This window comes from Bubalus bubalis, chromosome X, assembly GCF_019923935.1.
Source record: "Bubalus bubalis isolate 160015118507 breed Murrah chromosome X, NDDB_SH_1, whole genome shotgun sequence".
Taxonomy (NCBI): domain Eukaryota; kingdom Metazoa; phylum Chordata; class Mammalia; order Artiodactyla; family Bovidae; genus Bubalus; species Bubalus bubalis.
The window spans coordinates 54,497,473-54,785,830 of NC_059181.1; the positions used below are offsets into that span (position 1 = coordinate 54,497,473).

Below are 288,358 nucleotides of genomic sequence, written 5' to 3' on the forward strand. Positions count from 1 at the left end.
ATCCCTTATGATTATACAGTGGAAGTGATAAACAGATTAAAGGGATTAGAGCTGATAGCGTGCCTGAAGAACTTTGGAGGTTAGTGACATTCTGACTTCCCTGGTGGCTCAGATGGTAAAGCGTCTGTCTACAATATGGGAGAGCAGGGTTCAATCCCTGGGTCCGGAAGGTCCACTGGAGAAGGAAATGGCAATCCACTCCAGTACTATTGCCTGGAAAATCCCATGGACAGAGGAGCCTGGTAGGCTACAGTCCATGGGGTCGCAAAGAGTCAGACACGACTGAAGTGATATTCTACAGGAAACAGGAATCAAGACGATCCCCAAGATAAAGAAATACAAAAAGGCAAAATGGTTGTCTGAGGAGGCCTTACAAATAGCTGAGGAAAGGAGAGAAGCAAAAGGCAAAGGAGAAAAGGAAAGATATACCCATTTGAATGCAGAATTCCAAAGAATAGCAAGGAGAGATAAGAAAGCCTTCCTCAGGGATCAATGCAAATAAATAGAGGAAATCAATAGAATGAGAAAGACTAGTGATCTGGTCAAGAAAATTAGAGATATCAAGGGACCATTTCATGCAAAGATGGGTACAATAAAGGACAGAAATGATATGGACCTAACAGAAGTAGAAGATATTAAGAAGAGGTGGCAAGAATACACAGAAGAACTATACAAAAAAGATCTTCACAACCCAGATAATCACGAAGGTGTGGTCACTCACCTAGAGCCAGACATCCTGGAATGAAAAGTCAAGTGGGCCTTAGGAAGCATCACTATGAATAAAGCTAGTGGAGGTGATGAAACTCCAGTTGAGCTATTTTAAATCCTAAAAGATGATGCTTTGAAAGTGCTGCACTCAGTGTGTCAGCAAATTTGGAAAACTCAGCAGTGGCCACAGGACTGGAAAAGGTCAGTTTTCATTCCAATCCCAAAGAAAGGCAATGCCAAAGAATGCTCAAACTACCGCACAATTGCACTCATTTCACATGCTAGTAAAGTAATGCTCAAAATTCTCCAAGCCAGGCTTCAACAGTACGTGAACCATGAAATCCCAGATGTTCAAGCTGGGTTTAGAAAAGGCAGAGGAACCAGAAATCAAATTGCCAACATCTGTTGGATCATTGAAAAAGCAAGAGAGTTCTAGAAAAACATCTATTTCTGCTTTATTGATGATCCCAAAGACTTTGACTGTGTGGATCACAACAAACTGTGGAAAATTCTAAAAAAAGACGGAAATACCAGACCACCTGACCTGCCTCTTGAGAAATCTGTATGCAGGTCAGGAAGCAACAGTTAGAACTGGACATGGAACAACAGGCTTGTTCCAAATTGAGAAAGGAGTATGTCAGGGCTGTATATTGTCACCATGCTTATTTAACTTATATGCAGAGTACATCATGAGAAACGCTGGGCTGGATGAAGCACAAGCTAGAATCAAGATTGTCAGGAGAAATATCAATAACCTCAGATATGTAGATGACACCACACTTATGGCAGAAAGTGGAGAGGAACTAAAGAGCCTCTTGATGAAAGTGAAAGAGGAGTGTGAAAAAGCTGGTTTAAAACTCAACATTCAGAAAACTAAGATCATGGCATCTGGTCCCATCACTTCATGGCAAATAGATGGGGAAACAATGGAAACAATGAGAGACTTTATTTGGGGGGCTCCAAAATCACTGCAGATGGTGAGTGCAGCCATGAAATTAAAAGACACTTGCTCCGTGGAAGAAAAGCTTTGACCAACCTAGACAGCATATTAAAAAGCAGAGACATTATTTTGCCAACAAAGGTCCATCTAGTAGAAGTTATGGTTTTTCCAGTAGTCATGTATGGATGTGAGTTGGACTATAAAGAAAGCTGAGCACCGAAGAATTGATGGCTTTGAACTGTGGTGTTGGAGGAGACTCTTGGGAGTCCCTTGGACTGCAAGGCGATCAAACCAGTCTATCCTAAAAGAGATCAGTCCTGAATATTCATTGGAATGACTGATGTTGAAGCTGAAACTCCAATACTTTGGCCACCTGATGTGAAGAACTGACTCATTGGAAAAGGCCCTGATGCTAGGAAACATTGAAGGTGGAGGAGAAGGGGATGACAGAGGATGAGATGGTTGGATGGCATCACCAACTCGATGGACATGAGTTTGAATAAACTCTGGGAGTTTGTGATAGATGGGGAGGCCTGGCGTGCTGCAGTCCATGGGGTCGCAAAGAGTCAAACATGACTGAGTGACTGAACTGAACTGAGCTGAGGTCACTTCTTAAAACAAGGCACCTAGGCCTTATTCTGTATTTATTGCGGCTCCAACAAGGAGACCTGAGCAACTAGATTTTCTAATGCATACAGTTGGTTGATCTAGTTCAGGCTCTTCATTTTTAAAAAATTTAGAAATTGAAGTCCAGGGAGGGAAGGCACTTGCTCAAGGTTACATTGTCAGTCATGACAGAACTGAAATAACCAATCTTGAAATAGCCAATTCATTGCCTTGACTCACAAATTTGTCCAGAACTACTCTGGTGACCTACAAGTTTAAGCGTACCCAAGAAAAGCTATAAAACAGTGAACACAAAGATAAGGGATAAAGGAAAAACAGGGAGAAGGAAAAAGAAAGCACAGTGGATTTCAAATGATTCAGGAGCTTTGATGGGGATAAGGACCTGGGAAGTTGTGAAATTTCCAAAACTTACTAACTGAACAGAATCTGCACAGAAACTATTTGCGAGTCATACTGCAAATTCTATTGGGAATTATATGATCCTTGAGCTCAGTCGCTGTCATCTTTGTATTGCTATTAGTCACCTTGGGTTGGTCTTCCATTCCCCCACTATGATCTCTTCAATTGTCCTTATCCCCAGGCTGTGCTGTGTGAAACTTTCACCCCACACTGAATCCTACCCAATCTTCTGTCTCTTTTTGGGTCAGACAGGCTCCCATCTATCCTTTGGTGTTACAGCCACTTATGGATGGGCAGAGACAATGTCCCTACGGACTTATTTACATGAGTTAGTTTTCTTTTCAGATTTATTTTTGAGAAGGAGGGAACTGAAAGGCTCCAAAGCTTTTTCTACCAACACATCAATGATATCCCAATCGAGAGGAGGGATTTTTTAGTTGTCACAGCTGTCTGTTTGAAATAGGGTCCTGAAAGAAATTAAACTATTATAAATTCAAGATTAAGGAAACTGGCTAGAAGGCTTGTAGCATCAATTACTCAACCATCTTAACCTTCTATCAATACACAAGTAACCCCTACCAGGTGCATTTGTGATTTCTGCCCTTCTGAGCCTTGATAACAGAGGTCATAAAATTATGCTGAAGTCATTTTCTTCAGCTTTGAGTTTTATTTTCTTGTGTGAAATACATGTATAGTTACAAAATTCAAAAGGTACAAAAGGATATAATTGTACATGAATCGCCTCCCCCTACCCACACGCGCCCCGCTGCTGACCTCCACCCTTTTGCTCTGTCATTCAGTTCTGTGTACACAAAAGATACATAGTTTACACTCTTGTATATCTTGCTTCTTTTACATAATATTTCTGTATAGTTTCATATCAATATGTATGAAACTACCTCATCCTTACTGCCTATAGTAACCATAACCAATTGGTAGGTAGTTCAATTCCTTATCTTATGCTTTTACAAATAATGCTATATTGAGTAATCCTGACCATACATCATTTTGCATACATACATGTTTATCAATATGATAAATTCTTAAGAAAAGAATTATTGGGTCAAAGTCTAATATTTTAAACTAAGTTTTAAATTAATTTTCTGTTTATACCCAATAGGAGTCATAATATTCTGGATTTTCTGAGAGAAATAAGGATGTTTTAAATTCTATTTTTTTTTAAACTTTTTATCTTGTATTGGAGTAGAGCTGATTAACAATGTTGTGATAGTTTCAGGTGGACAGCAAAGAGACTCAGCTGTACATATACATGTAAATTCTAGAAACTCCTCAGCGTGTATTAAGAGCAAGACTTGAAAACCTATACATAATTTTACTATAAGCAACAGTATATAAAGAACTCAGGATGACAGATAGGAAATTTCTGTCACACTCGAAGAAGAAATCTTTTCCAGTGCTGAGAAGAGCCATAGGTCAGTGTCTTCATTCACCTACACACCTTTTCAGAGGCTGAAAATGAAAGTAGGAAATGGAGGTGCTGATGATAATAATGATCATGATAAAAAGAGCTGGTTAGCTTCAGAAGGAAATCTGAGAACAGCAGGATTGCCTTAAAAAATTGATGCTTTAGGGATAGAGAAATTCTAAGAGGGCTGGTCAGCTAGTCAAAGCCTATAAACAGAAAGCCTAGATGCCACCGAGTACCTGGACCTCAAAGCCAGAGGTTCTCAAACCCATAGACTATAGCAATATTCAAGGTCGTCTCTCAGCTGAAAAGACCAGCCAAATCTCAGCTGACACATGCATAGAACACCTAGTGATTAGGTAGAACGGCAAGTGTCTAAGGTGAAGCCAGTTAGTTGCCTGGCCTACGGCAAGTGAATCACCACTGGTCTCCCCTTCCCCATGACTATGGGACAACTCAAACATCCTCCTTTTAATTTGCCACTATCTTAAAAGGAGCTTCTCCAGTAGCCCAGTGGTAAAGAATCCACCTGCAATGCAGGAGATGCAGGTTTGATCCCTGGGTCAGGAAGATCTCCTGGAGGAGGAAATGACAACCCACTCCAGTATTCTTGCCTGGAAAATCTCACGGACAGAGGAGCCTGGTGGGCTACAGTCCACAGCATCACAAAGAGTAAGACACGACTTAGCAACAACAACACAACTTAGTGACAATACATCCCAAGAAAAAAGAGATCTGGGGAAATTCCTTAAAGAGATTGAACTTGTAATTGAATGACACAAGGAAGTTAAGAAATTTTGTGTGGGATTTGAAGTAGAGTACACTCTAAACCAAGGAAATGGCATTGCGTCCAGTACCTTGAGTTTTTGTTTGCATATGCTGAAGTCATTTTATACATAGAGTTTGGCTCCTCCATTACATTCCCTAGAGTATTCATCACATATCTTCTCTATTCAGTCAAGCCCCCCTCTATGCAATCCTGCCTACCACCTTACTGAAAACATCATTCTAAGTGAGCACCATAGAATTCCCTTCTCCCTACATTTCTACCCAGCATTCTGTTTCCTTCTTTGTATTAACTACCTTCTCTGCAAAAACTGTCTATGTCCATCTATTTGCCCTTTCCTTAACCTCCAGCCCTTCAGCTTCTAGCCCCACCACTCTCTTATACTCTTCTACTTTTATCAGTAAACCCATGAAATGAAATAATAATTGTAGAGTATATGGCACAGTTCATGACACAGAATTCATGTTTGATAACATTGTAGGTTTCCTCAAACATATGCATATGTGTGCACCCATGCATACACACACACACACATACACACACACACACACACACACACAGCCAACTCCAATGACTTTCCCTCTCTCATTCTTTACCTCTTTGTAGCATTTGACACTGTTGACCACTCTCCTTCCATTTCTCAAAGTTTCTCTCACTTGATTCCAGGAACACTACCCATTAGTGTAGTGCCATAATATTTTTCTCTTTTCCTCCTATCCCCTCCAAATACAGTCACAGCCCAAGGTTCACAATGGAAATCCCTTATGTCTCTACATTGTCTCTCCCATAGAGCACTGCTACACAAACCATAGTTCATGTATCAGTACTGATACTCAAATTATTAGTTACTAGTCCACAATGAGATAAGAAGCTTGTCCAGAATGTAAATCACTCACATCACTAAGCACATAGATTAGCCCAGCTGGCAGTTTTGGGTAACAAAGCTTTCTCCATGAAGAAAGCAGTGCATTGATTTACATTCTACCCAAAGTGTCTGCTCTCATCACAGTCTGGTGCTTTGAGGAGTATTGCCTTTGAGGTCCTACATTGTTATGGCTTCACTACTAGCCTCTAGTCAACATCCCTAACCCCAGCTTCTCCCCCAAAGTTCCAAACCTGCATCTCTAGCTGACTGTTATACCCTAACAAACAACAACAACCTGGATATTATATTAGCTCTTTAAACTCAACAAATCAAAAACTAAACTCATACCTAAAATCCTTTTTTGAAACACATAAAACTACAATAAAACCAAATACATCTTTTTATATAAATTTTTATCATATGCACAATATATGCATTCATTTTCCTTATAAATTTGTTGATGTTACAGATGAGGCTCATTTTGCATAACCATTAATAGTCAAGGTCCACTCTTCTCCTCCTCAGAAATAATCCTTGTTGACAATTTGGGTTTTGGTATACTTCTAGATCTTTTTCTACACGTGTACATATATACATACAGAATATGTACTTATAGAAAACATAGGCATTTGGGCTTTTTCATCTCAGTGTTATATTGCAATGTATCATTTAAAATGTATCAGTGGAATGTGAATGGAAGTGATACATTCTACTGCTAAACCTTGGTGCTAAAATACAAGTCCTTCTGCTCTCTCTCTCTTTCCCTTCTATTGTGACCATGGGGCCCATATGTGGAAGATAGTGGTTTACAATATGGCAGAAACTGGATCTCTGGATAACTGTGAGAAGCAGATGATCCTTCACTGACTTCATTGGACCATCTGTGTGAACAACATATCATTGGTCATATATGAACAAACAATATATTTTTATGGTTTCAAGTCACAGAGATTTCAGGGTTGTTTATTACAATATCTAGCATTTATTATCCTGATCAATATATACCTTTAGGTTGTCTTAAAGCTTTTGCTACTTCAAATATTGCCAAAATGAACAAGTTTTGCACATGTCCATTTGCTTTCCTGTGATAAATTCCTTTCTACAATTTATCCTCTACTTTGGCTCAAACTTCATGGTCATTGTTAACTATTCACAATTTTGCCCTCCTCACCATACAGTTAGTTACAAAACTTGGGTAAATTTTACTTGGTAATGTCTCTTACATTTCTCCTTTTCCCACCCCCTCTAATATCAACTCAGGTCAACCTCCTATCTGATCTCACTGCCTCAGTCCTCTACCTGCTCTAATCAATCCTCACAACCATAGTTGATCTGAGTTTCATACACTTCCACTTTGATCAAGAAATTATCATGAGCTCCTCATTCCATATACAATAAAATATAAACTCCTTGACCTGACACTTAGTCACAATCCAGTCCATTTCTACCTTTCCAACTTTAACATTAGTTACTTCCCCTAAGAAACTCCACTTCAATCAGAAATACTTTCCCTTAAATATAAATTTGCTGCCTATATTTACAATGCTGCTTCTCTTTAGTTCCCCTTTCTATATATCTGAGTCCTACTATTTTTTATAATCATTATATCCTCTCTCTTCTGTGAAACTATTTCTGACCAGTTTACTTCACTGTAACTTCCAAGTCCACTAATTCCTTCAGCAACTTTATTTCCTCATTTGGCTCATAGACACTCTCTGGTTTTTAACCTTTCAAACAATAAATTTCATATCACCACCCACATCAAGACCTTTCTGTAGAATAATACAGCTTTCCTGCTTCAGGACATCATCTGTTCTGAAATTTTCTACCATACATGTATTTTCTTCCCACTTAGGAATCCTGTGTTACCTCCTTTTTGTCTCTGTTCCACCATGTATTTCTCCTTTTGGTATTTTTTCATAAATATTCTTATATCTTCAAGCACAGCTGCATTTCTCTTCTGGCACTTTTCCATTGACCCTAAAAGACTCCCTCATTTTCTCTTGTCCAAATATGGGCCAAAATGGATAAGACTGGACGCTTACAACTTTTGCTACTTCAAGGAAAGTGGAAGCAGCAAAGATCTTGTGGTCATGTTGGGCAGTTATTGGGGATTTTATAAAAGAGGGCAGAGGCTAGGTAAAAAATATATATAGAGAGAAGTCACCTCAGGAGTTCCAGATAAAATAAATGGATGAGGCAGTCTGGAAGAGGGAAAAACCAAGGCAGAAAGAAATTGGAAGAGCTATACAACTAGGGAGAAAACAGGCTGGATGGAAACTATGGACCAAGTGTTTAGGAGGTGAAAAGGTAACCAAGAATCTATGATACCTACTCCTAGGTAGCCAAAAATCTATGATAGCCTTAATGTTTTCTTCTTTGTTCCATTTCTGATTCAACCAAAGGCTATAATTATGGTTGATGAGTGTAAAAGCAGTGCTGATGCAACCAAATTAATGAATTCAGAACCATGTGCTTTAAAGTGAAATTAAATATGGTAGAAAAAAACCCTGTGCAACATCTTCTAAAGTCCTTAAAATTGCCAAAAGTCCTATTCAGAAACTCTACTGAAGCCTTCATCTTATTTTATCCCATTCCTAATTAAACCAGTTTCTCTTCAAGTACCAGCACTAAAACATGTCTTAATAAACTATATAATTTTATTTAATTATTAGTGCATTATTTCTCTTGCTTGACCACATCCAATATACCTTGATTCATGGACCTAGCACTCCAAGTTCCTATGAAATGTTGTTCTTTACAGCATCAGACTTTATCTCACCACCAGACACATCCACAACTGAGTGTCATTTCTGCTTTGGCCCAGCCACTTCACTCTTTCTGGTCAGTCAGTCAGTTCAGTCGCTCAGTCACGTCTGACTCTTTGTGACCCCATGAATCGCAGCACGCCAGGCCTCCCTGTCCATCACCAACTCCCGGAGTTCACCCAGACTCATCGAGTCGGTGATGCCATCCAGCCATCTCATCCTCTGTCATCCCCTTCTCCTCCTGCCCCCAATCCCTCCCAACATCAGAGTCTTTTCCAATGAGTCAGCTCTTCACATGAGGTGGCCAAAGTATTGGAGTTTCAGCTTTAGCATCAGTCCTTCCAGTGAACACCCAGGACTGATCTCCTTTGGAATGGACTGGTTGGATCCTTCTGCTCTACGCCAGTAGCATGTTGGACACCTTCCATCTGGTGGGCTCATAATACAGTGTCATATCTTTTTGCCTTTTCATACTGTTCATGTTCATGGGGTTCTCATGGCAAGGATACCAGAATAATTTGCCATTCCCTCCTCTGGTGGATAATGTTTTGTCCGTGAATCAAGGTAAATTGGATGTCATCAAGCAGGGGATGGCAAAAGTGAACATCAACATCTTAGGAATCAGTGAACTAAAATGGACGGGAATTGGTAAATTTAATTCAGATGACCATTATATCTACTACTGTGGGCAAGAATTCCTTAGGAAAAATGGAATAAGTACTCCTCATAGACAACAAAAGATTCAGAAATGCAGTACTTGGATACAATCGCAAAAGTAGGAAGTCAAGAGATACCTGGAGTAACAGGCAAGTTTGGCCTTGGAGTACAAAATGAAACAGGTCAAAGGCTAATAGAGTTTTGTCAAGAGAACACATTGGTCACAGTAAACACCATTTTCCAACAGTACAAGAGACAACTCTACACATGGACATCACCAAATTGTCAATACTGAAATCAGATTGATTATATTCTTTGCAGCCTAAGATGAAGAAACCCTTTACAGTCAGCAAAAACAAGACCTGAAGTTGACTGTGGCTCAGATCATCAGCTCCTTATTGCAAAATCCAGGCTTAAATTTAAAAAAGCAGGGAAAATCACTAGGCCATTTAGGTATGACCTAAATCAAATTCCTTATGATTATACAGTGGAGGTGACAAATAGGTTCAAGGGGTTAATTAGATCTGGCAAACAGAGTGCTTGAAGAACTATGGACAGAGGTTCATAAAATTGTATAGGAGGCAGTGACCAAAACCATCCCAAAGAAAAAGAAATGCAAGAAGGCAAAGTGGTTGCTGAGAAGGCTTTACAAATAACTGAGGAAAGAAGAGAAGTGAAAAGCAAGCAAGAAAGGGAAAAATATACCCAAGTGAATGCAGGGTACCAGAGAATAACAAGGACAGATAAGAAGGCCTTCTTAAGTGAACAATACAAAGAGAATGTGAAAGACTACAGGTCTCTTTAAGAAAATTGGAGATATCAAGGGAACTGTTCATACAAGGATGGGCATGATAAAGGACAGAAATGTTAAGGACCTAACAGAGGCAGAGAGATTAAGAAGAGGTGGCAATAATACATAGAAGAACTGTACCGAAAAAATGTCTTAATGACTGGGATAACCACGATGGTATGGTCACTCACGTAGAGCCAGACATCCTGGAGTATGAAATCAAGGGGCCTTATGAAGCATTACTACAAACAAAGCTAGTGGAGGTGATGGAATTCCAGCTGAGCTATTTAAAATCCTAAGAGATGATGCTATTAAAGTCTTGCATTCAATATTTCAGCAAACTTGGAAAACTCAGCAGTGGCCACGGGACTGGAAAATGTCAGTTTTCATCTCAATCCCAAAGAAGGGCAGTGCCAAAGAATGTTCAAACTACCAGACAATTGTGCTCATTTTGCATGACAGCAAGGTTATGCTCAAAATCCTTCAAGCTACGATTCAGCAGTACGTGAACTGAGAACTTCCTGATGTACAAGCTGGATCTAGAAAAGGCAGAGGAACCAGAGATCAAGTTGCCAACCTTTGTTGGATCGTAGAGAAAGAAAGGGAATTCCAGAAAACATCTATTCTGCTTCATTGACTAAGCCAAATCCTTTGACTGTGTGGATGACAACACGTTGTGGAAAACTCTTAAAGACATAGGAATATCAGACCACCTTACCCATTTTGTGAGAAATCTGTATGTGGGTCAGGAAACAACAGTTAGAACCTTACATGGAACAACGGAGTGGTTCAAAATTGGGAACGGAGTACATCAAGGCTGTATATTGTCACCCTGATTATTTAACTTATATGCAGAATACATCACGAGAAATGCCAGGCTGGATGCAACACAAGCTGGAATCATGACTGCAGGGAGAACTATCAATAACCTCTGATATGCAGATGACACCACCCTTATCGCAGAAAGTGAAGAGGAACTAAAGAACCTCTTGATGAAAGTGAAAGAGGAAAGTGAAAAAGCTGGCTTAGAACTCAACATTCAAATCACGAAGATCATGGCATCTGGTCCCATCACTTCATGGGCAAATAATGGAAACAGTGACAGACTTTATTTTCTTGGGCTCCAAAATCACTGCAGATGGTAGCTGCAGCTTGCTCCTTGGAATGAAAGTTATGACCATCCTAGACAGCATATTAAAAACCAGACATTACTTTTCAGAAAAACTTCTGTCAAGTTGAAGTTATGGTTTTTCCAGTAGTCATGTATGCATGTGAGAGTTGGAATATAAAGAAAGCTGAGCACTGAAGAATTTATGCTTTTGAACTGTGGACTTGGAGAAGACTCTTGAGAGTCCCTTGGACTGCAAGGAGATCAAACTAGTCAATCCTAAAGTAAATCAGTCCTGAATATTCATTGGAAGGACTGATGCTGAAGCTCCAATACTTCGGCCACCTGATGCAAAGAACTGACTCACTGGAAAAGACCCTGATGCTGGGAAAGATTGAAGGCAGGAGGAGAAGGGGATGACAGAGGATGAGATGGTTGGATGGCATCACCGACTTGATGGACACGAGCTTGAGAAAGCTCTGGGAGTTGGTGACGGACAGTGAAGCCCAGCATGCTACAGTCTATGGGGTGGCAAATAGTTGGACACGACTGAGTGACTGAGCTGAGCAGAGTACCTCACATAAGGTGCTGGGCTGGATGAATTACAGGCTGCAATCAAGATTACTGGGAGAAATATCAACAACCTCAGATATGCAGATGATACCACTCTAATGGCAGAAATGGAAGAGGAACTAAAGAGCCTCACAATGAGGGTGAAAAAGGAGAGTGAAAAAGTCTGCTTAAAACTGAACATTCAAAAAACTAGGTCATGGCGTCTGGTCCCATGACTTGATGGCAAATGGAAGGGGGAGAAAGTGGAATCAATGACCCATTTTATTTTCTTGATCTCCAAAATCACTTCAGACATTGATTGTGGCCATGAAATGAAAAGACGCCTGCTCCTTGGAAGGAAAACTATGACAAAGCTAAACAGCATATTAAAAAGCAAAGACATCACTTTGCCAACAAAGGTCCATATAGTCAAAGCTATAGTTTTTCCAGTAGTCATGTATGGATCTTCCCAACCCAGAGACTGAACCCAGGTCTCCCACATTGCTGGCAGATTCTTTAAGAAGAATGTTTAAAAACATTCTTTAAAGAGAAGGCTAAGTGCCCAATAAATGATGCTTTCAAATTGTGGTGTAGAGAAGACTCTTGAGAGTCTCTTAGAGACTCTCAAAGAGATCAAACCAGTCAATCCTAAAGGAACTCAACCCTGAATAGTCATTGAAAGGACTGATGTTGAGGCTGAAGCTCCAATACTTTGGCCACCTGATATAAACAGCCCATTCACTGGGAAAACTCTAATGCTGGGAATGACTGAAAGCAAAGGAGAAGAGGATGACAGAGGATGAGATGGTTGGATAGCATCACTGACTCAGTGGACATGAATTTGAGCAAACACCAGGAGATAGTGAAGGACAGGGAATACTAGTTTGCTGCTGTCCATGAGGTCGCAGATTCGGACATGACCTAGCAACTGAACAACAACAACAACAAAAGCACATTATTTCTCATACTAATTTTTATAACAAATATACAGCATTTCAGCTATGTCATGGGACAAATTGTATTTGTGGATGCACCTGTTATCAGATCATATCAGATCAGATCAGTTGCTCAGTCATGTCCGACTCTTTGCGACCCCATGAATCGCAGCACACCAGGCCTCCCTGTCCATCACCAACTCCCGGAGTTCACTCAGACTCAGGTCCATCGAGTCAGTGATGCCATCCAGCCATCTCATCCTCTATCGTCCCCTTCTCCTCCTGCCCCCAATCCCTCCCAGCATCAGAGTCTTTTCCAATGAGTCAACTCTTCGCATGAGGTGGCCAAAGTACTGGAGTTTCAGCTTTAGCATCATTCCTTCCAAAGAAATCCCAGGGCTGATCTTCTTCAGAATGGACTGGTTGGATCTCCTTGAAGTCCAAGGGGCTCTCAAGAGTCTTTTCCAACACCACAGTTCAAAAGCATCAATTCTTCAGTGCTCAGCTTTCTTCACAGTCCAACTTTCACATCCATACATGACCACAGGAAAAACCATAGCCTTGACTAGATGGACCTTTGTTGGCAAAGTAATGTCTCTGCTTTTGAATATGCTATCTAGGTTGGACATAACTTTCCTTCCAAGGAGTAAGCGTCTTTTAATTTCATGGCTGCAGTCACCATCTGCACTGATTTTGGAGCCCAGAAAAATAAAGTCTGACACTGTTTCCAGTTTCCCCATCTATTTCCCATGAAGTGGTGGGACCAGATGCCATGATCTTCGTTTTCTGAATGCTGAGCTTTAAGCCAACTTTTTCACTCTCCACTTTCACTTTCATCAAGAGGCTTTTGAGTTCCTTTCACTTTCTGCCATAAGGGTGGTGTCATCGGCATATCTGAGGTTATTGATATTTCTCCTGGCAATTTTGATTCCAGCTTGTGTTTCTTCCAGTCTAGCGTTTCTCATGATGTACTCTGCATATAAGTTAAATAAGCAGGGTGACAATATACAGCCTTGACGAACTCCTTTTCCTATTTGGAACCAGTCTGTTGGTCCATGTCCAGTTCTAACTGTTGCTTCCTGACCTGCATACAAATTTCTCAAGAGGCAGATCAGGTGTTCTGGTATTCCCATCTCTTGAAGAATTTTCCACAGTTTATTGTGATCCACACAGTCAAAGGCTTTGGTATAGTCAATAAAGCAGAAATAGATGTTTTTCTGGAACTCTCTTGCTTTTTCCATGATCCAGCGGATGTTGGCAATTTGATCTCTGGTTCCTCTGCCTTTTCTAAAACCAGCTTGAACATCAGGAAGTTCATGGTTCACATATTGCTGAAGCCTGGCTTGGAGAATTTTGAGCATTACTTTAGTAGCGTGTGAGATGAGTGCAATTGTGCAGTAGTTTGAGCTTTCTTTGGCATTGCCTTTCTTTGGGATTGGAATGAAAACTGACCTTTTCCAGTCCTGTGGCCACTGCTGAGTTTTCCAAATTTGCTGGCATATTGAGCGCAGCACTTTCACAGCATCATCTTTCAGGATTTGGAATAGCTCAACTGGAATTCCATCACCTCCACTAGCTTTGTTCGTAGTGATGCTTTCTAAGGTCCACTTGACTTCACATTCCAGGGTGTCTGGTTCTAGGTCAGTGATCACACCATCGTGATTATCTGGGTTGTGAAGATCTTTTTTGTACAGTTCTTCTGTGTATTCTTGCCATCTCTTCTTAATATCTTCTGCTTCTGTTAGGTCCATACCATTTCTGTCCTTTATCGAGCTCATCTTTGCATGAAATGTTCCTTTGGTATCTCTGATTTTCTTGAAGAGATCTCTAGTCTTTCCCATTCTGTTGTTTTCCTCTATTTCTTTGCATTGATCGCTGAGGAAGGCTTTCTTATCTCTTCTTGCTATTCTTTGGAACTCTGCATTCAGATGTTTATATCTTTCCTTTTCTCATTTGCTTTTCACTTCTCTTCTTTTCACAAGAAGACGGGCGGGTCATGGTGGAGAGATTTGACAGAATGTGGTCCACTGGAGAAGGGAATGGCAAACCACTTCAGTATTCTTGCCTTGAGAACCCCATGAACAGTATGAAAAGGCAAAATGATAGGATACTGAAAGAGGAACTCCCCAGGTCAGTAGGTGCCCAATATGCTACTGGAGATTAGTGGAGAAATAACTCCAGAAAGAATGATGGGATGGAGCCAAAGCAAAAACAATACCCAGCTGTGGATGTGACTGGTGATAGAAGAAAGGTCCGATGCTGTAAAGAGCAATATTGCATAGGAACCTGGAATGTCAGGTCCATGAATCAAGGCAAATTGGAAGTGGTCAAATAAGAGATGGCAAGAGTGAATGTCAACATTCTAGGAATCAGCGAACTGAAATGGACTGGAATGGGTGAATTTAACTCAGATGACCATTATATCTACTACTGCGGGCAGGAATCCCTCAGAAGAAATGGAGGGGCCATCATGGTCAACAAAAGAGTCCAAAATGCAGTACTTGGATGCAATCTCAAAAACAACAGAATAATCTCTGTTCGTTTCCAAGGCAAACCATTCAATATCAGTAATTCAAGTCTATGCCCCAACCAGTAATGCTGAAAAAGCTGAAGTTGAATGGTTCTATGAAGACCTACAAGACCTTTTAGAACTAACACCCAAAAAAGATGTCCTTTTCATTATAGGGGACTAGAATGCAAAAGTAGGAAGTCAAGAAAAACCTGGAGTAACAGGCAAATTTGGCCTTGTAATACAGAATGAAGCTGGGCAAAGACTGATAGAGTTTTACCAAGGAAATGCACTGGTCATAACAAACACCCTCTTCCAACAACACAAGAGAAGAGTCTATACGTGGAAATCACCAGATGGTCAACACCGAAATCAGATTGATTGTATTCTTTGCAGCCAAAGATGGAGAAGCTCTATACAGTCAGGAGCTGACTGTGGCTCAGACCATGAACTCCTTATTGGCAAATTCAGACTTAAATTGAAGAAAGTAGGGAAAACCACTAGACCATTCAGGTATGACCACTTATGATTATACAGTGGAAGTGAGAAATAGATTTAAGGGCCTAGATCTGATAGATAGAGTGCCTGATGAACACTGATGGAATGAGGTTCGTGACATTGTACAGGAGACAGGGATCAAGACCATTCCCATGGAAAAGAAATGCAAAAAAGCAAAATGGCTGTCTGGGGAGGCCTTACAAATAGCACCTGTTATACTACCCATCTTTAGCAAGTTCCTGATATGAAGTGCACTCTAAGTTCCAAGCAACTGCCTTACAACCAAACTTTAAGAAGCACCACTTAGTTTTCACTTTTCTACATGTCTGTTTCTTGCCTCATCAAATACTCCATTTTGCACCACAGAGTCAGGAACTCTACCATTTTCATCAAATACTCCATTTTGCACCACAAAGTCAGGAACTCTGCCATTTTCATCTCTTATCTGTCCCCAGTGTTCCCTTGACACAAGGCTAGGCACACAATCCACATCTTCTTCAAAGAGAACAGAGTTCAAATAAGAATTCAGTTAAATGGCAAAATACACCTGTATTCTCCAAAACTGTTCTTTCCACTTTCTCTCTTCCTTTACCACCACACTTCTTAAAAAGTAGTCTGTCAGGACAAGTCACTTGACCTCTCTGACTTTGTTTCCACATCTGTATCCTGGGAACACAGTAATTTACTTAATTGATGTAAAATGTCGAGGACAATGTCTGGATATTTAATAAAAGCAGTCCATCATTATTATCTCTCTTCTTGGCTATCACTGAATTATTGTTTCTGATACTGCAAGTCAGACAACCCCACTCCTGGTGTGATAGAGTGAGAAAAGGATTAAGCACCAGTGTCTGAGATGGTTCCTCCATGGATTTCAGAGTTTAGTCTTCATAACTGCCTTGAGAATCCCTGATGGACTCAGAAGTGCTCCTCAGTCTTGATTTGCAGAGAAGTCTTTATGCCTATAAAAGGCACACAGAAAGAGCAATATTCCCAGCATGTATTAATTCAGATGATTCCAGAAAGGATTCATACCCTACAGAATAACATTCCCTTTAGGTTAGGGAGCTTTTTATGTAGGTAGAAGCTTTTCTTAAACCAAAGGAGTCAGTAGGTCTATGGACCTTACTCTCCAGATGGGAATTCCTACACTTTAATTGTGCTTACGGTAAAGCGGCTGTCTACAATGCGAGAGACCCAGGTTCGATCCCTGGGTTGGGAAGATCCCCTGGAGAAGGAAATGGCAATCCACTCCAGTACTATTGTCTGGAAAATCCCATGGACAGAGGAGCCTGGTAGGCTACAGTCCATGGTGTCGCAAAGAGTCGGACACGACTGAGCGACTTCACTTTCACTTTATCAGAAACCAAAGCACCCTCATATATGTATCTTTACTTTTGTGTATATTATGTAAACCACAGTACAGTATAGAAAAATAAATACTAAATGTGAGATTCAGATAAAAAGCATCTGTTGCTAATCATTGCATCTCAGTGTACAACAGACTCTCAGGGTAAGTTTTGTTGTTATTGAAATGTTTATAAATCCATAATGCAAAGTAAACACAAAAGGGTAATCTCTCAGTCTCCACTTCCTTTCCTCCCATTTGTGTCTCAACCCCCTTAGCCTGGGTTGCTTCTGGTGCAGTTCTACTGAATATGCTCTCTAGTACTGAATCATGTAGGCCCTTATCCTATCATCATCTTTCTTGACCTCTATATAGTAGTTGACACTGGGGACCAGGCCTTTCATGTGTCCAACTCTTAGTGACCTCATGGACTGCAGCCTACCAGGCTCCTCCATCCATGGGATTTTCCAGGCAAGAGTACTGGGAGTGGGTTGCCATTGCCTTCTCTGTTGAACATTCTAAACCCCTTTATATTTCTGTTTCTTCACAAATACCTTTTTTTATGCCTGGAATGACTTTTCCCTTTTTCTCCTTCTTTGAAACATATCTCAAATGTCACCTCCTTTATGAACACTTCTCTGGTTCCCCTGGAGCAAAGATAGATTATTCCTCTTCTGAGTTAGCATTTCATCTAGGCATCTAATCCTATTATTCTGTATTTCAGTGATTTGTGCATGCTTTTGTCTTAAAGAGAGATCTGTCTGTGGAGCTGTAGTAGTATGGAAGGCAGTAAATTGTAGGTGGCACAGTGGTAAAGAATCCCCCAACCAATGCAGGAGACTCACGAGACAAAGGTTCGGTCCCTGGGTTGGGAAGATCCCCTAGAGAAGGAAATGGCAACCCAATCCAATATTCTTGCCTGGGAAATCCCATAGACAGAGGACCCTGGTTGGCTATGGTGGGGGTGGGGGGTCCCTCCCATAGGATCACAAAGACTGGACACAACTGAGTGACTGAGGATAACACAGCACATGTGTCTTTACACCTTCAATACTTATTACAGTAACTGGCATAGAGTAGATGCTCAATAGGTGTGTGGTGAAAAGGTGAATATGGTTGACTGCCTAAACAGGCACTAAGCCAAAAAGAAAATTAATACAAACTACTCCCTACCCAGAGTTGCATGCATGCACTGAGACTCATTAATTAGTTGAAACTCAAACGTCTGGGTTCACAGTCAATGGCTACATGAACTCTACTCTAAAGGTGCCTAGGGCAATAATGGAAGATTCTATAGCAGCAACCTAAACTATAATAACCCAGAAAATAAGTTACTTAGTTACTTATGGCACTGTGATTTTTTTTCATTCTTTAGTACCTTTATTCTCAGTGCAGAAGAAAAACATTCACCCTTAAGGCTAGTGGCAGAGGTGGGAGTGGAGTGGGGGAGTCAGGATTAGCTGACTTCTTAAGTCTCATTCACACATTACAGTTTCCATGGAGGAGAGAGAGAGAGCACATGTGTGATGTAGTCAAGATTACAAAATCTTCCCTCATCATTCTTGTTTCCAAAGAAGTCAAATCTCTTTTAAGAACTCTATCCTCTGACTTCCACTCATCCACCTTCACTAGTCAAATAAAAAAAGACCTTTATCAAGGGAGGAAAATCTATGATATTTCAGTATGTAGTCAATCAATCTAGTCATCTCTTTTATCATCATACCAGAAGTATGTCTTGATGAAGCTTAATATAGCACAGAAGAATGAGATTTACAGAGAAAGACTAAAAATCTAACCAGAACTCAGCAGAAACAAAAGGGTTAAAGGCAAAGAGTGAGTCGTCTCTACAAGCACTGCCATAGCTAGTGGTACCTAGGAAAACATGGACATGCATGCAAACCTCACCTGTGTTTGAGACAACAACCTGACTTTGTTTTCAGCGCCTTGTGTTCTCACTCTACTAATTAACACTGCAAGGAGGGGGAGGTTCGATGAGGACCCCACAAAACAGTTTGGTCTTCTGCCATGTACTGAATTGTGTCTCATGAAAATTCATAATGCTGAAGCCTTAACCCCTAATGTGATGGTATTTGGAGGTGGGGCCTCTGGGAGGTAATTAGGCTTAAATGAGGTCTTGAGAGTTTGTTTGGAGAGGTTTGACAGAAAACAGCAAAATTCTGTAAAGCAATTATCCTTAAATAAAAAATAAATTAATTTTTAAAAAAATGAGGTCTTGAGGGTGGAGGAATTAATGCCCTTCAAAGAAGAGACAACAGAAAGCTTGCTCTCTCTTCACTGTATGAGGACATAGTGAGGAGGCAGCCATTTGCAAGCCAGGAAGCGAGCTCTCACCAGAACCCAGCCATCTTGATCTCAGACTCCCAGCCTACAGAACTGTGAGAAATAAATTCCTATTGTTTAATAAAGTCAACCAGTTAATTACATTTTGTTATGGCAACCCAAGCTGACTAAGACATCCTCCTAGGTTTTCCCAAGGGTCACAACCCCAAGTAATTAATGGTGAATTAATTTAGTGTATACTGTCTATTCCCAGTTCTCCCAGCTATTCCACTTCTGAAGAAGCTCAGGAAAAGTTCCAAATTGCATTAAAATCACTTCTCCCAGATCCCCTTGTTTGTCTTCCTGCAAGCTATGTTCATGTGAACAATTTAAGACATTTCCATTCTTAAGTGCTTTATTCCCAAAATTGTACATTAGCTTGCAAAGTCCTCTTCATCTCTATTCTAAGTCTCTATTTCTCCTATGAAGAAGTTGTGGAGTAGAATAAGGCTGCAGTTCTGTGCTGCAGATGGAATAAAGTATAAGAAAGGATTTAAAAAGGAAAGAATGGCAAGGCAAGAATGGGAGGAAGTGGTTTATGGGCAGGGGAGGGAGAATTGATAAAGAGCAGATGTCTCTTACCACAGGTTTGGAGTGTACAGCAAATGATTAGGGATGACGATGGCTAATGTAATGCCCTTTTATCACTTCTAGAGATCTGACACAATTTGTAGGGAAAATTATTCTCCCCAGACCTTGATTGATTTAGAAAGTATCCACTTGAAGGATCCAACAGTAATAAACCATAGTTGGTATTTATCTCCCAGGGCTGTTGGGGAAATTAAATGAAATAATATATAGAAAGGGTTTAACAAGGCTTATAATAATTACTCCATAAATGGGAGCGATTGTTGTAGTTGTTGTTGCTGGTGGTGCTGTTTAAATTAAGATAACTTAATTTAACATGGTTACTGTGTTCCTGGCAATGTTAGATTTCTCTGAGTCAGTTCTGTGGTGACATCAATTGTGGTAGTGAGGGGAGACAAGTGAGTTGATAGCAGTCCTGGAAAATAACCTGACAGTAAATCAAGAAATAGATGAAATGTACCATCCATCCTGCTACATGAGCTTGAGAGTCATCAGTGACATCTCTCTCTCTCTCTCCCCACCCCCTCTCATACATGCACCACACACACACACACACTCAGTCTACCATCAAGCTCTATTTCTCCTCTTAAGTAGCTCTTGACTGGCTACCTAATTGCTCTCCCACCTTCTCTTATCCCTCCCTCATAGTCTATTCTTCACAAAAAGGTCAGTGTAATCTTCTTAGCATGTAAATCGTAACATCCCACTGACCATAAAAATTTGAACATACACATTTACCTCCACTCCTTTGGCCAACTCAAAGACAGTAATTAGGGAAGAGATGATGATAACAATATATTTTTTTTTTTGAGCTAGAAAATAGAAATACAAGAAAAACTGCCTTTGCATACCAGAGGAAATTGAATCCAAAACTGGCAGTGGGGGAAGTTGATAAGCTACACAACTCGAAACAAAGAACCTCCAAAGGCTTAGCCATCAGAGGTATCAGTACTTCTATAAGTGAAGGTGAATGGGAGGTTTAAAAGAAGAATATTACTTGAAACTTTTATTAAGCAGTTAGATCCCAAGATCCCCTAAAAAACTTCACAGTTAGGTGATTGTCTCTGCCCTCCTCCCTACCAGAAGATGTGAGGTTTATTCTCTAGAGAGAGTAAAACATAAGTTCTCTGGACTGGGGAAACATTGAGGATAGCTGAGGCAGAGGTATTACATGGAAAACTTAAAAATTTCACATTTTGATGGTTGAGACCCCTAGTCCCTTATCTCACTTGGTTCTCAGAATGCTGGCCATCAGCCGTCAGGCAGAGTATTGGAATATTCTCCTTTAAGAATATGAGAAATCTAAGAAAAGACTTAAACACGCTGGCATATGTGGTTGTCCAATGAAATGACTCAACCAGATCATCTTGCAGTGAAGCTTCTCATGGTAGATAGACCCTAAGGTGATTGTCAATGAGTCCCACTCCTGATATTCATGCCTTTGTATAATTTTCTTTTCTTAAATGCTGTTGAACCTGTGACTTGCTTCTAACCAATGGAATATGGCAAAGGTGATTCATTCCCATCTTTAAGTTATGATATATAAGGTTCTGCTTAGCAGATTGGAGCCAGAGTCTCTTCTTCTGAACTAAATGAAATCAGAAGTCATGTTGGGTAATTCCACATGGCAAAGAACTGCCAGCAGCCTTAAGGAACTGTGGGTGGCTTCTAGGACCTAAGGGTGACCTTCAGCCAATAGCTAGCAATAAGCCAGAGTCCTCAAGTATATGGTCACAAGGAAATACATTCTGCCAAAAAACTGAATGAGTCTGAAAGCAAATTCTTCCCCAAATTTTTAGATGAGACTGCATCTTGACCCACACCTTGATTCACCCTGTGAGACCTTGAACAAAAGACCCAGCTATGCTCTACCCCTCTGGATGCATAGAAACTGTGAGATAATCAATGTGTCATTTTAAGCCACAAAGTTTGTGGTAATTTGTTATACAGCAATAGAAAATTCATGTACTGAGATAGTCTACAAGTCTCAATAAGCACCCTGATCTTCTAATCACAATTTTTAGGAACTTACTCATAAATATGAGCAGGAAGCTAAGGATGATGAGGTATCTGAGAAAAGTCTCTGATATCAAGGTAGAGATCTAAACCAACAAATAAATAAAAAACTTAAAAGAAATAGGGAGAGAAAAAAATATTATCCTCAAAGAAATTCCAGAAGCTGATGCCTCCACCAACCAAGAACAGGATGATACATAAGGGCGGGGGGAGAGAACACTCAGAAAACAAAAAATTACTCTTAAAAATTCCTGCTTTTGAATTTCTTATTAGAAATTGTCATAAAATAAGGAATCTGTCTGGTCTCTATCCCAGGATCCTGGGATGGAGCTTCTAAACTCTTGGAATTTCTTTTTTTTTTTTTTTAATTTTATTTTATTTTTAAACTTTACAATATTGTATTAGTTTTGCCAAATATCGAAATGAATCCGCCACAGGTATATCCGTGCTCCCCATTCTGAACCCTCCTCCCTCCTCCCTCCCCATACCCTCCCTCTGGGTCGTCCCAGTGCACCAGCCCCAAGCATCCAATATCGTGCTTGGAATTTCTTGAGTGATAAGATTGTCTTTGTTATTCATGGTAGGCCTCTGGGACTGTGCCTAAATTTATGTTAATTAGGTAACTGATGGGATGACTCTAGATAGTTTCAGGATGGGAGCTGGCCATGCTGGAATGACCAACCATGTGACTAGAGAGGCAGGGCTTTGAGCCAGATTATTTAAGTCCAACTTGATATCTGGGGAGGGAATGGAGAGCTGGAGATTGAGTTCATAATTCAACCAAACATACCTACATAATGAAACCACAATAAAAACTCTGGGCAGGAAAGCTCAAGTGAGCTTCCTGATTGGTGAATACATCAATATGCCAAGAAAGCAATGCATCCTGATCCCATGGAATCATGGGAGGAAGGGTATGGAAGCTTCATTTTGGGGACTCCCCGCTCCCCCGCCCAGACTTCATCCTATGAATCTCTTCATTTGACTAGTCCTGATTTGCATCCTTTATAATAAAAATGTAATTGCAAGCATAGCACTTTCCTGAGTTATGTGAGTTGTTCTAGGCAATTACCAAATCTGAGGGGATACTGGAAACCCCTAAGTTTGTAATCAGTTGGTCAGAAATGTGAGTCACATGGAGACCCCTGAATTTTGGCTGGTATATCAAAGGAGGGTGATCTTATTGGGAACTGTGCACCTAACCAGTGAAGTCTGTGCTAACTCTGGGTAGCAGGTGTCAGTAATGCAGAAGGTTTGGAAGATAAAACTGAGGAAATCTTTCAGAAGTAAAACAGACATAGAGATAAAGAGAGATAGAAAATAAAATATAAGCAAATTACAAGATCAGTGCAGGAAGTTCAATATAAGAATAACATGACTTCCAAAAAATAAGTCAGAAAAATTGGAGAGAAAAAATATGAAATAAATAAAGAAAATTTATCATAATTTAAAGGACAGTTTTAAAATTTAAAGGGCCCAAAAAATGCCCACCACAATGGAAGAAAATAGATAAGCACTACTAGGACTGTGAAGAAAGCTGAGCGCCGAAGAATTGATGCTTTTGAACTGTGGTGTTGGAGAAGACTCTTGAGAGTCCCTTGGACTTCAAGGAGATCCAACCAGTCCATTCTGAAGATCAGCCCTGGGATTTCTTTGGAAGGAATGATGTTAAAGCTGAAACTCCATTACTTTGGCCACCTCATGCGAAGAGTTGACTCATTGGAAAAGACTCTGATGCTGGGAGGGATTGGGAGCAGGAGGAGAAGGGGACGACAGAGGATGAGATGGCTGGATGGCATCACTGACTCGAGGCACGTGAGTCTGAGTGAATTCCAGGAGCTGGTGATGGACAGGGAGGCCTGGTGTGCTGCGATTCATGGGGTCGCAAAGAGTCGGACAGGACTGAGCGACTGAACTGAACTGAACTGAACTGAGGGTATTTCAGTGTGATATTGCATATTAAAGGCAAAACAAAAAAACCTAACAACTTCCAGAGAAGAAAAAAATTGAAGGTCACTTATATGATACCCCAGGTAGCTCAATGATAAAGAATCTGTCTGCCAATGCAAGAGCCGCAGTATCCATGGGTTCAATCCCTGGGTCGGGAAGATCCCGTGGAGTAGGAAATGGCAACCCACTCCAGTATTCTTGCCTGGAGAATCCCATGGACAGAGAGCCTGGCAGGCTACAGTCCATGGAGTTGCAAAGAGTTAGACACGACTGAGCATGGATGCACATTGTAAGATATGAGAATGGCGTTAGGTTTCTTAAAAGTTAGGAGCTAGAACACCATGAAGCAATGTCTTCAAAATTATTTAGGGATATCATGGGATGAGAGCAGTGCCACAAATCTACAGTGCAAACAGGCCATACTGGAGAAATTCAAAAGAATGTCTTCCGAAGTTGAAATTGATAGAAGAGTCAATGTTCTCAATGCTTTCAATCTTCACATATTTGGAGAATATTTAGTTAATTGGGGAACAGGTTACAGATGAAGTAATGTTGACTATATAGAAAATTAAGAAATTGAATAAACAAGATAATTATCAGCTCCATTAAAAACAAACAGATGTGCAAGAAAGCAAAGGTAATCACAGCATGCTATATAACTTTACTGTGAATAGAATTTCCCTAGTAATAATAACATAAACACTGAATATGGATGTAATTAAATTATGACATAATTATACCAGGAAATTGGTGAAATGGGAAGTTTGTGTTCGTGTGTACATGACGGCTGATGGTGATGATGAGCTAACCTCCCCTTTTCCATAGAATACTTTAATCTGAAAATTATGCATTAGCTTTATAAGCATGCTATTTGACTAAAGGGGTTGAAAGTAGTTGCCTTTGGGAGGTAGATAATAGGAGTGGGCTTCTCTGATCGCTCAGACAGTAAAAATCTGCCTTCAATGTGGGAGACTTGGGTTGGAAAGATCTCCTGGAGGAGGGCATGGCAACCCACTCCAGTATTCTTGCCTGGAGAATCCCTGTGGACAGAGGAGCCTGGCGGGCTGCAGTCCACGAAGTCCCAAAGAGTAAGCACAGTGCAGCACAGCGCATAATAGGGGCAGGGCACACTGACAGCTGTGACAAATGATTTTCTCTCTTTAAACTGCATATAAAGTAAACATTTTAGAAAATAAAAACTACTTTTAAAAGAAAATTCAAATCATATCATGTCACCAAATTGTTTAAAACTCCTAGTAGTTTACTATTGCAATTAGAATAAAATTCTAACTCTTTCCCATGATGTATAGGGCTCTGAATCATGTCTAACTATCTTACTTCAAGTATGCTCTCTTCCAAGAAGCTTTCTCTGATTCATTTACAGGATCAGTGATGTTTTGTGCTAGAACAGACTTTAAAGCTAGCTGATCAAGTTCTACTATCTTACTTTATCTCATACCACTCCCCGCATCACCAATATCTAGGCTCCAGCCCCTCTGGTCTACTTTCTCTTCTTTAAACACAACAAGCTTGTTTCCAACTCAGCGCCTTTGTGGTCCCTATTCCCTCTGCCAGAAATCACTGTCGCCAGATCTTTGCATGGCTGAATCCTTCTTTTCATTCAGGATTCAGCTGAAAGTTGCCCCTTTAGTGATGCCTTCCACAATCAGACAAACTCCAATTGAGGAACAGTCTGAAAGTCAGCTGACCTGGGCTCTTCAAAAATGTCAGTGTCATGAGAGAAAAATTAAAGCTGGGACTAGTCTACATTAAAGGAGACTAAAGAGACAAGAACAGTTACATGCAATTTATGATTTGACTCTTTATTTCTGTTTTTATAAAGCTATACTGAGCGTTATTGGGACAATTGGAGAAGTTTTAATATATAGTGTTTAAATAATAGATGATAGTGTTATTGTTAAAATTCCTAAATATGGTAATTATATATTACCATGTATATATTAAATATGGTAAGTACATATATAAGTTAAATATGGTATATATTACATATATATTATATATAACACATATATATTAAATATGGTAAGTATGTATGCAAGAATGCTTTTGTTCTTATGAGGTATATGCTAAAATGCTTATGGGTGGAGTTCATGATGTCTGCAATTAATTTTCAAATGATTTAAAGCAGAGAGGGAGAGACAAAGTTTATAGTTTATAGATATCAAGTAATTGTGGCAAAATGTTAACAACTGGTGTTAATGAAGAATATATGTGTTCACTATTTTATTCATGCAACTTTTCTGTAGAATTGAAAACTTGCCAAATCAAAAGTTGGAGGAAAAAAATCTTGAACTTTACTTAGTAGGTTTGTTGATAGTGTATTTGTGAAGTAATTCCAACCTACCTTGCATATGTAATAGGATTAGGCAAATGAGTAAAAATATTGACCAAAGGAGCCCTCTAGTCACTTTCTATCTCATTATCCTGTTTTGTTTTCCTCATTACATTTATCATCTCTACAGCATTCATTTTATTTGTGCATTTGCTTAATGCATAAAGCCCCTACCCAATAAATGTTATTTAAGCAGAGATGGTGTCTGTCTAATTTACTTTTGAATTCTCAGCATTCAAACAAGCGCCTACCTAGCACATTGATAATTGTCTTGTTTGTTCAATTTCTTAATTTTCTATATAGTCAACATTACTTCATCTGTAACCTGTTCCCCAATTAACTAAATATTCTCCAAATATGTGAAGATTGAAAGCATTGAGAACATTGACTCTTCTATCAATTTCAACTTCGGAAGACATTCTTTTGAATTTCTCCAGTATGGCCTGTTTGCACTGTAGATTTGTGGCACTGCTCTCATCCCATGATATCCCTAAATAATTTTGAAGACATTGCTTCATGGTGTTCTAGCTCCTAACTTTTAAGAAACCTAACGCCATTCTCATATCTTACAATGTGCATCCATGCTCAGTCGTGTCTAACTCTTTGCAACTCCATGGACTGTAGCCTGCCAGGCTCCCTGTTTTGGGGGGCTGCTTCATTCAAAACCCTAGGGTAGAAATAATGGAAAAGGAGAACTGCAATTTTGCCCCTACGACCAAGGTAAGGCTCTGAAGCACAGTTGCGAAAGGGTCTTGTTATTTCAGAGACCTGTGAAGTTGAGAGAGGAAAAAGAGAGGAACTCAGCCTCATTCTGGCATGTGGACTGTGGTTAAAGGGAATAACCACTACCTGAAATGGCAGTGACCCCAAAGGTTACAACTACAGGATAGGGACTTAAAAATGTGAATGATGATGGGGAGGTCCTGGAAATGATTTTTTAATGCTTTAATCTCCATCTAAGACACCTGAGTTATGTGACACCTTGTCCTTGCAAGTCACTTCAATTGTGTAAAGACTTTCTGAAATTCCCTCTTCCCACAGAGCTGATGAAAGGTGCATTTCCAGCTAACTTTCAGTAATGGAAGAGAACTACAGGGAAGAGAAAATGAGGCCCCTAAGAACACAGTTGGTAATTCTTTGGAGGAAAGGAAATCTCCCTTACTCCTCAACTCTTTTCATCACAGCAGTTTTGCCTATCAATGTCTTTTTGTGTGTGTGTGTGTGTGTGTGTGTGAGATCTTAGTTCCCTTGCCTGGAGAATTCCATGGACTGAGAAGCCTGGTGGGCTACAGTTCATGGGGTCGTGAAGAGTCGCACACGACTGAACAACTAACACGTTTTTTAGTTTCATGAACAAGGATCGAATCCGGGGCCATGGCAGTGAAAGCGCTGTGTCCTAACCACTGGAGTGTAAGGGATCTCCCCAGCCTCTCTTTTTCTTAATTTCCTTTCCCTACCTGTTTCTCACTCTTCCATCATTCCTCCCCACCAGGTTGGTGCCACAAAGAAGTGCTTGTGGAGAGTGGTGGGATAATAAAGTAATTATGTGCACGGATAATCCTTACTAAGAGAATCTATTTTTTTCATTTTTGGATAAAGACACAAACATGCACACTCAAATACAGAGAATGACTAATGCAGTTGTCTGCTTGCCTCCATTATTGACGTCATACCATGAGGGTTCTAAGACAGAGTCTTTTCTAGTCATTCTAAACACCATTACCTCAGGAATGCTATCAGCTCTTTGCTTTCCCTCACCCGCATCCTACCCTCCCACACACCTGTGATCTGTCACACTACTGCTTTCTCTATGGCATTAGAGCAATCTGTTTTCTCTTATTACTCCTAGCTCAGTCTAGATCCTTGGCAGTTCTTGACTGGATGGCTGTTCCTCATCAGCTTTTCCCCATATTAAAGCCATAGTAAGTCAAAGATACTACGAAGATCCACTTTTCTTATCCTCCTTCAGATTGTCCTCAATCTCTTAAACTGCTTTCAGGTCCACAACCATCCCACTCCTGCCTCCTTAAGACTTTTCTCTCATCTCCTCTAGTCTGTCGGTCATTCATTATCGGTTAGAATTTCAAATTAGGAACTCCATTATGATGTTGAGCCCACTGAAGTCAAATGACCCATTATGGACTGAATCCAAATGTATAGGCAAGTGGTTAAGCAGGTTGGGCCAGCAGCCTTGGCAGTAAATACACAAAACTAGAGGCTGCAACAAAAATAAAGAATCATAATTTCACAAATGACCGGAAATTAACTGGATACCAACTCAAAGGGAGCAAAGTAGATTTTGTACATGCTTCCAAAACTAAATGCACTATCAAGGATAATTTTTCTCACTAGTTAGTTTTATCATTTTGCCATGTCACCCCTACTCAAACAATATTCATTGACTCCCAATTACCTTTACAATAAAATTTTCAAATCCTTCAGTCTGGCATTCAGTGTCTTTTACAACCTGCCTTCTTCCTACCACTTACTCTGCTCTAAATTCATCTTTCGTCAGTCCTTGGTAGGGTCCCCCTACCTCAACCAATGGCATATTACCACCAGGTTTCAATCCCTGCGCCTCTCCCTTCAGCTTCCTTCTTACTGATTCATATTAACTGCATCATTCAAGACCCACTTCAAGTATGCTCTCTTCCAAGAAGCTTTCTCTGATTCATTTACAGGATTAGTGATATTTTGTGCTAGAACAGACTTTAAAGCTAGCTGATCAAGTTCAACTTTATCCCTTCACCCCCTTTTTTCAGATGAGAAAACTTTAGGCCCAAAGATAGTAAATGATTTGTATAAGGTCATGCTGTAAGTTTCGTGATAGCAACTTAATCTGAAGCCAGAGTTCCTGACTCCTTTTGCAGTTTCCTTTCCACACTGCCACACTTTGTTCCACTGCTACACCCCATGTGCACAAAGTGTGAAGTCATAATCATAAACTGACATCTGTGCTTGGATTTCTTTTCACCTGTATTTGTCCTATTTCAATCACCAAGTTCTAAAAATTCTTGAGGGAAAGGATATTGTCTAATATTTCTGCTCCATCTTCTCCTTCCCCATCGCAGCTAAAAGGGCTGTATATACCTCGGACTGGCAGTAAATGCCAGTTAAATCTTAACTGTGGAATGCTTCACTCAAGAAAATAAAAAACAGAACCAATAAAACAAGTACACACTGGGTGAATTATTATATTACATACATATTCAAAAAGGTTCCTCTAAGCAGGGGCCTCCTATAGTGAGGTTGGCTACAGATCATTAACTACCATCGAGAGAAAGAGTGAGAGTTGAGAAACCTAAGGGTAAAAATGTAAGAATCACTGCTCCTCTTACAGGCTTAAGAAATAGAAGGGCATTAAAGCAGGGTTCCTGCTTTGTGATGGAGAGGATTCATGCAGCCCCTGTCTCACAAACCCCAACTCAGCACTACACTCTGGGAGTTGAGTGACACAAGTTCTAAATGTCTGTTCCACCACTAATTATCTCTGTGACCTAAGACATATCATTTAATCTCAATGGACTTGTGTTTTCTCATCTGTAAAAGGTTAGAGGGATGTAGAATGGAAGTCCAGACTTGCTTTGCCTCACGCATTTGCTGTGAGGCTCAAGTGAGATAATATATGTGAATGTACTTTAGAAAGCAAAGGCATTATATGAATACAAGGTATTAACTCTTAAACCCCCAATCTTGGATCAATTAAATCCTATGGGACTAGAGCAAGTGAAAGATAATGGGTTTGTATGTTAATCCCATTGAAATTAACTGTCTGAATCCTCTACCTTCCTCAGTAAATGCTGTTCTTCATCCCATCTCTTTATTTTATTTAGTAGAGTATTCTAAAGGTTGTTATTTTGGCTTTGCACATTGCCAAGGTGGCAGAAGTGGGGGAGATTGGCAGCTAAGACTCAGGAAAGGCACCTATTTCCTCCCCAAATTGCTCTAAAAGGGAAAGTTTAGGAAAATTGAAGCTATGGGTCAAGGAAAAAAGGGGCTTCCACTTAGCTCAGCAGTGTCACACTCTCATTCAATAGCGAAAAGAAAATGGAAAAAAAAAAAGGAGTAATAGGAGCTTTAATTTGGCCACATTTCTTGGGTTTTCTCTACTTTGCCTCTCCAGAATTTCTAACAAGCCTGAAATCAAGGATCTCTGTTCTGACTTGGATTTACTTTATTTTGTGTGGAAGTGGGATAAATGCTAGGGGTGGGGGTGAGGTAGCATATTGCATACCCAAAGGTATGAGCCCACCATACTGATCAATCCTTCATCCTGCCCAATTGGGTAACATATATAACATGCCAAAAAGTCCAGCTGAGGGACCATGTCTGCCCTGGGACACACAGAATCATGTCCACTCAAGCCTCTGTGCAGATGGTCATCATTCTTACTCTTATGTAGCTCTTGGCCCTTCTGTCAGTATTGTTGAATTAGAAAAGAGCCTCTTAGGAGATCATCAATTATCTGGAATATCAAATACTTTTTAGAAGCAATTCAGAGAAGAAAGACATCCTAACCAGTAAGCTGCACATCCATTTAGCAGACATTTCCTGAATCCTTACTATGGCCTCAGCATTGGGTTACATTTTAAAGAAAATACACAAGCATCCAAGTAAAACTTTCTCTCTAAGAGACCAGTAGACTATGGGGGAGAGGAAGATATAGATAAGATACAGCAAAAGTGTCTCCCTAACTCAAGCACCAATCAATCCATTCTAACCATCCTCCCCTTCTCTCCCCCGCCCCACCCCACTGCAAACCGTGGTCCCATGCAAAGCACTGCCTTCAACACTGAGCTGATGAGAGAATAAAAAGCAAAACAAAACACTGCTGACACATAAGGCAATAAGGCAGCTTCTGATGTGCTGAGAACTTTCTATTAAATTAATCATAATACAATCTAGCCAATATATCTCTAGTAACACACCCTAATGGAGCAAAAGTCACCCACCAACAACTATTTTAACATTCACCCTCAAACTAACCTTGCAGCGAGACTTTACATCATACATTTTGGACTCCTTGTGATTAAATATAGAAGAATAGACAAGAGTATCAATTAACATATATAAAGCAATAGCTCCAAGTTTTCCTCTGGTGGTGCCCTGCTTGATGACACCTGGTCTATGCCAAACTGCACCCCATCACTCTCTAACCCAAGAGGTCATTCTACTCAATGACTCCTCTGCCTTCAGCTCTTCTAATATGCCAGGGCCTAGTGAAAATAAGATTTAAATGTGAGATAATGGCCCTTTCTAAGGTTAGAGATTTCAACAAAGCCTAAAAGCCCAAGAAGTGAGCTCCAAGCATAGGCTTACTGGCTGGTCATCTGTATGTTCAGTCCTGAACCCTTAGGGGTAAAAGCAGCTTGGCTGCTTGAGTAGGGGATAGGAAAGAGGAAGAAAACCCCAAGGAGGATGAAGAGGATGAACAGTCTGTGTGGGTTTACTGGAAGGAGTTCTGCCATCAGTGAAGAACTTGGTAGACAAGGTTCACCTCCCCTGGACTTCTCCAGCCCCAGAGGTTAGAGATGGTCCCTGTACTAGCTTAATAGCTGTCAAGCAGTGTAACCCTTCTCCAGAAGAGTGAGTTGAGGCTGGGATGCTGCAGTGAGCATCTGGGAAATGCAGCTCTCATCAGAGATTCTGGTCTTTGGAGGGGGATAGGGGAGACTGTCTTCTGAGGTGTTAATAATAATAATAAAGCAAATATTTTTAATATTTAGTGCTGGGATGTGGTGTGGGAAACAGAAAAATGTTGCAGATTCTAGAAAATTCCGGGTGGGTCACTGTCAGTTGGCAAAAGAAGAGGGATTAGTGGAGGATATGGTCTGGGAGGAAACGGGGAAAGGAGGGGCTGCAAAAGAAGGGCTGCCATCCACAACAGCAGCATTATGTGTGTCAGAGATTAATTCAATTGTCATATTTCAAATTAGATTTATAGGTGCTCCTTCCCCCACTCCCACAGAGCAGTGACTTAACGAGTTGTCATCTCAATTTTTAATTGCAATTTTTCAGTATATTAGCATCTAAAGTCTAGATCTGACTGAGGCGATAGTTTGTATGTACGTGAACAACTACATGACTAACAATCGAGAGAGCTTCTCAAGTCTCCAGATGTGGTGGGAAGGGTGATGCGGCAGGCACCGGCCGCTCTTTTTTGCAAGAGTATGCTCCCGAGGTATCAGGAGGTGAAAAAGGTGTGAGTGTTGCAGTGAATTTCCTCAGCCCAAGATGCACACACACACATTAACAAGTTCAGTAAAAAGTCCTCCTGAAACCTGACAAGTCCAGCTAAAAGCAAAAGGCAGTCTCCTACCGTAAAGGCGAGCCAGACAGACGCCCGGCGGATCGCTGCGGATACCCGGGCAGCCTCAGCTCAGGAGAGCACAACCGAGCCGCCGCTACCCGGGCACTCTTGCCTGGTTCTTGGGCTACATCCGCGGGCTGCGGAAAGCCAGGGCTCTCGCCCAGCTTCATAACACACGTTTCCCGAAGCACTCTCAAACCCTGTACCCTACGGCAAACCTCTTGGATCTGGCAAAGGTCAGAAATGCAAAAACTGAGACAGGGGACAAATTTTACTTCAATGCAAAAGATTGACCACACACACACCTATTTTACTTCAACCCCAAAGACTGAACACATACACAGACACAGAGAGAGATACACACCCCCAACCCCGTGCCACCTAATTTCTTTTCCCTGGTTAGAAAAAAAGGATTACTTGCCCACAGAGGCTTGGAGATGGGGGGCAAGAGGTTGGTCCGAGGCTAGGTTCACCTGCTGCTGAGGTGAAAGAGCAGTCACAGGATGGAAGCCGACCTGAGCAGCAGCTCAGAGCTGGGTGGTAAGGGGGATTGCAAAGACCCTCAAGTTCGCTTTTAGCTTTTTATTTTTTATTTTTTTTTCGCATTTGCGTCACTAAAGGGTTAAACACAGCGGGGCTCCAACACCCCCCTCTCAACGCCTCCCCACTCCCCCTCCCCTTTTTGTCTTCCCCCTCCCCTCCCGCGCGTCGCTAGGAGGTCATCAAGCGCTCTGTCCAGTCCGCGTTCTCAAGCCCCTCCGCTTCCCGCCCATCCGGCCCGTGGCTGCTTACGAAGAGGTGTGCGCTCACCGAGGGGCGTGTTCCAGCACTGGGAGACGCCGAGCATCCCCCGGTTAGACCTCAGAGCAGAGCCAGCCATGGAGCGGGGCGGGGGAAAGTTTGGCACCTTGAAAGGGGTTGTTGAACTGGGGTGGGCGGGGCGCCCGAGGGTACTTTAGCTCTCCGAATTCAAGGGCGCCCGCTGCCCGGACCTGAGGCGGTGTGCGGCCATGGACCGCGGAGCTGCGGCGGCCCAGGGCACTGCCCCGCCTCAGGATGGAGAGCAGCCCGCGGAATCTCCAGAGCCGCCGCCGCCGTGGCCGCCGCCGCAGCCGCCGCTCCTGCCGTCGCCGCCGGCGCGGGCTCCTCGGCTGCTCCGCGCGCCTTCGCCGGAACCGGCACCGCAGTTCTGTCCAGAGCTTGCTCCAGAACCTGGTCCGGAGGCGACCCCAGAACCAGCCTCAGAACTCGACACAGAACCGATCCTAGAACCAGATAGAGAACCAGCCCCAGATCCAGCCCCTGAGCCGATCCCAGTACCAGCCGTAGAACCGGCCCCCGAGCCGGCCCCAGTACCAGCCAGAGAACCAGCCACAGAGTCCTGCCCTGAGCCGGCTCAAGTGTCCCGTCTGGAGCAGAGCCCAGCACCACATTTATTGCAGTGTCCGGTGGTCGCTCCAGAGAAGGGTCTAAGGACCTCGCCAACGCCGCGAACACCAGTGCCAGTGCCACTGTCCAGTATAAAGGTAAGAAAAAGACCCCCTGGGGCGGGAGGGCTCGTAGCCAGGCGAGGCCGTATGGCTATCCTGCTTTTGGGACTCTGGGCACCCTTAGCATCCCATTTGGTTGCCACGGACTAGCAAAGATGCTCGGAAAGATGCGGGGATGTGGGAGCCCAGGGAAGAGGGAAGCGGTTGGGAGGCGGGAAGCAACATGTGGAAGTGAGAGTGGGCTGTTAGGGGTCTAGAAACCGGGGTGATAGCACCGGTTGGGAGTCAGAGCAGTGTTTCCTATGAGAAGTGACAGTGCGGTGAGCGCCTATATCTTGAAAAAGAAGAGGAAGACGACCCAGGGAGCGAAAGAGACCTACAGAGGTGTTAGCGGCCGGTCCACGGTACCCAGGGATGGGATTGAGTGGGGGCAGTGGGATACACCTATTAGCCGCGGTCACTGCCGCAGAGGCCCAAGCTGTGGAGCCGCAGTCGTTTGCTTGACCCCCTCCCTGCCACTGGGGAGGGAGTCCTCAGCTTGGGCGCAACTGGCAGCGCTCCAGGGAAGGGCCCGGAGTCTCTGTTGCCCGCTGGGCGCTGGTAGTCGATTCGGGTGGGGATTAGGGGTTGGGCGGCGCCCACGCGCACTGCAGGGGAAGGGCAGGGTTCGCCCGAGAGGACTGGGGGAGCATGCGTGCGTCGAAGCCACCATTCCATCTGTTTGCAGGATTTCCCGTCAGGTAGGTGCAAACACAGTGTTACAGTGATGGGCCGCGTCACAAGCGGGCGACTGGCATCCCGCACTGGTGCCAGTTGAAATGGTACAGGAGTCCTGGTTTAAAGACAGGAAAATAGGAGTTGATATTTGAGAGCGTGTGAATGGGAACCCTCCTCTCTTCCAGTCTTCAGAGACGCCTTTGCAAATGTTGCACTTCACCGGGATCCTCCAGCTAAGGGGGGAGGGGGAAGAAAGAAGGTTTTTGGTCTTTCCTTGGACCTTGAAACCCCAAAAACGGCGTCTGATCTTCAGGAGTCTGTCTCTCATGCTTTCTTTGTGCTCCCCCTACTCTTCGTTTTCCTAAACTTCGTTCCACAAGATTGTGAAAATCATAATAATGTATACATACACCTTCATTGAGCTTAACCCCAAAGAAAAACAATACAAAACACAGAAACAACACACCACACCAACCTGCTGCTTAGCAGGGCATAGGGACAAGGCTCAGAATCCTGTCACTCTGGACCGCACACTTGTAGAATGTAGGGGAATGGGAGACAGAGGTTGTCATCTTAAAATGGAAATGGAAGCGCTGGTTGCTTCCTGAGTTATGAATAGGGAGGCTTGAATTCGCGAAAAAGAGGAACAATGAAGGGAAAAGTTTCACAGGGGAAAAAAGTGCACAGGTTTCAAAAGAAAGAAAACAGAACTGCAGGAGATTAAGATTAAAAAAAAAATCCAACAATCCCGCTTTCACAGAGGGTGGATCTCCACGCCCCACCATTTCCTCCTGCAGCCCTTCCCTGCAGTGATCTCTAGGGCAGCTGGGCCTGGGAGGTCACCCTAACCAGGTGCTTGCTCTTGTCTTTTTGGAAGAGTTTGCATAAAGCTGATAAGAAGAACAATAAGGCTGACCTGACTTGTGGCCTTCTTGAGATTCCAACAGCAGGACTGAGAAACTGACACCTGAAGGCTTAATTACCAGGATGGTCAGTGAATGTATGGCCTCTTTGGCCTCCGAAAGACTGACTGGAGGCCGGGAGCTCCAAGGATGAGCCCTGTGACAGAGGGAAAGCATCTCTCACCAGCTTGACAAGAAAATTTCTATTGCCAGACAGATAAGGAGCATCAAGGTAGGTGTTAGCTTGTGTTAGCTTCCTCCACATAGTGTCCATTCAGGCATGCTAGCCAGCTGACCCACAGGTACTTGGCCATCTCAGCAGGTGACCATGACCACCTCCCTCCAGTTTGATTTTGCCAAGTAGAGCTGGTCTTTTGTTCAGTCACTTATCTTGTAGATTGAGTTTCTTCCCATCTGTGAAAAGGGCCATATACACGAACCCTAGAGGGTTTTGAAGGATGCAAAAATCTGGATAATGCTAAAACTGCCAGGAGCAAACACTTCTCCAACAGTCTAGGTGTTGCTATGCAATTGTTCCCTGGTGCAGATGAGAATACCTGATCTTCAGTGATAGGACCATTCTCGGCTGCATTCTCCTCAGGCAAATAGCACCCAAAACCAGCTGACTTGCATCTTAACATTCAAGGCAAACGGGCTGCCATCTTATCTAGGGTTTTGTTGCATTGTTCTCAGACACTGCCTTCTTGAGGCAAGCTTGGGGAATGACATATATATACACACACACATATATGTACACACACACAGAATCTTAGAGATCAAAACAATATATAGCTCTCATCATACAATGAAATCCTACATGGTAAGGCACAGTCAGTACCAGTAGCATGAAACTAGCCTGACAAATCAAAGGACAAAATGAGTGAAACTAAGGCTTTGAATGTGACTGTAAATTTCTCCCAGATAACTTTGCTGACCAGTACTGCACTAAAAAAAAGTCTTCTAGTGTGTAGTCTGCTCTCTTTGGGGGTTTCAGAACCTGCTGGTTGCAAATCTATGACAAGCATAAGGGTAGAGACAGAGAAAAGAGGACTAGTATTTTCTTTCCAAATAGCTACCAGAATAACAGTCTGTGAACCAAATTTATTTCCTTCCTTTCTGAAATGGTTTAACTTCCAGGAAATGAGCCACGGTCTCCCACCTGGTGGCAGCAAGTATAAGTAAAGACGTGTGAATTGGTTCTTTAACAATGCTATAACTCTCTTGGGCGGGGCGGGGGGGGGGTCCTACATGTGAACCATATTTGCTTCCTTTCCTTCAGCTGTGGTTGAAAAAAGACCATATGTATTTTTATTCATTGGGTTTGATCAGCTATGAAATTATAATCACACCACACAGGTGACTGATGAAATACACTTTTGTGGCTTTTATTTCTAGGGTGGAGAGGGGCCTCTGTATCCCTCACTCCTAATGACTACACAGCAGTGACCATTATATCCCAAACCTAACAGAACAGTTTCCTGGTATTTTTGCACACATTTTCTTGAAAAGCAGCAGGCATTTGCTTATATGACACCTGGTAATTCTTGCTGGAATGCTTTATTATCTTACCTATGACCAAGCTTCTCAAAGGTAGATACCATCTCTCCTTCCCGGTGCCCAATACAATTCAGCCCTTACTATTTTTGCTCAATAAACACTCGCTGAAGCTTGAAACCTATCAATTCCATTTTCAACAATGACATAGAGACTGCTTCTGTGAATGAATAAAAAATGCATTCTCACTTGTTTCAGTGGGATAAGTAAATGCTTATTTAAATAGCCTGGAATATATAGCCCTTGGGGAAATGCAGTCAATCTTTCCATTTTCAGAATGAATGTTAGAATCATAATTAAGAAGCAAATTACTAACAATTAAAAAACTGATTTGGAAAGTGTCCTTATTCCCTGCAGTCTCAGCAGCAGCAGACTAATGATGTTGTTGATTTCAGGGGTAATACATTTTTTTTCCCTAAGTGAACAGAATATCTGCAGTGACTGTAAACAGCTTCAGGATTGTAAATTCGAATGTTTAACCTGTTGAAGGTGAGGATGAAATTACTTTCTTTCCTCTTAGGCTCTTTCCCCCCTCCTTACCAGGTTTTGATGACACCATCTGATATATTTGGTATATTCTGAGAGCGCCTGAGCATTTGCTGCAGGATGTTCTAAAAAAGATAATGAGATATTTGGCCAGTGGTCTTTCTTTTCTGAGAATACAGTTCTTATGTGTTTATTAAAATCTCCAACTGGGGCTTCTGGGGATCTGCAGCCCAAAAGGCACAGGAACGGCTGAGCCATCAGTTACCCAAAGTGCTTTCAGGGAAAGGGGGAAAATCCACAGAGGCCAGGAAAGCATTCAGGGGCATTATAACAAGGATTATATAATGCCTACTGCTAATATGGTACTCTACAGTTTGCAGAATGCTTTCCTCTGCATTATTAACTCTTTTATTCCCCTGAAGAAGGCAGCAGGGTGGGAGAGAGCAAAAATAGAATGTGATACCTAATGAGTGCATGCATGCTAAGTCACTTCAGTGGTGTCTGACTCTTTGTGACCCCCACGGACCATAACCCACCAGGCTCCTCTGTCCATGAGACTCTCCAAGGAAGAAAACTAGAGTGGTTGCCATTTCCTTCTCCAGTGACACCTAATGGGGTATAACTATCAATTTATCTATTATAGACTTTTTACAAATCCAACATATGCCTTTCTGTGACACACAAGATGCTCATTTGTTTAAGAAAAATTTTTAAGCTGACATTCCATTAGGCTTGATTTTTTTCCCAAAGTAGTGATTGCTGTTCCCTGTGTGATGCTCCCAGAGGAGACCATCATAGAACAGGAGCCTGAGAAGGAAGGAGAAGAGGCACAAGACCCTGAACCTATTACTCCCAAAGAAGCCCGCCTTTTTTTCTGGAAAGAAAATAAATAGAAATTCTGCTAGGGATATGGTTCCCAATCTTTCCAAAGCCTGCCTACTATAATCCTCTAAGTGGAAAAAAAACATGAAGCATTTAAAAAAGAAAGCAGCCATTCCAAAAGGGAGATGCCCCCCACCCTCACCAAAGCAAATAAACCTTATTCTCAAAATAGAAGAAACAAATTTACAATTTTTTTAAAAAAGAAAGGGACAATGACCCCAGATAATGAAACTCCCCTGAAAATTCTTTTAAGAAAAAAAAATTCTAAAGGGAGGAGCTCCTCTCCCTCGACAAAGCCCATGAAACATGTCCCCAGGAGAAAAATTTTAATGAAAAGAATGAAACAATGAGAAATCATGTCAAGGTAAACAGTATTTTTCACCCTAAAATTTTCTTGAAATTTATAAACTTTATTTGCAGCTCATGGCCCATGCCCAGTCTCTCACAAAACCTATGGGGGTGAAAATAAGTTGATGTCCACCAATCTCATCAAAGCTCCCTACAGTCATCTCTTCCAATTATATGTCATGTCCAAAATAAGCAAGTCCTTAGAGACAGAAAGTAGATTAGTGGTTGCCAGGAACTGAAGTGGGTGGGAGGGCAAGTGTGGGTGATAGCTAAAAGGTATAGGGTTTCTTTGGAGGGCGATAAAAATGTTCTGAAATTAGGCAATGGTGATGTTTGGGTGGGACTTCCCCAGTGGCTCAGTGGTAAAGAATCTACCTGCAATGCAGGAGACACAGAAGATGCAGGTTCCATCCCTGGGTCAGGAAGATCCCCTGGAGGAGGAAATGGCAACCTGCTCCAGTATTCTTGCCTGAAAAATCCCATGGACAGAGAAGTCTGTGGGCTATAGTCCAAAGGGTCGCAAAGAGTAGGACATGATGAGCACAAGCACAATGTTTGCACAGCTTGTGAATATACTAAAAACCACTGACTTGTATGCTGTAAAATCGTGAATCTTATGGTATGTGAATTATATCTTAATTAAAAAGATAAGAGATTATTCCTCCAACTATATGATAATAAACCTACTACCTTCCCACAAATAAGCAAACAAATGAATAAATTTTGAAAGAGAGAATCCTCTTAAGGCCTTCCAACCTCACCAAGAAAAATAAATTTTATTCACTTCCATTTTTTTTTCTTTTGAGAAAAACAAAAGGGGAAATCTCTTCAAGGGCATATACTTTCAAAATCATCAAAATCAATGAAAGTTATGAATCCCTCCACCCAGATACATGTAAACATTTTAACTTAATAAAGAAAGAAATATTAAAGGATAAGGTTCCTAATCTTACCAAATCCCCTGAATGTTTAATTCCCATGAAAGGGGGGAAAACAAATAAATAAATAAGGGGACATGCCCCATCCTCACCAAGAACATGAATATTATATCAAAATACAATTTCTTTAGGATTTTTAAGATTTAAAAGAAAATTAATGATGGAAAGACATGTGTGTTGGTGGATGGGATAATATCAAAGAAATGAATACAAAATCCTCTTAAAAAGAAGCTCCAATCTCACAGACACATGAACTTTTCTGTCAAAATACAATGAAAACAAATGCAAACAATTTTTTAAAAGAAGAAAAAAAGAAAAGGAAATCCTTCTAGTGAGAGGTGACCTGAATTCATCCAAACCCCAAAGCTTTATTTTTAATATAAGAAATTTTTAACTTGGAAAGGTAAGAGAGAAACAGAAACAAGACCAAGAAAGTCCTCTTAAGGAAAGATGTCCCCAGTCTCCACAAAGTTCCCTTTTCTCAAAACAAGTAATGCATTTAGAATTAGAGGGGAAAGAAGAAAGAAAATAATATAACATTTTAAAAGAGAAATCTCCTTTTTAGGGAATGATGAAGCTCCCAAACTCACCAAAGTCCCTGAAAAATTTTTCCCCAAAGAAAGAAAGAAAGAGAATGAGGGAGGTCGGAGAAGAGGAGGAGGAAAGGGAGAGAAAAGATAGGAGGGGAAAAGAAGGGGTAGAAAGGAGCGAAGAATGGAAGAGGAGGAAGAAGAAAATAAATTAAGGAGTAATTTTTAAAGGAAAAAATTCATAGGGGAGGTGAACCAATGCCTTATTGAAAATAACAAATGTTATTTCTGATAATCAACCCACCCCACGCCCCATAAAAAGGAGAAATAAAACACAAAATCTCTTTATAAAGCTTCTTCAAAGGGAGATACACCCAGTCTCACTGGAACCCTGGTACCTTATCTATATCTTCCAGCCTTCAAATATTTTTTTTTTATTAAAAGGAAAATAAGAAATTCTTTCAAAGACAAATGTTCCCAATCTTACTTCTTCCAAATAGATTACTTATTTTAAAGAAAGAAAGAGAAATCCTCCTGAAAAGGGCTCCCCAATCTCATTAAAGTCAGTGGCCCTTAGAGCTCCTGTCCACAATACCTGTTTAAAAAAAAAAAAGGAAGTCCTCCAAACCTAAAGAGAGGTGCTCCCTCTAAAGAAAAAATTTTCCATCATAGGAGATACCCTCAAATTCACTAAAATCAATAATGATTCCTCTCCACACTCAAAGGGTTTGGAAAAAAAAAAAATTTAAGAGGAAAAGAAGAGAAACCCCCCTAACCTAAGGCAAGTTGGCCATAATCTCACCAACAGCCTTGAACTTTATTCCCCTAAAGAAACTTTTTAAAGAAAGAGCAAAACTGAGAAAAAAAGACCAGTCTTTTAAGAAAAAGTACCCTCTCTACCCACCCCACTCTAAAGACTAGAAATTATTACACAAAGAAAAGTGGTCACTCAGTCGTGTCCGACTCCTTGCAACCCCAAGGACTGTAGCCTACCAGGCTCCTCCGTCCAAGGGATTTTCCAGGCAAGAGTACTGGAGTGGGTTGCCATTCCCTTCTCCAGAGTATCTTCCCGACCCAGGGGTTGAACGCAGGTCTCTCGCATTGTAAGCAAGATGCTTTACCGTCTGAGCCACCAATGAACAATGCAAAGAAAAGGTTTTATCATTCTAGAACCAGTGAACCTAGGGCTTCCCAGGTGGCGCTATTGGTAGAGAACCTGCCTGCCAATTCCGGAGACCTAAGAGATGTGGGTTCAATCCCTGGGTCAGGAAGAACCCCTGGAGGAGAGCAAGATCCGTGGAGGAGAGCATTGCAAACTGCTCCAGTATTCTTGCCTGAAGAATCCCATAGGCAGAGGAGCCTGGTGAGCTAAGGCCCATAGGGTTGCAAAGAGTTGGACATGACTGAAGTGAGTTAGCATGCATTGCACGCACACCAGTGAACCTTAAATTCAGAACATGAAGCTGAAGAGTTTGTTGTTGTTGTTTAGTTGCTAAGTCATGTCCAACTCTTTGCCACGCCATGGACTGTAGCCCATCAGGCTCCTCTTTCCATGGGATTCTCCAGCCAAGAATACTGGAGTGGGTTACCATTTCCTTCTCCAGGGGATCTTCCTGATCCAGAAATGGAACCCATGCCTCCTGCATTGGCAGCCAAATTCTTTACCACTGAACCACCAAGTAGGCTGAAGTGTAGTCAATGTTTAATTCCAGGCTGGCTTCTCTCTGCCCCCCGGCCCATTTCGGGTTAACCTCTCCCATCCATCAGTCAGGGCGTACACTCAGGAAAGGCCAATCCTGTCCATGGAAAACAGAATTAATAAGGAAAACCTTCTGAGGAAAAAATCATATACTTCTTTTACAAATCAAACAGAAATAATTTGGGAATTAGCTGTATTAGTATGCCTCTCTAATACTATAGAACTTCAAGAGCTGATGATAAACTTAAAGCAATGACATTCTTACTACTAATTTTCAAATTAGACACACACCCCTACCTAGCTGAGAAGGAGCTTAGCCAGTTCAATAATGGTGTTCTGACAGTGGCTGTCTAATCATGTGCTCACTTAAATGTCTGTTCTTGTAGAGTGACAAAGGGCCTGGCTCTTACAAATACATACAATTTCCAAGTCAGGTTTATAAGCAGAGAATAAGACTCAATGTTTTCCAAACTTTAAACTTCATTTACTTATTTAAAAATTAAATTGATATTTGGCAAAACTAATACAATTATGTACAATTTAAAAAATAAAATAAAATTAAAAAAATAAATAAATAAATAAAACGGAAAAAAAATTAAATTGAAGGTCCTACCATATAGCACAGGGAACTATATTCAAGATCTTGTAATAACCTATAATGGAAAATAATCTGAAAAAGAATAGGTGTGTGTGTGTGTGTATATATACACATACATACATATAACTGAGTAACTTTGCTGTACACCTGAAACTAACACATTGTAAACCAACTATACTTCAGTTTTTTAAAGGGTTTAAAAAAATTTTAATTACACTGGGTGCCTCTTTTGTGTCCCTACTTGCTTAGCACTGAGGAATCCATGGTGGGCAAAATCACATAGATGAGATTTCCTTGAAGCAACACTAGTAAATGAGGGACCCAGTTACCAAAACAGATGTACAGGGAGTGATTATTTGCTTTCCCAGCTTGCTTTACCAAGGCATTCACTCAGTCAATTCTTTCAGCATACCTCTTCTTAAACAAAAATGTAATGCAATAAAACAATGAAATATATACTAATTTCAGGGAATGTGGAAAATCATGAAAGCTTCCAAAAAGTAAATAAAAATTATATAGCAACCGACCAATCAAGAGATAATTACTCATATATTTTTCTCATTTATTTCCTCTGAATACATGCTTATAGTCTACATCAGTGAGATGTTAGGGAATGTGCAATTATGTCTCAAGCTTCCTCCTACCCCAGTCACCTCCCTCACTTAATCATTAGGTCATGTGCATTGTTCTACACTGTATTTGAAAGTGAAAAAAAGTGAAAGTATTAGTCACTCAGTCCTGTCTGACTCTTTGTGACCCCATAGTCTGTAGCCCGCCAGGCTTCTCTGTCCATGGAATTCTCCAAGGAAGAATACTAGAGTGGGTAGCCATTCCCTTCTCCAGGGGATCTTCCCGGCCCAGTAAACACTAATTAATTTTAGCTTAAAATGTATCTACCTGTATGATATGCTTGCTAAACATATGCTTGAAACATAACTATTAAGGGATGTATTAGAGGTATAAAGCAATGAGAGTATACATTTTATGTATACACAATTGGTGTGTCTACACAAACAAAATGTCTCATATATAAATAGCAGACTGAACTCACATTTACTTGGCCATCTAGATTTCATTTGTCCAGCTAGGTTTGTGACTTGAGTTTGGGGGAGACTCACTGTTAAATTTCCAAAAGGAAAATCTAAGTGTCTGAGACTATTTTTTAGCCATATGCAAAAATGTACTGATGGCTTTGTCTCTTTAACACAAAGTTACAGAATCATGCTTTTCTGTGTACCTCCTACCCAGAAGGGAAATACCTATGTGTGAGGACATTATCAACAATTATTAGGAGACAGACTATTCAATTTATCCAGCTTTCATTAACCCAATATAGAAAATTAAGAGAGTTAATAAAATGTGTACAATCCAACCAAGATTGAATCAGTAATTTAAAAGGCAAATGTAATGCAGTATTGGGTGGCTAAGTGGTTAAGAACAGGCCTGCCAATGCAGAACATGTGGGTTCCATCCCTGGATCAGGAAGATCCCCTGGAAAAGGGAATGGCAACCCACTCCAGCATTCTTGCCTGGGAGATCCCATGGACAGAGGACCCTGGTGGGTTACAGTCCATGGTGTCGCAAAAGAGTTGGACACAACTTAGCAACTAAACAATAACTATGCAGTATTAAGATCAAAATCTTCAGCCTTGTCTGTAGCACTTAGAGATTCTCATCTTCCAAAGTGTTACAAGTATTTGCCGTTTAAGTCTTTTGCTTTTAAAAAGCCTGTAAGAGAGATACTGGCCCCTGAGAACAGGGATTCCCATTGCCTTGTTTCCCTCATAGCAACACAAGGCAAGGTACATGATACTGTGGGATTCTGAGATAAGCGTGATGCTCCCACCCAGAGCTTTGGTGAGTTCTTCTGAAACAAGAAGTGATGAGCATGCGGACTGAGCCTGGCCCCTGCCTCCAGGAGCAGGAGAGGCTAGAAGCACTGCTCACAGGACTCAACTAAGAACACTCAGAATCCTGGATGTTCATTCATTTGCCTTCTGCTGCAGGTAATGTTCTCTTCTGGGATTTTGCAACTTGAGGCAGGAAACGAAAGGTACCTGCTGAGTAAAATTTGTTCATCTCCTTGGCTCTGAGTAGAGATGCTTGAAATCAGGAAAATTTCTCAGTAACCCTGGGCTTTGTCAGTTGAGTTCCCATTCTCCTGAAGTGGCTTCAGCATCATCCTCCAAATCCCAACTCTAATAGTAGTTGCCACATCCTATTTTAGAATTACCTTGATTGTTAACTTTCCTTTAATAAGTGTCATTTGTAATTAATAAGTGTAATCTATTATCTACTTTTAACATACTATTTCATGGTTTACTTACATCACTGTACATCTCCCTTGCAGTATAAAAGGAAAATGTGATGTAGCATTATTAAAACAGCTAAGCATAAACAGAAGAGAGGATAGTAAATGAGGCTATAAAACAAGATTATTGATTTCAGAAAATTAACAAGTTGGTGCCCTTCTCACTAACAATTAATGCTTATTGTGACGATTTCCCTCCTGCCAGACTTGAGTAGAACATAACTTTTCTCTTACCCATAATTTGGATACTGTTGTCCCTTTCTCCCTCACCTTAATCAGCTTGAATAATGTTAAGACTAATTAAAATGATAACTTTGGTGTTTACCATGGTCTCCTTTGCTTTAATGTACTCAACTTGTAACAAGATCTCCAGGACATTTTTGCTTGTTTTTGACTTCACTTTGGAAGTCCAAGCACCCATTCAGTGGCTCTCTTCATGGTTTTCCTATTATATTGCTTCTCATTAGTGAGTCCTCTGTCTAGAAGTTCTTGGAAAAGTCTTATTTTGCCTTTCCAACATCCCTCATCAGAACTAAAGTTTTTTTTTTTAAGTTTTTTAAAAAGAAGAAAAATTCTTTTCTTCTAATGGTGCAAATCAAAAACATACATTCCCAGGCAGCTTGAAAGCCAGCTTTGTTTTTTTATTTGTTTGTTTGTTTGTTTCCAGTATAGCATAAGCATCATTGTGAACTACACATATCTGCTAATTCGTCCCATTAAGTGTTAATAATTAGATATTGATGTTCTGGGCTTCACAGGTGGAGCTAGTGGTAAAGAACCCACCTGTCAATGCAGAGATATAAGAAATGTGGGTTTGATCCCAGGTGAGGAAGGTCCCCTGGAGGAGAGCATGGCAACCTCCTCCAGTATTCTTGCCTGGAGAATCCCATGGACAGAGGAGCCTGGTAGGCTACAGCCAACAGGGTTGCAATGAGTTGGATATGACTGAAGCAACTTAGCACACACGCACTGATGTGTTAAATGCTTTACGATATGGTACATATTTGGAGGACAGTTACATAAGTATTTTAGAGTGTTTTAATGAAAACACTAAGTCAGTTGAGGATTTTGAAGATGGAATGGGGAAAGCATTATTACTTTTCCAATTGATAAGAATGGAATAAAGTTGCCCATTACCCAAACTTTTCATGGATGGATTAGATTCAGATATAAGGGATTGCCTAATAACAAATTTACTTTGATATAAGAAATTTAGGAGGAAGAATGAAGTTGTTTGAGGAAAGTGGAAACACTATATCTTCCTCAAACCTAGAGAAAAGTGGAATTAAATTAAACAGGGACAGTGGAAAATATCAGGTAGAAATGTGGTATGCTTGAAGAATTATGGTATGCTTCAAGAAGAATTATGCTTCAAGAAGAATTATGCTTCAATTGGGCAAGTGAGGCAGGGCCTACAGATGGGAGAGTGAGGTATATGGACTTAGAAGTAAACGCCACTTTGATAACATTGTAGACTACAGATTGAAATGTTGTGGAAAATAAAGTGGATTGGGCAAAGTCCTATTGAAACTTTGAAGGCAACTTATACAATTGTGTGTATCATTCAACTGATAGGGTACAACCACTGGAGAGCTGTTGATTAGTAAAATAATGACTGAAGCAGAGGGTTGGCTGATAAGGCATGTAATTAAACACTAACTTTTAATTTCCTTGTATACCAAATTCCAAATAAAACTATTAAAACTAAAAATGGAAGAAAATAATTACATTATCTAGTGTCCCTTTTCTATTGTTTTGGGCCTTCTTTGGCCACATTACACTTTTGTAAGAGCCTAATGTGCTTTCTCTTCAATATTTTTCCTATTTCATACCACAGGATTTTCTACAGAGAAAATAAGAAACCATGATGGGAATCCAGTGAAACCTTTTATCTTCAGTATTGTAGACCCATGGACTGTTGTGAAAGGGACCTTTGGAGTGTTTTTAAAACAATAGTCCAGTATTTTAAAAAACCTTTTTAGCAGTAGAATCTTTTAATGTTTTTCTCAATGAAGTCAAATGAAAGCCTAATATTTAACACAAATGCAAGAAGTATTTCATTAGTCCTTATCTATGCTAATTTGGATCTGTAACTGACCTACCTTCCCAATTCTTTATTTTAAGCTAATAGGAAAGTGAGTTTGTACTCCCTGTTTAGTACTGGCTTCTTAGCAAGGGTGCTGGTGATGTAGGAACATGCTGTATAATAAAAAGAAGAAAGTCAGAGTTTAAACTTTGACCTAATATTCCAGAAACTAGATAATACTGTCCTGGAAACATGGTCATTCTAGAGAGTTCCTCCCTCCTCACCCACCCCAGGAATGTATTACAGCTGTCTTATAAAGTAGGTTGTCATAAAGTAGGTTGTATACTGTCTTTGCTTGTAGAAACATTTTTGTTATTGGGGATTGTGTTCCTGACTAAGGACACCACAAGTAAATTGTAGATAGAACTAAAAGTAGGTAATAAAAGCTAATATATAACTGTAAGCTTCTGTAATAATTTAAAACAATAAAATTGTTCCAAAACCTATAAAATGGGTATAAATGTGTCATACACATTGATTTTGTAAGGGGCCCCAGGGTACTGTAAAATGTGCATTTGAGGAAATGTATATGTTTCCATGCTACTCCCTCATTTCATCCCCCACCCTGTACTTTCCACACTGTGTCTTCAAGTCTGTTTTCTATGTCTGTCTCCCTTGCTGCCCTGCAAATAGGTTCATCAGTACCATCTTTCTAGATTCCATGCACATGTGTTAATATATAGTATTTGTCTTTTTCTTTCTTACTTTACTCTATACAATAGGCTTTATACAATAGGTTACTCTACTCTTACTTTACTCTATACAATAGGTTCATCCACCTCATTAGGAGTGACTCAAATGCATCCTTTTCTCTTATAGCTGAGTAATGATAGCCAGTGGGAATTTGCTGTGTGACACAGGGAGCCCAACCCAGGGCTCTGTGACAACCTAGAGAGGTGGGATGGGGTGGGAGGTGGGAGGGAGGCTCAAGAGGGAAAGGACATATGTATAACTATGACTGATTCATGCTGATATATGGCAGAAACCAATATTGTAAACAGAAAACAATATTGTAAAGCAATTATCCTCCAATAATTTTTTTAAATGTGCACATGCAGCACATAAAAGAGCCAATTCTACATAAATGTAATCTATTGTTATTATTTATTTAGAATTCATACTCTGCCTGCATCCAAAAAGAATATAAAGTATTCTACAAAATTAAACACATAAAATAGGACAATTAAGCACGAATAAAGATAGGACAAAACCAGTTCAAAGCAGTGGTGAATGAGACTTTAAACTAATATATACTAGTTATAATAAACCCTAATTACACATTTAATTAGCAGTGCTTTTGTCTTCTGCCTTTGGTGGTGGAAGAACTTTAGAGAATGATTTGAATGACTCATGTTTCTTAAAGTTGGTATCCGAGGAAGTTAGAGCTAATGCCTCATTTTTATGCAATACATCTTCCTCTAGCAAGCTCTGTGTGTGTGTGTGTGTGTGTGTGTGTTAGTCGCTCAGTTGTATCTGACTCTTCGCAACCCATGGATTGTAGCCCACCAGGCTCCTCTGTCCATGGTATTCTCCAGGCAAGAATACTGGAGTGGATTGCCATTCCCTTCTCCAGAGGATCTTCCCGACCCAGGGATTGAACCCAGGTCTCCTGCATTGCAAGCTGTAGCAACCACAAAATTAAGAACTAGAGGTTGCCAGGACTGTGGCATAGGTGTTAATTAGCTATCCTAAGAGGCTACAGGTTTGGATTATTTTGGTATGCCTGAATTTTTCTAATATTCTAACGTATGTATGTGACTAAGAGGCATATAAGTATGGAACTTTCTCAAATAAAATTTATTTCTGAAATAAATTAAAATGATACTTTGTAACCAGACATTCAATAGTTTTTGACTCTTTCTTGGATTGGGAGGTACTTCACATTGGTTCTAGTCCTGATCACTCTTTATATAGCTGTGTAATAAGGAGTCGGAGAAGGCAATGGCAACCCACTCCAGTGTTCTTGCCTGGAGAATCCCAGGGACAGGGGAGCCTGGTGGGCTGCCGTCTATGGGGTTGCACAGAGTTGGACACGACTGAAGCTACTTAGCAGCAGCAGCAGCAGTAATGAGTAAACTGCTTTATCTTTCTATAGCTTAGCTTTTGTGACTCTTAAATGAAGCCAGTAATGTGCGGCTGACTCAGTTCAGTTCAGCAGTCTTCTCTAGCAAGTCTTCACCAGTATCCCATCTGGGTTGGGTGCCCTTCTTCTGGACTCCTGTACCACCACCCTGTACAAACTTCTGCTTCTCATTTGCTTCTCATGAACTGAGCTTATCAGCTTGTGTCCCATTAAGGCTATAAAGATAAGGCTCTTAGGGCCTAACATACTTCATGCCACTCCATACATGGTGGCTGAACTACTTTATGAAAAATATAAAGACTGAGTGAAAAATTAGATTTAAAATACATATTTCAAAAATAAAAATATGCAAATACTGGCTTATTTTAGTATCATTTGCATATGTGCCATGATATTTGCCATCATCATTTTCTTTCTTTAGGTATACAGGTAAGTTTTAATATACTCACCCCTCAAAAGCTGGACTTAATGATGCAGGTGCATTACCAATAGGTGATGGGAGGCGGGGCTGCCTCCTATCCTCCCAGAAGGCTATAGTTTTTTCTATCTCACCCAGAAGGATCCTATATATTATTAGCACTCATGTATTGATCATGTGAACTTGAATTACTAGTCTTGAGTTATATGTGTAATCCTGATAAAAATGAGAATGATGAATTATCTAGTCAGGTTGTTTTTAAAAATGCAAATTTATTAAAACACAAGTATAGCAACACTAAAGAATATTATAGTATATAGAGAGCAAGGTTTTGTGTTTAACTACTTGGCATGATTTTCACTAATCTTAACTGTTAATCAGAATTTAATTTATTTATGGTATTCTTTTCACCACAGTTGAAAAGCTCCTGACTCATTATCTTGGTGTCAAATTTCTGTATCTGGCACCTGAATTTGAAGGTAGATGTCAATATGACTATTCTAAGGTTCTCCCTTTCTTGTGAGGAATAAAAAGCAACAATTAAGCTTTGATGTCCCCTTGGCAGTCCAAGTTTTATCCAAAATAGCTTTCTACTAGTTACAGGAAAAGCCTTAATTTATTTTACCAATGCCTCTGATCAGATCAGCACCCTGAGCTTGAAAATGCTCTGATCAGGAAAGTGAACATGGAGTCTCTACTTAGCAGGGAACTCTAATGGCCATCTTGTTTCCAATCAGGAGCTTCTCCATTAAATGAGGTGGAAAACTTCTACCATTTCTAGACTAGCTACTAGGCAGGATCACCACATAAAGCTGTGCAGGTTGTACACTATATGAGGCTGCCATGCCTAAGGGGACACCTTTTGCAAAGTAGACATCATAAAGATAGATACAGATATTTAGTCTAACAGTTTTCCTGCAGATGGCAGTCAAGTGCCTCACACTAACAAAATCAACTGACCCCTTTGAACAACTCTGGGGTTAGGAGCAGCAACTTTCCACTCAGTCAAAAATCTGTATATAATTTGTAGTTGGCCCTCTGTATTTGGACTTCCTTCATATATGCGCTTCCTCCATATCCAAGATTCTACATCTGCAGATTTAACCTACTGCAAATCATGTAATAGTATAGTATTTACTATTGAAAAAATTCCACCTGTAAGTGGACTTGAACAGTCAAATCCATTTTGTTCAAGGATCAACTGCTTTGTGACAATTTTCTGACAAGGGAAACTAAAATATCTTTAGCAAAGGTACATTTTCCTATTGTGTCTTATGGGCTAATCCTGATACTAATTCCTCACATTTAAATACAGCGGCTCCCTTAGCAACCCCCAGAAGCCTGTAAACCATATGGTTTATATGCTCAGAACTGATTTTAGAAGTCCCTATTTTACTTCATATCACATTTAACCTGAGCATCATTTTATGGACTCAGCACACATCCACTGTGCCACTCTGCTAGATGTGAGCATCATTTTAAAACAGAAAACTGTGACAAGGATTTGAACCAGGAGTTTACAGGGGCACAGTCATGGGAAGGTATACATCCATGGATACATGCTGGTAGATTCACTCCCAGGAACATACCCAAGTATATGTTCTTCAATAGATGAACAACCTGGTAGGTAGGCGTGTGCACATATGCATGCATGCACAACACACACACATGCACACAGAGATAGAGATTTAGTTGCACATTGAAGAATGTAAAGGAGGAGGCTCTGGCATCAAGCTCTTGCCCACCTCTCCTATTTAACCTGTTTTCAGCCTGTTTCATTCCCTGTCTTCTTTAGGCAATGATTTCCCTAAAGTTTACATGCTCTTATGTGATTTCAATTCAACAAACATCTCTAGGGCATACTAGTGACAAAGAACTGTGCTAAGTAGATATAGGAAGTCACTCAGTCTTGGAAGGTTATTTGATAGAAGTGAGATCCGAACTATGTCTGAAGATTGAGGAGGATAGGCAAGCATAGGGAAAGAGATGGGAGGCAGAGGGAATATCTTGAGTATAGACATGGAAGAAGTAGAAAGAGTGATACTCTGAGAATCCCACAAAGAATGGATATGTTTGGAACATTTAGTGCATCAGGAAGAAAGGCTAGAAAAGTTAGTTGGAAGCTAAATTGCACAGGGCCTTGAATGTCAGATGAAGGAATCGTGTGTTCTGTTTCATAAGCAGTAGAGAATTATGGAAGGTTTCTGACTGACAGTAACATGACTAGCTTTAGATTTAAGAAAACTGTCAATTTACAGGATGGGTTAGCCAGGAAGATGCTAGAGAAAGGGACATTAATCTAGGCAAGAGATATTGAGGACCTAAAGCAATGAGTATGAGAAAAAGTGGATAGAAGAGATACTGTCAGGATTTGGTTTGTAACTCATTTGGTGTGGATGGTGGGGAAAGAGGAGAATGGAAGATGACTCTCAACTTTCTAGCCCGAAGTTGTTAAACTGATAAAGAAAACAGGAGCAAAAACAGGCTTAGGTAGAATCCAGAGGAAGATTATGAGTACACTCGTGGAAATTTTGAGTTTCAGGTGTTGGTGATACCTAAGCTCAAGAGAGTGATTAGAAAATGGTGAGACTGCTGCTGCTGCTAAGTCGTTTCAGTCGTGTCTGACTCTGTGCAACCCCATAGACGGCAGCCCACCAGGCTTCCCCGTCCCTGGGATTCTCCAGGCAAGAACACTGGAGTGGGTTGCCACTTCCTTCTCCAATGCATGAAAATGAAAAGTGAAAGTTAAGTCACTCAGTTGTGTCCAACTCTTAGTGACCCCATGGACTGCAGCCTACCAGGCTCCTCCGTCCATGGGATTTTCCAGGCAAGAGTACTGGAGTGGGGTGCCATTGCCTTCTCTGGAAAAGGGTGAGAACTCAAGGGTTAAATGACCAAAGCATGTGTGTTTCCCACGAAATGTAGGCAAGGTGAGAAAAGTTTGTTTCTCCCCCCACCCACCACACACATACACACTAATTGAAAATAATGAACAAAACCAGTAGAATGGAAGAGAGATGAACATGAAAAAAATGTTTGGAGACATAGGCAGAGAAAAAGATATTGATTTCAAATTTGAAATATTGAGCAAGAAGAGAGAAAGAAGAGACTTTGTAATTTTTTACAGAAACATTTTCTTTGGAAGTGTTGATCCTGAGTAATTTTTTTCAACAACTTTTCTATCTTCTCCTTTGGCTGTTTTCTCTTTGTTGAGAAAAATTCTCTGAATGGGGATATTGTTCATGTGTTGTCCTTGGATAGGATGCAAGTAGCTTTTCTCTTATTACTCAAGTCTTTATCTGTGAGTCTAAGAATATACTGTGTTTTGGGAAACCAGTAAGTAAGGTTAACAGTTATCTAGTTATTGATAGGAAGACCATTAGAACATTTTTCTTATGTTAAAGAAGAATATATTGTTCTCTATATCATAAAGATTCTATTTTAAAGCTCTTCACATATAGTAGGCACTTAATAATTGTTGAATTTGCAATAAATAACAAATAATCATATGTTATTTCTTATAAATTTGATAGCTTGTGATATTAAGATATTTCCAAAGACAGCAAGCTAAGATATACTTAGGGTATTGTAAGATTTACTCTGAAAATATTGAAGGCAGGTGGGGGCTTTCTTAAAAAAAACTATTCTTACCAGGTAAATTTTGTCTTTTAGGTATGAACTGAATAATAAGCCCCTCAAAATAGTGGCAGACAGTGAAAGGAAACAAAGGAAAAGCCAAATGGAATAATCAGGGAATAAATTGACAAATGTTTGAAAATATGAACTAAAGACCTGGTAGGTCCTCAGACCTTTGCTATGCTAGTTGATGTGGAAAGAACAAGGGAAGCTGTGAAGTCTGCAGTTTCACTTAGAAAACAAAACATGTATACCAGAGACAGGTACATAATAATATAAGAAAATATATGAGTATGTTACAGCATGTGTAGGTCAGAGAGTAATGTTACAGAATTATAAAAGAGGGACAATAAGGGATAAAGAAGTGAGGAAAGGCTTCCTGATAGAGGTGAGATCAATGTAACTTAGACCATGCAGCAACATATACAAAGACTTGGAAACAGCAAGGACTCTATTCAACTGATATCAAAGAGTTTTGAGAGAAAGGCAGGAGAATTTGCACATTATTCTGTATAGCAGGACATTATTTAAGGTTCTTGGGTATAAGAAAGTAACATAATGAAAGTAATTTTATGAGATATATATTGTGATAATGAAAAGGATAGACTAGAGTGGGATAAGTAGTGGGGAGATTACTTAGGCTGTTGCAAAAATCCAGGTGAGAGATGATGGTGGCCTGCTTATTGAAAACAATGATGATCATTTGTTCATTCATCTAAAATAACTTCTTGAACATCTATTCCGTGTCAGGCACTGTGCCAATAACTATAAGTCCCCTGAAGAAAATTATAGCCAAGTAAGAAAAATAAGACTGAGCATAAAATAACTACCAGCCCCAAGCAGAAAATGACAATGGTCATGAGAGAAACTCTGAGTTCAAAGGAGATGAGAACTGATTACAGCCTAGCAGGATGGCGTAGACTTGGGTTTGGAAATGAGTAAAAGGACATTCCAGAATTTTTCTTATTTGAGAAGAGATGCTGGGAAGAGTGCTAAGAAGGGAATTCTAGGCAAACAGAACAGTGTGAGCAAAGGAAACAAGGTGAGAAAATACTGGGTATTTTTTGGAGACCAGAGGATGTGGGGTGCAGACAGAAATAAAGAGCTAGGAGAGGGCAAAAACAGGACAAGCAAATGGGGGAGAACAGGTAAAGAGAAGGGACATTAATCATTTCTAATTTTTTTCCTGCTTTGCAGCTCACAGTTTGCTCAAACTCTGTCTGGATTCTTTCCAAGGGTCTGGGATGCTTTTGTTTCATTCCTGGCCTGCCCACTTCTATGCACCATCTTCTCTGACATAAGGTCCTGACTGATAGTCAGAGGTGCCCTGATTTGAGAAGGGAACTGATTCCCCCTCCCACGCATCTTATACAGGGTCGTTTTGACACTAAGCAGCATCTATATTCAATCTTTGGTATTTGAGGACATGTCTCAATTTTGCTGCCAAATATGCTTATTTGGCATGCCTTTGGAATGCTTTGTCATGCATGTAAGGAACACTATCCCTAATTCATTTCTTAGTACATTTCAAACTGAGCCTTAGAGATACTTCTCAATTAGGTATGTTATAGCCATAAAATGTTATGGCTAGACTACCAGACTACTACTTGATATTTGTATCCTACTCTACGGCCTCCTAAAATGCTTTCACATTTCCCATGTCCTATGTCCTTGAATTCTCACCCCAACTCTGTATGTGATATTGGTTCTATCCCCATTGTGCAGATGAGAAAAATGAGGCTAAAGGAAATCAGGGTCAAGATTCAAGCCCAAGGCTCCTGATGCCAAATCCAATCCCTAATCCATGTCAGGCTAGTTAGTACAAGGTTTTCAAAGCAGCTCCCTTGAGCCCAGAAATGATCTAGGATCCTCTAAACAAAGTAGGATAATGGGGGCCATCTGCCTTTATTTTAGAACTAATTACCTTCCTTAAAGCTAACAAATCCAAAAGCTTAAAATGAGACACAGCTTTAAGTTGGTTGTAATGGTTGTTTTCTAAAAAATTCTTTTGGGTGCTTATAATGATGATTCATCGTGTAAATAGTTTGGTACTTCCCAATATCAGAATTCTCAAAAGGTTCTACAGTTTGTAAGAGATTGAAAGCACACCCATCTAGAGGTTTGGGCCTGGAATTGAGATTTAAGAGGCTGATTCTATTCCTAGCTGTGCCTTTGTGATTTGAGGTAAATCCTTTAACCTCTCACTTCTTATTTATCCATTGGTAAGTAAGCATAATTCCCATCATATAATATCTGGGAAACACTTTAAAATTCTAAGCTCAAAGGTATTTTAAAGCCTTGCAAATCCTATAACGCACTTTGTACAGCTTCAAAATGACTGTGACATCAATACCTGGTGGAATTAGTTCATTAAAAGCAAGTGTATGGAGACAGGGTTAAAGCACGGATTTCTGCCTGCTTACTACTGTTTTTTAATAGGTACAGCTTAGATCTGTGTTCCCCTTTCATCTCTGCCACAATGTGGTATTGCCACAGCAAGTTGGTTCATCTTACCTGCCACCTCCTGCGAGGTCGTATGTCATTACAACTAATTTCCCCGTGTAGAGATTTTTCTAAGGTAGAAGCCTAGTGAAGAAGGCTAATTCTCTATTTCATTTCTTCCCTTTGAAGGCTAGATTGTGTGGAAGGGAAAATGTTTTAGACTCTTTGGAATAATACTTCTTTGTCCTATGCCTTAATGTCTCTGTCTATAAAATGGAGCTATTAAGATCTGCTTCTACCTGCGGAAACAATACATGAGCCTAACCATGAGAGATGCAGTGTAAACCTAATGGGCCCTAGAGTAGGACACATTTGGGTTGAAATCCATCTCTGTCACTTCCTAGTTCTGTGACCTTGGGCAAAGAACTTCACTCACCTGTCTGAGTCTCATTTTCCTCATCTATCATATGAGATTAATAATTCCCACTTTGTGTGCTTGCTGTATGGATAACGTAGCAAGTGTTTACTTCAGTGCCTGGTACCTAGTTAGTTCTTGTCAAATTGGTAGCTATTAACACCTATCCTGCTCAAACTCTTCTCAAAAATTGCAAAGGGAGGAAAACTCCCAGACTCATTCTATGAGGCCACCATCACACTGATACCAAAGTCAGACAAAGGTATCACACAAAAAAGAAAATTATAGGCCAGTATCACTGATGAACATAGATGCAAAAATCCTCAACAAAATTCTAGCAAACAGAATCCAACAACACATTGAAAGGATCATACATCATGATCAAGTAGCATTCATCCCAGGGATGTAAGGATTCTTCACTGCATGAAAATCAATCAATGTAATGCACCATATTAATAAATTTAAAGATAAAAACCATATGACCATCTCAATAGATGCAGAGGAAGCTTTTGACAAAATTCAACACCCATTTATGATTAAAGAAAAAGAAAAAGAAAAAAACCTCTCCAGAAAATTGGCATAAAAGGAACCTGCATGTGTGGGTGCTAATAAGTCACTTCAGTCATCTCCATGGGATTTTCCAGGCAAGAATACTAAAGTGTGTTACTATGCCCTTCTTCAGGAGATCTTCCCAATCTAGGGATCAAACCCATGTCTCCTGAATCCACCTGCATTGCAGGTGGATTCTTTACCGCTGAGCCACCAGGGAAGACCCTAGAAGGAACCTACCTCAACATAATAAAGGCCATATATGACAAACCCACAGCAAACATTATTTTTAATGATGAAAAACTGAAAGAATTCCCTCTAAGATCAGGAACAAGACAAAGTTGCCCACTCTCACCCCTATTATTCAACATAGTTTTGTAAGTCCTAGACATGGCCATCAGAAAAGATAAAGAAAAAAAAAAGGAATCCAAATTGGAAACAAAGAAATAAAACTCTCACTGTTTGAAGATGACATGACACTATATATAGAAAACCCTAAAAATACCACCAGAAAAATTACTAGAGCTAATCAGTGAATATAGTAAAGTCACACGGTATAAAATTAATACATAGAAGTCCCTTAGCTCCCCAACCAGGGATCAAACTTGCACCCCCTGCATTGGAAGGCAAAATCTCAACCACTGGACCACCAGGGAAGTCCCTATCATTGCTTCTTTTAAAAGTTTTTCAAATGTATTTGATTTTTGGCTGTGTCAGGTCTTAGTTCTGGCACGTGGGCTCAGTAATTTCAGCACACCAGCTTGGTTCCGCGGCATGTGGGATCTTAGTTCCCTGACCAAGGATCAAAGCTATGTCCCCTGCAGTAGAAGGCAGATCCCTAACCACTGGACTGCCAGGGAAGTCCCCCTATGGTTGCTTTTCAACAAATCTTAACATCAGAGTCATAGACCCCCCCCCTTTATTTACTGCTGCTCTCTTCTAGTTAAATTAAGAAGGGCATGTCAAGAGAGAGACCTGCAATTCAATTCAACAAGTATTTTTGAGCACTTAGTAATTGCATCTCTGACTTCTTTCATAATAAATTCTCTCCTGTTTCCATAATTTATTGGTAAGAGCAGATATTTCATTCGTATTAACTAATTATAGAATTCTAAATTTCTAGTTAATTATTTCAATTCTGCCTGACATTTGAGCTACTGATATCTCTCAGGATTTTTTTTTTCCCCAGGAAAGCAGCAATTTTAATTTGAAAGCAATCTTATGTGTGAGTGAAAGAGAGGAGAAAGGACCCTCCCCCAGCCCCCTCTGCCGGCGAGCTGCAGGGGAAAAAAAAATCTGCAACACCTATCTGTGTAAACCTGCGAAGAAAGACAGATGATAGATAGAGAGATAGATATGATAGATATAGATAGAAGATAGATTAGACAGGATAGATAGATGATAGATATATAGAGAGAGGGCTTCCCTAGTGGCTCAGATGGTAAAGAATCTGCCTGCAATGCAGGAGACCTGGGTTCAATCCCTGGGTTGGGAAGATCCCCTGGAGGAGGGCATGGCAATCCACTCCAGTATTCTTGCCTGGAGAATTCCCATGGACAGAGGAACCTGGCAGGCTATAGTCCATGGAGTGGCAAAGAGTCGGACACAACTGAGCAACTAAGCACAGCACAGCATAGAGAGAGATGATAGGTAGATAGTTGATAGATAGATGATAGATTAATAGATACAGATACATAGATGATAGATGCATAGATACATAAATAGAGATGATAGATACATAGATAATAAATGCATAGATAGATTATAGGTGATAGGGAAGACAGATAGGATAGATAGTTATAGATAGGGCTTCCCTGGTGGCTCAGATAGTAAAGAATCTGCCTGCAGTGTGGGAGACCCAGGTTCAATCCCTGGATCAGGAAGATCCCCTGGAGAAAGAAATAGCAACCCACTCCAGGATTCTTGCCTGGAGAATTTCATGGACAGAGGAGCCTGGCAGGCTGCAAAGGATATCTGTCCTCTGGCATATGGCTTCCTTCTAACTCTGGGGTAAAGTGGGGGGAAAGCAAAGTAGCAGTTGGCCTTCTCTTTCTTCATGGGAGGAAAAAGATTTCATGGGATCTCAAAGAGATCTGAGAACTGAGAAACTAACACACATAGATATAGATAGATAAATAGATAGATAATCATAATCTCCAGGGTACATAGAATTGGTACCAAGTTGATTTGGGCTGGCCTCCAGCAAGAATGTTAGTAACATTTGAGTGATCTTCCTTTGAACATCAAGTTCATGATGAACTTTTATGATCAAGCGAAATGAGAATTTACAAAGTCTAGTGTTAAGTTTATTCTAATGTTTGTAGAAGTTGCCACAGGAGCCTAAGTCCTGAAAGAGGCTTTTTTTCACTTGGAGACTCTCCAAGGGAGATTTTTCAAGCAGATATGATATTTTCTTAGTATTGCTTTGTAATTTGAGGTTGTAGCATAGCAGTAATGGCAGGCTCACTCTCTGACATGTGGATTTATATCTAAGAACACGGATGTTTATGCACTGATAATACAACAATGTTTGCTATTAAGAGACCTGAACTCTGATATCAAGTTTGACTTTTTGACAAGGTCTCCAAGATCCTAAGACTCCTCATAGAGAATCATATCATGTATAACCAACTCTCCATCTCTAGGTGAAATAAAAAGAGATTTAGGTATTTAATCCATGGTGCCAAGTAGCCTTGAGATTTTATGAAGGAGGTTCATAGTAGAGCACATCTCTTGTCTTCTGAGAAATTCTTGGACTTGGTAGTTTAAAAATAACACTTAAATTCCAAGGATAGTCATTTAGATACTGCTATGGTTAAATGGTTGCATTTGCTAAGCACATACCTCAGGAGACAGGCAAATTATTATAAATGACAGTACATATACAGCACTGCACTTCTGGGAAGCATGAACAAATCCAGTTTATGTGTCATCCTGCAATAGCATCAAGTTCTGTCCATGGATGGCACTCAGTGGAAAGGTACCACTTAAATCTCACCAATGGAACATGGAGGGCAGTATCAAAAGTCAGGGCAGCAACATCTGAGTTCCCATCACCCCTCAGTTCCTCTGAGTTGGCACTCTGTGGATTATCAATGGAAGCTGGAAATTCGACAACCAGTATGTGATGAAATGAGGTAATCAGAAGCCTAGAGGATGAAGAAAAGCTTCCAAGACACACTCAGTTCAGTTCAGTCGCTCAGTCGTGTCCGATTCTTTGCGACCCCATAAATCACAGCATGCCAGGCCTCCCTGTCCATCACCAACTCCCTGAGTTCACTCAGACTCACGTCCATTGAGTCAGTGATGCCATCCAGCCATCTCATCCTCCTGTCGTCCCCTTCTCCTCCTGCCCCCAATCCCTCCCAGCATCAGAGTCTTTTCCAATGAGTCAACTCTTCGCATGAGGTGGCCAAAGTACTGGAGTTTCAGCTTTAGCATCATTCCCTCCAAAGAAATCCCAGGGCTGATCTCCTTCAGAATGGACTGGTTGGATCTCCTTGCAGTCCAAGGGGCTCTCAAGAGTCTTCTCCAACACCACAGTTCAAAAGCATCAATTCTTCGGCACTCAGCCTTCTTCACAGTCCAACTCTCACATCCATACATGACCACAGGAAAAACCACAGCCTTGACTAGATGGACCTTTGTTGGCAAAGTAATGTCTCTGCTTTTGAATATGTTATCTAGTTGGACATAACTTTCCTTCCAAGGAGTAAGCGTCTTTTAATTTCATGGCTGCAGTCACCATCTGCAGTGATTTTGGAGCCCAAAAAAATAAAGTCTGACACTGTTTCCACTGTTTCCCCATCTATTTCCCATGAAGATCATGGGATGCCATGATCTTCATTTTCTGAGCGTTGAGCTTTAAGCCAACTTTTTCACTCTCCTCTTTCACTTTCATCAAGAGGCTTTTTAGTTCCTCTTCACTTTCTGCCATAAGGGTGGTGTCATCTGCATATCTGAGGTTATTGATATTTCTCCCAGCAATCTTGATTCCAGCTTGTGTCTCTTCCAGTCTAGCGTTTCTCATGATGTACTCTGCATATAAGTTAAATAAGCAGGGTGACAATATACAGCCTTGACGTACTCCTTTTCCTATTTGGAACCAGTCTGTTGGTCCATGTCCAGTTCTAACTGTTGCTTCCTGACCTGCATACAGATTTCTCAAGAGGCAGGGCAGGTGTTCTGGTATTCCCATCTCTTTCAGAATTTTCCACAGTTGATTGTGACCCACACAGCCAAAGGCTTTGGCATAGTCAATAAAGCAGAAATAGATGTTTTTCTGGAACTCTCTTGCTTTTTCCATCATCCAGCGGATGTTGGCAATTTGACCTCTGGTTCCTCTGCCTTTTCTAAAACCAGCTTGAACATCAGGAAGTTCATGGTTCACATATTGCTGAGGCCTGGCTTGGAGAATTTTGAGCATTACTTTACTAGCATGTGAGATGAGTGCAATTGTGCGGTAGTTTGAGCATTCTTTGGTATTGCCTTTCTTTGGGATTGGAATGAAAACTGACCTTTTCCAGTCCTGTGGCCACTGCTGAGTTTTCCAAATGTGCTGGCATATTGAGTGCAGCACTTTCACAGCATCATCCTTCAGGATTTGAAATAGCTCCACTGGAATTCCATCACCTCCACTAGCTTTGTTCATAGTGATGCTTCCGAAGGCCCACTTGACTTCACATTCCAGGATGTCTGGCTCTAGGTGAGTGATCACACCATCGTGATTATCTGAGTTGTGAAGATCTTTTTTATACAGTTCTTCTGTGTATTCTTGCCACCTCTTCTTGATATCTTCTGCTTTTGTTAGGTCCATACCATTTCTGTCCTTGATCAAGCCCATCTTTGCATGAAATGTTCCCTTGGTATCTCTAATTTTCTTGAAGAGATCCCTAGTCTTTCCCATTCTGTTGTTTTCCTCTATTTTTTTGCATTCATCGCCAAAACACACTGAAACATAGCAAGACATGCTCTTGGACTTAACTCACAGTGGGAGCCGTTGAATCACTCTATACTCTATGTGTGTCTGAGCAAGAGTGGGCATCATACCAATAGCATAGATGATAGCACTGGAATAGTTGTGAGCCAGTTCACTTCTTATGGTCAGAGTGCTTTATTACTGCTTTTTCTCTCTAGGGAGCCTGGAAACAGGGGTATATGCATGATGCATTGCCTTCTTTGCTCAGAGGCTGCGTAGGATATCTGTCCTCTGGCATATGGCTTCCTTCTAACTCTGGGATAGAGGAGGGGAAAGCAAACAAAGTAGCAGTTGGCCTTCTCTTTCCTCAGTGTCTTTTAGTCCTATCAGTGATGAACTTGGTCTTAGCTGTTACACGTCTTAGCTTTGTCTTAGCTGTCAAGGCTTTCACCACATCAGACATTTGTGGAATAGCTGTTGGTGGGCAGTTGGGTATGTCATCACCTTCAGGTAGGTCTTTCCCAGCTTCTGCTTGAGGAGGAGAAATGTGGGAGGAGTGACAGAGGAGGGGAGGCTCCAAGTGGGTAATATCTCGGATGCTGTTGTTTCTCCCTCTGACCACTCCCTGGGCTGCCATCCTAGGGAGCACACGGTTCCTGGGTTTTGGTGTCAGCAGTAGTTTAGCATGTTACAGTCCAGAGCTTGAACTTCCTGCCTCACAGGAGTAGTGTAGTGGTGACCTCAACAAAGAAAGAAATTGATATTCTTTGTGAGAAACAACACTAGTGTGGGCAGGCTACTGATGGTATGGGCTGATGATAATGACCTCTGCTTTACCCTGCCCTTGCTGTAGGAAAATGGTCCAAAGAATCATTACAGGTAAAAATACCACTCAGTTCATTCTGATATCCTGGCAATTATTTTGTTAGGGTGGATACAGAGGCAACTCCCTACCCCTCCCAACATCACAGGTCCCTGCAGTCCCTCTAGGGCAGTGAAGGCCACTATTTGTAGTGAATCCTGCAGGAAGAATTGCATGTCAGGGGGCAGGATGGAGCCCTTAGCTTTTATGGATTGCAGTGTGGTTACTGTTGGGGCACCTTCCACAGTGACTCATAGTAGGCGCCTGATCTTCTGAGTCACCACTTCTAAGGGAACATGGTCATCCAGTGCTCAGCATGAGGCCCTGATAGCTACGAAGACTTTACAGGCCCTAAGAAGTACAGGAGAATCTATTTTGAAGCTCATCACCCCCTACTGCACCCCTTCTATGCATTATTGAGTCCATTTATGGCTGTTGTATACTTATGCACTTTCATATGGATTCGCCCCTGGTGATGTATGTGTGCTTTTCTTCCTACCAGTGTGGGTTAGTATTTTGTGTAGGAGTCTAGCATTATATTTTTAAGTCAAGTCCTAGGAGGGGCATTCTCAGAAGAATTAATAGAGCAATTTGTTTAGAAAAAAATTCCCACCTCCAGATGTCCCTAAGCAGACCAGGCTGGTTACAAAAAGGACCAATTCAAACCAAAACTCTTTGAGAAGTTCCCAGAAGATTAAATATCTTGATATCAGACCAGCCATTTGTGGCCTGGGGAAAGATATTGGGACTAGAGGCTATAAAATGGAGGTACTGGGCATGGGATAGAAAAAGAGGAGGGGAGAAAGGAGGTTTGGTAAAAGCTTAAAAAGAATAACAACTAAAAAGAACATAGTTCCTGCCAGATGCCTAATTTCTCTTTCAAAGTTTGGAAATACCACACAAATAGCTCTTGCATTTGAGTTGTCGAGGTGACTAGATATCTATTTATTTTGCATTTAACCAAGGGTCAAAGGATCTTTGATGATGTTTTTGCTTAATGGTTCCAAATAAACTTCCCACCATGTTTATCTGGGAATGGACTGAAGTAGAGGTGGTTTATTCAGTACTTAAGTTATTTTTAGATCACCTTTAAAGTCACTCCTTTGGAAGAAAGCAGCATTTATATCCTGAAGGATTTCCAAAAAGAATCCAGAAAAGTTGGGTTACTACCCTTCATTCCTGACTCTGAAAGGATTTCCCACTAGGAATCCAAGTAAGTCACTTGGACTATCTGTTTGCCCCAGTCTCAAAGGGGAAAATAACTGGAATTTGTCAAATAGTGGTAAAAACTAAGCCAATATATCAGAGATATAGCCCTACCTTATACCAAATTGAGTTTCAAAGGCTGATAATGACAACTAGTCAGTGCTTGGCAATATAAACTCATGGAATCTGACTGTCTTCATATGGAATACCGAAAACCACTGTCCTGCTCTGAGTCTCATTTTACTCAATTTTGATTCATGTTGGCAACTTACTAAAAGTAGATGTGTCAAGCATTTTATGTCTGGCCACATAATTTTTAAGGTATAAATTTCACAGATTTATATGACATTGTATATATATTTGGTGGGCTGCTGTCTATGGGGTCACACAGAGTCAGACACGACTGAAGAGGCTTAGCAGTAGCAGCAGCAGCAGTATATATATTTGGAGAAGGCAATGGCACCCCACTCCAGTACTCTTGCCTGGAAAATCCCATGGACGGAGGAGCCTGGTAGGCTGCAGTCCATGGGGTCACTACGAGTCGGACACGACTGAGCAACTTCACTTTCACTTTTCACTTTCATGCATTGGAGAAGGAAATGGCAACCCACTCCAGTGTTCTTGCCTGGAGAATCCCAGGGACAGGGGAACCTGGTTGGCTGCCGTCTATGGAGTCACACAGAGTCAGACACGACTGAAGCGACTTAGCAGTAGCAGCAGCAGCAGTATATATATATTAGTCATGTGTATCTTTTCTAAATGGAGGAAAGCAAAATTCAAAGAGAAATTGTAATTTTATGAGCTGTTTCTACCCTGCTTATATCAGGCATGGTAAATAAACTCTCAAAATTCACTAGGTGTATTTTATAGTATTATACGCAGTTCCAGGAGCCACATAGTAGTACAAATACATTAGTAATTATACAAAAGCAATCAGCTCAAATTCTTCTAGACAGACCGGTGTACACACACACACACATGGAAAAGCCTTCCAAGGCAAGAAAGACAGCAGAAAGTCATGGTGAATGTGTTCTCCAAAGGTGTTATAAAATAGGCATTTACCAATATGATAGCGAAAGCAAGATCCATAAAAATAAAAGGTAATAAACTCGACTTCATCAAAATGTAAAATGTTTGTTCTGTAAAAGATCTTGTTAAGAGGATGAAAAGGCAAATTACAGACTGGGAGAAATATTTTCAAATCATATATATATATAGATATATATCAAAGGACTTGTTATTAGAATGTATAAAGAACTCTAAAAACTCAACATTTTAAAACAAAAAATCCAATTAGAAAACGGGCAAAAGACATATACAGACATTTCATCCAAGAGAATATACAGGTGGCAAATAAGTATATGAAAAGATGTTCAATATCATTAACCATTAGGGAAATGCAATGAGAACCACAGTAATATGTTACTACATACCTATAAAGTAAAATAATAGTGACACGACCAAATGCTAGAGAGGATATAGAGAAACTAGATCATTCATAAATTGCTGGTGGGAATGTAAAGTGGTACAGGCACTGTGAAATATAATTTGGCAGTTTCTTTTCAAGCCAAAAGTAGATTTACCATATGGCCCAGCAATTGCATACTTGGGCATATATTCCAGAGAAATAAAAACTTATTTTCACCCAGAAATGTGTACACATATGTTTATAGCAGCTTTATTCATAATAGCCAAATACTGGAAAGTACCCAGATGTCTTTAATTAAATTGAATGGCTAAACAAATGGTGGTACATGCATACCATCGAATACTACTGAACAATACAACTTTGATGATACAAGTTTGATGAAACTATCCTATGTGTAAAAAGTCAATCTTAAAAGAATATGCACTGAATGATTCCATTTATGTAACAATTGTGAAATAACAAATGATAGCGATGGAGAACAGATTTGTGGATGCTATGGGTGAAGAGTAAGAGGCGGGGCCAGAAGAAACAGGTGTGGTTATAAAGGAGTAGTGTGAGGGAGTGGTGATGATACCACAGTAGTGGTGATGGTTCAGTTCAGTATCTTCATTAGTACGATGTTTAGTCAAAGCTACAAATGTGATAAAATTGCATAGAGGTACACACACATACCCACACAACTCACATATAAAATGGGTACATGTATCACTGGTGAAATCTAAAATAGCTCTATGGATTGTACGAATGTCAGTCTCCTGATTTTGATATTGTGCTATAGTTATACAAGATGTTAACATTGAAGGAGGATGGGTGAAGTGTACACAGGACCTCCCTGAACATTTCTTTGCACCTTTCTGTGAATCTGTAATTATTTCAATTTTTTATCTTTAAAAAAACAGGAATAATAATTTTTGGATGCTGCATATTTTGTTTAATATATAAGGTACAACTCTTTGCATTACAAATAATTCCTGTATATTAAAAATAATTTTATATTTTTGTGCCAAAATATAACATAATGTATTTTTAAAAGTATATCTTCTAATGTAAAAATAAATAATTCTGTGGTATAGGGGTGCCAGGGTGAAAATGGGAGATACCTAACAAAGCCAAACCCAGAGTTTTATTGTTAAACTGTAATTGACAAATATAATAGGATCTTTTGTTTAGGATTTTGCAATAATCAGTCCTCAGTTGTCGTAAAGATAATTAAAATACATTTATATTTGTCTTTTAAAATAGGTTTTACACTTTCATTTAAATATGCTTGTATAAGCCTGAGCGACTTCATATTCCATTCAGAAAATAGATGACAATAAATTACATCTTAGACTCATGAAAAGTACTCAAGAACACTTTCTTGGGACTTTAAAAATGTATTTTTCACATATTTCATAGCTTTTAGTTGCTCCTGGTTGTTTATAACATGGAGAAATGGCCTTGTGACATTAAACTTCAGGTAATTAATCAGATATTTTGATTCAGGAAGCCTCTTTGGGGGCTGTAGTTTGCATCAGAATTTAAAAAGAGAAAAAAGATTATCAGTAATCTTCCTCAGGATTCTTTGTTGAATTGTATCAATGAGCTCCTGAAGGCATTTGGGCCCAGGAGAATGAGATCATTTTTACTCATTTATATCAATTTACTAAAAGGTTTATACTTAGACTAATATATGTCTACACACATTCTGAAAAAGCATATAAGTGATGATACTACAAAATGACCATGGTCTATAACACACTTTCACATTCTTAGACGTAGATGCTACTGAGAAAATATGACATTTTGCTACGTTTTAAACTTGGAGAAGGAAAAGCGCTAAGTGTACCTATTGAGGCAATGAGTTACAAAAATGATTACCTACTTCCTCATTCACAAAACTAAAATCATGGCATCTGGTCTCATCACTTCATGGCAAATAGATGGGAAAAAGTGGAAACAGTGACGGATTTTATTTTCTTGGGCTCCAAAATCATTGAGGACAGTGACTGCAGCCATGAAATTAAAAGACGCTTGCTCCTTGGAAAAAAAGCTATGACCAACCTAGACAGCATATTCAAAAGCAGAGACATTACTTTGCCAACAAAGGTCCGTCTAGTCAAAGCTATGGTTTTTCCAGTAGTCATGTATGGATGTGAGAGTTGGACCATAACGAAGGTTGAGTGCCAAAGAATAGATGCTTTCGAACTGTGGTGTTGGAGAAGACTCTTGAAAGTCCCTTGGACTGCAAGATCAAACCAGTCAATCCTAAAGGAAATCAACCCTGCATATTCATTGGAAGGACTGATGCTGAAACTGAAGCTCCAATACTTTGGCCACCTGATGTGAAGAGCTGACTCATTGGCAAAGACCCTGATGCTGGGAATGATTGAAGGCAAAAGGAGAAGAGGGTGACAGAGGATGAGATGGTTAGATGGCATCACTGTCTCAGTGGACATGAATTTGAGCAAACTCAGGGAAATTGTAAAGGATAGGGAAGCCTGGCGTGCTGCAGTCCATTGGGTCACAGAGTCAGACACAACTGAGTCAGACATGACTGAGTGACTGAACAACAACAACATTGCCTTTGTGTGATGTTGTAAGGATAAATCAGGCAGAGTATACAAAGTATTTTAGGCTTAATGCAAAATATATGCTTGAAACATTTTTCTATATAATAAAATGCTTTACACACTGAAAAATTCCTTCACTGACACCTTTTATTCTAATTACCATTTCTTGCTTTGACTCTTATATCCATTCAGTCCAGAACTACCTTCTGTTATCTAAATATCCATATACCTACCCTAGTTTCAAGCCATCAATGAACATGTCCTCTTACTTCTGAACATGCTATTTGGAGGAAATATATATGTGAGACTCAGGAAACTGAGACAGACCAAAGGGCATCCCTTGAATGAGGAGATGACATGTATATGTACTTTACACATTTTGGGGTCAGAAAGATTATCTCCTTTCACACTTACTCAAAGCTCATGAGGTTTCCAGTTTGCATTTCTTTTGTTATTTTTCATTATGTAAGTTGCTTCTCCTAGCTAAAAACAGTTCAGTGAATCATGAGCCTGGAAAAGAGTCTTACACCATGTTTCCAGGTAAGAAAGACCTGAAGAAATCAAAAAGCTCATCAGTTGAGAATGCCAAGGTGGAAATTCTGCCCATCAGGAAAACCCTAGGGATTGTAGGCAAACATGTTGTTGTTCAGTCACTAAGTCCTGTCTGATTCTTTGCAACCCCATGGACTGTAGCACACCATGCTTCCCTGTCCTTCACTATCTCCTGGAGTTTGCCCAAACTCATGTCTGTTGATTCAGTGATGCCACCCAACCATTTCATTCTCTGTCACCCCCTTCTCCCCCTGCCCTCACTTATAGCTCATTTCTCTGTAATAACCATAGAGAATTCACTGGCACGGGCAATCTCCATGTCCTCTACACTCATTTCTCTGCAGGAAAAGTGCTCTTGGTTTTTCACTGGTCTCATGTTAGTAGAGCAAATCTTTAACTGCTCCTGTAGAATTGAGAGCTAAGAAGAATGAGCATCTCCTTTCTTTGCATCAATGGTAAGAGGAGAAAGATTTTTTTAAGAAAAGAAAGAACCAAAAAAGATTTAAAAAAATAAGGACAGTCATTTGGATGAGATAACTTACATATATAGTCTTCTCCCATTGCCATGGGCAAGGTGGTGGATTTGTTGACTGTGAAGTCCACTCCAATCATCTTAAGGTTTTGAAAGGGACACATGTAATGAGAAGATACATTTGCCCATTTTCACTGTATAGCTGTACATTTAGACTTTCCTTGAAAGCCCAAGGAACATCAATTGCAAGGTAGAATAAGAAGGGGTTGGAATTTTTGCTTTAGGACAAATACATGCAGAAGCTATTATATGGATAGTTGCAGACTTCTGGATTCTGTCCATTGTAAAAGATCTAGTCAGCTGGTATGATAAAACCCTGATTTTAGTTATGTGGCAAAATTGCCTTATGATATTTCTGTTTATTTCATTTAACTAGTTTTAAGTTTGCAAGGTTAGACTTCTAAAAGCTAATGATTTCCTCCTAGATAATTGGCCTGGGATAATAGGAATACTATCAGTAGAATAAAATGCCACCTTTAGTTATGGCAGATTATAGCTGCCTTTGAAAACTGTGTTTCTCATAGTTGTGGTTAATGGAATATAATAGAAGAGGATATTTTCAACTCAGTTATCCTTTTTGTCCTTCAAAATTTGCCTCACTGTTTTAACATAAACATTACAGAAGATTAGATTTGAAATGTCTATGTGCTAAGTTTAAAGAGATAGAAACACTTGAGCTCACTAATCCTAACTGTTCTAATCAGCACTTGTTCTCACACTGGTTTCTCTTCCAGGCTTGAACAGAACATTTCTCTTAACTTGCCTTAAATATTCAAACCTACAATCAGAAGCCCTTCTGATATTCTAGGTTCTTTTTTTTTAAGGGAGGGGAGTTCAAAAGTCCCAGCATTATGGGTATCTTTATGTGGATGGCAGGCATAAATTCATCTCCAGACTTAAATTTGATTTTCTATTTATAGTCTTTGTTTCCTTTCTCAGCCATCCCTGTTCTGTTACTCATGGGAAGGAAAGAGTCTGTGTTTGCATGGACTAAATCCACAAAAATCAAAAGCACACTAACCACAAGTATTAAAAGATCCACTAGACTTAGATTATTATCATTTAAATTATGCTCCCAATTTTGGGGGCAAATACTGATTTCAAATTAATCCATTAATCCACCAATACCCCATTGCTACCACATATACACTTACACTTGGTAAGTCTTGTGGTCCAATTTAGAGGTCAAAATATTGACACCATATCCACAGAAGGGAAGAGGAAATATACATTAAATTTCTACTTGGCCATAAGCACTTTCCTGTATTCCCTTGATCTTTGTAAGAGTTGAATGTCTTTATATGTTGTTTTGCAGATAAAAATGCTGAGGTTTGTAAGTTAAATTACTTGCCCAAAAACAAACACATAGTAAGTGATGGAGTTAGTTTCAAATCCAGGTTTATTTGATTTCAAAATCTATAGTCCTTTACACCATACCAAATTGGTTTTTTGCCAGTCGTGGTTAGAAATGTAAATAACATCATGTGTTTCCTGCAATAGCAACTGGCTTTTAGGAGCCAAGTGATAGGCTGAACATTTGAGAAAACCTTTTTTTTTTTCATTTTCAGTTTCTCATTGTCCTCTCTAGGTGTGTTTTCCCTTACTCAATTTCATTTTATAATTATTTATCAAGTACCTACTATGGGTATGTTGTAGCACTCGGGGCACTTTGCCTGTCAGACGTAACTCAGCTATAGCATATATTTGTGATTACCAAGAAAGCTTTATACTGAGGTTTGCCTTCCTGATCTGCTTGGTTTTGAAATAATTTCTATTTCTGGGGCCAGGGCCTATCCTTTGCTTCCATCTTTAATTTGGTAGGAGGTTACTTTGTGACAATAGACCTGAGCAACCTTAGCAGTTTTGTTCTGTTATGCATTGGTCTTCCCTTGATGAATCAAGTGCCAAATTTTAGCATCTTTATCTGCAATTCTTAGCATAAAGTTGAGAGCTTGGGGAAGTGGCATGACTTGCTTATATAGCAGTTTACTTCTGGAGCCCAAACTGTATGGAATTCATAGTCCATTAATCCACTGTCTTTTCATGGTACCATATGCTGCCCATACTGCACCCATGTACAAATATTTCTGTGAAAACTCACAAGTTGAATCTTTCAGATCTCCCATGGTTTTGCAAACTACCTATCCCCCTACCCTAAATCAACTCTCACTTTCCAGGAGAGAGAGACTAGGTATACAGTATAATGAGTAGAAATGTGTGTAGGCTTTAGAATCAGACAGACCCGGGTTCATAGTCATCTTCGTTTGTAACTGTGTGTGATCTTAGAAAAGTCAGCTGACCATTCTGAGCTCTAGTGCCTTATCTGTAATGTGAGGCTAATAATACTTACCTCACAGTTTTATTGTATTATTACTAATGGATATAACTCGCTTAGCAAGATGCCTAACCATAGTGGACATTTCAGAAAAGGTGTAGATTTCAAAGTTAAGGGGCAAAAGGGGCTAGCCTTGTGTCTCCATATTTCTCTGTATCAATTTTGGTGTATGTATATTGCTATTAGTGAGAGTTTTTCATACTGAGTCTCCCCTGCCATCTCCTCTGCTTCTTTCCTTTCTTAAGCAATGCTAGTTTTTAGGCTCTGTTTCCAATTAAAGAATAGTCCCCTCCCCCTGCCAAAGGACAATTTTGCTTACTGTTTATTTTTTGTGTGACTCAGGTCTAGCTGTCCCCCAGACCTCCGTTGATAAATCCTTCTCTTCCCATTTTAGTCAGGACTGTCTTCTCCCCAGCAAGCTTAGAACAGAGAACTATACACATGGATTAGGGCACAATCTCAGAGCCAATGAAACAGTGGTTGAAAGAAGGTTCCAAGATCAATGAGAGTCCTATGCATCACTGGTGGGGAAATGAGCCTCTTGTGTCATCTATTCTGTGTTTTCAGTTATCCCCAGCCACCCCTCCATGCTCATCCTAGTCTTATTTCTTCTCGATTCCTCCTCTCTTCCCCTTTTCCAGGCCTGTCAGCTTAACTTTCTTCCCCTCTCTCTTTCCCTCTTCTTCAGTGCAATTGTACTTTTCTGGTGGCCCCTTCTGGATAAGCTATAAAGAGCTGAACAGTGCAAAAACTGACTGGTAACAGTCAGTCAGCTTTGCTCTAAGCCCTGGTCAGTGGGTGTTAGAATTTGATTACTGTAGTTAGTAGCCATTTAGGAGTGGAGAAGTCTTAATCCCTTAAACATAGCCTGGCTAGAGAGGCTGGTGGTGTTTTACCAGGTGTTTGACTGCAGGGAGAAGGTAAAGAAGAATGCAGTCTTTCAACAGAGAAATAAATGAAGGTCTAAAACTATGAAAAGAGTAACAGCATGTCTTCTGGTTAAAGCATCTGAATAGGCTGTGGGAAGTGGCCCCTAGGAAGGGAGGGGAACAGTAATAGCAGTGTTCTCAGTCTATCCTAGTAAGATCTTTGTAGAATGCTTTTGTGGGGTAGTTTCACATCCAGGTTAATTTTTCATTATCGTTACTAAGAGTCATCCAGGTCAAAGAAGAGTTTCCCTTTGGGTCCAGCATAGTACTACCATCATTAACCATGAAGATGCCTGCCAATGGCACACTTGACTATGTCCATATTTCTTTACCAGTAGTGATGGCAGAGAGTTCTATTGCTGGATGGCAGAACAGGGGAACAGATAAGGGGAAATTGGACTTTGAAACTACAGACTACTAATTAAAATGATATCAAACAATATAGAAGGCTTCCCAGGTGGCTCAGTGGTAAAGAATCCATCTGACAATGCAGGAATGCAGGAGACAGATGTTTGATCCCTGGGTGGGGAAGATCCTCTGGAAGAAGAGAGGGCAATCTGTTCCAGTATTCTTGCCCGGGAAATCCCATGAACAGAGGAGCCTGGTGGGCTACAGTCCATACTGTTGCAGAGTCAGATATGACTGAGTGACTGAGCATACATAAACAACACAGAAAACATAAAATACAAAGATACAGTGAAAAGAGCCTTGTACCAGAAGTCAGGAGGCCAGAGCTAGTTTACAACATAGTGACCTTGGGCAAGTCATTTCACTTCCTTGAGTCACATTGTTCTTATCTTGAAACTAACCCATAGTATTACCTCCCTCGTTGACTCCTCACAGTTATTTTCAGAGTCAAGTGAGAATCTTCCAGCTCTTTATAGCTGATAAAGTGCTGTATAAATTAAACATTATTGTTGTCTTAATTACTTTAGCATGTAATATTAAAAACAAAACTATGATTGAACCAAATATGTGCGATTGACACCACCACCAAGCTCCCCTGGCTGTCCTGCCTCCTTCTGTTAACTGACGTAGGATAGGGTATAACTTACAATAAGACCAGTGATTTAAACCCTACTCTTTTTTCTTTCAATGAAGGAATAACTTGTCTTCCATGTCCTAAAAACTCCAAGAGAGATTTTCACTCTACCGTTTATTAACCTATTAGAGAATTTACCTAATCTCTCTAAGCCTCAGTTTCTCGATCTATAAAATGAAAATTGTTATGGCACCTACTTATTAGAATTGTTATTGGGCTTAAGTGAGATGTAACATGATTTAATACAGTGCTTCCCACATAGTAAAGGCTCACCAACTGTTAGTAATTCATGTTACTACTACTACTACTACTACTACTACACTACTATTACTACTCCCGAAAGCTTGTCCCTGGCAGCCTCCTTTTACTAACTGGCATAGCTTTTCAACTTTGTTACCTGGCCAGTAATTTCACCATAACCAAAGCCTACAACATAGTCACCTCTTTGACAGATTAGTGTCTCCTGCAATCACAGCTCTTTCCTCCATTCCCCTCCAGGCCTGGTGGGCTATTAAATTACCATACCTCCTGCCTCCTGTTGACTTAAAAAAAAATGCTCAACATGAGAGTTGCAAGTTAAGTTTTATTTGGGGCAAAATGAGGACTGCAGCCAGGGAGACAGCACCTCAGATAGCTCTGAGAAACTGCTCCAAAGAGGTGGGGATGGGGGAGGTCAGAATATATCTGATTTTGGTGAAAGGAAAATACATACAATCAAACATATATTTTTCCAGAAGGTTTCTGCTAGTCTCGTGAAACTTTCTGCTAGTCACGAGGAACAGTCATCACCATGAAGGATTTTAGTACTTTTCTGGATAGGACATACAAGAATTGAGCTCATATTAATAAATTGGCTCCTAAAAATATTTAACTGTCTTGAAGACCTGTTCTGCCAGTTTTTCTTCGAGCACAGAGTGCCTCATTTCTGCTGTCCACCCTGAAGTTCTTTTAGGGGCTGTTGAAAATCAGCAGCTACAGCAGCACGTGCTTTAATCCTTGTAGAGGTAGATGGCAAGCACCTATGGCAAGTGTCAATTTTTAGTTGACACTCTGCATGAGGCAGTTTTACTCAGCCAGGGATAGTCCTCTACTCAGAGGCAGCAAGGCTATCCACAGCTTTAGTTGTTGGCTGGAGTCTCCCATGGCTCTGTCCTTCACCCTGATCCCAGGCCAATCCCATCCCTCAGGTTCCCATCCCAGGCCAATCCCATCCCTCAGGTTCCCTTACCTGAGACCTTTCTCCTGCTCTCACCTGTCACTGATGGGGCAAAGTGGGCAAGCACACACACGCGTGCACACACACACACACACACAATATGTATATAGATCTTCTATTCCCCCCAACACACAACCACTAGTGAATCAGTGAACTTCATCTTGCCTAGACTATTACTGATGCAAGAAGCAGGCAAGAATCAAGCAAACCAACTGTTTCTAGCATCAGTTTCTGTCTTCCAACCTCACAATTCTTGTCAACACCAATTCATAAAGCTGAGAACAAATTAAAATGAAAAAATCTCACATCCCCTTTTTATCATCTAATCACTTCATCCCCAGAGGACCTCTTAGTGACTGTATTTTTAGGTCCTGTGCACATCTTCAGATGATTGTCTGTGTGGAGCCAGTTTCACAATAAGGCAATCTCCCCAACTCCCCAAGTATATATGGTTAGGTGATATGGGCTCATCCAGCCCACTTATCAGAGACTTTTGAAGCCATGATTTGAAAGAGGTATTTCTAAAGATGAAAGCACTAATCAAATCTTCATTGATTTGCTCTTCAAGTGAGTTATAGCCAAATGAACTACACATTTCCATACTTACAAAGATTTTTTGGTCTCAGGTTGCAAGCACTTTAAAATACCTCTAAAAGCTGAAGTCCTCAGGTTTAGGAGCTCCTAGAAATGGTATGAACCTAACAGAAGCAGAAGATATCAAGAAGAGGTGGCAAGAATACACAGAAGAACTGTACAAAAAAGATCTTCACGACTTAGATAATCACGATGGTGTGATCACTGACCTAGAGCCAGACATCCTGGAATGTGAAGTCAAGTGGGCCTTAGAAAGCATCACTGCGAACAAAGCTAGTGGAGGTGATGGAATTCCGGTTGAGCTATTTCAAACCCTGAAAGATGATGCTGTGAAAGTGCTATACTCAATATGCCAGCAAATTTGGAAAACTCAGCAGTGGCCACAGGACTGGAAAAGGTCAGTTTTCATTCCAATCCCAAAGAAAGGCAATGCCAAAGAATGCTCAAACTACTGCACAATTGCACTCATCTCACAGGCTAGTAAAGTAATGCTCAAAATTCTCCAAGCCAGGCTTCAGCAATATGTGAACCGTGAACTTCCTGATGTTCAAGCTGGTTTTAGAAAAGGCAGAGGAACCAGAGGTCAAATTGCCAACATCCGCTGGATCATGGAAAAAGCAAGAAAGTTCCAGAAAAACATCTATTTCTGCTTTATTGACTATGCCAAAGCCTTTGACTGTGTGGATCACAATAAACTGTGGAAAATTCTGAAAGAGATGGGAATACCAGACCACCTGACCTGCCTCTTGAGAAATCTGTATGCAGGTCAGGAAGCAACAATTAGAACTGGACATGGAACAACAGACTGGTTTCAAATAGGAAAAGGAGTTCGTCAAGGCTGTATATTGTCACCCTGCTTATTTAACTTATATGCAGAGTACATCATGAGAAACGCTGGGCTGCAAGAAGCACAAGCTGGAATCCAGATTGCCGGGAGAAAGATCAATAACCTCAGATATGCAGATGACACCACCCTTATGGCAGAAAGTGAAGAGGAACTAAAAAGCCTCTTGATGAAAGTGAAAGAGGAGAGTGAAAAAGTTGGCTTAAAGCTCAACATTCAGAAAACGAAGATCATGGCATCTGGTCCCATCACTTCATGGGAAACACATGGGGAAACAGTGGAAACAGTGTCAGACTTTATTTTTGGGGGCTCCAAAATCACTGCAGATGGTGACTGCAGCCATGAAATTAAAAGATGCTTACTCCTTGAAAGGAAATTTATGTGCAACCTAGATAGCATATTGAAAAGCAGAGACATTACTTTGCCAACAAAGGTCTGTCTACTCAAGGCTATGGTTTTTCCTGTGGTCATGCATGGATGTGAGAGTTGGACTGTGAAGAAGGCTGAGTGCTGACGAATTGATGCTTTTGAACTGTGGTGTTGGAGAAGACTCTTGAGAGTCCCTTGGACTGCAAGGAGATCCAACCAGTCCATTCTGAAGGAGATCAGCCCTAGGATTTCTTTGGAAGGAATGATGCTAAAGCTGAAACTCCAGTACTTTGGCCACCTCATGCGAAGAGTTGACTCATTGGAAAAGACTCTGATGCTGGGAGGGATTGGGGGCAGGAGGAGAAGGGGATGACAGAGGATGAGATGGCTGGATGGCATCACTGACTCGATGGACGTGAGTCTGAGTGAACTCCGGGAGTTGGTGATGGACAGGGAGGCCTGGCATGCTGCGATTCATGGGGTCGCAAGGAGTTGGACACGACTGAGCAACTGATCTGAACTGAACTGAGACATGTGGGGTCGCACAGAGTCGGACATGACTGAAGCGACTTAGCAGCAGCAGCAGCAGCAGCAGCAGACATGATCCAGCATATTGTTACAAAGTATCAACATATGAAAATATGGGATTATGATATTTCAGGCATCCCTCAAAAAAACTGACTTTTTTCTTCCCTTGTGAAATCATTTATAATACATGGTCTCCTTCCGTTAAACTAGTGGGAAATCTGCAGACATTACTGGCCATAGCTTTGCCTCCTAAGTGAAATAGTGGCCTCTAGGGGAAGAAATACCAGACCACCTTACCTGCCTCCTGAGAAATCTGTATGCAGGTCAAGAAGCAACAGTCAGAACTGGAGCTGGAACAACAGACTGGTTCCAAATCGGGAAAGGAGTATGTCAAGGCTGTATATCGTCACCCTGCTTATTTAATTTACATGCAGAGTTCAGTTCAGTTCAGTCACTCAGTTGTGTCTGACTCTGCGACCCCATGGACTGCAGCACACCAGGCTTCCCTGTTGATCACCAACTCCTAGAGCCTACTCCAACTCATGTCCATTGCATCGGTGATGCCATCCAACCATCTCATCCTCTGTTGTCTCCTTCTCCTCCTGCCTTCAATCTTTCCCAGCATTAAGGTCTTTTTCAATGAGTCGGTTCTTCGCATCAGGTGGCCAAAATATTGGAGTTTCAGCTTCAGCATCAGTCCTTCCAATGAATATTCAGGACATATGCAGAGTACATCATACGAAATTCCAGGCTGGATGAACCACAAGCTGGAATCAAGATTGCCAGGAGAAGTATTGATAACCTCAGATATGCAGATGATACCACCATTTTGGCAGAAAGTGAAGAAGAACTAAAGAGCCTCTTGATGAAAGTGAAAGAGGAGAGTGAAAAAGTTGGCTTAAAACTCAACATTCAGAAAACTAAGATCATGGCATCTGGTCCCATCACTTCATGGGAAATAGATGGGGAAACTTTATGGAAACAGTGAGAAGCTTTATTTTGGGGGGCTCCAAAATGACTGCAGATGGTGACTGCAGCCATGAAATTAAAAGACAGTTACTCCTTGGAACGGAGAAGGCAATGGCACCCCACTCCAGTACTCTTGCCTGGAAAATCCTATGGAAAGAGGAGCCTGGTAGGCTGCAGTCCATGGGGTCGCTAAGAGTCGGACACGACTGAGCGACTTCACTTTCACTTTTCACTTTCATGCATTAGAGAAGGAAATGGCAACCCACTCCAGTGTTCTGGCCTGGAGAATCCCAGGGATGGGGGAGCCTGGTGGGCTGCCGTCTGTGGGGTCGCACAGAGTCGGACATGACTGAAGTGACTTAGCAGCAGCACTCCTTGAAAGGAAAGTTATGACCAACTTAGACAGCAAATTAAAAAGCAGAGACATTACTTTGCCAACAAAGGTCTGTCTAGTCAAGGCTATGGTTTTCCCAGTAGTCATGTATGGGTGTGAGAGTTGGACTATAAAGAAAGCTGAGCACTGAAGAATTGATGCTTTTGAACTGTGGTGTTGGAAAAGACTCTTAAGAGACCATTGGACAGCAAGGAGATCCAACCAGTCCATCCTAAAGATCAGTCCTGGGTGTTCATTGGAAGGACTGATGCTAAAGCTGAAACTCCAATACTTTGACCACCTGATATGAATAACTGACTCATTGGAAAAGACCCTAATGCTGGAAAAGATTGAAGGTGGAAGAAGGGGACGACAAGAGGATGAGATGGTTGGATGGCATCATTGACTCGATGGATATGAGTTTGAGTAAGCTCTGGGAGTTGGTGATGGACAGGGAAGCCTGGCGTGCTGCAGTTCATGGGGTCACAAAGAGGCGGACACAACTGAGCAACTAAACTGAACTGAACTGAGGGTAAGAAATAAGTGGACTGAAGTGATCCCTAGGTTGGATCTGACACCCATGCCAGATCATGATGACCATCATTCTGTTGATGCTTAGGATTTTGTGGGGGGAGAGGTAGTAGAGTCAAACAGAGCTGGCTTTAAACCCCAGCTCTGCAACTCACTGTGACTTGGAACTAATTACTTAACCTCCCTAATCCTCAACTTCTCCACCTCCCCAACAGAACAATTTCTGTAGGCAAGAAATTAGATAATGCATATAAAACAAAGGCAGATAGTAGGCATTTATCAGCCAGAAACAACTGTCTTCCTCTGGAGAGAGATAATTGAAGAGAAGCTAAGAGAAGATGCTGCCCTGGCTGCTTCTATGGGGATGTCACCAGAGTCAGAACAGGAGCCACATGTCTCACAGAAGGTGGTTAGGACCGAGAGGCGTGTGACATGGTGGTGGCACCAAAGGGCTAGAAGCAGTAGAGGCAGTATCCCTGAGAGAGGAAACATACACAGGATGTTATAAAAACCTATCCATTTCTGACTACAGATAGTCAGGTGAAGATATGGGGAAGAAAGCAGTTGGAAGCAGTTATGTTTTGTCATTCCTTGTAATTCAGTGGCACTAGATATGATAATGTGTGTTCTGGCCTCTGTGAGCTTGGTTAGGTTGAAGGCCAGTGTCCAAAATTCCCTAATATCTTTCCTTTAGGGATTTTGTGTGACCACAGAGCTTCCTTTTCTAGGCAGCAGTTGCTGCTTCCACTAAGCTTCTACTTCTACTGCTCCTTTAACTGGATTTCCTGCTTCCAAGATTTTGGTTCTCCCAAGGCTGAAACTGGGACTCAAATGGTAAAGAATCGGCCTACAATGCAAGAGATATGGGTTAGATTCCTGGGTCAGGAATATTCCCTGGAGAAGGCAATGGCAACCCACTCCAGTATTCTTGCCTGGAGAATCCCATGGACAGAGGAACCTGGCAGGCTCCAGTTTATGGGGCTGCAAAGAGTCAGACATGACTGGGCAACTGAGCACAGCAGAGCACAACACATGTTTGTGCATGTATATAAAATCTCTTTGGAATGATATGGAAGAACTGGTTAAAATTTTCGCATATTCAGAGAAAAATGTGGCATCATTTTCAACTGTCTTTTATTTCATTAACAGAGAATAGGGATGTGGTTGAGCCTCTGCAGTTCTTCCTTAGCACAGGAAGCAGCAGGAGGGATTTGCAGCTATAGTCCTTGTAGACCTGAGCAGTAGAGAGACCTGGCTCCTGAATGCTAGGGTGACCAACAGGTCTCAGTTTGCCTATGACTCTTCTGGTTTTAGCACTGAAAGTCCTGGGTAAACTGAGACAGTTGGTCCCTATTCCTCGTTCTTCTGCTTCAGCCTTTAGCCAGCCAGGCCTGCTAGTAGGGCCAGAGACAGGAGCTCCCAGTAGTAGGATGAATGGACTGCTTCCCCCCACACACCACAAGGGACTCACACTTAGATGGTGGCTGTCAGGCACATGCTCTGCAAGGTATTCTCATCTGACAGACAAGGAAATTGAGGCTCAGAGAGGTTAAGTGATTTGCCCAAGGTTACACAGCTAGTCAGTGCTGGAGCCAGTCTGTCTGACTCTGGCAACATCAACAAGGACCCTGGGGAATGTAAAGCTTTCAGAGACGCAGCGGGTCTGGCCTTTCTTAAAGCCTAAAAACTCCCAGAGTTGCATTTTAACCAAATCAAACATTGTTGCTCTGAATCAACTTTGGCGGGCCTGGGTTACGAAATGGCTTTCTTTCCATCACCCCCACCCCCAAAGCAAAGAGAATAGATGTTCCAGGTTTTGGACTGAAGGAGCCATAGATACAAAACTGACTTCCTTAGCTGTGCTCATAGTGGAAGTCTGGTTTTCACTGGAGGAATGGTAACCCACTCATCCCAACTTGGTCCAGCCTCCCTCCAAGAAGCAGCACGAGGAAGTAAAACAGAAGAACAGCCAGCTAATAACAGGTAGTGGTGTATGTCATGATACTTGCTTACTTTTTGATTAGGTGGGGGTGAAATTCACTCTGGCTATGTAATAGGGGCTTCTTTTGCTAGGACAGGGTAAGAGAATCCTCCAAAGCCTCATCCAGCAAAAAACCACTGAGCCACAGAAAAAGAGGCCTAACAGATAGTAGAAGCTTTGGAGGATTTTGGAGGAGCACAGGAAAGTTTCATAGAAGCAGTTGTACTTGCCCTTTCCCAACTAAGCAGCAGGCAGGTGTTAATTATATATAGGCAATTGGGCTGCTTTACAGACCTTGTTGAGATATTTTATAAAATATACTTTTATAAATATGGAGCAAAGGAAATCCTTACCATCACTGTTGGCAATTAATTTGTACATGCCGAGTTGTAGAACATCAGGGAGAAAGATCACTGGTGCTAGAGTGCAGGGGTTTCTGGGAATAATGAATTGAGGGGTTGGCTTATTAAAGAAGACACAAAAAGAAAGTGCTTTTTCTTCAAGGGCTGCCACAGGTTAGGCAAAGATGTTCTGTGTGAATGCTGTACTCAAGACCTGAATTAACTATGCCTCAATAAGTCCTGGGGGCTTCCCAGGTGGCTCAGTGGGTAAAGAATCTGCCTGCAATGCAGGAGACGCAGGAGACTGGGGTTTGATCCCTGTGTGAAGAAGATCCCCTGGAGGAGGGCATGGCGACCCACTGCAGTATTCTTGCCTGGAGAATCCCATGGACAGAGGAGCCTGGCTGGCTACAGTCCATAGGGTCACAAAGAGTTGGACAGGACTGAAGCAACTGAACGCATACGCACGATAAATCCTGCGCTCTTGGATTTGAATGAAGTCAGTTGATGTCTGTGGTAATTAAACTCAGCATCACACTCACTCCCACTACGAAACACCCAGCCTTGAGAGTTTAAGAGTAGAGATATCAGTGCTATTTGCGTTTTAATGTCAGATAGAACTGCATGCAATGTGTTCTGATTTAAGAAGCATTTCAGTATGTACAAGGATCCAATGGCCCTTCCTAACTTCTTCCTATTTGCAGCACCACACATATTGCCACAGGAATGTGGCAACTTGAACCAAGAGGATTACAGGTGTGCCTCATTTTATGAACTATCTGTGTGCCTATAAACATGGCCACCAAAAAACAATTCCCATACATAATCCTGTTTTTTATTGCCTCCCATAATAACACTGGAGATGCATTCTTCTGACAAATATTGTAGTCCCAAGATGCTGCAAAATCTCAAAAATATCAAACATTGACCATCTTACTTGAGAAGGAAATTTTCAACTGTCTTGATAATGCCTTAGAAATAAAAATATTAGTCACTTAAAGAAATAAAAGTTCAGAGTATCTTTCATAGGACAGAATTGATGTAGGTGCCTTTCACTACCTACTTCAGAGTGATGCTGGGGAGTTTCAGTAACAAAAGTAAAAGCACTTTATCCATTGCAAAGCTCTGTATGCATGTGAATTCTCCTTACTCTTCTAATTATTCTTGGATAGTCACTTTAAAGAAACAGAAAAACTCCCCATCTGGAAATTGGAAGTAACATTTCACATGGTTGTGGCAAGGGGTCAATGAAATGATGTTATCTGGAAACTGAAAATCCTGTTACAGGATAAGTGAGGGTTCTTCTGCTAATGCGTCACTTTATAGGCTGTATTTTTTGGTTTGTTTCTTCCAATTTTTGTCTTATGTCCTTGTTAAGCTTAGTGACCCTAGGCAGGTAAAGTTTCGTTTGCATGCACATATTTTATTGACTTGTGGTAGCCTATTGATTTGAGTGGCTTTTTAGCGTCTGCTTGTTCAAACTGACTTCTGGGAGCTGCTTATTGTGTTTTTAAGTAAACCATGGTTTATTTAGAAACATCTCCCCAAGGGGGACAGAGTTTAAAGAGAAAGAAACTATAGGAATTTTACCTTCTCTCAACCCATTAATGGGTATTTTTGAACAGTAATGGATTAATGGATATTTGTAGAAGTTCAGAGTTGACAATATAGAGCCTGAGTTTAGAACTTGGTACATTATTTACCAGAGACATATTAATGCTAGAGGCACTAGTTTCTGCAAAAATCGCCCAGTCAATAATGTGTTAAGAAACTTTTAAATGGTCTTCTAACCTTTCTCCTTTTAAATGGTCTTCTAACCTTTCTCCTTAATTACTATACATGAGTCACATCAACATTTGTCTGCTACGAACTTGGTAATATATATCTTACATATACAGGCACACAAACGCTGAACTCATACACTGCAACCTCTTCTGCTGCCAGCCAGGAATACCCACCACTCACTCATTTTGTCATCAGAGAAACTGACAGTAGTTACAGCTCAGAAATTGCAAATTGGTTGTCTGTGGCATGATTTTGGCCTATCTATGTTTTGTTTGGCCCTCTCAGGTTTTTTGTTTTAATTTAATTAGTAGTTAATATGTCCATATTCCAAAACTTCACACAAATTTTCACCTGGATTGCCAACTTGTCTTGAAAAATGGAATGAATTGGTAACACCGGGTCAGCATTCAATAATCCCCTAGAATTTAGCAGCAACTGGGCTTGGGCTCCCCAGTTCCCCTGCTAGGTTTTTGATTCTTTTGTAACCAGCTAGCCTTCTATAGTCATTGAGTAGACAGCCCTGCACTTAAAACTAATGCATTCACAAAGACCAGTTTAATATCATGGAACAGAGACGAGATTATTGTGATTTGGCCAGTGTACCCAATGGCAGGATGTGTGAGTGGATAGCCACTATCTTAGTGGAACCTCTCATTTGAACCAGAAGGTAAACATTTAAGGCAATGGACATGAAGCTCCCAAGGCTCTTTCAAATAGTGCTCTGAGCTCATATAACTTCATGTTTGTCTACATGGATTATCTGTCCCTCCACCCCCACTCCCACTATCCATATCTTTGAGACAGGGAAGTGAAAGTAAAAGTGAAGTCACTCAGTCGTGTCTGACTCTTTGTAACCCAATGGACTGTAGCCCATCAGGCTCCTCTGTCCATGAGATTTTCCAGGCAAGAGTGCTGGAGTGGATTGCCATTTCCTTCTCCAGGGGATTGCTGGACTGGATTGCCATTTCCTTCTCCAGGGGATCTTCCCAAACCAGGAATCGAACCCGGGTCTCCCAAATTGCAGGCAGACGCTTTACCATCTGAGCCACCAGGGAGACAGGGAAGGTGCTTGCAACTTCTTTAGATGCTTCTAAGGGCCTGGAATGTGAAGTTAAGTGGGCCTTAGAAAGCATCACTACGAACAAAGCTAGTGGAGGTGATGGAATTCCAGTTGAGCTATTCCAAATCCTGAAAGATGATGCTGTGAAAGTGCTATACTCAATATGCCAGCAAATTTGGAAAACTCAGCAGTGGCCACAGGACTGGAAAAGGTCAGTTTTCATTCCAATTCCAAAGAAAGGCAATGCCAAAGAATGCTCAAACTACCACACAAATGCACTCGTCTCACACGCTAGTAAAGAAATGCTCAAAATTCTCCAAGCCAGGCTTCAGCAATATGTGAACCGTGAACTTCCTGATGTTCAAGCTGGTTTTAGAAAAGGCAGAGGAACCAGAGATCAAATTGCCAACATCCGCTGGATCATGGAAAAAGCAAGAGAGTTCCAGAAAAGCATCTATTTCTGCTTTATTGACTAGGCCAAAGCCTTTGACTGTGTGGATCACAATAAACTCTGGAAAATTCTGAAAGAGATGGGAATACCAGACCACCTGCCCTGCCTCTTGAGAAATCTGTATGCAGGTCAGGAAGCAACAGATAGAACTGGACATGGACCAACAGACTGGTTCCAAATAGGAAAAGGAGTTCATCAAGGCTGTATATTGTCACCCTGTTTATTTAACTTATATGGAGAGTACATCATGAGAAATGCTGGGCTGGAAGAAGCACAAGCTGGAATCCAGATTGCCGGGAGAAATGTCAATAACCTCAGATATGTATGCAGATGACACCACCCTTATGGCAGAAAGTGAAGAGGAACTAAAAAGCCTCTTGATGAAAGTGAAAGTGGAGAGTGAAAAAGTTGGCTTAAAGCTCAACATTCAGAAAACGAAGATCATGGCATCACTTCATGGGAAATAGATGGAGAAACAGTGGAAACAGTGTCAGACTTTATTTTTCTGGGCTCCAAAATCACTACAGATGGTGACTGCAGCCATGAAATTAAAAGATGCTTACTCCTTGGAAGGAAAGTTATGACCAACCTGGATAGCATATTCAAAAGCAGCGACATTACTTTGCCAACAAAGGTCCGTCTAGTCAAGGCTGTGGTTTTTCCAGTGGTCATGTATGGATGTGAGAGTTGGACTGTGAAGAAGGCTGAGCGCCAAAGAATTGATGCTTTTGAACTGTGGTGTTGGAGAAGACTCTTGAGAGTCGCTTGGACTTCAAGGAGATCCAACCAGTCCATTCTGAAGGAGATCAGCCCTGGGATTTCTTTGGAGGGAATGATGCTAAAGCTGAAACTCCAGTACTTTGGCCACCTCATGCGAAGAGTTGACTCATTGGAAAAGACTCTGATGCTGGGAGGGATTGGAGGCAAGAGGAGAAGGGGACGACAGAGGATGAGATGGCTGGATGGCATCACTGACTCGATGGACCTGAGTCTGAGTGAACTCCGGGAGTTGGTGATGGACAGGGAGGCCTGGCGTGCTGCGATTCATGGGGTCCCAAAGAGTCGGACATGACTGAGTGACTGATCTGATCTGATTTGAAGGGCCTAGCATCTGAATGCAGAGTTCCAAAGAATAGCAAGAAGAGATAAGAAAGCCTTCCTCAGCAATCAATGCAAAGAAATAGAGGAAAACAACAGAATGGGAATGACTAGAGGTCTCTTTGGAGAAGGCAATGGCACCCCACTCCAGTACTCTTGCCTGGAAAATCCCATGGACGGAGGAGCCTGGTAGGCTGCAATTCATGGGGTCGCTAGAGTCAGACACAACTGAGGGACTTCACTTTCACTTTTCACTTTCATGCATTGGAGAAGGAAATGGCAACCCACTCCAGTGTTCTTGCCATGAGAATCCCAGGGATGGGGAAGCCTGGTGGGCTGCCGTCTCTGGGGTTGCATAGACTCGGACACGACTGAAGCAACTTAGCAGCAGTAGTAGCAGCAGCAGAGATCTCTTCAAGAAAATTAGAGATACCAAGGGAACATTTCATGCAAAGATGGGCTCGATAAAGGACAGAAATGGTATGGACCTAACAGAAGCAGAAAATATTAAGAAGAGGTGGCAAGAAAACACAGAAGAACTTTCCAAAAGATCTTCATGACCAAGATAATCACGATGGTGTGATCACTCACCTAGAGCCAGACATTCTGGAATGTGAAGTCAAGTGGGCCTTAGAAAGCATCACTATGAACAAAGCTAGTGGAGGTGATGGAATTCCAGTTGAGCTATTTCAAATCTTGAAAGATGATGCTGTGAAAGTGCTATATTCAATATGCCAGCAAATTTGGAAGACTCAGCAGTGGCCACAGGACTGGAAAAGGTCAGTTTTAATTCCAATCCCAAAGAAAGGCAATGCCAAAGAATGCTCAAACTACTGCACAATTGCACTCATCTCACAGGCTAGTAAAGTAATGCTCAAAATTCTCCAAGCCAGGCTTCAGCAATATGTGAACCGTGAAATTCCTGATGTTCAAGCTGGTTTTAGAAAAGGCAGAGGAACCAGAGATCAAATTGCCAACATCCGCTGGATCATGGAAAAAGCAAGAGAGTTCCAGAAAAACATCTATTTCTGCTTTATTGACTATGCCAAAGCCTTTGACTGTGTGGATCACAATAAACTCTGGAAAATTCTGAAAGAGATGGGAATACCAGACCACCTGACCTGCCTCTTGAGAAATCTGTATGCAGGTCAGGAAGCAACAATTAGAACTGGACATGGAACAACAGACTGGTTCCAAATAGGAAAAGGAGTTCGTCAAGGCTGTATATTGTCACCCTGCTTATTTAACTTATATGCAGAGTACATCATGAGAAATGCTGGGCTGGAAGAAGCACAAGCTGGAATCAAGATTGCTGGGAGAAAGATCAATAACCTCAGATATGCAGATGACACCACCTTTATGGCAGAAAGTGAAGAGGAACTAAAAAGCCTCTTGATGAAAGTGAAAGAAGAGAGTGAAAAAGTTGGCTTAAAGCTCAACATTCAAAAACGAAGATCATGGCATCTAGTCCCATCAATTCACAGCAAATAGATGGGGAAACAGTGGAAACAGTGTCAGACTTTATTTTTGGGGGCTCCAAAATCACTGCAGATGGTGACTGCAGCCATGAAATTAAAACACGCTTACTCCTTGGAAGGAAAGTTATGACTAACCTAGAAAGCATATTCAAAAGCAGAGACATTACTTTGCCAACAAAGGTCTGTCTAGTCAAGGCTATGGTTTTTCCAGTGGTCATGTATGTATGTCAAAGTTGGACCATGAAGAAAGCTGAACACCGAAGAACTGATGCTTTTGAACTGTGGTATTGGAGAACACTCTTGAAAGTCCCTTGGACTGCAAGGAGATCCAACCAGTCCATTCTGAAGGAGATCAGCCCTGGGATTTCACTGGAAGGAATGATGCTTAAAGCTTAAACTCCAGTACTTTGGCCACCTCATGCGAAGAGTTGACTCATTGGAAAAGACTCTGATGCTGGGAGGGATTGGAGGCAAGAGGAGAAGGGGACGACAGAGGATGAGATGGCTGGATGGCATCACTGACTCAATGGACCTGAGTCTGAGTGAACTCCGGGAGTTGGTGATGGACAGGGAGGCCTGGCATTCTGTGATTCGTGGGGTCGCAAAGAGTCAGACACGACTGCGTGACTGAACTGAACTGAACTGAAGGGCCTAGCAAAAGGTGGAGTCAATAGTAGGAGCTCGGAAAATATGAAGCTTTCTATCCAGTGATCAGTTCAGTTCAGTTCAGTCACTCTGTCATGTCTGACTCTTTGCGACCCCATGAATCGCAGCATGCCAGGCCTCCCTGTCCATCACCAACTCCCAGAGTCTACCCAAACTCATGTCCATCAAGTCAGTGATGCCATCCAGCCATCTCATCCTCTGTCGTCCCCTTCTTCTCCTGCCCCCAATCCCTCCCAGCATCAGAGTCTTTTCCAATGAGTCAACTCTTTGCATGAGGTGGCCAAAGTATTGGAGTTTCAGCTTTAGCATCATTCCTTCCAATGAAGACCCAGGACTGATCTCCTTTAGGACAGCTGGTTGGATCTCCTTGCAGTCCAGGGGACTCTCAAGAGTCACACATGTATACCTGTGGCAGATTCATTTTGATATTTGGCAAAACTAATACAATTATGTAAAGTTTAAAAATAAAATAAAATTAAAAAAAAAAGAAAGTAAAGAGTAAAAAAAAAAAAATTCAAGAAGCTTGTTTTGAATAGCTTCACTTTAGTTGTATAACCAGAAGCTAGAGAGTAAAATTAACAAAGTATTTTATAAATAAAAATATATCTAAGTCTTCAACAATGGAACAAATAATAGCTTCAATAGATTTACTTATAGATAGATCTTTTGCAATAAAAAAGAACATTTTGAGAAATGTTCCATTTTGAAAAATCTGTAAGATTTATCAGTAGTAGTTTTTCCCCATACCAGAAGCATAATCTATGTAGCTTTATTAAAAATTAAACTTCACAGAATTACAAACTTTTAGTTAGAAGATGAGTAAATTTGACAGATTTGAGTTATAGCACAGTGACTACAGTTAATAATACCATATTGTATACTTGAAATTTGCTAAGAGAGTAAATCTCAAGTGTTCATGCCAGAAAAAGAGGTAACTGTGTAATGTGATAGATGTATTAATTTGCTTGTACACTTTAAATATATTCTATTTTATTTGTCAATTATTCTCAATTAAAAATTAAACTTCATAAAATATGTATAAAAAAAAAAGAGTCTTCTCCAACACCACAGTTCAAAAGCATCAATTCTTCGGCACTCAGCTTTCTTCACAGTCCAACTCACATCCATACATGACCACTGGAAAAACCTTAGCCTTGACTTACAGACCTTTTTTGGCAAAGTAATGTCTCTGCTTTTGAATATGCTATCTAGCTTGGTCATAACTTTCCTTCCAAGGAGTAAGCGTCTTTTAATTTCATGGCTGCAGTCACCATCTGCCATGATTTTGGAGGCCCAAAAAATAAAGTCTGACACTGTTTCCACCGTTTCCCCATCTATTTGCCATGAAGTGATGGGACCAGATGCCATGATCTTAGTTTTCTGAGTGTTGAGCTTTAAGCCAACTTTTTCACTCTCCTCTTTCACTTTCATCAAGAGGCTTTTTAGTTCCTCTTCACTTTCTGCCATAAGGGTGGTGTCATCTGCATATCTGAGGTTATTGATATTTCTCCTGGCAATCTTGATTCCAGCTTGTGCTTCTTCCAGCCCAGCATTTCTCACGATGTACTATGCATATAAGTTAAATAAGCAGGGTGGCAATATACAGCCTTGATGTACTCCTTTTCCTATGCACCATAAAGTCTTTCTTTTTTTAAGTATAGCAACATGAAGTTGATTAAAGTAAACTAACATGCATGCAGTTAAAGCTATCCAGTCCTTACAATTAGAGTAGCTAGATATTGGTTACATGGCTTTTACCCTGAAAAAAACAATTCTTAGTTAACCAAATCACCTATCATTTTCTTTCTTTCTTTTCTTGACCATGACAAATGCTGAGTTCATGAAATGAGAACTGAACATTTGATGATTTGCTGTATCTCCAGATTAATGGATTAATTAACTAATTAATTAACTGGTTTTCTGTGTGCCTAGGTGGATAACATGATTAATTAGTAGGCCACAAATAAGGAAAGAAAAGGAAACATTTCTTAAGTACCAGGAAGGGGAATTAAACAGTGATCATTACTACAGGTTGATAGGAAGTAGCTGGGGAGAAGAGGCTGAATTCTATTTGTTTTAGCGTGTCAAATCATAGGGTGTGGCGATTTTCTGAGGGAACCAGAGGGTCCAGGGTTCTGGGAGTCTTCTAGAGAAGCAAATCCCCCTCCTCATTTCATCATTGCCACCTCAACCCCATCATCCTAATCCTGAAAGCAACAGGAGGAGAAGGAACCTGGGTATGCCACAGGGGTGAGAAAAAGCAGTTGAAATTAAGAGATGTTTTTAACTTAAAATGGAATGGGGGAAATATCCAGCCAAAATGGAATGGGGGAAATATCCAGCCAAAAACTGTAAATAAACTGTTACAAAGGATACCATACATGGTAAAATAAGAACAATGGAAGAATTTAGCAATTGACAAAGTAGAATAGCTTGGGAAAGGGGAAGAAATAATGGATGTGGCTTCAGTTGTATGAAGTTGGAGCACTTAAAATTTTGAACATAAGTCTTTGGCAGAGAGAAGTAAATATGACTGTCTAGGTATCATGAAGACTTAGTGTGGAACAATATATGGCATAAAGTTGAAAAGATTGGGATAGAGAATACCAAATGCCATCATTGAGAATATATTCCATAGGCCATCCGACCAGAGAAAGAGTGATGGAATCACAGTGCTTACACAGAGTTGTTTTCTCATTGATGACTCAATTTCAACAATTTAAATGTTGTTTCTCACTCTCCATGCCACATTCCTACAAGATCTTTTTTTATCTCTTTGTCTTGACTCCTTGGCACCATTCTTTTGTAAACATCTCAGGGGTGGTACAATAACTTGGAAACTCCCATAAGTTATTAAGATGATTCAGGTAAACTTTGATTGCTATGAACTGACTTTTCAATTGACATACAAAGGCTCTCTCCATTAGTACTAACTTATTGGTTAAAGAATTGAACAGATAGTATAACAGGTGTGGATATATTTGGGAGAGCAGGAGTAGCAAATGATTTTTTAAGTGGGGTCCCAAACTTAAATACCTGCTGGAATCGGGTGCCCCATCTAAAGGGAGCAGCTGCTACTCTGTTCCAGCAGACTGTGGCCATGTGAAAATGTAGGTCCCCTGTTACCAGATGTTCAGATTTTTTAATAGAAACTTGGATTTTTATTTGAAATTTTTTGCTTTTTAAATATTATCAATTAATTAAGAACTGAAAAACACTAGGAGGGCCAAGCAAACACTCCCACAACCACCAAATGGTGAATTCTAATTTAGATGATGGATGGAATTCATGGTAGAGCTTTGATTTTATGACTTAAGTCTGTCTCTTCGTCCATTCAGCATGGGCTTATTTGCAGCTTGGTGGATGTGAGTACTCCCAGATGGTAGTCTTGCATGTTGACTTGTATCCTATAAGGTTACATTAGGGAAAGCCTCCCCAACGGTAACATGGTAAGCAGACTCTATGCTTGGTTAGAATCAATCTGTTCGACAAGTAACAGAAAAATCAGTTGGTAAAACTATGAGATATGTAAATAATCAGATGGTAGTTCTTTTTCATGTACTTTTTGCTCTCACCAGATCATGAATCCCTTGAAGGCTATGATAAAGACTTGGGATTTGGTTCTAAAACTGTTGGGAAGCTATTGGAGGCTTGCGAGCAAGAAGGGACATGATCCAACTTATTATTCTAAAAAGAACACTCTAAAATAGCAGATATGAAAACCCTATCTAGGGCTGCAACCTGAAGATTTCCAAAATATCTGTCCTTACTGAACTCAGCCTCTCCCCCAGCCATTTGTTCTTCTCTAGGAATGTAGCTCTTATATTTATGTGTTCTGTCTCTCATCCCTCCTCCTACCACAAATGAAAATGTTTTCCATGGTTGTTGGGCCATGTGTCCTAAGAAACTTAGAGCCTATATGATTTGGAATGCATTATCCAAGGGTAACCAATGCTTTTTCTGAATAAACTAACTAAGAAACTCTAAGAAACTCTGCATTATTGCCTGGCCCTTAGGCCATTTCTCAGATATGTGACAGGGCCTTCTAGATATCTGAACTTCTCAAATGAGAGGACAAGTGATATGGTCTTGTAAATTGACCTAATTACTCAAAGCTATGCTTCTATCTTTCAGAAAATACTGAAGGAAGGACCTCTGCTAAAGAACTGTAACTCATTCAAGAGATGGAAGCTTAGATATTTTCTGGTTCGAGGACAAAGGCTCTGCTTTGCACACCATCCTGCGGTAAGAGAATATATATATATATATATATATATATATATATATATATATATATACACACACGTATATGTGTCAATTGTGTTAGTAGGTAGGTACCAGGAAATAATTTGAGAGGAGATAAACCAAGAGGTAAAGACATGTTAGCAAGAATTAAGGTGGATAATCCTAATCTGCTCCACTATGTCCCTAGCTAGACCATATCCCATTATGTTGTTGCTGTTCAGTCCCTATGTCGTCCCAGACTCTTTGCAACCCCATGGACTGCAGCACTCCAGGCTACCCTGTCCTTCACTACCTCCAGGATTTGCTCAAATTCATGTCTACTGAGTCAGTGATGCTATCTAATCATCTCATCCTCTGCTGCCCCATCTCCTTTTGCCTTCAATCTTTCCAAGCATCAGGGTCTTTTCCAATTTTTACATCAGGTAGCAAAAGTATTAGTGCTTTAGCTTCAACATCAGTCCTTCCAATGAATATTCGAGGTTAATTTCCTTTAAGATCGACTGGTTCAATCTCCTTGCTGTCCAAGGGACTCTCAGGAGTCTTCTCCAACACCACATTTCAAAAGCATCAATTCTTCAGTGCTCAGCCTTCTTTATGGTCCAACTCTCACATCCATACATGACTACTTGAAAAAATATAGTTTTGACTACACAGACCTTCTTTGCAGGCAAAGTGATGTCTCTGCTTTTTAATATGTTGTCTAGGTTTGTCACAGGTTTCCTTTCAAGGAGCAAGCATCTTTTAGTTTCATGGTTGCAGTCACTGTCCATATGATTTTGGAGCCCAAGAAAATAAAATCTGTCACTACTTGCACTTTTTCACCTTCTATTTACCATGAAATGATGGGACCAGAGGCCATGATCTTAGTTTTTTGAATGTTGAGTTTCAAGCTAGCTTTTTCCTTCTCCTCTTTCACCTTCATCAAGAGGCTGTTTAGCTTCTCTTTACTTTATGCCATTAGAATGATATCATTTGCATATCTGAGGTTATTGGTATTTGTCCTGACAGTCTTGATTCCAGCTTGAGCTTCATCCAGCCTGGCATTTCTCATGATGTACTCTGCCTATAAGTTAAATAAGCAGGGTGACAATATACAGCCTTCTCACACTCCTTTCCCAATTTTGAACCAGTCCATTGTTCCATGTCTGGTTTTAACTGTTGCTTCTTGACCTGCATACAAGTTTCTCAGGAGACAGGTAAGGTGGTTTGGTACTTACGCCTCTTTAAGAATTTTCCACAGTTTGTTGTGATCCACATGGTAAAAGGCTTTAGTGTAATCAATGAAACAGAAATAGATGTTTTCCTGGAGTTCCCTTGCTTTCTCTATGATCCAACAAATATTGGCAATTTGATCTCTGGTTCCTCTGCTTCTGTTAGGTCCATACTATTTCTGTCCTTTATTGTGCCCATCTTTGCATGAAATGTTCCCTTGATAACTCTAATTTTTTTCAACAGATCTCCAGTTTTTCCCATTCTATTGTTTTCCTCTATTTATTTGCATTGATCACTGAGGAAGGCTTTCTTATCTCTCCTTGCTATTCTTCGGAACTCTGCATTCAGATGGATATCTTTCCTTTTTTCCTTTGCCTTTCACTTCTCTTCTTTTCATAGCTTTTTGTAAGGCCTCCTCGACAACCATTTTGCTTTTTTGCATTTCTTTTTCTTGGGGATGCTCTTGATCAGTGCCTCCTGTACAATGTCATGAACCTCCGTCCATAATTCTTCAGGCACTCTGTGTATCAGATCTAGTCCCTTGAATCCATTTGTCACTTCCACTGAATAGTCATAAGGGATTTGATTTAGGTCAAACCTGAGTGGTCTAGGGATTTGATTTAGGTCAAACCTGAGTGGTCTAGTGTTTTTCCCTACTCTCTTCAGTTTAAATCTGAATTTTTCAATAAGGAATTCATGACCTGAGCCACAGTCAGCTCCTGGTCTTGTTTTTGCTGACTATATAGAGCTTCTCCATCTTTGGCTGAAAAGAATATAATCAATCTGATTTCAAATCCCTAAAGATGATGCTGTGAAAGTGCTGCACTCAATATGCAAGCAATTTTGGAAAACTCAGCAGGGGCCACAGACTGGAAAAGGTCAGTTTTAATTCCAATCCCAAAGAAAGGCAATGCCAAAGAATGCTCAAACTACCATACAATTGCACTCATCTCACACACTAGCAAAGTTATGCTCAAAATTCTCTAAGCCAGGCTTCAACTGTACATGAACCATGAACTTCCAGATGTCAAAGCTGGATTTGGAAAAGGCAGAGGAACCAGAGATCAAATTGTCAACATCTGTTGGATCATTGAAAAAGCAAGCGAGTTCCAGAAAAACATCTACTTCTGCTTTATTGACTATGCCAAAGCCTTTGACTGTGTGGATCACAACAAACTGTGGAAAATTCTTCAAGACATGGGAATATCAGACCACCTGAACTGCCTCCTGAGAAATCTGTATGCAGGTCAAGAAGCAATAGTTAGAACTGGACCTGAACAGCAGACTGGTTCCAAATCGGGAAAGGAATACAGCAAGGCTGTATATTGTTACCCTGCTTATTTAACTTATATGCAGAGTACATCATGAGAAATGCTGGACTGGATGAAGCACAAGCTGGAATTAAGATTGCCAGAAGAAATATCAATAACCTCAGATATGCATATGACACCACCTTTATGGCAGAAAGTGAAGAACTAAAGAGCCTCTTGATGAAAGTGAAAGAGGAGAGTGAAAAAGTTGGCTTAAAACTCAACATTCAGAAAACTAAGATCATGGCATCTGGTCCCATTACTTCATGGCAAATAGATGGGGAAACAGTGGAAACAGTGACAGACTTTATTTTGGAGGGCTCCAAAATCACTGCAGATGGTGAGTGCTGCCATGAAATTAAAAGACACTTGCTCCTCAGAAGGAGAGTTATGACCAAACTAGACAGCTTATTAAAAAGCAGAGACATTACTTTGCCTGCAAAGGTCCATCTAGTCAAGGCTATGGTTTTTCCAGTAGTCATGTATGGATGTGAGAGTTGGACTATGAAGAAAGCTGAGCACTGAAGAATTGATGCTTTTGAACTGTGGTGTTAGTGAAGACTCTTGAAAGTCCCTTGTACAGCAAGGAGATCTAACCAGTCCATCCTAAAGGAAATCAGTCCTAAATATTCATTGGAAGGACTGATGCTGAAGCTGAAACTCCAATACTTTGACCACCTGATGCTAAGAACGGACTCATGTGAAAAGATCCTGATGCTGGGAAAAATTGAAGGAAGAAGGAGAAGGGGATGACAGAGGACAAGATGGTTGGATGGCATCACTGACTCAATGGACATGAGTTTGAGTAAACTCCAGGAGATGGTGATGGACAGGGAGGCCTGGCATGCTGCAGTCCATGGGGTTGCAAAACTTCAGACATGACTGAGTGACTGAACTGAAGGCCCACTTGACTTCACACTCCAGGATGTCTGGCTCTAGGAGACTTGACCACACCATCATGGTTATCTGGTTCATTAAGACCTTTTCTGTATAGTTTTTCTGTGTATTCTTGCCACCTCTTCTTAATCTCTTCTGCTTCTGTTAGGTTCTTACTGAGCCACTTCATTCTTTCTGGCCTGAGTACATGCTAAGTCACTTCAGTTGTGTCCGACTCTTTGCAGCCCTAGGTACTGTAGCCTGCCAGGCTCCTCCGTCCATGGGATTCTCCAGGCAAGAACACTGGAGTGGGTTGCCATGCCCTCCTCCAGGGGATCTTCCTGAGGCAGGGATCAAATCTGCATCTCCTGTGGCTCCTGCATTGAAGGCAGATTCTTTACCCCTGGGCCACCAGAGAAGCCTTATTCTTTCTGGAGCTATTAGTAATTGCCCTGAACTCTTCCCCAGTAGCGTATTGGACATCTTTCAACCTGGGGGCTCATTTTCCAGTGTCATACCTTTTTGCCTTTTCATACTGTTCATAGAGTTCTCCAGTCAAGAATACTGGAGTGGGTTGCCATGCCCTCCTCCAGTGGACCACATTTTGTCAGAACTCTTCACTATGTCCTGTCCATCTTGGGTGGCCCTGCATGGCATGGCTCATAGCTTCCTTGAATTATGCAAGACCCTTCACCACAACAAGGCTGTGACCCTTGAAGGCAGTATCCCACTATATTCTCCAGCATAAACCTTTAGTTTTAAATAATCCTGAGCTACCTAAGCTTTCCTATGAATCCACATTAAAGTTTTGGGAAGAGTTGTGTTTTGGGTTTAGTTTGGTTAATTTTCTGTTTGTTACATGATATATCAATCAAAATCATGATGCTAAATAAATCCAGCACTCAAGCCAAATAAATAATGGGATTATAACTGCCAAAAATGCCTTTTAGTGTGCCTGTGTGTGTGTTTACTTTTTAGTGTATCTTTGCCTCAATAACCACATGGTTCCTTTTCCCTCTCCCTCTCCTACCTTTCCAGTTTGCACGCTTTGAAACAATTGATTTGTCTCAAGTTGCCTTGGCAGAAAGCAGCTGTAGAAACCTTTGCCACAGTTTTTGCGTAAGTAAGATTAAGATTGCCTGGAAGGGCAAGGGTGAGAGCTAGCTGGGAAGAGGGGTCTCCATACCCACCTGTTGCCTGTTTGGAATTCAAATTTCCCAAGTCTTCTTTAATCCCAAAGTGTGTTTGGAAATCCACTTAAAGTAGCATTGCAAGTGAGTGCTAAAGATTATTCATGTGAGTATTTTCTATCAGCCCACTGATGGGAGGGAAAAGCATGATTGCCCAGTTTGATATAAAAGCAGAGCTGATTTCAGGATGGGGGTGACTATTTCAAAAATCAATCCTTCTGGTGAAGGTAATTTAAATGAATATCATTGGGAGGCTTTCAAGAGACTGCTAATATGTTGTAGACTATATCAAGATATTTGAGCTACATGACATTTTCTCCTTTGATGAAACAGATAAGAACCTAAATCCAAAGTGAAAGTTACTCTATGCTGAGATTACTGAGAGTACCTCAAAGAAAGCAGAGGATTTTCCAGGGATGTATTCAAGGGCTTGTCACTGCTAAAATGTCATAAGACTTGGTCATTCAGGTAAATTCAGAACAGAAATCTCACTGAAAAATAACAAGTCCATTGGCCCAAGAATTCTCATACCCATCTTCTCACAGAAATGTTTTTTTCTCAGCGTCAGTGGTGGGCTATGGAGAGCAGGGTTCCTCTTCAGGCAGGTGGAGAGTGGTACTTAGCAGACTAAAGAGCTCTGGGCCCAATACCCTGCTTCCATAGCTGGTCCACAGTCTCTTCTCCTTTGAAAGGAGAGCAGTTGAAAGGAGACCCTACTCTCATTTCTCTCTCATTGCATCATACTGACCCAGGAAAAAGCTGAGGGTTCTGTTGACCCAGTTCCAAAATCTTAACTTTTGAGTGATAAGCACACAAGATAATGTTTTGGGTATTCATTCTACAAAAATTCCAAGGGCTAGGTTTCCCCTTAGCCTAATTAAAACATAGAGGCACTATGCATCAACCCCACATAAGAATGGGTTTAGACCAAAGGAGCGACTGTTGTTACTAATTCCAACTAGTTCCTATTGCCATTATCACAGAATCATGCAGTGCTACATGCACAAGAAGAACAAATTGTTTGTTGTTGTGGTGAGCTCTAGCTGCAAGATTTGGGCTTGGGGTGGTGGACACTGGTAATGAAGACAAGTAGGGCCATTGAAGCAATGCTATAGCTATAGCTATCCATGCTCCCTCCTGCCCTTTGGGAAAAGATGAAGTTAGCAGGGTCTACCTCTGCTAGACCCTTAACATGGCTTTCTCATTGTTTCTGCAAGGTTCTTGCACCAAGCAGGATTAAGAGAGATAATAGTAAAATTCTCTTCAGATTTTCCCTGACCATAAGAAAGAAAGAAACTGGATTTGTAGTTTCCTCACTCCAGTCTCACTCTCCCCTCAAACAGAAATAGCCACACCCTGATGAAAAAGAAACACTTTTACCATTTCAGGTAGGTAGAGCAGGAAGTAAACAAGTAAGATTTTCAGGCAACTTTATTTTAGTAACAGATGGGTGCTTGGCCTAGTGTTTAAGAGCATGTGTGCTGGAGCCAAAGAATCTAGATTCAAATTCTGGCTTAGTTTCTTACCTACTCTTTTGCCCTGAGCAAGTCATTTAACTCCCTTTGCCACAGAAAAAATATCCTGACTATAAAGTGAGGGAAAATAATACTGCCTAGCTCTTGGATTTGTAATGAAGATTGAAATAAATAAGATACATAAAGTACAATAGAACAGTGCCCAGTACATAGTAAGTGCCTTTAAATTGTTGTTTATTACTGTTATTAGTTGGGCTGGCTCTGGGAACTGCTGTCATATATTTAAGAAGTGGCTTTGGTTGTGCTTGGTAGACCTGTCTAGTATCTTAGAGAGTTCAAACGCTCTGTTTGGGGGGCTAAGTTTGAGTTGGGAACCAGCTAATAATGTGACTTTCTGTAGGTGATCACACCACAACGAAAAGTTACGCTGGCTGCACCCAATCGGAAAGACATGGAAGAATGGATTAACGTCATAAAAACTGTGCAACAGGGAGAAATCCGTAAGGTAGGCTAAATAATAGAGGATCCACTCAACTCTCATGGGTAAACACTTAATTGACTGCATTAGCTAAGCCACCTTTCAAACACGGAAATAATAAAATGGAAGCAGATACCATCTGATCAGGAATTTTGGATGTATATCATTAGGAAATCTGTCTATAAATAGAATTAATTCGCTTAGACTCAAACCTTGGTAAATATGTGGTTTAGAAACCTCTGTACACATCCACTTTATATATAGATGTCACTGTTTGCTCAATGGATGAGGTACTCAAGATGAATGTGAGAAGCTAACTTAGATGTTCTTATGTTATTAATAGCATAGCTGCAATCAGCAGTCTTGACTTGAGTCTGCGAAGTGACTATAGTAACAACTAAGGAAACTGAGGCTCAAGGATAAGGAACTAGACCAAGACAAAATAACTATTCAGTTGCAAAGCCAAGATTTAGACCCAGGCTATGTGAATCCAAAGCCTTTGTCCCTAACCATTATGCCCTTCTGCCTCTCTGTTTACTGTTCACAATAAAGGAAATATAGAGGGAGGAGCAAGGAACAGTCTTCCCCAAAGCGTGGCAGGGTTCCTTTTCTCCTTAACAATACCAAGCCCTGGGCTACTGCTCCGGGCAACAAGTGGTACTGCCACTGAAACTCTGGGCTATGCCCTCTGCTCAGTCTTCCACAGACCTACTGCACTAGAAGTTATGTAAGTTCCAAGAGAGGAGGGATTTTTGTCATTTATTTACTTAGAGCAGTGTCTGGCACATAGTAGAGGCTCAATAAATATTCTTTGAATGAATAAGTGAATCTGAGGGTAATCTTGGGGCCAGGGTTTAGAAAGAGAGTGACATATAGTTCATCCTAAACAAAGTTCTACTGTGAAGATTTTGAGATAATGGGGAAGATTAATTCAAACGTGAAAAGAAACTTATGTATAGGAGATGTATAGGCCCTGTGATACTCAAGAGGGATAATGGATTCTATACTCCCATAATCATAAGCTAGCAAACTTTATAAAAACCATTAAAAAGTAGAGAACCTATATATGAAAGGGGTCAAGTTTTCCAGTAAAATGCTAGTGTTTTATAGTTTAAGAATTCAGGATTTCTTTCTCTACTTATTAGCAAAAATGCATATAAAAGTTAAAAAATATAACCTGATGTCTTAAGTAACTAGTAAAGGGTAGAGGATTGTTATAGATATTTGGGGTGGAGCAGTAATGGCACCCCACTCCAGTACTCTTGCCTGGAAAGTCCCATGGACGGAGAAGCCTGGTGGGCTGCAGTCCATGGGGTCGCTAGGAGTCGGACACGACTGAGTGACTTCGCTTTCACTTTTCACTTTCCTGCATTGGAGAAGGAAATGGCAAGCCACTCCAGTGTTCTTGCCTGGAGAATCCCAGGGACAGGGGAGCCTGGTGGGCTGCCGTCTATGGGGTCACACAGAGTCAGACATGACTGAAGCGACTTAGCAGCAGCAGTGTAAAATAATAGGTAGTAATATTGTTCAGTCGCTCAGTCGTGTCTGACTCTGCGACACCATGGACTGCAGCATGCCAGGCTTCCCTATCCTTCACCATCTCCTGGAGCTTGCTCAAACTCATGTCCATTGAGTCAGTGATGCCATCCAACCATCTCATCCTCTGTTATCCCCTTCTACTGCCTTCAATCTTTTCCAGCATCAGGGTCTTTTCTAATGAGTCGGTTCTTTGCATCAAGTGGCCAAAGTATTGGAGCTTCAGCTTCAGCATCAGTCCTTCTAACAAATATTCAGGACTGATTTCCTTTAGGATTAACTGGTTTGATCTCCTTGCAGTCTAAGGGACTCTCAAGAGTCTTCTCAAAACCACAACTCAAAAGCCTCAATTCTTTGGCATTCAGCCCTCTTTAAGGTCCAAATCTCCCATCCATACATGACTACTGGAAAAACCATAGCTTTGACTATATCGACCTTCGTCAGAAAAGTAATGTCTCTGCTTTTTTAATATGCTGTCTAGGTTTGTCATGGCTTTCTTCCAAGGAGCAAGTGTCTTTTAATTTCATGGCTGCAGTCACCATCTGCATGATTTTGGAGCCCAAGAAAATAAAGTCTGTCACTGTTTCCATTTTCCCCCCATCTATTTGCCATAAAGTGCTGAGACCAGCTGCCACGATCTTCATTATTTGAATGTTGAGTTTTAAACCAGCTTTTTCACTCTCCTCTTTCACTTTCATCAGGAGGCTCTTTAGTTCCTCTTCACTTTCTGACATAAGGATGGTGTCATCTGTATATTAGACGTTATTGATAGTTCTCCCTGCAGTCTTGATTCCAGCTTGTGTTGCATCCAGCCCAGCATTTCTCATGATGTATTCTGCATATAAGTTAAATAAGCAGGGTGACAATATATAGCCTTGATGTACACCTTTCCCAATTTTGAACCACTCCATTGTTCCATGTCTGGTTCTAACTATTGCTTCTTGACCTGTATACAGATTTCTAGGAGGCTGGTAAGGTGGTCTGGTATTCCCATATCTTTAAGATTTTCCACATTTTGTTGTGATGCACACAGTCAAAGGCTTTAGCATAGTCAATTAAGCAGAAGTAGATGGTTTTCTGGAATTCTCTTGCTTTATCTATGATCCAGCAGATGTTGGCAATTTGATCTCTGGAGAACTCCATGGACAGTATGAAAAGGCAAAAGGATATGACGCTGGAAGATGAGCTCCCCTGGTTAGAAGGTGCCTGATATGCTACTGGAGAAGAGAGGAGGGCAATCACTACTAGCTCCAGAAAGAATTAAGAGGCTGGGCCAAAGCGGAAACATTGCTAAGTTGTGGATGTATCTGGTGGTGAAAGTAAACTCTGATGCTGTAAAGAACAATATTGCATAGGAACCTGAAATGTTAGGTACATGAATCAAGGTAAATTAGACATGGTCAAGCAGGAGAGGGCAACACTGAACATTGATATTTTAGGAATCAGTGAACTAAAATGGACAGAATTGGGAGAATTTAATTCAAGTAACCATTATATCTACTACTGTGGGCAAGAATCCCTTAGAAGAATTGGAGTAGCCCTCATAGTTAACAAAAGAGACTGAAATGCAGTACTTGGGTGCAACCTCAAAAATGACAAAATGATCTCAGCTTGTTTCCAAGTAAACCATTCAACATCACAGTAATACAAGTCTATGCCCCAACCACTGATGCCAAAAAGGCTAAAGTTGACCACGTTTATGAAGACCCACAGCACCTTCTAGAAGTAACACCAAAAAAAGATGTCCTTCTCATCATAGGGGATTGGAATGCAAAAGTAGGAAGTGAAGAGATACCCGGAATAACAGGCAAGTTTGGCCTTGGTGCACAAAATGAAGCAGGGCAAAGGCTAGTAGAGTTTTGTCAAGAGAAAACACTGGTCATAGCAAACACCCTTTTTCAACAACAAGGGACAACTCTACACATGGACATAACCAGATGGTCATACAGAATTCAGCTTGATTATATTCTTGGCAGCTGAAGATGGAGAAGCTCTATACAGTCAGCAAAAACAAGACAAAGAGCTGAATATGGCTCAGATCATGAGCTCCTTATGTAAAATTAAGGCCTAAATTGAAGAAAGTAGGGAAAGCCACCAGAGAAGGCAATGGCACCCCACTCCAGTACTCTTGTCTGGAAAATCCCATGGATGGAGGAGCCTGGTAGGCTGCAGTCCATGGGGTCGCTGAGGGTTGGACACGACTGAGTGACTTCACTTTCACTTTTCACTTTCCTGCATTGGAGAAGGAAATGGCAACACACTCCAGTGTTCTTGCCTGGAGAATCCCAGGGATGGGGGAGCCTGGTGGGCTGCCGTCTCTGGGATCGCAGAGTCAGACACGACTGAACTGACAGCAGCAGCAGGGAAAACCACTAGATCATTCAGGTATGACCTAAATCAAACCCCTTATGATTATACAGTGGAGGTGACAAATAGATTCAAGGGATTAGATCTGGTAGACAGAGTCCCTAAAGAACTGTGGACAGGTTTGTAACATTGTACAGAAGGCAATGACCAACACCAACCCCAAGAAAAAGAAATGCAAGAAGGCAAAGTGGTTATCTGAGGAGGCTTTACAAATAGCTAAGGAAAGAAGAGAAGCGAAAGTCAAGAAAGAAAGGGTAAGATATACCCAAATGATTGTAGAACTCCAGAGAATAGCAAGGAGAGATGAGAAGGATTTCTTAAGTAACCAATGCAAAGAAATAGAGAAAACAATAGAATGGGAAAGACTAGAGATCTTATCAAGAAAATTGGAGACACCAAGGGAACATTTCATGAAAATATGGGCACAATAAAGGACAGAAAAGGCTAGGACCTAAAAGAAGCAGAGGAGATTAAAAAGAGGTGGCAAGGATACACAAATCTATACAAAGAAGGTCTTAATGACCCGGATAACCACGATGGTGTGGTCACTCACTTAGAGCCAGATATCCTGGAGTGTGAAGTCAAGTGGGCCTTAGAAAGTATTAGTATGAACAAAGCTAGTGGAGATGATGAAATTCCAGCTGAGTTATTTAAAATACTAAAAACAATGATGCTGTTAAAGTGCTATACTCAATATGTCAGCAAATTTGGAAAACCCAGCTATGGCCACAGGACTGGAAAAGGTCAGATTTCATTCCAATCCCAAAGAAGGGTAATGCCAAAGAATGTTCAAACTACCATACACTTGTGCTCATTTCACATGCTAGCAAGTTAATGCTCAGAATCCTTCAAGTTAAGCTTCAATAATATGTGATCTGAGAATTTCCAGATGTACAAGCTGGATTTAGAAAAGGCATAGGAACCAGAGATCAAATTGCCAACATCCGCTGGATCATAGAAAAAGCAAGGGAATTTTAGAAAAACATCTACTTTTGCTTCATTGACTATACAAAAGCTTTTGTGTGGATCACAACAAACTGAAAAATGCTTAAGGAAATGGGAATACCAGACCACCTTAGCTGCCTCATGAGAAACCTCTATGTAGGTCAAGAAGCAGCAGTTAAAACTGGACATGGAACAACTATGTGGTTCAAAATTGGGAAAGGAGTGTGACAAGGCTGTATATTGTCACCCTCCTTATTTAACTTATAGGCAGAGTACATCATTCGAAATACTGGACTGGATGAATCACAAGCTCTAATCATGATTACCGGGAGAAATATCAACAACCTCAGATATGCAGATGATACCATTCTAATGGCAGAAAGTGAAAAGGAACTAAAGAGCCTCTTGATAAGGGTGAAAGGAGAGTGAAAAAAACTGGCTTAAAACTCAACATTCAAAAAAACTAAGATCATAGCATCTGGTCCCATCACTTCATGACAAACAGAAGGGGAAAAAGTAGAAGCAGTGACAGATTTTTTTCCTTGGGCTCCAAAATCACTGCAAATGGTGATTGTAGCCATGAAATTAAAAGATGTTTGCTCCTTGGAAGGAAAACTATGACAAACCTAGACAACATATTAAAAAGCAGAGACATCATTTTGCTGACAAAGGTCTGATAGAGCTATGATTTTTCCAGTAACCATGTACAGATGTGAGAACTTGACCATAAAGGAGGCTGAGCACTGAAAAACTGATGCTTTTTAATTGTGGTGATGGACAAGACTCTCGAGAGCCCCTTAGACTGCAAGGAGATCAAATTGGTCAATCCTAAAGGAAAACAACCTTGAATATTCACTGGAAGGACTGTTGTTGAAGCTGAAGCTCCAATATTTTGGCTGCCTGATGAGAAGAAATGACTTGTTGCAAAAGACCCTGATGCTGGAAAAGATTTAGGTCAGGAGGAGATGGGGGTGGCAGAGGATGAGATGGTTAGATAGAATCAGCATTGAGTTGGAAGATAGTGGAGGACAGATGAGCCTGGTGTGCTGCAGTCCATGAAGTCCCAAAGAGTTGGACTGGACTTGGCAACTGAACATCAACAACAGCATATATAATTAAATCACTTTATTGTACCTGAATCTAACACAATATTGTAAATCAATTATACTTCAATATTAAAAAAAGAGATAACACAAGAGGTAATTACAAGAGGTAATAAGTCCTGACAAGAATGTGGAGAAAAGAGGAGGAGGAGCCAAGATGGCGGAGGAGTAGGACGGGGAGAACACTTTCTCCCCCACAAATTCATCAAAAGAGCATTTAAACATCGAGTAAATTCCACAAAACAACTTCCGAATGCCGGCAGAGGACATCAGGCACCCAGAAAAGTAGCCCAACTCTTCGAAAGGAGGTAGGAAAAAATATAAAAGACAAAAAAAGAGACAAAAGAGGGAGGGACGGAGTTCCGTCCCGGGAAGGGAGTCTTAAAAAGAGAGAAGTTTCCAAACACCAGGAAACCCTCTCACTGCCGAATCTGTGCCGAGCTTTGGAAGCACAGAGGGCAACATAAAAGGGAGGGGAAAAAAAAAAATAAACAATTAAAAATCGCGGACTGTGAGCCCTACGGGAACTCCCCCAGCGGAGAAGCAGCGCAGACGCCTGCACACGGCATTAGCAAGCGGGGGCTGGGCAGGGAAGTGCGGCGCGGGCTGTGTCCCTTAGAGTAAGAATCGGGCCGAATGTCCTGAGCGCTATCTGAGCGAAATAATTTGGGCTAGCAAACCAGACTGTGGGATATCTACCACGCGAAAAGCCAGCCCTAACCTAAGACACCGCCAGGCCCGCGCACAGAACAAAGGACTGAACAGAGATAGCCGGCTGCAGACCTCCCCCTCCGGTGACAGGCAACCAGAGCCGGAAGGGGGCAATCGCAGCCCCAGAGAGACACTATCTATAAAACTGTAAGCAGGCTTCTTTGCTAACTAAAACTTCTTGGGGGTCTGGACGGTCAACATCTGCCTGAGAAGGTGCGCCGGTTTTACACCCAGATAACCGAGTGGCGGGGAGGCGATAAGTCGCAGCATTGGCGCCCGCCAAGCACCTCATCGCCTGAGCTGCTCGACCTGGGAAGAACACAAAACGCAGGCCCAACCGAGTCTGCGCCTCTGAGGACTACCCGAGTGCCTGAACCTGAGCGGCTTGGACCTGGGAGCTCAGTCCAGGGCCGGCCTCTGATTGTTCCCGGCGGAACAACCTAGAGCCCAAGCAGTGTGGGCAGGGAGGTTACACGCGCCGTGAGCGGGGGCAGACCCAGTGTGGCTGAGGCACTTCGAGCGCACACCAGTGTTATCTGTTTGCAGCATCCCTCCCTCCCTCCCCACAGCGCGGCTGAACAAGTGAGCCTAAATTAAAAAAAAAAAAAAAAAAAAAAAAAAAAATAGGGTCCTCCACCGTCCCCTTTGTGTCAGGGCGGGAACCAGACACTGAAGAGACCAGCAAACAGAAGAAGCTCTAACAGAGGGAAACGCCTTGGAAGCTACAGGCCATAGATTAAAACCCTGTGGTTACTACGGATTACATAGGAAGGGGCCTATAGATCTTGAGAAATATAAGTCGGACTAAGGAACTGCCAAAAATGAACTGAACCCACAATACTCACAACAAAACCAGAGAAAGACCTAGATATATTTTTACTATTTTTACGATCAATCTTTCTTTCTTTCTTTTTTTTTTTAATTAAAAAAAAAAATTTTTTTAAGTCCTCTATTGTCCTTTAATTTTCACTTTTATAACTATTACTTTGCAAAAAAAAAAAAAAAGACCCTATTTTTTTTTTTTTTCTTCTTCAGCAAACTTCATATATATATTTTATAATTTTTTGACCGTGGTTTTTTTTTTTTTTTCTTTTTCTTTTTTCTTTTTCTTCTTTTCTTTAACATTGCATTTTTGAAATTCCAAACTCTACTCTAGATTTTTAATTTTAGCCTTTTGATATATGTTATCAATTTTGTACCTATAGTTTTTTTCATAATTGCTGTGACTTTTTTTTTCCTCTGTTTCTCTCTCTTCTTCTTTTATATAACATCGTATATCTGCAATTCCAAACTCTACTCAAGATTTTTAATTTATGCTTTTTGGTATTTGATATCAATTTTGTACCTGTATTTTCTTTATAATTTTTGCGACATTGTTTTTGTTGGTTTGTTTGTTTTCTCTCTTTATTTTTCTTCTTCTTCTTCTTTTTTTTTTTTTTTTTTTAACGTTGTATTTTTGAAATTCCAAACTCTACTCTGGATTTTTAATTTTTGCTGTTTGGTATTAGTTATCAATTTTGTACCTGTAGTTTCTTTATTACTTTCACGACCTTGTTTGTTTTTCTTTGTTCGTTTTTTCTCTCTTTCTTTTCCTTCTCCTTTTCATTAACATCGCACTTTTGAAATTCCAAACTCTACTCTAATTTCTAATTTTTGTTTTTATGTATTTGTTACCAATTTTGTACCTTTAAGAACCCAATCTTCAGGACCCATTTTTCACTAGTGTACGAGATTACTGGCTTGACTGCTCTCTCTCCCTTTGGACTCTCCATTTTCTCCACCAGGTCACCTGTATCTCCTCCCTAACCCCTCTCTACTCTACCCAACTCTGTGAATTTCTGTGTGTTCCAGACGGTGGAGAACACTTAAGGAACTGATTACTGGCTGGATCTGTCTCCCGCCTTTTCATTTCCCCCTTTTATCCTTCTGGCCACCTCTGTCTCCTGCCTCCTTCTTCTCTTCCCTGTATAACTCCGTGAACATCTCTGAGTGGTCCAGTTGTGGAGTGCACATAAGGAAGTGACTACTGGCTAGCCCACTCTCTCCACTATTGATTCCACCTCATCTCATTTGGGTCACCTCTAACTCCCTCCTCCCTCTTCTCTTCTCCATGTAACGCTGTGAACCTCTCTGAGTGACCCTCACAGTAGAGAAACTTTTCATCTTTAACGTAGATGTTTTATCAGTGGTGCTGTATAGAAGGAGAAGTTTTGAAACTACTGTAAAATTAAGACCGATAACTGGAAGTAGGAGGCTTAAGTCCAATCCCTGACTCCAGGGAACTCCTGACTCCAAGGAACATTAATTGACAGGAGCTCATCAAACGCCTCCATACCGACACTGAAATCAAGCACCACACAAGGGCCAACAAGTTCCAGGGAAAGACATAACAAGCAAATTCTCCAGCAACAAAGGAACACAGCCCTGAGCTTCAAGATACAGGCTGCCCAAAGTCACCCCAAAACCATAGACATCTCATAACTCATTACTGGACATTTCATTACACTCCAGAGAGAAGAAATACAGTTCCATCCACCAGAACATCGACACAAGCTTCCCTAACCAGGAAACCTTGACAAGCCACCTGTACAAACCCACACACAGCGAGGAAACGCCACAATAAAGAGAACTCCACAAACTGCCAGAATACAGAAAGGACACCCCAAACTCAGCAATTTAAACAAGATGAAGAGACAGAGGAATAGCCAGCAGATAAAGGAACAGGATAAATGCCCACCAAACCAAACCAAAGAGGAAGAGATAGGGAATCTACCTGATAAAGAATTCCGAATAATGATAGTGAAATTGATTCAAAATCTTGAAATTAAAATGGAATCACAGATAAATAGCCTGGAGGCAAGGATTGAGAAGATGCAAGAAAGGTTTAACAAGGACTTAGAAGAAATAAAAAAGAGTCAATATATAATGAATAATGCAATAAGTGAAATTAAAAACACTCTGGAGGCAACAAATAGTAGAATAACAGAGGCAGAAGATAGGATTAGTGAATTAGAAGATAGAATGGTAGAAATAAATGAATCAGAGAGGATAAAAGAAAAACGAATTAAAAGAAATGAGGACAATCTCAGAGACCTCCAGGACAATATTAAACGCTACAACATTCGAATCATAGGGGTCCCAGAAGAAGAAGACAAAAAGAAAGACCATGAGAAAATACTTGAGGAGATAATAGTTGAAAACTTCCCTAAAATGGGGAAGGAAATAATCACCCAAGTCCAAGAAACCCAGAGAGTCCCAAATAAGATAAACCCAAGGCGAAACACCCCAAGACACATAGTAATCAAATTAACAAAGATCAAACACAAAGAACAAATATTAAAAGCAGCAAGGGAAAAACAACAAATAACACACAAGGGAATTCCCATAAGGATAACAGCTGATCTTTCAATAGAAACTCTTCAAGCCAGGAGGGAATGGCAAGACATACTTAAAATGATGAAAGAAAATAATCTACAGCCCAGATTATTGTACCCAGCAAGGATCTCATTCAAGTATGAAGGAGAAATCAAAAGCTTTTCAGACAAGCAAAAGCTGAGAGAATTCTGCACCACCAAACCAGCTCTCCAACAAATACTAAAGGATATTCTCTAGACAGGAAACACAAAAATTGTGTATAAATTCGAACCCAAAACAATAAAGTAAATGGCAACGGGGTCATACTTATCAGTAATTACCTTAAACGTAAATGGGTTGAATGCCCCAACCAAAAGACAAAGACTGGCTGAATGGATACAAAAACAAGACCCCTGCATATGTTGTCTACAAGAGACCCACCTCAAAACAGGGGACACATACAGACTGAAAGTGAAGGGCTGGAAAAAGATTTCCATGCGAATAGGGACCAAAAGAAAGCAGGAGTAGCAATACTCATATCAGATAAAATAGACTTTAAAACAAAGACTGTGAAAAGAGACAAAGATGGTCACTACATAATGATCAAAGGATCAATCCAAGAAGAAGATATAACAATTATAAATATATATGCACCCAACACGGGAGCACCGCAGTATGTAAGACAAATGCTAACAAGTATGAAAGAAGAAATTAACAATAACACAATAATAGTGGGAGACTTGAATACCCCACTCACACCTATGGATAGATCAACTAAACAGAAAATTAACAAGGAAACACAAACTTTAAACGATACAATAGACCAGTTAGACCTAATTGATATCTATAGGACATTTCATCCCAAAACAATGAATTTCACCTTCTTCTCAAGCGCACATGGAACCTTCTCCAGGATAGATCACATCCTGGGCCATAAAGCTAGCCTTGGTAAATTCAAAAAAATAGAAATCATTCCAAGCATCTTTTCTGACCACAATGCAGTAAGATTAGATCTCAATTACAGGAGAAAAACTATTAAAAAATCCAACATATGGAGGCTGAACAACACGCTGCTGAATAACCAACAAATCACAGAAGAAATCAAAAAAGAAATCAAAATTTGCATAGAAACGAATGAAAATGAAAACACAACAACCCAAAACCTGTGGGACACGGTAAAAGCAGTCCTAAGGGGAAAGTTCATAGCAATACAGGCACACCTCAAGAAACAAGAAAAAAGTCAAATAAATAACCTAACTCTACACCTAAAGCAACTAGAAAAGGAAGAAATGAAGAACCCCAGGGTTAGTAGAAGGAAAGAAATCTTAAAAATTAGAGCAGAAATAAATGCAAAAGAAACAAAAGAGACCATAGCAAAAATCAACAAAACCAAAAGCTGGTTTTTTGAAAGGATAAATAAAATTGACAAACCATTAGCCAGACTCATCAAGAAACAAAGGGAGAAAAATCAAATCAATAAAATTAGAAATGAAAATGGAGAGATCACAACAGACAACACAGAAATACAAAGGATCATAAGAGACTACTATCAACAATTATATGCCAATAAAATGGACAACGTGGAAGAAATGGACAAATTCTTAGAAAAGTACAACTTTCCAAAACTCGATCAGGAAGAAATAGAAAATCTTAACAGACCCATCACAAGCACGGAAATTGAAACTGTAATCAAAAATCTTTCAGCAAACAAAAGCCCAGGTCCAGACGGCTTCACAGCTGAATTCTACCAAAAATTTAGAGAAGAGCTAACACCTATCCTGCTCAAACTCTTCCAGAAAATTGCAGAGGATGGTAAACTTCCAAACTCATTCTATGAGGCCACCATCACCCTAATACCAAAACCTGACAAAGATCCCACAAAAAAGAAAACTACAGGCCAATATCACTGATGAACATAGATGCAAAAATCCTTAACAAAATTCTAGCAATCAGAATCCAACAACACATTAAAAAGATCATACACCATGACCAAGTGGGCTTTATCCCAGGGATGCAAGGATTCTTCAATATCCGCAAATCAATCAATGTAATACACCACATTAACAAATTGAAAAATAAAACCATATGATTATCTCAATAGATGCAGAGAAAGCCTTTGACAAAATTCAACATCCATTTATGATCAAAACTCTCCAGAAAGCAGGAATAGAAGGAACCTACCTCAACATAATCAAAGCTATATATGACAAACCCACAGCAAACATTATCCTCAATGGTGAAAAATTGAAAGCATTTCCTCTAAAGTCAGGAACAAGACAAGGGTGCCCACTTTCACCATTACTATTCAACATAGTTTTGGAAGTTTTGGCCACAGCAATCAGAGCAGAAAAAGAAATAAAAGGAATCCAAATTGGAAAAGAAGAAGTAAAGCTCTCACTGTTTGCAGATGACATGATCCTCTACATAGAAAACCCTAAAGACTCCACCAGAAAATTACTAGAACTAATCAATGACTATAGTAAAGTTGCAGGATATAAAATCAACACACAGAAATCCCTTGCATTCCTATACACTAATAATGAGAAAACAGAAAGAGAAATTAAGGAAACAATTCCATTCACCATTGCAACGGAAAGAATAAAATACTTAGGAATATATCTACCTAAAGAATCTAAAGACCTATATATAGAAAACTATAAAACACTGGTGAAAGAAATCAAAGAGGACACTAACAGATGGAGAAATATACCATGTTCATGGATTGGAAGAATCAATGTAGTGAAAATGAGTATACTACCCAAAGCAATCTATAGATTCAATGCAATCCCTATCAGCTACCAACAGCATTCTTCACAGAGCTAGAACAAATAATTTCACAATTTGTATGGAAAAACAAAAAACCTCGAATAGCCAAAACGATCTTGAGAAAGAAGAATGGAACTGGAGGAATCAACCTACCTGACTTCAGGCTCTACTACAAAGCCACAGTTATCAAGACAGTATGGTACTGGCACAAAGACAGAAATATAGATCAATGGAACAAAATAGAAAGCCCAGAGATAAATCCACGCACATATGGACACCTTATCTTCGACAAAGGAGGCAAGAATATACAATGGATTAAAGACAATCTCTTTAACAAGTGGTGCTGGGAACTCTGGTCAACCACTTGTAAAAGAATGAAACTAGAACACTTTCTAACACCATACACAAAATAAACTCAAAATGGATTAAAGATCTCAACGTAAGACCAGAAACTATAAAACTCCTAGAGGAGAACATAGGCAAAACACTCTCTGACATACATCACAGCAGGATCCTCTATGACCCACCTCCCAGAATATTGGAAATAAAAGCAAAAATAAACAAATGGGACCTAATTAACCTTAAAAGCTTCTGCACATCAAAGGAAACTATTAGCAAGGTGAAAAGACAGCCTTCAGAATGGGAGAAGATAATAGCAAATGAAGCAACTGACAAACAACTAATCTCGAGAATATACAAGCAACTCCTACAGCTCAACTCCAGAAAAATAAATGACCCAATCAAAAAATGGGCCAAAGAACTAAATAGACATTTCTCCAAAGAAGACATAAAGATGGCTAACAAACACATGAAAAGATGCTCAACATCACTCATTATCAGAGAAATGCAAATCAAAACCACTATGAGGTACCATTTCACACCAGTCAGAATGGCTGCAATCCAAAAATCTACAAGTAATAAATGCTGGAGAGGGTGTGGAGAAAAGGGAACCCTCTTCCACTGTTGGTGGGAATGCAAACTAGTGCAGCCACTATGGAGAACAGTGTGGAGATTCCTTAAAAAACTGGAAATAGACATGCCTTATGATCCAGCAATCCCACTGCTGGGCATACACACTGAGAAAACCAGAAGGGAAAGAGACACGAGTACCCCAATGTTCATCGCAGCACTGTTTATAATAGCCAGGACATGGAAGCAACCTAGATGTCCATCAGCAGATGAATGGATAAGAAAGCTGTGGTACATATACACAATGGAGTATTATTCAGCCATTAAAAAGAATACATTTGAATCAGTTCTAATGAGGTGGATGAAACTGGAGCCTATTATACAGAGTGAAGTAAGCCAGAAAGAAAAACACCAATACAGTATACTAACGCATATATATGGAATTTAGAAAGATGGTAACAATAACCCTGTGTACGAGACAGCAAAAGAGACACTGATGTATAGAACAGTCTTATGGACTCTGTGGGAGAGGGAGAGGGTGGGAAGATTTGGGAGAATGGCATTGAAACATGTAAATATCATGTATGAAATGAGTTGCCAGTCCAGGTTCGATGCACGATACTGGATGCTTGGGGCTGGTGCACTGGGACGACCCAGAGGGATGGAATGGGGAGGGAGGAGGGAGGAGGGTTCAGGATGGGGAACACATGTATACCTGTGGCGGATTCATTTTGATATTTGGCAAATCTAATACAGTTATGTAAAGTTTAAAAATAAAATAAAATTTAAAAAAAAAAAAAAAAAAAAAAAAAAAAGAATGTGGAGAAAAGAGATTAATAATAAATTATTATTGGTACAGGCCTTATAAAAAGTAGTATTGCAGTTTCTCAAAGTATTAAAAATATAACTATCTTATGCTCCAGCAATTCCACTTCTGGGTATATATATCTATCGGACATGAAATCAGGATCTTGAATATGTATTGTCACTCTCATGTTTCTTTCTGCATTATTTGCAGTAACCAAGATATGGATGTAACCTAAATGTCCCTCAGTGGATTAATGGGTTTAAAATGTAATATTTTTATATACAAATACAATGGAATATTGTTCAGCCTTTAAAAAGAAGCACATCTTGCCAGTTGGAATAACATGGATGAACCTGGAAGACATTATGCTAAATTAAATAAGCCAGACACAGAAAGACAGTACTGTATGTCCTAATTCATATGTGGCAGCTAAAATAAACTCAATCCCCAGGAGAAGGAAATAGCAACCCACTACAGTATTCTTACCTGGGCAATCCCACGGACAGAGTAACCTGGTGGGCTACAGTTCATGGGGTCACAAAGAGTTGGACCCTAAACTTCTTGTCACTAAGAGTTGGACCCCAAACTTCTTGAAGGGGTTAGACTGCAAGAACTTGGACTGCTACAACAAATCCACAAATTGTGTGAATTAAGAAAATCTGTCACAGTTCTGGAGTTTAGAATTCCAAAATCAGTGTATTGGCAGGGCCATGCTCTCCTGAAGCCTCTAGAAGAGAATCCTTCTTTACCTCTTCTTAACTTCTAGTGATTACAGGCATTCCTTGGTATTCCTTCGCTTGTAGACACATCATTCCAATCTCACCCTCTGTCAGCACTTGCGGTTCTCTCCTGTGACTGTGTCTGAATTTCCCTCTTTTTATAAGGACAGTAGTCACTGGTTTAGGACCTACTCTAATCCATTGTGTGTGTGTGTGTTTGTGTGTGTGTGTAAGTTGCTCAGTCATGTCTGACTCTGTGACCCCATGGACTGTAGCTCGCCAGGCTCCTCTGTCCACGGAATTCTCCAGGCAAGAATATTGGAGTGGATTGCCATTCCCTTCTCCAGGGAATCTTCCTGACCCAGAGATCAAACCTAGGTCTCCTGCATTGTGGGCAGATTCTTTACTGTCTGAGCCTCCAGGGAACCCCAATCCATTATGACCACATCTTAAATTGATTGCATCTATAAATATCCTATTTTCAAATAAGATCACATTCACAGATACTAGGAATTTGAACATATTTTGGCAAGGGACATAATTCAGCATACCACACATACTAACTCAGGGTTGTATGTATCAAAGTTTCCTTATACAATAAGATGCACATAAGGAATATAAATCCCATTTCCTCTACTACTAAACCAAAACAATGTCCATTTTATATATGTTTATATTATGTAGCCAATTGTACCATGAAATTCAGTATTGTACTCAGAGTTCTTCATTTCTTCCATTTGTCCCATAGAATCTTGATCATTATAGGAGAGCTCACTTGTAACTCTATACTGGAAGGATCTGTTTAGGAAGTTGTCTCCTACGTAGACCATAAGCTCCTTGAGGGCAAAAACTATGGATTATGCATCTCTGCATCTCTAGTTCCTAGCTTCATAGATGACACAAAGTAGCTCTTAGTAATTATTGGAGGAGAGGGGGAAGCTGGAAGGAAGGAAGGTACTTGTAGAGTTATAATCTAGTGGCTTGGGAAATGGAAAGGTGCTGGTTGCTCAGTATGTCAAGACCAAGTCTATCTCATTTCCTCATGACTCTACACTCTCTACTCTGATCTTCCTGGAAATTTGCCAGGGTCTCAATATGCAAAAAATAATACAATCACAAAGTGACCACATACTAGATGAGCCTTTGTCTCATCCAAGTAGCTTTTCCTTCCAGAAGCTTCCTGGTCAATCCAACAGCAATTTAGCACATAAATAGCATGTCAAAGAGGGAAGCAAGGTTCAAAGAGTACCATATACAGGCTATGTTTTAGATGACTAATTCCTATAAATTAATCAAAGTTGAAGACTAAATGTGCTAGGTCCCTCAATAGTGCCCTCTCTCCTCCCCCTCTTTTTTTTTTCTCTCTCTCTCCTATCCTTCTCTATCTCTCTCTCAGGGACCACTATCAGGAAGACTGTGTATTTCATTTTAAGGTCTTATGCCTTTACATGCCTAAATGATTATAACGTCAAGAATAAATAGCTGAATATGTATGCCTATGTCTACATTCCAGAGGAAGGCAGAGAAAGAAGAGATCAGGCATCCACAGGAATTAGAGAAAAGGTGGAAGTGTCCTGTGGAATGTACACCCAGAATAAATTGGAGGGTTTTTGGTGCCCACCCCTCCCCTTCTCCTTTTAACCCCAAAACTAGTTGCTGTTATACCCTGTGCCTGCCCAACAGTCATGAGAAATAGGCTGTGTTAAACAAATGCAGCATTTACAGGCAGGTTAATAGTAAACATCAAATTCAATACCATGAAAGAGGGACACCAAACAGAATGCTGTTTCAAGAAAGCAGAGACTTTGTCTTATTCATCACTATATCCCCAGTGCCTTGAAAAGTGCCAAGCACATAGTAGTTACTTGGTAAATATTTAATGAATTTTGAATGAATTAAATTGATTAACCAGAAAATTTCTATAGGCAGTCAGAGCATGGTATTCAGAAAAGAATGCTTTGGCCAGAAGCTTCTGAAATGAAACTGTTGTCCCAGCAATGCAATTCTCTACTCACTTGGCAGCACTAAGCCAGGAAGGGTAACATATATCTCCAGGAGGAAGCTAAAGCCTGACAAGTATTCCTTAGCCCAGGGTCAGAGCCCTACTTCCTCCCTTTCTTGCCTGGTCAGAGGATTTGGAACCCATGCGCCCTGCACTGGGAGTGTGGAGTCTTAATCACTCGACTGCCAGGGAATTCCACCCCCCTCATTCTTTTTCCCTTTCCAAAACCACTGGGAAAAAATAGAGATGGGAGGTTTATTAAGTGTCAGCTCAACTTTGATTCTTACTTTTCACATGCTCTGGCACCTTATATAGATGGCCATTTCACCCTTAGCATCAGGTTTTCTGGCCTTCTCTAATCCATCTCTGTGATTAACTCTCTATTCTTTGTTCTCTTTGCTTTATTTTAGATACCTGCAGCAGAAAACAACCCTTTTCTTGTTGGAATGCACTACTGGTATTCGAGCCACAGTCCCCGGACCCAGCACTGCAATGTTTGTCGGGGGAGCATTCCTGCCTTATCTCAAAATGTTATCATCTGTGAAGGTAGCTTTCTGATTCCTTTAGGAAGTGGAGCTCAGTGGGTGGAGAGAGGGGTGAAAAAGTTCATGTGGCTTTAGTATCATTGACTCAAACCACATCGCTGAGTCTAGTGTAAGATTAACCCTGATTATTTAACAGACTGGGAAAAGAATATGGGAGGAAACTGGCATGAGGAAGAATTTTCATGAATCAAAAGAGAGGGTTGGATCTGGGAGGACTGGACAATACAGTCACATGGTTGAAAAAAAAAAAACAGAAAATCACCTCTTTTTTATCATCAATTTCCATTAAAGTTGGGTAGTAGAAAATTTGGCCAGGAAGAATAAAAAGAAACTGAAATATACGGAAAATAAGCCTTTGGAGTTAAGTCATAACTACTTAGATGCATCTAGGTTCTAACTTTTAGAGCAGCTTAGGGAAAAAAATTAGAATCTTCATTGTCACCAGATTAACATCCATCTTTTTTCTTCTTTTTACAGTGTGCAAAGTAAAGTCTCACAGATTATGTGCTTTAAGAGCAAACAAAGATTGCAAATGGAATACATTATCCATTACTGATGACCTCCTCATGCCTGCAGATGAAGTAGTGAGTACCAGCCATGCTTTCTCGTAATCACCCCTTCAGTCAGGACACACAGACAACCCAAGTAGGCTTGTTCCCTAAGCTCATGATCCAAACAAATCTATAAGAATGAAAGCCTCCTCCCATCTCCCACCTGTCATTGGTCACTAGCATTGAATTAGGGAGAGCAGGACGATGGAGAACTTCCTTAGGGTTATCTAGTGTCCTCCGGGGGGTAGTACAGTTATTCCAGCTGGCCTTCCACTCTTTATATCTCTAACTTCTATATCTTGTCTCTTTCTATCCTTCAGAAAACCATGCCTCATCAGTGGGTAGAAGGAAACATATCTGCCAGTTCTCAGTGCGCAGTATGTCATGAGAACTGTGGCAGTTACCAGAGACTTCAAGATTTCCGGTGTCTCTGGTGTAATTCTACGGTAAGACTCTTCTCATCTTGATACTTAGAGAATTGACTTCTAGAGAAGGGGTGGGTTGGAGGTTGATTGTGCCTACATATAGATAGAAATCTCAGTGACCCTTACTCAGGAATAGATTATACAGATTCTATAGTGTAGAACTCAATATCCTACCTTTCCAAAATTGGCTATGGAATCTTTGAAAGAAAGATGTAATACTCCCTCTTATCTTTGAGGGTCTTAAATGATGAAGCCTGCTAGCAAATGGGAAGAGCTGAACTCTTTTATGACATTATGGTCAATTAAAAATTTTGTTCTCAGTATACCCTTAAGAAACCTGCTTTCCTCATTTACCATTTCCTAGGAAATTGTAATATTTGTTAATTAATAATGGTTAATAATATTAGCACATTATTACTGCCACTATATATTATTTTATATACATGATCTCATTTAATCTTACAACAACCCTAAACCAACCCTCATTGTCCCCATTTACAGAAGGGGAAAGTGAGGTTCAGAAAAGTGAAGTGATTTGCTCAAGGTCATTCAGCAAGTAAGCAAAACAGTCTTGATTTATACATAATTGTGCAAAAAACTATGCTCTTAACTACAACATTACCATACCTTTAAACCAGTGGTTCTCAGTTGGGGTTATTTTCTCCCACCCCCAGGACACATTTGACAATGTCCATAAAATTTTTTGCATCCAATGATATTCTGATGCAATTTTTTCTATTTATTGAAGTATAGTTGTTTTATAATATTATATAAATTTCAGGGGTACAAAATGATGATTCACAATTTTTAAAGTTTATACTCCATTTATGCATATTATAAAATATTACTTATATTCCCTGTGTTGTTCTATATATCCTTATAGCTTATTTATTTCATACATGATATTAATAATTTGTACCCCTTAATCCCCTACCCCTATCTTCACCTCCCCTCTTCCTTCTCCTCACTAGTAAACACAAGTTTTTTCTCTATACCTGTGAGTCTCTTTCTTTTTTGTTATATTCACTAGTTCATTTTTTAGATTCCGTATGTAAAAGATAATATACAGTATTTGTCTTTCTCTGTCTGACTTATTTCATTTAGCATAATACTGTCAAGGTCCATCCACGTCAGTGCAAATGGCAGATTTTCATTCTTTTAAATGTCAGAGTACTATTCCATTTTATATAACAGAAAAAAAAATGAAATTTTTAGCTCTCCAACCTTTATATATGTAACAATTGTTCTTTATCGATTCATCTGTTGATGGGCACTAAGTAAGGATGCTTCCATATCTTCACTATTACAAAAAATGCTGCTGTGAACATTGAGGTGCCATGTATATTTTTGAATTAATGTTTTCTTCAGATATATAGCCAGAAGTAGGATTGTTGGATCCTAGGAGCCTAGCAAGCTATAGTCCATAGGGTCACAGAGTTGGACACAACTGAAGCGACTGAACACGCATGTGGTACCTCTATGTTTAGTTTTTTGAAGAACCTCCATACTGTTCTCCATAGTGACTGTACCAGTTTACATTCCCACCAACAGTATACTAGGGTTCCATTTTCTCCACATCCTTGCCCACATTTGTCATTTGTGGTCTTTTTGATGATAACCATTCTGACAGGTGTGATGTGATATCTCATAGTGGCTTTGATGTGCATTCCCCTGATAATTAGTGATATTGAGCATCTTTTCATGTGCCTGTTGGTGTTCTGTATATCTTCTTTGGAAAAATTGTCTATTTGGGTCTTCTGCCCATTTTTTTATTGGAAGATAATTGCTTTAGAATGTTGTGCTGGTTTCTACTGTACAAAAACGTTCATCAGCCATAAATATATATAGGCTCCCTCTTGAGCCTCCCTTCCATTTTTTAATTGGGTTGTTTTTAAATATTGAGTTGTATGAGCTATTTATATATTTTGGATATTAACCCCTTATTGGTCATATCATTTGCAAATAGTTTCTCCCATTCTGTCGGGTGTCTTTTCATTTTGTTGATGGTTTCCTTTGCTATGCAAAAGCATTTAATTTTAACTGGACCCCATTCATTTATTTTTGCTTTTATTTCCCTGCCTTAGGAGACAGATCAAAAAAAAATTGCTATAATTTATGTCAAAGAGTGTTTTGCCTATATTCTTTTCTAGTAGTTTTATGGTTTCAGTTCAGTTCGGTTCAGTTCAGTCGCTCAGTCGTGTCTGACTCTTTGTGACCACATGAATCGCAGCACGCCAGGCCTCCCTGTCCATCACCAACTCCCAGAGTTCACCCAGACTCAGGTTCATCGAGTCAGTGATGCCATCCAGCCATCTCATCCTCTGTCGTCCCCTTCTCCTCCTGCCCCCAATCCCTTCCAGCATCAGAGTCTTTTCCAATGAGTCAACTCTTCGCATGAGGTGGCCAAAGTACTGGAGTTGCAGCTTTAGCATCATTCCCTCCAAAGAAATCCCAGGGCTGATCTCCTTCAGAATGGACTGGTTGGATCTCCTTGCAGTCCAAGGGACTCTCAAGAGTCTTCTCCAACACCACAGTTCAAAAGCATCAATTCTTCGGCACTCAGCCTTCTTCACAGTCCAACTTTCACATCCATACATGACCACAGGAAAAACCATAGCCTTGACTAGACGAACCTTTGTTGTCAAAGTAATGTCTCTGCTTTTGAATATGCTATCTAGGTTGGTCATAACTTTCCTTCCAAGGAGTGTCTTTTATTTTATTTTTTTTAATTTTATTTTATTTAACTTTACAATATTGTATTGGTTTTGCCATATATCAAAGTGAATCTGCCACAGGTATACAGTAAGCGTCTTTTAATTTCATGGCTGGAGTCACCATCTGCAGTGATTTTGGAGCCCCAAAAAATAAAGTCCGACACTGTTTCCACTGTTTCCCCATCTACTTCCCATGAAGTGATGGGACCGGATTATATTTAGGTCTTAAATCCATTTTGAGTTTACTTTTGTATATGGTGTGAGAAAATGTTCTAATTTCACTTTTTTACATGTAGTTGCCCAGTTATCTCAGCACCACTTATTGAAGAGACTGTCTTTTCTCCATAGTCTATTCTTGCTTCCTTTTTTGTAGATTAACTTATCATAAGTGTGTGGGTATATTTCTGGGCTCTTTATTTTGTTCCAATGATCTATATATCTGTTTTAGTGCCATTACTATTGCCTATTGCTCTGTGTAAGGTCTGAAGTTAGGGAGTATTTCTTTCTCAAAAATGTTTTGGTTTTCAGGGTCTTTTGTCCCATATAAACTTTTAGAATTATTTGTTCTGGTTCTGGAAAAATGCCATTGGTATTTTGATAGGGATTGCATCAGACCTGTAAATTTCCTTGGGTAGTATGGTAATTTTAACAATTTTAATTCTTAAAATCCATGAAAAAGGTATATCTTTCCATCTGTTTGTATTGTCTTTCATCAGTATATAAGTACAGGTCTTTTTACCTCCTTAGATAAGTTTATTCTTACATCTTTGATTCTTTTTAATATTATTGTAAATAGGATTTTCCCATAATTTTCTGATGGTCCATTGTTAGTGGATAGAAATTCAACAGATTTCCATATATAAATTTTGTATCCTGCAACTTTACTGAACTCATTGATGAGCTCTACTTGTTTTTGGATGGTGTCTTTGGGATTTTCTATGTATAATATCATGTCATCTGCAAATAGTGACAGGTTTACTTCTTCCTTTCTAATGTGGATTCCTTATAATTATTTTTTTTTGTCTGATTGCCATGGCTAGGAATTCCAATACTATGTTGAATAAAAATAGTGGGAATGTCTTTTCCTGATCTTAGGGGAAATGCTTTCAGCTTTGTGCTACTGTTGAATATGATGTTAGCTGTGGGATTATCATATATGGCCTTTATTATGCTAAGGTATGTTCCCTCTATATACACTTTCTGGAGAGTTTTTATCACAAATGGATGTAGAATAAAGAAAGCTGTGTGCCAAAGAATTGATGCTTTTGAACTGTGGTGTTGGAGAAGACTCTTGAGAGTCCCTTGGACTGCAAGGAAATCAAACCAGTCAATCCTAAAGGAAATCAGTCCTGAATATTCATTAGAAGGACTGATGCTGAAGCTGAAGCTCCAATACTTTGGCTACCTGATGCAAAGAACTGACTCATTGGAAAAGACCCTAATACTGGGAAAGATTGAAGGCAGGATTAGAAGGGGATGATAGAGGATGAGATGGTTGGATGGCATCACAAACTCAATGGACATGAGTTTGAGCAAGCTCTGGAAGTTGGTGAAGGACAGGGAAGCCTGGCATGCTGCAGTCCATGGGGTCACAAAGAGTTGACCATGACTGAGCGACTAAACTTAACTGACTGAACTGAGAATTCACCTGTGAAGCTATCTGGTCTTGGACTTTTGTTTGTTGGAAGTTGTTTCATTACTGATTAAATTAAATTATTGGTAGTTGATCTGTTCATATTTTCTATTTCTTCCTGGTTCAGTCTTGATAGATGATACATTTCTAGGAATTTGTCCATTTCTTCTATATTGTCCATTTTATTGGTATATAATTATTTGTGGGAGTCTCATTATCCTTTGCATTTCTATGGTATCAGTTGTAACTTCTCCATTGTCATTTATAATTTTATCCATTTGGGCCATCTCTCTTTTTTCTTGATGAGTCTGGCTAAGGGTTTATCAATTCTGTTTATCTTTTCAAAGAACTAACCCGTAGTTTTACTGATCTTTTCTATTGTATTTTAGTCTTCATTTTATTTATTTCTACTCCAATCTTTATGAATTTTCCTCTACCAACTTTGGGGTTTGATCTCTTTCTACTTCCTTTAGGTGTAAGGTTAGTTTCTTTGAGATTTTTCTTCTTTCATTAGGTAAGCTTATATCACTATAAAATTGTGTCTCATATATTTTGGATTGTGTGTTTTCATTTTCATCAGTCTCCAGACATTTTTTTAAAATTTCTCTTTGAGTTCTTCAGTGATCTATTGGTTGTTTAGTAACATATTATTTAGTCTCCACATGTTTCTGTTTTTCACAGGTTTATTTCTTTCTTTCTTTCTTTTCTTTCTTTTTTTTTTTTTTGTTTTTAGTTGGTTTCTAGTTTCATAATATTGTGAAAAGAAAAGATGCTTTATATGATTTCAGTTTTCTTAAGTTTACCAAGGGGCCTCCCTGGTGGCTCAGATAGTAAAGAATCAGCCAGCAATGCAGAAGACCCAGATTCAATCCCTGGGTCTGGAAGATCCCCTGGAGAAGGGAATGGCTACCCAATCCAGTATTCTTGCCTGGAGAATCCCATGAACAGAGGAGCCTCGTGGGCTACAGTCCGTGGGGTCACAAAGAGTTGGACATGACTGAGCAACTAAGCACATATACACATGCAAGTTCACTGAGATTTGTTTTGTGATCTAGTATGTGATATATCCTGGAGAAAGTTCCTTGTACACTTAAAAATATGTGTATTCTGCTGTTTTTTGATGGAATATATATACATATATATTCCACTTTCTCTAATATGTCTTTTAAGTGTTTATTTCCTTTCTGGATGATCTGTTCATTGATGTAGTGGGGTGTTAAAGTCCCCTCCTATTATTGTGTTGCTATCAGTTTCTCCCTTTATGTCTGTTAATATTTACTTCATGCATTTAGGTGCTCCTATGTTGGGTGCATATATATTTACAATTGTTATACCTTCTTCTTGGAATGATCCCTTTATCATTATGTACTATCCTTCTTTCTCTCCTGTAATAGCTTTTGCTTTAAAGTCTTTTTGCCTGATATAACTATAGCTATCCCCTTTTCTTTTCCATTTGCATGGAATAATGTTTTCTATCCCCTAACTTACAGTACGTGTTTGTCTTTAAATCTGAAGTGAGTCTCTTTTAAGCAGTATATATACATGTCTTGTTTTTGTATCCATTCAGCCACTCAATATCTTATGATTGGAGCACTTAGTTCTTTTACACTGAAAGCAAATACTGATAGGTATGTACTTATTGCCATGTTGTTCATTGTTTATGGTCATTTTTAGTACTTTTTGTTCTCTTCTTCCCTTACTCTCTTCTCTTATGATTTGATGACTATCTTTAGTGTTATGTTTGGATTCCTCTATTTTGTCTTTTGTGTGTGTGTACCTATTATAGATTTTAAATTTGTGGTTACCATGAGGTTTATATCTATATCTATACTTAATTGTTTTAAGTTACTGATCTCTTAATTTCAAATACATTTTAACAATCCAACATTTGTACACTCCTCCCTTCACAATTTACTGTTTTTGACATCACATTTTATATCTAACTCTTCTGTATAATCCTTAACTATTTATTGCAGATATAGATTATTTTATTCCTTTTTTCTTTTAACCTTCCTACTTTCTATGTGGTTGGTTTTCTACCTTTACTGTATATTTATTTTTTACCAACGAGTTTTTTCATTTTGTAATTTTCATGTTTCTAGTTGTGGGCTACTGTTTTTCACTTAGAGAAGTCTCTTTAACATTTGTACGACTTGTGTGGTGATGCTGAACTCTTTTATCTTTTGCTTGTATGTATAGCTTTTCACCATTCCATCAATCTAAATGAGAGCCATGCCAGGTAGCTTATTCTTGGTTATAGGTTTTCCCCTTTCATCACTATAAATATATCATGCCACTCCCTTCTAGCCTGCTGAAAAGTCCACTGATAGATTTATGGGAGTTCCCTTGTGTGTAATGTGTTGCTTTTTCCCTTATTGCTTCTATGGTGGCTCAGATGGTAAAGAATCTGCCTGCAGTGCAGGATACCCAGGTTCAATGCCTGGGTTGAGAAGATCCCCTGGAGAAGGGAATGGCAACCCACTCCTGTATTCTTGCCTGGAGAATTCCATGGAGAGAGGAGCCTGGCAGGCTACAGTCCATGGGGTCACAAAAAGTCGGACATGACTGAACATGACTTTCACTTCACTTCATTTTCATTTTTTCCATTTTAATTACAGTGTATCTTGGTGTGTCCCTCTTTGGTTTAATCCTGTATGGGTCACTCTGCACTTCTTGGACTTGAATGTCTGTTTACTTTCCCAAGTTAGGGAAATTTTCAGCTATTATTTCTTCAATTATGTTCTCAGCGCCTTTCTCTCTTCTACTTCTGGGTTCCCTATAATGTGAATATTAGTGCTCTTGATGTTGTCTCAGAGATCTCTTAAACTGTTCTTATTTCTTTTCATTCTTTTTCTGTTCAGCATCAATGATTTCTGCTACTCTGTATTCCAGCTTGCTGATCCATTCCTCTGTATCATTTAGTCTACAGTTGATTCCTTCTAGTGTATCTTTTATTTCATTTATTATATTCTTCACCTATTTTTGGTTGTTCTTTATATTTTCCAACTCTTTGTTAAAAACTTCTAACTTCTCAACTCTGTGCATCCATTCTTCTCCCAAGTCCTTTTTTTTTTTTTTCTGTACCTGCCTGCTTTATATTTTCCCTCCCTACCTGTGGAGTGTCTCTGCATATTTAAATTTTTTTTTTCTTCTTTTAATGGATCGAATTGTTTGAAGAATATACTGGATAACTGCATAGAGGTGGAAGTGATAAGAGTTGGAAGGCTGTAGGTTTAGGTTTCTCATCTTAAAAACACTCTTGGAAGACCTGTGATTTCCTCTGCCCTGGGACGCCTCTGATTTCAGCTCAGTGTCCTAGCAGTCTTTTTTTTTTTTTTTTTTTTAATTTAATTTTATTTTTTTTTCTTTTTTTTAATTTAATTTTATTTTTTTTCTTTTTTTTAATTTTATTTTATTTTTAAACTTTACATAACTGCATTAGTTTTGCCAAATATCAAAATGAATCCGCCACAGGTATACATGTGTTCCCCATCCTGAACCCTCCTCCCTCCTCCCTCCCCATTCCATCCCTCTGGGTCGTCCCAGTGCACCAGCCCCAAGCATCCAGTATCGTGCTTCGAATCTGGACTGGCAACTCGTTTCATACATGATATTTTACGTGTTTCAATGCCATTCTCCCAAGTCTTCCCACCCTCTCCCTCTCTCACAGAGTCCATAAGACTGTTCTATACATCAGTGTCTCTTTTGCTGTCTCGTACACAGGGTTATTGTTACCATCTTTCTAAATTCCATATATATGCGTTAGTATACTGTATTGGTGTTTTTCTTTCTGGCTTACTTCACTTTGTATAATAGGCTCCAGTTTCATCCACCTCATTAGAACTGATTCAAATGTATTCTTTTTAATGGCTGAATAATACTCCATTGTGTATATGTACCACAGCTTTCTTATCCATTCATCTGCTGATGGACATCTAGGTTGCTTCCATGTCCTGGCTATTATAAACAGTGCTGCGATGAACATTGGGGTACACGTGTCTCTTTTAATTCTGGTTTCCTTAGTGTGTATGCCCAGCAGTGGGATTGCTGGATCATAAGGCAGGTCTATTTCCAGTTTTTTAAGGAATCTCCACACTGTTCTCCATAGTGGCTGTACTAGTTTGCGTCCTTTGATTATTTGTATGATCACTACCCCAAACTCTTTTTTTAGTTAGATTGGCTGTCTCCACTTCACTTAGTTTTTCTTCTGGGATTTTGTCTTGTTCCTTCATTTGGAACATGTTTGTCTGTCACCTCATTTTCCTAAGTTGTTGTTTGTATATATATGGCAGGTTAGTTACATTTCCCAACCTTGAAAAAGTAGCCTTTTGTAAGAGACATCCTCTGTGTCCCAGAAACACATTCCTCTCTTATCACCAGAGCTAAATTCTCTAGGGGTCCCCCCTATGTGGGCTACATGGGTCTTTCTGTTGTGGTGGGCTGACTACTATGGGTCGTCTGGTAGTCATGGCTGACCTTCAGTCCAGCTGGTTGACAGGTTTTGCCTCATGTGGGTGCTGCAGGACCAAGTCACTCAGCGGCTGGCTGTGAAACAGCAGGGGGCCCTAGGACTAGTGCTGGCTTACTGGTGGTCAGAACCAGGGTCCAAGAGATCCTGGGGCTGTTGCCAACAGACTTGTGGTTGAAGCCAGGTCCTCTGACTAGTGGTGGCCCACTAGCAGAAAGAACTGAGTCCTGAGGTCTGGCTTCAGGGCCCCACAGCTGGTGTTGGACTCCAGTGGGTAGGGCCAATTTCTGACACAACTGGCCTGGGGTGTCTTGAAGCTTGTGTTGGCCTGCTAGAAAGCAGGACTATGGCCCAGTGGTCCCATGGCTGGTGCTGGACTACTGTTGGGTAGGCTGAGTCTGCAGGCTGTGAGGCTGTAGTTGTCTTGTGGGTGGTGTCTGTCCACTGATGGGTAAGGCTGGTCCTGAGGCTAGAGCAGTCTTGCTGGTGGGTGGGTCCAGGCATTCTAGAGCTGGTGCCTGCCAACTGGTGGGTAGAGGTCAGTCCCAGGTCTCTGGCTGCCAGACTCTTAGGGCTCCTGGTCTAGTACCTTCAGACACTGGCGTGTGGGGACACTTCCTGGGCCCTCTGGTGGGCAGGGCCATGTGTAGGGGGCTGTTTGTGGGTTCAGAGGATCTTAAGGTAGCATGTGTGCTGGTGGGTAGGGCTTGCCCTGAGGCATTCCGGTACTGATGCCTATGGACTGTTGAGTGGGAGTGGGAAGGGTCCTGAGATTAGTAAGATGTAGGGATGATTCCAAAATGGTGCTTGCTAGCTCCAGTATCCCCACGGTAGAGCAAGCTTCCCAAAATGGCTGCAACCATTGTCCCCAGAGTGAACTCCACTTGCCACCTGCCTCTCCAGGAGAATCTCCAAGATCATCAGTTAGGTCTAACCCAGGATCCTTTCAAATTACTGCTTCTACCCTGGGTCCAAGAGCATATGAAATTTTGTTGTGTCCTTTAAGAGTGGAGTCTCTATTTCCCACAGCCCTCTGAGACTCCTGAAAGTAAGCCCTGCTGACCTTCAAAGACAAACATCTAGGGGCTCGTCTTCCAGGGCAGGACCCCCAGACTGGGTAGCCTGATATGGGGCTCAGACCCCTCTCTTCTTGGGGAGAACTTCTACAGTTGTAATTCCTATTTGTTGGTTGCCCACCCAGGGGTATGAAAATTGACTATACCACAACTCCACCCCTCCTACCCATCGTGTTGTGATTCCTTCTTTATAGTTTTAGTTGTGTTAATAGAAGATCTTTTCTGATAAGCTCCAGAATTTCTCATGGATGGTTGTTCTGTAAATAGTTGTATTTTGGTGTGCCCAGTGAAAGGAGGTGAGCTCAGGGTCTTTCTACTCTGCCATTTTGGCTGATGTCTTTGTCTAGAGATATTTTTATTGTTACAGTGTCTTTGTATAGAGATATTTTTATTGTTACAACTCAGGGGGAAAGGATGTGCTGCATACTTCTAGTGAATAGAGGCCTAAGATTCTGCTAAACTTCCTGCAATACACAGTATAGCACAAAGAACTATTTGGCCCAAAATATCAGTAGCAATGATATTGAGAGACCCTGATCCAGTCTTTGTAGCCTTTTATATGCTTCTTTAAAACCGATCATTCTAAACAAGAAGAAATGAAAGTATGAGCTTCTTCTTAGAAGATTTTGGTTTCCTCTGCCTTGCTTCTGCCAGTGGACATCATCTTTGTAATTTCCTTCTGCTCTGCTCCAGCTTACCATTATCTCCTGGAAGGAAGCTTCAGCCCTCATCAGGTGTCCTGATTTTTGCACCTGCCCCCCAGGGAACACCTCTAGATCACCTGGATCTGATGACCAGCAGGATTTTTGCTCAGAGGTCCCAATGAATTGTAACAAATGAAGAAAGAGTTCTTATAGCTGCCACCACCAGGGCACAGCAAGAAGCACAGATTGAGGAGCCCAATCTTTCTGCAAAAGAGGTCTGTTATCTTATCTTCATCCTTGCAGCCTGAGGAATAGACTTTTAATTAAACATATATCTAAGAGCCAACTCTAATCCTTTCCACAGACCTTAGAAGCAGGTGCTTTTTCATGCTCTCTTTTTTGACATGATCCAAAATGCTAGTATCTCCTGGAGAGGAGCTGTTACACATGTTTTGTGCCCAAGTGTTTTGTGATTTCTGCCCAAGGGACAACTCTTGATTGCCTGGCTCTGGTGGCCAGTCTAGCTTTCATTATGGGGTCCCATGGGACTGTAACAGAGAGAGAGAGAGAGAGAGAGAGAGAGAGAGAGAGAGAGAGAGTTTTTGGCCAACCACCACCCGAAGGGCACACACAGACAGTAGGCTGAAACACAACTCATCTTTCTGTGAAAGAGGCTTATTTACTTGTCCTGGAACTTTGGCATGGAGAGCAGGCCTCTGGCTTCACACACATCTAAGAATCTACTGAGATGCTCTTTGAGGATGGTGGATGCCACAATTCTGCTCTCCCTATGATTTACAACAGCTCATGGACATCTACTGGAAAGGGGCATGTATACTCATCTGGCACCCCAGTTTTTGCAAATGCCACACAGGTGACACTTATAGGTCACCCAACTCTGGTGACCAGTGGGACTTACATATTCAATCCCACAGAACTGTATTTATTGGCATACTCTAAAACCTATGGCCTGAGGGCCCAGCTACCAATTAACCTGAATCTAGGTACTTATTGAGCTATTCTCCTTTGGGACACTGAGGTTCAGTTCAGTTTAGTTCAGTGGCTTAGTTGTGTCCAACTCTTTGCAAACCCATGGACTGAAGCACACCAGGCTTCCCTGTCCATCACCAACTCCCAGAGCTTACTCAAACTCATGTCCATCGAGTTGGTGATGCCATCAAGCCATCTCATCCTCTGTTGTCCCCTTATCCTCCTGCTTTTGATCTTTCTCAGCATCAGGATATTTTCCAGTGAGTCAGTTTTTCGCATCAGGTGGCCAAAGTATTGGAGTTTCAGCTTCAGCATCAGTCCTTCCAATGAATATTCAAGACTGATTTCCTTTAGGATTGACTTGTTTGACATCCTTGCAGTCCAAGGGACTCTCCAGAGTCTTCTCCAACACTACAGTTCAAAAGCACTGATTCTTTGGTGCTCAGCTTTCTTGTTTTCTCACATCCATACATGACTACTGGAAAAACCATAGCTTTGACTAGATAAAACTTTGTCGGCTAAATAAATAAATAATTTTTTTTTTTAAACAAACAAACTTTGTCGGCAAAGTAATGTCTCTGCTTTTTAATATGCTGTCTAGGTTGGTCATAACTTTCCTTCCAAGGAGTAAGCGTCTTTTAATTTCATGGCTGCAATCACCATCTGCGGTGATTTTGGAGCCCCCAAAAATAAAGTCAGCCACTGTTTCCACTGTTTCCCCATCTATTTGCAATGAAGTGATGGGACCAGATGCCATGATCTTAGTTTTCTGAATGTTGAGCTTTAAGCCAACTTTTTCACTCTTCTCTTTCACTTTCATTAAGAGGCTCTTTAGTTCTTCACTAGTTGGGACACCCCAAATATTGTGATCCATTAAAAATAAAATAGGCTGCTTGGAAAATCATAAAAGCTTGAGAAACAACCAAGACCTAGGGAAGGGTTGAACAATAAGATTCATCCTCTATGAGGCCACTTCCCCAAGACTGGGAGAAGTAACTGTTTTATATAATGCTAAAAAAAAAAAAAAACCACACAGAAAGCCAAGGAAAATGAAGAAACAGAGGAATATGTTCTAAATGAAATAACAATAACATAAACAAGTTCAGAAAAAGTCCTTAATGAAACAGAGATAAGTGATTTACCTAATGCAGAGTTCAAAATAACAGTCATAAAGATGCTCACCATGCTGAGGGGAAAAAATGGATGAACACAGTGAGAACCTCAACAGAGAGATGAAAATTATAAAAAAAAGTACCAAATGGAAGTCATAGAGCTGAAGAAAACAATTAAAGTGAAAAATACACTAGAGTGTTTCAACAGCAGACTAGATGAAACAATAGAAAAGATTAGAGAACTCAAAGACAGAGAAATGGAACTCACCCAATCAGAGTGACAGAAAGAAAAAAAGACTGACAAAAAGTGAAGATAGCTCAAATAATGTATGGGGCAACATCAGGCAGACAAACACTCACATTATAGGGTTAACAGTAATAGAATAGAGACAGAAAGTGGCAGAAAACTTACTTGAAGAAATGATAGCTGAAAACTTCCCTAACCCAGGGAAAGAAACAGCCATCCAGACCACTTAGCCCAGAAAGAGCCAAATAAGAGGAACTCAAATAGACCACACCAATATACATTGGAATTAAAATGTCAAAAGTTAAGGACAAGGAGAGAATCATAAAAACAGCAAGAGAAAACAGTTATGTACAAGGTAACACCCATAAGACTATGAGCAGATATTTCAGCACAAAATTTGCAGGCCAGAAGGGAATTGCACAATATATTCAAAATGCTGAAAGAAAAAACCTTCCAACTCTGCCAGAAAAAGCTATCCTTCTGAATTGAAAAAGAGAGAGTTTTCTAGACAAGCAAAGGTTAAAGGAGTTCATCACCACTAGACTAGCATTACAAGAATATTAAAGGGAAATTAAGCTGAAATTAAAGGGCACTAACATGAAAACACAGGAAAGTATAAAGTTCACTGGTAAAGGTAAATATGCAATAAAATTCAGAATAATCTAATGTTGTAAAGGTTGTACATTGATCACTTATAAAACTAATATGAGGTTTCATGAAAAGATGCTCAATGTTGCTCATTATTAGAGAAATGCAAATCTAAACTAAAATGAGATATCATCTCACACCGGTCAGAATGGCCCTCATCAAAAAGTCTACAAACAATAAATGCTGGAAAGGGTGTGAAGAAAAGGGAACACTCTTGCACTGTTGGTGGGAATGTAAATTGATATAGCCACTATGGAAGATGGTATGGAGATTCTTTAAAAAACTAGGAATAAAACCACCATATGACCCAGCAATCCCACTCCTAGGCACATACCCTGAGGAAACCAAAATTGAAAGAGGCACATGTATCCCATTGTTCATTTCAGCACTACTTACAATAGCTAGAATACGGAAGCAACCTAGATGTCCATTGACAGATGAATGGTTAAAGAAATTGTGGTATATATATATACAATGGAATATTACTCGGCCATAAAAAGGAATGCATTTGAGTCAGTTCTAATGAGGTGGATGAACCTAGAACCTATTATACAGAGTGAAGTGAGTCAGAAAGAGAAAAATAAATACCGTATTCTGAAAGGTCCATCTAGTCAAGGCTATGGTTTTTCCAGTGGTCATGTATGGATGTGAGAGTTGGACTGTGAAGAAAGCTGAGCACTGAAGAATTGATGCTTTTTGAACTGTGGTTTTGGAGAAGACTCTTGAGAGTCCCTTGGACTGCAAGGAGATCCAACCAGTCCATTCTAAAGGAGATCAGTCCTGGGTGTTCTTTGGAAGGACTGATGCTAAAGCTGAAACTCCAATACTTTGGCCACCTCATGCAAACAGTTGACTCATTGGAAAAGACTCTGATGCTGGGAGGGATTGGGGGCAGGAGGAGAAGGGGACGACAGAGGATGAGATGGCTGGATGGCATCACCTACCTGATGGACATGAGTTTGAGTAAACTCTGGGAATTGGTGATGGACAGGGAGGCCTGTCATGCTGCGATTCATGAGGTCGCAAAGAGTCAGACATGACTGAATGACTGAACTGAACTGAACTGAACTAAATACATATATACAGAATCTAGAAATATGCTACTGAAGAATTTACTTACATGGCAACAATGGAGAAACAGACATAGAGAATAGACTTATGGACATGGGGAGAGGGGAGGAGAGGGTGAGATGTATGGGAAGAATAACATGGAAACTTACATTACCATATGTAAAATAGATAGCCAATGGAAATTTTCTGTATGGCTCAGAAAACGCAAACAGGGGCTCTGTAACAACCTAGAGGGGTGGGATGAGGAGGGAGATGGGAGGGAGGTTCAAAAGGGGAGGGGTATATGTATACCTATGGCTGATTCATGTTGAGGTTTGACAGAAAACAGCAAAATTATGTAAAGCAATTATCCTTCAATAAAAAGTAAATTAATTTTTTAAAAACTAGTATGAAGGTTAAAAGACAAAAGTAGTAAAGAATAACCATAACTACAAAGAGAAAGAGGTAAACTGTGGAAACAAAAACATTAAAAGTTGTCAAGGGAGAGTAAAAATGTGGACCTTTAGAAGGCACCCAAACTTAAATCATTATCAACATAAATTAGACTATTTTAAGTCCTTGTGTGTAAACCTCATGTTAACCATAATGCAAAAACCTATAGTAGATACACAAAAGATAAAGATAAAGGAATCTAAGCATACCACTATAGAAAATTATGAAATCACAAAGGAAGAAAGCAAGGGAAGAAGAATGGAACAAAGGAAATACATCCAGCAAACAATTAATAAAATAGAAATAAGCACGTACCTATCAGTAATTACTTTCAAAGTAAGTGGTCTAAATTCTCCAATCAAGAAACATAGAGTGGCTGAAGAGATAGAAAAACATGGCTTATCTGTATGCTTCCCACAAGAGACTCACCACAGATATAAGGATGAAAGGTGGTATTTTGTGCAAATTTAATGCAAAAGAAGGCAAGGGCAGCTATACTTATATCAGGCAAAATGGACTTTAAAACAGTGACTGTAATGAGACAAAAACTGGCCATCATATAATGATAAAGGGGATAATCCAAAAAAATCCTAACAAAAGGATATAGTATTTGTAAATATTTATGCACTCAACATAGAAGCACCTAAATTATAAAGTAAATATTAACCAACTGAAAGGGAGGGATGTACAGGGTATATTAAGAGCAGGGGATTTTAATATCCCATTATCGTTAATGGATAGATCATCTAGAAACAAATCTCAAAGGAAACTGGCTTTAAACGATATGTTATATCAGATACATACAGAACATTTCATCCAAAAGCAGCAGAATACAAATTCTTCTCAAGCACACATTGAACATTCGCAAGGATAGGTCATATGTAAGGCCACAAACAAGTCTTGATAAATTTGAAAATATTGAAATAATCTTTCCTTACCACAATAGTATGAAACTTCAAATTAATTACATGAAGAAAACTGGAAAATTCACAAAGATGTGGAGATTAAACAACATGCTACTGAAAAACCAATGGGCAATGAATAAATCAAAAGATAAAAACAACTTTGAGACAAATGAAAATTTTTTTAAAAAAGCATGCAAAAACATATGGCATACCACAAAAGCAGTTCTAAGCAGAAAGTGTGTTGTGTTTAGTCTCTAAGTTATGTCCAACTCTTTCACAGCCCTATGGACTGGAGCCCACCAGGCTCATCTGTCCATGGGATTTCCCCAGCAAGAATACTGGAGTGAGTTGCCATTTCCTTCTCCAGGGGATCTTCCCAACCCAAGGATCAAACCCACATTTCCTGCATTGGCAGGCAGATTCCTTACCACCAAGCCAACAGGGCAGCCCATAAGAAGAAAGTACATCATAATAAATGCCTACATTAAGAAAGAAGAAATTTTTGAAATAAACAACTTAACTTTGTACCTCAAGGAATTAGAAAAAATGAAAATATAGAGCCTAAAGTTGGTAGGAAGAAGGGAATAATAAATATCAGAGTTGAAATAAATACAACAGAGACTAAAAAGAAAGCAGAAAAAAAATCAGTGAAATTAAAACAAGCAGAATCAACAAATTATTAGCTAGACATACCAAGAAAATAAGAGACAGGATTCACATCAATAAAATCAGAACTGAAAGAGGAGAGATTGAACCAACACATAAGAAATAAAGGATCATAAAGACTACTGTGAAATATTTCTCAAGTGGAAACATAAGAGATGGACAAATTCCTAAAAACATAGACTGAATCATGAAGAAATAGAAATATCTGAACAAACTGATTGCAAGTAATGAGACTGAGTCAGTAATCAAAAAATCCCCCCAAAGACAAAAGTGCAGAAACAGATGGCACTTGGCTGTTGAATTCTACCAAACATTCAAAAAAGAATCATAGCAATCCTCAAATTCTTCCCAGAAAATAAAAGAGGAAGGAACATTTCCAAACCCATTTTACCAGGACAAAATTACCCAGACAACAAAACTGGACAAAGATGATACAAGAAAAGAAAATTATGGAACAGTACCCCAAATGAACACAGATGCAAACATCCTCAACAGAATATTAGCAAACTGAATTTAAAAATACATTAAAAGGATCATATCCCATTTTCAACTGAGATCTATTCCAAGGATGCAAGGATGATTCAACATCTGCTCATAAAACAATATGATACATTAATACAATGAAAGACAAAAATCATACAATCATCTCAACAGATGTAGAAAAAGCATTTGACAAAATTCAACATTCATTTATGATAAAAACCCTCAATAAAGGGAGTATAAAGGGAATGTACCTAGACATGATAAAGGCAATATATGACAAATTCTCAGCTATCATCACATTAAATTGGAAAGGCTATAAAGTTTTCCTCTCAGATCAGGAATGAGAATGGACAAGGATGCCGATTCTTGCCTCTTTTATTCAACATGGTGTTGGAAGTCTTAGCCACAGCAACTGAGCAAGAAAAAGTAACAAAAGGTAACAAAATCATGAAGAAGTAAAACTGTCACTTTTTGGAGATAACGATGTATTTTTTCCTTGCAATTTTATTGAGATACAATTGACATACATTCATGAAAAGATGGGCACAATAAAGGACAGAAATGGAAAGGACCAAACAGAAGCAGAAAAAAATTAAGAGGTGGGAAAAAAATACACAGACGAACTATACAAAAAAGGTCCTAATGACCCAGATAACCACAATAGTGTGGTTACTCACCTAGAGCCAGACATCCTAAAGTGTGAAGTCAAGTGAGTCTTAAGAAGCATTAGTATGAACAAAGCTAATGGAGGTGATGGAATTCCAGCTGAGCTATTTCAAATCCTAAATGATGATGCTGTTAAAGTGTTGCACTCAATATGTCAGCAAATTTGTAAAATTCAGCAATGGCCAGAGGACTAAAAAAGGTCAGTTTTCATTCCAATCCCAAAGAAAGGCAATGCCAAAGGATGTTAAAAGTACTATACAATTGTGGTCATTTTGCCTGCTAGCAAGGTTATTCTCAAAATCCTTCAAGCTAAGCCTCAACAGTACATGAACCAAGAAATTCCAGATGTACGGGCTGAATTTAGAAAAGGCAGAGGAACCAGAGATCGAATTGCCAACATCTGTTGGATCATAGAAGAAGCAAGAGAATTCCAGAAAATCATTTACTTCTGCTTCATTGACTATGTGAAAGCCTTTGACTATGTGGATCACAACAAACTGTGGAAAATTCTTCAAGAGATAGGAATACCAGACCATCTTACCTGCATCCTGAGAAGCTAGTATGCAGGTCAAGAAGCAACAGAACTGGACATGGAACAATGGACTGGTTCAAAATTGGGAAAGGAGTAGGTCAAGGCTACATATTGTCACCCTGCTTATTTCTATGCAGAGTACATCAAGCAAAATTCTGGGAAGGATTAATCACAAGCTGGAATTAAGATTGCTGTGAGAAATTTCAACAACCTCAGAAATGCAGATGATACCACCCTAATGGCAGAAAATGAAGAGGAACTAAAGAGCCTCTTGATGAAAGTAAAAGAGAAGAGTGAAAAAGTGGGCTTTAAACTCAACATTCAAAAAACTAAAATCATGGCATCCAGTCCCATCACTTCATGGAAAATAGATGGGGAAAAAATGGAAAGAGTAGCAGATTTTAATTTCTTGACTCCAAAATCACTGTGGACAATGACCACAGCCATGAAATTAAAAGGCACTTGCTCCTTGGAAGAAAAGCTATGACAGATCTAGATGGCATATTAAAAAGCAGAGACATCACTACACCCACAAAGATACATATAGTCAAAGCTATGGTTTTTCCAGTAGTCATGTACAGATGTGAGAGCTGGACCATAAAGAAGGCTGAGTGCCAAAGAATTGATACTTTCGAATTATGATGAGCAATGGCACCCCACTCCAGTACTCTTGCCTGGAAAATCCCATGGACGGAGGAGCCTGGTGGGCTGCAGTTCATGGGGTCACTAAGGGTTGGACATGACTGAGCGACTTCACTTTCACTTTTCACTTTCATGCGTTGGAGAAGGAAATAGCAACCCACTCCAGTGTTCTTGCCTGGAGAATCCCAGGGACCGGGGAGCCTGGTGGGCTGCCATCTATGGGATCGCACAGAGTCGGACACGACTGAAGCAACTTAGCAGCAGCAGCAGCAGAAGACTCTTGAGAGTCCCTTGAACAGCAAGGAGATCAAACCAGTCAACCCTAAAGGAAATCAACCCTGAGTGTTCATTGGAAAGACTGTTGGCTGAAGCTGAAGTTCGAATACTTTGGCCACCTACTGCATAGAGCTGACTAATTGGAAAAGACCCTGATGCTGGGAAAGATTGAGGGCAAGAGGAGAAGGGGGTGGCAGAGGATGAGGTGGTTGGATGCGTCACTGACTCAATGAGTGAGCAAACTCAGGGATAGTGAAGGACAGCAAAGCCTGTCTTGCTTCAGTCCATGGAGCATGGAGTTGCAAAGTCATCTGAACAACAAATTGACATACAGCACTGTACAAGATTACGCTATCCAGCATAATGATTAGACTTAACTACATACATCATGAAATGATTGTTAAAATAAGTTTAGTAAGCCTACATCATTTCATAAAGATACAAAATTAAACAAATAAAAACATTATCTTCCTCATAGGGAGAGCACTTAGGATTGACCCCCTTAACAACTTTCATATATAACGTGTGCATGCATGCTTAGTGGCCTCATTGTGTCTGACTCTATGCAACCTCATGGGTCGTTTCTCTTTTCTTTCTTGTACCCTTATAATGCAAATGTTGGTGCATTTAATGTTATTCCAGAGATCTCTTAGGTTGTCTTCATTTCTTTTCATTCTTTTTTCTTTATTCTCTTCTGCAGCAGTGAGTTCCACTATTCTGTCTTCCAGGTCATTTATCCATTCTTCTATCTTAGTTATTCTGCTATTGATTCCTTCTAGTGTATTTTTCATTTCAGTTATTGTATTCTTCATCTCTGTTTGTTCTTTAGGTCTCTGTTAAACACTTCTTACATCCTCTCAATCTTTGCCTCCATTCTTTTCCCAAGATCTTTGATCATCTTCACTATCATTATGCTGAATTCTTTTTCTGGAAGGTTGCCTATCTACACTTCATTTAGTTGTTTTTATATGATTTTATCTTGTTCCTTCATCTAGGAGATAATCCTCTGCATTTTCATTTTGTTTAACTTTCTGTGATTGTGGTTTCATTCTGGAAGCTGCATGATTGTAGTTCTTTTTGCTTCTTCTCTCTCTGTCCTCTGGTGGATGAGGCTATCTAAGGCTTGTGCAAGATTCCTGATGGGAAGGACTGGTGGTGGGTAGAACTGAGTCCTGCTCTGGTGCTCAGTAAAACTTTAATCCACTTGTCTGCTGATGGGTGAGGCTGTGATCCCTCCCTGTTATTTCTTTGGCCTGAGATGAACCAGCCCTGAGTCTACAAGCTCTATGGTAAGGCTAATTATGACCTCCCGGAGGGCTCATGCCAATGGGTACTTCCTAAGACTGCTGCTTCCAGTGTCTTTGTCCCTGCAGTGAGCCACAGCTGCCCCACACCTCTGTAGGAGAGCTTCCAACACTAGCAGGTAGGTTTGGTTCAGTTTCCTGTAGGGTCACTGCTCCTTTCCCCTGGGTCCTGGTGCACACAAATTTTTTTGTGTGCCTTCCAACACTGGAGTCTCTGTTTCCTCCAGTCCTGTGGAAGTCCAGCAACCAAGTCCCACTGGCCTTCAAAGTCAGATTCTCTGGGGATTCCTAGTCCCTTGGGTGCCAAAAGCTCAGCTTCTCTGTACACTGGTGCTGAATCAAATCTCATAGACAGGGTTTGGGGAGAAGTAGAGAAGGATAGCTTTATTACTTTGTCAGGCAAAGGGGGCCACAGCCAGCTGATGCCCTCAAAACTGTGTGTCCCAACTTGAGAAAGATAGTGAGAAGTTTTATAGTGATTGTTCAAGGGGGATATGATCAGCTCTGGACATTCTTCTGAAGGGTTGGTGATAAGATAAGTAGGAGTCAGCATCATCAAGCTTCAGGTCTAATTGGTTTGGGGTCTACATGCTCATGGGGAGCATATCACCATTAACTGTTAACTTCTCCCAGGTGGAGGGGAGTTCAGTATCTACAAAATAGCTCAAAGATATTGTTGTGTGTATCTGTTGATGGGAAAGCAGGACCTTGCCCCAAGGCTGCTCTTGACTGTCTCTCCCTGGTCTCACCCCCTCTCCCTTCTCTAATTAACAACTGATTGAATCTTCCCATTGGTACTCAGGAAAGGTTATGGAGGCTGAATGAATGCTGAAAGAAATGGGGGACACAGAAAGGCTTTGTGCCCTGGAGCCCCACAGGGCCCTGCATGCTATCACCTTTGCTGGATGCTCAGGCTGGGAAGCCTGGTTGGGCTCAAAACCTTCACGACAATGGGAGAACTTCTGTGGTATAACTGTTCTCCAGTCTGTGGGTCACCCACCTGTGGGTATGGGATTTGATTTTATTGTGACTGCAGTCCTCCTACCTTCTCCTTTGTTTTTGGATGTGGGATATCTTTTCTGTTGGGTTCCACTGTCTTCTTGTTGATGGTTGTTCAGCAGTTGTGATTTTGTTCCTCTCATAGGAGTAGATGAGCACACATCCTTCAACTCCACCATCGTGAACCAATTTTCATTGTGGGTTTTACTTACATTTCCATGATGATTAGTGATATTGAGCATCTTTTCATGTGCCTGTTGGCCATCTATATGTCTTCTTTGGAGAACTATTTATTCAGGTCCTCTGTCTATTTTTCAACCAAGTTTTTTGTTTTTATGATGTTAAGTTATATGAGTCCTTTGTACAATATATTTTGGGTATTAAACTCTTATTGGATATATTGGTTGCAAATATGTTTTACCATTCACTAGGTGGTCTTTTCATTTTGTTGATAGTAACCCTCACAGTGCAAAAGTTTTGTATGAATATTTTGATTAGGTTCCATTTGCTTTTGTTTCCCTTGCCTGAGCATCACTCCCAAAATATTTATATTACTAAGACCAGTAATATTTATATTACTAAAACTTACTGTGTTTACTTACCTGTGTTTACTTCTAGAATTTTTGCAATTTTAGGTCTTACATCTAAGGTTTTAATCCATTTTGAAATTTTTTTGTCATGGTATGAGAGAGTAATCCAGTTTATTCTTTTGCATGTAGCTGCAAAGGTTATCTAGCTCCATTTATTGAAGAGGCTGTCTTCTCCCTGTTGTATATTCTTACCTCCTTTGTCATAGATTAATTGCCAAAAAGTGTGCATTCATTTCTTGGCACTCTATTCTGTTCCATTGAGCTATGGCATTTTGTACCACTACCAATGTGCTTTGATTACTGTAGCTTTGTAGTACAGCTTGTAATCATGGAGGGTGATATCTCCAGCTCTGTTTTTTTCAAGATTATTATAGCTCTTTTGGGTCTTTTGTGTTTCCACACAAATTTTAGAATTATTTGTCCTAGTTCTGTAAAAAATGACATTGGTATTTTTATAAGGATTGCACTGAATCTGTAGATTGCCTTGATAATATGGTCATTTTAACATTAATTCTTCTAGTCCATGAAGATGGTATATCTTGTGTCATATTCAATTTCCTTCATCAGTGTTTTATAGTTTTTGTGTAAAGGTCTTTAATATCCTCGGTTAGATTTATTCCTAGGTATTTTATTCTTTTGATGTTATTGTAAATAGGATTGTTTTCTTAATTCCACTTTCTCATAGCTTGTTGTGAGTATATAGAAATGCAACAGATTTCTGTGTCTTAATTTCATATCCTACAACTTCCCCAAATTCATTGATGAGTTCTAGTAGTGTTTTCATGACATCTTTAGGGTATTCTATGTATAGTACCGTGTCATCTGCAAACAGTGACAATTTTACATCTTCCTTTCCAGTTTGGATTCCTTTTATTACTTTTTTTTTCTATTGTGGCTAGAACTTCCAATATCATGTTGAAAAAAGTGGCAAGAGTGGAATGCTTTGTCTTGTTCCTGATCTCAGAGAAAATACTTTCAGCTTTTCACATTGAGTATGCTGTTAGCTATCAGTTTGTCATTTTGTTAGCTATCAGTTGGCCTTTATTCAGTGAAAGTATGTTTCCTCTATTCCCACTTTCTGGAGAGTTTTATCATAAATAAATGTTGAATTTTGTCAAAAGCTTTTTAGGCATCTATTGAGATTATCATATGATTTTTATTCTTTAGTTTGTTAATATGGTGTATTACATTGATTGATTTGCAGATATTGAATCATCTTTACATCCCTGGGATAAATACTACTTGATGTATGATCCTTTTCGTAATGCATTGTTAAATTCAGTTTACTAATATTTTGTTAAGGATTTTTTTTTTAATTTGTGACATCTTTATTGAGACATAATTCATGTGCCACACAATTCACCCATTTAAAGTGTACATTCAGTTTTTTTTTAGTATATCACAGTGTTGTGTAATCACCACTACAATATGTTAGAACATTTTCATCACCTCAAAAAGAAACCACACACCTATTGGCAGTCAATCCCCAGGACCCCTCTTTGCAGGCTCTGGCAACCACTAATCTACATTTTGTCTCAGAATTTGACTATTTTGGACATTTCATATAAACAAAATCACACAATAGTGGCTTTTTTGGACTGATGTTTCATTTAGCTTAATATTTTCAAGGTTCATCCATGTATAAGAATGAATGTACTAGAGACTGTCATGCAAAGTGAAGTAAGTTAGAAATAGAAAAGCAAATATCGTATATTAATGCATATATTTGGAATCTTGAAAAATGGTATACATGATCTTATTTGAAAAACAAATAGAGACACAGACATAGAGAACAAATGTGTACACACAAAGCTGGGAAAGGGAGGGGTGGGATGAATTGGGAGGTTGAGATTGATATATATGTATATACTATTGATACAATGTATAAAATTGATAACTAATGGGAACCTACTGTATAGCTCAGGGAACCATACTCAGTGTTCTGTGGTGACCTTAGTGGGAAAGAAATCCAAAAAAGAGGAGATATATGTATCCATATAGTGTATCAAAGACGGCAGAGTAGAAGAATGTGCGCTCATCTTCCCCTGCAAGAACTCCAAAATTGCAACTTGCTGCTGGGCAACCATCAACAGGAGAATGTTGGATCCCACCAAAAAAAAGATACTCCACATCCAAGGACAAAGGAGAAGCCCCAAAAGACAGGAGGAGGAGTGAAACTGTATTTAGAATCAAACCCCATATCTGCCAGAGAAGCTCAGGGGGCTCAAATGTTTGAGTGTCGACTGCGGAGGCACTAGTCAGCAGAAGCCTGCTGCGGGGACAGTGGCTCTGGCTGCAGCAGATCTGGGAGGCGCAGTGGGTGGCATAAGTCCTCTTGGAGGAGGTCGCCATTAGCCCCACCATAGAGCCACTGATCAGATGACCCACAAACTGGAGAACAGTTTTAGCAAATAATTTATCACACTGTTATGAAAGTTATAGGGCCCACAACAGATTTCCCAACCTGGGGATCTACAAAGGGACTGAGAACCCCCAGGGAATTTGACTTTGAAGGACAGTGGGATTTGATTACAGAACTTCCACAGGACTGGAGAAACGGACACTTGGAGGGAACAAACAAAACCTTGTGCACACCAGGACCCAGGAGAAAGGAGCAGTGATCCCTCTAGAGACTGAGCCAGACTTGCCTGTGTGTGTCCAGGAGTCTTCAGTGAAGGCGTGGGTCAATAGTGGGCTGCCATGGGGTCAGGAGCACTGAATACAACAGTCCTGGGAGCCTCAGCATAAGTCCTTTTGAAGGAGGTTGGCATTATCCCTACCATAGTTTGGCCTCAGGCAAAACTACAGGGAGGGAACACAGTTCCACCCATCAACGAAAAAGTGGATTAAAGATTTACTGAGCATGACATTGCCCATCAGAACAAGGCCCAGATTCCCCCATAGCCAGTCCCTCCCATCAGGAAGCTTCCACAAGCTTCTTATCCTTCTCCATCAGAGGCCAGACAAAATGGAAACTACAATCACAGAAAACTAACCAAATTGATCACATGGATCACAGCCTTTGTCTAACTCAGTTAAACTATGAGCCATGCCTGTGTAGGGCCACCCAAGATGGATGTGTCATGGTGGAGAGTTCTGACAAAATGTAGTCCATTGGAGAAGGGAATGGCAAACTACTTTATTATTCTTGCCTTGAAAACCCCATGAATAATATGAAACGGCAAAAAGATATGACACTGAAAGACGAACTCTCCAGGTCAGTAGGTGCTCAGTATGCTGCTGGGGAGAAGAATGAAGAAATAACTCTGGAAAGAATGAAAAGATGGAGCCAAAGCAAAAACAACACCCAGTTGAGGATGTGACTGGTGATGGAAGTAAGTCCGAAGCTGTAAAGAACAATATTACATAGGAATCTGGAATGTCAGGTCCATGAATCAAGGTAAATTGGAAGTGGTCAATCAGGAGATGGCAAGAGTGAACATTGACATTATAGGAATCAGTGAACTAAAATGGACCAGAATGTGTGAATTTAATTCAGATGACCATTATATATACTACTGTGGGCAAGCATCCCTTAGAAGAAATGGAGTAGCTCTCATAGTCAATAAAAGAGTCTGAAATGCTTTGGATGCAGTCTCAACAGCGACAGAATGATCTTTGTTTATTTCCAAGGCAAACCATTCAATATCACAGTAATCCAAGTCTATGCCCTAACCACTAATGATAAAGAAGCTGAAGTTAAATGGTTCTATGAAGACCTACAAAACTTTCTAGAACTAACACCAAAAAAGATATCCTTTTCATCATAGGGGACTGAAATGCAAAAGTAGGAATTCAAGAGATATCTGGAGTAACAGGCAAGTTTGGCCTTGGAGTACAAAATGAATCAGGGCAGAGGCTAATAGAGTTTTGCTGAGAGAATGCACTGGTCATAGAAAACACCCCTTTCCAACAACACAAGAGACGACTCTACACATGGACATCACCAGATGGTCAATACTGAAATCAAACTGATTATTTTATTTGCAGCTGAAGATGGAGAAGCTCTATACAGTCAGCAAAAACAAGACGAGGAGCTGACTGTGGCTCAGATCATGAACTCCTTATTGCAAAATCCAGACTTAAATTGAACAAAGTAGGGAAAAACCACTAGGTCATTCAATTATTAACTAAATCAAATCCCTTACGATTATACAGTGGAAGTGACAAATAGATTCAAGGGATTAGATCTGATACAGTGCCTGAAGAACTATGGATGGAGATTCTTAACACTGTATAGGAGGCTGTGATCAAAAACGCCTCCAAGACAAAGAAATACAAAAAGCAAAATGGTTGTCTGAGGAGGCCTTACAAATAGCTGAGAAAAGAAGAGAAGCAAAAGGCAAAGGAGAAAAGGAAAGATATCCATTTGAATGCAGAGTTCCAAAAAATAGCAAGGGGAGATAAAAAAGCCTTCCTCAGTGATCAAAGCAAAGAAATAGAGGAAAACAATAGAATGGGAAAGACTGGAGATCTCTGTAAGAAAATTAGAGATACCAAGGGAACATTTCATGCAAAGATGGGCACAATAAAGGACAGAAATGGTATGGACCTAATAGAAGCAGAAGATATTAAGAAGAGGGAGCAAGAATAAATAGAAGAACTATACAAAAAAACATCTTAATGACCCAGAAAACCACGATGGTATGATCATTTACCTAGAGCCAGACATCCTGGAGTGAAAATTCATGTCATCCTTAGGAAGCATCACTATGAAAAAGCTAGTGGAGGTGATGGAATTCCAGCTGAGCTATTTCAAATCCTAAATGATGATGCTGTTTAATTGTTGCATTCAATATGCCAGCAAATTTGAAAACACAGCAGTGGCCCCAGGACTGGAAAAGGTCAGTTATCATTGAAATCTCAAAGAAAGGCAAGGCCAAAGAATGTTCAAACTACTGCACAATTGCACTCACCTCACAAACTACTGCACAATTGCACTCATCTCACACACTAGCAAAGTAATGCACAAAATTCTCCAAGCTAGGTTTCAAAAGTACATGAACTGAGAACTTCCAGATATTCAAGCTGGAATTAGAAAAGGCAGAGGAACCAGAGATCAAATTGCCAACATCCGTTGCATCATAGTAAAAGCTAGAGAATTCCAGGAAAACATCTATTTCTGCTTTATTGACTACACTAATGCCTTTGACTGAATGGATCACAACAAACTGTGGAAAATTCTTCAAGAGATGGGAATACCAGACCACCTTACCTGCCTCCTGAGAAATCTGTATGCAGGTCAAGAAGCAACAGTTAGAATGGGACATAGAACAATGAACTGGTTCCAAATTGGGAAAGGAGTATATCAAGGCTATATATTGTCACCCTGCTTATTTAAGTTATATGCAGAGTTCATCATGTGAAATGGGAGTCTGATTGAAGCACAAGCTGGAATCAAAATTTCCAGGAGAAATACCAGTAACCTCAGATATGCAGATGACACCACCCTTATGGCAAAGAGGAATTAAAAAGCCTCTTGATGAAAGTGAAAGAGGAGAGTGAAAAAGCTGGCTTAAAGCTCAACATTAAAAAAAAACTAAGATCATGGCATCCAGTCCCATCACTTCATGGCAAATAAATGGGTAAACAATGGAAACAGTGAGAGACTTTATATTCTTGGGCTCCAAAATCACTGCATGAAATTAAAAGACACTTGCTCCTTGGAAGAAAAGCAATGACAAACCTAGACAGCATATTAGAAAGCAGAGACATTACTTTGCCAACAGAAGTCCATCTAGTCAAAGCTATGGTTTTTCATTGTCATGTATGGATGTGAGAGTTGGACCATAAAGAAAGCTGAGTGCCGTAGAATTGATGCTTTTGAACTGTGGCATTGGAGAAGCCTCTTGAGAGTCCCTTTGACTGCAAGGAGATCCAACCAGTCCATCCTAAAGGAAATCACTCCTGAATATTCATTGGAAGGACTGATGCTGAAGCTGAAACTCCAATACTTTGTCCCCCCTGATGTGAAGAACTGACTCATTAGAAAAGACTCTGATGCTGGGAAAGATAGAAGGCAGGAGGAGAAGGGTACGAGAGAGGATGAGATGGTTGGATGGCATCACTGACTCAATGGACATGAGTTTGAGCAAGCTCCGGCAGTTGGTGATCCACAGGGAAGGCTGGCATGCTGCAGTCCATGGGGACACTAAGGACTGAACACAACTGAGTGACTGAACTGAAAGTTGATCCACTTGGCTGTACAGTAGAAACTAATACAACATTGTAAAGCAACTCTACTCAAATAAAAAATAAAAGGCTAGTAAACAAAACAACAGCAACAAGAATGAATGAAATACTTCAATCCTTTTTATGGATGAATAGTATTGCATTCTAAGTGTTTCTATTGCTTCCTATCCTCATCTACACTCTTTATAACCTTTTGTTTCATTTTTAATGAAAGTATAATTGAGTTATAAAAGTATGTTAACTTCAGGTGTACAGTACTCAATTTTTTGCAGATTATATTCCATTATGGATTTTTACAAGATATTGTACATACTTCCCCATGCAGTATATATACTATATATACTGCATATTCCCTATATAGTAAATCTATGTTGTTTATTTATTTTATGTATAGTACTTTGTATCTATTAATCCCATACTCTTAATTTGTCCCTCCTCTACTTCCTCTCCCATTTGAAAAACCCAAGCTTTTTTCTTTCTCTGTGAGTCTATTTCTCAAATTTATTTGTATTATTTTTTAGATTCCACATAAGAATAATATCATATCAGTCAGTTCAGTCGCTCAGTCGTGTCCTACTCTTTGCAACCCCATGAATCACAGCACGCCAGGCCTCCCTGTCCATCACCAACTCCCGGAGTTTACCCAAACTCATGTCTATTGAGTCGATGATGCCATCTAACCATCTCATCCTCTGTCGTCCATAGTATTTGTCTTTCTCTGTCTGACTTATTTCACTAAGCATAATATTCTCTAGGTCCATTCACTTTGCTGCAAATGGAAAGATTTCATTCCTTTTATGACTAATATTCCATTGTGTATACATTTCATACTTTCTTAAACCAGTCATCTTTTGATGGGCACTTGGGTTACTTCCACATCTTGGCTGTTGTAAATAGTGCTGCTAAGAACATTGAAATGCATGTATCTTATCAAATTAGAGTTTTCATTTTTTCCAGATACATACCAAGGAGTATAAATGCTGGATCATATGGTTTAGTTTTTTATGAAAACTCCATACTGTTTTCCACAGTGATTATACAAATTTACATTCCCACAAACAATGTAGGAGGGTTCTCTTTTCTATAAATCCTCTCCAGCATCTATTATTTATATACCTTTTGATGATAACCATTCTGAGTGCTGTGAAGAGATACTTCATTATAGTTTTTTCCCTATTTGCATTTCCCTAATAATTAGTGATATTGAGATCTTTTTGTTAGCCAACTGTATTTCTTCTTTAGAAAAATGTCTTTTTAAGTCTTCTGCACATTTTTTGATTGGGTTGTTTGTTTTTTTCAATATTGAGTTGTATGGGTTGTTTGTATATATTGGATATTAACTGCTTCTTGGTCACATTGCAAATATTTTCTCTCATTCCATAGGTTATCTTTTCATTTTGTTGATGGTTTTCATTGGTGTGCAAAAGCTTTTAAGTTTGATTATGTCCTATTTTAAAATATTTTCCAATTATTTCTTTTGCTTTGGGAAACTGATCTAAGAAAATATTGCTATGATTTATGTCAAGGAATGTTTTGCCCCTGTTCTCTTCTAAAAGTGTTGTGTCATAACATTTAGGTCTTTAACCATTTTGAGTTTATTTTTATATGTGGTTTAAGGGAATATTCTAATTTTTTTTTAATCTACATGCCCAGTTTTCCCAGGACCACTTACTGAAGAGACTCTCTTTTATCTATTGTATAGCCTTGCCTCCTTTGTCATGGGCCATATCTGTGTGGGTTTATTTCTGGGCTCTCTATTTTATTCCATTGATCCATGTGTCTGTTTTAGTGCCAATACTATAATGTTTTCATTACTGTTGCTTTGTATTACTACAAAGTCTGAAGGTCTGAAGTTAGGGAGTGTGATTCTTCCAGCTTTCTAATTCTTTGTCAAGATTTTTTTTTTTGGCAATTCTGGGTCTTTTGTGGTTTCCTATAAATTTTAGGATTATCTGTTCTAGTTCTGTGAAAAATGCTATGGGTATTTTGATAGGGATTGCATTGAATCTGTAGATTGCTTTGGGTAGTATGGCCATTTTAGCAATATTAGTTCTTCCATTCCAAGAACAAGTGATTATCTTTCCATTTCTCTGAGTAATATTTAATCACTTTTATCAAAATTTTATAGTTTTCATATAATGAGTCTTTCACCTCCTTGGTTAACTCTATTCCTAGAGTTTTTTTTAATGCTACTTCAAATGAGATTTTTTTCACTTTCTTTTTCTTATATTTCATTATTAGTGTATAGAAATACAAAAGATTTCTGTGTATTAAACTTGTATCCTAGTCCCTTTCTGAAATCATTTATTAGTTCTAGTAGTTTTACATATCGGAGAAGGCAATGGCACCCCCACTCCAGTACTCTTGCCTGGAAAATCCCATGGATGGAGGAGCCTGGTGGGCTGCAGTCCATGGGGTCCCTAAGAGTCAGACACGACTGAGCGACTTCACTTTCACTTTTCACTTTCATGCATTAGAGAAGGAAATGGCAACCCACTCCAGTGTTCTTGCCTGGAGAATCCCAGGGACGGGGGAGCCTGGTGGGCTGCCATCTGTGGGGTCGCACAGAGTCGGACACGACTGAAGCGACTTAGCAGCAGCAGCAGCAGCAGTTTTACATACAGACTTTAGTATTCTGTATATAGAGTAGCATGTCATCTTCAGATAATGACAGTTTTATTCCTTCCATTCCAATTTGGACAATTTTTGTTTCTTTTGCTTGCCTCATGGCTATATCCAAGACTTCTAATGATATGTTAAACAGAAGCAGTGAGAGTTGGCATCTTTGTCTTATGCCTCAATTTGGCAGGAAGGTTTTCAGCTTTTCTCCACTGAGTATTATGTTTGCCATGAATTTGTTGTAAACAAACACATCTTTATTATATCCACTTTGATGATAATTTTTATTTTGAATTTTGTCAGATGCTTCTTATACATTTATTGAGATTATCAAGTGCTTTTTCCTTTCTTTTTGTTAATGTGCTGTATCACATTGATTGATTTGTGTATGTTGAACCACCCTTGTGACTCTAGAATGAATCCAGCTTTATCATCATGTATGATCCTTTTTATGTATTGTAACATTTGTTTGCTAATATTTTGTTGAGGATTTTTGCATCTATATTCATCAAAGATATTAGCCTTTGATTTTCTTTTTTGTAGTGTTTTGTCTAGTTTAGGTATCAGGGTAATGGTGGCCTCATAGAATGAATTTGGAAGTGTTCCCTCTTCTTCAATTTTTTGAATACTTTGAGAATATAGGTGTCAACTCATCTAAATGTTTGGTAAAATTCACCTGCAAAGCCATCTGGTCCTGGACTTTTCTTTCTTGAGAGTGGTGTTTGATTACTGATTTAGTTTCATTACTAGTAATTGGTCTAATAATAGTTTCTATTTCTTCTTGGTTCAGTCTTGGGAGATTGTACATTTCTAGGAATTTGTCCATTTCTTCTACATTGTCCTTTTTACTATTATATACTTTTTCATAGAAATCTCTTATGATCCTTTGTATTTCTGTGGTATCAGTTGTAAATTCTTTTTCATTTCTGATTTTATTTACTTGGATCCTCTCTCTTTTTCATGATTCTGACTAAAGGTTTATCAATTTTATATTTTAAATAACCAGCTCTTAGTGTCATTGATCTTTTCCATTTTTTAGTCTCTATTTCATTTATTTATTAGAGAAGAAATCTTTATCATTTACTTCATTCTATTAACTTTGGGTTATATTTGTTCTTCTTTTTCTAGTTCCTTTAGGTATAAAATTATAGATTGTTTATGAGATTTTCCCACCATTCTATCTTTCAGCTCACTTATCCTCTCTTCTGCCTCAGTTATTCTACTGTTGGTTCTCTCCAGAGGGTTTTTGATCTCATTTATTGCATTATTCGTTATTGATTGACTCTTTTTTATTTCTTCTAGGTCCTTGTTAAACATTTCTTGCATCTTCTCAATCCTTGTCTCTAGTCTATTTATCTGTAACTCCATTTTGTTTTCAAGATTTTGGATTATCTTTACTATCACTATTCTGAATTCATTTTCAGGTAGACTCCCTATCTCCTCCTCTTTTATTTGCTTTGGTGGATTTTTATCATGTTCCTTCACCTGCTGAATATTTCTCTGCTTTTGCATTTTGTTTAGATTGTTGTGTTTGGGGTGCCCTTTCTGAAGGCTGGAAGTTCGTGGTTCTTCTTAATTGTGGAGTCTGCTCCCTATGGATGGGGTTAGACTAATGGCTTCTCAAGGTTTTCTGGTTGGAGGAGCTTGTGTCTGTCTTCTGGTGGGTGGAGCTGGATCTCTTCTCTCTGGAGTGCAATGAAGTGTCCAATAGTGAGTTTTGGAGTTTCTATGGGTTTGGCATGGCTTTGGGCCGCCTGTTTTTTAATGTTCAGGGTTGTGTTCCTGTTTTGCTGGAGAATTAGTATGGTGTGTCTTGCACTGGAACTTTTTGGCTCTTGGGTGGAGCTTGGTTTCAGTGTAGGTGTAGACACTTTTGGGTGAGTTCTTGTCTATTAATGTTTCCTAGAGTTAGGAGCCTCTTGATGAAAGTGAAAGTGGAGAGTGAAAAAGTTGGCTTAAAGCTCAACATTCGGAAAACGAAGATCATGGCATCTGGTCCCATCACTTCATGGGAAACAGATGGGTAAACAGTGGAAACAGTGGCAGACTTTATTTTTCTGGGCTCCAAAATCACTGCAGATGGTGACTGCAGCCATGAAATTAAAAGACGCTTACTCCTTGGAAGGAAAGTTACGACCAACCTAGATAGCATATTCAAAAGCAGAGACGTTACTTTGCCAACAAGGGTCCGTGTAGTCAAGGCTATGGTTTTTCCTGTGGTCATGTATGGATGTGAGAGTTGGACTGTGAAGAAAGCTGAGAGCCAAAGAATTGATGCTTTTGAACTGTGGTGTTGGAGAAGGCTCTTGAGAGTCCCTTGGACTACAAGGAGATCCAACCAGTCCATTCTGAAGGAGATCAGCCCTGGGATTTCTTTGGAAGGATTGATGCTAAAGCTGAAACTCCAGTACTTTGGCCACCTCATGTGAAGAGTTGACTCATTGGAAAAGACTCTGATGCTGGGAGGGATTGGGGGCAAGAGGAAAAGGGGACGACAGAGGATGAGATGGCTGGATGGCATCACTGACTCGATGGACCTGAGTCTGAGTGAACTCTGGGAGTTGGAGAAGACTCTTGGGAGTCCCATGGACTGCAAGGAGATCCAACCAGTCCATTCTGAAGGAGATCAGCCCTGGGATTTCATTGGAAGGAATGATGCTAAAGCTGAAACTCCAGTACTTTGGCCACCTCATACGAAGAGTTGAGTCATTGGAAAAGACTCTGATGCTGGGAGGGATTAGGGGCAAGAGGAAAAGGGGACGTCAGAGGATGAGATGGCTGGATGGCATCACTGACTCGATGGACGTGAGTCTGAGTGAACTCCGGGAGTTGGTGATGGACAGGGAGGCCTGGCGTGCTGCGATTCATGGGGTCGCAAAGAGTCGGACATGACTGAGTGACTGATCTGATCTGAGAGTTAGGAGTTCTCTGATGTTTCACAGTTTTGGAGTTAAGCCTCCTGCCTCTGGCTTTCGGTCCCTGTCTTACAGTAGCCTCAAAACTTCTCCATTCACACAGCATAGACGATAAAACCCCCTAGGTTTATTGATGAAACAATTCTCCAGAGCCAGAAACACCCAGAGAGATTCACAGAGTTATATACAGAAGAGAAGAGGGAGGAGGGAGATAGAGGTTACCAGGAGGAGAAAAGGGAGAGTCAAAAGGGGAGAGAACAATCTAGCCATTAATCTAAGCCCTAAGTGCTCTCCACAGCCTGGAACACCCAGAGAGATTCACAGAGTTATATAGAGAAGAGAAGAGAAGAGGGAGGAAGGCGATAGAGGTGACCTGGAGGAGAAAAGGGAGAGTCAAAAGGGGAGAGAACAATCAACCCAGTAATCAAATTCTTAAGTGAAAATGGATAGCAAATATTAGATTCTTAGCAGTACAAAATTGATAACAAATATCAAAAAGCAAAGATTATAAACCTGGGAGAGAGGTTAGACTCTCAAAAATACAATATAAAAAATACAAAACATAATCACAAATTTTTTTTAATATATATGGAACTTGTTTTAAAAAATAGGGTTTTTTTTTGAAAAGTAATAGTAGGCTATAAAAATGAAAGTTAAAGGAGTAATAAAAAACTAATTTTAAAACAATAATTAAAAAGTGGTAATAGTAAAAATATATCTAGAAATTTCTCTTGGCTGTTGTGGGCAGTGTGGGGTCAGTTGTGTCAGATGGTCCCTCGTTCCAGCTTGTACTTGTTCTCAATGTCTATGAGTGAAAGTGAAGTCACTCAGTCGTGTCCGACTCTCTGTGACCCCATGGACTCATCTGTCCATGTGATTTTCCAGGCAAGAGTACTGGAGTAGGTTGCCATTTCCTTCTCCAGGGGATCTTTCCCACCCAGGGATCGAACCCAGGTCTCCCGCATTGCGGGCAGATGCTTTACCATCTAAGCCACCAGGGAAACCCATTAAGGTCTACCGGTGCCCTTCAAATGCACAGTCTCCAGTACTAAATGCAGGGTTTTAATCTGTTGCACCTGTCACTTCCAGAGTGGTTCCCCCTTCTTTGTTTATTTTGGCTTCCTTCCTTTGCAAGTCTCTTCAGTATCTAATTTCCACCCTGACACAAGGGGGCAAAGGGGGCCACTAATTTAGGCTCACTTGTTCAGTTGTGTTGTGGGGAGGGAAGGACACTGCAAACAAATACCACTGGCATGTGGGGGGCAGTGCTTGCAGTGGATGGACCACATTAGTTTTGCCACAGCCCAAGGCACCATGTATTTCCCAGGTCTACACTGCTCAGGCTCCAGGGTTCTCTGCAGGGTCACTGTCTCAAGTGGGCCCTGCATTTCATGCAATTCCCAGGTATAAGCCACTCAGGTTCTCCGCAGGGGCACAGACCCAGATGGGCTGTGTGTTTTGTGCCCTTCCCAGGTCCGAGCAGTTCAGGCAACTGGGTGCTTGACGAGAGCACTATCCCAGGTGGGCTGTGCTCTTATTCACCTCCCTGGTCCTGGTCACTCGGTTTCCCAGGTGCGCCACTAGAGCACAGTCCCAGCTGTTTCGTGTGTCTCCTCTGGGGAGCTGATCTCAGGTTGTGACACTCCTGACAGATGTCAACCTTCCAGGATCCCAGGAAGATGTGGTTAGCAACTGAGAACCTGCTCACAGTTTGGTGGAAGATGCAGTCTCTGGGGCCAAGGTTGCAGCAGCCCCTTGCCTTCTGGCTCTGGCTGTCGCAGGCCTGCCTCTCTGCCTCTGGGGAGGGAGGGCCCTATGTGGCAGCCAGCTTGCTCTCCTTTGGTATTCACTCAATCCTTTGTTCTGTGATCATGCCAGGGGTCACCATGAGGCTTTAGAGCCTTTTGCAGGAAAAAGTTTTTGTTTTTTTTTTTTTTTGTCTCTGGTGTTCTGAGGATTTGGGTTGTTATCTCACATTAGCTCCTTCACATTGTCCTCAAGGCATTCAGGCCCAGTCCTTACCCTAAAGACCAATGATGCAGCCCAGGACCCCTGCCCAACCCCCACTTGCTACTGGAGGACATGAGTGTCTGGGCCACTTCTCCACTGGCAGTTGTGGTTAGGTGCATATTCTGTGGATTTTTTTTCCCTCCCAGTTATGTTGCCCTCTGAGATTCCAGAACTCCCCTCAGACACTCCTGTGCGAGGGTTTCCTGCTGTGTGGAGACTTCTCCTCTTTCCTGACTCCCTCCCCAGGATGGGCCTCCGTCCCTAAATCTTTTGCCTCAGTTTTTGTCTTTTATATTTTGTCCTGTCTCCTACTGAAGAGATTGGGCTGCCTTTCTGGGTGCCTGGTGTCCTCCACCAGTGTTCAAAAGTTGTTCTATGGAAGTTGCTCAACATTCAAATGATCTTTTGATGAATTTGTGGGGGAGAAAGTGGTTTCCTGTCCTATTCCTCTTCCATCTTGGGATTGCCCTCCTCCAGTTTTGTTTTTCGTCCTATTCCTCTTCCATCTTGGGATTGCCCTCCTCCAGTTTTGTTTTTTCTCCTTGTAGTTTATTTATAGTCTCATAACATTGTGGTCTGGAGAGGGCAATGGCACCCCACTCCAGTACTCTTGCCTGGAAATCCCACGGACGGAGGAGCCTGGTGGGCTGCAGTCCATGGTGTCGCTAAGAGTCGGACACGACTGAGCAACTTCACCTAACGTTGTGGTCAGAAGAGTTGTTTGATATAATTTCAATTTTCTTAAAATTTACTGAGACATTTTCTTCAGCCTAACGTGATCTATTCTGGATAATTTTCCATGTATAGTCAAAAATAATTTATTTTCTGCTGCTTTTGAATGGAATATATATAAAGAACAGTTTGTCTTATGAATTAAGGACAATATTTCCTTATTGGTTTTCTATCTCAATAATCTGTTTATTGATATGTGGGTTGTTAAAAACCTATTATTGTGTTACTATAAATTTCTCCCTTTATGTCTGCCAGTATTTGCTTCTGCCTGCATGCAGGAGACCTGAGTTCGATCCCTGGGTCTGGAAGATCCCCAGAGAAGGAAATGCAACCCACCCCGGTACTCTTGCCTGGAAAATCCCATGGACAGAGAAGCCTGGTAGGCTACAGTCCATGGGGTGGCAAAAGAGTCAGACACGACTGAGCAACTTCACTTTCACTTTCTTTAGTGTTATGTTTAGATTCCTTTCTCTTTTTTGTATGTATGGTTGTTGTTCAGTCACTCAGTCATGTCCAACTCTTTGTGACCCCATGGACTGAAGCATGCCAGGTTCCCCTGTCCTTCACCATTTCCGTGAGCTTCTTCAAACTCAGGTCCATTGAGTTGGTGATGCCATCCAACCATCTCATCCTCTGCCATTCCCTTCTCCTCCTGTTCTATCTTTCCCAGCATCAGGATCTTTGTATGTATATCTAATAATTATATATATATATATATATATATATATATATATATATATATATATATTGTTGTTGTGGTTGTTTAGTGTCTAAGTTGTGTCCAACTCTTTGCAACCCCATGCACTACAGAACACCAGGCTACTCTTGTCTTCCACTATCTCTAAGAGTTTGCTAAAATTCATGTCCATTAAATAAGTGATGCTATCTAACCATTTCATCCCATCCTCTGCTGCCCCCTTCTCCTTTTGCCTTAATCTTTCCCAGCATCAGGGTCTTTTCCAATGAGTCAGCTCTTTGCATCAGGTGGCCAAAGTATTGGAGCTTCAACTTAAGCGTCAATCCTTCCAATGAATATTCAGGGTTGATTTCCTTTAGGATTGACTTGGTTTGATCTCTCAAGAGTCTTCTGTGGCACCCCAATTCAAAAGCATCAATTCTTCAGTGCTCAACCTTCTTTATGGTCCAACTCGCACATCCATACATGACTACTGCAACAACCATAGATTTCACTATATGGTCCTTTGTCAGCAAAGTGATGTCTATTTCTCAATATGTTGTCTGGGTTTGTCATAGCTTTCCTTCCAAGGAGCAAGCATCTTTTAGTTTCATGATGGCAGTCACTGTCTGCAGTGATTTTTGGAGCCCAAGAAAATAAAATCTGTCACTGCTTCCACTTTTCCCCCTTCTATTAATATTTGCCATTGAGTGATGGGATCAGATGCCATGATCTTAGTTTTTTTAGTGTTGAGTTTCAAGCCAGCTATTTCACTCTCCTCTTTACCTTCATCAAGAAATTATTTGGTTCCTCCTCACTTTCTACCATTAGAGTGGTACCATCTGCATATCTGAGGTTGTTGATATTTCTCTTGGCAATCTTGATTCCAGCTTGTGATTCATCCAGCTTGGCATTTCACATGACGTACTCTGCATATAAGTTAAATAAGCAGGGTGACAATATACAGCCTTGTTGTACTCCTTTCCCAATTTTGAACCAGTCAGTTGTTCAATGTCTGGTTCTAACTGTTGCTTCTTGACTATCATATTGGTTTCTCAGGAGACAGGTAAGGTGGTATGGTACTCTGATCTCTTTAAGAGTTTTCCACAGTTTGTTGTGATCCAAATAGTAAAAGGCTTTAGAGTAGTCGTTGAAGCAGAAGTAGATGTTTTCCTGGAATTCCCTTGCTTTCTCCATGATACAATGAATGTTGGCAACTTGGGCTCTAGTTCCTCTGCCTTTTCTCAACCTAGCTTGTACATCTGCAAGTTAGTTCACATACTGCTGAGACCTGTGCTGTGTGCTGTGCTTAGTCACCCAGTTGTGTCTCTTTGCAACCCCATGGACTGTAGCCCACCAGGCTCCTCTGTCCACAGGGATTCTCCAGGCAAGAATACTGGGGTGAGTTGCCATGCCCTCCTCCAGGGGATCTTCCCAGTTCAGGTATCAAATCCATGTCTTCCACATTGCAAGCAGATTCTCTACCATCTGAGCCACCAGAAAAACCCAAGAATACTTGGATATTCTTGTGGATATCTATCTGAGGGATAGTCAGATAGAGAAAAACAAATACAGTATTATTTCATATATATGTGGAACCTGAAAAGAAAACACATGAACAAACATAACAAAACAGTGATATCTTGTGGATAGCCTATCCCTCCTCCAGGGGATCTTCCCAGGAGTCATACCTATAACCCAGGAATCATATCGGGGTCTCCTGCATTGCAGGCAGATTCTTTACCAGCTGAGCTACCAGGGAAAACCCACTGAGGCCTAGCTTGAAGGCTGTTTTATAGCCCTAAGTTTGTGCCTCTTAATCCCACTCACTTATTTCACTCATCCCCCAACCTCTTCCACTCTGGCAACCACCAGTTTGTATATATGAGCCCATTTCTGTTTTGTTATGTTTGTTCATGTGTTTTCTTTTCAGGTTCCACATATATATGAAATAATACTGTATTTGTTTTTCTCTATCTGACTTATTTCACTTAGCATAATATCCTCCAGGTCCATCCATGTTGCCACAAATGACAAAATGTTGTTCTTTTTTATGGCTGTGTGATATACCATTCAGTTCAGTTCAGTTCAGTCGCTCAGTCATGTCCGACTCTTTAGGACCCCATGAATCACAGCACGCCAGGCCTCCCTGTCCATCACAAACTCCCGGAGTTCACTCAGACTCACGTCCATCGAGTCGGTGATGCCATCCAGCCATCTAATCCTCTGTCGTCCCCTTCTCCTCCTGCCCCCAATCCCTCCCAGCATCAGAGTCTTTTCCAATGAGTCAACACTTCGCATGAGGTGGCCAAAGTACTGGAGTTTCAGCTTTAGCGTCATTCCTTCCAAAGAAATCCCAGGGCTGATCTCCTTCAGAATGGACTGGTTGGATCTCCTTGCAGTCCAAGGGACTCTCAAGAGTCTTCTCCAACACCACAGCTCAAAAGCATCAATTCTTTGGCACTCAGCCTTCTTCACAGTCCAACTCTCACATCCATACATGACCACTGGAAAAACCATAGCCTTGACTAGACTATATAAATATATATGTACATATGTATGTATACATTATATATATTATATATGTGTATGTATATACATATGATGTATGTGTGCATATGTATATGTATGTATTATATATGTATACATTATATCTGTGTGTGTGTGTATATATATATATCTCACATGTTCTTTATCCATTCACCTATGAATGGACACTTACAGTGGTTCCATATCTTTGTTATTATAAGTAGTATTCAGTGAACATAGGGGTATGTATATCTCTTTGAGTTAGTGTTTTCATTTCTTTGGATAAATACCTAGAAGTGGAATTGGTGGATTGCATGGTAGTTCTATTTTTAGTTCTTTTGAGGAATCCCCATAATGTTTTACATAGGGGCTGCATCAATTTAAATTCCCACCAACATTGCACAGGTGAACCTTTTCTCCACATCCCCACCATCAGTTGTTGTTTCTTGTCTTTTTGACAAGTCATCAGAAACTTGTGAGATGATATCTTATTGTCATTTTGATTTGCATTTCCCTGATGATTACGGATGTTGAGCATCTTTCCATGTGTCTGTTGGCTATCTGTATGTCTGCACTGGCAAATGTCTGTTCAGGTCCTCTGCCCATTTATTAACCAGGTTTGGGGTTTTTTTTGTTGTTGTTTTTCTTTTTTTTTTGTATTGAGTTGTATGTGTTCCTGATATATTTTCCATATCAACCTTTTTCTGGGTATATCACTTGCAATTATCTTCGCCCAGTCAGGGGGCTGTCTTTTCATTTGGTTGGTGTTTTCCTTCACTGTGCAAAAGTCTTTGTTTCATATAGTTCCATTTGTTTGTTTTTGCTTTTGTTTCCTTCCCTGAGGATACATATACAAAAAAATATTTCAAAGAGCTCACTGCTTATGTTTTCTTCTAGTTTTATGGTTTCAAGACTTACATTTAAGCCTCTAATCCATTTTATTTTATTTTCATATATTTGTAAGAAAGTGGTCCAGTTTCATTCTTTTCAATACAGCTGTCCAGTTTTATTGAAGAGGCTGTCTTTTTTCCATTTATATTCTTATTATCTCTTTTGTCATAGGTTAGCTGATCATATGAGTGTGGATTTATTTCTGGACTCTCTGTTCTGCTCCCTTGATCTGTGTGTCTTGTTTCTGTGCCAGTTCCATACTGCTATGAATTCTATAGCTTTGTAGTATAGAACTGTGACAGCTCTAGTTTTGTTCTGTCAAGATTGCTTTGGCTATTAGGAGTCTTTTGTGTTTTCATTTAAGAACTGTGTTTTTACTTGTTCTGTGAAATATGCCATTGATATTTTGATAGGGATTGAATTTACTCTGTTGATTACTTTGGGGAGTATGGACATTTTAACAATATTGAATCATCCAGTTCATGACTGTGGTATATTTTTCCATATTTTGGTGTGTCATCCTCAGTTTCTTTAATCATTGTCTTATTGTTTTGAGGTTACAGGTCTTTTTACTTCCTTGGTTAAATTTATTCCTAGGTATTTTATTATTTTTGATGCAATTATAAATTGGATTATTTTCTTCATTTCTCTTTCTGATAGTTCATCATTAGTATATAGAAATGCAACAGGTTCCTGTATATTAATTTTGTGTCTGCAAATTTCTTAATTCATTAGCTTTACTACATTTTTGGTGCAGTCTTTGGTGTCTTCTCTATATAGTGTTCTGTCATATGAAAATAGTGATTTTTTTACTTTTCTTATTTTGATGATTTTATTTCTTTTTTGTACCTCATTGCTATAGCTAGGTTGAGGATTTTTGCATCTATATTTATCAAAGATATTGGCCTGTAATTTTCTTTCTTGTAGTGTTTTTGTCTGGTTTTGGTATCAGGATAATGGTGGCCTTATAGAATGAGTTTGGAAGTGTTCCTTTGTTTTTTTTTTCAAACTGATAGATATTAACTCTTCTTAAAATATTTGGTAGAATTCATCATGAAGCCATCTGGACCTTGATTTTTCTATGGGGGAGTCTTTTGATTACTGATTCAATTTCATTACTAGTAATGAGTCTATTCAGATTTTCTGTTTCTTCATGATTCTGTATTGGATGATTATATGATCTAGAAGTTTTTTCCATTTCTTCTAGGTTGTTTAATTTGTTGGCATATAATTGTTCATAATATTCTCTTATAATCCTTTGTATTTCTGGTGTGTAAAGTTGTAATTTTTCCTTTTTAATTTCTAATTCTCTTTTATGGGGTGCTCCTTTTTTTTTCTTGATCAGCCTAACTAAATATAAGTTTCTTGATTTTGCTTGTCTTTTTAATGCCATGACCTTAGTTTTTTCAGCGTTGAGTTTCAAGCCAGCTTTTTCACTCTCCCTTTTAACCCTCATCAAGAGACTCTTTAATTCCTCTCTTAAACCAACTCTTACTTTCATTGATCTTTTGTATTTTTTAGACTCTATTTCATTTATTTCCTCTATGATCTATTATTTTCTTCCTTCTCCTAAGTTTGGGCTTTGCTTATTCTTCTTTTTGTAGTTCCTTTAAATGATATTTAGATTCTTTGAGATTTTTGTTTCTTCGAGTACACCTGTATCATTATAAAGTTCCCTCCTAGGGCTGCTTTTTCTGTGTCCCATAGATTTGGGGACATGCAAAAAAATGCTCAAACTACACTACACTGTGCTCATTTCACATGCCAACAGGGTTATGCTCAAAATCGTTCAAACTAGGCTTCAGCAATACGTGAACTAAGAACTTGTAAATGTACAAGCTGGGTTTTGAAGAGGCAGAGGAATCAGAGATCAAATTGCCAACATTCATTGGATCATGGAGAAAGCAAAGGAGTTCCAGGAAAACATCTACTTCTGATTCATTGACTACTCTAAAGCCTTTGACTGTGTGGCTCACAACAAACTATGGAAAATTCTTAAACAGACAGGAATACCAGACCACCTTACCTGCCTCCTGAGAAATCTGTATGCAGATCAAAGAAAAAAAAAAAACAGAACCAGACTTGGAACAACTGACTGGTTCAAAATTGGGAAAGGAGTATGACAAGGCTGTATATTGTCACCCTGCTTATTTAACTTATATGCAGAGTACATCATGAGAAACGCTGGGCTGGAAGAAGCACAAGCTGGAATCAAGATTGCCGGGAGAAATATCAACAACCTCAGATATATAGATGGTACCACTCTAATGGTAGAAAGTGAAGAGGAGTTAAAGAGTCTCTTGATGAGAGTTAAAAGGGAGAGTGAAAAAGCTGGCCTGAAACTCAACGCTGATATAACTAAGATCATGGCATCTGGTCCTATCACTCAACAGCAACTATTAATAGAAGGGGGAAAAGTGGAAGCAGAGACATATTTTATTTTCTTGGGCTCCAAAATCAGTGCAGACGGTGACTGCAGTCATAAAATTAAAACAAGGCTTGCTCCTTGGAAGGAAAGTTATGACAAACCTGGACAGTGTATTAGCAAGCAGAGACATCACTTTGCTGACAAAGGACCATATAGTCAAATCTATGGTTGTTGCAGTAGTCATGTATGGATGTGAGAGTTAAACCATAAAGAAGGCTGAGTGCCAAAGAATTGATGCTTTCAAACTATGGTGCTGGAGAAGACTCTTAAGAGTGACTTGGACTGCAAGGATATCAAACCAGTCAGTGTGTTAGCCACTCAGTTGTGTCCGACTCTTTGCAGTCCCATGGACTATAGCCTGCCATGCTCCTCTGTCCATGGGATTTCCCAGGCAAGAATACTGAAGTGGGTTGCTGTTTCCTTCCTAAAGGAAATCAACCCTGAATATTTATTAGAAAGACTGATGCTGAAGCTGAAGCTTCAATATTTCAGCCACCTGATGCAAAAAGCCAACTCACTGGGAAAGACCCTGGTGCTGGAAAAGATTGAAGGCAAGAGGAGAAGAGTGTAACAGAGGATGAGATGGTTAGATAACATCACCAACTCAATGAACATGAATTTGAGCAAACTCCAAGAGACAGTGGAGGACAGGGGAGCCTGACATGATACAGACCTTGGGGTTGCAAAGATTTGGATACATCTTAACACTGAATACAACAACATAGATTTTAGAGGTGTGTTTCCATTTTCATTTGTCTCAAGGTATATTCTGATTTTTTTATTGACCTATTGGTTATTTAGCAGCATGTTGTTTAGTGTCCCTATGTTTGTGTTTCTTCCAGTTTTTTTCATGTAGTTGATTTCTAGTTTCATAGTGTTGTTTTCAGAAAAGACGTTTACCATGATTTGAATCTTATTACATTTAATGTGACTTTGTTTTATGGCTTAGCATGTGATGTATCTGGAAAATGTTCTATGCACACTTGTGTTAAGGTAATCTAATTTGTAATCTAATTTGTTAAGGCCAGTGTTTTCCTTATTGACTACCTGTTGGCTGATGTATCCATTGATGTAACTGGGATATTAAAGTCCTCTAAAATTCTTGCATTTCTGTCTCTTTCTTCAGTTATTTCTGTTAATATTTGCTTTATATATTTAGGTGCTCCTCTGTTGAGTGCATAAATGTTTACAAATGTTATATATTCTTGTTGGATTGACCCCTTTATCATAATTTAATGCCCTTCCTTGTTTTGTTACAGTCTTTGTATTAAAGTCTGTTTTGTCAGATATAAGTATTGCTACTATGGCTTTCTTTTAATATCCATTTGCACTTTCAGTCTGTGTGTGGCTTTAGATCCGAAGTGAGTTTCTTGTCGGCAACATATATGTGCCCTGTTTTGGTATCCATTCAGCCCTCTATTTCTTTTGATTGGAGAATCCGTCCATATAAATTTAAAGTGATTATTGATAGGTATTTACTTACTGCTATTTTGTTCATTGTTTTCTGGTTGTTTTTGTAGTTCTCTGTTCTTGTCTTCTCCTCTTGGTTTCTTGTGTTTTGATGGATTCCTTTAGTAATATGTTAGGGTTCTTTAAGAAAGTAGATCTAGTAACCATCAGTGACATACTGAACAGCACAGGGAACTCTGATCAATATTCTATAATAATCTAAATGAGAAAAGAACATGACAAAAGAATATATACATGTACATGTGTAACTGAATCACTTCACTGTATACCTAAAACTAACACAACATTGTTAATCAGTTATACTCCAGTATAAAATAAAAATTTTAAAGGAAAGTAAATCTTAAGTTTTCATCACAAGGAAAAAAATGTAACTATGTATAATTATTGATTTAACTAGACTTACTCTGGTGACAATTTCACAATGTATACAGATATCAGGTCGTTAGGTTGTATACCTGAAATTAATGTAATGTTTATTTCAATTATATTGTCATTTAAAAAATAAGACAACTCTGCTTGTCCTCTGGATCTTTTTTAATTAATTTTGCCTAATTAGGCCAGGTTCATGTCATCTAGTAACTGTGTAATTTTTCAGGAAGTGATGCTTGAAGATATCAGAAATCTGCGAAGTATGACATTAGTAGGGAATGTAGCCGAGTCTTAGGTTTTTTACTTCAAGGTTTGACCTTGAGCAAAATCCTTTTCCTCTCTGAGCTTTGGTTTTCTTATTTCTAAAACAAATTTAATAATGTCTTCCCTAAAACACATCACTGTTGTAAGGCTTGAAGTATAATAACATATTGTCAGGATTAGCACTCTTGTACTGCAAGTAAACTCCCCATTCTGTAGGCCACTAAAATTGTACCCAGGACTGGCATCTACTCAGTGTCTATAATAGTATCTTCTGAAAGGCACCTTTGAAAGGAACAGGGTTCAGAGACCACATTCAGGGATGATGCAGACTCAAAATGGAGAAAGACATTGAGTCAGGAGTATGTGTATGGCACCAAATCTCAAAAAGGGAGTTTTGAGTACTGAGCACTTAAATTTTGGAATTGAGACAAAATGATGCTCTATGTTATCCTTTTCTCACCCCACTCATGTTTTTTTTTTTCTTTCTTTCTTCTGTCGTTCCAGGTGCATGATGACTGCAGGAGACGGTTTTCCAAGGAATGCTGGTTTGGAAGTCATCGATCATCAGTCATTCCTCCCACTGCCCTGAGCGACCCCAAAGGTGATGGTGAGTAGCTAAATGTTAATCTCAGAAATACATTGGGGAGGGAGGGAAGGTGCAAAGCCTGGGGGAAATGACTGCAATTAAATTATTCTGGTCAACCAGTCAAGCATTTCTGAAAGTACAAGTGTGCAAATGTGTAGAGCATGCCTGTGTGCTCAGTTGCTCAGTGTGTCCTACTCTTTGTGACCCCATGGACCATAGCCCACCGGGCTCCTCTGTTAATGGGATTTTCCCAGCACAAATACTGGAGTGGGTTGCCATTTCCTCCTCCAGAGGATCTTCCTGACCCAGGAATCAGACCTGCATCTCCTGTGTCTTGTGCACTGCAGGCAGATTCTTTACCGCTGAGCCACCAGGGAAGCCCCTATGTGTAAGGACAGCTCATGATTTTTAGACTTTTGGGATGGTGAATTAGATGTATCTGTATGTGGGGATGTTCTTTGTAGCCTCTGTCACAATTGTTTCCAAATGATCAGATTTCATTTCAGCTTTTTCATGATTTCCAGACACTAGATAATCCATGAAATAATTTTGTTTGCTTGCTGCCTACTTCATTGCCAAGGAAAACCCAGCATTAGCTGGGAGCAGAGAAAGGAAAAGAAAGAAGAGTATATAGTTTCCTTAGAGAACAGAAGGGGGAAGTATTCCTGTAATCATTACAACAGTTTTAGAACTGGACACAGCATATGTGCACATACATGTATGTGAGCTGCTCTAGTCTTTTCCAGCTTCTTTCCTAATCCCAACACAGATACAAACAGACATTGGTACATGGAATGAGCCACTCACACAGTTTTCTGCAGGCAAGCATACTCATATGTCCCCGTGATGACATGCTCAGGCACATATCCCTCACTCAGGGATGCATGCATATAATAATCTCCGATCTATTCAAATATTTATCCACATAGATTCACCTACAAGATAGGTGACTAGAGAGATCATGAGACTGATGCCTTGGTACATAAGAGATACTTGACTGGCTAGGAGAAAAAAGAGACTACGGGAAAGATGGAGTTGATAGAACAGGAAAAGTAGCCAACTAGTCAGCCAGGTGCACTCAGGCTCCTAGTGAAAGTCAATGAAGTCCTGAATCTGAAGTGGTGAGACTTTGCTCACCACTACAGGAACCTGGGAAAGATGTCTCTGGGGAGTCTGAAAGATAGCCACTTCAGCATCTAATAAATCACTCCCAAATAAGTGTTAAGGGGCTGCCACCTCTTCCATGTAATTGGCCCAATGGGTTCTATGTTTCCTGGCCTGGTGGAAGTTAGAGTTTTTTAGTTTGTTTTTTCCCATCCTATATAATTTCTTATTCCTGTTATAGATGGCCAACTAATAGCATTGCTGCTTCCTTTTGCTTTCCACCAATGTCATATTATTTCTTAGAAGCACCTATGCTAAGCCATTCTTTTGGTGTAGTGACTCATATTAATGCCCCATGAGTTAGCCTTTCATCCTCGTCATCTGCAGTCTTGATCCAACTGAATGTCACTCTTGAGAACCCGTCATTCTAGCATGTATTACTTGGTTTATTAGGAGTATCTTTTAAAACCTCCGTATCTTCTTGACTTTTTCTGGCTTCTTGGACCTATCCTTAATGGATAGGTCTCCTGTTGGGAAGTCCCACCCATCTTGGAGATGATAAAATCATTAAAAATGATCTGGGCCAACCCCTCTGGCCAAGCTAGGGAATCCCTTCTCCAACATCCCAGAGTGGAGGCATCTGAGGAAACATGTGCCATTGTTGAGTAGCACTCATCTATTCATTCATTATTTATTCAGTCAACAAACTCTTAATTTCTGAGAAGGTCTTCTAATTTCCCCTTTTTCCTACCCAATCTGCTTAGTAAATGTCTTCTCTCATCCTAGAGGGTGAGAACAAAATTAATTCTTATCTCCTGTTTAAAGGTTTCTGTAATTGCCCCTCCCCATTTCTCTTGACAAATAAATCACTTCCTTTGCTGTGAACCCAGAACACATATCTCAGAGCACTTACCACACTATACTATAGTTCATCACATGAATGTTTCCTACTCTAGACTGGGAGCTCTTGTACCACTAGCACTTAAACCTGGATACATGGCATATTCACAGTCAAGATTTGTTGCATGAATTAATTAATACATTTGCTGAATACCAAGTATATGTAAGGCTCAGTGATGAACAATGTAAAGAATAGGATATGACTAAGACAGAATCCCTGATTCATATGGGGGCAAAATTCATATGCAGTATTTGTCAAATCTGAGAATGCATCAGAATCATCTGGAAGGCTTGTTAAAACACAGATTTCTAGGCCCCAGTCCCTGCCCCACAGCTTTTGATTCAGTAGAGCTGAGTAGGGCACAAGAATTTTCATTTCTAACACATCCCCAGATGATGCTGATACTACTAGTCTTGGGAGCATACTCCATCATGTACTAACTGTGTGACTTTGGGCCAGTTACTTAACCTCTCTTTGCCTCATGTACCATGTGTTTCCTGCCAATAGGACATAAATTTGTACTTGGATGCCTTATGAGGGTTAAACGAGGAGTTAACATTTGTAAAAGAGGATTTTAAAATACAGGAAGGGGAACAGGAAGCCAACCTTAACATCCTTTTGTGATATGAACTGAACAAGTTTGAGAGTTGGCTCCTTGGTTTGGGGCACTGTGATTATATTAATGTACCTCAAAGAAGCATGAGCTCTTTTTTGAAAGGCTCTTTCAGACTGTTGACTCATCTGGAGCTTAAAGTCAAGTAAATCCCCTAAGCCCTTTTCACACTTTGATGCTGCCAAGCCAAGTTCCTATTGTCCTGTTCTGCTGCAATTTATGCCCTTGGGCCTAAAGGCCAAGCCTCACATTTATTCCTTTTTTAGCTTGTTGACTTTGACCCAACTGCTTGTTAAGGTCATTTGTCAATCTTGATTCTGTCATCCAGTGGCTCTCCATCCAGCTGTAGGTACTTCAAAGTTGACAAGTTGCCCTTCTATATTTTTATTTTAATTAGTTAAAATTGCTGAATAATGCAGGACATTCCCTTACAATTAACATTAGCCTATTCAAAAGCAACCTTGTGGACATGATTATTTACTTGGTTATGAATCTTCTTAACATTGCTATATTCTAGCCCACATTACTATCCATGTAGTAATCTTGTCACCTTGTTCACAGGATTCATCTAACATCTTATTGTCATTTTATCTGGTTCCTGTCACCTCTCTCCCTCACTCCACAGTAGCCATGCTCTTCTCTTCACTGTCCCTAGACATCCTAGGCCGTCTCCCTTCTCTGGGTAGCTTCTTAATCTTCCTCCTGACCCCTAAAAAACTCTTCCCCCAGATATCTGCTTTACTTACTACCTCCCTTCAGTCAAATCTCATCTCAAATGTCATCTCCCCAGAGGAGCCATTCCTGACCATCTTGTCTAAAATAACATCCCCTTCAGTCTCCATCCCCTTTTCCTGCTCTATTTTCTTCATATCACATTATTTCTATATTTATTTGTTACAGTCTATATCCTTATATTAGAATATATGTTCCACAAGAGCAAAGATTGTTTCTATCTTGTCTATCAGTATATATCAGAACATAACAAGGACAAGCACAAAGAATGCCCTCAATACATATATGTTGAATGAATGAATGTCTTAACTACCACTATTTTAACATATTTTTCGTTAAAAAAAAAGTGTTAAAAAAGGATAATGTGTTCAAGGGGGATAACTCCTTCCAGGCTATGCTACTGAAGGGACATAGCAGACTCCTCATGTAGTTATGAGCCCTGGCAAGCCCTGAAAATTTGGTGCATGACAGCCTAACTGGTTCAGGATGCCTTCAAGTTCCACTGGCCAGTGAGTAGAACTTAGCCCATAGAGGAAGCTTGCTTTAGATTTTTCCAGGTAAAATAGCCAAGTCAGTAGTCTTCCTTCAGGCTCCTTTTTATCCAGGTTACAACAAATGGGACATTTCAACCTGCCTCTCTCCCCCTAGCCCACACCATTCAGGAGCAACCCACATCCTTTTTCCTCTTTGCACTTATTTTTGCTGGGGAATCCCTGCAAAGCCATGAGCTCAGAGGTTTGGGGGCTCACAATTTGTCTAGCATCTCCTATGAGGCCATTGCTCACTGCCTGTCTCCCTGCCAACAGACTCTATGACTCTGCATGAGCTGGCAGGCTTTGGCAATTTAGACTGCTATAACTCCACTTCTCTATGGGGAATTTTACTATTGGGGATTATTAAAAGCTTCTGTCTTGTCCAGACAATTTCCCTATAGTCTTGTTTCCCCTGAAAGTTGATATGATAACTTAGACTGCTCTACCGGAGCCTTAGAGGAGCAATTAAATCGCCCTGCTTCACCCCACGTTGATACTTTCTGTTATTCGTTCTTGGCTGAAAGGCAGCCTTTCCTACCTATCTCTCCTGACCTTATATCTTCTCAGTGTAGCAACTGAGCTATCACTCACTGAGCTAGTACTCATTAGGTATGCTGATCCTTCTCCTAAGCTCTCAGTCTTCTCATTCCTTAGTTTCCCCTTGGCATTTTATTGATCTTTGGTTGTGGTACCAAATTTTTATTCTTTGTGTTACAATACACTCTTGTGTATGTCTGTCTCCCCAGCCTGAGGGCAAGGTCTAGAACCCTAGAAGTATCTAGCATGATGATTGGTATGTAGTAGTTGCTTAGGAAATATTGGCTACCTGGCAACAGCTAGGCAAAGACCAGCTGGTTTTGTTTTTGTTTTTGTTTTTGTTTAATGAAAGCCCCTTTGGTTTGCATCTGACTTCCCTTCTGTTCTTCAGTCTCAGAAGCACAAGGAAGCTGTGGGAGGTATTAGATGCCTGTTATCTTGATGGTGGTGATGGTATCATAGGTGTATGCATATGTCTAAGCTCACTAAATTGTACACATTAAATATATGCAGTTCTTTGTATATGTTATACCTCAATAAAGTTGTTTTTAAAAGTCTGCAAAATTTGATGTTAAGTCATCTCAATAGCCCTTTTCTTTTTTTTTCTTTTTTTTCTGTTGTGTGCATTATTAGGCCAATTAGTAGTATCTCCAGACTTTTGGAATCTTGATTGGTCTTCAGCCTGTTCATGCCCCCTTCTCATCTTCATCAACTCCAAAAGCGGCGATCATCAAGGGATCGTCTTCCTCCGGAAATTCAAGCGGTACCTTAACCCATCTCAAGTGTTTGACCTGTCGAAGGGTGGACCTGAAGCCGGGTAAGCATGGGGTAAGGGATGTAGTTGGGCATATAGAAATGATTCCCCTCTCTGCACATTATAGAGTAGGATAGGCTTCCTGGAATTAGTTCTAGTACCTGGACAGGAAAGATCTATTTTCTCAAGACAGGACACAAACACAGCTCCAGAACATCTTGAGTTGGCTGGCTAGAGAACTTTTAGCCCTCTCCAGAAATCCTTTCAAGCCTGTGTCTTGCTCTCAGGTTTGCTTCATCTTTTCCAGTTGGAAAAGGTAAAACTATGTCTCCTGACTTCAGAGGAGGAGGCAAACTGATATTACTATACACGTTTCCTGTCATTCACTCTTTTTCCTGGGGCCAAGTAGATATATCTCTACTGGAGAGCTGTATTATTTAGAGACCATCTGGCTATTCAGCCCTGGTTTCTGTGAACTCACTTGCAACTGTGCAAGGCACTCTTCCTAGGCCTCAGCAAGTAGATTTGGCTAGGCCACTAGTAACTTACAGAACAAGGTTGAGCCAACAAAAGTGTGAGTCAAGGCAAGGCCTGCACTCCAGGATTGCCTGTGGGAGCATTACCTATGATCTTAAGTACACAGAGAGATAGAGGTTAAGGAAAAGGAGGCAGGTAGCCTAATAGCAAAGTGCAGAAGGACCAGTCCATAGCTCCTGGCACATTGTAGGAAAGAGTTTTAAAACTTGTCAGTTCATGAAATGACTGCCCTTTCCCTTCTTCTTTCCAGGCTCTGCATGTTCAAGAACTTTGCTCGCTTTCGCGTGGTGGTTTGTGGTGGAGATGGCAGCGTGAGCTGGGTCTTATCTCTGATTGATGCCTTTGGATTACATGAACAGGTGAGTCCCTCACTGATTTAGTTTAACCATCGCTAGGAGACTAGGAGTATGGAGCTACTTATCCCATGACGTCCCCGTCTTTACTCTTTTTGTCTATAAAAAGTATGTTTCCTACTGGTTTCACAGTCAACCTGACTGGTAGGAATATACCTATACCATTTTGGGGGTCTATCAATAGGAAGGAGAAAAGAGGAAATTAGCAGAAAAAATGAGCAATGCTCTATTCCCCAAGCCCCAAGATGAAGATTTGAAGGGGAGGAAGGCAAGCAAAAAAGAAGTGGCATCAGGGAGCATTCAACACCCATTCCCTACCCTTCCTGAGGCCACTTATTTTATTTGCTGAGTCTCAAGTGTAGCAGAATGTTCCTCTACCTCTACCTTACCTCGCTCTCCCTAAGCAGCCCCCTACTCTTCTGACTGCAGTAACTTTGTCTCCTTGAGGCACCTCATCTCCTTGGACCAGCCTAGATAAAAATTTGTGGCTATGTTTCTCTTTTAGAAGCATGACTACAAATATTGGCATATTCCAGCAACTTTTCCGCTTACTGAGTAGGTTCTGTATTGCCACGAGTGGCACCCAACTACTTAGGGAAAATTTCACTCAATTTCAAACATCTTCCTATATACTTCCTAAAATCACAAGTCCTTTATTGCCACTGACTTTGAGACAATATTCTTTCCCAAAAAGCACTCTCTGGGTCCTTTTATGGGTGGATCTTGGTAGGATTGTCTGAAAAGGTTGCCTGGTATTGTTCTTGCAGTGTCAGCTGGCAGTAATCCCTCTTGGAACTGGTAATGACCTGGCCCGTGTCCTCGGCTGGGGTGCATTCTGGAACAAAAACAAGTCACCTCTGAACATCCTCAACAGAGTAGAGCAAGCTGGTGTGAGGATTCTAGACAGGTGAGTGGCTGAAAGATCAGGTCATTGTGGCTCTTCCAGTCCCTTGCCAGTTGCTCTCAGTTAGTTATATTATCTCAATCAGGGATGTTCTAAACTTCTTCACAGAGCCTCATTGCTTTTCTGGCTCCAGTGCAGGAAATTTGGGGGATCTTGTTTATTAAGAAAAAAGAATCTACTATGTATCCTTTAAACATCACTGAAGCCCCTCTTCAAACTTAAAAGATCCTAGAGCAGGAACCCCCATTAGTAAATTTCAAGGGTTCTTCGAACCTCCTTCAAATTGCATAGCTAATTATCTATGTAAGCATAGTTTTTCCTTGGGGAAATTTCCATCTTTCTATTCTAAGATTGTATAAAAAACTATTCTATAATTCTATAGCTTCATCCAGTTCTCAAAGAAATTAAAAAATAGAATTTAATAAATAAATAATTGGCCTGGATTATTTGTGCCCTAGAAAAGAGAGAATATTGCCCTCCAATCTTCTGAGAAGAAAGATTTTCTATGAGGGGGCATACTATTTGATTTATGGCTGCTAATAAGACTATCCTTGGGAGCTTTTTCAAGGTACCAAGCTGGGGCCTAGCACAAATATTCTTATTCAGTAGGTCTTGGGTAGGGCCCTGGTATGTATATGTTACAAAAGCACCTCAAGTGATCTTGATAGTTATCACTGCTTGGGAAGTGCTGCTCTCTGAGAACCCTGTGGTAGAATTCCTTCCAACAAACTGGCCTTGAGAAGTCATGAGGCAGAGGACCCTCTTGGTCCTCTCACCTTGAGATCAAGTGACCTGAGATAACTTGGGCATCCCATACAACACATCATGACTCACCACATAAATATTTTGACCTTTTTCATGACATATGAAGCATTGCTGCCACCCTTTAATGAAACAGAGCCCTAAATATTTGTCTTTAAACTTCATCTCAGATGGAGTGTGATGATCCGTGAGACTCCCAGACAAACCCCATTGCTAAGAGGGCAAGTTGAAATGGACGTACCCCGATTTGAGGTAACTACTGCCTAGTTGTAATTCAAGCCAACATCTTTATTATGCATTGAAACAATAGGTAAAACCCAGAGAGAACCATTTGTATTATCCATGGGCTTGATGAAGATGAGATCAGTGAGGATTAGGGACATTTCAATCAGCAGTTCTTTGCCAAACAAAACTGTGTGAGGTGTTGGGGATATAATTCCATTGGAAAATATGGATTAACTATAGTGTGTGAGATACTGTTCTAGGAGTTGTTCTTATAGGCTAATTGGCAAAGAAGATTTACACAGTTCATGCTGTCATGGAGCCCATAGTCTATGTGCAGTGGTAGAAAAATAGTTTAATAAAATAGTAAGAGTGTTTGTATATAACGAAATAGAAGGGAATGGAAATACCCAGCAGGTGTACCTAACCCAGGGCTTCCCAGGTGGTGCTAGTGGTAAAGAACCCACCTGCCAATGCAGGTAGGTGTAAGAGATGCAGGTTTGATCCCTGGGTCAGGAAGATCTCCTGGAGGAGGGCATGGCAACCCACTCCAGTATTCTTGCTTGAAGATTCCCATGGACAGAAGAGCCTGGTGGGCTGCAGTCCATAGTGTCGCAAAAAGTCAGACATGACTAAAGCGACTTAGCACACACGAAACTAACCCAGTCTGGGCAAAATCAGGGAAAACTCAGAAGGCCATTTTAGAAGCGATTCAAGGACCAGAGGGAGTTAATTCAGATAAAAAGAAAAGAGGAGGCCTGTTTCAGACAGATGGAACAGTATATGTTACAAAGGAAAGACCATGGAATATTCACAGAATATAAATGCATTCATAATGGCTAAGGCATAGGGACCTTAGCCATAGTGGGTATATAGGGAAAGTAACCAAACATGAGGTTGGAAAGGTAATCAGGGGTCAGGCCAGGAAGGACCTGATAAACCATGGCAGGAAGTTTAAACTTTTTTTTAGTTGATTTAGGGCTCCCCTGGTGGCTCAGACAGTAAAGAATCTGCCTGCAATGCAGGGGACCCAGGTGCAGTCCCTGGGTCAGGAAGATCTCCTGGAGAAGGGAATGACAATCCACTCCAGTACTCTTGCCTGCAGAATTCCATGGACAGAGGAGCCTGGCAGGCTACAGTCCACAGGGTCGCAAAGAGTTGGACACAACTGAGCGACTAACACTTTCAACACGTAGTTGATTTAGGGCTTCCCTGGTGGCTCAGATGGTAAAGAATCTTCCTGCAATGCAGGAGACCTGGGTTCGATCCCTGGGTGGGGAAGACCCTCTGAAGGAGAGCATGGAAACCCACTCCAATATTCTTGCCTGGAGAATTTCATGGATAGAGGAGTCTGACAGGCTATAGTCCCTAGGATTGCAAAGAGTCGGACATGACTGAGGCAACTTAGCATGCATGCACACAAAGTTTAAAGTTATTACAATATAATAGCTATATTTTGCTGTGCAATATAATATATCTTTATTGCTTATTTTATAGATAGTAGTTTGTATCTCATATTCCTGCCTTGCTCTTCCCATCTTCCTTCTCCCCACTTGTAGCCACCAGATTTTTCTAAATATCTGAGTCTATTTCTGTTTTCTAGTATTAATCCTTTTGTATTATATTTTGGATTCTACATATAAGTGGTAACAGTATTTGTGTTTCTAGTTTTACTTATTTCACTATGAATAATACCCTCTAGGTCCATCTAAATTTTTGAAAATAGCAGAATTTCATTCTTTCTATGACTGTTATATCCCATTTTGTGTGTACACACACACACATACCCCCAAATCTTCTTTATCCATTCATCTGTTGATAGATATTTAGGTTGCTTCCATATTTTGGTCATTGTAAATAATGCTGCTAAGAATATTGAGGTACATGTATCTTTTCAAATAAGTGTTTTCATTGCTTCAGATATATTCCTAGGAATGGAATTTATAAATCATATGGTAGTTCTATTTTCAGTTTTTTCAGGAATTTTAATACTGTTTTCCATAGTGGCTGTACCAATTTATATTCCTACTGATGGTATAATTGGGTTCCCTTTTCTCAGCATCCTCACAAATGTTTACTATGTATTGTCTTTTTTATGATAGTCATTCTGACAGGTGTGAAGTGGTATCTCATTGTGGTTTTCATTTGCATTTCTCTAATGATTAGCAGTTTTGAGCATCTTTTTCATGAGCCTGTTGGCCATTTGTATATCTTCTTTGGAAAAACATTTATTCAGGTCTTCTGCTCATTTTACTTTAAATTTTTTATTTTGCACTGGGTGTAGTCCAAGCTTGATAGTTTCAGGTGAACAGCAAAGGGTCTCAGTCATACATATACATGTATCCATTCTTCTCCAAACTCTGCCACATAAGATTGAGCAGAGTTCCATGTGCTATACAATAGGTCCTTTTTGGTTATCCATTATAAATATACCAGTGTGCACATGTCCATCCCAAACTCACTATCTCTTCCCCCCACCCTTCCTCCTGGCAACCATGAACTTACTCTCTAAGTCTGTGAGTCTGTTTCTGTTTGTAAGTAAGTTCATTTGTATCATTTCTTTTTAGATTCCATATATAAGGCATGTCATGTGATATTTCTCCTCCTCTTGTCTGACTTACTTCACTCAGTATGACACTGTCTAGGTCCATCCAATGGCACCCCACTCCAGTACTTTTGCCTAGAAAATCCCATGGACGGAGAAGCCTGGTAGGCTGCAGTCCATGGGGTCGCTGAGAGTTGGACACGACTGAGCGACTTCACTTTGACTTTTCACTTTCATGCATTGGAGAAGGAAATGGCAACCCACTCCAGTGTTCTTGCCTGGAGAATCCCAGGGACGGGGGAGCCTGGTGGGCTGCTGTCTATGGGGTCGCACAGAGTCGGACACGACTGAAGTAACTTAGCAGCAGCAGGTCCATCCATGTTGCTTCAAATGGCATTATTTTGTTCTTTTTAATGGCTGGGTAATATTCCAAAATTGCATATATGTATCACATCTTCTTTATCCATTCCTCTGTCAATTGACATTCAAGTTGCTTCTATGTCTTGGCTATCGTAAACAGTGCTGCAATGAACATTGGGGTGTATGTATCCTTTTGGATCATGTTTTTCTCTGGATAAATGCCCAGGAGTGTGATTGCAGGGTTATATGGTAGCTCTATTTTTAGTTTGCTTTTTTTTTTTTTAAAGAACCTCCATTCTGTTCTCCATAGTAGCTATACCAATAAGAGGGTTCCCTTCTCTCCACACCCTCTCCAGCATTTATCATTTGTAGATTTTTTGATGATAGCAATTCTGGCTGGTGTGAGATATTATCTCATTGTAGTTTTGATTTGCATTTACCCAGTAATTAATGATGTTGAATATCTTTTCATGTGCCTCTTCTCCATCTGTATGTCGTCTTTGGAGAAACATCTATTCTTCCCTTTTTCTGATTGGGTTGTTTGTTTTGATGCTGTTAGGTGTCATAAGCTGTTCAAAAATTTTGGAGACTAATCCCTGATCAGTCACATCATTTGCAAATATTTTCTCCCAATCTGTGGGTTGTCTTTTCATTTTGTTTATTGTTTCCTTTGCTGTGCAAAAGCTTCTGAGCTTAAGTAGGTCCCATTTGTTTATTTTTGCTTTTATTTCTATTATTCTGGGAGACCTTCTGCCCATTTTTGTAGGTTGTTTTTTTTTTATACATGATATTTTACATGTTTTAATGCCATTCTCCCAAGTCTTCCCATCCTCTCCCTCTCCCACGAAGTCCATAAGACTGTTCTATACATCAGTGTCTCTTTTGCTGTCTCGTACACAGGGTTATTGTTACCATCTTTCTAAATTCCATATATATGCATTAGTATACTGTATTGGTGTTTTTCTTTCTGGCTTACTTCACTCTGTATAATAGGCTCCAGTTTCATCCACCTCATTAGAACTGATTCAAATGTATTCTTTTAATGGCTGAGTAATACTCCATTGTGTATATGTACCACAGCTTTCTTATCCATTCATCTGCTGATGGACATCTAGGTTGCTTCCATGTCCTAGCTATTATAAACAGTGCTGCGATGAACATTGGGGTACACGTGTCTCTTTCCCTTCTGGTTTCCTCGATGTGTATGCCCAGCAGTGGGATTGCTGGATCATAAGGCAGTTCTATTTCCAGCTTTTTAAGGAATGTCCACACTGTTCTCCATAGTGGCTGTACTAGTTTGCATTCCCACCAGCAGTGTAAGAGGGCTCCCTTTTCTCCACACCCTCTCCAGCATTTATTACTTGTAGACTTTTGGATCGCAGCCATTCTGACTGGTGTGAAATGGTACCTCATAGTGGTTTTGATTTGCATTTCTCTGATAATGAGTGATGTTGAGCATCTTTTCATGTGTTTGTTAGCCATCTGTATGTCTTCTTTGGAGAAATGTCTATTTAGTTCTTTGGCCCATTTTTTGATTGGGTCATTTATTTTTCTGGAGTTGAGCTGTAGGAGTTGCTTGTATATTCTCGAGATTAGTTGTTTGTCAGTTGCTTCATTTGCTATTATCTTCTCCCATTCTGAAGGCTGTATGAGTTGTTTATGTATTTTGGCTATAAACTCCTAATACTTGTCGTATCATATATGAATATTTTCTTTCATTCAGTAGGTTGTCATTTCATTTTGTCAATGATTTCCTTTGCTGTGCCAAAACCTTCAAGTTTAATTAGGTCCCACTTGCTAATTTTGTTTTTGTTTCATCTTAGACATATACAAAAAAATATTGCTACAACTTATGTAAAGTAGTATGCTGCTTATGTTCTCTTCTAGGTTTATAGATCTTTAATCAGTTTGAGTTTCTTTTTTGTATATGGTATGAGAAAATGTTCTAATTTTTTTCTTTTGCGTGTAACTGACCAGTGATCCCAGCACCATTTTTTGAAGAGATAGTCTTTTCTTCATTGTATATTCTTGATTCATTTCTTATAGATTAATTGATCATAAATCTAAAGGTTTATTTCTGAGCTCTCTCTTCTGTTCCATTTATCTTTGTGTCTGTTTTTGTGCCAGTGCCATGCTGTTTGATTACTGTAGCTTTGTAATATAGTTTAAAGTCAAGTAGCATGATACTTCCCACTTTGTTCTTTTTTCTCAAGATGGCTTTGGCAATTTTGGTTCTTTTGTGGTTCCATATATAATTTAGGATTATTCTAGTTCTGTGAAAGATATCCTGGATATTTGATAGAGATTGCATTAAATCTATAGATTGCTTCAAGTACTATGGACATTTTAAACCATATTTACTTTTTCAACCCATGAACAAGAGATATATTCCCATTTCATTGTATCATCTTCAGTTTCTTTCATCAAGTTTTTATAGTTTTCAGAGTATAGGTCTTTCACCTCCTTGGTTAGGTTTACTCCTAGTTATTTTATTCTTCTTCAATGCAATTTTAAACAGGATTATTTTCTTGCTTTCTTTTTCTGATAGCTCATCATTTGTGTAGAGGAAAGCAACAGATTTCTGTACATTTATCTTGTATCCTGCAACTTTACTGAATTCTTTTCTGGTTCTAATAGTGTTTTGTGGAAATTTTAGAGTTTTCTATATATGTAGTTTCATGTCACCTGCAATTTGTGACAGTTTTACTGCTGCTGCTGCTGCTAAGTCGCTTCAGTCATGTCCGACTCTGCGACCCCAGAGACGGCAGCCCACCAGGCTCCCCTATCCCTGGGATTCTCCAGGCAAGAACACTGGAGTGGGTTGCCATTTCCTTCTCCAATGCATGAAAGTGAAAAGTCAAAGTGAAGTCACTCAGTCGTGTCCGACTCTTAGCGACCCCATGGACTGCAGCCTACCAGGCTTCTCCGTCCATGGGATTTTCCAGGCAAGAGTACTGGAGTGGGGCACCATTGCCTTCTCCAGACAGTTTTACTACTTCCCTTCTAATTTGGATGCCTTTTATTTCTTTTTATTTTCTGACTGCTATGGCTAGGACTTCCAACAATATGTTAAATAGAAGTAGCAAGAATGAGTATCCATGTCTCATTCTTGATTTTAGAGGAAAGGCTTTCAGCTTTTTACCACTGAGTATGATATTGCCTGTGGATTTGTCACAATGGCCTTAATTATGTTGAGATATAGTCCCTCTATACCCACTGGGATCAGAGTTCTATCATGAATGGATTTTGAATTTTGTCAAATGCTTTTTCTGTATCTATTGAGATGGTCATGTGATTTTTTCCTTCCTTTTGTTAATGTGATACATCACATTGATTAATTTGCAAATATTGAATCATCTTTTCATTCCTGGAATAAATCCAACTTAATTATGGTGTATGATTATGTTTATATGTGATTGGATTTGGTTTGCCAATATTTTGCTGAGGATTTTTACATCTATAGTCATCAAAGATATGTGTGTAATTTTGCGTGTGTGATGTCTTTGTCTGGTTTTGGTATCAGGGTAAAAGTGGCCTTGTACAACGAATTTGGAAGTGTTCTTTTTTCTTCAATTTTTTGGAATAGTTTGAGAAGACTAGGTATTAGTTCTTCTCTGTATGTTTGGTAGAATCTCCTGTGAAGTCATACAATCATGGACTTTGGTTTGCTGGGAGGTTATTTTGTTACAAATTCAAATTTACTACTAGTGATCAGTCTGCTCAGATTGTCTATTTCTTCCTTATTCAGTCTTAAAAGATTGTATATTTCTAGAAATGTGCTCATTCCCTCTAGATTGTTCAATTTATTGGCATATAACTGTTCATAGTATTCTTTTTGAATCTCTGTGGTATTGGTTGTTACGTCTCCTGTTTCATTTCTTATTTGGGTCCTCTCTCTTTTCTTCTTGGTGAGCCTCACTTGAAGGTTTATCAATTTTATCTTTTCAAAGAACCAACACTTAGTTTTATTGCTTTTTTTTCTACTGTTTTCTTATGGGGGCCTGTATTTTATTTATTTTCTCTTGAGCTTTATTTCCTGCCTTCTGATGACTTTGGGCTTCATTTGCTCTTTTTCTCTTTTAGGTGGTAGTATAAGTTGTTTACTTGAGATTTTTCTTGTTGCTTGAGGTAGACCTGTATCCCTGTAAATTTCCCACTTAGAATTTCTTTGCTGTTTCCCACAAATTTTGGAAAGTTTTGTCTCCATTTTCATTTGTATCAAGATATTTTCTGATTTCCTCTTTGACTTCATCATTGTCCCATGATTTTTTTTTTAGTAGCATGTGGTTTAGTCTTCACATGTTTGTGTTTTTCCATCTCTCTTCCTGTAATTGATTTCTAGCTTCATATTGTCATGGTCAGAAAAAATGCTTGATATAATTTCTATCCTCTCAAATTTGTTGAGGCTTGTTTGGTGGCCTATCATGTGATCTGTCCTGGAGAACATTCCATGTGCACTTGAAAATAATGTGTATTCTGCTGTTTGGGGATGGAATGTCCTGTAGATATCTACTGATATTAAGTCCAACTGGTATAATATGTCATTTAAGACCATTTCCTTCTTGATTTTCTCTCTGGATGATATGTCTATTGACATAAGTGAGGTATTAAAGTCCCCTACTATATTTGTATTACTGTCAACTTTTCCCCTCACGTTTGTTAATATTTGCTTTATATAGTTAGGTGTTCCTATATTTGGTGTGTATATGTTAAGGAGTGTTGTATCCTGATTGTATTTATCACTTTGTCATTATATAACACCCTTCATCTTTTGTTAAAGACTGTTTTGTCCTATATGAATATTCCTATTCCCATTTTCTTGGTGTTTTCATTTACATGAATTATGTTTTTCCATCCTCTGGTTTTCAGTCCATGTGTGTCTTTAACTCTGAAGTGAGTCTCTTGTAAGCAGCATATATATGGGTCTTATTTTGATCCAGTCAGCCACCCTAAGTTTTTCAATTGGAATATTTAGTCCATTGACCTTTAAAGTAATTAGTGACAGGTATGTATTTATTTGGAGAAGGCAATGGCACCCCACTCCAGTACTCTTGCCTGGAAAATCCCATGGACGGAGGAGCCTGGTGGGCTGCAGTCCATGGGGTCGCTAAGAGTCAGGCATGACTGAGCGACTTCACTTTCACTTTTCACTTTCATGCATTGGAGAAGGAAATGGCAACCCACTCCAGTGATCTTGACTGGAGAATCCCAGGGACAGGGGAGCCTGGTGGGCTGCCATCTATGGGGTCACACAGAGTCAGACATGACTGAAGCGACTTAGCAGCAGCAGCAGCAATGTATTTATTGCCAATTTGTTAATTATATTTTACTTGTGTTTGTATTCATCCATTCTTCTTCTTTTAGTTTCTTCCCTTGTTGTTTGATGGTTTTCCTTATGGTATACTTATATTCTGTTCACTGTAGTTTTATGTTTCAGTTGTAGGTTTTTAATTTGTGGTTATCAATGGGTTTCTATATGTTGACCTACTTTTTTAAAACTTTTAGTCCTTTAAGTTCAAACATATTCTAAAATATCTACTTTTTTACTCCCCTCCCCCACATTTTGTTTTTGATATCATATTTTACATCTCTATGTTTATCCCTTCAGTTTATTGTAGTTATAATTGATTTTACTTTTTTTTTCAATCTTTGTACTAGCTTATTTAGGTGGTTGATTCTCAGCCTTTACTATATATTTGCCTTTACTAATGTAAATGTAAGTCTACCCTGGTGGCTCAATGGTAAAGAATCTGCCTCCAATGAGGAGACATGGGTTTGAGCCCTGTGTCCAGAAACTCTGCTGGAGAAGGAAATGGCAACCAATTCCAGTATTCTTGCCTGGACAGAGGAGCCTATCAGGTTACAGTCCCTGAGTCACAAAGAGTTGGACATGACTTAGTGACTAAACAACAGCAAATGTAAATGTAGCCCTTTCAATTAGAGAAGACCCTTTAATATTTCTTTTAGGATAGGTTTTTATTTCTCAGTGTTTTTAGTTTTTGCTTGTCTGGGAAGTTCTTTTATCTCTTCTCCAATTCTAAATGGTAATTTTGCTGGGTAGAGTATCCTAGGTTGCAGGTTTTTCCCTTTTAGCACTTTATATACAGCATGCCCTTCCTTCTGCCCTGCAAGTTTTCTGCAGAGAAATCAGCTGATAGCCTTATGAAGGTTCTTCATAAGATTCTTATGATTCTTTTGATTTTTCTTGCTGCATTTAGAATTCTTTTTCTTTATCTTAAACTTTTGCTGTTTTAATTACTTTTTTGGTGTGGGTTTGTTGGGATTCATCTTGTTTAGAACCCTCTAAGCTTCATGTACATGGATATTGGTTTCCTTCTTCACATTTAAGAAGTGTTCAGCCATAACTTCATTGAATACATTTTCAACAACCCCCCTCACTCTGCTTCTGAGACCCCTATAGTGCAGATGTTAGTATGCTTTAATATTGTCCTAAATATCGCTAAACTGTTATCATTTTTTTAAATTTTCTTTTTGCTGTTCTGATTGTGTCCTTTCTGTTATTCTGTCTTCCAGATAACTTATGCATTCTTCTGTATCACCTAGGCTCCTGTTAATGCCTTCTAGCATGTTTTTCATTTCATCTTTAAAAAATTCTTATTTCTGTGTTAAAATTCTCAGTGTTCATCTATTCTTTTCCCTAATTCAGTTAGCCTATCTATTACTAATGCTTTGAATTCTTTATCTAGCAAATCATTTATTTCTGTTTCATTAGTTGCTTTTTCAGGGGTTTTCTCCTGTTTTTTCAATGAAACAAATCCCTCTGCCTTCTCATTTTTGCTGTATGTATTCTATGAAATTAGATGAAACAATTACCTTTTTCCAGCCTTGAAGGGGTGTTCTTGTCTATGGGCATCCCCACACACTCTGCCTGTGCCCAAGGACTTTAGTGTGAGAGCTACATCTGACTTGAGCACAAGTCATGTCTTTCCCCAGAGTGTGCTAGCAGCTATCATCTTGTTAGGAGGTAATGCTGGAGATAGAGCAGCAAGAGCCAGAGTCAGGTGTGAAGCAGGGCTTCTCCTTCCTTCAGTGCCAACACTACCCTCTTAGAGTGGGGGCAGGTCCCAAATTGCTGGAGCAGAAGCCCTGAGGGTCAAGTCTAAGATAGCTCTATTCCCTCTAAGTGTATTCTTTCCCTCCCAGCACCAGCACACTTCCTCAGAGGGGAAGAGAACTAGAGCAAGAGGGGCTGGAGAGGGCACTTGGCATGGGCCTGGGCCCAGACTGTGGTGTCCCTAGTTTCACTCAGAATTCTGGAATACTTCTGATGTGGTGCCTCCATAAACTCCAGTTTGAGGCCCCTGCCTCATTCAGATGCCATTCAGGATCTGGACTGGCATAGTCCCTCACATCTGAGCACTCCCCTCAGCCATTCTCACCCTAGTGTAGAACTACTATTGTGAAGCAAATGGGATAAAATGGGTTCTTGGCTTAGGCTGGCCATGGGCCAGAGGTTGTGAGAAACTGGCCAGAGTCCTATTCAGTTTCAATCTGTTTCTTCTGCCTTGTTTCAGGAGAAAGCACATGTGTGTGATCACTAGCAAAGAAAAAGGTTTCTTTGATTTGTTTGCTGTACAATATATCCAAGTTGTTTATTTTTTCTACATATAACTTGCTTATATTTTATAAATATATATGTATTTTGTATTTCTAAATCTGACACCCCTATCTCACCCCTCCCTGTTCCCTCTACACTTGTAACCACTAGTTTGTTCTCTGTACCTGTGAGTCTGTTTTTATTCTTTAAGTATACATTTGTTTTATTTTTCATATCCTATATATAAGTGATAAAATATTCTTTTTTTCTCACTGACATATTTCATTAAGCATAATACCCCCAAGGTCTATTCACATTGTTATAAATGGCAGGATTCCATTTTAGGGGGGAGCTGAGTAGTATTCCAGTAGTATTGTATGTATAAACTACATCTGTATCCATTCATCTGTTGATGGGCACTCAAGTTGCTTCCATATCTTGGCTATTATAAATAGTGCTGCTATGAACATTGAGGTCCATTAATCTTTTCAAATTAGTGTTTTCGTTTTCTGCAAATACACACCTAGCACTGAAATTGCCGGATCATATCATAGTTCTATTTTTAGTTTTTTGAGGAAACTCCATACAGTTTCCCATAGTGACTGGAAACAGTGTAAAACCCCACCAGTAGTGTATGAAGGTTTCCATTTCTCCACATCCTATCCAACATTTGTTATTTGTAGACTTTTTGATAATAGCCATTCTGACAGGTGTGAGGTGATATCTCATTGTTGTTTTGCATTTCTGTAATAATTACTGACATTGATCATCTTTTCATGTGCCTGTTAGCCATATAGTCTTCTTTGGAAAAATGTCTATTGAAGTCTTCTGCCCATTTGTTGATTGGGTTGTTTCTTTTTGTGGTATTGAGTTGTATGAGCTGTTTGTGTATTTTAGATAATAACCCCTTGTCAGCCACATCACTTGGAAATATTTTCTCCCCTTTCATAGGTTGTATTTTCATTTTATTGATAATTTCCTTTGCTGTGCAAAAGCTTTTAAGTTTAAATAGGTCCCATTACTTTATTTTTGCATTTATTTCCTTTGATTTAGGAGACTGACCGAAAATATTGTTACAGTTTTGCAAAGAACGTTCTGCCTATGTTTTCTTCTAGGACTTTTATGGTGTCATGTCTTACATTTAGGTCTTTGAACCACTTCGAGTATATTTGTGTATATGGGTCTGAGGGAATGTTCTAATCTCATTGTTTTACATGTGGTTGTCCAGTTTTCCCAATACCACTTGCTAAAGAGACTGTCTTTTCTCCACTGTATATTCTTGCCTCCTTTAATTAATTGACAATAGATGTGTGGGTTCATTTCTGGTTCTCTATTCTGCTCCACTGATCTATGTATCTGTTTTTGTGCTAGTACCATGCTGTTTGATTACTGTAGCTTTGCAGTATATTCTGAAGTCTGGGGGGTTATAACTCCAACTTTGTTCTTTTTCTCAAGATGGCTACAGCAATTTGGGGTCTTTTGTAGTTACATATGGATTTTTACTTATTCTGGTTCTGTGAAAAATGTCATGGGTGTTTTGATAGATGTAATCAGTCATGTCTGACTCATTGCAACCCTATGGACTGTAGCCCACCAGGCTCCCCTGTCCATGGGATTCTCCAGGCAAGAATACTGGAGTGGGTTGTCATGCCCTTCTCCAGGGAATCTTCCCAACCCAGGAATTGATCCTGGGTCCCCTGCATTGCAGGCAGACTCTTTGCCATTAAATCTGCAGATTGCTTTGGGTAGTATGGCCATCTTAAAAATATTTATTCTTCTAATCCAAGGGAATAGGGTATCTTTCCATTTCTTTAAACTGTCTTCAATTCCCTTAATCAGTGTTTTTTCAGGTTTTAGATTATAGGCCTTTCACCCCCTTCGTTAAGTTTATTCTTAGTATTTTATTCTTCTGGTTGTGATTTCAAACAGGATGATTTTTTACTTTCTGTTTCTAAAATTTCCTTGTTAGTGTATAGAAATGCAATATATTTTTATATAGTAGTCTTGTATCCTTAAACCTTATTGAATTAATTTATTAGCCCTAATATTTGGGGGCAGAGACTTTAGAATTCCCTATATAAATATAGTGTCATCTGCAAATAGTGACAGTTTTACCTCTTCCCTTCTAATTTGGATGCTTTTTATTTCTTTTACTTCTCTGATTACTGTGGCTAGAACTTCCATTACTATGTTAAACAGAAGTAGTAAGAGTGGGCATCCTTGTCTTGTTCCAGAATATAGTGAGAAGTTTTTCAGCTTTTCATCGCTGAGTATGATGTTGGTTATGGGTTTATCAATATGGCCTTAATTATGTTGAGATATGTTTCCTCTATACATACTATATGAGAATTTTTATCATGAATGTCAGTTCAGTTCAGTTCAGTCGCTCAGTCATGTCCAACTCTTTGTGACCCCATGAACTGCAGCACGCCAGGCCTCCATGTCCATCACCAACTCCCAGAGTCCACTCAAACCCATGTCCATTGAGTTGGTGATGCCATCCAACCATCTCATCCCCTGTTGTCCCCTTCTCCTCCTGCCCTTAATCTTTCCCAGCATCAGGGTCTTTTCCAATGAGTCAGCTCTTCGCATCAGGTGGCCAAAGTATTGGAGTTTCAGCTTCAACATCAGTCCCTACAATGAACACCCAGGACTGATCTCCTTTAGGATAGACTGGTTGGATTTCCTTGCAGTCCAAGGGACTCTCAAAAGTCTTCTCAACACCATAGTTCAAAAGCATCAATTCTTCTGTGCTCAGCTTTCTTTATAGTCCAACTCTCACATCCATACATGACCACTGGAAAAACCATAGCCTTGACTAGACGGACCTTTGTTGGCAAAGTAATGTCTCTGCTTTTTAATATGCTGTCTAGGTTGGTCATAACTTTCCTTCCAAGGAGTAAGCATCTTTTAATTTCATGGCTGCAATCACCATTTGCAGTGATTTTGGAGCCCAGAAAAATAAAGTCAGCCACTGTTTCCACTGTTTCCCCATCTATTTGTCATGAAGTGATGAATGGATGTTGAAATTTTTCAAATGCTTTTTCTGCATCTATTGAGATGATCATGTGACTTTTTTATCCTTCCTTTTGTTAATGTTGTGTATCAGGGGTCCCCACTCCCTGAGTCATGGACTGCTACTGGTCCATGGCCTGTTAGGAACCAGGCTGCAGAGCAGGAGGTAAGTGGCAGGTGAGCAAGCAAAGCTTCCTCTGCTGCATCCCATTTTCCCCCATTGCTCCCATTACTACCTGAACCATCCCCCGCCCCTCCACACTACCTGCAGGTCTGTGGAAAAATTGTCTTCTGTGAAACTGATCACTGGTGCCAAAAAGTTTGGGGATACTGTTGTACATCACATTTATTGATTTGCAAATGTTAGTCTACCCTTTTGATCCTGGAATAAATCCAACTTGATCATGGTGTATGATTCTTTTTATATATTGTTGGATTCAGTTTCCTAATATTTTGTTGAGGATTTTTGCCTCTATATTCATCAAAGATATTGGCCTATACACTATGGAGAACAGTATGGAGCTTCCTCAAAAAACTAAAAATAGAGCTACCATATGACCCTGCAATCACACTCCTGGGCATTTATCCAGAGAAAAACATGATCCAAAAGGATACATGCACCCCAATGTTCATTGCAGCACTGTTTACAATAGCCAAGACATAGAAGCAACTGAAATGTCAATCGACAGAGGAATGGATAAAGAAGATGTGGTACATATATGCAATTTCAGAATATTACTCAACCATTGAAAAGAATAAAATAATGCCATTTGCAGCAACATGGATGGACCTAGACAGTGTCAAACTGAGTGAAGTTAAGTCAGACAGAGAAGGAGAAATATCATATGACATCCCTTATATGTGGAATCTAAAAAGAAATGATACAAATGAACTTACTTACAAAACAGAAACAGACTCACAGCCTTAAAGAGTGACTTTATGGTTGCCAGGAGGAAGCATGAGAGGAAGGGATAGTTAGGGAGTTTGGGATGGACATGTCCACACGGGTATATTTTTTTTTTTAATTTTAAATTTTATTTTATTTTTAGACTTTACATAACTGTATTAGTTTTGCCAAATATCAAAATGAATCCGCCACAGGTATACATGTGTTCCCCATCCTGAACCCTCCTCCCTCCTCCCTCCCCATTCCATCCCTCTGGGTCGTCCCAGTCTCCTTCTATACAGCACCACTGATAAAACATCTACGTTAAAGATGAAAAGTTTCTCTACTGTGAGGGTCACTCAGAGAGGTTCACAGCGTTACATGGAGAAGAGAAGAGGGAGGAGGGAGTTAGAGGTGACCCAAATGAGATGAGGTGGAATCAATAGTGGAGAGAGTGGGCTAGCCAGTAGTCACTTCCTTATGTGCACTCCACAACTGGACCGCTCAGAGATGTTCACGGAGTTATACAGAGAAGAGAAGAAGGAGGCAGGAGACAGAGGTGGCCAGAAGGATAAAAGGGGGAAATGAAAAGGAGGGAGACAGATCCAGCCAGTAATCAGTTCCTTAAGTGTTCTCCACCGTCTGGAACACACAGAAATTCACAGAGTTGGGTAGAGTAGAGAGGGGTTAGGGAGGAGATACAGGTGACCTGGTGGAGAAAATGGAGAGTCCAAAAGGAGAGAGAGCAGTCAAGCCAGTAATCTCGTACACTAGTGAAAAATGGGTCCTGAAGATTGGGTTCTTAAAGGTACAAAATTGGTAACAAATACATAAAAGCAAAAATTAGAAATCTAGAGTAGAGTTTGGAATTTCAAAAATGCGATGTTAATGAAAAGAAGAAGGAAAAGAAAGAGAGAAAAAACGAACAAAGAAAAACAAACAAGGTCGTGAAAATTATAAAGAAACTACAGGTACAAAATTGATAACTAATACCAAAAAGCAAAAATTAAAAATCTAGAGTAGAGTTTGGAATTTCAAAATTACAACGTTAAAAAAAAAAAAGAAGAAGAAGAAGAAAAATAGAGAAAACAAACAAACCAACAAAAGCAATGTCGCAAAAATTATAAAGAAAATACAGGTACAAAATTGATATCAAATACCAAAAGCATAAATTAAAAATCTTGAGTAGAGTTTGGAATTGCAGATATACGATGTTATATAAAAGAAGAAGAGAAAGAAACAGAGGGAAAAAAAGTCACAGAAATTATGAAAAAAACTATAGGTGCAAAATTGATAACATATACCAAAGGCTAAAATTAAAAATCTAGAGTAGAGTTTGGAATTTCAAAAATACAATGTTAAAGAAAAGAAGAAAAAGAAAAAAAAAACGGTCAAAAAATTATAAAATATATATATGAAGTTTGCTGAAGAAGAAAAAAAAAATAGGGTCTTTTTTTTTTTGCAAAGTAATAGTTATACAAGTAAAAATTAAAGGACAATAGAGGACTTAAAAAAATTTTTTTTAATTAAAAAAAAAGAAAGAAAGATTGATCGTAAAAATAGTAAAAATATATCTAGGTCTTTCTCTGGTTTTGTTGTGAGTATTGTGGGTTCAGTTCATTTTTGGCAGTTCCTTAGTCCGACTTATATTTCTCAAGATCTGTAGGCCCCTTCCTATGTAATCCGTAGTAACCACAGGGTTTTAATCTATGGCCTGTAGCTTCCAAGGCGTTTCCCTCTGTTATAGCTTCTTCTGTTTTCTGGTCTCTTCAGTGTCTGGTTCCCGCCCTGACACAAAGGGGATGGTTGAGGACACTATTTTTTTTTTTTTTTAATTTAGGCTCACTTGTTCAGCCGTGCTGTGGGGAGGGAGGGAGGGATGCTGCAAACAGATAACCCTGGCGTGCGCTCGCAGTGCCTCAGCCACACTGGGTCTGCCCCCGCTCACGGTGCGTGTAGCCTCCCTGCCCACACTGCTTGGGCTCTAGGTTGTTCCACCGGGAACAATCAGAGGCCGGCCCTGGGCTGAGCTCCCAGGTCCAAGCCACTCAGGTTCAGGCACTCGGGTAGTCCTCAGAGGCGCAGACTCGGTTGGGCCTGCGTTTTGTGTTCTTCCCAGATCCGAGCAGCTCAGGTGATGAGGTGTTTGGCGGGCGCCAATGCTGCGACTTATCGCCTCCCTGCCACTCGGTTATCTGGGTGTAAAACCGGCGCACCTTCTCAGGCAGCTGTTGACCGTCCAGACCCCCAAGAAGTTTTAGTTAGCAAAGAAGCCTGCTTACAGTTTTATAGATAGTGTCTCTCTGGGGCTGCGATTGCCCCCTTCTGGCTCTGGCTGCCTGTCACCGGAGGGGGAAGGTCTGCAGCCGGCTATCTCTGTTCAGTCCTTTGTTCCGTGCGTGGGCCTGGCGGTGTCTTAGGTTAGGGCTGGCTTTTCGCGTGGTAGATATCCCACAGTCTGGTTTGCTAGCCCAAATTATTTCGCTCAGATAGCGCTCAGGACATTCGGCCCGATTCTTACTCTAAGGGACACAGCCCGTGCCGCACTTCCCTGCCCAGCCCCCGCTTGCTAATGCCGTGTGCAGGCGTCTGCGCTGCTTCTCTGCTGGGGGAGTTACCGTAGGGCTCACAATCCGCGATTTTTAATTGTTTATTTTTTTTTTTTTTTTTTTTCCCCTCCCTTTTATGTTGCCCTCTGTGCTTCCAAAGCTCGGCACAGATTCGGCAGTGAGAAGGTTTCCTGGTGTTTGGAAACTTCTCTCTTTTTAAGACTCCCTTCCCGGGACGGAACTCCGTCCCTCCCTCTTTTGTCTCTTTTTTTGTCTTTTATATTTTTTCCTACCTCCTTTCGAAGAGTTGGGCTGCTTTTCTGGGTGCCTGATGTCCTCTGCCGGCATTCAGAAGTTGTTTTGTGGAATTTACTCGACGTTTAAATGCTCTTTTGATGAATTTGTGGGGGAGAAAGTGTTCTCCCCGTCCTACTCCTCCGCCATCTTGGCTCCTCCCACACGGGTATATTTAAAATGGGTAACCAACAAGGACCTAGTGGAACTCTGCTCAATCTTATGTGGCAGAATTTGGATAATGGATACATGTACATGTATGGCTGAGATCCTTTGCTGTTCACTTGAAACTATCACAACATTGTTTGTTAGTCAGCTATACCCCAATACAAAATAAAAATCTTTTTAAAAAATATATATATATTGGCCTATAATTTTCTCTTTTTTTGTAATGGTTGGTTTTTTTTTCTTTTTTGGTCATATTTTGGTATCAGGATAAGGGTGGCCTTGTAGAATAAATTTGGGAGTACTCCTTCCTCTTCAAGTTTTAGAACAATTTGACAGGGATAGTTATTAACCCTTGTCTATATCTTTGAAAAATGCAGAGACATTACTCTGCTGACAAAGGTCCGTCTAGTCAAAGCTATGGTTTTTCCAGCAGTCATGTATGGACATGAGAGTTGGACCATAAAGAAGGCTTCACGCCAAAGAATTGATGCTTTTGAATTGAGGTGTTGGAGAAGACTTGAGAGTCCCTTGTACTGCAAGGAGATCAAACCAGTCAATCCTAAAGAAAATCAACCCTGAATATTTATTGGAAGGACTGATGCTGAAGCTCCAATACTTTAGCCACCTGATGCAAAGAGCCAACTCATTGAAAAAGACCCTGATGTTGGGAAAGATAGAAGGCAGGAGAAAAAGGGGACAACAGAGGATGAGATGGTTGGATGGCATCACCGACTCAATGGATATGAGTTTGAGCAAGCTCTGGGAGATGGTGAAGGACTGGGAAGCCTGGCGTGCTACAGTCCATGGGGTTTCAAAGAGTCAGATATGACTGAGTGACTGAACAGCAACAAATATCTTTGTTAGAATTCTTTTCTGAAATCATCTGATCCTAGACTGTTCTTAGCTGGAATTTTTTATTATAAATTGAATTTTACTTGTAGTGATTACTCTGTTCAAATTGTTTCTTCTTGAATCAGTCTTTTTTTTAAAAAAAACTTTACATAATTGTATTAGTTTTGCCAAATATCAAAATGAATCCGCCACAGGTATACATGTGTTCCCCATCCTGCACCCTCCTCCCTCCTCCCTCCCCATACTATCCCTCTGGGTCATCCCAGTGCACTAGCCCCAAGCATCCAGTATCGTGCATTGAACCTGGACTGGCAATTCGTTTCATACATGATATTTTACATGTTTCAATGCCATTCTCCCAAATCTTCCCATCCTCTCCCTCTCCCACAGAGTCCATAAGACTGTTCTATACATCAGTGTCTCTTTTGCTGTCTCACATACAGGGTTATTGTTACCATCTTTCTAAATTCCATATACATGCGTTAATATACTGTATTGGTGTTTTTCTTTCTGGCTTATTTCACTCTGTATAATAGGCTCCAGTTTCATCCACCTCATTAGAACTGATTCAAATGTATTCTTTTTAATGGCTGAGTAATACTCCATTGTTTATATGTACCACAGCTTTCTTATCCATTCATCTGCTGATGGACATCTAGGTTGCTTCCATGTCCTGGCTATTATAAATAGTGCTGTGATGAACATTGGGGTACACGTGTCTGTATTTTTCTAGAAATTCATTCATTTCTTCTAGGTTGTCCAATTTGTTGGCATATAACATAGTATTCTCTTATGATTTTTTACATTTTTGTGGTATTAGCTGTTTTGTCTCCTCTTTCATTTTTATTTTATTTGGGTCCTCACTCTTTTTTTCTTGGTGACCCTGGTGAAAAGTTTATCAATTTTATCATTTCAAAGAACCAGTTCTTGGTTTCATTGATCTTTTCTATTGTTTTTTATTTTTTTAATTTATTTATTTTAATTTGAGGCTAATTACAATATTGTGGTGGTTTTTGCTATACATTGACATGAAACTGCCACAGGTGTACATGTGTCTCTATTTTATTTATTTCTTCTCTGATCTTTATTTTTTTTCTTCCTTCTACTGTCTTTGGGTTTTGTTTGTTCTTTTTCTAATGCTTTTAGGTGATAAGATGTTTTATGTAAGATTTTTCTTGTTTCTTGAGAAGGGCCTGTAGTGGCACTAACTTCTCCATTAGAACTGCTTTTGTTGCATCTAATAGATTTTGGAAAATTGTGTTTCCATTTACATTTGTCTTGAGAGACTTTCTGATTTCCTCTTTGCTTTCATCCTGTCCCAGTGGTTTTTAGTAGTGTGTTGTGTAGCCTCCATGTGTTTGTTCTTTTACCATTTTTCTTTTTGTAGTTGATTTCTAGTTTCATACTGTTTTGGTCATAAAAAAATACTTGATATAATTTCTATCTTAAATTTGTTGAGACTTGTTTTGTGGCCCAGCATGTGATCTGTCCTGGAGAACATTCCATAAGCACTTGAGAAGAATGTGTATTCTGCTATTTGGGGATGGAATGTCTTGTAAGACATCTTTTAAGTCCAACTTGTCTATTGTGTCATTTAAGTTCACTGTTGTCTTATTATGTGTCTAGATGATATGTCTATAGATATCAGGGGAGTGTTAAAGTCCTCTGCTAATATTGTATGATTGTCAAATTCTCCCTTTATGTCTGCTAGTATTTGCTTTATATATTTAGGGGATCCTGTGTTAGGTACATACATGTTAACAAGAGTAATAGCTTCTTTATATATTGATCCCTCTGTGATTATATAATGCACTCGTCTTTTGTTATAGCCTTCATTTTAAAGTCTTTTTGTTCTATATGAATACTGATACCCTCACTTTCTAGTCATTAACGATTTCATAAAGTATCTTTTTCCATTCCTTCACTTTCATTCTGTATGTCTTTGGCCCCGAAGAGCTTCCCTTAAACTCTTAGGCAGCATATTAAAGGGTCTTGTTTTTTAATCCAATCAGCAATCCTTTATCTTTTGGAATATTTAGTCTATTGACATTTAAAGTCATTTAAACTAATTATTTATTGGTATGTACTTACTGGGCTTCTCAGGTAGCTCAGCTGTAAAGAATCTGCCTGCAATACAAGAGCTGCAGGAGCCACAGGTTCAATCCCTGTGTTGGGAAGATCCCCTAGGGGGGCATGGCAACCCATTCCAGTATTCTTGCCTGGAAAATCCCATGGACAGAGGAACCTGGCTACAGTCCACGGGATCACAAAGAATTGAACATGACTGAATCACCTTTATTGACTATGCCAAAGCCTTTGACTGTGTGGATCACAATAAACTGTGGAAAATTCTGAAAGAGATGGGAATACCAGACCACCTGATCTGCCTCTTGAGAAACCTATATGCAGGTCAGGAAGCAACAGTTAGAACTGAACATGGAACAACAGACTGGTTCCAAATAGGAAAAGGAGTACGTCAAGGCTGTATATTGTCACCCTGCTTATGTAACTTATATGCAGAGTACATCATGAGAAATGCTGGACTGGAAGAAACACAAGCTGGAATCAAAATTGCAGGGAGAAATATCAATAACCTCAGATATGCAGATGACACCACCCTTATGGCAGAAAGTGAAGAGGAACTAAAAAGCCTCTTGATGAAAGTGAAAGTGGAGAGTGAAAAAGTTGGCTTAAAGCTCAACATTCAGAAAACGAAGATCATGGCATCTGGTCCCATCACTATATGGGAAATAGATGGGGAAACAGTGGAAACAGTGTCAGACTTTATTTTTCTGGGCTCCAAAATCACTACAGATGGTGACTGCAGCCATGAAATTAAAAGATGCTTACTCCTTGGAAGGAAAGTTATGACCAACCTAGATAGCATATTCAAAAGCAGAGACATTCCTTTGCCAACAAAGGTCCATCTAGTCAAGGCTGTGGTTTTTCCAGTGGTCATGTATGGATGTGAGAGTTGGACGGTGAAGAAGGCTGAGCACCAAAGAATTGATGCTTTTGAACTGTGGTGTTGGAGAAGACTCTTGAGAGTCCCTTGGACTGCAAGGAGATCCAACCAGTCTATTCTGAAGATCAGCCCTGGGATTTCTTTGGAAGGAATGATGCTAAAGCTGAAACTCCAGTACTTTGGCCACCTCATGCGAAGAGTTGACTCATTAGAAAAGACTCTGATGCTGGGAGGGATTGGGGGAAAGAGGAGAAGGGGACGACAGAGGACGAGATGGCTGCATTGCATCACTAACTCGATAGACGTGAGTCTGAGTGAACTCCGGGAGTTGGTGATGGACAGGGAGGCCTGGCGTGCTTCGATTCATGGGGTCGCAAAGAGTCGGACACGACTGAGCGACTGATCTCATCTGAAGCACCTTAGTACAGCACAGCACATGTACTTGTTTTCATTCTATTACTTGTTTTCCAGTTGTTTTTATAGTTCTCTGTTTATTTCTTCTGTTTCTCCCACTGTGGTTTAATGATTTTCTTAGGTAGTATGCTTAGGTTCCTTTCTGTTTGGTTTTTGTATGTCTTTTGCAGGTTCCTGATTTGTGGTTACCATGGGGTTCAAATATGTTGACTCATAATTATATCTATGTGATTTTTTAAAATTTATTTACTTTCAGTTCAGTTCAGTAACTCAGTCATGTCCGACTCTTTGTAATCCCATGAATCACAGCACTCCAGGCCTCCATGTCCATCACCAACTCCCGGAGTTCACTCAGACTCACGTCCATCGAGTCAGTGATGCCATCCAGCCATCTCATCCTCTGTCGTCCCCTTTTCCTCCTGCCCCCAATCCCTCCCAGCATCAGAGTCTTTTCCAATGAGTCAACTCTTCACATGAGATGGCCAAAGTACTGGAATTTCAGCTTTAGCATCATTCCTTCCAAAGAAATCCCAGGGCTGATCTCCTTCAGAATGGACTGGTTGGATCTCCTTGCAGTCCAAGGGACTCTCAAGAGTCTTCTCCAACATCACAGTTCAAAAGCATCAATTCTTCGGTGCTCAGCCTTCTTCACAGTCCAACTTTCACATCCATACATGACCACTGGAAAAAACATAGCCTTGACTAGACGGACCTCTGTTGGCAAAGTAATGTCTCTGCTTTTCAATATGCTGTCTAGTTTGGTCATAACTTTTCTTCCAAGGAGTAAGCGTCTTTTAATCTCATGGCTGCAGTCACCATCTGTAGTGATTTTGGAGCCCAAAAAGATAAAGTCAGCCACTGTTTCCACTGTTTCCCCGTCTATTTCCCATGAAGTGATGGGACCAGATGCCATGATCTACGTTTTCTGAATGTTGAGTTTTAAGCCAACTTTTTCACTCTCCTCTTTCATTTTCATGCATAGGCTTTTTAGTGCCTCTTCACTTTCTGCCATAAGGGTGGTGTCATCTGCATATCTGAGGTTATTGATATTTCTCCTGGCAATCTTGATTCCAGCTTGTGCTTCTTCCAGCCCAGTGTTTCTCACGATGTACTATGCATATAAGTTAAATAAGCAGGGTGACAATATACAGCCTTGACGTACTCCTTTTCCTATTTGGAACCAGTCTGTTGTTCCATGTCCAGTTCTAACTGTTGCTTCCTGACCTGCATACAAATTTCTCAAGAGGCAGGTCAGGTGGTCTGGTATTCCCATCTCTTTCAGAATTTTCCGCAGTTGATTGTGATCCACACAGTCAAAGGCTTTGGCATAGTCAATAAAGCAGAAATAGATGTTTTTCTGGAACTCTCTTGCTTTTTCAATGATCCATCAGATGTTGGCAATTTGATCTCTGGTTCCTCTGCCTTTTCTAAAACCAGCTTGAACATCTGGAAGTTCACAGTTCACGTATTGCTGAAGCCTGGCTTGGAGAATTTTGAGCATTACTTTACTAGCGTGTGAAATGAGTGCAATTGTGCGGTAGTTTGAGCATTCTTTGGCATTGCCTTTCTTTGGGATTGGAATGAAAACGGACCTTTTCCAGTCCTGTGGCCACTGCTGAGTTTTCCAAATTTGCTGGCATATTGAGTGGCTAATTACTTTACAATACTGTATTGGTTTTGCCATACATCAACATGAATCCGCCACGGGGGTACACGTGTTCCCCATCCTGAACCCCCCTCCTACCTCCCTCCCTGTACCATCCCTCTGGGTCATCCCAGTGCACCAGCCCCAAGCATCCTGTGTCCTGCATTGAACCTGGACTGGCGATTTGTTTCATATATGATACTATACATGTTTCAATACCATTCTCCCAAATCATCCCACCCTCTCCCTCTCCCACAGAGTCCAAAAGACTGTTCTATACATCTGTGTCTCTTTTGCTGTCTCACATACAGGGTTATCGTTACCATCTTTCTAAATTCCATATATATGCGTTAGTATACTGTATTGGTGTTATTCTTTCTGGCTTACTTCACTCTGTATAATCGGCTCCAGTTTCAACCATCTCATTAGAACTGATTCAAATGTATTCTTTTTAATGGCTGAGTAATACTCCATTGTGTATATGTACCACAGCTTTCTTATCCACTCATCTGCTGATGGACATCTAGGTTGCTTCCATGTCCTGGCTATTATAAACAGTGCTGCGATGAACATTGGGGTACACGTGTCTCTTTTAATTCTGGTTTCCTCGGTGTGTATGCCCAGCAGTGGGATTGCTGGGTCATATGGCAGTTCTATTTCCAGTTTTTTAAGGAATTTCCACACTGTTCTCCATAGTGGTTGTACTTGTTTGCATTCCCACCAACAGTGTAAGAGAGTTCCCTTTTCTCCACATCCTCTCCAGCATTTATTGCTTGTAGACTTTTGGATCGCAGCCATTCTGACTAGAGTGAAATTGTACCTCATTGTGGTTTTGATTTGCATTTCTCTGATAATGAGTGATGTTGAGCATCTTTTCTGTGTTTGTTAGCCATCTGTATGTCTTCTTTGGAGAAATGTCTGTTTAGTTCTTTGGCCTATTTTTTGATTGGGTCATTTATTTTTCTGGAATTGAGCTGCAGGAGTTGCTTGAATATTTTTGAGATTAGTTGTTTGTCAGTTGCTTCATTTGCTATTATTTTCTCCCATTCTGAAGGCTGTCTTTTCACCTTGCTTATACTTTCTTTTGTTGTGCAGAAGCTTTTACTTTTAATTAGATCCCATTTGTTTATTTTTGCTTTTATTCCCAATATTCTGGGAGGTGGGTCATAGAGGATCCTGCTGTGATTTATGTCGGAGAGTGTGATTTTAACTGATAGTCATTTAAGTTTAAACACATTTTAAAAGATCTACATTTTAATTCCCTTCCCCAACATTTTGTATTTTTTTAAATCATATTTTACATCTTTACATTTTTTTCCTTCACTGTTTAATTTCTTTATAGTTGATTTTACAATTTTTCCTTCTTCAGGGGATCTTCCTGACCCAGGGTTCAAAACCCATATCTCCTGAGTTGGCAAGCGGATTCTTTACCACTGAGCCACCAAGGAAGCCCTTTTAATCTATGTGCTTGCTTATTTAGGTTATCTTAAATCCTTTCCTATTTTGGAGTTTCCCTTTCCTATAGATTCTTACTTCTTTTTCATTTGGAGTAGGACATTTCTTTTAGAGTAGGTTTAGTATTGCTCATTTATTTTGGTTTTTGCTAGTTTGAAGAGGTCTTTATCTCTCCTAAATAATAACCTTGCTGGGCAGAGTATCCTAGGTAGCAGGTTTTTCCTTCTCAGTATTTTGAATATTTCTTATCATACACTTCTGGCCTGCAACATTTCTCTAAAGAAATCAGCTGATAGCCTTATGGGGGTTTACTTGTAACTGACTATTTTTCTCTTGCTGCCATTAGAATTTGTTTTGACATTTTAATTATATGTCTTGGTGTGGATCTGCTTGGGTTCATCTTATTTGGGAACTTTTGTGCTTCTTATACCTGGATATCTGTTTCTTTTTTCAGGCTTGGGAAGTTTTCAGCCATAATTTCATTTAATACATTTTCAACCCCCTTCTCTCTCTCTTTTTCCCTTCTGCAATGCCTATAATGTGAAAAAGTCACATATATATATATATATATATATGGACTACATATCAGGCAAGCAAGTTTTCATGGGCTCCTTCCAAGCAAAGTCCAGGCTTCCCTGCAGCCCTTCTATTAGTCCCACTGACCCTCCAACCAGCCCAGGAGGCTGGTCTCCCCTTTGCTGAACCCCAGGGATGGAATACCTGCTATATATAGCTCCTGCTATATCTATATATACAGATATCTCCATATACAAAAATCCACTTATAAAAGTTCCTTTTAAGTGTGTGCTCTTCCCCCTCCCAGCACTGGCACCCTCACCCAAGTACAACAGTGCTGGAGCAAGAGGGGCTAGTGTGGGTATTCAGCAGGGGTGGAGGGATGGGCTGTGGTGGTCTGGCTGCCATCAGAGATCTTGTCTGCCTCTGATGCTTCAACTTAGCAACTGCCAGTAGTCGATGCCCTCTCCCTGCTCAGATGCCACTTAAGGTTTTATCCACCATAGCATCTTTTTTACTTATTTATTTTATTTACAATATTTCAGGTGTACAGCAAAGTTTTATACACACACACATTCTATTTTCAGATTCTTCTCCATTGTAGGTAGTTACACCATAGCAATGTTAAAAAGCAGAGACATTACTTTGCCAACAGAGGTCCGTCTAGTCAAGGCTATGGTTTTTCCAGTGTCATGTATGGATGTGAGAGTTGGACTGTGAAGAAAGCTGAGCGCCGAAGAATTGATGCTTTTGAACTGTGGTGTTGGAGAAGACTCTTGAGAGTCCCTTGGACTGCAAGGAGATCCAGCCAGTCCATTCTAAAGGAGATCAGTCCTGGGTGTTCATTGGAAGGACTGATGCTGAAGCTGAAACTCCAATACTTTGGCCACCTCATGCGAAGAGTTGACTCATTGGAAAAGACTGATGCTGGGAGGGATTGGGGGCAGGAGGAGAAGGGGACGACAGAGGATGAAATGGCTGGATGGCATCACCAACTCGATGGACATGAGTTTGAGTAAACTCCGGGAGTTGGTGATGGACATGGAGGCCTGGCGTGCTGCGATTCATGGGGTCACAAAGAGTCGGACATGACTGAGCGACTGAACTGAACTGACACCATAGCATCTTACTGCAAAGGTTTTTCCTTGTTGTGGCAGCCCTTAGTCCTGTATGGAGCTGCTAATGGTGCTAGAGCATTTGCTTGGCTCAGGCTGGGGCACACACCAGAATGGTCAGAGGAAACCAGTCAGCCCTGGGTGGTTTCACCCACCATTTCTACACTGCTTAGGGAGCTAGTAAGTGTTCGTGGGCTCCTTCCAAGCAGAGTCCAGGCTTCCCTGTAGCCCTCCTATTAGTCCAACTGACCCTCCAACCAGCCAAGGGGGCTCGTCTCCCCTTTGCTGAACCCTGGGGATGGAATGCCTGATATGTAGCTCTCACTGCTCGCTCCCCAGGGAGGGCATGTACCCATGTAGTCTCCCTTTTTCTACACATCCCCTCGTAGGGACACATCCCATCATGATCGATTCTCTTCCCTCCTATGTGATTCTGTGTGGATCTTTCTTATAGCCTTGGCTATATAGGAGTCTTTCTGCCAGTCTCCTGTTAGTTTTCAGTGATAATTGTTCCACATGTAGATGTATTTTTGATATATTCATGGGGGAAGCTGAGTTCCATATCCCCCTACTCTGCCTTCTTGATTTGAATCCCTCTGAGTCTAGGTTTCTTACAGCCTTCATATTAGTCCCACTGGTTTTCTAACCCGCTTAAGGGACCTGTCTTCCTGGTGTCAAACTCCAGGGATGTGGCGCCCAATATGTGGCTTGAACTGCTCACTCCCCAGGGAAGCTCTCTGCCTTTGTAATGCTCTTCATCTTCTATGCCCCCCACCAAGGGCACAGGTCCCAACATGATTGCTACTCCTCCATTCCTACCGGATTCTGTATGGCTCTTTATTATAGCCTTGGTTGTACAAAAGTCTTTCTGCCAGTCTCCAATTCGTTTTCAGTGATACTTTCTCCACATTTAGATGTATTTTTCATGTTCACTGTGGAAGTGAATTCCATGTCCTCCTAATCTGTCTTGATCTCTCCCAGGAAATTTGAACTTTTATCCTAAGAACAGTAAGAATTATAGAAGAACACTTTCTTATTTTATTATGAAATTTTCAAACATATAGGAAATTTTGAATGGTAGATTCTACCATTGATATTTCACTATACTTTATCTATATCTATCCATCTATCTATTCCACTATCTAATAGAAAGGTGTTAAGCAGAATATTTCCATGGTATATGGAGAAACAATTGAAGGAATAAAGCATAGAAGCAAGGAAAAAAGATAAGCAGTGCTAAAATTGTCTAGGCAAAATATGATGGTGATTTGGACTGCTGAAGTGGTAATAGGGCATATTTAAAACATATTTAAGTGATAGAATCATCAGATCTTGGTATATATTTCAATACAGAGGGTGATAGAGAGGGGTGAGATAAGTTATAGTTAGGAGTGCAGACTCAAGAACCAGACTACCTGGAATCAAATCTTGTCTCTACCATTTAACAGCTCTCCCTCTCCTATGCCTCAGTTTTCTGTTGGGTGAAATGGGGATAATAATCCTTATTTCATAGGACTCTTATAAAGGTATATATATATATATATATATAAACAGAGCCTGGCTCATAGCAAGTTCTATATAAGTGGATGCTGTTATTATTTTTCCCTGGAGAAAGAAATGGCAACCCACTCTAGTATTCTTGCCTGGAGTCTTCAGGCAAGAGATGTAAATAATATACATCTCTTATTTTTAGAGTAACCACAGATCTAAGATCATCTGTGGAGATTTTCAATGAGAATTCTTTTTAAGTGTATTATTTTCAAAGAAGCAGCTGTGTTGCTGGTAAAGCATCAGTAGGAAATAATGAGGGGTGGGGATGTGTAGCACACTATGACACAGTGCTAAGATTCCAGGGCTGAACACTCATTTTCTCCCTAGGCTGCTGCCATCCAACACTTAGAATCTGCATCCGCTGAGTTAAACAAAATCCTGAAGGCCAAGTACCCGACAGAGACGATTATCGCAACCAGGTCAGTCTTCCTTTGCCTCTCAACCTTTTGGGGTGTTTTTTCTCATAGGCTGTTCCATCAGTCAGAGATGGTGCTCATTTTAATAGCTTGGGGGTTGAGGTCAAAGAAAGCATATGTTTACCTTCCCAAATCAAATTTCTTCTAACTCAAACCTCCTGAGTGGGAAGTTTATGAAAAACAAATTTTTAAAAAAGATGAGATTGGGGTGAGGGCTCCTGCTACTCCAAAATGACAAAATTGCAAACCACAGATTTGGAAGAGGGGTTACAGAAGGGAAACACAACATTCCATACCACTCAAGAGCATAGCATAGCTCCCTCTAGTAGGGATACCTTTTCCATCTAATACCTGGAAAACTCACTGTGGTGCCTACTACTGCTGCTTTCTCATAGCTGAGCAACACATTCTCCTCTTCTAAATATGTGGGCCATTCATTCCTCCTGGGACTCTGGTGGAGTCCTTCCAAGTCTACCACATTCTTTTTTGAGAAACAGTCCCTACATGGGCCATAATACCAAAGTCATTATATTTCTACTAAATTAGCTGGGTCCTTGAACCATAGTTGATTTGACCCAGAATGAAATCCGGACCCAAGTTATACCAATTGAATTCTGTTTTCTGGAAATTTGGAATTTGGGCTAAGAAATGTTAGTTAAACTCTCTTAGGTACTGGCATATTTGCCCAAATGCACATGAAGAATCAGAATAAACAAAGAGAGGAGAGGGAGTTGGGAGAGAGGGACAAGGAGAAGGAGAAAGGAGAGATCAGAAAAGAGAGAGGGAGAAGGAAGAGGAGGAAGATGGAAACTAATGACATTATAAGACAGAAGGGCTCTGGACCTCATGTCCATGTCACATTGTGCCATCTATCTTATCTTTCCAGATTCCTGTGCTCAGCAGTGGAAGATTTTGTGGTTGATATTGTAAAGGCCTGGAGCCGGATAAAGCAGAACAATACAGCAATTGAGTCTGTCATTTTGAAAGTAAGTTTCCATCCTTTTGTCTTGTACTCTTTGTGGCAAAAGCCCCATTTTTTAATAAAAGCAAATGTCCCTCTCACTAGGAAACGTTAAAGGGCAAGGAGAAGCAGCTGGTAAGCCTCCCTGATGGTGAAAATCCTCACTGAACTTCCACCTTTCACCAAATAGAGTGGCACTGTACATGCTTATCCATGTACCATGTACCTAAGCATCTGTTAAGCATCTGTACACACCTAGACACAAGCATATACCAACATGTATGCACATGGCTGTATACCAGAACATTCTTGAAACTACATACGAATACATGCTAGAAATACACCCATGGTCACCGCTATGATAACAGTAACAATAATAGCTAATACTTCTATAGCACTTATTCTGTGCCAGGAACTGTTCTAAGCACTTATAATGTATTCACTTATTTAATCTTCACAACTTCTCAAGAATATAAAAGCACAACAAGATTAAGTTACTTGCCTCAGTTCACAAACTATTAAGTGATGGAGCTGGGAATCAGGCCATAATCATGCAGTACATCCCCAAACATACACACAGACAAAAGCAGATACCAGGCACCCATGCAGAGCCACATCCGTATCCATAGGAGCATGCCCATGAAAACACCAATCCAGAAACGTTTGTTTATCTTTCCTCAATCTTGCTATATTGTATATCATTTTACAGACCATTTGGACATGAGAAAGACTAGGCAACGTACATTGGTGCCTGCAGCTGCTCAGAAACAAATGATGTCTCTTTAACCCCCTAACACTCTTTGGCTCCTATCACATCTACCCAAAATTTCTTTCCCTAAACTTTCATCTCCCCACATTTAGCTTCCTATGCTCAGTGTCCTGGCCAACTGTTACCCTTCTGCACTTCTCTCCATGCTATCTAACTATTCATTCTGTCCTTTCAAGCATGAATTTCTCACAACAATGCCCTGTCTGTCTCATTCCCTATATAGAGTGACTTAATGTACGACAAGCTCAGTGTCCTGATTGATATCCTTGCTGAGGATGCAGCAGTTGAGAAGAGTGCCAAAGCACATAAAGAAAGTGCCAAGGCAGATGGAAAGCCCTCCATCCCTCAAATAGACCACATAGCCAAGTGCAAGTTGGAGCTGGCAACAAAGGCCCAGAATCTCCAAAAGTCATTGAAACTCATCATATTCCAAGTTGAACAAGGTAAAGTTTCCAGGGTTGTGCTGACTGAGGGAGGGGAAAGAGAAGGTTCCTGTGGATGGTTACTGATCTACCTCACTCTGGGTCTTCTATTTGACACCACTACCCAAACTTGACTAGATTCTGCATTCGTAAAGCATCAAAAAAGTCCTCAGACTGACTTTGAAAAGCCTCACTCCTGATAAGCTGCCCCTTTGGCACCTTCTACCTCACAGGGACTAAACTCTTGCTACTTATTTATTTTTGTAACTAACACTCATCCTAAACAATTACAGCTGCTTAGAGGCTTGGCTCAAAGCTCTGTCAGCTTCCACCTCCAGCCATGGAATTTTTTTCCACCTGCTCCTATCCCCTTCCAACCACTGAGCCTATGATGATTCTAGAAAGAAAACAGTGTTCATCTCTGCATGTCTTACACAGTATTCATCAGGCACAAGGGCCCTGAGAGTGGTCCTGGCAGCTCTGGCATTGATTGCCATTTCCCATAATTCAGGACAACCTACAAGCTTCCAACTGAGTATGAAAGCTCTTTCAATTCCTCCAACTTCTTAATTTAACATTCTGGTTTCCATTTCTTCTCACAATGCTTCTTTGAAAAACAGATCAGAAAATTATGTTAACACCAAGTGTGTTCTGCCTGAGCTATTGGAATTGAGCAGTAGTTCGTGTAGCAAGGAAGTCCCTTTGGCTGGCCTTTAGCTTTTACCTATGGTACCTTCTCCTGCCTTGGTGCATGTAGGTACAACCTCAGCCAAGTTTCTAAGAAAAAAAAAAAAGGAAATATCCCTTCTGCAGTGTGAAATAACCAAAGAGCCTATTTGCCTCTATTTCTGTAGGTAGTTTCCATGGGGGCTTCCCAGGTAGCGCTAATGGTAAATAACCCGCCTGCCAATGAAGGAGACACAAGAGATGTGGGTTCGACCCCTGGGTCAGGAAGATCCCTTGGAGGAGGGCATGGCAACCCACTCCAGGATTCTTGCCTGAAGAATCCCATGGACAGAGGAACCTGCCGGGCTACAGTTCATAGGGTCACAAAGAGTCAGACACGACTGAAGTGACTTAGCATGCACGCATGCACAGTTTCCAAGGAGCAGGGATCAGATCAATCTGATGTAGCCATAACACTGTCACGACTAGTACTCAGCCTGCTCCATTAATACATAAGTCAGGTTTAGAAGTATAGCTTGTGGCCATGGGACAGAGAAAGGCACCCCTGGGTAGGATAGGGATTGAACCTATAGGCTTTGGCATAAGCCAAGCACCTGAGCTATGTGATATTAATATATAGGTTGGTGAAAGGAAGGCGACTTCTCAAATATTCTGGGTATTGGTGACACATTTGAGTGAAAGAAAGCCATGGTCCTAGAGGGTTAAGTTTAGAACAAAGGGCACATGAGTAAATGAATTGCAAATAGGATGAAAATGGAGTTAGAAGAGCAGAGGGTTTCCTATCCTGCTCCACCTACCCCTGGCCCCAAGCTTCTACTCATAACCACATTTACTGGGTGACGGGAAAAGAGTAACAAGTAAAACAGAGAAAGCTCAAGCATGGACATAAAGAAACGTGCCAATCCTATAGAAAAAAACTGAAAACATAAACAGCATCATGGAGCAGAGGTGGTGATCAAATGGGAGTCTCCGTTGTCTCCCCATACACTGACTGGTGTTAACAAAAGAGATGCTCAAGAAACATGACCAATCCTCCTTTTCTCCTTTCCTCCCTCTGTCCCCCCTCCTTCCTCCCCTTTCTTCCTTCCAACCCTCCTTCCCTCCTTCCTTCCATTTTTTTCTCTGTAGTTCTTGATGAGCAAAGCCGACAGACAATATCGGTTAAGAACTTCAGTTCAACTTTCTTCCTAGAAGATGATTCAGAAGATAATAACCAGATGAGCCCAAGACACCGTAAGAATCTTTCTCCTTTTATTCTATGCTTCATCTCTGTCTTCTAGTTCTCAGAGAATATATCTTTAGTATTTTCATGCATCTTCCTTTTGCCTTAATCCTATTCTGCCATGTGGCTCAGCTGGTAAAGAATCCACCTGCAATGCAGGAGACCTGGGTTTGATCCCTGGGTTGGAGAAGGGAAAGGCTACCCACTCCAGTATTCTGGCCTGGAGAATTCCATGGACTACAGTCCATGGGGTTGCAAAGAGTCGGACATGACTTATCAATGTTCGCTTTCACTTATTCTGCCATAGAGATCCCTCCTTCTTCTCCAGAAACCCTACACTATAAGGCCCCATGCCTATCTCCAGAAGTAATGACTCCATTAGGTTCTTTGAAAAGGCCTGATGAAACCCAAGATTTGAAGCTGTTTCCCTGCCAGCAAGCAGTCTTCCCAGCCTTATTATTCTCTCAGTGGAAGTCCCTGTCCATCCAAGATGATCCCTCTTTGGAATGAGAACCCTGAATATTATCTAAAAGAAAGTCATTGAGCTTGACTCTGTTCCAACAGAGAAAGTAGGGTGAAATAAAAGTAGGGGAAGGGCTTTCTTTTTTGTATCTGACACCAAGGTGCTATCTTTTGTGTCTAGGTTCTCGTCTTGGTACTCTGTCTTCTATATCTTCTCTCAAAAGTGAAGACCTAGAAAACCTCAATTTGGAGCACTTACATTTTACACCTGAAACTATGTAAGTATTTATAGACCTATTACCTTTCTATGGCTTCTTCCTTTCTCTGGTTGAGAGAGTAGAATAAGGATACCTAGAGTCAGATGCTGACTCACTAATTGTGTGACTTTACACAAATAGTTCAACCAAACCTCAGTTTCCTCACATATAATATGGAGATAATTGTAGAACTTGTCACATAGGTTTGTTGTATTTATTGAGTTTATTTATCCAAAGTACTTACATTGCTCAGTCTTTGGCATCCATAGTTAGGTTTATATGTATTATAGTTGTTATTATTATTATCACAGCTTCATTCATTTCAAAGGACCTGTTTTTCACTGTTGCCTTTGATAGTAAACAACTGAAGTTGCTAAGAAATAAGTGGGCATTTAGGGGACTAGGAAACAAATGTAAAGACATTTGTCTCAGCAACCCTACCTCTTTAGAATACTCCCAGTAGCCAAGTTCCAACACACTCACTCATTTTGAGTTCCATTAAGAAGATTGGTGATATCAGTCAAAGAAACCCCAATATCTGGACTATAGTCAAGGGAGGCAAATCTTACATGAAAGATGTAGGGTCAGTTTAGTAGTGAATTATAAAAAATCTGTGATTAAGTAGCTAAACTACCTATTTTTAGTTTCTTGAAAGACAGTTAGCAATTATATGTTTTCTACAGCTTCCCCCCATTTTCAACTCCCACTTCCCTCCACTTTGCCACTGGCTTAAGTTCATATCTGAGACCTCAGTGAACTTATCACTTTGATCAATGGTGTGCTGAAAAATATTTAACAACCAGCTCCCGGGGTGGGTGCAGGTGGGAAGTCCTGATTTATTCCTGTTATATACCTTCCCATTATGGCTTATTTCAAGCTACTGATACAATGTCATTGATTGCAGAGTTGGGAATTATAGGCATAATCAGCTTACATAAGCTAATATGAACTGCCTCCAGCACACCACTGGTTTTAATGGATGGATGCAAAAGAATCAAATAAACTGCTTGTTTTGTTTGTTTGTTTTTGTTCTACATATATCTACCTTCTTTTATAAGGTTTTCCCCCCTCAAATGTGTGGTCACTTTGCCCTTGGATGTGAAAGTGCTAAAAGGAGTTCAGAATCTCTAAAAACAGTAATACAGAGTTTCCTCTCATCATACATTTTAATATGCACTGTTTATAATAGCCAGGACATGGAAGCAACCTAGATGTCCATCAGCAGATGAATGGATAAGAAAGCTGTGGTACATATAAACAATGGAGTATTACTCAGCCATTAAAAAGAATACATTTGAATCAGTTCTAATGAGGTGGATGAAACTGGAGCCTATTATACAGAGTGAAGTAAGCCAGAAAGAAAAACACCAATATAGTATACTAACGCATGTATATGGAATTTAGAAAGATGGTAACGATAACCCTGTATGCAAGACAGCAAAAGAGACACAGATGTATAGAACAGTCTTTTGGACTCTGTGGGAGAGGGAGAAGGAGAGGGTGGGAAGATTTGGGAGAATGGCATTGAAACATGTATAATATCATAAATGAATCGCCAGTCCAGGTTTGATGCAGGATATAGGATGCTTGGGGCTGGTGCACTGGGATGACCCAGAGGGATGGCATGGGGAGGGAGGTGGGAGGGGGGTTCAGGATGGGGAGCACGTGTACACCCATGGCAGATTCATGTTGATGTATGGCAAAACCAATACAATATTGTAATTAGCCTCCAATCAAAATAAATAAATTTAAAATTTAAAAAAATGAAATACTTGAAGGTTCTTTTTGGGAATAAGTCAATGACTCTTATTTCCCTCTAGTTTATGTGGAGAAAATATTGGCCACTCATATCTGACAGTCTCCAAAGATGACTTCTTCATTATGAGTCTCAATCCCACTGAACCCTCCCAGCTGGCTGGGTATCCTCTCTTACAGCTAATAAGCTACTTGTTAACTAAATAGGATGTCTACATGTGCCTCTCAAGAATATTAAGCCTTGTATCCAATGTAGAATAGGCCTTCTTTCATTGGTTTTGAACATTCAGATAAAGTCTGCAGCCCAGTGATAATAGCACTTCTTTCCTATACCAATGTCTACTCTTCTCTTCCCTTTGGCTAATTTCAGACGCTTCAAAGAAAAGCGTGTCATGAACAACTATTTTGGAATTGGACTAGATGCTAAAATTTCTCTGGAATTCAACACCAGAAGAGATGAACACCCAGGACAATACAAGTAAGGAAAAGAAACTTCCCTGCCCACATGCAAACACACAATCACAATACACACATGTACTCCTACATCCCCCACATCACAAACAACAACAGAACTCTTTTGAAAAGTAAAGAGTCCGTCATTTGAAAGTAAAACATTAGTCCGAAGCTTAGCCTAATAAGACAGCTTGCCGCAAATGTTGACCAAATCTGTGATGACGGCACTGGTATTCTGAACTTGGAGCCATCTTCATGGTCTTGACCTGTGGACTGCTGTGTAAATACAGCTAACTGTGTTACTGTTAGTGAAAACAGATTACATTGACTTGATTCAGCCAATTCTCTATCTTTGTTCTGTCTCTGAGAATTTGACAAGGTCCTAGTAGTAGTTTCAGGTCTGCTTTTGCTTGGCAAGGCTGCAAAGTATCAAAGATCACTCTACTAGTTCTTAGGGTTCCTAACCTGGTTCCCCTGGACCTACTGATTTTACCCCATTCAGGGCTGGCCTGCTTGGCACCTTCCAGTATTTTTGTACTGCAGATATACCCTAAGGCAGCCTCAGAGTTCTTCTGGTGGATTGAAATTAGGAAGAAAAATAAGCCCCTCCTCCATCCACCATCATCACCCCTGCCACCTGCCACCAGAACTTCTTTCTCACAGCAGGTCTGGGCTGAGAAACAAGTACTTTATCAGATAAGTGTTTTGAAAATATTGTTTCCCAGTTGCTTGTCTTTTTTGTTGTTATTGCTTGTCTTTTCATTTAATGGTATCTTATGATATACAAAAGTTTTGAATTTTGATGAGTTCCTATTAATTGATTTATTTTTTTTTTTACGGACCATGATTTTGATGCTGTATCTAAGAAATCTTTGCCTAACCCAAGGTCTTAAAAATTTACTCTGTTTTCTTCCAAAATTATTGTTTTTTCTCTTACCTTTAAGTCTGTGACCTGCTTCGAGTTAATTTTTATGTGTGGTGTTAGGTAAGAACCTAGTTCATCTTTTTGCACATGGATATCCAATTATCACAACACCATTTTTTAAAACTATCCTTTGAATTGTATTTCCCCCAACAAATTGTGTTGGCACCTTTGTCAAAAATTGCTTGACCCTAAATATAAATGTTTTTTCCCTAGACTCTCATGTATGTTCCGCTGATCTATGTATCTATCCTATGCAAGCACCACACTGTCTTGATAACTGTAGCTTTATAGTAAGTTTGGAAATTGGGAGATGAAAGTCCTCCAACTTTGTTCTTTTTTAAGAATGGTCTTAGTTGTTCTAGGTATTTTGCATTTCCATATAACTAAGCTCTGATTTTTAATAGATGAGGAAACTAAAGTGTCCAGAGAACTTATGGTTTAAAGCAGAGTGCAAATAATTTTGTGCTAGCCTTGTTACATTTCAAAACCCATGCCTTGTGGTGGCTCATTTCTGTGACTCTACTTTGAAAGTTCAGAGTAGATTCTATCCAGCCTTTCTAGGGATTGTGAGTATCCTGCCTGCTTTTATCAGAGACTCTACAGTGAGCAGGACCTTGTTCTTCCCACCTCCACCACAAGTCTCCCGATATCCTTGCCTGTCCCATACTCTCTCCACTGGGCCCTCCTCTACAGTCTGTCTAGTAAGCTTAGCTCTATTCTATAGCACTGAATTAAGTGTTTAGCCTTTGACTGTGTGGATCACAACAAACTGTGGAAAATTCTTAAAGAGACGGGAATACCAGACCACCTGACCTGCCTCCTGAGAAATCTGTATGCAGGTCAAGAAGCAACAGTTAGAACTGGACATGGAACAACAGGGTGGTTCCAAATCAGGAAAGGAGTACATCAAGGCTGTATATTGTCACCCTGCTTATTTAACTTATATGCAGAGTATATCATGCTAAATGCTGGGCTGGATGAAGCACAAGCTGGAATCAAGATTGCCAGGAGAATATCAATAACCTCAGATAGGCAGATGACACCATCCTTATGGCAGAAAGTGAATAAGAACTAAAGAGCCTCTTGATGAAAGTGAAAGAAGAGAGTGAAAAAGCTGGCTTAAAACTCAACACTTAGAAAACTAAGATCATGGCATCCAGTCCCATCACTTCATGGCAAATAGATGGGGAAACAGTGGAAACAGTGTCAGACTTTATTTTCTTGGGCTCCAAAATCACTGCAGATGGTGACTGCAGCCATGAAATTAAAAGACGCTTGCTCCTTGGAAGAAAATCTATGACAAACCTAGACAGCATATTAAAAAACAGAGACATTACTTCGCCAACAAAGGTCCATCTAGTCAAAGGTATGGTTTTTCCAGTAGTCATGTATGGTGAGAGTTGGGCTATAAAGAAAGCTGAGTGCCAAAGAATTGATGCTTTTGAACTGTGGTGTTGGAGAAGACTCTTGAGAGTCCCTTGGACTGCAAGGAGATCCAACCAGTCCATCCTAAAGGAAATCAGTCCTGAATATTCATTGGAAAGAATGATGCCGAAGCTGAAACTCCAATACTTTGGCCACCTGATGCAAAGAACTGACTCATTGGAAAAGACCCTGATGCTGGGAAAGATTGAAGGCAGAAGAAGAAGGGGATGAGATGGTTGGATATAGCATCACCGACTCGATGGACATGAATTTGAGTAAGCCCCAGGATTTGGTGATGGATAGGGAAGCCTGGCGTGTTGCAGTCCATGGGTTCTCAAAGAGTCAGACATGACTGAGCAACTGAACTGAACTGAAGTCTTTGAGATACAGGTCTTACAAAATCCCTCCACTTTGCCAGAAAAGTTATGCTTCAAAGAAACTGCAGTCTGTCACATATTTCAAATGAAATTGATTCCAAGAGGCTAAAATCTTGATTTCCCAGAGTGGCACTTGCTGGCATGTACCAGCCAGTTGGGCTTCCTAGGTGATGCAAGTGGTAAAGAAACCAGTGCAGGAGACATAAGAGAAGCAGGCTCGATCCCAGGGTCAGGAAGATCCCCTGGAGGAGGGCATGGTAACCCACTCAAGTATTTTTGCCTGGAGAACCTCATGGGCAGAGGAAGTTGGTTGGCTACTGTTCAAAGGATTGCAAAGAGTCAGAAACAACTGAAGTGACTTAACACATACAAGCCAGTTACGCTCACAGCTTTTTATGAGCTTTATTTTAAAATATAGCCTATCTCTTGCAAAACTGAACCAATATCCACAGCAAGTGACAAATCAATGGGATGCTGAGGTCTCAAGGACACCCAGGAACCCATTACAGCTGGTGTATGAATAAGGATTCCAGTTACACTATCCTAGCATTCCCTCTTGTGTCACGTTACCATGACTCCTCCCTATAACAAGGCACTTGAGGAATAAGATGGTATCTCGTCTTACTTTTCTTCATCCGTTTACCTTTATTCACCCTCTGACTATCGTTCTCTACCTTTATCTCCCTGTAGTAGCCGCTTTAAGAACAAGATGTGGTATGGCCTTCTGGGAAGCAAGGAACTCTTTCAGCGCTCTTACAGGAAACTGGAAGAACGAGTGCACCTAGAGGTCAGTGGAAAAAGAGGATGATCCTTCCTGGGCATGAAGAAAGGAAATATCATGACCTTGGGAATCAACTTCCCTCTTTATCCTTAGTTTTTCTCAAGCTTTAACTCTGATCCTCACTTATGGGAGGAAAGCATGAAGATAGGTTTCCATTTTATGGATAAGAAAATGATAACATGATGAGAAGACAGAGCCTTTCCCCCATGTCTGTAAATATCCCTTCACACTGGTATCTGAAGAGCCAGCCAATAAGGGCTACTCTTTTCTTTCAGTGTGATGGAGAGGCCATCTCCTTGCCAAATCTGCAAGGCATTGTAGTGCTCAACATTACCAGCTATGCCGGAGGCGTCAACTTTTGGGGAAGCAGCACGGCAACCACAGTGAGTATGGAACAGGGAATGGGGAGGGAGAAAATCTTGACCCCTCTAAAGTCTATCAGAAAGGAGAGCTGAACTGACTGGAGTGTGGGGGAAAAGGAGGCAGGCTGGGGACCATTATTAGCAGCTGTATGATGTGTATTTTTAAGGCAATTACCACCCCATAGCACAAGAATCAACCAAAAACCTGAGGATCAGATCAATTCTTCTGTGTTGCATGGACTTTGAATTTTCCATTTCTCAAGCCTGAATGATCCTTGAAAGGTTGACTACATCATGATCTTTTCTCTACGGAGGTCTATCAATAAAATCTCCTGAGAAATTGGTCATGAATCCTTTCCTCTGAGCTCGCCCAAGAAGGCCATGAGACCAGTGGCTTTGGGGATTTATGATGCTATATTGGACAGGGAGGGAACCAGCTAAGAGTTGTGATCTCAAAAGGAGCTGAGTTTAGGTCTCAGTGCCTTTCTCCCAAGTTGGCTTCCTGACCTCATCCTTCCCCTTTTCATAATGTAGTAGTTTCTCCACTCTTCATGAGCTAGAAAAAATTTTACCATGAGCTTTCAAAGCATACCTGCTTGTGACAAAGTGTGGTTCTTCAAGAGTGAGATATGTGACACAGTTCTTTTTCTTCAGGAATATGAGGCTCCTGCGATAGATGACGGGAAGCTAGAGGTAGTGGCAATCTTTGGTTCTGTACAGATGGCAATGTCTCGTATCATCAACCTGCATCATCATCGCATCGCCCAGGTAGGCACATGCTGGGTGGGCACCAGAAAGGGTCTGAGCTCTATGGCTACAACACAGGATGTGGGGTGCTCCCAGGAATTTAACCAGGTATAAGAATGGCAGGGTGGAGGGAGTAGGGTATCTGGCAGGCACCAAGGTGCTGGCTGAGGTTAGAAATAAAGGTGGAAGGGACCAAAGGAGCAAAAAGTCTATAGCAAACATGTTTCCTCCCTGGGATAGTCTGATTCACAATTTTGCTGATCCTGTTCAGATACGCATTTAGGCTGTGACTGTGAGATTATCAAATTAGTCTATAGTCATTGCCTGATTTTTCTTCCCCATTCTCCCTCCTCTTCTTCTCTGGCAGTGCCGTGAGGTGATGATAACTATCAATGGTGAAGAAGGTATCCCAGTGCAGGTGGATGGAGAGGCCTGGGTTCAGAGGCCAGGCCTTATCAAGATTAGATACAAGAACACTGCTCAGATGTTGACCAGAGATCGGGTAAGAAAGGAAAGGCTCGTCTTGGGCTCCTCCATTGTCTCATCTACAGCTATCACTTGAGTACTGAATGCTTCCAGTCAGGCAGAATTTCTCAAAGGGAGGTCTGCATGACATCTCAGAATCACCTTGGGTGCCTGTTAGAGATGCTCATTCCTAGGCCCCACAGGGTCCCACTGCATCAGAATGGGGAAGGGTATTTCCTGGGAACTTGCATTTGCAGACAAACTGTCTGAGATACTCTCATACATAGAGACACTTGCAAAGCACTGTCCAAGAGAGTGAGACAAGGAGCTGCCTCCTGTGGTTTTCAACAAAGTTGTCCTCATTCTTACAATGCACAGAGAGCTAAAGACCTCACTGGTTATGGAGAAATCTGCTCCCCCAACAAGATATTCTTCATTGAATAGGATCTTTAGGTTCCAAATGGTATGGACCTAACAGAAGCAAAAGATATTAAGAAGAGGTGGCAAGAATACACAGAAGAACTGTACAAAAAAGATCTTCATGATGAAGATAATCACGATGGTGTGATCACTGACCTAGAGCCAGACATCCTGGAATGTGAAGTCAAGTGGGCCTTAGAAAGCATCACTACGAACAAAGCTAGTGGAAGTGATGGAATTCCAGTTGAGCTATTTCAAATCTTGAAAGATGATGCTGTGAAAGTGCTGCACTCAATATGCCAGCAAATTTGGAAAACTCAGCAGTGGCCACAGGACTGGAAAAGCTCAGTTTTCATTCCAATCCCAAAGAAAGGCAATGCCAAAGAATGCTCAAACTACTGCACAATTGCACACATCTCACACACTAGTAAAGTAATGCTCAAAATTCTCCAAGCCAGGCTTCAGCAGTACATGAACCATGAACTTCCTGATGTTCAAGCTGGTTTTAGAAAAGGCAGAAGAACCAGAGGTCAAATTGCCAACATCTGCTAGATCATGGAAAAAGCAAGAGAGTTCCAGAAAAGCATCTATTTCTGCTTTATTGACTATGCCAAAGCCTTTGACTGTGTGGATCACAATAAACTGTGGAAAATTCTGAAAGAGATGGGAATACCAGACCACCTGACCTGCCTCTTGAGAAACCTGTATGCAGGTCAGGAAGCAACAGTTAGAACTGGACATGGAACAACAGACTGGTTCCAAGTAGGAAAAGGAGTACATCAAGGCTGTATATTGTCACCATGCTTATTTAACTTATGTGCAGAGTACATCATGAGAAACACTGGGCTGGAAGAAGCACAAGCTGGAATCAAGATTGCCAGGAGAAAGATCAATAACCTCAGATATGCAGATGGCACCGCCCTTATGGCAAAAAGTGAAGAGGAACTAAAAACCCTCTTGATGAAAGTGAAAAAGGAGAATGAAAAAGTTTGCTTAAAGCTCAACATTCAGAAAAGGAAGATCATGGCATCTGGTCCCATTACTTCATGGGAAATAGATGGGGAAACAGTGGAAACAGTGGCTGACTGTATTTTTCTGGGCTCCAAAATCACTACAGATGGTGACTGCAGCCATGAAATTAAAAGACGCTTACTCCTTGGAAGAAAGTTATGACCAACCTAGATAGCATATTAAAAAGCAGAGACATTACTTTGCCAACAAAGGCCCGTCTAGTCAAGGCTATGGTTTTTCCAGTGGTCATGTATGGATGTGCGAGTTGGACTGTGAAGAAAGCTGAGCACTGAAGAATTGATGCTTTTGAACCATGGTGTTGGAGAAGACTCTTGAGAGTCCCTTGGGCTGCAAGGAAATCCAACCAGTCCATCCTAAAGGAGATCAGTCCTGGGTGTTCTTTGGAATTACTGATGCTAAAGCTGAAACTCCAATACTTTGGCCACCTCATGCGAAGAGTTGACTCATTGGAAAAGACTCTGATGCTGGGAGGGACTGGGGGCAGGAGGAGAAGGGGACGACAGAGGATGAGATGGCTGGATGGCATCACCGACTCGATGGACGTGAGTTTGAGTGAACTCCAGGAGTTGGTGATGGACATGGAAGCCTGGAGTGCTGCAATTAATGGGGTCACAAAGAGTCGGACACGACTGAGCGACTGAACTGAACTGATAAGGCATCTTAAAGGGCTTCCCTGATAGCTCAGTTGGTAAAGAATCCACCTGCAATGAGGGAGACCTGGGTTCAGTCCTGGGTTGGGAAGATCCCCTGAAGAAGGGAACGACAAAAGAAAAAAAAAAAAAAAGAAGAAGAAGAAGGGAACGGCTACCCACTCCAGTATTCTGGCCTGGAGAATTCCATGGACTGTATAGTCCATGGGGTCACAAAGATTTGGACACAACAGAATGACTTTCACTTTCACAGCATCTTAAAATACTGCATTCACAAATATCACCCACCTCAGCTAAAGCACCTAAAGCTAGAAAGGAACCATTATTGATCAGTGTTAGTGATTACAGGCTTTCTTACACTGTGGCCTATGCACAGTCCATAGACACAGCACTAGTGAAGGCATGGGATGTCTAGTTTATAAACTATCTGCTTTGTGTGGGGCACTTTACATATATTCTCTCTCAAATAGATCTTCTCAACAATCTATGAGGTTCAGTTAAGTTCAGTCGCTCAGTCGTGTCCGACTCTTTGCAACCCCATGAACCGCAGCATGCCAGGCCTCCCTGTCCATCACCAACTCCCGGAGTTTACCCAAACTCACGTCCATTGAGTCGGTGATGCCGTCCAGCCATCTCATCCTCTGTCATCCCCTTGACCTCCTGCCCTCAATCTTTCCCAGCATCAGGGTCTTTTCAAATGAGTCAGCTCTTCACATCAGGTGGCCAAAGTATTGGAGTTTCAACATCAGTCTTTCCAATGAAAACCCAGGACTGATCTCCTGTAGGATGGACTGGTTGGATTTCCTTGAAGTCCAAGAGACTCTCAAGAGTTTTCTCCAATACCACAGTTCAAAAGCATCAATTCTTCAGCGCTCAGCTTTCTTCACAGTCCAACTCGCACATCCATACATGACCACAGGAAAAACCATAGCCTTGACTAGATGGACCTTTGTTGGCAAAGTAATGTCTCTGCTTTTTAATATGCTGTCTAGGTTGGTCGTAACTTTCCTTCCAAGGAGTAAGCGTCTTTTAATTTCATGGCTGCAATCACCATCTGCAGTGATTTTGGAGGCCACAAAAATAAAGTCAGCCACTGTTTCCACTGTTTGCCCATCTATTTGCCATGAAGTGATGAGACCAGATGCCATGATCTTAGTTTTCTGAATGTTGAGGTTTAAACCAACTTTTTCGCTCTCCTCTTTCTATGAGGTAGATACACTTATTCCCATTTTACAGGTGAGGAAAATAAGGACCAGAGAGGTTAAACACTTTTCTAAAAGTCACATGACTAGTGAATGACAGAAGCACAATTCAAAATTAAATTAGATACATCTGGGTCTAAAATCCATCAGCATATATTGCCTAGATTCGGCAAAGAAGGGAGCATGAAATGGGCTCCACTGTCTTACTGATCATGATGCCTTCCTATAGGAGCTTCTGGAAGGCAGACATCTGTCTGATTCAAGCATCTTGTCCCAAAACTTGGCATTGTAACAGTTAAAACAACAACAAAACTAAAAGTGCTTAGTATTAAAGACATTGAATAAAATGTTGGACAGATGTATAAAGTGTGGAGATGGGTGTACGGGGGAATATATGGGGCCCTCATTCCCCTTGACCCACACATATCAGACTCACAGACAGACCTGTCATGTGCCCTCTTAGCTAACAGCAGTCATTAGGATCTGCCACTGTCTTCATTTCCAGGACTTTGAGAACTCAATGAAAATGTGGGAGTGCAAGCATTCTGAAATCCAAGCTGCCTCTCAACCCCAGCTGGATTCCCAGGAATCTCAAGATAGCCTCTCTGATGAGGAGTATGCCCAGATGCAGCACTTAACTCAGCTTGCAGAAAACCTCATCAGCAGGTAAGTGGTCTGGCCCAGATACAGGCCTAGAAATCCCAAGAAGGGATGGGAAGAAGAAGCCACCTTGTGTCTGTAAGCTACTGGAGAGCCTGACCTCAGAAAGGAGTCTTGCCCAGAGTTCTAAGGATTGAAAGGGACTCTAACAATCCAGACAGGAAATAGTCTTTGTGGTCAGCTTGGACTTCTCCCATTAAGTCCAAAGATGAATTTTGATCTCTTCCTGCTGCCCCAGACCCAACAGGATTTAAAATGTTTATCCTTGGCCTTAAATATCAGGAAGGCCTTAGAGTTTCTGGAATCAGCTCCTTCCTCTATTCTAGCCTCCCACTCTTCCAAAGTACCTAGTATCTAATTCAGGTGAGATAAGGATGGACAAAGTGGGAATTCCCGGCAGTCCAGTGGTTAGGACTTGGTGCTTTCACTGCCAGGACCCGGGGTTCAAGCCCTGGTTGGGAAACTAAGATTCCCCCAAAAAAGGATGGACAAAAGGGAATACCTATAGAAGAGTAGAAACATTTTCTGGCATAAGTGGCTACCTAGAAACGAGTAGAAATAACAGGAGGGAGTAAAGAATACAATTCAGGTACTCAGAGCTTTCATTTTTACTTTTAATCCTAACCCTCACAAGTACCTCAGACCAGAAGTCCTTCAGAACTCTAGACTCATTTATTTCTCCTTGCTTTATTACAGACTTACTGACCTGAGCAAGGTCCACCAGCATGTGTCTGTCCTCATGGATTCTGTGAATGCCAGTGCTAACATCCTAAACGATGTATTTTACAAACAAGAGAGTGGCAATGAGACAGCTGCAGCTTCCTGCACTCCCATTGAGGTAAGGGAGGAAGGGGCAGATGAAGGAAAGGAGTAAACCAAATAGGAAAGGGAATAGAAAGGAAGGAAGAGGAACCAGAGGCTGGATAGAAAACCCGAGCAAATGACATGGCAGGAAACTGATGGATGGAGTAGAAAGGGAGGCAGATATTCCTTGACTTGTTACAGGTTCAGAGTGGCCACTGGGAGAATCCCATAGCAGACTTCATCAGCCTGAGAGCTATCTACCACACTGGTCTCAAGGAGAAATAGCCTGTGAATGGAGAGGAACTTGGCTTTGGCCCTTCCTCATCCCAGGTGGATCCCTGTATAACCTGTTAAGGTGATACTTGTCATTGAAACCTGAACTCCAGGCTGCCTTGGTTTTCCTCTTGAGGGAAAGGTCCATATTAGGATAGTTGATGTTAAATGTGCCATCTTGTGATTTGACCCACTGGCAGAAGAATTTTAAGTGATATTTTTAAAAGTAACTTTATGCTAAGAAAAACCATACAAAAGGGCCACATACAGGATCAGGGTCTCCTAAAATATAGGCTACCTATTTATGGGGGGCCAGATCTTCGTTGGAAGGGGCCTGGAGTTTCAAGAAGAGAGATGGTTAGGCCTAATTCCACATTCCTTGGAAAAGGTGGCTTTAGCTAGTGGAACGGAGAGGGCAATGGCACCCCAATCCAGTACTCTTGCCTGGAAAATCCCATGGATGGAGGACCCTAATTGGCTGCAGTCGATGGGGTCGCTCAGAGTCGGACACAACTGAGCGACTTCACTTTCACTTTTCACTTACATACATTGGAGAAGGAAATGGCAACCCACCCCAGTGTTCTTGCCTGGAGAATCCCAGGGACGGCAGAGCCTGGTGGGCTGCTGTCTATGGGGTTGCACAGAGTCAGACACGACTGAAGTGACTTAGCAGCAGCAGCAGCAGCAGCTAGTGGCAAGAAGTGGCCTTAAATTTATGTCCGGTTTGCATATTTTGTGTTTCCCTATACCCAGAGCATTCAATCAGTGATGATAAATGCAGAGTTGCCCTTTGTCACTACATAGGACACACCAGTACAGCTGCACTTATAGTTGATAGCTGGCATCAGTTTTGACTGGTTGGTGCCCATGCTGAACTATTAGTTGTGCTATATTGTGAATATTACTTTTTCATTTACAGCCACATCCTACTAGCCTGCCCCTACCTTCCCGCAGAAAAGCCAGTTGCATGCTTACTAACCAACAACTTCTCTCTCTTTGTCCTTTCCCTTCCTTTCTTTTCTTCTCCTCTCAGACTTTAACCAGAAATGATGCAGTAGATGTTACATTTAGTCTTAAAGGGCTCTACGATGACACCAAAGCTTTCCTGGATGAAAACTTGGTGAGTGGATGGGTTTGGAACAAGGGAGGGCAATGTATCGCGTCTGAAGTTGGTCACAGTCTGCACTTGGTTCTAAGGCATTGGAAAACATGTAGGAGCATTTGCCCAGGTGTTTATCTGGCAGTCCCTCCTGTGTCATCCTCACCTAGAGTTATCATCGATCATGTCACTTCATATATTATGCGAGTCTATAGGAACTATTGTATCCTTGAAGAAAAATCTCCCCCTCTCCTTTGGCAAATATCTCTTAGGTCCATACGAGACCAAACAGAAGTGGGGTGTTCTCATTACACCCAATACAGCTTCAGTAGAAAAGGGTGAGCTCTTTTGAGCTGCTCTGTGTCTCCCAAGTTTCCACAATATGTCTTTCACCATGTGGGAAGAGAGTAAGGAACAGTGGGGGAAATTGGCGGTCTCTGAGTTCAAATCTGCCAGTTACTAACTATTAATTTCCTAAGGATGCTGTAACAAACACTGAAAACTGGGTGACTTTGGACAACAGAACGTCAATGTTTCACTGTTCTGTAGGCTAGCGGCCTGAAATCAAGGTGTCAGCAGGCTTATGTTCCCTCTGAAACCTATAGGGAAATCCTTCCTTGCCTCTTCCCAGCTCCTGGTGATTTGTTGGCAGTGTTTGGAGCATTCCTTGGCTTGTAATACAGATGCACTGCTCCAATCCTCCATATTCACATGGTGCGCTCTCTGTCTTCCCATGGCCATCTCCTTAAAGGACACCAGTCATACTGGATGAGGGCCAGCCCTACACCAGGGTCCAGACCAGGCCAATGATGTCAGTAATTACATCTTCAGTGACCCTATTTCCCAACAGTTGAGGTACTTAAAGTTAGGATTTCAAGATATCTTTCTGGAGGGGACACAAATGAATCCATAACAGTATCTGTGTGAGGTAACTTCACCTCTGTTTCCCAACCTACAAAATAGGGATTGTAATCTCTACCTCTCCAGGTCGTTGTGAGGATTGAAAAAACTACTGTTTATTAAGTGCCTAGCTCTGCCTAGCAGCTTGACAGATGGTAGATTTTATCAGTGGTAGGGAAAATGGACTGAGGCTCAGTTTTTGAGCTACAAGAAGAGTTGCTGTTTCTCATACTGCAAAGCCCATAGGCACACCTGGTGACTGTGCGCTAATGAGTCAATTGAACATGACCTCCCCACTTTGAGTTTCACTGCTAAGGCCCTGAGGAGGATGCTGTTCTTGCTTCTCATCTAATTAAGGGTTATTTGAAGAGGGGCCTCTGAGTTGATTTGGAAGAAGTGCATCCACTTCCCCCTTCCATTTGCGCATCTAATTGGCACACTGCACAGGTGGCAGAGTGGCAAAGACAATCAGGCCAGACTGTCCCAGCATCTGAGCCCCAGGCTAGAGTTTCAGCCTTTAGAGACAGCACCAGAAGTACCTTCTCTATATAGGTAGAGCTCAATGGCCTTGCCAATTTGGGCAGCAGAAAATATGGGAGCCTGGCCTCTCATTGACACTCAGGCTTTCTTGAGGCTCATGGGCTCATGAAAATTGACTTATACCAGCCAACAACCCAAATTGAGCACATACCACACTTAATAAAGAACCTGGTAAGGACCCACACACACATACAAACATCCAAATGAGACCTGGGTGCAAATGGAAGCTAAGAAAGGCCATATCATGAAGGTGACATGGACATAAGGTTTATTTCATTTGAATGTTGTTATTTCTCCCTTTGCAGGAGGAGGACAATAAGGAGCTCAGTGTTGGGAGAGGGTTGTAGCCTTTTGATGAAGAAAATCCCACCCAGTAACTCCCACTTCCCTTATTTGGCAAACTGACTTACTGATGTGTTCGAACAGGAACAAGAAGTGAGCAACAAAGTCCCCTGAGTCAGTTTGCACATTTATCTCAGAGAAGAGTCCTGGACAAGGTCTCTCTTGGAGCCAGAAGGACAAGAGAATATAGCACGAGATTCAGGCCCACCCACGTACTGTTTTTCAGAGCCTGATTCTCTAGATGCCAAATAGGAAGTTCTTAGGAAGCCATTTTACTCCTCTCCTATTATGATCAGGAATCATTTTCTAAGGCCCCAGCTCCTCATTTTATTCTGTGGCTGTGGGTTTGCCTACCAAATCCCTTTTGAGCATTGCTGGTAAGTATGCCCCCAAGGGCCCCTGCCCCTCTCCCCCTTACCCCAAGTGATGGCGTGTCTGCCTGCCACTGCCGATCCCCAGCCCACGAGTGCACACACGTGTCCTGTGCACCTGGGCTGCCTTGTACTGTCCTAACTCATTAGTTGTAAAGCAAAAGCAGATCATTTGTCAGCATGACTTGGTCACCCTCTCATATCCCATCCTGATTGGTCATAACCTCCAATCCCCACCCCCCTGCTCATTCACCTGCCACTCATTTGTGACAGTTGGCAAGGTTCCACTAAAGGCTGGCTCATGCACAGGAAGAAGCCACTGTGGCGGATTCATTTTGATATTTGGCAAAACGAATACAATTATGTAAAGTTTAAAAAAAAAAAAAAAAAAAAGACGAAGCCACATAAGTACCAAATTGAAAGTAGAGCACATGCCAGGGAGGAGAGATGAAGGCAAGTTAGGTGAGCTGGAAAGGACATCAGGGCTGATGATATCGGCATGCATCTGTCCTCCCAGCTCACTAATGGAATATGAACGATCTCACCCATGTTGTTGGTCTGGAACTTGGGTCTTCTAAGTTGGAGATGGTTTTAGAAGAATCTATTTTAACTCTTCCATGGAGTATACAGAGTTCATCCTGTGGGTGCTGGGGGATACTAGGGAATGCTTAAGCTTTGTTTCTTGAACCTGTGAGACAAGCCAACTGAAACTATTTCTTATTTACTAAGAGTGAATAGCTAGGGGCTAAAAGCACAGCCTGGAGAGGCAGACCCTCTTTGCCAGGAAGGGAAATTTTGAGCCTGTCTCTCTCTAGCCCTCCCCCTTGCTTCACAAAGCAGCCTTTAAATTATGGTAACTGGGTAATAAAGATTCCCTCCCCCCACCCTAACCCTAATATCTAGCCACCCCACATACCCTTTCTGGGATAGTATGGTATAGAGGGTAGGCTATAGTGTTAAATGGATCTGGTTTCTATCTAGTCATGCGATCTTGAGCACTAAATTTCGAGTTCATTTTTCTACCTATAAAATGAGAACAGTAGTACATCATAAAGTATTATCAAGCTACTGAGAAGATGGAATGAAATCATGTATGCATAGTGCCTAGCATATAGTATGTGCTCAAAAATTGGTAGCTATTATTATGAGGACATTTAGATGCGTCCAGAGACTTGAGGATCAAGGGTAGGACCTTTATCCTGGACCCTAAGCTGTTGGGGTACAACTCAGTGTTAACTTATACTGGTCAAAGGACCTCTCTACTTGCAAACTGTGAGTGTGCCAAGCTCCAAGGAAAACATCACTATCTGATTTTTTTCCTGAATCTCCCTTTTGAGAAGGTCAAGAGCTGGCTGACTATACTTTCCAGTGAACCTATGGACCAACGGAGACATAGGTTGGCAACCTGTGGTCTAATGGCCACTAGGCAGGGACTGGGAGCTGGGGAGAAGGCAAGAGTCTATGACGTACTAGGCATTGGATACTCACTCTTTTTCCTGTTTTCACCAGCTGAGAAATGCTGAATATGAGGCCGCACTGAAAATTTCCCTGGATGCCATGAGTAAGGAGTTTGAAAAGCTATCCAAGATTGACTGGATGAACTCAATCCTTTTTCCGGAGGTATGTGACCTGTGGATTGGGAAATAAAAGGAAAGAGGTGTTCTTCCTGAGGGCTTTGCCTTCCAGTGGAAGCCAGGACACAATGACTGATACAGCAGATGGAGACCAGTAGTGGCTTTCAGCTTGAGCTTAATGGAGCCTCCTCCTTGCATCTCCTCGCCATTTAAGTAGACAGGACAAGGCAGAAGGCACATTGAAAAACTAGATGGCCATGGGAACATAACCAGAAAGAAGAACCACTCTGTAGAGAAGATTGGAAAAGAATAAGCAAGACTGGTCTTTTTCTGTGCTTTTCTTCTGGCCACAATTCCCCTCCCCTGCTTAGTACCTGCTGCCAGGACTGAATTTCATCTGGTACATACCATTAGGGCCAATACCAGTTGTTTACAGCCAACATTTGTTCTAAATGGTTGATGCCCAGGCCATACTCGTGGTTACATCTCCCAAGTATCACCTCTCCCTTGCTGCTTTCTGTCCCTCCCACTCGGGGAGGAAAGCAGGCTTTCTCAGTGCCTTCCCCTAGCAGATGTGTGGCTTAAAAGAAAATCAAGCATGGCAGCAGTGGCTACAGTATAGCTCTGGGGATGTTGTCGTTTTTTTACAATTCTGAGTGCTTTCCTGAGATAGAAAAATAGTGCATTTCATAAATCAAATGACTGAAAGATGTCTACCTATCACCAGGTAAGTTACTCCCATTATGGTCTGACAGGGTTTTTCTTTAAACTTCTCTACCATGGACTTGCTCATTTCAACACTGTATAGGAATCCTTATTTATTCTACTCATTATACCTGTTTTCTGACTTTATACACCAGTTATATGAATGTGAGCAAGCCATACAAGGGTTTGGACTAGTGCAGCAATTAGGCTACCATTTAAGAGAAAAAGCCATAGGCAAATTCAGGTCTTAAATAATTTAATAACTTTATCATATGCCTTTGCTGCTTTTGACCAGCAGCCCTCTGGGGAAGGAAAACATGCTGTTATGCAGATAAGGAAGCAAACTCTTGTAGCACTTTCTTCTTCAGTTCAACTATCTAGCACCAAGCCCCTGACCTAGACAGACAGACTGGATATTGAGAGAACTAAGACAAACAGTCCATGCTCTGAGGTCTCAATATTCGAGTTTGCCTTTTCTGGGCATAATCTCTTTTTGGACTTCAGTATTTCCATAAAGATGAAGAAATGAGGCTCTAAAGAAGGGCAGAGTAGATTGAAAGAAAGGCACAAAGATGTTGATCATTCACCTGACACCCACCTTGCTTGCCTTAATGCCACAGAAGGTGCAGATCCACTTTGATGGGGAAAAGCAGGAGGAGAGTCAGTTATTCATTGGGCTTTCCAGAGTTTTGGTTGAGAGGGAAGGTCCTGTGCCCTTACTTTAGGTTTCTTCTTTTTTTTTTTTAATCTTATTTTATTTTTAAACTTTACATAACTGTATTAGTTTTGCCAAATATCAAAATGAATCCGCCACAGGTATACATGTGTTCCCCATCCTGAACCCTCCTCCCTCCTCCATCCCCATTCCATCCCTCTGGGTCGTCCCAGTGCACCAGCCCCAAGCATCCAGTATCGTGCATCGAACCTGGACTGGCACCTCATTTCATACATGATATTTTACATGTTTCAATGCCATTCTCCCAAATCTTCCCACCCTCTCCCTCTCTCATTCTGAAAGGCAATTCAGAAGAGCAGTTATACATATGAGAGCATTTATTTAGGGGCTAGGGGTTTCCCAGGTGGCTCAGTGGTAAAGAATCCTACTGCAGTTCAGGAAACCTGGGTTCTATCCCTCGGTCAGGAAGATCCTCTGGAGAAGGGAATGGCTACCCACTCCAGCATTTCTTGCCTGGAAAATTTCATGGACAGAGGAACTCGGTAGGGCAATAGTCCATGGGGGTCGCAAAGAGTTGGACATGACTGAGCGACTGACCACACACACATTAAAGCATTTAGCAAAGCATCTGGCACAGAGTAGGATCTTGGTAAAGACCAGATGCCTTCTCAGGTATGGTACTAGTGAGTAGGATGTCTCCCACACCTGAATAGATATCAGATTGGCCAGCTTCCTGCAGCCATCCTTGTTCACCATCTCTCCAAGCCTCTAAGAATTGTTTCTATTAGGCAACTAACATTTTGACCTTCCTTTTGTCGTGCTTTGCTAGGAAAAGTCCTCAGACACTGACAGCAAAAGCTTCAGACTGAAAGTTAAGTTCCCCAAATTGGGGAAAAGGAAGTCAGAAGAGGAATACAAGTCTCAATCAGGCCAAGGCATCCAGGGTTTTATTGGTAAGTTTCCCCCACAGGCATCAAGGTCATGAAGACCTCCCAGCAGCCTGGGTCCCTCCCTCCCAAAGACCTGAAGCTCACATTAGAAATGTGTGCAGGTACGGTGGTAATGGAGGAGGCAGCCAGCTGGGAGCCAACTTTAGGTGATGCCAAGAAGTCTCTTGGATAAGGTATGAGTTAGAAAGTGATATGGAGGGACTTCCCTGACGGTCCAGTGGTTAGGACTCCATACTTCCACTGCAGGGGGCACAGGCTTGATCTCTGGTTGGGGAACTAAGATCCCACATGTTGTGCAGTGTGACCAAAAAAAAAAAAAAAAAAAGACCCTTAAGAAAAAAAAGCAAGTGGTTATGGACACTAACAAGGAGAGAGCCTGAGCGGCAACCTTACGGTGCAGTCTCTGTGATGTATACAGCTGCAGAGGAAAAAATGAGAATAAGCAGTTAACTTTCCACTTGATTCATTCCTTTCTTTGTTGATAAAGTATTGCAAAATAGTCATATTTAGATCTCTTTCCCAGTCAAATACAACTACAAGCTTCTGGTCCTACTCCAGAAAGCAGTATTATTTGACATGGGTTGGGGGTGTTGGTATGGGTACCTACAGTGTCAGGAACAGTTTTCATGACCTATCTAAACACTCCTATTCTGTATCTGTTATAGTCAGTCCCTGGAAATGCAAACTTTGTTTCATTATTTGAATTTTGGTTCCACCTCTTCTTCAGAATACAGGCTTCCCAGGTGGCACAGTGATAAAAAAGACACCTGCCAGTGCAGGAGACACAAGAGACATGGGTTTGGTCCCTAGGTTGGGAAGATCCCCTGGAGGTCATGGCAACCCACTCAAGTATTCTTGCCTGGGAAATAAGAGGAGCCTGGTGGGCTACAGTCCATAGGGTCGCAAAGAGTCAGACACGACTGAAGCAACTGAGCACTTCTTCAGAATTGGACTTAAATGTTCTTGATATGTCAGTGGAACTCAAAAGAATGTTCCCTTAGAGTTGTCAGTTATGCCAATTCTGACGTCAATGGTCTCTCCTAAATTCTGAGCCTAGATGACCTGGAAGCTTGAGAGAGAGAACAATGGTGGACATAGGGGAAAAAGGATGGAGGGTGGTAGTTTTTTGTTTTTTGATAAACTGAGACTTGCACAGATGCCAAGAGAGAATTTCCTGGATCAAGTTGTGTTTGGTCCAGCTATGTTGAGTCCCAAAGAATCTGCCATCTAGGAGACCCATGGTGCTTGAGAGTCTTTCTGAATACTCAGAAGGGGTCAATAGCAGTTTCATGGATTATCAGGTTCTAGGAACTCATCCCATCTGTGTTTGGCTTGCATGGTATTAGCTGGTTTTCTAAGATGGCTCAGAGATGGTTGATACAATATGAACAAATGAGTGTCTCCTAAAAGACTGTTTGCTCTCTTTAGGGTCCCTACATTTAGGCTGGCAATGTGCTAACCTCTTTGTTTCTATATTTGCTTTTTTTCTCTAAAGGAAATTTGTGGCATCACAGACATCATGAAGATGAAGCAAAATATGATGATTCTCCAACACCATCAGGATCTCAACTATAATCCTGGAAAGATGGAAGAACTCACAACATTTAGGATTCTACTGAAAACTCTTGAAACCTCAATACAGGCTAGACTAAATTATTTCAGAACAAACATGAGCACCACCAAGAAAGATCCTCCAATTCCTTACACTAATACATTTTTGTCTGGACTCAATCAGGTCTCCTTAGAGGTTTACATTTTCTCATTGGCCAAAGATTCTTGTTCCGAGTTGTCTTGTTCAGTTCTCTTCGTGCATCTTGAGCAACTACAATATTTAATTGAGATATGCTTTTTGTGAATGGCCTGGGATCTGCAAAGGATTCAAGGGAGTTCACTTTTTCAGGGAGTTGGGGAATGTTTTTCTCTGACTGGCAGAAAAACTGCTGATGCTAGGAAATGAATGAAAGAAATACTCTCAGGGAGGTGAGGAGAGGGGTCAGGAAAGCCAGGTGTGGTGGTGTTTCTCCCCCAATCCCTGCCAATTGCAACTTGTAACTTCAGGAGGTCTCTACTAGTTGACTTATTAACATGAGAACTAGGTCGTGGGGGCTTGTGCAGTTGCCTGTTACAATGACCATGTGAGATCTTTTCTTGTGGTGACTGCTCTCTCTGCAAAACCTTTCTGTTCTTCCATGTGCGCATGTATGTCTTTGCACATGTCCAGGTGGTGCTCTGGTGGCTGGGTGGGCCGCCCATTGGTTGGAACTCACCCCTATGGCAACCATACAGGCTCCCCTCCTACTGCCTTCATCCTAGCCTGCATGCCTCCATGGAGTGTTTTGCTGCCTTCTTGCTGGATTTTTTAACTAAATGTTTTGCTGCTGTGCTGCAGTATAGTTATGTATAGAGACATATAAAGATGTATATATATAAATATATATATATATTTTTAAGAACTGAAAATACAACTCGACCTCTAAATGACCCTATAATTTATTGTGCTAACCCAGGAATCCCTCCCCACCCCCACTACCCTACACACACATATGCCTCTACCAACTGCCCTAGTTCTTGGTGGAGCTTCTAAACTTTTGGTGCATTTTCAGCGTCTTAGAAGTGGCTGGGATCTACCTATGGCCCAGCTGATTCCGACGCCCCCTTAAAATTCTGAGCCAGGCCACAGAAAGGGGAACAAAAACATCAATGCCCTAGAGAAGGGGGCTAAGCTGGCATGCTGCCTTTTTTGCTCTATCTGTCCTGGACTCTACATCAGCAACTGCCCCAACCTATGCTGTCCCCTCACCCAATAAACAGTATATGGAGCAACGAGGCCTTGAGCTCTCTGACTTAGATGTCTGAGCAAAGGACTGCCTGACAATCAAGCCACAGCCTAGGCCCTTCCCCACAAGCTCCATCTTGGTCTGCTGTTGGTTAAGTCCCCAAATCACCTTTGAATCTCCCTTCTTGCTCCTTTCCCTTGAGTACCAGAGGGAAATTCAAAGTGATCAGAGAAAACAAGGGCCTGGGAAAATGGACGCTAAAAGCTTCTGCTTCTCCCATGGTTCTTCTTCCAAATTTCTCAAGAAAACAAACCAGGCCAAAATTGCTCCAAATCCCAATTAGCATTTTTTTGAATGCCTGTGCCCAATCAGGCAAATCTAATCAAACTCCAGTATTTCCCCAGTGATTTCCTCTAGTCTGCCTCGTATCCCCACCCACCCTCAATTTATACCTTTAAGTAAATGTCCCTTCCCACTTACAACAGAAAGCCAGGAAACTGGCCTCTCCCCACTTCTCAGACAAACTTAGCGTGCTCAGTTACCTGACTCAGTCCACTGGCTGGTTCATCGAGGTGCACAATCCAACTCTAAGCACTGGTTCTCAACTCTGGAATTCCACCAGCCTAGCCCACTTAAACCAGCCACCTGTGTTCCACCTCTGCAGGGGTGAGGAGAAACATACTAACAAGGGGATAGTCCCCCCATGTCTGATTGCTGTGCCAAACAAACAAAAAAGTCTTAGCTCTACAACTAGTTAAGAAAGTTAGTGGAAAAATATTGAGAGAAAACATTTAAAACTTATTTAAGCATCAGAATATGTTAACTTACTGTATGTATTTAAGTGGGGAATGTGCTGTTGCTGTGTCTTTGGCTTTCTCTGCATTACTCTTTCTTCCCAGGAGGAGGTATTCGATCAAATCAGTAAGGCCACAGTTGTTGCAGCCCAACTTGACTCCTCCGTGGCTGCACATTAACAGCTGCACACATGCTCACTCTCAGAGTTGGGAACCAAGTTGCATTTTTTTCTCAGAAGATCCAAATGAGCAAATTTAAGGAAACAAAAGAAAGTCCTGGGAGAGGGTAGCTTTTACTTGGCAGTGCCTAAGCAGGGCTGTGTCTTGTAATTATTTTTTAATCACCGGTGACAGTAAACTGTAATAGTACTCCATCTCTTGTGCTTACTTTGCTGACTTACTACATGCCTTTGTATGTTGTAATGCTACTGTTGCTCTGTTGTATCATCTGGATTCTGTTTCATTCACCCTGTCCTCCCAGCCTGATTCAGAATGATATGGAATAAAACCACTAGGATTGGAAGCTGGAGTCAACTCATGGAGCAGAATTGATAGGCCATGAGACCTAGGAGCGGATGTGGCTAGCTAAATCACTTGGTTACCTCCTACACTGCTTAGTTACCAGTTGCTTTCCAAAAAAGGGAGACAGCTTTGCTGAGCACTTGTTCTTGCTCATACTAGCTTGAAAGTGGTTATCTCTTTTTCAAGAGAGTTGGCTCAGCCTCTGGAAGTATAAGCTCCTTTCAGGACTTCATGGTTAACTTCTTGCAGTAATATAGTTGTTCAGGTGGTGGGACCAGACACCAAATATCCATCTCAATTCTGTTCAAAGTTGCCATCAAGAGCCAAAGTTCTGGGATTTGATTGCATCTTTCTGGCACTTTCTGATGGACTGATCGAGTGGGCAATTTCTAGTCAGAAGAACTAGTGGGGAAGCAGAATGCCAGTAGATTTGGACTCCCATTAACTGCTTTTGGTGTCAACAATATAGGAGGTCAGCAGCTCAGTCCCTTCACCAAAAAGACACCTGTGTTGTGTCCAAAGGAACAAGGGAAGAATAAGGAAGACATTTTCAACTTAATACCTTAGGTTAAAGGTTGAGCAGAAGCAATAGTTGGGGTCAACGTCATCTTCCCTTGGGACATGAGTAGAAGAATTTTTGTTTCATAAGAAGTAGAAAATAATACCAAGGCAACCAAACTCATTAGCACCATTCCATCCTTGTAAAGGACCTTGGTTGGTTTTATGGTTTGTGGAACTGCATCTGTCTATTCGTCTAATCTTTAATCTATGTTGTATTCTATTTGTTGTTTTGATTCCTCAGAGGCCCCTGCAAATAAGCAGCAGGGCCAGGGGCTTGTTGGGGGGGGGAGGAAACTGGGGTAGTTATGGGGTAATGCAAAAAAGCAGAAAGTAAAGGTCTACAAAGTGTGCCTATTCCTCCTCCCCACAAAATGGAACACCAGTCTTCAAAGTTAATAAAGTTTTGCTTCTTAAAGTATTTTAATAAATGGATAAACATAATTAACACCAATATCTCATCATTTACCTCAGGATGGGAGGAGTTGAATGGTGGTGGAAATGGGGAGTGGGCTGGGGTGGTCATCCAAGCTCTAAACAAGCCACATGCATGTAGAAAATGGCATGTGGCGGTGGGGGTGGGATGGGGACAGCAGCAGCACAAACCAAGATTCTCCATAACACTAAAAGGGCTGCCACAAAAAGTTCTAAAACCTAAAACAACTCAGGACAAACTTGTGGGGAAATATACCTGCTACTATACTTCTTTGGAAGGAATGATGCTAAAGCTGAAACTCCAGTACTTTGGCCACCTCATGCGAAGAGTTGACTCATTGGAAAAGACTCTGATGCTGAGAGGGATTGAGGGCAGGAGGAGAAGGGGATGACAGAGGATGAGATGTCTGGATGGCATCACTGACTCGATGGACGTGAGTCTCAGTGAACTCCGGGAGTTGGTGATGGACAGGGAGGCCTGGCGTGCTGCGATTCATGGGGTCGCAAAGAGTCGGACATGACTGAGCGACTGAACTGAACTGAATTAATACTTCTTCTAGAAGCCAATTCTCTGCAGAATCCAGATTCCAGTGAAATGAATTAGGTTACAGGGGAGGTGAAATGAGGTAGAGGAGTACAGCCCAGATTGCTAACTAAATGCATAAATGCAAAATGTAACTAGAAAAACTCTTGACAATACAATGTGCTCCCCTCAACTGACCACACATCACATACTCCTCTCCCCTCCAGAAGGGTTGAAGTGGGAAGGATTGTTCTTGTCATATGCAAAGTTGGCTAGGCCTGGGATCAAAAGTGGTTCAATTTCTGCCCAACAGTGACACTGGGGGAATCAGTTATTAGTCACATATAATAGAGGCAACTGAGGCTGTACTAGACCAGGATTCCACAAAATGCTATACCAGCATTTCTCACCAGTTAAGGATGGATATTCTAAATCCTCAACTTTCCAGAACTACTGTCTCTTGTGTGCTGCTGTCCTTAGTCACTCAGTCGTGTCTGACTCTCTGCAACCCCATGGACTGTAGCCTGCCAGGTTCCTCTGTCCATGGGGATTCTCCAGGCAAGAATAATGGGGTGGGTTGCCATGCCTTCCTCCAGGGGATCTTTCCAAACCAGGGATTGAACCCAGGTCTCCCGCATTGCAGGCAGATTCTTTACCATCTGAGCCAAAAGAACTGTCTCTTACTTAGAGACAAAACAGTTGTGACCTTCAGGACCACACATCAGTCTCTCCATAGAAATGATATTCTTATGATTTACGAGGGAAACAGCCCTGTTGCTGAGGAGCTACCACCAGGGTGGGCCCTGTAATTCATGCTAAGAAGTTTACACTACATCTTATAAATCTAGTAAAGTACCATCAGAATTGAATTTTGTCTGTTTTTTAAATTATCACACAATAGAATTGCTCTTTTATCTTTTGGTATATAATCTGGTGAATTTTAACACATGTAGATATTCATGTAACCACCACCAGTATCAGGATACAGAAGTTTCCACTACCCCATAAATCTCCTTCGTATAATTCCATCAAATTAATTAATTTAGGGTGTGCTGGGTCTTCATCACTGCACATTGGCTTCCCCTAGTTGTGGCGAACAGGTCTACCCTCCAGTTGCAGTACAAGGGCTTCTCATCGCAGTGGCTTCTCTTGTTGCTGAGCATAGGCTCTAGGGTGTGTGGGCTTCAGTGGTTGCAGCATGTAGGCTCAGTAGTTGCGGCACACAGGCTTAGTCGCCTCATAGCCTGTGGAATCTTTCTGGACCACGGATAGAATCTGTGTCCCCTGCATTGGCAGGCAGATTCTTTACTGCACCACTAGGGAAGTCCTGTATAATTCCTTTAAGGTAACTTAACCTCACCTCTAACCACTTATCTATTTGCCATCCTTACAGTTTAGTCCATTCAAGAATGGCATAGAATATGTAACCATTTGAGACAAACTTCTTTAACTCAGCATAATGCCTTTCAGACTCTTTCAAGTTGTTATATGATCAACAGTTTGTTCCTTTTTATTGCTGAATAGCATTCCATTATATTGATCTACTAGTTTGTTTATCCATCTAGTCACTGAAGGACCTTCAGTTTGTTTCCAGTTTTAGGCAATTATTAATAAAGCTGTTATAAACATTCATATCCAGGTTATTGTATCCACTTCTCTAGGATAAATACCCAGGAGTGTGATTGATGGATTATATGATAAATGCATGTTTAACCTGATCAGAAACTTCCAAACTATTTTCCAGAATGGCTGTACCATTTTGCATACAAAAAAGCAATGCTTGAAAGTTTCACTTCCTACACATTCTCACCAGCTCTTGATATTCAGTAATTTTTATTTTAGCCATTCTAACAGGTGTTCAGTGGCACCTCATCATAGCATTTCCCTAATAGCTAATGATGTTGAATATCTTTCCATGTGCTTATTGGTCATACTTAAATTTTCTTTGGTGAAATATTTGCTAAAATTATTTTCCCTCTTTATAACTGCACTTTTCATTTACTCATTACTGAATTTTCAGAATTCTTTATATATCCTGGATCCAAGTTCTTTTTCAGATACATGATTTCCAAATATCTCCTGCCAGTCCATAGTTTGTCTTTTCATCCTCTCAACCATATGTTTCAGAGGAAAACTTTTACATTTTTATAAAAAGAACAATTCATCATTTTTTTCTTCTATGGACAGTACTTTATTGTCATATCTAAAAAACCAACTCAATGGCTTTTAACCAGGGGTCACTTTGTCCCCAGAGACATTGGGCAATGTCTGGATACATTTTTGGCTGTCATGAATTGTGGGACATGGTGTTACTGGTTTCTCGTGGGTAAAGGTTGGAGATGGTGCTAAATATCCCACGTGCATGTGTGCTTAGATGCTCAGTCGTGTCCAACTCTTTGCAACCCCATGGACTGTAGCCTGCCAGGCTCCTCTGTCCATGGGGATACTCCAGGCAAGAACTAGGGTGGGTTACCATGCCCTCCTCCAGGGGATCTTCCAGTACCAGGGATCAAATCCGTGTCTCTTATGTCTCCTGCATTGGCAGGCAGGTTATTTACTACTAGCGCCACCTGGGAAGCCCAAATATCCTACAACACACAGCAACATTTCCCTGTCAAAGAATTATCAGGCCAAAAATGTCAGTGGTGCTGCTGCTCAGAAACCCAACTTTAGGTCACAAAGATTTTCCTTTATATTGATTTCTAAACATTTTATAGTTTTATGTTTTAGTTTTAGATCAATGACTCATTTTGAGCTAATTTTTGTATAATGAATGATGTTTAGGTGAGAGTTCATCATTTAGCATATGGATGTTCAATTGCTCCAACACCGTGTAGTAAAAAAGACTGCCATTATCACAGAACTGGTTTTTGTACCTTTCTCAAAAATCAAATAGCCATAATTGTGTGGGTCTAATTCTGGGCTGTCTGTTACATTTTCTTGCCTCTCTCTTTCCCAATTGTGGTTGCTGTTCAGTCACTAAGTCATGTCTGACTCTTTGCGACCCCATGGACTGAAGCATGCCAAGCTCCTCTGTCCTCCACTATCTCTCGGAGTTTGCTCAAATTCACGTTCGTTAAGTCAGTGATGCTATCTAACCATCTCTTCTACTGCCACCCTCTTATCTTCTTGCCTTCAATCTTTTCCAGCATCATGGTCTTTTCCAATGAGTTGGTTCCTCAAATCAGATGTCCAAAATATTGGAACTTCAGCTTCAATATCAGTCCTTCCAACAGATTGTGGTTGATTTCCTTTAGGATTGACTGGCTTGATCTTTTTTTTTTTATTTCTTCTATTTATTCATTGTTTGGGTTTATTTATTATTTATTATCAAAGGATAATTGCTTTACAGAATTTTATTGTTTTCTGTCAAACCTCAACATGAATCAGCCATCAGTTCAGTTCAGTCACTCAGTCATGTCTGACTCTTTGCAACCCCATGGACTTCAGCACACCAGGCCTCCCTGTCCATCACCAACTCCCGGAGTTTACCCAAACTCATGTCCATTGAGTCGGTGATGCCGTCCAACCATCTCATCCTCTGTTGTCCCCTTCTCCTCCCGCCCTCAATCAGCCATAGGCATACATATATTCCCTCCCTTTTGAACCTCCCTCCCATCTCCTGCCCCATCCCACCCCTCTAGGTTGATACAGAGCCCCTGTTTGAGTTTCCTGAGCCATATAGTAAATTCCAGTTGGCTATCTCTTTTGCATATGGTAATTTAAGTTTCCATGTTACTCTTTCCATACATCTCACCATCTCCTCCCCTCTCCCCATATCCATAAGTCTATTCTCTATGTCTGTTTCTCCATTGTTGCCATGTAAGTAAATTCTTCAGTACCATTTTCCTAGACTCCATATATATGCATTAGAATACAATATTTATCTTTCTCTTTCTGACTTACTTCACTCTGTATAATAGGTTCTAGATTCATTCACCTCATTAGAACTGACTCAAATGTGTTCCTTTTTATGGCTGACTAATATTTCATTGTGTATATGTACAACAAGTTCTTTATCCACTCATCTGTCAATGGACATCTAGGTTGCTTCCATGTTCTACCTATTGTAAATAGTGCTGCAATGAGCAATGGGATACATGTGTCTGTTTCTTTTTGGTTATTTCAGGGTATCTGTCTAGGAGTGGGATTGCTGGGTCATACAGTGATTTTATTCCTAGTTTTTTAAGGAATCTCTATATCCTCTTCCATAGTGGCTGTATCAGTTTACATTCCCAGCAACAGTGTAAGAGCATTCCCTTTTCTCTACACCCTCTTCAGCATTTATGTTTGTAGACTTTTTGATGAGGGTCATTCTGACCAGTGTGAGGTGATATCTCATTGTAGTTCAGATTTTCATTTCTCTAATAATGATTGATTTTGAGCAGCTTTTCATGTGTTTATTAGCCATCTGTATGTCTTCTTTGGAGAAATGTCTGTTTAGGTTTTTCCCACTTGTTGACTGGGTTGTTTCTTTTTCTGGTATTGAGTTGTATGAGCTGCATGTATATTTTGGAAATTAATCCTTTGTCAGGTGTTTCACTTGCTTTTATTTTCTCCCATTCTGAAAATTGTCTTTCTACCTTGCTTATAGTTTCCTTTGCTGTGCAAAAGCTTTTAAGTTTAATCAAGTCCTACTTGCTTACTTTTGTTTTTATTTCCATTACTCTAGGAGGTGGGTCATAGAGGATCTTGTTTTGATTTATGTCATCAAGTGTTCTGCCTATGATTTCCTCTAAGAGTTTTATAGTTTCTAGTCTTACATTTAGGTCTTTAATCCATTTTGAGTTTATCTTTGTGTATGATGTTAGGAGATGTTCTAATTTCATTCTTTTACATGTAGCTGTCCAGTTTTCCCAGCACCATTTATTGAAGAGGCTGTCTTTGCCCCATTGTATATTCTTGCCTCCTTTGTCAAAAATAAGGTACCCATAGGTGCAGGGGTTTATTTCTGGGCTTTCTATCTTGTTCCATTGGTCTATATTTCTGTTTTTGTGCCAGTACCATACTGTCTTGATGACTGTAGCTTTGTAATATAATCTGAAGTCAGGAAGGTTGATTCCTCCAGGTCCATTCTTCTTTCTCAAGACTGCTTTGGCCATTCGGGGTCTTTTGTGTTTCCATATGAATTGTGAATTTTTTTTATTCTAGTACTGTGAAAAATGCCATTGGTAATTTGATAGGGATCACATTGAATCTGTAGATTGCATTTGGTAGTATAGTCATTTTCACAATATTTATTCTTCCTATCCAGGAACATGGAATATCTCTGCATCTGTTTGTCATCTTTGATTTCTTTCATTAATGTCTTATAATTTTTTCTGTAGTTCTTTTCTCTCCTTGCTACTGCTGCTAAATCGATTCAGTCGTGTCTGACTCTGTGCGACGCCATAGACAGCAGCCCACCAGGCTCCACCGTCCTTGGGATTCTCCAGGCAAGAACATTGGAGTGGGTTGCCATTTCCTTCTCCAATGCATGAAAGTGAAAAGTGAAAGTGAAGTCACTCAGTCGTGTCCGACTCTTCACAACTCCATGGACTGCAGCCTACCAAGATCCTCCATCCATGGGATTTTCCAGTCAAGAGTACTGGAGTGGGTTGCCATTGCCTTCTCCAACAGCATATCTCAATTCATATCAATTCATAATAGGCACTTCCTATTAGCTATAATAGGAAAACAACAGAATGGGAAAGACTAGAGATCTCTTCAAGAAAATTGGAGATACCAAGGGAACATTTCATGCAGAGATGGGCTCAATAAAGGACAGAAACGGTATGGACCTAACAGAAGCAGAAGATATTAAGAAGAGATGGCAAGAATATACAGAAGAACTGTGCAAAAAAGATCTTCACGACCCAGATAATCACGATGATGTGATCACTCACCTAGAGCCAGACATCCTGGAATGTGAACTCAAGTGGGCCTTAGAAACATCACTACAAACAAAGCTAGTGGAGATGATGGAATTCCAGTGGAGCTATTTCAAATCTTGAAAGATGATGCTATGAAAGTACTGCACTCAATATGCCATCAAATTTGGAAAACTCAGCAGTGGCCACAGGACTGGAAAAGGTCAGTTTTCATTCCAGTCCCAAAGAAAGGCAATGTCAAAGAATGCTCAAACTACCACACAATTGCACTCATCTCACACGCTACTAAAGTAATGCTCAAAATTCTCCAAGCCAGGCTTCAGCAATATGTGAACCATGAACTTCCTGATGTTCAAGCTGGTTTTAGAAAAGGCAGAGGAACCAGAGATCAAATTGCCAACATCCGCTGGATCATGGAAAAAGCAAGAGTGTTCCAGAAAAGCATCTATTTCTGCTTTATTGACTATGCCAAAGCCTTTGACTGTGTGGATCACAATAAACTGTGGAAAATTCTGAAAGAGGTGGGAATACCAGACCACCTGATCTGCCTCTTGAGAAACCTGTATGCAGGTCAGGAAGCAACAGTTAGAACTGGACATGGAACAACAGACTGGTTCCAAATAGGAAAAGGAGTATGTCAAGGCTGTATATTATCACCCTGCTTATTTAACTTGTATGCAGAGTACATCATGAGAAACGCTGGACTGGAAGAAGCACAAGCTGGAATCAAGATTGCCGGGAGAAATATCAATAACCTCAGATATGCAGATGACACCACCCTTATGGAAGAAAGTGAAGAGGAACTAAAAAGCCTCTTGAGGAAAGTGAAAGAAGAGAGTGAAAAAGTTGGCTTAAAGCTCAACATTCAGAAAACGAAGATCATGGCATCTGGTCCCATCACTTCATGGGAAATAGATGGGGAAACAGTGGAAACGGTGTCAGATTTTTTTTGGGGGGGGCTCCCAAATCACTGCAGATGGTGACTGCAGCCATGAAATTAAAAGACGCTTACTCCTTGGAAGGAAAGTTATGACCAACCTAGATAGCATATTCAAAAGCAGAGACATTACTTTGCCAACAAAGGTCTGTCTAGTCAAGGCTATGGTTTTTCCTATGGTCGTGTATGGATGTGAGAGTTGGACTGTGAAGAAGGCTGAGTGCTGAAGAATTGATGCTTTTGAACTGTGGTGTTGGAGAAGACTCTTGAGAGTCCCTTGGACTGCAAGGAGATCCAACCAGTCCATTCTGAAGGAGATCAGCCCTGGGATTTCTTTGGAAGGAATGATGCTAAAGCTGAAACTCCAGTACTTTGGCCACCTCATGCGAAGAGTTGACTCATTGGAAAAGACTCTGATGCTGGGAGGGATTGGGGGCAGGAGGAGAAGGGGATGACAGAGGATGAGATGGCTGGATGGCATCACTGACTCAGTGGACATGAGTCTGAGTGAACTCCGGGAGTTGGTGATGGACAGGGAGACCTGGCATACTGCGATTCATGGGGTCGCAAAGAGCCAGACACGACTGAGCGACTGAACTGAACTGATTAGCTATAAAATCTACTTACTTAACTTGTCTGCCTCAGTTTCCTCAATTTTAAAATGGGAATAACAATATTCACCTTAGAGCATTGAACTGAAGCTTAAAAATATGGGCTTAGGACAGTACCTGGCACATTGTAAGGGCTCAATAAATATTAACTACCTTTAGGAAGTTAAATAGTTCTATGTTCTACCAAAACAGCTCTGTAAGTTTCATTTTTTTTATCTGTAAAATAACACAATATGGCCCACTTTGTAAGGTAATTATGATAGTCTGAGATGATGTGTGTAAATAACTTCTTATGTTGTTGCTGTTATGACAATTTGCAAACCTCATCCTTTCAACCTTTGTGGTTCCATCAATAAACACCATTCTACCTTTGGATGTTCTTAACCCTAAGTAAAAGATATCTATACTTTTCAAAACAATTAACTACCTTTATCATTAACATCTTCCATTTACTATATGAAAGAACTGAGCATATGACAAAACTAAGCAGAACTTCCTAAGTTCATAAAATAAATCAATGCTGGTTCTATTTCCTTTTAAATACTTATCTAGTAAACCATGCAGGGCAGTTGGGAGCAATGGAAAATCATAGTTTTTACCCATTTAAATTCCAAAGTGCTAGCCAAATGGAGTTTCGGAGTCAGTCCAAAAGGCAACATTCTTCAAAATGGTAGCTTAAAGAAAGGCCATCCAGCTGTGTTAATACTAAAGGTCTTTTCACCCTACCACTTCCTTTAAGCCATGAGGCTGTGTCATAAGCAAATGACACACTAAAAATCGCAAGTCTCTGTATAAGCTTAATTACAAAGGAATTGGGGCTTCCCTTGTAGCTCAGTTGGTAAAGAATCTGCCTGCCATGCAGGAGACCCGGGGCTCGATTCCCGGGTCAGGAAGATCCCCTGGAGAAGGAATTGGCAACCCACTCCAGTATTCTTGCCTGGAGAATCCCGTGGACAGAGGAGCCTGGCAGGCTGTAGTCCATGGGGTCACAAAAGTCAGACACGACTTAGCGACTAAACCACCATCACCACTACAAAGGAATTGAGGGTCACCTCAGTGTCTGGAGGCTTTTTGGTTGTCACAGCTGTGGGGGATGTTACTGACATATAGTGGGTAGAAATCAGGGTAACTGCTAAGTATCCTATAATGCCCAGGTCATGCCCCCAACCCCCACCAAAGGATGCTCTGACCCAAGATGTCAGCAGTGCTCAAGGTGAGAAACCAGGGAATTGGGGTTGGGGAGAGATCCATGGAAATGGTCACTGGTGCCCTTTTGTGTTCATGCTGATGTCCCATAATTCTTAACCTTGAGGGATATGACGATTATTTGGATTTCAGTGATAGCAGCATAAATATCAGATAAATTACCCTTACTTGCTTTTTAGCTATTCTAATTATTTGGATTTCAGAGGAAATTATTTCCAAACTTTGTCAATACTCATTTTTTTCAAGAGGAACTTGTTGCCAGAACACGTAAAGAGAGAAAAAAGAATGTGAAGACCCGGTGCAGTTTTGAGTTATTGCTCTGGTGTACTGCATTCGATGCAGAAGGAAATGGCAACCCACTCTCCAGTATTCTTGCCTGGAGAATCCCATGGACAGAAGAACCTGACAGGCTACAGTCTGTGGGGTCGCAAGAGTCAGACGCGACTTAGCGACGACACTACTACCACTACAATTCGCATTGGAGAAGGAAATGCAACCCACTGCAGGATTCTTGCCTGGAGAATTCCATGGACAGAGGAGCCTGGCAGACTGCAGTCTATGGGGTCACAGAGAGTCGGACATGACCGAGTGACTAACACATACACAGACGCACACACTGCATTCGAATTCTTACTTGTTTGTTTTGGCTGTGCTGGGTCTTTGTTGCTGGTCAGGCTTTTCTCTAGTTGCAGTGAGTGGGGGCTACTGTCCGTTACGGTGCATGGGCTTCTCATTGCAGTGGCTTCTCCTGTTGCAGAGCACGGGCTCTAGGACATGTGGGCTTCAGTAGTTGCAGAGTGTGGCTTAGTAGTTGTGGTTCCCGGGCTCTAGAGCACAGGCTCAGTAGTTGTGGCAACGGGCTTAGTTGCTCTGTGGCACGTGGATCTTCCCAGACCAGGGATTGAACCCATGTCTCCTGCACTGGAAGGTGGATTCTTTACCACTGAGCCCCCAGGGAAGCCCTGCATTCTAATTCTTAATCCTAAATATTGCAGGTGAACTTATCTTAAACTGAGATTAAGTGTGTTGCCCAAGGTCACATAGTGATTTAATTATAAACCCTGGGCCAGAAATCAGGTCTCCTGACTTCTAGACTATTATTTTTTCAGTTCTGCCATTGCTTCTGTGTTGCTTCTTTTCCTGAAGAGCACAATCAAGTATGTCAAAGATTGGATGGCCTTGGATACCGGATGTTTTGATGACATATTGACTGCAGCACTTTCAGGCAGCACATATTGACAGCATTATCTTTTAGCATTTGAAATAGCTCAGCTGGAATTCCATCACCTCCACTAGTTTTGTTCATAGTAATGATTCCTAAGACCCACTCGACTTCACACTCCAGGAGGTCCAGCTCTAGGTGAGTGGGCACTGCCTCATGGTTATCTGGGTCATTAAGACCTTTTCTGTGTAGCTCTTCTGTGTATTCTTGCCATTTCTTCTTAATCTCTTCTGCTTCTCTTAGGTCCTTGCTATTTCTGTCCTTCATTGTGCCCTTTCTTGCATGAAATGTTCCCTTGATACCTTCAATTTTCTTGAAGAGATGTCTAGTCTTTCCCATTCTATTGTTTTCCTCTATTTCTTTGTATTGTTCACTTAAGAAGGGCTTCTTATCTCACCTTGTTATTTTCTGGAACTCTGCAATCAGTTAGGTATAGCCTTCCTTTTCTCCCTTGCCTTTTGCTTCTCTTCTTTCCTCAGCTATTTGTAAGGCCTCCTCAGATAACCATTTTGCCTTTGTGCATTTCTTCTTTCTCAGGGATAATTTTAGTCACCACCTCCTGTACAGTGATACAAATCTCCACCCTAGTTCTCCAGGCACTGTCTACCAGATCTAATCCCTTGAATCTATTTGTCACCTCCACTGTATAATCATAAGGGATTGGATTAAGGTCATACCTGACTGGTCTAGTGGTTTTCCCTATTTTCTTCAATTTAAGTCTGAATTTTGCAATAAGGAGCTCATGATCTAAGTCACAATCAGTGACCAGTCTTGTTTTTACTGATTGTATAGAACGTCTCCACCTTCGGCCGCAAAGAATATAATCAATCTGATTTCAGTCTTGACCATCTCGTGATGTACATGTGTAGAGTCATCTCTTGTGTTGTTGGAAAAGGGTGTTTGGTATGACCAGCATGTTCTCTTGAGAAACCTCTGTTAGATTTTGCCCTGGTTCATTTTGTACTCCAAGGCCAAACTTGCTGATATTCTAGGTATCTCTTGACTTTCTACATTCGCTCAGTATTAGAGAAATGCAAATCAAAACTACAATGAGGTATCACCACACACCAGTCAGAATGGCCATCATCAAAATAATTACAAACAGTAAATGCTGGAGAGGATGTGGAGAAAATGGAACCCTTCTGCACTGTTGGTGGAAATGTAAATTGATAAAACCACTATGGAGAACAGCATGGAAATTCCTTTAAAAAAAAACTAGGAATAAAACTACCAACTAACCCATCAATCCCATTACTGTGCATACTCTGAGAAAACCACAGTTCAAAAACACAGATGTACCCCAGTGTTCACTGCAGCACTATTTACAATAGCCAGGACATTGAAGCAACCTAGATATCCATTGGCAGATGGATCGGTAAAGAAGATGTGGACATATATTCAATGGAATATTACTCAGCCATTAAAAGGAATGAATTTGAGTCAGTTTTAGTGAGGAGGATGAACCTAGAGCTTGTTATACAGAGTGAAGTAAGTCAGAAAGAAAAAAACAAATACCATACATTAACACATATATATGGAATCTAGAAAAATAGTACTGATGAACCTATTTTCAGGGAAGTAATGGATACTCAGGCGTAGAGAATGTACTTGTGGACACCACAGGGAAAGGAGAAGGTACAACAAATTGAAACAGCATTGACATATATACAGTACCATGTAAAACAGATAACTAGTGGGAAGCTGCTATAACAAAGGGAGGCCAGCCTGGTGCTCTGTGGTCACCTAGAAGTGTGTGATGGGAGGGGGGAAGGAGGCTCAAGAGGGAAGGGAGATATATATAGATACAGATATAAAATTATGACTGATTTGCATTTTTGCAGGGCAGAAACCAACACAACATTGTAAAGCAGTTATCCTCCAATTTAAGAAGATAATTTTAAAAATAAAAAGAAAGTTTAGAATCAATTTGTCTACGTCTATAAAAAATATCCTGCTGAATTTTGACTTGTATTGAGTTAATCTATAGATCAATTGAGAAGTGATGTCTTTACTTAGTTGACACCATGAACACCATGTTTCTCAATTTACATGATTTCATCAGCATTTTTAGTTTCCACTACATAGATTTTGTAAATATTTTATTAGATTTATACCTAACCATTTCATATTGGGGACCTATTGTAAGTGGTATTTTGAAGTTTTAATTGCCTTGTACATTGTCAAGATATACAAATGTGATTGATTTTTATGTTTTTGTTTTCTGTTGTATTACTTTGTTAGACTAACAAGTTAGCTCTAGGAGCTTTACTTTTTCTTTTATAGATCCCTTGATATTTTCTACACATATGGTCATGTCATTTGCCCCCCAAAATCAATTTTATTTATTCTTTTCCAATCTGTATTCTCTTTCCTTCTTTTTGTTGTCTCATTGCACTGGATAAAACTTCTAGTAAACTGTTGAAAAGAACTGGTGAGAATAGAGATCCTTGTCTTGTTCCTAATCTAAAAGGGAAAGCATTCAGTCTTTCACCATTAAGCATGATGTTACATGTAGAGTTTTGGAGACAACCAGCTTCCCTGGTGGCTCAGATGGTAAAGAATCCACCTGCAATGTAGGAGACCTGGCTTCGATCCCTGGGTTGGGAAGATCCTCTGAGAAGGGAAGAGCTACCCACTCCAGTATTCTGGCCTAGAGAATTCCATGGAAAGAGAACCCTGGCAGGCTACAGTCCATGGGTTGCAAAGAGTCAGACATGACTGAGCAACTTTCACTTCACTTTATCAGGTTCAGAATGTTTCTATCCTCTTAATTTGTTGATTATTTTTATAATGGATGAATGTTGAATTCTGTCAACTGCTTTTTTCATATCAATTGATATGTGACTTTTCATCTTTAAATTGCTAATAATTACTGATTACACTGGATAATTTTCAAATACTGAACCAGCTTTTCTTTCCAAAGATGAACTTCATTTGTTTGAGTATTACTATTTCTGGACTGGATTTGTTAAAGATGTTTTTGAGTCTATGTTTATGAGAGATATTAATCTGTAATTTTCCTTTTTTTTTAATACTGTCTTTGTTTGGTTCTGGTTATATGGATAAAGGTAGCCTTGCAAAATGAGTTGGAAAATGTTCCATCTTTTTTCTGGTGAGATAGTGTAGAATTGGTGTTAATTCTTCTTTAAATGTTTGGTAGAATTCACCAGTGAAACCACCTGATAATGTAGATTTCTCTAGGGGTGGGGGGAGGTTTTCAACTATGAATTCAATTACTATATTAGTTATAGGACTACTCAGGTTATCTATTCTATCTGAAAGACATTTGGTAGTTCATAGTATTCAGGAAATTGGTCCATTTCATCTAAGTTGTCAAATTTATTGCATAGAGTTGTTCTTAGTATTGCCTTACTAGCCTTTTAATTAATATGAAATCTGTAGTAATTTCCCCTCTTTCATTCCTGATATTGATGATTTGAATCTTCCTTCAAGTTTCTGTAGGTGACATAGTTGAGTATGCCATTTTAATTTCTGTCTTTTCATTGTTGTGTTTAGACTACTAATATAATTACTGATATGACTATATTTAGGTTTGAAATTTTACTATTTATATTCTTTCTGGTTCCTCTGAATTTTTATTCCTGTTTCTCTTTTCCTGCCTTCTTCTAAATTATTTGAACATTTTTTTATACTCAATTTATTGTGACTTTGAAATCTCTTTGTATAATTTTTTTAGTAGGTGGTCTAGGGATTTAAAAAACACATATTTTTCACAGTTTATTTAGAATCAATATTTTACCACTTTAATTGCAAGGTGAATAAAGCTTTCCAGCATTTTGGGCCCTTTACCCCTCCACTTTATGCTAATATCCTCTTATATATTGCATCTACATACACTGAAAATCCCATCAGAAATTGTTGCTATTCACTTTCAATCAAAACTCAAAAGAAGAAAAATAGTTTATTACCCAGGTTTTCACCACTCTGTGTTCTTCCTTCATTTGTAAAGTTCCACTTTCCCTTCTGATATCATTTGACTTCTGTATGAAGAAATTTAGGCTCATCTTCTCCTGTGAGAACTCCAAAATTGCAGCTAACCGGTGAAATACCATCGATAGGAGAATGTTGAATCCCACCAAAAAAGATACCCCATGTGCAAGGGCAAAGGAGAAGCCCCAACAAAATGGTAGGAGGGGTGAAATTGTGTTTAGAATCACACCTCATACCCACTAGAGATGCTTGGAGGACTCAAACAAAACCTTGTGTGCACCAGGAGCTAGGCATCCCACAACAGACTGAAACGAACCTGCCTTTGAGTGTTTGAGTGTTTTCTGCAGAGGCATGGGTCAGCAGTGCCTGCCACGGGGACAGGGGCTCTGGCTGCAGCAGACCTGGGAGGTGCGGCGCATAAGCCCCACCATAGAGCTACTGAGCAGACAAACCACAAACTGGAGAACAATTATACCAAAGAAGTTCTCACACTGTTATAAAAAGTTTTAGGCCCAACAACAGATTTCCCACCCTGGGGGTCCAGCAAAGGGACTGAGAACCCCCCAGAGAATCTGACTTTGAAGGCCAGTAGGATTTGATTACAGAACTTCCACAGGACTGAGGAAACAGATGCTTGGAGGGCACAAACAAAACCTCATGCATACCAGGACCCAAGAGAAAGGAGCAGTGACCCCAGAGGAGACTGAGCCAGACTGTGAGTGTCCAGGAGTCTCTGACAGAGGCGTGGGTTGACAGTGGCCTTCTGAGGGGTCAGGGACACTGAATACAACAGTGCTGGCATAAGTCCTTTTAAGGGAGGTCGCCATGAACAAATAACCCTACCAAAGTTTGGCCTCAGACCAAACAACAGGGAGGGAATACAGCCCCACCCATCAACAGAAAATTGGATTAAAGATTTACTGAGCCTTGGGGGTCCAGCCCCGGCTGATCCAGGGTATTCGAAGCGGGGATGACGTCGGCAACCTATTTAATTATTTATTCATCAAAGATATAAAGAGTAATAGAATGAGGATAGCTCAGTAGGAAAATTCAGTGGAGAAAAGAGGCTGAGTAGCTTGGTTTACGCGGGGGACCAATAAAACTTCAAGACAAGAAGTTTGCACCACTTACGTAGGCCACAGGCGTCCTTCCGTTCTCCCGAAGGAGAGGAGACACTGAGGCCTCCCCGGTCGGATCTTAGAAGCCCAGGCATAATTAGTAAGCTTGGTGGGTTCCACGCTCCAGATGGAGACTCAGCCAGAGTGAGAGAGAGACATGGGAAGACCAGTCTTTCGAGGAACTGATCCCAATTCTTTATTTTCCATGGTCTACTTTTATACACTGAGATGTTATGCAAAAGTCACGCGGGGTCAGCAGTCCTGACTTTTATCAAAGTCAGGTGCTTCATACAAATGTATACAGAGGTCTTAGGGGTGTTACATCATCCTGCTAACAATTTATGACCCTCTCCTTGTGACAGCGGTCAGTCAACCAGGACACTTATTTCTCCAGGGGTGATTATTCTTAAAACAGACACCACCCAAATAAAGTTACATTCCTATAGGGTGAGGGTGTAGTGGGTTTTAGTTAAGGAAAGAATTTACTTAGCCTAAGGTCTAACGTGATTTATATCAAAGGTTAATACTTATTTCTTTTATATATTCATTAATGTGTGTAAGGGCAGGGGATATGGAGACTTAGCAACAAACATTGGCTCAACAAACGAAAAAACCCTTCACCAATACAATTTCTAATCAGCCCATTATACTTATACTAATAGCTTTCTAAGTTTTCTAAGGAACCTGTTTTTAGAAGGTTTAAAGCATCTCGTGCCTCTCACGGTTGGGAGGCTGTGAGCAATCACATGTGGCCGGACAAGCCTGTCAGGCAGGCTAGAGAACATTCAGAGGAGTTTGTAGGTTAAAACACTCTTGTCACGCCCAGGAGTTTTTATTAACTGGAGCTCTAGGTTAACTCCTTCTCCGAAAGAGGTGGTGGGGGACAGCCCCCCGTAAAGTCAGAGGTGTAGGTGAGAGCACAAAGTAGTAAAGTAGGCAGGCTCTGGTTATGGGGGTAGATGCTCGAGGATTTCCAGGGGGACTCCTGAGGCTCGATCCCACCTTTGCGTATGTCGAGCCTCCTTCCTCATGACCTTTGCCACGGGTGGAGTACCTCACTCTGGCCCCCAACAGAGCCTGGCCCCACCCATCAGAGCAAGACCCGCATTCCCCCACAGCCAGTCCTTCCCATCAGGAGGTTTCTACAAGCCTCTTATTCATCAGAGACCAGACAGAATGGAAACCACATATCACAGAAATATAATGAAACTGATCACTTGGATCATCAGTTCAGTTCAGTTCACTCGCTCAGTCGTGTCCGACTCTTTGCAACCCCATGAATCGCAGCACGCCAGGCCTCCCTGTCCATCACCAACTCCCGGAGTTCACTCAGACTCATGTCCATCGAGTTGGTGACACCATCCAGCCATCTCATCCTCCGTCGTCCCCTTCTCCTCCTGCTCCCAATCCCTCCCAGCATCAGAGTCTTTTCCAATGAGTCAGCTCTTTGCATGAGGTGGCCAAAGTACTGGAGTTTCAGCTTTAGCATCATTCCTTCCAAAGAAATCCCAGGGCTGATCTCCTTCAGAATGGACTGGTTGGATCTCCTTGCAGTCCAAGGGACTCTCAAGAGTCTTCTCCAACACCACAGTTCAAAAGCATCAATTCGTCAGCACCCAGCCTTCTTCACAGTCCAACTCTCATGTATGTGGTCTCCACACATGACCACAGGAAAAACCATAGCCTTGACTAGACGAACCTTTGTTGGCAAAGTAATGTCTCTGCTTTTGAACATGCTATCTAGGTTGGTCATAACTTTCCTTCCAAGGAGTAAGCATCTTTTAATTTCATGGCTGCAGTCACCATCTGCAGTCATTTGGGAGCCCCAAAAAATGAAGTCTGACACTGTTTCCACTGTTTCCCCATCTATTTCCCATAAAGTGATGGGACCAGATGCCATGATCTTCCTTTTCTGAATGTTGAGCTTTAAGCCAACTTTTTCACTCTCCACTTTCACTTTCATCAAGAGGCTTTTTAGTTCCTCTTCACTTTCTGCCATAAGGGTGGTGTCATCTGCATATCTGAGGTTATTGATATTTCTCCCAGCAATCTTGATTCCAGCTTGTGTGTCTTCCAGTCTAGCGTATCTCATGATGTACTCTGCATATAAGTTAAATAAGCAGGGTGACAATATACAGCCTTGACGTACTCCTTTTCCTATTTGGAACCAGTCTGTTGGTCCATGTCCAGTTCTAACTGTTGCTTCCTGACCTGCATACAAATTTATCAAGAGGTAAATCAGGTGGTCTGGTATTCCCATCTCTTTCAGAATTTTCCTCAGTTTATTGTGATCCACACAGTCAAAGACTTTAGCATAGTCAATAAAGCAGAAATAGATGTTTTTCTGGAACTCTCTTGCTTTTACCATGATCCAGCAGATGTTGGCAATTTGATCTCTGGTTCCTCTGTCTTTTCTAAAACCAGCTTGAACATTGGGAAGTTCATGGTTCACATATTGCTGACCCCTGGCTTGGAGAATTTTGAGCATTACTTTACTAGTGTGTGAGATGAGGGCAATTGTGCGGTAGTGTGAGCATTCTTTGGCATTGCCTTTCTTTGGGATTGGAATGAAAACTGACCTTTTCCAGTCCTGTGGCCACTGCTGAGTTTTCCAAATTTGCTGGCATATTGAGTGCAGCACTTTCACAGCATCATCTTTCAGGATTTGAAATAGCTCAACTGGAATTCCATCACCTCCACTAGCTTTGTTCGTAGTGATGCTTTCTAAGGCTCACTGGACTTCACATTCCAGGATGTCTGGCTCTAGGTCAGTGATCACACCATCGTGATTATCTAAGTCGTGAAGATATTTTTTGTACAGTTCTTCTGTGTATTCTTGCTGCCTCTTAATATCTTGTGCTTCTGTTAGGTCCATACCATTTCTGTCCTTTATCGAGCCCATCTTTGCATGAAATGTTCCTTTGATATCTCTGATTTTCTTGAAGAGATCTCTAGTCTTTCCCATTCTGTTGTTTTCCTCTATTTTTTTGCATTGATCACTGAGGAAGGCTTTCTTATCTCTCCTTGCTGTTCTTTGGAACTCTGCATTCAGATGCTTATATCTTTCCTTGTCTCTTTGCTTTTCACTTCTCTTCTTTTCACAGCTATTTGTAAGGCCTCCCCAGACAGCCATTTTGCTTTTCTGCATTTCTTTTCCATGGGGATGGTCTTGATCCCTGTCTCCTGTACAATGTCACGAACCTCAGTCCATAGTTCATCAGGCACTCTATCAGATCTAGGCCCTTAAATCTATTTCTCACTTCCACTGTATAATCATAAGGGATTTGATTTAGGTCATACCTGAATGGTCTAGTGATTTTCCCTACTTTCTTCAATTTAAGTCTGAATTTGGTAATAAGGAGTTCATGGTCTGAGCCACAGTCAGCTCCCGGTCTTATTTTTGTTGACTGTATAGAGCTTCTCCATCTTTGGCTGCAAAGAACATAATCAATCTGATTTTGGTGTTGACCATCTGGTGATGTCCATGTATAGAGTCTTCTCTTGCGTTGTTGGAAGAGGGTGTTTTTTATGACCAGTGCATTTTCTTGGCAAAACTCTATTAGTCTTTGCCCTGCTTCATTCCGTATTCCAAGGCCAAATTTGCCTGTTACTCCAGGTGTTTCTTGACTTCCTACTTTTGCATTCCAGTCCCCTATAACGAAAAGGACATGTTGTTTGGGTGTTAATTCTAAAAGGTCTTGTAGGTCTTCATAGAACTGTTCAACTTCAGCTTCTTCAGCATTACTGGTTGGGGCATAGACTTGGATTACTGTGATATTGAATGGTTTGCCTTGGAAATGAACAGAGATCATTCTGTCGTTTTTGAGATTGCATCCAAGTACTGCGTTTCGGACTCTTTTGTTGACCATCATGGCTACTCCATTTCTTCTGAGGGATTCCTGCCCGCAGTAGTAGATATAATGGTCATCTGAGTTAAATTCACCCATTCCAGTCCATTTTAGTTCGCTGATTCCTAGAATGTTGACATTCACTCTTGCCATCTCTTGTTTGACCACTTCCAATTTGCCTTGATTCATGGACCTGACATTCCAGGTTCCTATGCAATATTGCTCTTTACAGCATCGGACCTTGCTTCTATCATGTCACATCCACAGCTGGGTATTCTTTTTGCTTTGGCTCCATCCCTTCATTCCTTCTGGAGTTATTTCTCCACTGATCTCTAGTGCATATTGGGCACCTACTGACCTGGGGAGTTCCTCTTTCAGTATCCTTTCATTTTGCCTTTTCATACTGTTCATGGGGTTCTCAAGGCAAGAATACTGAAGTGGTTTGCCATTCCCTTCTCCAGTGGACCACATTCTGTCAGATCTCTCCACCATGACCCGCCCATCTTGGGTTGCCCCACGGGCATGGCTTAGTTTCATTGAGTTAGACAAGGCTGTGGTCCTAGTGTGATTAGATTGACTAGTTTTCTGTGAGTATGGTTTCAGTGTGTCTGCCCTCTGATGCCCTCTTGCAACACCTACCATCTTATTTGGGTTTCTCTTACCTTGGACGTGGGTTATTTCTTCACGGCTGCTCCAGCAAAGTGCAGCCGCTGCTCCTTACCTTGGACGAGGGGTATCTCCTCACCGCCGCCCTTCCTGACCTTCAACGTGGGATAGCGCCTCTAGGCCCTCCTGCTCCCCCACAACCAACACTCCTTGGACGTGGGGTAGGTCCTCCCTGCAGCCACCCCTGGCCTCGGGCGTGGGGTAGCTCCTCCCAGCCGCCGCCCCTGACCTTGGACTTGGGTAGCTCCTCTCAGCCGTTCCTGCGCCGTTGCAGCCTGGCACTCTCGGCCACTGCCCCTGACCTCGGACGTGGGGTAACTCCTCTTGGCTGCCACCCTTCGGGCATGGGGGTCCTCCCGGCTTCTTCCCCTGACCTCGGACGTGGGCTTAGTGTGCCGGTCACAGCTGCATTCGCGCTTAGTGCCACTTGGATCATAGCCTTGTCTAACTCAATGAAACTATGACCATGCCATGCAGGGCCACCCAAGATGGACGGGTCACGGTGGAGAGTTCTAAAACAACGTGGTCCACTGGAGAAGGGAATAGCAAGCCACTTTAGTATTCTTGCCTTGAGAACCCCATGAATAGTATGAAAAGGCAAAAAGATATGACACCGAAAGATGAATTCCCCAGGTCAGTAGGTGCTCGATATGTTGCTGGTGGAATAGTGAAGAAATAACTCTGGAAAGAATGAAAAGATGGACCCAAAGCTTGTGGATGTGACTGGTGATTAAGCTCAATGCTGTAAGGAACAATATTACATAGGAATATGGAATGTTAGGTCCATGAATCAAGGTAAATTGGAAGTGGTCAATCAGGAGATGGCAAGAGTGAACATCAACATTTTAGAAATCACTGAAATAAAATGACTGGAATGGGAGAATTTAATTCAGATGACCACTATATATACTACTGTGGGTAAGAATCCCTTAGAAGAAATGGAGTAGCCCTCATAGTCAATAAGAGAGTCCGAAATGGAGTACTTGGGTGCAATCTCAAAAATGACAGAATGATCTCTGTTCATTTCCAAGGCAAATCATCAATATCACAGTAATCCAAATTTATGCCCCAATCACTAATGCCAAAGAAGCTGAACAGTTTTTTTTTTAATTTAATTTTTTAACTTTACAATATTGTATTGGTTTTGCCATATATCAAAATGAATCCGCCACAGGTATACATGTGCTCCCCATCCTGAACCCTCCTCCCTCCTCCCTCCCCATACCATCCCTCTGGGTCATCCCAGTGCACCAGCCCCAAGCATCCAGTATCGTGCATCGAACCTGGACTGGCAACTCGTTTCATATATGATATTATACATGTTTCAATGCCATTCTCCCAAATCATCCCACCCTCTCCCTCTCCCACAGAGTCCAAAAGACTGTTCTATACATCAGTGTCTCTTTTGCTGTCTCGTATACAGGGTTATTGTTACCATCTTTCTAAATTCCATATATATGCGTTAATATACTGTATTGGTGTTTTTCTTTCTGGCGTACTTCACTCTGTATAATAGGCTCCAGTTTCATCCACCTCATTAGAACTGATTCAAATGTATTCTTTTTAATGGCTGAGTAATACTCCATTGTGTATATGTACCACTGCTTTCTTATCCATTCATCTGCTGATGGACATCTAGGTTGCTTCCATGTCCTGGCTATTATAAACAGTCCTGTGATGAACATTGGGGTACACGTGTCTCTTTCAATTCTGGTTTCCTCAGTGTGTATGCCCAGCAGTGGGATTGCTGGATCATAAGGCAGTTCTATTTCCAGTTTTTAAAGGAATGTCCACACTGTTCTCCATAGTGGCTGTACTAGTTTGCATTCCCACCAACAGTGTAAGAGGGTTCCCTTTTCTCCACACCCTCTCCAGCATTTATTGCTTGTAGACTTTTGGATCACAGCCATTCTGACTGGCATGAAATGGTACCTCATAGTGGTTTTGATTTGCATTTCTCTGATAATGAGTGATGTTGAGCATCTTTTCATGTGTTTGTTCTATGATGACCTACAAGACCTTCTGGAACTAACACCAAGAAAAGATGTCCTTTTCACCACAGGGGACAGGAAAAAGAAGGAAGTCAAAAGATACCTAAAGTAACAGGCAAGTTTGGCCTTGGAGTGCAGAATGAAGCAGGGCAAAGGCTAACAGAGTTTTGTCAAGAGAATGCACTGGTCATAGAAAACACCCTCTTCCAAGAAGAAAAGAGATGACTCTACACGTGGACATCACCAGATGGTCAACACTGAAATCAGACTGATTATATTCTTTGCAGCTGAAGATGGAGAAGCTCTATACATTAAGCAAAACAAGACCAGGAGCTGACTGTGGTTCAGATCATGAACTCCTTATTGCAAAATTCAGACTTAAATTGAAGAAAGTAGGGAAAACCACTAGACTATTCAGGTATGACCTAAATCATATCCCTTAAGATTATACAATGGAAGTGACGATTAGATTTAAGTGATTAAATCTGATAGAGTGCCTGAAGAACTATGGACAGAGGTTTGAAACATTGTACAGGAGGCAGTGATCAAAACCATCCTCAAGAAGAAGAAATGCCAAGAGGCAAAATGGTTGTCTGAATAGGTCTTACAAATAGCTGAGAAAAGAAGAGAAGCTAAAGGCAAATGAAAAAAGGAAAGATATACCCATCTGAATGCAGAGTTCCAAAGAATAGAAAGAAGAGATAAGAAAGCCTTCCTCAGTGATCAATGCAAAGAAATAGAGGAAGACAATAGAATGGGAAAGACTGGACATCTCTTCAAGAAAATTAGAGATACCAAGGGAACACTTCATGCAAAGATGGGTTCAATAAAGGACAGAAATGGTATGGACCTAACAGAAGCAGAAGATATTAAGAAGAGGTGGGAAGAATACACAGAAGAACTATACAAAAAAGATCTTCATGACCCAGATAATCACGATGGTGTGATCACTCACCTAGAGCCAGACATCCTGGAGTTCGAAGTCAAGTGGGCCTTAGGAAGCATTGCTACGAACAAAGCTAGTGGAGGTGATGGAATTCCAGATGAGCTATTTCAAATCCTAAAAGTTGATGCTGTTAAAGTCCTGCATCAATATGTCAACAAATTTGGAAAACTCAGCAGTGGCCACAGGACTGGAAAAGGTCAGTTTTCATTCCAATCCCAAAGAAAGGCAATGACAAAGAATGCTCAAAATTACCACACAATTGCACTCATCTCACATGCTAGGAAAGTAATACTCAAAATTTTCCAAGCCAGGCTTCAGCAGTACGTGAACCAAGAATTTCCAGGTGTTCAAGCTGGATTTAGAAAGGCAGAGGAACCAGAGATCAAATTGCCAACATCAGCTGGATCATCAAAAAAGCAAGAGAGTTCCAGAAAAACATCTACTTCTGCTTTATTGACTATGCTGAAGCCTTTGACTGTGTGGATCACAACAATCTGTAGAAAATTCTTCAGGAGATTGGAAAACAAGACCACCTTACCTGCCTCCTGAGAAATGTGTATGCAGGTCAGGAAGCAACAGTTAGAATCTAACATGGAACAATGGACTGGTTCCAAATTGGGAAAGGAGTGCGTCAAGGCTGTATATTGTCACCTTGCTTATTTAACTTATATGCAGAGTACATCAAGTGAAATGCCAGACTGGATGAAGCACAAGCTGGAATCAAGATTGCCCAGAGAAATATCCATAACCTCAGATATGCAGATGCCACCACCCTTATGGAAGAAAGCCAAGAGGAACTAAAGAGCCTCTTGATGATACAGAAAGAGGACAGAAGAGATTTTCTGGCTTAAAACTCAAAATTGAAAAAAAAAAAAAAAAAAAACAAAGATCATGGCATCTAGTCCCATCACTTCAGGGCAAATAGATGGAGAAACAGTGGAAACAGTGACAGAATTTATTTTCTTATGCTCCAAAATCACTGCAGATGGTGACTGCAGCATTGAATTTAAAAGATGCTTGCTCCTTGGAAGAAAATCTATGACCAACCTAGACAGCATATTAAAAAGCAGAGACATTACTTTACTGACAAAGGTCCACCTAGTCAAAGCTATGGTTTTTCCAGTAGTCATGTATGGATGTGAGAGATGGGCCAAACCATAAAAAAAAAAAAAAAAAAAAGCTGAGCACCAAAGAATTGATGCTTTTGAACTGTGGCATTGGAGAAGACTCTTGAGAGTCCCCTGGACTTCAAGCACATCAAACCAGTCAATCCTAAAGGAAATCAGTCCTGAATATTCATTGGAAGGACTGATGCTGAAGCTCCAATACTTTGGCCACCTGATGCGAAGAACTGACTCATTGGAAAAGATCCTGATGCTGGGAAATATTGAAGGCAGGAGGATACTGGGACAACAGAGGATGAGATGGTCAGATGGCATCACCACCATCAACCAACCACCATCCACTCAATGGACTTGAGTTTGAGCAAACTCCAGGAGTTGGTGATGGACAGGGAAGCCTTGCATGCTGTAGTCCATGGAGACGCAAACATTTGGACATGGCTGAGCAACTGAACTGAACTGATAGAAAATTTCCTTTAGCAATTCTTTTTCACAAGGTCTGCTTGCTATGAATTTTCTTAGTTTTCCTCCATCTAAAATTGTGTTCTAAATTTTACCTTCATTCCTGAGGGATATTTTCTTGCTGTATATCCAAAATGATAAATCTTTAAACACTTGAAAAACTGTTGCTTCTTTGTGATCTAGAGTTTATGATCAATTCCAGAAAAATAAATGACCCAATCAAAAAATGGGGCAAAGAACTAAACAGACAGTTCTCCAATGAAGACATACAGATGGCTAACAGACACATGAAAAGATGCTCAACATCACTCATTACCAGAGAAATGAAATCAAAACCACAATGAGGTACCATCTCACGCTGGTCAGAACGGCTGCTATCCAAAAATCTACAAACAATAAATGCTGGAGAGGGTGTGGAGAAAAGGGAACCCTCTTACACTGTTGGTGGGAATGCAAACTAGTACAGCCACTATGGAGAACAGTGTGGACATTCCTTAAAAAACTGGAAATAGAACTGCCATACGATCCAGCAATCCCACTGTTGGGCATACACACTGAGGAAACCAGAATTGAAAGAGACACGTGTACCCCAATATTCATCGCAGCACTGTTTATAATAGCCAGGACATGGAAGCAACCTAGATGCCCATCAGCAGATGAATGGATAAGAAAGCTGTGGTACATATACACAATGGAGTATTACTCAGCCATTAAAAAGAATACAATTGAATCAGTTCTAATGAGGTGGATGAAACTGGAGCCTATTATACAGAGTGAAGTACGCCAGAAAGAAAAACACCAATACAATATACTAATGCATATGTATGGAATTTAGAAAGATGGTAATGATAACTCTGTATGCGAGACAGCAAAAGAGACACAGATGTATAGAACAGTCTTTTGGACTCTGTGGGAGAGAGCGAGGGTGGGATGATTTGGGAGAATGGCATTGAAACATGTACAATATCATATATGAAACGAGTCGCCAGTCCAGGTTCGATGCATGATACTGGATGCTTGGGGCTGGTGCACTGGGATGACCCAGAGGGATGGGATGGGGAGGGAGGTGGGAGGGGGGGTTCAGGATGGGGAACACACGTACACCCGTAGTGGATTCATGTTGATGTATGGCAAAATCAATACAATACTGTAAAGTAATTAGCCTCCAACTAAAATAAATAAATTTAAAAAAAAAAGAAAGAAAGATGGTACTGATGATTCTACATGCAAGGCAGCAAAGGAGACACAGACATGAAGAACAGACTTTTGGACTCAGTGGGAGAAGGCAAGGTTGGGATGATTTGAGAGAATAGCATTGAAACGTGTATATTACCATATATAAAATAGATGACCAGTGCCAGTTCGATGCATGAAGCAAGGCACTCAAATCAGGTGCTCTGGGACAACCCAGAGGAATAGGGTGAGGAAGGAGGTGGTAGGGGGTTTCAGCATTGGGGAAGACACATCACAATATTATAAAGTAATTATCCTCTAATTAAATAAATTAATTTAAAAAATTAAGTCTACTGACTCCTCTGACATCATACTTCTGCTATTAAGCCCATCTGGTGAATTTTTTTTAATGTCAGTTATTGTATTTTTCAGGCTTCCCTAGTGGCTGAGCGGTAAAAAAAAAATCTGCCTGCCATTTCAGGAGACACAGGTTTGATCCCTGAATCAGGAAGATCCCCTGGAGAAGGAAATGGCAACCCACTCCAGTATTCTTGCCTGGGAAACCCCATGGACAGAGGAGCCTGGGGGGCTACAGCCCATGGTGTTGCAAGAGAGTCAGACACAACTTAGCAACTAAACAACTGCATTTTTCAATTCTGATGTTGTCATCTAGTTTCTACTTCTTTATATCTTCTATTTATCTGATTAGGCTTTGTATTTTAACATTTGTTCCAAGAGTGTTTGTGCTATCCATTTCAATTAATAGTTAATTGACAAAGTCTTTTTCAGATAAGTGCAACATCTGCATCCTTTGGTTGTGGCTGTTTTTTTATTATTTTATTTTTTTAAATTTTAAATGTATTTATTTGCCATGCAACTTGAAATCATTGTGATTTTTTCTATGGCTGATAATTCTGGAGTATATCCTGGACATTTTAGATATGACATTACAAAACTCTAAGTATGGAAAGCATTTATATTTTTGCTTTAGCACTTAATCTGATTAGGTTCAGGCCATATGTTCCCACCAGCCTGCTGTGGGCTGATGGTTCAATGTCAGTTCAGTTTTCAAATGTTAACTCAGATTTGTCTGGTATGTGTCACTAAGTGGTCAGTCTGGAATCTAGATAAAAGTCAGTTATCTCAGTTCTTTGGTATGCTCATTGGGATCTAATCAACATAGGCACAGGTTAGTGGTGGGTATCCAGGAGCTCATTAACAAAAAACATTATGGGGTCATTTTCCTGAACTCCTACTTCTCCAGTCTCACCAGTGGTACCCTGGGATTTCCCTTTCAGGCCTCCAGTTGGAAAGTGTTCACTTCTGCAATTGTGCCACATCTGGAAACAAGCAGTGGGAAAACAGAGAGATAAAAAAAGCAACAGTAAGTGGTTCTGCTCTCATGGCCACAGCTTCATCAAACAGAGACTAAGGGCTCCCCTCCAAGAGTATTGGTTCCTGACGGCTTCACTGCTGCCACTGTTGCTGCCACCGCATGATTGCCTGAGGGCTGGGATGCGAGAGAAGAGAAATAAAGGGGGAAATGGAGGGCTTTCCCCCTTCTCTCACTTCTCAAACAAGAACGAGAGGGCTTCTCCTGGAACTCTCTGACGGTACTACAGTCATCACTTTCACGTTTCCAAACGGATTAAGTTCAGGTTGGGGAATGGGGTAGGAGGAGTGGGAAACTCACCACTGGTTTGTTGGATTCTCAAATTCTGATGTTTTTCTTTAATCTTCCTGCAGCTATTTACTCTTCAGTATTCTCAAACAGCTGTGTCGTGAATTCTGTCCAGGTTTTATGACTGTGTTCAGTGATGGACAAAGAGTAGCAAGTACTTAACCATCTTACCCAGAACTATAATCTAGAATTGAATTTTAAATAAATCACTCTGGTGGTGATATGGAAGGTGAATTTGAAGGGAACAACACTAAAGATAGGGAGATCAGTTAGATAAGTACTATAGTAATCTAGGTAATAGATGAGATCTCAAATCTGGGCAGTTGGTAATAGAGACGATGATGAGAATGCCAATTCAAGAAATATTTGGGAGGTAAAATTGATTAAGACTCAAAGAGATGAGCCTCTTACAAGGCCATAATTGAAACATGTAAGAAATTCAAAGTGGTCAAGACTTTTTAATGGCTCCATTAAAAAATACTTAGGAATAAATATAACAATAGAAATATAAAAATTTTTCTCTGACAACTGTAAAACACTGTTGAAAAGACTACTTCAATAAACGGAAAGACATATCATGTTGCAGTATAAGTCCTGACATTTGGATTTTCTCTTTTTTGTAATGCAAATGTCTGACTTAAGCCTCGATTGCCCAGACATCCCCTTCAAAGAGGCACCCACTTCAAAGACGGCAACCTCAAAAAACACATTGCTAGCCATCCCCTCCCCAGTTCCTACTCCTTTGTTACAGCAATCTTGTTTGATAACTGACCATTTGGACTGCTTATTTTTTCTCTTCTCTGGCTTCAAATTCCACTCCTGCATTTTAAAATTCACCAATAATGAGAGAGCCCCAGAAACCTGAGGTTCCCACCTTCAATAAAAGCTTGCTCGCTCATTCTGTCTCTGTCTCTGTGTCACTCTATCTCCCTCTCTCTCCTCTCCCTTTTTGTCTCTGTATCTCTCTCTCTCTCTCTCCCCAAACCCTTGATCTTTCTGTGTGGCCCCAGGTGTGCTGTGTATTTTCCAGGTGTGTGGTGGTGGTTTAGTCGCTAAGTAGTATCCAACTCTTGTGACCCAATGGACTGTAGCCCACCACCACTCCTCTGTCCATGGGATTTCCCAGGCAAGCATACAGGAGTGGGTTGTCATTTCCTTCTCCAGGGGATCTTCCCAACCCAATTACCATGACAACCACCAGAAAAACCCATACAAGGACTAAAAAGAAGTATTGCCTCAGTTCTGGTCCAAACCACACCCCTGCTCTAAGGTAAGTCAAGAATATCCCTCCCTCTCTTTCCAATTACCCACCTTTTACATTGAACTTCTATATATGATGTCTCTGCCCAAAGCAGGTTGAGAAGTTGATTTGTAAGCTAAATTCCTGCTTCTCCATTATTCAGCCATCAGATAAAGCTTGTGCTGTTCTAGTCTTGGGGCTTCCCCAGTGGCTCAGACAGTAAAGAATCTGCCTGCAATGTGGGAGACCAGTTTCAATCCCTGGGTCAGAAGATCTCCTGGAGAAGGTAATGGCTACCTACTCAAGTATTCTTGCCTGGAGAACCCCATGGACAGAGGAGCCTGGCGGGCTATAGTCCATAGGGTTGCAAGGAGTCAGACATGACCTAGCAACTAAACAGCAGCAGCAGCAGTTCTAGTCTCAGAATTGGTTTCATTATTAGCTATACAAATCTGATCAGAAAAAGAACCTCCCTGGCCAAGACAAGAGATCTGAGCCCAGACTAAGACCCAAGCATGGGTCCAGGCAACCAATTCGGTCACGTGTCCACATGCAGGAAAATGAAATTGGATTCCTATATCACACCATATACAAAAATTAATTCAAAATTGATTTAAGACCTAAATATAAGAACTAAAACTATAAAACTCCCAAGAAGAAATAATGCAGGTAAATCTTCATGATCTTGACAGGCCATGGTTTCTTGGATAAATTTAGACTTCAACAAAATTAAAAACTTTTATGCTTCAATTAACACAATCAAGAATGTGAAAAGACAATTCATAGAATTAGAGAAAATATTTGAAATCATAAATATAATCCCAGATTATGTAAAGAATTCTTACCATTCAATAATATAGAAGTAAATAAGCCAAATAAGAATGGGCAAAGAATTTGGACTGATATCTCTCCAAAGAGGATACACAAATGGCAAATAAGCACAAGATAAAAACGTCCAACATCTTTAGCCATTAGGGAAATGTGAATCAAAATCACAAGAAGATACCACTTTCATGCCCACTAGAATGGCTATGATAAAGACAGATAATAAAAAGTGTTGCAGAGGATGTAATGAAATTGGAACCCTCATACATTGCTGATGGTAATGTAAAGCAGTACATGGTCCAGCAATTTCCCTCTTCAGTAAATATCCATGAATAATGAAAACATGTGCACACAAAAACTTGTACATGAATATTCAAAGCAGAATCATGCATAATAGCCAAAAAGTGAAAACAACCCTCATTCCCATCAATTGATGATTAGATAAACAAAATATGCTATATCTATACAATGGAATGGGCTTCCCTGGTGGCTCAGTTGGTGAAGAATCCACCTGCAATGCAGGAGACCTGGGTTCAATCCCCAGGTTGGGAAGATCCTCTGGAGGAGGGCATGGGAACCCACTCCAGTATTCTTGCCTGGAGAATCCCCATGGACAGAGGAGGCCTGGTGGGCTGCAGTCCACGGGGTCACAAGGAGTCAGACACGACTGAGCTACTAAGCGCAGCACATACAATGAAATATTTTTCATCAATAAAAGGAAATGAAATACACATGCTACAACATGGATGAATCTTATGTTAAATGAAAGAAGTTAAACATAAAAGGCTACACACTGTAAGACTTAATTCATATGAAATGTCCAGAACAGATAAACCTACACAGACAGAAAGTAAATCAATGGCTGCCTAGGATTAGGGGGTAAGGATGGGGTGGGATGGGGACTGACTGCTAATGGGTATGGGGTTTCTTTTGGGATGATGAAAATGTTCCAAAATTTGACTGTGATGATAGATATACAACTCTGTGAATACACGAAAACCTATAGACTTGTACACTATAAGTGGGTGAATTTTATGTCAATAAAACTGTTGAAAATGCATAAGGTTCAAAGAAAATCAGTTATATTGAACCAGAGGAATCAAAAGATAGACACAAAATCTTGATAGAGAAATAGATGTGCTTCTTTAGTAAGGCATTAAATAACAAGATCCAGGTCTAAGAGCTAACTGACTTTTGAAGTAGTGATGAGTGTAAAATAAATTTTAAGACATGTGCAACAACTACAACAAAAATGACTAACAGTTTCATTAGCATCACTAAAGGACAACAGACGTGGGAAAAAGGAGGGAAAGTAAAACAGACAATTGTTTCCCCTGATGAAGCTGCAGGATTAAAAACCGGGTACAGACAAGAAATCTCCTTTTAGTGAGGCTGGAGATTTGCAAGACGGCTTCCAGCCCAGTGCTTTTAACATGTTTATACAAAATTGGCTGTACCAGCTAAATCACTGCCAAGCAGCTTGGACCTCTCTGGCTGTACCCTTCAGTCACTCTGCAAGGCAGTGGGAGGGGACAGGCATAAACCTTATGATACTTGGTCACCAAAAACAAAGCAAGCTGGGAGACAGAATGGAAAATTAACACAATGGGTAAGAAAGCATCTAAGGCATGGCACGCTCTCCCTCCTGTGTCCAACTCATCAGAGAAGGAGATATGACCAGACTAGCCTGGGGACTTGGGTGAGAATTGGAGAGTCTTCAATGACTTCCCCCTTCTACCAGATACCTACCTCCAGGACTAAATTTCAAAACATTTGACAAGTGATAATCGGCCACAGAGCAATCACAACAGTTGCCAGTCACAATACTAGAACAGAGCCTTGGCGGTCTCTTGCTATGACAGACATTACCTGATTCAGTTGCTAGATTGTGGGGAGGTCCTAGAAGTCCTAGAGGCAAGACTGGGGCAGTGGCTCTTCATCAACTGGCACAGAGGATGTCTAAGTCCTCTGTTAATAACTCAAAAAAAAAATAACAACTCAAGTGGCAGATTCTTTACCATCTGAGCCAGCAGGGAAGTGCTGTATCAGTATACCTCACCACAAACATAGGATAGAGAGAGTAGAACCTCCTGAAAGTTTTATGAAGGATTGAGCAAGTGGTTGATGCTTCCATTCATGGGACATCTTGCAGATTTCACCAGTGGAAATTTTTCCTCTTGACTGAAGGACCAAAAGAGATTTCAGTGTACCACGCCAAGTTGTTTTCAAATTTAGACTCTAGAAAGTCACCTAACTGCAAAAGTAGGGGTACATTTCAGTGAAAATCCTGATCCCTACCTTTTCATCATGTAGGAAGAAGCAAAGAAAGCAGGCAACCAGAAAAGGGGACTGATGGATATTGGGCCACACATCCAGCTGCCCCATATCTGAACACTGAGGCCTGTCTGTCTGTAATGGGTCTCTCTCTCTGGAATGCCTCTCCCAGCACCAGGGTGCTCCTTCTACAGACTCATCCATCAGTGTACACCTAGCTCAATTCCTCTTCCTTTGAAGAGAAGGCCTTCAAATAAAGAGGGAAACTGGATAAGCCAGACCCTGAGGCACAGCCTTTACTAGGCAGAGGAAAATACATCTGTGGGCTACATATGGGGATCCTGAGCAATAAAGGGGAAGTGAGTCATTTTAACAACAACCATCATTTTTATTAAATTTATAATCAAATATTACAACAACTTTTCTTTTGTAAACAAAAAGATTTAAACATTTACAACATTATCAGTTTGGGAAAAGACAAACAGTATAAAAATGAGGAAAAGCGATGAAAAGACAAATCCAAAGACAGAATAAATACAGCCTATTTATGCGCCTGCCCAGCGCTGGTGGCTGCTGCTGGAGTACCAGACCCTCGGCCTCAGAATTAGCAACACCTCAAAATTCTGTCCAGTGCCAACATGTCCAAGGGTGGGATTTTGGTGACTTCAAAGAAGACCCTGCAAAAGGAAGAGGGGTCTGCTCAGTGTGAAACAGGCCAAAGCAAGGAGGCTCCATGGAATAAGTGAGACATTGGCCCTTGGTTCCCTATCTTGCTTTAACTCTGGAACGGAAAGTAAGGTAAAAAAGTATCTGAATCCTTCTTTCCCCTTAAGTGAGGTTAGTCTGGGCCTCCCCATGACGAAGCATAAACCCAACTTCAACTGGAGACTGATACTTACTTGTTCGAATACTTGGAATGTATAGCCTTGAGCCTATTGCAAGAATGAAAAGTCAGTAGGATGTTCAGCTGTCTGACCAAGGCGTGAAGATCAGAGATCCTGTAGCCACTGTAATACTCCAGGATAGGAGCCTGGAAGAAGCAACATGAACAGTAACATTTATGACAGGAAGCAGACCCTTCCTGTCTCCAACACCCAAGTCCAAACCTCCTATCCATAGTACAGGCAGAGAAGATAGTCAAACAATTCAGACTCATACAGCACAGATACTGGCCAATAATTATAGGGTACTACCTAGAAAAATATGTTTTATCTGCAAGCTAGTGGAATGGCTATATCCATATGTACCAGCTGGATACAAGGCCCAGTCATAGGTATTTAAACTGAAATCCACTAAGAATTCAAGGACAGGACAGAGTTTATAACTTAGGCACTCTCAGGTTAAGAGCCAATGGCTAGGCAAACCTCAGAACAAACTTGAGGTCCCAACAAAACAGCCATCAGGAACTTAAGGTTGTTCTTCCTCTCTGGCTCGAACAGCTATCATTTCACGCATTTATTTTCTCATTCAACTTTAAGGATGCCTAGCATGTGGCAAAAGGAGTATAGCAGAGTGTTTAAGACCAAAGATTCTGCAGGCAAGCTGCTAGGGTTCAGATTCCAGCTCCACTTACAACATGACCTTGAACCAGCTACTTAACTTCTCGGTACCACTGTTTCTAAATCTGCCAAATGGGGATCATCACAGTAATTACATAATAGGATTAAATGAGTTAATATACATAAAGCACATGAAACAGAGTCTAGCACATGCCCATACCATATGAGCTAGGATTAATATTAACCAAGCCTCATACACAATGCTGGGAATACAAGGATGACTAAGGCTCCTGCCCTTGAGGAGTCTGTAGTCTAGTGGGAGAGACGACATGCACACAGAGAATTACAAAATGTGTGGGAAGTGCTACCAGGGAAGGGAGCATGGGGTTAGAGGAAGAGAGCTGTAGGACCCATGACTTTTGTCTGGGAGAGCCACAGAAAGCTTTGTAGAGAAGCGTACATCTACAACAGGTGCTGAAAGTCTAATGGGAGTTCCACAGGTAGAGAAAGGAAGATTTATTATTCTGCAAAGCAGAAGTTTTCTTAAAACGTCTTAAATTACTCTCCCGGAACTCATTTTTTTCCAAATATCTTACCTGGAATTGGAGGCAGGGGATAAGAAGTCCACCAATTTGGATCCCTTTCCCTTTTACATGGCCCTGAGATACTTCTGCAGGAATCTCAGGGCTCTACTGAATACTGGAAACCACTGCCACAGGCAAAGGGCAGTCACTGGAATGCTGCTTTCACCTCTCACCATTCCCTGTTAATATGTTCCCTGCTCTGTCCATAGGAAATATCTTATCTGCCTCCCCAAAATCACAGTTTCCTTATTGCCTTCACGTCTTTTCAATCATTCTTCCCTCTGCCTAGAATATCCCTTCTCACATGTTCCTACTTATCTTTCAAGACCCAACTCAAAAGTCATATTCTGTGTGAAGCCTTTCTCATCTATGTATAGCCTTTCTCATCTATATACACACACTGTATGTGTGTATATAGGAGTGTATATATATATATACACACACACACACACACTGTATGTGTGTGTGTGTATATATATGTGTGTGTATATATGTGTGTGTATATATATACACACACACATACAGTGTGTGTGTGTGTGTATATATATATATATGTGTGTGTGTGTATATATATATACACACACATACAGTGTACAGGACTGTGAAGCCAGACTACCCGGGTTCAGATCAGGACTGACATTTAGCTGATGTTAGTACATCCACATCAAATATTAGAATACTGAGATATTTCTATGCTGGTTGGCAAGCAGTTTGCTGCCCTGAGCCTCTCAACCCTCCTCCCTGAAGACTACCAACCTTCCCCAGGATCCAAAGCCTGGGTCAGCATAGGGCCTCCAGGATCATGACTCCAGAACTATGGCCACATCCATTCTGATTGTAGAGTAGGTATATACTTTGAACAGACTCGTAGTTCTCAAAGCCTAGCTCTGCCTCTCATTAGCCAAACACGGGAACTTATTTCTTATCTGTCCAATAGGGATAATACTGTTGATTTCATAGGGTTGTTGTGAAGATTAAGTGACTTAATACACAAAGTGTTTAGACCACCATCTAAGCATTCAATAAATGCTAACCATTATTACATATTCTTTTTCATCATCGTCACTGCCATTTACTGAATGCTTTCTCTGTCCCAGGACATTTCAGGGCCTTGTCCAAGTTCACACAACTGTTTTTAGGGCTCTTTCTCAGCACACAGAGGTTCTTCCATCAGTAGTGGTGCTAGAATTTCTAGGCTGGAGGGGCCTAGGGGAGGTTGGGAAGAGTATGCTCATTTGTGAACACACTCTTGTACTTGGATTTCATTTACATCTTTAAAAGTTCATAGTTTTCTAAAGTTGTTTTTATTCACAATTTTTCATAAAATTAAGAAAGCATCAAATATACATTTTATTTATATTGGGGAAGGAGGCTGTGGAGGCCTTCCCCTTCAGAGAAGAGTACTATAGTATATGTCTGAGTCCCCTGTTATGTACACAGACATTACTTTCACTGCTCTATTCTCTGGGTCAGTACTTGCCAAATCCTGTTCCAATGAGCTCTCCTGTAGGGGGCCAACCTTGCTGAGAGGACTGCTAGGAGCAGGGGTGGCATGGGGTAAGGCAAGAAGTGGGTCTACCCTACCCCTTGCCACAATCAAAATAATTTCACATTAGTCTGTTTTTTGATATTGGGCTTTCAGGTAAGCTGTCTTTAGAACAAATGGTACTGTGACAAAGAAAAATGAAATAAAATACTTCAAAACCAGGGCTACAGAAAACCTTTAGGCAGCCAGGCCCCTAAGAGGTCAAGATGTTAAAGGATTCATAACAGCACATATGCAGCAGTTTTGTCACCGAGTCTCCCACAACCCTAACTTATACCTTCCTCCAGAGCTGACCCTGTGCTTTTGAATCCCCACCCGGTCTTCCCCACCGCCCACAAGTGTTTACCCAGTGTCCGAGCTTGTTCATGCAGAGCGCCAGGAAGAAGGAGGCAGCAGCGAGCTTGGAAGCCCTCTCCTGGACATAGTCATATTCCACCAGGGTCAACTCACAGATGAAGCGGGACAAGGTCAGTGTCTTCATGCTGGCATAGACACACTAGAGGCAGGAAGAAGACTGACTCAGCAATCAATTCAGAACACTGGCACAAAGCAGATGACCCCTGCACTCACTCCAGTTATCTTACCTTGGGCCTAAATGGTTCTCTGCCTGAGCGATGTGCTTCTGCCACCATGACCACACTAAGGACCCTGTCCCTAAAGCACAGAATCTTTAGGAGGGGGATTCTGAAATCAGCAATAGTATTTGCCATCTTTAGGATCTTAAGCCAAAATACCAACTGTACTCATGGTACCTCCCACCTCCCTTTTCTGTATACGCCATCCTTTGAAAAGCCAAAGGCCTCCAACTGCTCTCTTTGTACCAGGTTCCAGACTAGAAATCTTTTCTTGTTTGAATCTACACACACACACACACACACACACGTATAATTTTAACATACATATATATTACATACATACACACACACAGACACATATATACACATATATATCCATGGTGGCTCAGACGGTAAACCATCTGCCTGCAAGGCAGGAGACCCAGGTTCTGTCCCTGGATTGGGAAGATCCCTTGAGAAAGGAATGGCAACCCACTTTAGTATTCTTACCTGGAGAAATGCACAGACAGAGGAGCCTGGTGGGCTAAGTCCATGGGGTCGCAAAGAGTTGGACACGGCTGAGTGATTAACACTTCATGTATATTTATATGTACATACACACACACACAAATCCTACCACAAAACACACTTGTAGAATAAGTGAATAATTACAAAATGACTTCCCTTGTAAGCAATATTCAGGTGAAGGAAGAGAACTTTGCTAGCATCTCCTCTAAACTTCCCATGTGTCCCTTCCTGATTAAAGAATCTTCTTCCCCTCCCCTATTCTGCCCTCACCTCAAGACTTTACAGGCATACCATGGAAATCTGCAATTTTCTCTGCCCACCACCACCACACTCCATAAAGATCACCCTTCTAGGAGGGTGGCTTGAAGAAACTCCCCTGTCCTCAGTTGTCCCTTTCCCTACCACTCAGGGAGCTACTCTGGGAATGGAGGGAACTAACTCAGCAGTGGGAAAATGAAGATGTGCTTCCGCCCTCTTACCTTAGCGTATCTGCGCAGAAAATGATAGGCGATGGGAATGTTGATATCAAATTTGAGGATTTTCAGGATGCTGGCTTCCATGGCGAGCATCTCATCTCTCTTATAAATGTCATTGCAGATATACAGGATGTCATCCACACTAGGTGGGCAGCACTCCTATGGGTGGAGAGGAGAGGCAGTCACAAACAGGCAAAGACAACCCATTCCTCTCTGCTTGGAGATGAAAGGCAGGGGAAGAGGGGGTGAATGATAGGAGGTAGTAACGTTCCCTGGAATAAACCTTCAGGGTAGCTCTGAGAGCCAGCATCTGGTTGATGTGAGCAGTCCATCTGAAAAACAAAATCAGAGACACAGGAGGAGAGAGGACAAGGCCTTTTGGGTAGAGTCTTACAGCACTGGAAGTGGCACAACACAGCACATGGACTGGAAGCACTGATCTCTCTTCTGATGAGTGAGCCAGAAATGGGAAATCTAAGGCCTGCTCTGAGGGGAATGGAAGGAAAGAGACCACAAAAAGGGGAGCTAGAGATGGAAACTAAGCCCACACTTTGTTTCCTAGTCTAAGGAATGAATAAGGATGTTTGGGAGGGGGCACTGTTGGGGTAATAGGCACTGAAAGAGAGACAGAGAGAAGGGCACAGAGGGAACCCAAGCAGAGACTGAAGGTGGTGGAAGGACATGCAAGGGGGGCTAGACTGGGAAGATCCAGGGCAGATGGCGGGTGAGAACAACACCTCTCTCCCCATTCAGGAGCACCTTCCCATGTCCCGCCCTCTGCAGGTTGAAATTTAGCTTTGGGGTGAGGAAGAGGAGGTAGGAAGACCCCTAAATCTTTTCTCTAGCTGCACCTCACTGCCCACTCCAGCATTCTTCTCACAACTTTTTCTATCTTCAGATCACAAACTGGACCAATCCTCTGGTTTTGCAGACAAGGAAACTGAGGCCAAGAGAGAGAGAAAGAGACTTGCTTGAGGTCACACAACCACCTAGTGACAAGGCCAGAACAAGAAATTCTCCCTTCTACTGCTCTACTTACCAGTGGCTCCTTCCTTTCTTCTCTTCTCGTATCATCTCCTTACCTCCCCTTGCAAAAGTCTTTCTGTACTTCTCAGTCTTGTGAGGGGAAGACACTCCTGCTCCAAAAAAACCTAGTGGGGGTCCTTTGTCCTGACAACCAAAGGACAGGCACTCCTGGTTCCAAAATTTGCTAACAAGAGCACCTTGCACTTTCCTTCTCCCTCCTGTGCTTGGCTGGCCAGGGATCCCTAGCTTCTTTTTAACCCCCTTGAGGTTGAGGCAGGGAATACTTGCTCAATCCACAAGGACATCCCTAGGTAGGCAGAGGGAGGAGCAGGGAGAGAGAGAAGGAAAGAGAGGAAGGGGAGCAAAGAATGGACTAGGAAGCCAGTGAGCAGGGAAGGGAATGAGCTAGAGAGGGAAGCAGGGAACAAGGGAGAGAGTGATAGAAGAGGAAGGGAAAGAGGAAGAAAAGCAAGAAGGTTAGGAAGCAAGGGCAGGAAGGAGGGTGGGAGGATAGTAATGAGGGGGAGAGCCAGGGAAAGAAGAGGTCAGGAAGGAAAAGAGGATGGAGTGGAACAAGGAACAAGCGTGAGTGAGAGGGAGTTGAGCAGAGAGGGAGCAAGGAGAGAGGAGGTATAAGGGAACCAGGGAGTAAGAGAGTAGGGAAGGAAATGAACCAGAGAGGAAAAACATCAGGAGAACGAGGGAGGGAGGGAGGGAGAAGAGAGAGAAGGAAGAAAAAGAAGCAAACAGGGAAGGAGGGTTCGGAGAAGGCAATGGCACCCCACTCCAGTACTCTTGCCTGGAAAATCCCATGGATGGAGAAGTCTGGTGGGCTACAGTCCATGGGGTCGCTAAGAGTCGGACATGACTGAGCGACTTCCCTTTCACTTTCATGCATTGGAGAAGGAAATGGCAACCCACTCCAGTGTTCTTGTCTGTAGAACTGTCTATGGGGTCGCACAGAGTCAGACACGACTGAAGCGACTTAGCAGCAGGGAAGGAAGGTGGGAGGAAGTTAAGGCGGGGGGGTCATGTTGCCAGGGTACCATGGAGCAAGGATGGGAGATAGGAAGGGAAGGAGCAAGTGGGGAGGGGACAGAAAGAACCAGCAGAAAAAGAAGGGGGAGAAGGGAAAGGGGTAAGAGGGGAAGGGGGAGGGGAGAGAGAGAGAGGGGAGCAGGCACCAGCAGAGCAACAGGAAGGAGAGAGAAGGAAGAGCAAGAGAAAGAGTGTGCGACAGAGGGAAGAGAGTTAGCTAGGGAAGGAGAAAAGAGTGAACAAAGGAAAGGGAGGGAGGGTGGAGCATACAATGGAGGGAGAAACAGGGTGGGTAGGAGGGTAGGAAGGTGGTAGGAGGGAGGGAGGCATGGAGGAATGAGGGAGAGAACCAGGGTAGGAAGGAGAGGATCATGGAAGGAGGGAGCAAGTGAGGAGGGGAGGAGAAATCAAGAGAAAGAGAAAGAAAATGAGGGCTGGAAAGAGCAAGAAGTGGGTGGGCAGATAGAGGGAGAGAGGGAGGGAGCAAGCTCAGCATGGAGTGAATGTTCAAAGCACAGACTGAGGGATCAAGGAAGGAAATGAAAGAAGGCTGGAGGGAGGAAGGGAGCTATGGAGCATGGGTGGAAGTGTAATGAGCACAGAAGCAGAGTAAGGGCAGAAATGGAGTGAAGGCCAGAAGCAGGGATGTGGGCCAGAACTGGCGCAAGAAGGAAGCAAGTAAAGAGCAAAGGAGGGAGAGTTTGAGTTAGAGAGGGAGGTACTGCTAGATCTAGGTAGGAGCTAGTGAGTGAAGAAGAGAGTGAAGAAGGGAAGTGGAAAGCTATTTAGGGATACAGCTGAGGAGGGAACACAAAAACAAATCCACAGTTCTAAAGGTTTTTGCGCTCAGTAGAAGTTACTACTTCTCTGTTCCTAAACCATAAGGTTTTATACTATTAGCCTATCTGAAGGAAAAATGAGAGTTGAACAAGACCATTTAGTACCTGAGGAAGAGGAAAGAATCAGATAAAGTAGTTAGATGGATTATGGCCAGCTACTTGCTTTTATAATGCTACTTCAAAAGTAATTTACGTGGACTCACTACCATCTACACTAGGCCATTTTCTCTTAAATGTCTCCAGCACCTAGATTTGGAAATGCTTCCTTATACATGCAATTCAAGACTCCACCAGAAGGAGATGGAGTTGCTGGAAGAAGAAAAGTGGGTGAGGACAGAGAATTATGGTCCAGAAGGAAGCTTTAAAAAGAACAATTCATTTAACTAGGAATATGTCCACATACACACATTTTCAAAGAGGAAACAGGAGAACTTTGTTGATGCCAGGAAACAAATACACCACCATTTGCACCCAATACCAGCTTCCCTGCCATGGAAGACAGACAAAAATTTGATAGGAAAACTTAATTGTGTTCATGAATGTAATTGTATACACACACAGATACACATATATGCAAATGTATACACATGCATACATGTGGTATATATGTATATAATATATATACACATGCACACACATATATACATACATATGTAAATGTACATACATACATATATGGCTTGGAAAGAAATTGATTAATTTTCTCCAAGTCCCATGGATTTGGGCTCACCTCAAATTTTGCTGCAATCAGAAAAGCAGTGGAACCAAGGAGTTGTAACTTGTCCTTCTTGCATATTTCCTTCATAAGGTAGTGATCTACCAGCTTCACTGCCAAGTACAGGGTCTCATGACTCATCTCAAAGCTTATCTGGAGGAATACACAAACAATGCAGGAATTTGAATGTTGTCCAACTCCAAAGCCATATCCAGATGATCTAACTACCTGGTCTGTGGTATTGAGGACACTGTAACTACAAGACCTAGCCAGCTGAAACTGCTCTGAGTGCAAGAAATGCTTCAGCTAGGTGCCTGGTGTATCTCTAGTGCCTCTGAGGACCCTGGCAATACCTATCCCTACACATTTGGGTAAATGACAAATCTTACATCAGAGGGAGATGCTCTGCCTTCTCTATGAGCACCTTGGGTGAACCCATCCTCTCTCTTTCACCTCCAAAACTTAGATTCTTGCTCTCCGCATTTGCTACGTTATAGTGTAAACCCTTGGAGAAGGCAATGGCACCCCACTCCAGTACTCTTGCCTGGAAAATCCCATGGATGGAGGAGCCTGGTGGGCTGCAGTCCATGGGGTCGCTGAGGGTCAGACACGACTGAGCGACTTCACTTTCACTTTTCACTTTCATGCATTGGAGAAGGAAATGGCAACCCACTCCAGTGTTCTTGCCTGGAGAATCCCAGGGACGGGGTAGCCTGGTGGGCTGCCGTCTATGGGGTCGCATAGAGTCAGACATGACTGAGGCGACTTAGCAGCAGCAGTGTAAACCCTAAGCACTGACTTTTTGTAATGCCAGCGCCTGGCTTAAGTTTTGATTGCCAAAGTATCCACTTCAAAGAGACATCCACTTCAAGAATGGCTATGTCCAATGAACACACTGCCAGTCACAAGAAGAGACAAAGAGCCAGGCCATCTTCACCACTGAGGCTTCTTTGTTTTAAAGATCTTGGTTGGTTTTGATAACTGATCATTTGGACTGATTTTTTTTTCTCTTCCCAGGCTTTAAATTTGCCAATAAAGAATGAGCACCAGAAAGCCTAGGCCCCCACCTCTGACCCAGTAAAAGCAGAACCCCCTGGCCCGCATGTTTACATGTGTGTTGTTTCTCTCTCTCCTTCCCTCCAACCTCAACCTCACCATGTGGACCCAGCTGTGCTGTGTAATTTCCAAGCCCTGTAAGTAATAAACCTGTATTTTTTCAAAGTTTCCTATGGTTATTGCTAAAGGGTGTTTTGCTATCATAATACGAACCACAGAGGGTAGTCCAGCCATGACATTAGTTATTGATAGGCTGAGACCAGCACAAAAAACACTATTACCTCATACAATGAACTCCCAAAAGAGATGTTTATTTAGCTCTGAAATAAAGGGACTTGTTTATTAGTTTATTCATTCATTAGTTTCTCTTCCCAACTAGATATGCTATTAGAATATATGGACTGGGAGCAAGTACAAATAGCACAGTTTGTAAGTGAGCTGAGGGGCTAAAGAACCCAGAAAGAGATTAAAGCATTAGTAGCATAACCTTCCTTTCCTTCTTTCTCTTATTTATCCTTATTCTTGCATTCACCAACTCCAAGAAACTCTCCTATAGCCCTAGTCCCACAGTTAGTGCTAGCCCATATGGCATCTTTGTGCAAATTAGAAAAAAGGAGTCTCTCTGGGTGAATGCAGCCCTACAGGCACACATCTTATCAAGTAGACAATACTTTTATATAAATTAGCAAAAGGTGCCTTTGCCTCAGGGCATAGCAACCCCATAGTCAAAATGCACAGCTTAGCAAATAAGGATATTAGCTGGATTCCACGCCTGCTTTTGCCTTGCCTGGAAGCTGTGTGTGGGCACACTTTGCACTCATGGTGGTCCTACACAATCCTCACTGAGGCTTCTTCCTTACACCACCTTGGGTTCTTAGGATTCAAAAACAATACAATCTATCAGTTAGGCTTCTTCCTTACACCACCTTGGGTTCTTAGGATTCAAAAACAATACAATCTATCAGTGAGGCTTCTTCCTTACAACACCTTGTGTTCTTAGGATTCAAAAACAATACAATCTATCAGTGAGGCTTCTTCCTTACAACACCTTGGGTTCTTAGGATTCAAAAACAATACAATCTATCAGTGAGGCTTCTTCCTTACAACACCTTGGGTTCTTAGGATTCAAAAACAATACAATCTATCAGTGAGGCTTCTTCCTTACAACACCTTGGGTTCTTAGGATTCAAAAACAATACAATCTATCAGATCTGACTCCATATTGGGTCTGTTTTCTTTACTTTAACCTTTGTATTCTATTCCTTATTCTACAAGTTGATTAACTTGTAACTTGTACAGAGATGTTGCCTATAGCTTAAAGTATACATAATGGCCTATTTGCAGGAATCCTGCCCTCCTCCCAGGCCTGAAACTAAAATAAATTCAGCTCAAAGGAAACATCCTGACTCAGCCCACCTGTGAAAGACTGCCAGAAAGAAGAATTTAACATACCTCCCTGGCAGAAATCAGGAAATATTTGCAACACCTTATGACCTTTTACTTTACCTCTCACCTCCCCCACTTATGGCTTTCTACTTGACCTCTCACCTCACCTACTCTTTGTTTCATAAAAGAAACTAGCATCCAGACCCTGGCAAGATGGTTCAGACTTCCAGCCTTCTGAATAAAGGTCACTATTTCTTGCCCCAACACCTCATCTCCTGATTTACTGTACTGTGCAGCAAGCAGAATGAGCTTGGACTTGGTAACAGTCCAACACCTTAAACAATGTGTGAATCCCCTCTAACATCTCCACCAAATAGTTACTCAGTTTCTGCCACAGAACCTCCAAATATAACCTGGCTTTAACAGAAACCAGAACCTGGTTTTAACAGAAAATTCTTCTTTCTACTAAGTAGATATCACCCTTAATGTAAGCTTACGTACTTCTTTGGGCCTCCTTTTTCATTGGCTAATATTATTGACCGGAGGCTAGATAACCAAATGGAGGTCCATAAAAAGCACTGGAGAAGTGGATATATAACTGGATAGGCAAATAATTACCAGATAATGATTGAATACATTGGTTTAGCGATAGATATATTACATTTCTGAATAACAGAAATACCATGAAGCTTTTCTTATTGTTCCTGGGATATGGCCTGGATGTTCTCAGAAATCTGGCTTTATTAGTTTCCAACTGCTTCTGCAATAAATTATCACACTCAGCTGGTAAATAATCCGCCCTGCAATGGGGGAGACCTGGGTTCGATCCTTGTATTGGGAAGATCCGCTGGAGAAAGGATTGGCTAACCAATCCGGTATTCTTGGGCTTCCCTGTGGCTCAGCTGGTAAAGAATCCGCCCGCAATGCAGGAGACCTAGTTCGATCCTTGGGTTGGGAAGATGCCCTAGAGAAGGGAAAGGATACCCACTCCAGTATTCTGGCCTAGAAAATTCTTTGGTGGCTTAAAACAATACAGATTTATTACCTTACAGATCTTTTGGTCATAAGTCCACTGGGTTTGCTGAACTAAAAAAATCAAAGTGCAAAGTGGGGCTATGTTTCATTCTGAAGGTTCTAGTAGAGAATCTTTTTTAGCTTCTAGAAACTGCCCATATTCCTTGGTTTGTGGCCCCTTCCATCTTCAAAGCCAGCAGTGGCCAGCGGAGTCTTTCTCATACTGCGTTACTCTCTGCCTCTCTCTTCCACATTTAACACTTGTGATTATAATTGGGCCCACTTGGATAACCTAGGATAGTCGCCCTACCTTAAATTCAGCTGATTATAATCTTAATTCCATAGTCTAATTTTCCATTCCCATAAGGTAACATACTCAGATTCTGAGGATTAGGATGCAGGCATTTTATTCTGCCTACTACGTTTTCCAAAGGGACATATAAGAAAGGGATGGGAAAAGTTCATGCAGATGAAGAGTAATGACTATCACCTCTAAGTGTCAAGAAATTCAGGTCATATAATTATAGGGAAAAAAAGTGTAAAAATGAAAAACAGCAATTCTCTGAGGATGCCTTTGTGAGCAAACAACAAAGCTAGTGGATGCATAGCCTCCTTGCAGTACCTCACATAGGCACCTGGCCACCCATCAGTACATCATTATCAAATGGTAACATCAAAAAGTAGGTAGTATCTGAATGAATTGTTGAAATGTGGAGTCAATAAATATTTACATTAGCAGCTGTGTCAGTTACAGCACTCTTCCTTCCTTGAATGTGAGACTAGACTCTGCTAACATAACTCTACCACTACCACTTGGGACTACATGGAACAAGCCTAATCCTTCTTGTGACGGCCCCTCAGCTACTGTTTTAGTTATTATGTTTCCTATACATCTTCATTCTAGACCAAATAACTTGACTTCATCTATTTTTCACATGATACGGTTTTTCTGACTGCTCAGAATCAGGCTTCAAATCAGGAGCCTAACTTTGTGCCAGTTAGAGAAGAGTGGGTAATTCCAACCAGCTACACAAAATGAGGACGAGAAGCTTTTCATCATAGGAGCAAGGTTCTCTCCCTCATGACTGCCTTTGTCAGGCATATCCTTCCAATTCTCCAAAAAGAAGTCTTTTCCATATCTGGAAATGGATAAGAAGAAACCAAAGGAAGTGATAAATCAATCAAAACTATAGAAAATAGAAAGATTACTCTTAACATTGAACTTAATATATGTTTAAAATATGTGTGTATGTATTCATATATGTTAGGAAGCATATATGATAAAATTCATCCCAAGTTCCAAAACTCAAAGACCACCTTCTATAAAGATGAATAAACAGAGAAAATCTACCAGATATATGAAAAAGAACAAGTAATTTACAGAGAAAATCTACCAGATAGTGAAAAAGAACAAGTAATTTTTCAAGGAGAAATGCTTTGAGGAACCAGAGCAAGTGTCTATGTATTGAAATCTTTTCACTCCAAAGATACAGAATAAACTTTTTAAAAGTAAACTCTCAGTGCACCAGCCCTGAGCACCCTGTCTCATGCATCAAACCTGGACTGGCAATCTACTTCACATATGGTAATATACATGTTTCAATGCTATTCACCCTCACCACCTCCCACCGAGTCCAAAAGTCTGTTCTTTACATCTGTGTCTCTTGCTGTCTCGCACTGGGATGACCCTGAGGGATGGGATGGGGAGGGAGGTGGGAGGGAGGTTCAGGATGGGGAACACATGTACACCCATGGCTGATTCATGTGAATGTATGGCAAAAACCACCATAATATTGTAAAGTAATTAGCCTCCAATTTAAATAAATTAATTAATTATTTTAAAAAGTAAACTCTCAACTAGATCTGAGAGGACACTGAATCTATGAAAAGAGAATACTCCAGGATCTAGAAAGACTAATTTCTAATGAAAAAGTAGCTACATAAATAACATGCAATAGAGGCAGTGAACAGTATATTAGATTATGAAAAAAACCAAACCAATGATTCAAAGGCCACTTTAAGAAATTTTCCCAGAACTGAGAGGTAAAACAAAGTTGAGGATAATGAATAAAAACTTGAGACTCAAGGAGAACAGATTTTGGAGAGAGAGACACACACACACACGGGAAATCAAAATGAGAGAAAAATAATAAATAAAATTTTCTCCGAGCCAAAGAAAGACTGAACCTTTAGAGCGAAAGGACCCACAATATACCAGATAAAATTAAGGAAAACAGATCTACATATAGACATGTAAAAATAATTATTTATAGGGAAGGTAATATATTTAATAATCTGAATCTAAAAGTCTAGACTGCTTTGACTAAAAACAGAAGAAATAAACTAAAAGTATGCAGGTTATCTCATCTTTCTTGAGAGTCAATTAATAGATCAGGTCCAAAGGGGTTAGTTAAGTAAGCAACAACAATATCCATATGGTAGAATATTATCTATAAGTATAGATCTACTTATATGGAAAGATTATTAAGGCTTATTAAGAGAAAAGAGCAAGTGGCACATGACCTATTCATGCAACAAAAGATATCAAAAAACCCACACTCAGTAAAAAGCTATATTTTTATATACATGTGTATGTATATGCATTCATGTATTATTCATATAATTCAACATTTTTAAAGAAAGGATAGTCAAAAACGTAATAGAAGTGATAAGACAAGATACATTCTAAATTATAGTTATCTCTGAGAAATAAGGATAGAGTAAAACAGTTGTTTTTGTACATACACACACACAAACATATGAATACATATTTTAAACATGTAATAATTTTGTAGCTTAAAAAATTGTATAGAACAGAGTGGTTAAGGTGAGATGGAGGGGGGTGAAGAAATGCCAGGATAAATTATTTAAACAATGATTATGGGTGGTTATCACATTGCTCTTAGACTTTGATAAGTTAAGCAGAAAAAATAAATTAGCATATAAATTATACAATAATTAAGCCAAAATTAATTGATAGAATGATTCTTTTTTTTCTATTTTTTTTTAATTTTATTTTATTTTTAAACTTTACAATATTGTATTAGTTTTGCCAAACATCGAAATGAATCCGCCACAGGTATACCCATGCTCCCCATCCTGAACCCTCCTCCCTCCTCCCTCCCCATACCCTCCCTCTGGGTCATCCCAGTGCACCAGCCCCAAGCATCCAGTATCATGCATCGAACCTGGACTGGCGACTCGTTTCATACATGATATTATACATGTTTCAATGCCATTCTCCCAAATCTCCCCACCCTCTCCCTCTCCCACAGAGTCCATAAGACTGATCTATACATCAGTGTCTCTTTTGCTGTCTCGTACACAGGGTTATTGTTACCATCTTTCTAAATTCCATATATAAGTCTACAAGCAATAAATGCTGGAGAGGGTGTGGAGAAAAGGGAACCCTCTTACACTGTTGGTGGGAATGCAAACTAGTACAGCCACTATGGAGAACAGTGTGGAGATTCCTTAAAAAACTGGAAATAGAACTGCCTTATGACCCAGCAATCCCACTGCTGGGCATACACACTGAGGAAACCCGAAGGGAAAGAGACACGTGTACCCCAATGTTCATCGCAGCACTGTTTATAATAGCCAGGACATGGAAGCAGCCTAGATGCCCATCAGCAGATGAATGGATAAGAAAGCTGTTGTACATATACACAATGGAGTATTACTCAGCCATTAAAAAGAATACATTTGAATCAGTTCTAATGAGGTGGTCATGAAACTGGAACCTATTATACAGAGTGAAGTAAGCCAGAAAGAAAAACACCAATACAGTATACTAACACATATAGATAGAATGATTCTTGTACCCTAAAGAGAATACATATTTTCTTCAAACATCAGTGAACTATTTACAAAAACCCATTATATCTGAAGCCATGAAGAAAATCTCATTAACTAAAAAAAAGCAGAAATTGTCATTCAGGTCACATACTCAATACAGAATACAATAAATCTAGATATTGGCAATAAAAGGATAAACCAAACAAACTAAAGACAAGCAATACATTTGAAAAAATGATAAGCATTATTCTTAAAGAAAAAAGCCTTGCTCAAAGGGAAAATAAAAACTGCAAATTATTGAGGAAAAACAAGATAGCTACAATACTATCTTTCAAAACTGGTAGGATATAGTCAGAAACTTTACTTAGAAAAAAATATATAGTTTTGGGGCTTTTATTATGAAGTCAGAAAAACTTCAATTAGACTAAGCACTCATTTTAAGATGCCAGGGAAAAACAGCAAATAAAACTTAATAAAAGAAGAATAAAATAAAAAAGATGAAAGCAGATGGTAATAAATTTCATTAAAAAGAAAGAGTTATATATTTATCCATGAGCTGGTTCTTTGACCAGAGGACTGAATCCATCTTTTTTGAGGAAAACTGAGGAAAAAAAGGCATGGAAATACATGGGAGAGAGAGAACACATCACACACATTTTGAATGAGAAAAGAAATAATTTCAAAGGATTGTAAAAGAATATCATATGCAATCTATAGTAATATCTGTGAAAATATCCATGAAATCAATGATTTTTAATGAAATATAAACTACAAAAATGACTCAAGAAGAGTAGTAGGACCTTAGGTGTGAAACTTTCAAGATGGCAGAGGAGGAAGACGGGGAGATCACCTTCCTCCCCACAAATGTATCAAAAATACATGTGCACATGAAACAACTCATACAGAGCACCTTCTGAATGCTGGCAGAAGACCTCAGACTTCCAAAAAGGCAAGCCAATCTCCTCAGAATGAGGTAGGGCAAAAGATAAAGATAAAAAGAGACAAAGGAGTTTGGAACAGGGACCTGCACCCAGGGAGCGAGCCATGAAGGACGAAAAGTTTCTGCACATTTGGACACCCCAGCATGGGTGGGGATGGGGGGGAGCTTCAGACCCTCAAGGGTAATACAGCAATAGGTGCTCAGAAGGCAAAACAGAGAATTCACCACAGAGATGTTCCCAGCCAGCACTTCCCAGCCAAGAAGCAGCTTGCACACCCACCGTGGCAAGAGGGGGGCTGGGTGCTGAGGATTAAGGCTTCAGGGCTCAGGCCCCAGGGAGAGAACTGGGGTTGACTGCTATGCAGATATTCTGAGGGGCTAGCACAACACAGCTGAGGGAGTCCAGGAAAAAGCCTGGGCCTCCCAGAGAGGCAAGAGTCTGTTGCGGCAAGAACCCCTCACTCCCCAAGCTCACAGATCCCAGGAACCCACTTCCAAGAATGCCATAGGTGGGGTAAGCAAGGGCTGTGAGCTTCCTGACCCCAGAGGAAGGTATGCCTGGCCACCACCAACGTATGCCAAGCCAGTAAGAGTGCCAGAGGTGGAACTAGATGTGACTGCAGTTGACAATCCCAGAGGGAGAATGCAAGCTGACTGGCCACTGCCAAAGCCTCAAAGCCAGGGGGAGTGCCTGAGACAGGGACTAAATGCCACCACTGCGGTCCTGACCGCAGAGGTAGTAGCTGCCACCAAGCCATAAGCAGGCAAAGGTTACTGCCCACACCTTCCGGGGAGCCTAAACTGCTTGGCTCTGCCAAGGGACATACAACTTAAGGCCAATTCCTGTGGGAGAGCGCATGAACCGCCTCCAACTTTAGCAACTTCCTGCAGGCCTGAGTCCCAGCAAACACTCCCCAAACACCCCAGCTGTGGCTTCCATAACCCTCCCTCTCCACAGCCCAACTGAGCAAGTGAGCCCTAAAAAGCTGCTACCTTTGCCCCCACTAGTTTGGGTGGGGAACAGACAAAACAGGGCAGCCTACAAGCAGAGGCAGGTCTAAAATCAAAGCGGAGCACCAGGGGCTGTGTGAGCAAAGAGGAAAGTGAAAGTGAAGTCGCTCAGTTGTGTCCGACTCTCTGCGACCCCGTGGACACCAGGCTCCTCCGTCCATGGGATTTTCTAGGCAAGAGTACTGGAGTGGGTTGCCTTTTCCTTCTCCAGGGAACTTCCCGACCCAGGGATCGAAGCCAGGTCTCCGGCATTGTAGACAGACGCTTTACCGTCTGAACAGCTGCAGCAGATTACACGCACGCAATTAGCCTGAGACTGTGGTATCTGCAGCCAATTGTGGACTTTGGGAGTAAGCACAACCTGGAGTAAGGCCAGATCTGAGATTGGGCTGACCCCACAGCAGGTCCAGAGACCTTTCTAGAAATATTAGAGGACTTCCTCAGTACACAGACTGGCTGGTGTTCACAGTGTGGAGATATATATATATATATTCTTCCTTTTTTGTATTGTTCTAATGTTGTTCTTTAGGAAAAGTAATACGTCAAGCCTGTATATTGTCACCCTGCTTATTTAACTTATATGCAGAGTACATCATGAGAAATGCTGGACTGGAAGAAGCACAAGCTGGAATCAAGATTGCCGGGAGAAATATCAATAACCTCAGATATGCAGATGACACCACCCTTATGGCAGAAAGTGAAGAAAAACTAAAAAGCCCCTTGATGAAAGTGAAAGAGGAGAGTGAAAAAATTGGCTTAAAGCTCAACATTCAGGAAACTAAGATCATGGCATCCGGTCCCATCACTTCATGGCAAATGGATGGGGAAAGAGTGGAAACAATGGCTGACTTTATTTTTGAGGGCTCCAAAATCACTGCAGATGGTGATTGCAGCCTTGAAATTAAAAGACACCTGCTCCCTGTAAGAAAAGCTATGACCAACTAGACAGCATATTAAAAAGCAGAGACATTACTTTGCCAACAAAGGTCTATCTATTCAAAGCTATGTCTTTTCCAGTAGTCATGTATGGATGTGAGAGTTGGACTATAAAGAAAGCTCAGCACCAAAGAACTGATGCTTTTGAACTGTGGTGTTGGAGAAGACTCTTGAGAGTCCCTTGGACTGCAAGGAGATCTAACCAGTCCATCCTAGAGGAAATCAGTCCTGAATATTCATTGGAAGGACTGTTGCTGAAAGCGGAAACTCCAATCCTTTGTCTACCTGATGCGAAGAACTGACTCATTTGAAAAGACCCTGATGCTGGGAAACATTGAAGGCAGGAGGAGAAGGGAATGACAGAGGATAAGATAGATGGATGGCATCACCGACTCAATGGACATGAGTTTGAGTAAACTCTGGGAGTTGGTGATGGACAGGGAGGCCAGGCGTGCTGCAGTCCATGGGGTCACAAAGAATCTGACAACTGAGCGACTGAACTGACCGAACTGAAAAGTACAATTGGGCAAGACACTTCAGAAGCATAGTTGTCTATACACAATTGGATAAATTCAATTTTTTAAAGCAATAAATATTTATTGAGAGCCCCCCAAAATAGTTTCCTACACCCACAAAAATTTTAAATATGCATTTTGTTGGTCTAATACTTCTATTCCTAGTAATTTATTCCAGAAAAACAAAAGTACATTTATGAGCAATGCAAATGTATGCATGTTCACTACAGGGTTATTGGAAATAACCTATATGCCCATTAATAGGAGACTGAGTAAATAATGCCAGTTGAAGAACAGAATACTACGGTCTAAGGCCATACCAGAGAAGGCAATGGCACCCCACTCCAGTACTCTTGCCTGGAAAATCCCATGGATGGAGGAGCCTGGTGGGCTACAGTCCATGGGGTCGCTAAGAGTCATATACGACTGAGCGACTTCACTTTCATTTTTCACTCTCATGCATTGGAGAAGGAAATGGCAACCCACTCCAGTGTTCTTGCTTTGAGAATCCCAGGGACTGGGAAGCCTGGTGGGCTGCCATCTATGGGGTCGCACAGAGTCGGACATGACTGAAGCGACTTAGCAGCAGCAGCAGCAAAGCCATACCACCGTGAATACACCCGATCTCATCTGAACTTGGAAGCTGAGCAGGGTTGGGCCTGGTTAGTACTTAGACGGGAAAACAGAATACTACACAGTTGACAAAATTGATGTAGAAATGTCAATTTAACTAGAAAGATATTTGCAATTACATGAGCATTGTTACACGAGAAAAAAAAGCAAGTCATAAAGAACTATGAAGAGGACATGACAATCCTAAAAATATATGCTCATATGCTCTGAACAACAGATTTTCAAAATACATGAAGAAAAAAAGTGACAAAACTGAAAAGAGAAATAGACAAATTCATAATCATAGTTGAAAACTTCAATACTCTTCTCTCAGTAATGGAATTAGTTCACGGAAGATCAGCAAAAATAATAAGGAAATTAACAACATGAACCAACTGAATCTAACGGACATTTTATAGAACACTCACTCCATCCAACACAGCAGAATACTTCTCAAGTGCACATATAACATTCACCAAGACAGACCATATCCTGAACAATCAACCTTAAACTTTTTTAAATAATTAAAAATCATACAAACTGTTTTCTTTGACCACAGTGGAATTAAACTACAAATCGATAACAGAAAAATAATAGTGAAATCTCCAAACACTTAGAGATTAAACAAACTTCTAAATAGTTCAAGCAGTTAAAAGTGGTACTTAGGGAGAAATTATAGCAATTATGTGCTTATATTAGAAAAGAAGAAAAGTCCTAAGACATCCCTGGTGGTCCAGTGGTTAAGAATCGGCCTGCCAATGCAGGGCACATGGGTGTGATCCATGGTCTGGTAATATCCCACATGCCACGGGGCAAGTAAACCAGTGTGTCACAACTACTGAGCCCACCTGCCCTAGAGCCCATGCTCCACAACAAGAGAAGCCCCCACAATGAGAAGCCCATGCACTACACCTAGAGAGTAGCCCCTGCTCGCTGCAACTAGAGAAAGCCTGCGCAACATCAAAGACACAGCACTACCAAAAAGAAATACATAAGTCTTTTTTAAAGAAGAAAAGAAGTCCCAAATCAATAATCTACTCTTCTACCTCAAACTAGGAAAAGAGCGAATTAAATCCAAAGCAAGAGAAAGGAAACTGTGAAAATTAAAGCAGCTATCAGTTAAACTGATAACAGAAAAATAGAGAAAACAAATGAAACCAAAACCTGGTTCTTTGAAAAGATCAACAAAAATGATAAACTCCTAGCAAGATTGATAAAGCGAGAGAAGACACAAATTACTAAATATCAAGAATGAACGACTAAATAATCAGCAAATGCTATGAACATAAATTCAACAACTTAAAGGACCAATTCCTTGAAAATCACAAACTTCCAAAAGTCATCTGATATAATAACTTGAATAATCACATAACTATTAAAGAAATTATATTAGATAAAATTCTTCAGAGAAAAGAAAAACCTTCAGGCCCAGATGGTTTTACTTGTGAATCCTACTAAACATTGAAAGAATAAAACATCAATGCTACACATGTCTTCAAGAAAATAGAAGAGAATACTTTCCACATCATTTCATAAAACCAGTATCATTCTCATACCAAAACCAGAAAGTCAGTACCAAAAAACAGAAAAAAAAACAGAAAAAAAACACTACAGACCAACATCCATCATAAACATAGATGCGATAATCCTCAACAAAATATTAGCAAATATAATCCAGAAATATATAAGAATGATATTCTAAACTAAGTGGGGTTAAAACTATTTTGAAAAAAAAAAGACTAGAGTTGGAAGTATCACATTACCTAGTTTTAAGATTTATTATAAAACTACAGAAATAAAGACTGTGATATTGGCAAAGAGAAAGACACAGATCAATGAAACAGAATGTAGAAAGAAGTATAGAAATAGGCCCGCACAAATGAGGCAAATTGTTTTTTGGCAAAGGTCCAAAACCAATTCAGTGGAGAAGAATATTTTTCCACAAATGGTGTTAGAACAGTTAAACATCCATATGCAAGACAATGAACTGACTTCAAAACCTTCATACCTTATAGAAATTCAACTCAAAATGGATTATAGATTTAATGTTAAAGCTTTAAAACATTCATATAAAATATAGGAAAAAATTTCATGACCTAGGTTTAAGCAGAGTTCTTAAACATGACACAAAAAGCACAAGGCTTCCCTGGTGGTTCACATGGTAAAGAATCCGCCTGCAATGTGGGAGACTTGGGTTCAATCCCTGGGTTGGGAAGATCCCCTGGAAGAGGGCATGGCAACCCACTCCAGTATTATCGACTGGAGAATCCCCATGGACCAAGGAGCCTGGCGGGCTACAGTCCATAGGGTTGCAAAGAGTTGGACATGACTGAGGGACTAAGCATAGAAAGATAACACAGAAAAATTGAACTTTATAAAAATTAAAAACTTTTGCTCTATGAAAGACACAGATAAAAAAAAAACAACTGGTGGGATATATTTGTAAATCACACATCCAACAAAGGATTTGTAACCAGAACATATAAGGAACTCTCATAACTTGACACAAAGAAAATAAACTATCCAACTTAAAACTGGGCAAAAGATATAGACATCTCATCAAAGATGACTTCATACAAACAAGTATGTTCAACATTATTAGCCCTTGAGGAAACACAAATTAGAACTATGGTGAGATTCCTCTATACGTCTATATGGTCAAAGTTTAAAAACAAACAATACTAAGTGCTAACAAGGATGCAGAGCAGCTAGAACTCTCATATATTGCAGGTAAGAATGCAAAATGATAGTCACTCTGTAGCACTTTCTCATTAAGTTAAACATACATTTATCATACGACCCAGAAATCCCACTCCTGGGTGTTGATGTTGGAAAAAAAACTTATATTGACATAAAACCCTGTACATTAATGTTTATAGACATTCTTCTCACAGTCTCAGAAACTGGAAGCAACTCAAAATGTCCTTTAATGGGGGAAGGTTTAAACAAACCTTGGTACATCCATACCATGGACTACTACTCAGCAATAAAAAGGAATGAAGTGTTGATACACACAACTTGTATAGATCTCAAAGGAATTATGGTAAGTGATAAAAGTCAATCCCAGAAGGTTACACAGTATATGATTCCATTTATATAACATTCCTGAAATCACAAAATTACAGAAATGGAAAGCAAATTGGAAGTTTCCAGGGACAGGAAGGTGAGGGGAGGGAGACGGCTGTGGCTATAAAAGAGTAAAACAAGGGATCATTCTGGTGATGGAACAATTTTGTATTTTAACTGTGGGAGTCCCTTGGACTGCAAGGAGATCCAACCAGTCCATTCTGAAGGAGATCAGCCCTGGGATTTCTTTGGAAGGAATGATGCTAAAGCTGAAACTCCAGTACTTTGGCCACCTCATGCGAAGAGTTGACTCATTGGAAAAGACCCTGATGCTGGGAGGGATTGGGGGCAGGAGGAGAAGGGGACGACAGAGGATGAGATGGCTGGATGGCATCGCTGACTCGATGGACATGAGTCTCGGTGAACTCCGGGAGTTGGTGATGGACAGGGAGGCCTGGCGTACGGCGATTCATGGGGTCACAAAGAGTTGGACACGACTGAGCGACTGATCTGATCTGATCTGATAGTGCTTATGAAACTTACATGTGTGATAAAATTATATAGGCTAAACACACACAGAAATAAGAGCATGCTAAGTCACTTCAGTCGTATCTGACTCTGTGCAACCCCATAGACGGCAGCCCACCAGGCTCCCCCGTCCCTGGGATTCTCCAGGCAAGAACACTGGAGTGGGTGGCCATTTCCTTCTCCAATGCATGAAAGTGAAAAGTGAAAGTGAAGTCGGTCAGTCGTGTCCAACTCTTAGTGACCCCATGGACTGCAGCCTACCAGGCTCCTCAGTCCATGGGATTTTCCAGGCAAGAGTACTGGAGTGGGGTGCCATTGCCTTCTCCAGAAATAAGAGCATGTAAACTGGTAAAATATAAATAAAGCCTCTGGACCTTGACTGTGATATTATATGACAGTTATGCAAAATGTTACCACTGGGAGAAACCAGGTGAAGGGTACACAGGACCTCTCTATATACTATTTTTTTTTTGCACCTTCTTGTGAATCTATTATTTCAAAATATTAAAAGTTCATAGAACTGTATACCAAAAGTCAATTTTACTAATTATTTTAAGATATAAAAATTAAAGTTACAAAAGTAATATATATATAGGAACACATTTTCTACAACTGTGATTCTCTATCAAAGGTATACATTAGCATGGCTTATGGAACTTAAAAAATATATGATAAGTCTCAGACGGGACCTGGGCATTTGACTCTGTGATCAGTGTACCATTTTTAAAATGGGGGCATAATAAACACACATGAATATTAACACTCTTTGTAGGTTGTGGGATCATAAGTAATTATAATTTCTTACTTGGCTATAATAAATGTGAATTTTTGTGCAATAAAAATGACAAAAACCTTTTTTAAAAAATTCAGTTCTTCATTCCAGCTGGTATCTCTAAAGAGTCAAACATGACTTAGCAACTAAACAACAACAAACAACTACTCCTAGTTTCATGCCATCTGTGAATTTGATGAGATGATCCTCTCTGTTCTCCTCTATATCATTTAGAAAAAATGTCAATCAAAACAAAGTCCACTGGCAGTCTACTACAAATCTCTTTCTTGTTTGGTAATGATCAGCAATATTTGTGATCAATTTTACTTATTTAAGATCTACTCAGATTCTACTTTATCTAATTTACTCTTTTTCATCATTTCCATAGAATGACATTTTCATGCTTTGCTGATGTTCAAATATACAATGTTTACCACATTTCCCTGGTTTGTCACTCCAAAGTGAGCCTGAGCCATTACTCTGGTATTTAAAGGATATTTAACAATATTACCTTTTCTTCTGCTGAGCACAGACTATGCCTTTTATGTCCTTGCAAACTCCAGAGCAACCCCTTCAATTCTATTCATTCAACAAATATTCACTGACACCTACAACATCCAGGTACTATTACACCTTCATTAGTGTAAAGTAATAATTAAGTATTCACAACAATATTCCCTCAACAGTCAACTCTGAACAAACAGCCATCTGCCCTGTTTGGGGCTATACTGTCCTTCCTATTACTCATCCCATCCAAAGCTTGAAAGACTTTGTCACTGACCCTTATCCAATCACTACATATACTTTTACAAGATTTTGAGAATGACTGAACTACCATACCATACCATGATTACCTTTTCTAGAAATCTCTCTCCTTCCACTGGGTTCTCACAGTGTCTTATTAATAGCATTCTTATATTACTTAGTATATTCTACTTTGTATTATTCTTATCTGCCTGCATGTCTTATCTTGTCCCCTAGGTCATAAGCTTCCTAAGGGCAGGAATCCTGGCTTATTCAGCTCTGGAGACCCAGTAAACTTGTACTGTTTGAGACCTGGCAATGCTGAGTGAATAATCAATAAAGAGAATAGCAGCCCCTTAAGGCAGCAGTTGTCAGGCTTACCTGCACCTCCACCAACCAGTCCACAAGAATGGCCCTCATGTCACTGTCGATTTCAGTCTGCCTGGTCATATATTTATTAAGTACAAACTTTTCCTGGCAGTAAGAAAGAAATATTAACAGATAAACTCTTCTTGTAGTTCAAAATTATAACTTAGGAAAAGCTATAAGCAACTAATATCTAAAAACAAATTATAACAACATAAGTAATTTCTTTACAGTTCTAACTCATTATTTTTAGCTGGTATCAGATAGAGGCAGAGCAAAGTATCCTTTCCCAGACAAGGTCAGTTATCCTTGGGAAATAAACACACATGATATTCAAGTGTCAGGGTGGATATTGAGGAGTCTAGCAGAATATGAAATATAGGCAGAAATACACCTATGACTATAGATGAATACCAACAAGATTCTGCCCCTTCTTTGCAATTCAATCAAAAGCACGATACCATGCTGTATAGAGGAGTTGTTCTCAAACTCTATCATACATATTTGAAAGATACTTGAGGATCTTTAAACTTTAGCAAGTCTGGGGTGACGTTAGGTTTCTGCATTTCTAACAAGATCTTAAGTGAAACCAATACTGCTGAGCTAAGGCCCACACTTTTAGTATAGCAAAATTATCTCTTGCTTCTTCCAAGATATACTAGACAAAGTACAGGCTCTGGAGTCAGTTCATCTATTACCACGTCTCTAGAGAGAAGATGAGACATTCATCATTCCTCTTATGAATGGCCTGCTAAAATTCTTGTTAGTACATAACCCTGGTCCCATCTGTTCCACTGAGAGAGAGAAGAAAATTTGGAATTGATGAACATTAGCGGTAAAGAAGACTGGCAGATTTGAAAGGAGAAAGAACATTTCACCAGGTTGGAAAGCTGGAACAAAGAGTCTGGTTTTATATGCAATGCCAGAAAACTGCATAGAGAAGGGGAAAGATCTCTAAGACCAGTCACTCAGAAAGAGCTCGCTTGACAATTTGTGTGTCTGAGATTACCTCCTAAGCAATTAGAGGTGCGGGCTTATGGTTTCTAAGGTAATCAGACTCTAGTTCATATCCCAGATCTACTACACACTAGTTGTTTTGACTGAGCAGTTTCCCCCAACTATAAAAAGGAGATAATAATACCTACCATCATGAAGCTATTGGGAGAATTAAACAAGATAATGTTTATAAATCCTTTAGCATAATGTTTAACTCATAGTATGCTACCAGGAGACATCAGTTGCTACTGTTATTATTTTCCTCATCATTATTATCTCCCCTTTAAAGCTGCATTTGAAGGATGGTAAGGAAATAAGAACTGGAAAATCATTTCCCCTCACCCCCATCCCCTACAGACCTCTCTTTTCTTCATGTAACTGAAGATATCCTTAGCATATACTGAGCTGAAAAATGGGTCACTGAAGTCTATGTCAGTATTCCCCAGTGGGATCACCTGTTTGGAAATCATCAAAAAGATACATTAGGGAAAAGATTCCAAGAGAAGCTTAGCACACACACATAAAAAATTACTCCTTTCTTTCCACTTTTATCTTCAGCTCAAGCTTTTGCCCTGTAATCTGCATACTGTTGAGTAACCAAGAAATACTTAATTCTTGTACATACCTGCTCTGCCCTAAGAACCAGGCACTATTATTACAGGTAAGCACAAGATTCTTCAAGAAAAACACTGTGATCTTACAATCTTCCAGCTTATGTCACCTGTCATGTTTCAATGCTTTGATCGGGCCCAGTTCATCTTGTTAGCTTTTTCCTCCCTTCTATACCTTTAATCAAGTTATTTTTGCCTACATCCAGGTTGTTTCTCCTCCCAGGTACCAAATCTCATCTCATTTTCCTTCTAATTTACAACTTATAAACCATCTTCCTTGGAAGATGCCTCTGTGAATTTAACTCATCTTTAGCTAAGGTCCTATGTAATGCAGATTGCAATTACTAAGAAAGGCAATTTCCTGAAATTATCTAACCACTACTGAAATACACACACACACACACACACACACACACACACACACACACAGAGTATTCCAGACCCTTGAGGGTGTCCCTGGAATAAATACTTTCTAGTGGCTCAGGTATATCACTATGCCAATCATGAAGTCAAGAGATTCTACAAGGCCAGTTTGGTTTAATATCACTTACTATATACAACTCAATTGCTTAGGAAGGCAAAAAAAATCTCTTTGCTAGCAGCCACCTCCAAGACAACAAAGAACACTTCATCTAATTTAAGAAGAAAGAAAGCAGAATACCTCTTGCTGTGATCTTTTGTCGGAAGATGAGAAAGGTTTATCGGAATTGGATTCACAAGTACTGGACTTGCTTATGGTACTGGAAGACATGGTGATGGTGTTGGACAAGCCTGTTCCAGATTCAGGGATGGTGGTGGACACACCTGGGCTGGTTTGAATTTGCAGGGTGCAATCTTTGAGAAAGGTGTTTTCTCTGTGAGTGAGAGTCTTTTGCAAGGCCAATGGCTCCTTCCAGACAGCCTCCCCAATCGTGGAATTCTCCTGCAAGGCCAAGGACTCCCTCAGGATCGTCTCCTTTTCAACACTGGACTTCTCCTGCAAGGCCTGTGGCTGCTTAATAATGCACTCCTCTTCACTGGTGATGTTCTCTTGCAAAGTCGACTGCTTTTTCAAGAGGAAGACCTTCCCCTGAGCAGTGGGCTGTTTCTTAAAAGATGATTGTCCCTCTATGCTGGCTGCTGCCTTGGGGGAGAGCTTTTCCTTCAGAACCAATGGTTTCTCGAAAAAGAATTTCTCTTCAGTGGTGCTTTTCTTCTGCAAAGCCAACGACATCGAGAAGTCCACTTTGGTATCAGTCTTCTGCAAGACTAAGGACTTCTCCATGGTCAACAGTTCTTTGATATATGATTCTTCTTTACTGGCGATATTCTCCTGTAAGGTCAATGGCTTCTTTGAGAGGGATGCCTGTTGCAGAGAGGTGTGTTTCTCTTTCAATACAGATGGACCCTGGAAGAGGAGCTCCTCTTCAGGTGTACACATTT

The 288,358-nt window shown here is 40.7% G+C and overlaps 2 protein-coding genes across 3 annotated transcripts in view; one reads left to right on the forward strand and one right to left on the reverse strand.

The window, feature by feature from the left end:
- The first annotated feature begins 55,631 nt into the window (after window positions 1–55,631).
- DGKK (diacylglycerol kinase kappa) lies at window positions 55,632–215,669 on the forward strand. Its single transcript, XM_045164345.1, has 22 exons — window positions 55,632–55,730; window positions 95,881–95,961; window positions 97,908–98,012; window positions 115,616–115,751; window positions 116,228–116,334; window positions 116,622–116,747; window positions 162,424–162,526; window positions 167,559–167,742; window positions 168,467–168,575; window positions 169,337–169,476; window positions 170,406–170,487; window positions 198,673–198,764; window positions 199,648–199,747; window positions 200,715–200,934; window positions 202,729–202,833; window positions 203,466–203,562; window positions 209,167–209,263; window positions 209,533–209,640; window positions 210,274–210,387; window positions 210,734–210,868; window positions 214,641–214,801; window positions 215,492–215,669. Exons 1-22 carry the CDS (start codon window positions 55,632–55,634, stop codon window positions 215,667–215,669), a joined length of 2,679 nt encoding a protein of 892 aa, XP_045020280.1.
- A 44,478-nt stretch (window positions 215,670–260,147) lies between these two features.
- Window positions 260,148–288,358, reverse strand: part of CCNB3 (cyclin B3) — a 51,537-nt gene continuing 23,326 nt past the window's right edge. The window contains exons 5-13 of one of the 2 annotated variants that reach the window (XM_025276178.3): window positions 287,598–288,358; window positions 286,685–286,780; window positions 285,345–285,437; window positions 268,601–268,738; window positions 264,971–265,126; window positions 263,994–264,077; window positions 263,756–263,905; window positions 260,680–260,810; window positions 260,148–260,457 (exon numbers count right to left, since the gene is read on the reverse strand). The exon at window positions 287,598–288,358 is cut by the window's right edge and continues 2,003 nt beyond it. In XM_025276178.3, coding sequence (XP_025131963.3) covers window positions 260,385–260,457; window positions 260,680–260,810; window positions 263,756–263,905; window positions 263,994–264,077; window positions 264,971–265,126; window positions 268,601–268,738; window positions 285,345–285,437; window positions 286,685–286,780; window positions 287,598–288,358 — 1,682 coding nt within the window. In that variant the 3' untranslated portion in view covers window positions 260,148–260,384. The remainder of the gene's footprint in view (window positions 260,458–260,679; window positions 260,811–263,755; window positions 263,906–263,993; window positions 264,078–264,970; window positions 265,127–268,600; window positions 268,739–285,344; window positions 285,438–286,684; window positions 286,781–287,597) is intronic. The other variant, XM_025276179.3, reaches the window with a different exon arrangement.

What these genes read in the sequence shown, in the direction of transcription:
- DGKK (XM_045164345.1), top strand. Translation starts at nt 55,632, where the DNA reads ATGTGGTATTGCCACAGCAAGTTGGTTCATCTTACCTGCCACCTCCTG. An exon ending in CCAGATGAGCCCAAGACACC is followed by an intron (nt 202,834 to 203,465) that starts GTAAGAATCTTT and finishes TTTTGTGTCTAG; the next exon opens with GTTCTCGTCTTGGTACTCTG. An exon ending in GCAGAAAACCTCATCAGCAG is followed by an intron (nt 214,802 to 215,491) that starts GTAAGTGGTCTG and finishes GCTTTATTACAG; the next exon opens with ACTTACTGACCTGAGCAAGG.